At 37.8% G+C, this 288,358-nt stretch overlaps 20 protein-coding genes, 2 long non-coding RNA genes and 2 other non-coding genes across 29 annotated transcripts in view; 10 read left to right on the top strand and 14 right to left on the bottom strand.

Moving 5' to 3' along the window:
- The window catches only part of LOC134823450 (sperm-associated antigen 1-like), a 99,050-nt gene extending 63,351 nt beyond the window's left edge, over nucleotides 1-35,699 (top strand). Inside the window, exons 4-21 of the mRNA XM_063834909.1 lie at nucleotides 408-503; nucleotides 715-806; nucleotides 21,351-21,454; nucleotides 25,440-25,601; nucleotides 25,856-26,040; nucleotides 28,880-29,033; nucleotides 29,220-29,437; nucleotides 30,872-31,036; nucleotides 31,187-31,351; nucleotides 31,493-31,616; nucleotides 31,736-32,035; nucleotides 32,984-33,106; nucleotides 33,355-33,542; nucleotides 33,680-33,925; nucleotides 34,091-34,199; nucleotides 34,311-34,441; nucleotides 34,987-35,084; nucleotides 35,398-35,699. Coding sequence (XP_063690979.1) covers nucleotides 408-503; nucleotides 715-806; nucleotides 21,351-21,454; nucleotides 25,440-25,601; nucleotides 25,856-26,040; nucleotides 28,880-29,033; nucleotides 29,220-29,437; nucleotides 30,872-31,036; nucleotides 31,187-31,351; nucleotides 31,493-31,616; nucleotides 31,736-32,035; nucleotides 32,984-33,106; nucleotides 33,355-33,542; nucleotides 33,680-33,925; nucleotides 34,091-34,199; nucleotides 34,311-34,441; nucleotides 34,987-35,084; nucleotides 35,398-35,515 — 2,778 coding nt within the window. The 3' untranslated portion in view covers nucleotides 35,516-35,699. The remainder of the gene's footprint in view (nucleotides 1-407; nucleotides 504-714; nucleotides 807-21,350; nucleotides 21,455-25,439; nucleotides 25,602-25,855; nucleotides 26,041-28,879; nucleotides 29,034-29,219; nucleotides 29,438-30,871; nucleotides 31,037-31,186; nucleotides 31,352-31,492; nucleotides 31,617-31,735; nucleotides 32,036-32,983; nucleotides 33,107-33,354; nucleotides 33,543-33,679; nucleotides 33,926-34,090; nucleotides 34,200-34,310; nucleotides 34,442-34,986; nucleotides 35,085-35,397) is intronic.
- On the bottom strand, nucleotides 1,006-21,037 carry LOC134823088 (transient receptor potential cation channel subfamily M member-like 2). The gene is made up of 25 exons (XM_063834436.1): nucleotides 20,924-21,037; nucleotides 20,577-20,729; nucleotides 20,283-20,352; nucleotides 20,026-20,145; nucleotides 19,662-19,784; nucleotides 19,390-19,525; nucleotides 19,074-19,239; nucleotides 18,786-18,926; nucleotides 18,463-18,615; nucleotides 17,755-17,946; nucleotides 17,289-17,426; nucleotides 17,008-17,181; nucleotides 5,640-5,767; nucleotides 5,066-5,154; nucleotides 4,718-4,896; nucleotides 4,356-4,616; nucleotides 4,073-4,204; nucleotides 3,759-3,944; nucleotides 3,534-3,654; nucleotides 3,090-3,262; nucleotides 2,682-2,819; nucleotides 2,287-2,553; nucleotides 2,000-2,170; nucleotides 1,529-1,681; nucleotides 1,006-1,387 (listed from the first exon to the last, which is right to left on the bottom strand). Exons 1-25 carry the CDS (start codon nucleotides 21,035-21,037, stop codon nucleotides 1,367-1,369), a joined length of 3,699 nt encoding a protein of 1,232 aa, XP_063690506.1. The 3' UTR covers nucleotides 1,006-1,366.
- On the top strand, nucleotides 30,048-30,208 carry LOC134823790 (U1 spliceosomal RNA). Its single transcript, XR_010161322.1, has one exon. It is a non-coding gene; the product is annotated as a U1 spliceosomal RNA (small nuclear RNA).
- Nucleotides 35,700-63,942: 28,243 nt separating the features above from the next.
- LOC134823454 (leucine-rich repeat-containing protein 1-like) lies at nucleotides 63,943-100,063 on the bottom strand. The gene is made up of 14 exons (XM_063834917.1): nucleotides 99,871-100,063; nucleotides 99,520-99,655; nucleotides 99,259-99,337; nucleotides 98,959-99,105; nucleotides 98,645-98,783; nucleotides 93,449-93,593; nucleotides 87,793-87,865; nucleotides 78,795-78,840; nucleotides 71,923-72,006; nucleotides 69,164-69,279; nucleotides 68,546-68,715; nucleotides 67,576-67,820; nucleotides 66,434-66,527; nucleotides 63,943-66,251 (listed from the first exon to the last, which is right to left on the bottom strand). Exons 1-14 carry the CDS (start codon nucleotides 100,015-100,017, stop codon nucleotides 66,118-66,120), a joined length of 1,755 nt encoding a protein of 584 aa, XP_063690987.1. The 5' UTR covers nucleotides 100,018-100,063; the 3' UTR covers nucleotides 63,943-66,117.
- Nucleotides 72,683-77,181, bottom strand: LOC134823087 (uncharacterized). Its single transcript, XM_063834435.1, has 2 exons — nucleotides 75,617-77,181; nucleotides 72,683-74,345 (listed from the first exon to the last, which is right to left on the bottom strand). Exons 1-2 carry the CDS (start codon nucleotides 77,179-77,181, stop codon nucleotides 72,683-72,685), a joined length of 3,228 nt encoding a protein of 1,075 aa, XP_063690505.1.
- A 3,717-nt stretch (nucleotides 100,064-103,780) lies between the features above and the next one.
- On the bottom strand, nucleotides 103,781-112,783 carry LOC134823641 (uncharacterized). Its single transcript, XM_063835176.1, has 10 exons — nucleotides 112,403-112,783; nucleotides 109,476-109,668; nucleotides 108,987-109,152; nucleotides 108,625-108,711; nucleotides 108,349-108,477; nucleotides 108,100-108,219; nucleotides 107,764-107,930; nucleotides 107,523-107,634; nucleotides 104,426-104,534; nucleotides 103,781-104,099 (listed from the first exon to the last, which is right to left on the bottom strand). The coding sequence occupies exons 1-10, from the start codon at nucleotides 112,781-112,783 to the stop codon at nucleotides 104,028-104,030; spliced, it is 1,536 nt and encodes a 511-aa protein (XP_063691246.1). The 3' UTR covers nucleotides 103,781-104,027.
- Nucleotides 112,784-113,092: 309 nt separating this feature from the next.
- Nucleotides 113,093-158,920, top strand: LOC134823459 (serine-enriched protein-like). Of its 2 annotated transcripts, none has more exons than XM_063834924.1 (11): nucleotides 113,093-113,188; nucleotides 113,477-113,581; nucleotides 129,997-130,087; nucleotides 130,593-130,671; nucleotides 131,598-131,696; nucleotides 131,963-132,044; nucleotides 132,223-132,299; nucleotides 147,147-147,278; nucleotides 147,526-147,610; nucleotides 158,064-158,143; nucleotides 158,286-158,920. In XM_063834924.1, the coding sequence occupies exons 1-11, from the start codon at nucleotides 113,134-113,136 to the stop codon at nucleotides 158,394-158,396; spliced, it is 996 nt and encodes a 331-aa protein (XP_063690994.1). In that variant the 5' UTR covers nucleotides 113,093-113,133; the 3' UTR covers nucleotides 158,397-158,920. The 2 variants fall into 2 exon arrangements, with proteins under 2 accessions (XP_063690994.1, XP_063690993.1); XM_063834923.1 differs by having other exon boundaries at nucleotides 158,061-158,143.
- LOC134823456 (multiple inositol polyphosphate phosphatase 1-like) lies at nucleotides 132,406-134,331 on the bottom strand. The gene has a single exon (XM_063834920.1). It carries the CDS (start codon nucleotides 133,946-133,948, stop codon nucleotides 132,650-132,652), a length of 1,299 nt encoding a protein of 432 aa, XP_063690990.1. The 5' UTR covers nucleotides 133,949-134,331; the 3' UTR covers nucleotides 132,406-132,649.
- On the bottom strand, nucleotides 142,571-144,778 carry LOC134822842 (multiple inositol polyphosphate phosphatase 1-like). Its single transcript, XM_063834110.1, has one exon. It carries the CDS (start codon nucleotides 144,240-144,242, stop codon nucleotides 142,629-142,631), a length of 1,614 nt encoding a protein of 537 aa, XP_063690180.1. The 5' UTR covers nucleotides 144,243-144,778; the 3' UTR covers nucleotides 142,571-142,628.
- LOC134823086 (coadhesin-like) lies at nucleotides 148,102-153,700 on the bottom strand. The gene is made up of 5 exons (XM_063834434.1): nucleotides 153,601-153,700; nucleotides 152,866-152,961; nucleotides 152,083-152,595; nucleotides 148,217-148,387; nucleotides 148,102-148,115 (listed from the first exon to the last, which is right to left on the bottom strand). Exons 1-5 carry the CDS (start codon nucleotides 153,698-153,700, stop codon nucleotides 148,102-148,104), a joined length of 894 nt encoding a protein of 297 aa, XP_063690504.1.
- Nucleotides 158,921-170,436: 11,516 nt separating the features above from the next.
- Nucleotides 170,437-179,513, bottom strand: LOC134823246 (translation initiation factor eIF2B subunit delta-like). 2 transcript variants are annotated; one of them, XM_063834641.1, is made up of 11 exons: nucleotides 179,319-179,513; nucleotides 177,355-177,471; nucleotides 177,083-177,129; nucleotides 176,885-176,979; nucleotides 176,445-176,502; nucleotides 176,203-176,336; nucleotides 175,806-175,953; nucleotides 172,401-172,483; nucleotides 172,014-172,194; nucleotides 171,393-171,573; nucleotides 170,437-171,244 (listed from the first exon to the last, which is right to left on the bottom strand). In XM_063834641.1, the coding sequence occupies exons 1-11, from the start codon at nucleotides 179,431-179,433 to the stop codon at nucleotides 171,039-171,041; spliced, it is 1,365 nt and encodes a 454-aa protein (XP_063690711.1). In that variant the 5' UTR covers nucleotides 179,434-179,513; the 3' UTR covers nucleotides 170,437-171,038. The 2 variants fall into 2 exon arrangements, with proteins under 2 accessions (XP_063690711.1, XP_063690710.1); XM_063834640.1 differs by having other exon boundaries at nucleotides 177,083-177,135; nucleotides 179,319-179,512.
- On the top strand, nucleotides 173,275-175,812 carry LOC134823084 (uveal autoantigen with coiled-coil domains and ankyrin repeats-like). The gene is made up of 7 exons (XM_063834433.1): nucleotides 173,275-173,413; nucleotides 173,586-174,193; nucleotides 174,500-174,620; nucleotides 174,800-174,910; nucleotides 175,021-175,147; nucleotides 175,362-175,514; nucleotides 175,637-175,812. Exons 1-7 carry the CDS (start codon nucleotides 173,275-173,277, stop codon nucleotides 175,782-175,784), a joined length of 1,407 nt encoding a protein of 468 aa, XP_063690503.1. The 3' UTR covers nucleotides 175,785-175,812.
- On the top strand, nucleotides 176,076-176,148 carry Trnat-cgu (transfer RNA threonine (anticodon CGU)). The gene has a single exon. It is a non-coding gene; the product is annotated as a tRNA-Thr (tRNA).
- Nucleotides 177,998-179,095, top strand: LOC134823083 (psychosine receptor-like). Its single transcript, XM_063834432.1, has one exon. The coding sequence runs from the start codon at nucleotides 177,998-178,000 to the stop codon at nucleotides 179,093-179,095; it is 1,098 nt and encodes a 365-aa protein (XP_063690502.1).
- A 3,995-nt stretch (nucleotides 179,514-183,508) lies between the features above and the next one.
- LOC134823640 (alpha-adducin-like) lies at nucleotides 183,509-184,875 on the bottom strand. The gene is made up of 2 exons (XM_063835175.1): nucleotides 184,662-184,875; nucleotides 183,509-184,537 (listed from the first exon to the last, which is right to left on the bottom strand). The coding sequence occupies exons 1-2, from the start codon at nucleotides 184,873-184,875 to the stop codon at nucleotides 183,933-183,935; spliced, it is 819 nt and encodes a 272-aa protein (XP_063691245.1). The 3' UTR covers nucleotides 183,509-183,932.
- Nucleotides 184,876-185,132: 257 nt separating this feature from the next.
- Nucleotides 185,133-191,902, bottom strand: LOC134822663 (vacuolar protein sorting-associated protein 33A-like). The gene is made up of 11 exons (XM_063833851.1): nucleotides 191,804-191,902; nucleotides 191,284-191,441; nucleotides 190,751-191,105; nucleotides 190,280-190,615; nucleotides 190,006-190,143; nucleotides 189,757-189,858; nucleotides 189,453-189,546; nucleotides 189,289-189,349; nucleotides 189,076-189,178; nucleotides 188,654-188,818; nucleotides 185,133-185,669 (listed from the first exon to the last, which is right to left on the bottom strand). The coding sequence occupies exons 1-11, from the start codon at nucleotides 191,900-191,902 to the stop codon at nucleotides 185,457-185,459; spliced, it is 1,824 nt and encodes a 607-aa protein (XP_063689921.1). The 3' UTR covers nucleotides 185,133-185,456.
- Nucleotides 191,903-197,812: 5,910 nt separating this feature from the next.
- On the top strand, nucleotides 197,813-204,626 carry LOC134823405 (uncharacterized). Of its 2 annotated transcripts, none has more exons than XR_010161289.1 (4): nucleotides 197,813-198,457; nucleotides 199,631-199,718; nucleotides 203,077-203,211; nucleotides 203,419-204,626. It is a non-coding gene; the product is annotated as an uncharacterized LOC134823405 (long non-coding RNA). The 2 variants fall into 2 exon arrangements; XR_010161290.1 differs by lacking the exon at nucleotides 197,813-198,457 and adding an exon at nucleotides 199,339-199,427.
- A 3,887-nt stretch (nucleotides 204,627-208,513) lies between these two features.
- Nucleotides 208,514-212,721, bottom strand: LOC134822897 (uncharacterized). Of its 2 annotated transcripts, XM_063834169.1 has the most exons (5): nucleotides 210,635-212,721; nucleotides 210,125-210,241; nucleotides 209,770-209,912; nucleotides 209,336-209,516; nucleotides 208,578-209,172 (listed from the first exon to the last, which is right to left on the bottom strand). In XM_063834169.1, the coding sequence occupies exons 3-5, from the start codon at nucleotides 209,896-209,898 to the stop codon at nucleotides 208,715-208,717; spliced, it is 768 nt and encodes a 255-aa protein (XP_063690239.1). In that variant the 5' UTR covers nucleotides 209,899-209,912; nucleotides 210,125-210,241; nucleotides 210,635-212,721; the 3' UTR covers nucleotides 208,578-208,714. The 2 variants fall into 2 exon arrangements, with proteins under 2 accessions (XP_063690238.1, XP_063690239.1); XM_063834168.1 differs by lacking the exon at nucleotides 210,635-212,721 and having other exon boundaries at nucleotides 208,514-209,172; nucleotides 210,125-210,609.
- A 13,076-nt stretch (nucleotides 212,722-225,797) lies between these two features.
- On the bottom strand, nucleotides 225,798-252,818 carry LOC134822582 (bifunctional 3'-phosphoadenosine 5'-phosphosulfate synthase-like). Of its 2 annotated transcripts, XM_063833709.1 has the most exons (13): nucleotides 252,807-252,818; nucleotides 236,148-236,250; nucleotides 235,022-235,212; nucleotides 234,738-234,894; nucleotides 234,083-234,221; nucleotides 230,106-230,233; nucleotides 229,572-229,706; nucleotides 229,280-229,434; nucleotides 228,522-228,666; nucleotides 227,578-227,811; nucleotides 227,252-227,440; nucleotides 227,001-227,108; nucleotides 225,798-226,862 (listed from the first exon to the last, which is right to left on the bottom strand). In XM_063833709.1, exons 2-13 carry the CDS (start codon nucleotides 236,181-236,183, stop codon nucleotides 226,614-226,616), a joined length of 1,866 nt encoding a protein of 621 aa, XP_063689779.1. In that variant the 5' UTR covers nucleotides 236,184-236,250; nucleotides 252,807-252,818; the 3' UTR covers nucleotides 225,798-226,613. The 2 variants fall into 2 exon arrangements, with proteins under 2 accessions (XP_063689779.1, XP_063689778.1); XM_063833708.1 differs by lacking the exons at nucleotides 236,148-236,250; nucleotides 252,807-252,818 and adding an exon at nucleotides 235,381-235,601.
- Nucleotides 239,999-253,209, bottom strand: LOC134822581 (uncharacterized). Its single transcript, XM_063833707.1, has 22 exons — nucleotides 253,140-253,209; nucleotides 252,935-253,029; nucleotides 252,679-252,782; nucleotides 252,265-252,395; nucleotides 251,817-251,919; nucleotides 250,167-250,311; nucleotides 249,730-250,008; nucleotides 249,215-249,332; nucleotides 248,834-248,953; nucleotides 248,365-248,511; nucleotides 247,782-247,923; nucleotides 246,960-247,130; nucleotides 246,702-246,837; nucleotides 243,772-243,847; nucleotides 243,339-243,465; nucleotides 242,866-242,936; nucleotides 242,568-242,694; nucleotides 242,119-242,269; nucleotides 241,827-241,957; nucleotides 241,333-241,402; nucleotides 240,899-241,032; nucleotides 239,999-240,701 (listed from the first exon to the last, which is right to left on the bottom strand). Exons 1-22 carry the CDS (start codon nucleotides 253,168-253,170, stop codon nucleotides 240,551-240,553), a joined length of 2,760 nt encoding a protein of 919 aa, XP_063689777.1. The 5' UTR covers nucleotides 253,171-253,209; the 3' UTR covers nucleotides 239,999-240,550.
- Nucleotides 253,210-262,485: 9,276 nt separating this feature from the next.
- LOC134822640 (uncharacterized) lies at nucleotides 262,486-265,109 on the bottom strand. The gene is made up of 3 exons (XM_063833783.1): nucleotides 264,979-265,109; nucleotides 264,547-264,645; nucleotides 262,486-262,641 (listed from the first exon to the last, which is right to left on the bottom strand). Exons 1-3 carry the CDS (start codon nucleotides 265,091-265,093, stop codon nucleotides 262,490-262,492), a joined length of 366 nt encoding a protein of 121 aa, XP_063689853.1. The 5' UTR covers nucleotides 265,094-265,109; the 3' UTR covers nucleotides 262,486-262,489.
- A 13,426-nt stretch (nucleotides 265,110-278,535) lies between these two features.
- LOC134823312 (uncharacterized) lies at nucleotides 278,536-280,079 on the top strand. Its single transcript, XM_063834735.1, has 2 exons — nucleotides 278,536-278,611; nucleotides 278,789-280,079. Exons 1-2 carry the CDS (start codon nucleotides 278,540-278,542, stop codon nucleotides 279,371-279,373), a joined length of 657 nt encoding a protein of 218 aa, XP_063690805.1. The 5' UTR covers nucleotides 278,536-278,539; the 3' UTR covers nucleotides 279,374-280,079.
- Nucleotides 280,080-282,675: 2,596 nt separating this feature from the next.
- On the top strand, nucleotides 282,676-286,099 carry LOC134823344 (uncharacterized). Its single transcript, XR_010161279.1, has 4 exons — nucleotides 282,676-282,868; nucleotides 284,798-285,232; nucleotides 285,388-285,475; nucleotides 285,717-286,099. It is a non-coding gene; the product is annotated as an uncharacterized LOC134823344 (long non-coding RNA).
- A 1,132-nt stretch (nucleotides 286,100-287,231) lies between these two features.
- LOC134822580 (doublesex- and mab-3-related transcription factor 1Y-like) overlaps nucleotides 287,232-288,358 on the top strand; it is a 9,417-nt gene continuing 8,290 nt past the window's right edge. The window contains exons 1-2 of the mRNA XM_063833706.1: nucleotides 287,232-287,475; nucleotides 287,962-288,085. Coding sequence (XP_063689776.1) covers nucleotides 287,381-287,475; nucleotides 287,962-288,085 — 219 coding nt within the window. The 5' untranslated portion in view covers nucleotides 287,232-287,380. The remainder of the gene's footprint in view (nucleotides 287,476-287,961; nucleotides 288,086-288,358) is intronic.

The raw sequence follows: 288,358 nt of genomic DNA, 5'->3' as shown, positions 1-288,358 counted from the left end.
TTCAATCTGCTATATTTTAATTTATCGTAAAAGCGATCAATTGTTTTAACCTCATTCTTTTCTTTCTTTTTGGAAAACCCGCATTACCCATATTAATCAACAAATACTGGCGGGTAGTATTTAACAAAAATTAAATTGCTTGAGCTTATCTTTGCAACCTTACTGGAATGATAAAAACGGAATCGAAAGAAACTGTGTGTTCTACCAAACAATTTTACGATGACGTGTGCACAGTGCACACGGTGTGCCCCTTTTTCCACCACAACCGCCCATCGGGTCATGATGGAAAAAATAAACGTTATTTACATTTTACAACGAAACATTTACACGACATGGAGCTAATAGTAATATCAATTTAAAACACAAATCAGTTTTGCCATACAATCTACTTTATCGTCGCATCTCAGGACTGGTTGAACAACATGAACGAGCGAGATAACAGCCTGAAGAACAGTAAGAACCTCACCTTCACTGCGTTACCTGAAGTTCGGCAGACTGGCAATGTAAGTGTGGTTACCAGAGGGGATACCATGACATGGCTCGGAATGGTTTATTGATGAATAAGAAAATACAAATATCTGTTGTATCAAATAAGTGGGGGGGTGAACAAATTCATATTATTGATTCGTTTGCAGAAAAGGTTTTTTGATATCTAGAAGTAATTACACAAGTTAATGGATATATTTTCGGTTGCCTGCATGTGTTTGGTTTCAGGTTGATTCGAACAGACTAACTGAGGAAGAGAAAGCCGAGAACAAAGCTAATCCTGATAGGATAAATTCCTACGATTACAGAGCTTGGGACAGGTTTGTGTTTTACCTGATGCTGTTTGTACTTTTATATCTTTATCATTCCGTCTGATTTGTTGTGGGTTTTTGGCTGGTTGTCGATGTTTGCTCTACAATGTATGTGGCTCCGATTGGTGATACTTCATACAATATATGATGAAATGTGTAGAATTTGTGGTTCAGTTCGGGTCCAAGAGCCAAGAAAATCGTTGATGTTATCTGTAATTATAGTGAAAATTAAAATAATAGTACGATACCTTCTAAAAAGTTAGATAGCTTAATCTGTCAACACATTACAAAAACAATAGAACAGCTGAAAAAATATATACAATGTTTACTCTGAAATAGCTACAAAATTAAACCTGTGAAAATAATTATGGTACAATAACGTCTAAAATATAACTTGCGCAAGATACTGTCCGAATTGTGATCCCATTCTGTTTTGTTCATTGGTAAAATTCGTTCATCATCTTTAGCTTAAAGAAATCAATTCTGACTAAATTTAGAGTTCGACGTTAAAAATTGGTTCCATCAGCAAAGAGCTACGATGCTACGGGTACTCTTCTTGACCTGGTCTTCTACTCAGTGCCTATAAAATTCTGAAAATGGAAGTTTTTGTCAGATTTCTGGTTATCTTAGATCAAATTGAAGGGTATTAAATTCATCTACTTCGGTTTTAATACTGGGTTTGATAACTTTCAATAACTCCAAAAATCCGCCTATCTTAACTGTGGACTCACTCGTAATTCTACGAAGCCACTCTGCATGTTGAAGTTCATGTTCTCCATGTAAACTTGGAGTTGTTTAACCCTTTCCTTGAGATACCGCGTGTTGTTTTGTAAAAGCGTCTGTACTTCTGATCCCTCCTTTTGTCGCTTGATTTTAAGGTAGTCCTGATAAAAACGAGGTAAAATTATTAGTGATTACTCTTCAAATCGAAGTTAATAACCTCCCTTAAATCACGGAAAAAATCATCTCAACAGTATAAAGTTGAGGTAAAGGAGTGATGAAACCTCTAAACGGTCAATAACAAATCTCTGGGCTGTCTATAACATACCTCTAAACGGTCAATAACAAACCTCTAAACGGTCAATAACAAACCTCTAGGCTGTCTATAACAAACCTCTAAGCAGTCTATAACATACCTCTAGGCAGTCTGTAATATACCTCTAGGCTGTCTATAATATACCTCTAGGCTGTCTATAACAAACCTCTAGGCAGTCTATAATAGCGGAGCGTATGACAGTGTCAAACCACTTGTTGTCCTGATCATGCGCGTGACGGTTGCTCTGGTCACGTTTTGCTTGCTTCTTGTCCACGATGTGTCCCACAATAATGTGAATGATCGAGAAAGGTGGAGGTAGGTAACTATTCTCCATTTCCTGTTAATTTTTCAAATTTATATAATTAAATATCCACTTACTACATATTGTATTATATATCTAAATTCTCTAAAAACCGCCTCTTTTAAATTTGAAAAGTTACCGATATCACTAACCATAAGAAGTTCCAGCCTCTGAAACTTGAAGATGACTTCCTGTCTCTGTTTGATCTTACTGTAAGTATCCGAGAACATAGCAATAAGGATGTTGACCAGCATCAGGACCACAATGGCCATGTAAATGCCTACTAGTGCTATCACCACGCCTCTGCGGAGTGAGCTTCGTGAACTCTCGTCTGTGTCGGACGCGGATTTGGTCGGGAAATATGTTGATCCTTCTGCAGAATTAGAACCCAGATCATCAACGAATAACTCTCCGTACATCTAACGGGAATGTTGTTTTAGGATTTAGGCTTGAATTTTGAGATTTCAGTCGAAAGTCTGATTGGACGTCTGCATAACATGTGACTGACCACTATTTTGAGCCAGACTTTGAACTTTAAAAAACAGACCTGAAAGAAGGTGTAAAAGAATATGCCGCCTATCATAGTTGGGGTTTGCTCCTTTGTAAAATCTTCTGGTTCAGTCAGCACTACCGCATATCCTACTCCAAATGCTATGAGCACCATAAAGAACATCGTTAAGAAAACCTGGGGGAATATAAGTTGTTCATCGGGTATAACTGGCAAGTCGCAGGTTGGCAATCCGCGCCCCCATAAATAACAGTTGATTCACCTCTTTCAAACAAGCTATCAATTAACAGTGGTATGAATGTAATAATAATAACTCAATTTCTAAAAGGAAGCCTGGTTAGTTGCAGATGACGATAGAGCGCGAATTAAACCATATTTTGATGACGCTTGAAACGCAGAATTGGTCTTAAAAGGGCAGAACTTACCTGTTCAAAAACAAGAACATACCCTAAAATCTTTCATCATTTTATTGATCATCAACACAGTAGGTCCCAGATACTTGTCAGATATGAACATGTGAATCAGTCTTAGTACAAACATTATAGATGATACTGACAGCAGCACTCTTCCAATGTCATAGCTGTTGTCATCAATCTTGCAAGAGTCAATGTCTGCGTCTCCTGGATGATAATGATGAGTAAGACAACAGATTCAAGTACGTAGCGTATCTTATAAACGTACGGCATACGAAAACGTATTATACTTAACAACGATTAACAGATTGTTGTAAAAAAATGTTCCCTCGGGACTTGGCATCAATTATTAAATTTAAGGAATAAAAGCTGCAGTTTATGGGTCATATCCTCTAAATGAAACATCCTTGATTTCCAATGGACTGTCTTGACGGTTTAAAAAAACCAAAAACATTCGTTTAAATATGGGTCGACTTACCGTTTGATTTTGCAGGAATGTTAACTAAAATGAGTCCCAGTGTGTTAACCATGTACATCATTGCATCTATCTTGTTCCAGATAACGTGGAACCATCCAAAAAAGTGTCCAGCATTCACTGCCTGAAATATCTTCCATTCACCTTGGTAACCGATGCAATGAATCCATGCAAGTTTCACAGATATCAAGAAACAATGTTATCGTTAAATTTCAAATAAAAATCAACCTGAATGAACTCGTCGATGAGAAGCATAGCGAACCAAACGAAGTGGATGACTTTCTCGGTATTGAAAGTGCACATGTCACCTTGTCTACCCACTTTAGCCAGGATGACGTAGGATTGGTATGTGATAAATAGAACGTACATTGCTACCTCCATCCAGAACTTTACACTTGGACTCGTGCAGAATGCCTGGGTAATGAAACGTTTAGTTATTTTCTTTTGCTATAAAATGCTTCTACGGAAAGTGCATTATTTAATGTTCACACTTGTATCTATAGAGCATTTCTACATAGCATTAACAAAAGAAAGAGTTTAACCTTGAATTTCCTAGTAAATTTAATGAGGACACCGTAATTTTCTGTTTCTGTCCACTTCAGTTTAATCGTTACAAGAGGACTCATCACTAGGAAGGGACATAGAAACACCAAAATAGTCGTGAAGAATCCAACCTGAAAAGATTCCGGATTCGACTAAGAAGAAATGCTTTGGATCAGAATTACCGAATCGTATCTATGTGGTCAGATCAAGATTCCTATTAGTATTATGGGCATTCTATTGAAATAGACAAAAACATTCTTAGGATTTCGCTGATTTGCTTACCTCCGAAGTGAGTCCTCTCTTCCATCTCTTGTCTTGGAGCTCTTGGCATGCTGGGTGAGCTACAAAATCTTTAGCTTTACACACGTAAGCCATATCAATGTAAGTCATGGCGTTTAACCTTTCCCAACCACTTTTGATTGCCTTTTCCCGGAGTAAGAGGTCACAGTTTTGATGGAGTAGATCCATGATGTCAATCGCCAAACGTTCGAATCTTTTCCTCATGAATTGGATTGTTTCCTTTTCGTGGTTTGTTATTATGACCTGTAAAAGGTAATTCAAATGACAACGTTGCCAATCTTTGTTAGTACAAACGTTATGTAGACAAAAATGCGCTGCATCTTACCCGAATACTCCTACATTACCTTCTTAGATTTCTGCAGTTTCCGTAAAATCATCAGAACAAAAAGCGCCCCTTTAATAGGTTCCTGAGTGTTGCTCCACATCAGCTCTGCTATTTCCGGGTAGAGAGAGAGAGCTGCCCATACCATCAGCTCGAAGTAGGGATCACTCTCATTTGAAACGTTAGAGTTGAAGCTGTACTCTGCAATTTATAGGATCATGGTTGACTCTCAATTACCAATTTTAACTTGGAATGCAAAGAATTTACTACACTTCAATAGCAGAAGCTAAACTACCTAAAAACCGCCTTATTTTTCAACCTAAAGACTAAAATGTTTTTCTGGCCCAGAAAGAAATGAATGTAAACTGACGTGTTCCACTGAGTCTGTCTATCATTCTATCCACTGTTCTTTTATCGTTCAGGCTAACCTCGCTTTGTTGTGAACTTCCCAAGTGGTACCTAGCGATATAAGCATCCTTCTTTTTTATGGTATTTTTATTCATTCTACGAAAAGAAGACAAATTTAGAGTTTTGGCTTAAATTGAGTCTGATTATGAAGACACATTTTCGCTTTTAAATTTAAATCAAGATACCCTTTATCGCTAATTATTAAAAAAGGATACTTCAGTATTTTGATTTTTCCTTAGTTAATCACGATAAGTCTTTTCCCTGTGATATAAAATAAATTTAATCGTGAATAAGTCGTATTCATAAAAAGTGGGGTATTCATGAATTCAAACTAGCATTTTTTAAACTTTTCATGATTACGACTTATCATCAATACTTCTTCAAATACTTCAACTGTGTGGTGGAAAATAATAATTGTCGAAACGCACAGATTCATCTACCCTACCCAGTTTGCATATGTGGACAGTTTGGTTGTTTAAAATTAATTAAATAACATTTCTCCATTAATACATTAATTAAATAACATTTCTGTAAACCTGGCGTAACGTTTGAGATGGTCTACGTTGTTGGTACTGCCGTATAAGAGGATCATGTTAGCTGCCACCATGGGTACACTCGCTCCGTGTGCTAGCAACAGCTCCGTGAAGTCGTATAGGTTCCACGCCTGCACAACATTCAGTGGTTAGAGATTTATTTTTATTTAGTTATCTTTGGAATGCGACCTAAAGGGGGAAAATTGTAGGAACTGTGTATAATTTGCGATGAAATTTGAGACGAGCAGAATTCTTAGTTGATAACCCTACTATCAAACTTTAGAGTCACATTTTCCATTTTGGCCAGTCATGCCGGAAACCTCAAAAAGCGAAATGCGAATATGGTGAACGTTAGCCCTCTCCCCAAACATTTCCATTTGATCCTATTCTATAGTGTTCTGTCTTGTGGCAAGTGAAATATCGATGGTCTTCAATCATATCTAATTTAATAGCTTTTATTCCTTTTAATGTGCTTCTTCAGAAGTAACTTCTTTTTTTTTCAAAATTAAAGTCTAGAAATTTTTATCAGCTGATTGAATCATAAAATAAAACATCGAATACATTATAGCTGCACAGCACATAATAAAAATTGTTTGCAAAATAAAATGATAAAAATATGAACTAATAATAAATTGTGGAATGGAAATCAAAATGTAAATCGAACTTTTTAAAGACAGTTACATCTTATTCCTAATGTACCAGGAATGAATATAGTCATACAATTATTAAGATACGTTCCTTGTACGATAATCTGTGTTTTTATAGTCTCTCTATTAAACTATTCTTTTACACGCATTACAGCTTTGCTCCTCTAAGACTGGTCTCGGTAGTATCTCTGCTTTTTTAAAAGTGTATTTTACCGTTTAGAGAAGAAGGTAAAGTAGGGCTTGAAGAGGAATGAGAAGAGATGTGATGTGGACACTCATTACCCTGCTCATGTCCAACTTGTTGCAAAGATCAGTCGTACATTCCTTGCATGTTTCCTCTTTCTTAGTGTCTCAGAACATGTTCCACATCCGTTTGTGTTGGAGTACTTATCGGCAGTGATGTCTTTGGTAGCTGGCATGTTGCAGACGATTTTGGTGTTTGCCAATCGCTTGCAGGTCGTATCTATCTGGCTGTAGTTCTTTTTGGTGTCATCGAATTGGTAGGTGTAACATTTGAAATCAGCTCCAATGCTTACAGGCTTGTTGCAACCGTCACCAATGTTACCAGCACATTCCTCACAAGTACTGTCTTTGGTTCCACCAGAACATGAACCACAGGCGTACGTCACGTCGGAAAAACCAGAAAACTCGGTAAACTTGGGTTTGGAGCACATTGTGGCTGTGACATCTGCACAGTTGGTGGCAGCAGCAGAACCATCATCACCCTGGACACACTTGATTGGGGTCTTGTTGCAGGAAGCTTTGTTACACTCCGTACAGTCTTTATCCTTCGTGTCTCCTTTACAGGGACCACAGCCATTTGTGTTGGTGTAGGAGGTCTTTGTGGCTGTAGAAGATGGTTTGTTGCAGACTATGGCGGTTCCACTCAATCTTTTGCAAGTTTCTGGGTCAGATTTCTCAACAAATTTGTTATCTGTATCAGAAAATTCATTCGAATAACATTTGAAATCAACGCCAACACTAAGGGGCTTGTTGCAACCGTCATCAGTTTCACCAGCACATTCTTCACAAGTACTGTCTTTGGTTCCATCAGCACATGCACCACAGGCATACTTCACGTCAGAAAATCCGGTATAATCGGTAAACTTCGGTTTGGAACACATTGTGGCTGTGTTATCTGCACAGTCGGTGGCAGCAGCAGAACCATCATCACCCTGGACACACTTGATTGGGGTCTTGTTGCAGGAATCTGTGCTGCACTCCGTACAACCTTGATCCTTCGTGTCTCCTTTACAAGGACCACAGCCATTTGTGTTGATGTAGGAGGTCTTTGTGGCAGTAGAAGATGGTTTGTTGCAGACTATGGCGGTTCCACTCAATCTTTTGCAAGTTGTTTCGTCAGATTTCTCAACAAATTTGCTATCTGTATCAGAAAATTCACTCGAATAACATTTGAAATCAACGCCAACACTAACGGGCTTGTTACAACCGTCATCGGTTTCACCAGCACATTCTTCACAAGTACTGTCTTTTGTTCCACCAGCACATGCACCACAGGCATACGTCACGTCAGAGAAACCGGTATATTCGTTAAACTTCGGTTTGGAACACATTGTGGCTGTGATCGATATCTGCACAGTTGGTGGCAGCAGCAGAACCATCATCACCCTGGACACACTTGATTGGGGTCTTGTTGCAGGAAGCTTTGTTACACTCCGTACAGTATTTATCCTTCGTGTCTCCTTTACAGGGACCACATCCATTTTTGTTGGTGTAGGAGGTCTTTGTGGCAGTAGAAGATGGTTTGTTGCAGACTATGTCGGTTCCACTCAATCTTTTGCAAGTTGCTTGGTCAGATTTCTCAACAAATTTGTTATCTGTATCAGAAAATTCATTCGAATAACATTTGAAATCAACGCCAACACTAACAGGCTTGTTGCAACCGTCATCAGTTTCACCAGCACATTCTTCGCAAGCACTGTCTTTTGTTCCACCAGCACATGTACCACAGGCATACTTCACGTCGGAAAATCCGGTATATTCGTTAAACTTCGGTTTAAAACACATTGTGGCTGTGTTATCTGCACAGTCGGTGGCAGCAGCAGAACCATCATCACCCTGGACACACTTGATTGGGGTCTTGTTGCAGGAATCTGTGCTGCACTCCGTACAACCTTGATCCTTCGTGTCTCCTTTACAGGGACCACAGCCATTTGTGTTGGTGTAGGAGGTCTTTGTGGCTGTAGACGAAGGATGATTGCAAAGAATTAGACTATCAGTCAACCTTTTGCAAGTTTTCTTGTCTGCGTCTACCTCAAACTTACTCAACTCGTTGTTGAAGGTGTGCGAATAACACTGGAAGTCTGCGCCCAAAGTTTCACTCATCGTGTTGCAGGCTTCATCAGCTTTTCCATCACAGTCTTTGCAAGTTTCCGCCTTATTTGCTCCACATTCACCACAGGCATACTGGACATCTGAAGAAAAGCCCTGGTAGTCGGTGAACTTTGGTTGTGAACATTTTGTTGCTCCACTGCATTCTGTTGCTTCTGCTGTCGGATCAGATCCCTGGATGCATTTTATTTCAGCTGCTGAAATGATGGGAGCTTATTTTTATTGTCACTATTGTGTCTTTTAATGTTAAATCATCTTTACGAGCTTCTTATTGGGTGTTAAGACTTCACCTTTATTAAAAGTTTATATAAGTTTATAAGTGTATTACCTGTTTCCGACACTAGAGCAAGAACCAGAATAAGAAACTCTTTCATAACAGCAATATTTATTATCTCTGCCTGGACTCTATTGGAATTTTAAATTTGCTCAGAATGTTCATCAACAATTACTATGTCTATATATCGGCAATAATTTGCGCTGCTATAATCTCAACACTAACGGCCGATAAAAATTAAAATATTAATATGCGATTATTGCATACTCAGCTTAAAAAGAAACTAATTTATTAATTACAATCTTACTATATATAAAGCGAGACGATATATATATATATATATATATATATATTTATTTATCCGTGCCATTTTACTGACACCACGGCATCAACTTTAACACGACTTTCCGCAAAAACCGTAAAAGATATACAACTGAAACTTTTTTGACTGGGTCAAATGCTTTAATGGCCTTCAAATCAGCATGGAAAAATAAAAAATTGGCCAAGAAATAGGAGTTTTAGAGCCCAAAATTTGGACCCCCAAGTGGTGTCAAAAACGCGAATTAAATAGGTAATAATTATTTTAGTCTCTTGAGTCTTGCCACCACTTTAGGGTTAGACGGGTTCCTGCTAGTGATACTAAATTGCGAAAAGAAACTTTAGATACCAAAACAGTTCAAGTATTGGAACAATAAACATTTCATTTCTACAGATGCAATTGCAAGCGTATACAAGGCACCAAACATAATATGCACAATGCACATTTAGATACGAATTATTTGCGAAGACGTTATGTGGTTATTCATGGGTCGAGCGGCTTTATAAAAGCATACATTTCCTTCTCATACAAAACCTCTTAAAACAATTAGAATATGAAGGGAAGATGGCGGTAATGGCTATGGTGGTAGAAATGGGTAGGAGAAGAGTGTTATACAGTATTTCTGATAATAAGCATATCAAAGTCGGGCAGATCCCTTCTTCCTAAGCTTTTTACCTAAACGATTATCGTAGTCAAGGTAACCGCTGGTGTAAGCCCAAAACTTGCGTTCAGGATTTACCACTACTAAATTATCCAACATAATTGCATGGCATATACTTAAAAACAACAATTACACAAATTTCGGATTCAATTCAAAGACGGATGCATAGAATGGAATTGAAATTGTTTTAACCTCAAATTTGTATATGTTATTATGTCACATCCGGGTCCATCATATAATTACGATTATAATTCAGATAAAAATCAATCATTTTTAATTTAAATTGTTAGCTATGCGAGCCTTACTTAGTATGTTTATATTTAGTTTTAGAATATGTTCCAAATAATATGCTCATTGCATCATGTCAAGTTTAATTCATGTATAAACAGGCATGAAGCATTTTCCTGCCGTGGATGTACAAACAGCGTGATATGATACAAAAAAATACAGTTCACGATCAACAGATAAGGCTACATAGCGTGTAGTACACGCAAAGCCAGCGCATATAATGATACATGCCCCTTAAAATAGCCCATACAGGAAACGTTAACCACCATTATGTTAGCTGAGAGGAGTGCTAGTTAGAGTAAAGCTAGCGAGGAGAGCCGAGCTTGTGAGGAGAACCACATTTGAGCTATTTTAATACTGTCTGGGAATGGTATTAGTCATTGTAGCCTACCTTAGTGTAGCTGCTTAAGATCATGGTGGGGCTCAAAAAAGGCACAAATAAGAACCCACAGACCGGAATAACGGAACACTGGAAATGTAAAACGGACAACTCCTTGATAGAACCGCATTTACATAATTTAGCATGGTCCATATACATATAGACTAGAAGAATTTGACGATGTCAAGATCAACTCCCCTCTATATGTAAATCTGCTAGTTGGTGATTATATACACGCTTTTACCAGCCCGGGATCATTACTATTAAAATCTACACCATTTAAGGTACGCAATGTGCCTTTTATTAGCCATTGTCCACCGTCTACAATTCTAATAGCCTCTCCAATGGAAATGAATAAAGTAATGAGATAGAGAATAGAGATCGGCGAATAATTTCAATTAATGAACCTATATCATAGAGGATTTAACGGAATTTCACTATATCTTCTAGCGGCTTTATAACTGTTGGACAAGTAGTACGACGTCTTAATGGGAAGGGTTTCTGTAGATTAATATATTTCTCAGTAACAAAATATTCATCAGAACCACTGAAGAACTTATTAATCAGTTTTTTGGCAAAAATTACGAACACAAATATTATTATTAAACATATATAACGTACTGAAATAAGACTCCATTGAAAAGTGCTGCAAAAACTATAACACACCAAAATTATAATATAATCTCACAACAAACTAACTAACACTGGCTCAGACACTACCATGGTTAGAAGTAAGATTCGATATTTGGATCGTTGAAAGTCCACAAGACATAATTCGAAATTTTTCAAGAAGTTCAGATTGGTAAATAAAAATTGTGGTCCAGTTTCGTTACGGTGTGGCGAAAGGTCCTAGTTTTATATGTACAATAAAACCCAAATTTACCAAATCTTCTCGATAATGTCTTAAGAAGCTTAGAAAAACACTCTCGAAAGCACATCGTGCTTTCTGGAGGCATGTGAATGTTGATTTAATTAAATACGACAAAGACCTTGCCAATCAAAACCTAATCGCTGTCCTAGAAAGATACGGTTTCGTACAGCTAGTATCCACGCGTATTACTGATCAGTGATCACAGAGTGACTCTGTTTGAACACGCTTATACCAATGACGTGTTCAAGACACTGAGCTGCAATATATTAACTGTGGAAATCTCTGACTTAGCGAATCTAACCACAATATCACTCCGCAATAATTTCCCCATTAAATGGGTAGAGCAATGACCTGGTCCTTGCATTAAAATAATATTGGATGTTTGGATCGTTTAAAGTCTACAAGATATAATCCAAGAATTCTTTTTTAATTTGGGCGAGCGGTTAATAATATAAGTAGTCTCCCTCAATAACGCGGTTTTTGGGACGAAAGATTTATTGTTAAATAACAGCACTGCACTGTCCTGGGATCGAGTTATTATTACTAGCAGGAACCCGTCTAACCCTAAAGTGGTGTCAAGGCTCGAGAGACTAAAATAATTATTACCTATTTAATTCGCGTTTTTAAATTCTTATTCCTTGACCAATTTTTTATTTTTTCATGCTGATTTGAAGGCCATTAAAGCATTTGAACCAGTCAAAAAAGTTTAAGTTGTATATCTTTTACGGTTTTTGCCGAAAGTCGTGTTAAAGTTTATGCCGTGGTATCAGTAAAATGGTACAGATATACATATACATATATATTATATATATATATACATATATATATCGTCTCGCTTTATAGTTTATATATAGTAAGATATTCGGATGTTTGGATCATCGTTTCAAGTCGACAAGACATAATTCGATGTTTTTCAAGAAGCTCAGATTAGCAAACAAAATTGTGGTCCGGTTTCTTTAGTTTTACGGTGTAGCAAACGGTTCAGGCGTTTCCTAGTATCCAGTTGGACATTGATCCGGTTTGAATTATACCATCACATTTCTCGGCCATCATCATTAAATGTTTTCGAATATCCTCCCGATAAACGTCAAAACCTGCATCCTTGTCAATTACCTCGCTGATGATTTCTTTAGCATCCTTTGAACAAGTTATGTCAATTGCACTATCAATCTTATTCATCCGGATCAAAACGTCTAGTATTTTCTCATCAGAAAGAGATTGCCGATGTTGTGGACCAGCCCTGTACACCATGACAACTAAACTAAACAGGTGAATTACCTCATTTCCAAGACCTGCAAGGGCCAAATATAGTGGAGCGATCCGTAGATCAGTATTTTTAAATTGTTCGCCTCTTATTGACATCATGTAGAATAAGACTGCGAAGGTCCCTGTAGCTGCCGCCTGCAGCAGAGAAGGTAAGATCTGTAATGTGAACTTAATGGAACGTGCGTATGGAAGATATGGTTCACATGAAGATATATCCCACATGAAGTTCCGTTGTAGAAGAAAATAATCTACATAAAAACCCATTGAAACAAACCAATCTTTGACAAAGTGGACCAGTATATAACGAACACGTGACCCGACGTGTTCGATGTTCTTCAGAGAAGTTTTCAGACTGCACCATTTAACGATCTGCAGTCCCAACATCCTGACACAAAAGAAGTTAGCCATCACGTAGAGAAAGAGGAGCCATGCTACTTTGGTCTCAAAATAACAGCTTGTTTTGGATTGCGATCTGATAACTTTCAGTGCTGTTGAGAGGAAACATGGTCCGGATGTGATCTCTTGAGAGAAGTCGTGATTCACCAGGACCATGAGGAACATAACTCGGAGAACCATACTTGCAATAGCAGTTGAGTGAACCACAAACAACAACCATGTTTGAGGGTAAAGTGCCTTCCAGCCTTTCCCAATCGAGCTGAAACTAAAGTGTTCAAGTTTAAGCTCAAACCTGATAAACTCATATGCAGTACATGACCGAGTAAGGGAAATCACAGTTATCAAAAAAGATAGAAGTCTCGAGTAATACAAAAAATCATTCACTTCACCAACAGGGGACAAATAATCAGGAGCTGAATTTAAGATTTGTAGGACAAGTTTCTGTTATGACAGCGAAATACATCCGTATCAATTGGTGTCTAATGTTGCTGCACTTCCTTGATCTACATTTTTTTCTGTTATAACTTTGACATATTCCATCATATTTCATGTCTGCATGGTCTATGATAAATTTCTTCCAAATGAGGTACTGCGTCGAGGACATTGTGAAGAGAGCTAATATACTTCTCCATGACCATTTCTGTCGGAAATATTCGGGATTGTCCGCACGTTGTCTGTATGATATCGTGGTGAAGGGTATCAAGATACCAACTACTATCAGAACAATCACAGACAGTGACCCTAAAACATATTTCCTGTCTCTAAACATACCAACAGCAGTTACCACATCAGTTACTGTATCAAGGTAATTGAATAAACACAGGACTATAAGCGATATCTTAGTTGTCAAGGGTAGAAGTGCACATTTGTGTGAACTGTGAAGTTCTCGTTTTCACAAGCGGGGTTTTGCCGGGGTCTTCCGCTGCGTTGTTCCAGTAGGACTCCATGTTGTTCTCTTCGGTGTCATTTTGAAGTTTTAGATGTGTTTCCACGGCTGCAATTCTTTTTACTAATTCTAACTTAGTTTTCACCGTATCCTGCTTCAGTGAGATCTCACTTCGCATATCGGACAGACATGTCATAATATCGGAGAGATCTTCTTGAATAAACGGCTTGAGATTGTCATTGTGTGCAGCAAGAATGTTTTCTGGACTTTTATCGTCAGTCGGTGAGACGTCCTCCGGAAATGATAGTCCTCCTTTTTTACTTGTAGATAACGTCTTTTCTGTTCCATCTGAATCGTTAAATGTAGTTTCAGTTGATGAAGGTTCCATTTTTGCATTGACGTTAACTGCTGGTTCCAACTCCATACCTTATTTATAAACGTAGAAAATATTTGTGTTAAGTCGAGCGACGAGCTATTAAAATAAAAAACTAAAATAGCAAAATAGACATCACAAATTTAGAGTAGCAGGCATATTATGATTCATAAGTATATTAATGTGGTCATTGCGACCATTTTCCAACATCGGAAACGTTTCTGCGATCTTAGTAGCTTGAGATATAAAATAATGTGGTATTTTTGGCCGCGATGAGCCAAAAAACAGTTCTTCATGAATACCTTAAAAACTAAGCACTTAAGACCTTATATTGCTTTATAACTTGTATAAAAATAAGACTATTGCGGTTATATATTAAGCTAAGATTCAAGTCCATTCAAGTGCTTCAGAAGCCGAGATACAAAAATCCCAAATTTACGCCTGAGGGCAATTTAGAAATTTTGCCCGTAGGACTGGGACTAGCGATACAAATTGGGTACCTAGATGATTTTGTTTTGGAATGACCTAATGGAAGACCCTGTGTGGTCAAAAATTGTGAACATTGAAGTGCACACTCAACTACAGTCTACACTCTGCTACTCTAATAAAAAGATAAAGTACAGTCGGACCTCTACCATATTGTATTATTATTATATATGCGGCAGAGGGGATTGAGGGACCAATATCAGCGTAGTATGACGACATCTCTCGCCAAAACAGTGGCGTAACGAAGGGCCCCGCTGACCCTGCTGTGCGGGGGGGGGGAGGCGCCAAATCGTCGTTTGAATGTGGGAAAATTCGGAAAAACTTGACTACGGCACTAGCAAAACTGCGCGTTTGCTCTAGAAACACACTTTTTTAGAGATTTTACCGGCGTATCCTCTAAAATCATCTAATTTGTTCGATTTTAGGGAGGGACGCCAAAAGGGCAGGGGGCGAACAGGCAGCGTTATGTCACTGCGCTAATACAGAAAATATTGACGGGAAATCAAATCCTTGACTCACTTTCAAGTTTCAATCTTTCCCACAGAATTTTTTGTACAATTAACAACAAGGGGATCGATCACGTGACTAAAAAAAGTTGCCGGCTACACTGCAAGACCTGAACTTTGAGTACTTGATAAATGGTAATACGAGAACTTTACGGATTATGGAATCTTCTGTTCATCTGTAAAGAAGAAATTATGGCACTTATTTCTCTTTTTCATACTGAAATTTCATCGAAAAATTATCTCAAGTACATAGATTGCGAGGAACCCTGAGTGTGCACTTCCAATCTACTTGAGATCTTTTTTCTTACTATCTTTCTATAAAACTTTACTTACCTGTCAAATATGGATCGGCGTCTGAGACGTTTCTGAGCACCGCTAATGACTTACGAGGTGTTGTGTTGAAGTAGCTGATGTACTGATAACACATTATTACCAATATCAGTTACTACCAGATATGAATCATACTGAAAGGCTTTTACATGACTTGCAGTTGCGCACTATCTACATCCTATTGCAGCATATCTATTTTTACCACTACTGGTCACAAATATTAACCTGCTCATTCCGAAAGCAACAACTTTCGGAACACGTCATTTGCCATTCGCACAATGTTAATATAAACATTGGTCACCTTTGTAACACTACCATACCCGGACTTTTCGTATTGTATAAGCTCTGTTATATATTTTGAGTTCTTGGAAATATTTTGTTGAACAGATTAAATATTCAGTCGACTTTAAATTCTAAACAGAAGTTGCTAACAGACAACAGCATTTATTTTCTGCTGACATCATGATTTGTTTTTCTTCTTGTTTAAGCTTGAAGTTACAATACTTTAGATAATGCCTGAATATCTGGGTGGAGCTGCCAACCAATGGCACATCCACAATGTTGGCAAAAATCCACAAATCAAGCTCGGTGACGGGTGGAATAAAAGGTTGGTGGAAAATGAGGACGCCCAAAACTGGAAAATATGCGAAGAAGGGATCAACGTTTTGGATGATTTGAAGAAAAAAGGTAGAAACATCCCTAATTATGTGCCTCTGCGCAAGGCAATCGTAGAGCTACGAGATCAGCACAACAAGCCTGAGGTGGGTGGGAAACGAAAAGGTGATATCGCTCTGTGGTCTAAGGAGGCCCAAGAAATGGCACAGGCTCATATCAACTCTTCTGTGTTTCAGAAATGGCTCAAAGATAATAAGGATCGTGGTTCTTGGTGATCTGTTTATTTGACAGTGGTAAATGAATATATTCGGACAAAAGTTTGGTGTTTATTAATATGATTATGTTTGAAGACTTTTAACTGTTTTTTATATTTTGAACCTTTTTTTTTGAGAAAATTGACGGATTACAAAATGTGTTACTATACTACTATACCATACATGTATACTTGGTTTATGTATACATGGTTTATGATACAATTAAAATTGTAGCGCAATCATTGTCTTTTTTATTTGCCAAAAGTACATACATTTTTTATTTTTAAAGTTTCGCTAATAAAAACTCGCTAATAAAACACTCAAACAGTTAATTCATTTTCGTAGTCCATTGCAGAACATTATATAATGTTCTGCAATGGACTACGAAAATGAATTAACTGATTGAGTGTTTGTCCATATTATCAAATTTTAATAATTGAGTCATCGTTAACAACAGAAAAAACTCACAAGAGCATGCATGAGGATGGAGCCCAGTGCTTTCTCATCTTTGCTCGCGGAATCCGAATTTAGAAGTTTCTCAGCAAAGTCGGGTCTGTTCCAGCCAAGTGCCACCTGAACGCCTGATAACTGGATATTACCTGCATTCGTTGCTTCATCTGACATGTTCTGGGATAGTTTGGTCTAACCTTTTTTAGAATAAAAAACTACGTAGTCTACCTAATATAAGTTCATCCAAGCCCTCCTCGTATATGTAAATTCGAAATACAGCTGAATGATTCTAAATGTACCTGTGCTTTGACAAGAGCCTCCAGTAACGCCGTATCAAGCCCATCGTAATGTTCATCCTCCATATCGAAGAGAATTAGGAAGTCCCTATATGTTGTTACCATCTCTTTTATTCGGAGTTTAAAACTTGGATTTTGTCTCTGAAACATGAGTTTGTTACAATACCATAATACCATAATACCTTGGCTACTGGGTGCTGCGCGCGATAATGCACGAAACTTGTTGAGGGCGAGTGCGCCGCACAAAATTAAGCTAAGGTATTGTTGTATTCCCCAGAGAACATTATAATACCCGAGAACATTATGATTGTGAGTTTTGTCAACAGTGCAGTGTATACTAACCAACAGCTAGTACCCATCCCAAGTTAGAACTGCTGTTTAAAATGATATGTTTTCTTATGTTTCCCATCAATAGATTCGATCAATCAATAACATTTTTAAATCGAACTTAAATAAAATCAAAACTTACTGCCTCTTTCGTCAAGCCCGCGTTTATCATCAAGCCCACAACCTCAGGACAGGAAAAGGACACACCGTCCCTAGCTGAGCACGTGCAGCTCGTTTCAGATTCCTCGGGTGATACCGTGCTGTTTCGGCGCAGCTTTGTTTTGTTCTGGAGCTTTCTACTGAAGTTATGTAGCTGCTTGTCCGGCAGATTTTCCTGGGAGGATAATGTTAGGTATTGGTTACGGGAGCCCAGGGCACGGTGATATGTTGATATCATGATTTATTAGCTTTCAGTGAAAAAAACTTTGCTTTGGATCAAGGATTAGAGAACTTTAAAGCTTACTTTGATGAGAGTTCAAGTGGATCTCACGTGATATTTGTAGCAGTAAATTTGTTCGTCGAAAGCCAGATGAAAAAGACATAAACGTCAAAAGTGAGTTAGAAAGGCTAGGTAACAGCAGAAACTAGGTGGAAATTATAGAAAACTCCCAAACAATTAACTCACTAATACTCCGTTTTGAACCAATGTCCATAACTGGTGAGTTTACCAAATGATAATATATCCCAATATAATACTGTTTCTAAAGCCCTAATTTTCTTGTTTCCAAATTCCAATAATAATACGAACATTTTTTAATAAATAAAATTGATAAAAGATCATTTGTCTCGTAGAAAAATGCACATAATCGGCTGAAATTCGATACGACTTAATTAAAATTCCATCACCTACCAAAGAGTCGTGATGCCGGATAAGATCCACCAGCAAATCGCAAACACCTCCGGAACCGTACACAATGACTGACGTGGTCCCTGATTTGACGGCCTCGTGTAAATGTCGGGCCACGCCCAGTCCACCTTGGATAACCACCTGTACCACTGGAATCTGGGGAAACGGATTTAATCGTAGGTGGGGAAATCGAGGAATTTTGCCAACAAAATCAAGAATTATATCAACGTTGACGGGGAATTACATTATAGGTATAGACATTAAAACGTTTATCGCTTGATAGAGTGAAGACGTAAAAAGTATAGATTGTGGAAATGGTGACTCACGTGCATGACATTTTTAAGATAAGCTTCCAGTTGTGTCCTCATAAAACTCTCGCTACCCCAGTCCGTCACAGCCCCTGTGTCACTGATGATGAAGTGAGAGTGGTCACCGTTCAGGTTCTCTCTTGATGAACCTGGTTCTATCTGAAATCACAAATTTGCTAACTCACAATCGTGGAGATCATTGATTTGCAACATTACCTTTTCTACTTTAATATAGATCGTAGATGAAGTAATATGATGAATATAATATATAAAATGTGTTTTTTAAGTTATAAAAAATGAGATAACCTCAAGTTTAGGATATCTGCACTGATAAACATCCCTCTTGACAGACTGCTCCTTCACAACCAGTGTCTCCTGCACATTATCCGGCAAACACCCCCACGACGGGAACCCTATACACGGTACACTATGATTGTGCGCTCTCAGAGCATCTCCTACTGATATCACGTGACTGAAATGTATTCAGTGGTAATTTTCTTTTGAGGAATTATCGCTATGGTCACAATTAATAAAATGATGAATATTGACATATTCCTATGGTGAGATTTGTATGTTATGTTTAGGACTAGTGTAGCAGCAGTGTCTTGGTTTGTTATCTTACCCAGCATTGAAACCAGCAGTAGTGATCCAACCATTAGTTGTTATTGCAGCCTTTATCATGCCACGCTGTATGATCTTCTCAATTTTAGGTGACACAGTAAACCCCATTAGCGATCCAACCACCGACAATATCACGCCTGATAAGCACATATTTATGGTATATTATTTTCTGGACAAACGTTACGATATGTAAATGGGGTATGATTCACTTATCCTCCCATCATCAGTGAATAGATATTGGAAATGAAATGGTAAACAAAATGACCATCTAACCTGGGGTCTGTAGACTGTAGACTTGTGTGAGTAGTTCAAATATGTCAGATACCGGAGTATCTGAGTCTAACCTCACGTACTTTGCTCTTCTCTCCGAACCAAAAGATATCCTGCCATACGCATCTGGAAAAGTTATCTATTTCACAACTGAACCTGCATTTCTTTAACAAAACTCTGGCAAGCATTCATTAAATACGTACTCAGAATATACCATTACCCATTCCAGCCTTTAGCAGAACTGCGTATCTTAAAAGGCTCTCCCCATCCCCTAAAGTTAGGCGATGCTTTTAAGAAGATCAACGCGGGTGGAGAAGACGTTCGTGCCCCTTTTACGACTATGTATATTATATATGTTGCCACGAACCTGTCACACTGAGTTTGGTATGTTTCCTAAAATCCCACGTTCCCCGGTCTTCTTCCTCTTTTTTGTGGGAACCGTGACACATGTCGTTAATACTTCGACCACAACCACATATGTTCTCGTCTGAAAGTAAACCAGTTAAAATATCCCAAGATTAAAATGCTGGAAAATTGTACTATTAGACAGGGGTGGTTTTGTGGTCTCCGAAATCTGAGGTTTAAAACTTGTTCTACCCTAGCTTGATTGTTCTTGATAATTACCTTTAGTAGTTGGTATTCCTACACTGCAGAGTCTTTTTCTGTAACGGGTATAGTCGACTTTCTCCACCCCCTACAAATACAGTAACGTTCACCATTCAAGTTAACAATTCAAGTTAACAATTCAAGTTAACAATTCAAGTTAACAATTCAAGTTAACAATTCAAGTTAACAATTCAAGTTAACAGTTCAAGTTAACAATTCAAGTTAACAATTCAAATTAACAAGATTTAAACCTGTCCGTGAAAATATCTCTCTCCTATTTTAAACAATTTCAAAGCAATGACTAGGTCGTACCTCTTTTTCTGCCTGTTTAAAGATTTGCCTCTTTCTGTTATTCCGGAATATGTCCTTGTTCTGCATGTATTTCCTGAACTTGTCACCCTCCAGATCTGACTCCTGTCTTTGGAGGTACAGGGAGGTGATGTTTCTACCATCATCCAAACCCTCCTGGGGTGAACGATCTTTATTAGAAAATGTAATGTCTACTTTTACGCACATTGGTTGTGTCAAGTTTGCATTGGTTAATTGTTAATTGTGTCATCATGAGGCTAATAACTTACAAAACCTAAAACTACTGCAAATTTACAAATTCACAAGGTCAAATTAGGATTGTAACTCAATATACCCTAACTATAACCAACCTGGCTTGCTCGTGTGTCAGAGGTGACAGCAGATTCTGTATCAATATGATGAACACGTGACTTCATCATGAGTTCCACCGTCAACTCTTCCTCATCTGCTGAGAGGTCTGACATGGTGAAAATGTAGTTGGAGATCACCGAGACTGGTTAAAGTACGGTTTTTCGGTCAAATGGCCGTCAAAAACGGCTCCAATGAAATACAAGTTATATGGTAGAAGTGTGGGGAACTGGTTGTGGTTTGAGTGTGGCGGAAACATGGTGTTTTGATTGCGTGTTTGTTTGAGTGTACTATTGGAGCACAGGATGCTGATTTGTAATGTATGATAAATGGAGAGTAGATTAGGGTCTTGTATATAATACTACAATTCTATGCCCCATGAAATTTTGCTGTCATTAGGAATAAATAATCTAAATTTTTAATTTTCAGGTACAACCCGGACGAGGAATGTGAAAAAATTGACGAAGAAATCAAAACAAGACCGAAACCTAGTGCCCCGAAATCCGCACCTAAAACAACTGTCAACCCGGAAGGTATTTAAAAATAAAAAGTAGCGTTTATATGCAGAAGTAAAATATTTTATACTTGAATAAGATGCCATACCAAGCTTATATCATTAATCTACTCTATGTCAACACAAAGGGCAAAGTTATAACACCAGATGGGGATACCGAGCCTATTTGATATCATGGCGGGTTCTATAAGGGATACGTTAGTACCATACTTGTTCATTATTGCCCTAGACTATTGCATGAGACAAGCCTTCAGCAAGCACCCTGAAATATGATTTACCATCAAGCCATATAGGAGTAGGAGAGTCAAGGCGGAGAAGTCAGAAGATATCAGACACTGGTTTTGCGGATGACATTGCTCTGATAGCAGATACTGTAAAGGAGGCAGAGACGCTGATGCAAGAGGTAGAAAGGGTTGCTGCTACAGTGGGACTTAGAATGAATGAAGGGAAAACCAAATTCATCACTCAGAACATCGAGAATCCTGATACCATCAAGTCCCTGGGTAACAGCACAATAGAGCATGTGGAAGACTTCACTTACCTGGGTTCTAGAATCAGAGACAGTGAGAGTGATATCAGGGTTAGGAAAGGAAGAGCATGGGGAACATACCACACACTCAAAATCTTTGGAATTCTAAGCTTAGGAAGTCTATTAACTTTAAGATCAGAGTGTTTACAGCACTAGTCGAGTCGGTGCTTTTGTACGGTTCCGAGACTTTGACTATGACGGAAAGGCTAGAGAAGATGGTTGATGGTTGCTATACGCGAATGTTAAGAATGGCCCTTAACACCAATCAATATCGAGATCATGTCAGCAACCACAGCCTGTACGGTGATCTTCCCAAAGTCAGCTCCAAGATAACCCAACAAAGGCTCAGACTTGCAGGTCATGCTCACCGACATCCGGAGCTGACGCCTGACACTGAACAAACTGATCCTCTGGAAGCCGAGTCATGGGCATACTAACAGGGGGCGACCTTACTTAACACTGCACTACTAGATAACCTATAAGCAGATACTGGGCTGAAGTCAGTAGATGAGATAGCTAGACTGATGGAGGACAGAAAGCTGTGGAGAACTGTTGTCAATGGATCTCGGGAACACTACCCGCCTTAAGTCAAGTCAAGCTAATGTTATGTAAGAGTTATCTGGTATATAACAAATTATCACACTATCACACCCACTATCGCACTTTCTTTGTTTTATTGACCACTGTACCTGATCTTCTAATTTAAAGTTGCGTTATTCCTCCTTTAATTCTTAGTAACAGTTGGAAACTAACTGTGAATACTTTAATAAAAAATGAAACTTTTAGCCGAAGAATACTTTGGGCCTGAAAGTAGCCAAGAATTTTTGCATATTTGTACTTTGGGGACTGGTATCGGTTCCAAAAACGCAGTTTGAAATTGCAAGTATAAATTGTTAACTTTTCTACGAACGTGTACTTAATGATATTTATCGCAAGTTCAACGGATTGTCAAACAGAGCTAATTAGCAAAGTCTGCATCGTTCACTGTGTAAATAAGTTAACATCCTGTTTACTACTAATTTTACTTTACTTTTAACGCTATACTTTACTAAAGAGAGTCTACAAGGCGGTACAAAGAACTATTATACAATTGTACAGTTTGTTATCCTACAGATACTGGTACACATTGAAGTGTGATCTCAGATCTGTAATGGTGCCCTAGCAACTACACACTCAGCTTTTACGTCACCATGTATAATTTACTCCTATCGAAGATTCATGAAATTCATTTTATCTCTAAGGAACAAAAAGTATATGTACAGGGTGGGCCAAAAGCCATTGTGCAAACGTTTGGTCTTATACCTCCGCCGTGTTTTATATCTGAGAGCTGTTGCTTTGCAGATGGCATACTGTACCTTCTTGTTCGAGGATCCAGTCGCCAAAATTTGAAAACTCGAATATTTTAGACCACGCCCATTCAATATTAAAACACCTATATTGTTCTCTCTGAACATGCTCTGGACGTCTAATTTTTTCAGAGACGGTAGATTATTAAATGTTGCATCTGATCTGAAAAAAATTAGGCAAAATGAAATAGAAATGACGAGGTTATCAAGCATTTTGTGTATCTTGTTAACAAAATTGACTGGGTGACACGAAAAAATTGACCGTGACACGACACCTTAATTGGGCAGCCTTAACGATTCCCGTTATGTTTAACTGGGTGGTTAACGGTTTATTTTTTCGATTTGACAAAAAAACTGGGTGATTATGTGACACCGTAACACGACACGTACACCTTAATTGGGCAGCCTTGACGACTCCCGTAATGTTTAACGGGGTGGTTATTGGTTAACGGGTTTTTTTTCTTCGATTTGACAAATTCCTCTAACCAGTGGTGGTAGTACGTCATACCGGAAAAAATTATTTCAATTGGGCACTCAGTGACTGAGCTATTAAGGTCAACGTTTGCAGACTGACTTTTGGCCCACCCTGTATATTGTATCTGCACGAGTTAAAAGTAAATCTGCAGATATAACTACAAAATATGCTCAACAAAACAATTCGATATGAACAACTCCACTTCAAAATAGTTCTACAATCAGAAGTGCGGCGCATCCTCAAAAATGAAACATGACTTGTGCCTATTTAGTATTTATAGCATCAGTAAAATTAAGGGAAGATGCAAGTCTGCATGAGCCATGTAATGTACGAAAAGTTTCAAAAAAGTCATCCCTTGATTCTTCAAATAACACTTGAAAACATGCTTATTACTTTTCTAAACATTTTAAAGTTTGCTCATCTCTTTGGAGTTTGGATTATGCACTTTTTAAATGTAAAGCGATAACATTGATAGAAAATCGGAAATAAACTGCGACCTATAATGATATGTTTGTAACCCTTGTAAAAATTATGTAGTTTTCTTGCACGTCGATAACAATTTGATCGATGATATACAATATAATATGCATACATGGGTCATAAAGAATGCAATGAATACATTATCTAAAACTGGAAACTATGCATTTCTCACTACTCAGACAACCAGAAACATACTGCAAGGAGCAAAGCTATTGCAAATAGTCTGAACTCCACAATGTGGAATCCACATCCTATGGCGTGTATTGGGCGGTAGCTAAGCATACAGTTGAAATCTATGAATAATTTCGTCACCATAGCAACACTGGCACAAACGACACCTTCCCTACATCGCCACCCGAGGATTTAATTGTATCACTTTCCCACCATTTACTATTAACTAGTCTACCATCAAACACCATCCCATATCACTATTCACCATCACATAAACGTTTATTGTGTTAAATAATGAGTGTAAAAACTGAAGAGAGTTGTTTGCGTAAATATTCAGTTATGAGCCGGCATTATTTTTAATATGATTATGTTTAAGATTGCTCATATTTAATAAACCTGCTTCAAAGCCATTACGGGTGGCCCTCGGATCTTTCAATCAATAAAATCAATCAAACCCCTCGAATAAGATAAGAAATTCTAATACTATAATCTGCGTCTGCGTCTGGCGCATAAGCGGTATAAGATATATTATGCATTATGCAGTCTGAAGTTAATCGGAATTGAAGCAAGGTCTGTCAAATAAGAGGGACGGTTCAATTTATACAACAAATAAGCGAACAAATTCGCATCATAAAGAGGCGAGAGATTTATTTTTGATGCGGTTGATAGAATTAAATTTTCATATTGATGAGATACAGTCAAACCTCTCTATACCGGGCCTCTATACCAGGCCTCTTTCTTTCTCAAGAATTTAACTTAATTAACTCCAATCGCATCACAATACAACACAATACATGCGTAATACAATGCGTGCATATACAGTCACTTGTCCACACACACACACACACACACACACACACACACACACACACACACACACACACACACACACACACACACACACACACACACACACACACACACACACACACACACACACACACACACACACACACACACACACACACACACACACACAACCTAATAAAGTACGTTTCCCCAGCTCTGACAGATGAAGCAGCGAAAGAGAGAGCGAGCGAGATGGAGAAGAACAAGGGAAATGAGGCGTTCAAAGCTGGGGACTTTGAGGAGAGTATCAACTACTACACCAACAGTATAGATATATTCCCTTCCACAGCTACCTACAACAACAGAGGCCTCGCCAGTAAGTAGGGGGTCAGTGAGGGGGAGGGAGGGGGTTCAGCGACTATTCTACTATGTACCAAGTTTATTGAACCTATCTGTTAACTGTTAACATCCGAAAACTCCCGACAACTCCCTAGTATAGTTACGCTGCGAGTTGTGAATGCAAATCTGGTTTTGCTATCTAGACCACTATCTAACGATTGTCTAACTCTAACGATAGATAACAACAACATACTTTTAGTAAAAAAGCTGAATTATTCTTTCTCTTACTAGAGATCAGGTTAGAAAGGTTTTACAAAGCGCTGGAAGATTTCAACTGGGTGCTGGACAAGGAGCCGGATAACGTGAAGGCGTTGCTGCGCCGCGCAGACACCCACGAGAAGATCGGACAGATAAAAGAGGCACACGCAGACCTCCAGCGGAGTGTGATTGTGGATGAGAACAATAAACGAGCCAAGGTTAGTCGGGATTTATTTCATGAAACTGATTGCTTTAAAAAACGTGGGATAAACTGAAAGTTGTAATTAATAAACAATGTGATGGGATAAACCCAATTTTACATTGTATGTCATGAAATCATGCATTCTTCATGATGATTGCTTATGAAAGAGGGAAAAAAACATTTATTATTGTTTTTACGTTGTTCAATAAAACATTCATTAGTATTTTTACGACGTGCAATAAACTGCGACTCATAATCAATGAACATAATAGAAATTAGTCTGACAAAAAGTGGAGTCGGCTTATAGCTTATAGTTAGTGTTACCTATTAGGAAATTACGTCTGATAATAAACTGGGTAATGGGTAATGCTGGTGACACGATATATACGTGGTTTTGATTATCTCTCGACCATGATTTCTAGTAATTTCAGGTATTCTAGTCATTGTATTTATCTCCTTGATTTCTCTTGGAGAATTTCTCTTTAGACTCTTAACTTGCGAACAAATTGAAGCAGCAAACTTTAGGCTAGAAACTTTATTGAATTGAAATAATCATTCCACGTAACAACGTCTTCTTCAGTTCTGTAATAAAATTGTTAAACATGTGTAAAAATTAACGACGGAAAGAAATTTAAAATAACATTAAAACAAAAACAGAGAAATAAAATTTACGAAATATGACCCAAAAATGTAATTGCAAAAAATGTCAAAACAACAAAAAATACGACAAGAAGAAATGTAAGCTGATACAACTAAATACTGTACTACTCATGATACTAAACTAATTAGTAAACGTAAAACTGGTTGTTCAGAATTCACAGTTCATGTGTAAAAACTAATGATAAAATCAGCACTTAAGCAACGATAACTCGGTTGTCATGGTTACTATCCAAGATAGTCCTATCAATACATTATTTACTAGTTAAACATCGACTAAATATTTGTACAAATAACTCAACTCAGAACGATCATTCATTTCAGGACTTAATCTCAATATATACATCGCTTCTACAATCTTTCTACGAACAGTTTTACTCTGTAAATCAAGTAACTTAAAAGATAAAACTGGGGTTCGGTTAGGATGTAGAGATGCGTAGTGCTGTCCAACCCCATTCTCTGGATGTGCTCTAGGATTCCTAGCAGCCTGTCTGTGCTCCATCAGACGAGCATGGAGGCTTCTCTCAGTTTCCCCACAGTATCTCTTACCACATAACTCGCAAGTAACTAAGTAAATAGCTCCTTTTGTTGAGCATGTTGTTCCTGTGAGTCTAGGGCAGATCTCACAATTGTTAGGGTTACCAAGGTCACAAGTCTTCTTATCCAGTGGACGAGAGCGGCAGAAGATGTCCTGTAACTTCTTACCAGGTGTAAAAATAACTCTGATGGGGAGTTTGTTAGATTTGATGTAGTTGCGAATCTTATTACAAACTGTTCCAGAGATGAATGGTAAGGTGAGTGGGACAGAGTCAGGTGTGGTTTATCTCCGTTATATATATAATATTCATTTCCGCCATCCTCAATTAAACATCATCAAACAACACGATATGCTTACGTGATATAGATTCCACCATTCGGCTTATCTTTTGTAGCTGTGTAAGATTGTAATGAATTACGCAAATAGAATACTAATATCTATAGAATCAATTCCGCCTACTCGCCAACGTGCAATTATAGTAACAAAAAATATAATTGCTCCTCTAATTTGTAATTAAAGGGATTAATTGTACTCCTAAATAACAAGAGTTCTGAACTTGAACATCCGGAATTCACAAGAATCCAGCCCTTTTTTAACAACACAAGATATTAAAAACACGCTACTAATACAAACATGTCATTGTCAACCTTCAAATAAATAGCTGTAAACTAAATAAGCTGTTACGTAAACAAGCTGTAAATTAAGGAATGTAAGGTGGAATCTGCTTTCTAACCGAGTGAAATGAGGTTAGACCAATAGGCGATTCAGACCTAGCTATCACAGGAATGTATCTATGTATCACAGGAATGTATCTATGTATCACAGGAATGTACCTAGGTATCATAGCAAGAAGAAATAATAAGCAGAAATGTAAACTTGTGATACGATAATACAACAAAAACAACTATTACTAGGAACGAAAATATGATACCAATTTCTTACTTGAATTGTGTCTAAATAAATGTGTTCCTCTCAGTGCAGCAGCTGCTCATCATTCGATCTGTACATTTCCTGCATAGTTCGATCAAACGGTAAACACGCTATACATTATTTCATGTGGTTGTAAATAGAACGTGCCTGCCTTCAACCTGATATTGGTATGATGGTAAGATTATACCAAGAATAGGATAAGGCTAAAGGTGGCTATCGCCAGGGTTATCGGGTTTCTAGATGTCTTGTTGCTCTTGATGTTATGTATGTACATGCTTTCCCGATAGAAAATAAGAAATCAGCACTTAAATTTATCTGCTAATCCATTCTTTCTTAAACTTTTCATAAACCTGAACATAAGCCAGGAGACCGGCGTTATTCGCGATCTAAGTGCCAACTCTGTCGAAAGTGGGCGACTGAATATTTTATTAATTGTTTGGCAAATCAGTCATTAAAACTGTAAGAATTAGCAACGTCTTACTTACGTTATACGAGAAACATTTCAAATATTTACCAAATGATAAGAAACACCTTTGAGAGTAATTTTGCGACAGTATTTGAGACATAATTGCGTAGGATTACTGACTCAGTGTATTATTTCCTCGTTATCCTGATCAACTAGAACAATTACTCGAATTATGGCCGTTTTTCTAACTCTCCTATTGTACACGACTTGGTAATTTGGTAACTTATTTTGATCCACCGTCTGTTTAATCCGTGTTGTATTCAGCAATTATTGGAGGTGTTCGTGGAACGAAACAAGAAGCTGCTAGCTAAAGGAGGGAAGAGGATGAAGATTATCGAGAGCAGTTCTGATGAGGAAGAGGAAGAGAGAAGTAAAGTTTCCCCTCCTGGAAAGCAAACAAAACTTTCGTCAGAATCTCGTAAGTCTGTTGTTAGCTGCTATGCATGAACCTTTATTTTTCATCACAGGCATTTATTTGGTAAGTTGTTAGTTGTTACTGTATTAGTTTGAATCATTGTGTGTGTACTGGGTAATACATTGTACAAATTCAAGATATAAAACTAGGCCGGAAGACCTTGTTGATCAAACATACCCACAATTTCAGAGAGCCCCGCTAAGATCCCCTGTACTCGACCCGACCCCACACCTGCACAACCTGCACCTGAACCGGTTACACCTGCTTCTGAACCGGTCAACACACCTTCTAAACCTGCTACTCCTGAAACAGTGGTGAATGAGACGGAGGTGGTGTTGGAGATGAAGGAGGGGACTCCTCCTAAACCACAGAGACAGATTATCCACATACTTCCACTTCCTGAAAAGGTAAAGTTGTGAGAACTCCTTGATACTTGTTTTGAGAATCTTGTTTTTACTTTTTAGTGCACTTTTCACAGTGCAAAATGTATTTTTGTTCTTTATTTCGTGTGGTCAATACTCTATACTGCCACAGCAATGAAGCTGCAAATATTGCGACCTTCTCAAGTTTCATAACAAACCGTAATTGCCATGTTAGTTTTCAATATTAAGTTACAGAGCTAGAAAAATATAGTAATTACTTGATAAGCAAGATTTGTTGAGATCTAATACTCTTCAACAATACAAATGGTTTCCACTCAGCTTCATCTCGATAAGAGCATAGCATGCATTTAGTGCTCAGAAATTACATTTCCCGAAGTAATGTACTACTTGCAATGTACAGTGTACATGCTGACAAATTAGACTTTAAATCAGTCGATGTGCTCAATCTCGATCCTACCGCAAATATAACCAAGCTAATTTGAAACTACATTTTTTTCTGAAATCACTTACACGAAACCTTCTTTTCTTACTGGAAAATGAACTGTCAGTTTTACAGGTCAGTTGCGTGTCTCATATCAAACACAAGGAAACATTTACTCTCGAATATATAGTCAGATTTTGTGCATTTACTTGCATACTTACCTGATGTCGAGGTTAAAACCGATCTTCTAGGGTTTTCCTCCGGGCGGAGTCTTTCCATTGCACAACGGTTAGATGAAATCTGCAGTTAGGACAAATCGTCTTACTCTGGGCATAGAATTTATGCTAGCGGGTGCTGCGGAAACGCGGCACCTTCCCTTACTAACTTGACTAAAATAACGAAAGTTCTCCTTGCTAATGTTGCACATCATATCTTATATTTTCCTGACAGAATAAATGAATGTGTCAGGGGTGAAAACTGAATTAAAGTGAGAAGGCCGACGTAATGGATGATCTCAAGATTTGTCGCCCTGCACTAGTTTCATTTTATAAGGGTAAATAGATATGGATGCTAGTTGGGAGGAGAAAACACATTTGTTTTGACACGTCATTGTGATTCTGAGTTTTCAGAATCACAGATCTATTGACACAATGCCCTCAAGAGCGAGCTAAACATTGTTCCTGAACAATGCGATGAGTAAATCTTATTTATACCCTTTACTTACTGTGTAGCGTATACTAAACACTAGTGCTGTGTATATTGTATAGTCAGGAATATACACAGTCAATGCCGCATGATGTATATCCCAGTAAAAGAAATGGAAATTACTTTGACACCCCAACGTAGAGAGATACTCGTGATATGACTGTTAAAACACTCTTCCTAAAATTAAACAGGAGCTAGTTTACTGGTACGTGACAGCTACGTACCATTTAACATACGTCGTGAACTAATTAATCGCCCTTTTATTAACATATCTGTATGTTAATTCCCAACATATTACCATATTTATGTAAAATAACACCCCGCACATCAAGGTTGTTAAACTGAAAGCAGCAGCGACCTCCTTGTTTACCAATGGAATGTACGGGGATGCAGTGAGTAAGTACACGGAATGTGTAGACTCTTTGGATAGGAACAATCCTGGGTACTGGTATCATATCTCCCTCCTTCTTAGTAACCGGGCTGCCTGCAAGTTAAAGGTGGGTTATGGTAAACATTACATGTTTCATGTCTGCATAAGTATTTTCTTAAATCAAGCAAGATAGTTTTTAAACCTTTTACCTTGTTCCAATCTGACAGTTTCTCTTCGGAAGCTGCCATGGTATCTAACTCGAAACACACACCATCAGATCGGACAATGTACGGAATCTATCAAGGATTGTAACGATAGTTTGGTGTTAAACCCGGGTTTCTTCAAAAGTGTACTACGTCGAGCCATTGCTTTCGAGAATATCGAGAACTACAAGAAAGCGTACGAGGACTACAGACTTACTATACTTATGGATCCTAGTCAGGTTCGTGCTCTGTTTACAAGGGTCGGATTTAAGTTGGTCCAAGCAACTTGTCAACTCCATTGAAATACTTTCATGATTTAACGACCTAACCAGTTAACCAGTTAACATCACGTGTCCATATTTCCCACACTCTTCTTTCAGGTTACAGCTCAACAAGGTGTCAGCAGGACTAGTGAAATATTGAGGAAAGAGTTCGGTTCCAGCTGGCGGGACCACGTCACAAATCACGCTTCCTATCCTGAATCTCCTGAGTTCGTAGATCCGGGTAAGTAAAATAGCGGACTTTTTTAAATGTGCCAAATTTTGTCCAGTTTAACGAAACCTAAAGTTGGTCTATTAGTTTTTAACAATCGACAATCCTTTTCTCACTGTACACATCCCCAGCGAAACCACGAGCTCCTGTCCCAACTCCTACACCTGCTCAACCATCCAAACCAGAACCTGCAAAGAAACCTGCATCTTCTCCTTCGAAACCTGCAGAAAAGCCAACCCCAGTTAAGCCTGTGCCAGAGACCAAACCTGCAAAGCCCACGGAACCTGCCAAACCTGCAAAGCCCACGGAACCAGTAAAAACTGTTCCTAAAGCTGCTCCCAAAGCTACTCCTCAGGAGACTTCACCTCCTAAGAAAGCTGACTATAGGATGCCAACCAAGGAGGAGCAATATGCCAAGTTCAAGGACCAAGGTGGGTACTTTATACTTTACATTTTATATTGTAAATAGGGATCCTCACATATTAGGAGAAAAGGGTTGGGTAATGCTTACGCGAGTTTAATTTTTACGCAGTAAATACTTCATTGTCTAAAATGACTAACGTAGGGGGTCGAAGTCCCACATCCAGAAACACGCCTTCTTGCCAGGCAGCCTGGGAGGAAATTTTTTTTTGGGAGGAAAAACGGGAGAAGAAGAGGAAATTTTTGAGAAGTTACTCCTAAATTTCGAAATATTTTTTTGGAATAAAGACAAATTAATTGAGGAAATTTTTGAAGAAAATGTTTCAATTGTATAAAAATCAAAGAGGAACATCCCGTCAGTTTTGGAACACAGTGAAATATTCTGATTGGAGAATCCAGATTGCTGTTGTGAAGTTACCAAATTTACGTGAGTACTTGATTCTTTTCAATCCCAGTTTATTGCTGTCCTACAAATTTCTTTAATTTCTCTGCGCCCCCTAGCCCCCGCCAAGGGGCTCCGCCCCTGGACCCCGCTGGGGGCTGCGCCCCCAGACCCCAGCCACAGCTTGCTCGCTTCGCTCGCTGCACGGCTGGATTGGACACGTCGACTCGCCGACAGCACCCCCCCCCCCCCCCCCCCCCCCCCCCCCCAAACTTGCGAGCGAAGCGAGCGGGCCACAGAATTTAGAAAAAACGCATCTGGGAGGAAATATAAAACTTTCTGGATGTGGGGTCGAAGACTCGAAGTTGGTCAAAATCTGGCTTTCATTATTACGTAATATGTGAGCGATCCCAAACTGGCAAACAATAATGTGTATTGTATACGTTTTTATCGTGCATGAATATTAAAATTACCACAGTTTTTCATCATGCAAGTGTGAATATTAACCCTGTTTGTAATACTGGCTGCAATGTCTTGTTGTTAGATGGATTTAATATCTAACTTGGCAACTTTCCAGGTAATGCTCACGTATCCAAACAACAATATCGTGAAGCCCTGAGGTGTTACGACAAGTGTATCACACTAAACAAGGACATGGTACCAGCTCACCTTAACTCCGCACTCTGCCATCTTAAATTAGGTTAGTTGAGTTATTATCTTCATCTTAGTTGGTTTTTAACATGTTTTTAAAATGCTATCTTGGTAAGATATCAATAAATCATGTAAATGTCCGTCCCGTTATACTTCTGAGATGTAATAGTGCCAAGTACAGACTACAGAACATTTCATCGTTAGACCTTAAAATATTCTATCAAACATATTTCTTTCTTAAGGTTGCAGGTCTAAATCTTCATAAGATGCGCTTAAAACATTATAAATTCCTCTCAGGGAATCACAAGAAAGTGATGACTTGTGTGGACGAGGTTCTAAAGTTGGAACCTAACAACATAAAGGCACTTTACCGCCGAGCTGCGGCTAACAATGAGTTGAAGAAGTACCCTGCCGCTGCTAAAGATCTCAAGTTTGTCGTGGAGAAAGATCCGGGGAACAAACCCGCTGCTCAGCTTCTCGAACAGGTAGGGAGCGGGTTTACTGGTCGCAATTGAATCGCAGTTGTGACAGTTTTTGAAGCTTTATTAGGATGACATTCTTGTCGGAGTAGGAATGACAAGACAATAAGATACTTCTAAGCATTGATTAACTTTAAACCCAGGTTAAGAAGTTGTGGAGCCAAGAACTGCGAGGAATGCAATCCCAAAAAAGTGCCCCGCCACCACCCCAGCAGCAGCCTGCTCAGCAGAGAAAAAAGGGCAGGAAGATCCCCATAGTGCAGGATTCTGACTCTGAAGATTCTGAGGAGGAGGTTAAACCACAGAAACAGACAAAACCGGAGAGGCCGGTAAAGCCGGAACCGGTTAAGGAGCCTACTCCTAAACCTCAACCTGTACCTGAGAAAAAGGTAACCAGCACGCTCAACTGTAACCAGCCTGGCATATGCCACTGTTATTATGGTGACCATTACTTCTAACAAATGATCTAGGTATTCTCACCGTAAAACCTAGTCATTGTGCTCGTTATATTTGAGATAGGATTGCAAGAATTCCTAACCACTGTTTATTTACAGGCTGCTCCACAGATTGCAAAAGGAAATGATACGGTGAAAGGAAACAAACCTTGGATGAAGAAGAATAATACTAGTGGTTCTCATAATCAAACTGCTGAAGCCCCAACAGGTTTGTTGTCTGTCGATTTAAGGGCCTTTTTTAAATACCTCGAATTGTTGAATGGCGCTACTAAAATTTAAATCCATCGAGAAAGTTCCATTTTAATTCGTAACATTTCAGCCTTCTCATTCCTACAACACTGGTCTGCATACAAAAAGAAGAAAGATATCGAGCAGTTCGGGAAAGTTCTAGAATCTTGTGATCCACAGTCCTTCCCTAAAATATTTTCTAGCTCAATCGATGCGGACATGGTATGTTCTGTAACTTTTGTTATGTTAGATGAAAATGGGCTCTGAGATCACTTTCGAATTACGCCCTCTTCTAATTTTGTGTTCTTAGATTGGAGCACTCGATCTCACAGACCAATTTCAATCACAATAGTAGAAATCACACCTATTATGTTATACAAAATATATAGTGCTATATTAATAAACAATGTAGGTGTACAGTACATCAATAAACCTCGTGTTGTAACCGCAACTGTGTGCCGCTTAATGAGGGCGGTGCTGTTACGTGTAGTAATGATCTGTGTGAGTGTGTAATAAAAGTTAAAACGGTGGAGCTTTGTTAATCTGGAACTCAGCAGTATCTGCTTACATCCGGTCACACGTACGCAATGGACATGTTAACAATGGAGTATTCATCTAATTTAGCCTGTGAAATGAAAGACAACTCCATGAACTATCCATCTTACTGACAGTTCACTGAGATACTGAACCGAGACATGTTTAGATATTATTTAGAATGGATTATTCTCAATCTTGTGTATTATCATGTTAATATAGCATTTTACCAGGTTATAGCGATAGTTGATGCGGTGGACAAGTACTTTATACCGAGCCAACAACACCAGAAGGCTTTGGAGATACTGCAGGCAGTTACAAAGGTTCAGAGGTTAGTCCAGTGGAATCAAACTGCCGCCCCAGTTATAGCTGATGGCTGACTTCAGTTATAGCTGACTTCAGTTACAGCTGGCTCAAGTTATAGCTGACTTTATTTATAGCTAGATTCTTTAGAAACGGTACTACTGCAGTGATCAGCCTGTAACCTTACAAACACTGTTAAACTAATTAGTAAGAATTGGGCTACATCCGACTGTCATCGTGCAGCATTAATAATCGAATACCGGTCAACAGTTGCACTACATCAGTATTTCATTTCTATAGAATAATAAAATATAATCAGAAACTAATCCCTATCCACCCAGGTTTGACGTCATGACAATGCTGATGAGCCAGAAAGATAAGAGTACCATTTCTGATGTTATCAATCGATTGGAGGGAGACGAAAGGGTCATCAAATCTCTTCACAGCAGATTTTCTTAAGAATTAACGAATTTTTCGTAGATTAAGCCTATTTACTCTCAATCGTTTTGGTTTAAGTGTCTTTTCTTTTTCGGTCTGATATATAAATTGTCGAAGCAAGGTTCACGTTTTGAACCAGACAGCCAAGTTATTTGTATCTTTATGTTTGTATATAGTTTTACATTTTATTTTCAGTTCTCCATTATATCTGAGTTTTATTAGGTTCACTTAGAGGGATAAAAGGGGGTTGCTAACAAAGGTGGACGAAGGCTTGTGTGTATAATTGTGCTTCGTTATATTATGATATTCTGGGTCAGTGAATTACGTTCTCTCTATCATTACTCAATTGTGAATTAAGTTATCTCTATCATTACTTAGTTTGAAGTGTTTATGAACACTTGAGCTTCGGGTCCCCAGGTAAGCCACGCTCAAGTGTTGAGTGTGCGGCAACTTCATCCCCGTGTTGCCGCGAAGTGACGTGAAACAAAATATCGGGCGGTGTAATTTTATCCAAGCTTACACTTACAGTTACACGTTAACATTGAAAATCGGGGTCTTTGGCCTGCTTCTCTTGGAAAGAGTAGTAAAACTTTGATACATGTTTCGTATCCGCCTTCGGCGGCGCGCGCGAAAATTGGCATGCAACGTATGTCAAGTAAAACTGAGAACGGATGCCTCTATGCTCTACCATCTACGCGCATCCATTTCATTTCTACATACTATATCTCCATAAACAATAAAAAAGCACATCCTAAACCAGCTTTCAGATCTATGGTGTGTGCATGGTAACTACTTGGGGCGCTAAACCTGTCATTCCGCCATATTATCTATCACTATCAGTGATCATGTATCCATCTATCAGTGATCATGTATCCATTTGTCATACGTTGTATGACACGAAGTGCGCGGCTCCCCCTGTATAGTGAAGCGACAGTGGGGGTCACCACGTGATACAAGTATCCATCAGTGATCATGTATCCATCAGTGATCATGTATCCATCAGTGATCATGTATCCATCAGTGATCAGTGTGTTTATGTTTATGAACACATCACGCGACGCATAGAAGAGTGAAAAGGGGGATAGATCTAGAAGTGAAACGCAGAACGGGTGCGAACGGAATAAAAGGAATGGCGCGCTGAGTTGACCATTGTTAATGGTCTGGCCCGGCGCGCGCTACTTCGTAGCACTTGCCGTCGGGCATTTCGAGAAGAAAGCGGCGCGCGTTACTTCGAAGAAATTTAGACGAGTAACATCCGTCAACATCCGTCAATGTATATATAGTAGCATGGTATTACTCAAAATATGAAATATGCGACCTGTCTCAATGTGAAATTTAAACTTCAAACCTAATTTCTTGTGCATCGCACGTAATATAATATAAAATACTTGCAAATTAATCATCGAAACTAAAAACAAATTGTTATGATGTTTACTGGGCGGGACTCATCACTCGGCCTATCATTTCAACTGCACACCAATTTCTATGCGCGGCGCTCTTTTCAATCTAATCTTCTCGCAGAGCACAGAGAGAAGCGAGAAATATTGCTCTATCCAGAGCCCTTGCGCTTGCAGTAGCGCGCGCCCGCCTCACGTTTTTTGACTTGTGAAACAAGCGCGCCCGAAGTGGCGCGAAAGCACATGGTTAGGTGAACGAGAAATACACAATTAATAGTATAAATACAAAATAAACTCCACCGCATCTTTCATCGATCTAATCTGTCTATATTACTATCATTATTATGATTGATAAACCGACACGTTGTCAGTTGTATAGCATGAATTAAGAATTAGCATATACTAAATTGAAGAACCGTTGTATGCATTAATGATTGAAAACGATTAATCAGTACACAGTAACTGGGTAGTATTAGCTTTTTTTGGTATTTTTGCATACCATTTATCAATAATAAAATCCAAAAGTGGGTTTCTTAAAAGTTTTAATAATTAAACAGTGGAAAATAAATTGAGCCGCGCGAACGCCGCGCGCAGTCTACTAACGCTATTTTTACTATAACTCTCTCGATTTACTCCGCAAGACTGCCATACTATGTTGGATCACAGACACGTGACCCTTACTCACGCGGCGATGAAGGGTCATGTGATCAAAATCGAGTGAAATTATTCCATATAAGGAGATTTAACGTGTCACTCCCGTTGCCATCAATTGGCTGTAGAAAGCACGTGATGTCACATGACCGTGATATCACAGAGCACGGTCCATATTATAATTTGTTTACCTATGTCTTCAGTTAACGCAGCTCAGCAATGTTTCGTGTAAAATCTTGTCCTCCCGTCTGAGCTGTGTGGACAATTGTTAGTCGACCTTAGATTATGATGAAATATTAGCTGTTCCCAAAGTTCTCGGGGCCTCCCTCTCTTGTTACTTATTTCATGCAAGGTTAGAATGTAGTTAATTACGGCTTAGGATATCATCTACCTGTTAACTGTGACAGGATTGCGCAATATCAATTATTGCCTATTTTCTGGCACTAACGTTCATTATTTTCTGCTTATTTATGATTCAAGGAATTAGGAACCATAAACTTATCTGACGTAGTGTCACCGATCCGGTATCGGTTGCATGAACTGTACAAGCTAGTCCACGTACCAAGCCAGGAATAGCCCAATTCGTTAGTGTGTTTGTTTAATATAGTTGTAATCGAGGAGCCACGTATCATGATTATAATAGTTAAGTATGATTATTTTAGGCGTTACTCCACGCTTACGGTCGTAGCATGATAACGTTAGGTTCAAACCGAGTTTGTATTTTATACTTATCCTTATAGTCATATTAAAGACTTGCAGTACCGTTTCGTCAGTTTTATTTACTTTATTATCGTTGCTACATTCCGATTAACGTTCGAACCGACCTTCAGAATGTGAAATATCAGAAGAAAAGTGGTACGTATCGTATGTTCGTGTCGCCATTTTTTAGAACTCTCGACAATTTTGATAAAGGAGCACGTCGCTCCTCACGACGCATTCTCGCGCCGGTGCCGGCACTTCGCGCTGCTGTTTTTCCTTCGCTTACGAAATTTTGATGTTCCCGGATTTCGACTTTTTGACGGTCGCCTTTTTTTCTTGTTCTCTTCTGCGTCCAGCGAAAGAAAAGAAAATGAAGAGATGGGAAATGATACACGAAGAATTAAAAGGAACTCTTATCACTCTTGATAGCTAAGTGTACTGTTAGTGTGTAGTCTGTTTTCTGTCAAAAATTTGTCAAAACCATGTTATAAATAAGAAGTTGTAACCTAATTACATAGATTAGTTATGCTATGAGAAAAACTGTGTGGAATTAAACATATATCAAGCATTAAGCCTGAGAAGGCGTCAAATATCATCAAATAATACTCTGTATCAAGCAATTATCTAATTGGGTGCCAATTACTACTGGCTGGGACAAATTAGTCCAATAAGGGATAAGGGATATCAAGGATGTAACTGCCCACGCCATCTAATTAGGCAGCTCGGATTTCAGAGGCGACTCATTAGTAGAGGTATTTAACTCAGTACACGAGATGAAAATATTCACAATCCAAAATTTATCTTTGTTTGCTATGTTTCATTCGATTAGGCACGGATACTAATATCCTACCTATAGAGTATATTTAGCCTTAGTGTAGGTCCCAACGAATATTCCTCAGTTCTTTCCTGTCGAGCATCTTTTGTGTGCCCACTCTTACCAGTTCTTCAAACTATATGGAGACAGCAATCACAACGGGAACTGGTTTGACATGTCAACTCCCGCAATTCTCAATATTCGTAAGCCTTTCCTAATCTGTAAATAACTCAAAAGTCTCCATGCAGCACACGATTTTTGCCAAGAAATGTAACAAACTTAATCAGGTTGTTATTTAGTAATACTATTGAATATGAACAATTTTCTCCATCTTATTTTGTGGGCATGACTTGAGTTAAAGCATTTGCTACGTGATAATTAACGGTAGATTTCTGAGTAGATAATCATAGATTTCTGAGTGGACAAACATAGTGTCTGTTAGCATTTTAGAGGGGCGTTTAATGGGTATTTCAGATCATTTTTATAAATGAAAAGGAGACAGAAGTTGAGAGTTCTCAACGTAACTTTTCTGGGTTATATTTTCAAGTAAGGTATTGTTAGAGGGGTGCGGCTGGCTCAACAGCAGAAGTTGTAAACGACGAATAACCTTATCTCTGTATCTCAGTATTCGGTAACTAGATGTGGTATAAGGTAATCAGTTCGAGAGGTTTGGTAAATTAGTTCCTTTTCTACATCAATTCTTGGTCTTTTCGTCAGCAAAATCTTTTGGGTCAACCATATGATTAACTCTTGGAGGTTCTTACGGGATGTCGGTAAATTGTGTTATTTATGTAATCTGGTGTAAACAGTATTTCGTTTACCATCTTAAAATCGATATTATACTTATAAAGCCGATAAGCTTTTTAACTTTTCAGTCTACGGGGTTTATAGAATCTGTCGCTGGTTACGGGTATGTTGCTAAACATGAAATATCTTATGTTCAAATCTTTAAATGTTTGAGCCAAGCCATCAATTTTTCAAATTTCTTTTATAGAAAAGGGCCGAAAAGTTGAGAGTTCTCAACACTTTTTAACAGAAAATTTTATCTTAGTTTTATACCTGTCAACGCAAGTGCGGTGTTTACTGCTAGTATTGATAACCTGCTGCCGATTAAGCTTGGCTAGTTGTGTTTATATCGGGTTTCTTGGATGATTGATAACCGGTAGGCCGACCTTTCAAAGTGATCGTAATTGTAAATTTTAACTTTTTTCGAGAGATAAACCGATTCTGATACTCTGTTATAGAATTCTTATTCTTGGCAACTTTCTTCACGTCTCAATTTGTGGTGAATATTGGTGTAATACAATTGCAATGCATGATTTTGACAAGCAAGCTACTTTTAAATCAGTGTTAACATAAATTTGCTTTCAAGCAAGATTATTTCAGGTTCTTATTGGACTGTTGAAATTTTAATTATCCGGTTTGATCTGGAATATAATTTGTTTCAAGATAATGGCGAGTGATACAGAAATACTTTAAATAGTTGTAACTCAAATTGGAAAATGGATTACTTATTAATAATTGTAATGCTATGTTTTTGGCTCCAGAAGTGTAATTTTCTTGCGAATCTGAATGAATGCTTGAAATATCTTTTATTGTCTGTGGCCTTTTCCTGAGCTGCTGCACTAACAAGATTTCAGAACTGCGTGGCCGTATTAGATCCCTTGAACCTAAAGCTATGCGCAGTTCTTCGTTAACAACTCTTTGTGAGCCGTGCAGCATATTTTAACAACGAGAATGGGTGAGTGATTTCTTTAACCGGGCTTCTTTATTCTTTGAACTTACGTGTGCACAGTCCTATGGAATTTATGAAAGTACCATCATAAAACAAAAATGCTTAAAGTGTATGCTTGTTTCGGATATCGCGTAATTCTTCCCGAAAGCTCTATGTATTTACTATCTGAGTGACCCGGGCATTGTCCAAAAACTGCCCACACATAATACCATTATGTTCCCAGAGCTCTTTGTTTTACATGTGGCCTGCCGACATGGGTTGCCGTCTGTTATGCAAACTCTTCGCCTTAATTGTCATACATATGTGCTGGAGCTAAACGGTTCGATGGGTACCGGTAACATCTTTTGTCGATGACGGACAACGGTGCAGTATTGAGTTTTATTTTAACTCTGCATATGCATAACTTTTCGTAGATAGCACCATGTTTAGTTGTCTAGACATATTACACTAAAACTGATGCACGATATTAAAAATAGATTTAAATTCGCAGAAACGTAAGGTTTGAGCGGCACCTTGAAGACCTCTAGGACGGCTAAATTTCCTAAATTTTGGGCTTGCAGAACACATTCGGCATGATGTCCACCCGTGATTCCCAATCCTCCCCATCACTGGCTTGATCGGAGGAGCAGATACGGAGCCAGCTGTTATGATAAAACGTTTCCTCGCACTTAACCACAAAGCTGTTATATCAACTGTTATATGTTGCCTGTTACATCTGCATGCATGTTACTGAACGGAGTCGTTCAGACAAAAGGTATTCAGCTGAGAATTCTCAGCAAACCATCATTCGGACACACCCCACTGAACTCGGCCAAAATCATAGCAGCCGCTGCTTTTACACGGAACTACAACCGATTTCGTAGTGCTCTTAATCGCTTTCTGGACGGTTTGATTTGACTGTAATTTTGCGCTAAACTTCAACATTTTCCAATGCATTCTCAGATCTTGTTTCCTGCACCAAAGATATTTGTTATGGCAAGAAAAATCAATGAAATTAATTATGATATGTCCAATATGATATAATCTTTCTAATGGTATTCATAATCCTTAACCGATTGTCTCCATCTCTTTTATCTATTACAGAAAGTTTGTTTGCGTGAAGCTCACCACTACAGCTAGTTTGAGATCTGTCTAAAAATCTAACGAAAAGGTTAAAGCTTGTTGAGTGTTCTCAACGCTGAATTTAAATCAATCAACGGTAACTGTTGAGCATTCTCAACATTCAATTGAGTTACATGCCCAGAAATTCATCGATGATTTCACATAAAAAACCAATAATTGGTGGAACATATAATTGCGGATTGTTATTTGGTATGATGTATTCAGCTTGCATTGCTCGTCTTCACATCAATGTGTAACTTACTGTTCACTTCAGTGCCCCTACTATGTTTCTGCTTTACAAGTTAAATTAATGTTCTCTAATGCTGTGGTTACAATGTACTCTTGATCACTGGCTCTGCCGCTCTGGCATTTTACGAAAAGGTTTAAAGCTAAGCTGAGTGTTCTCAGCATTAAAAAACCTTCAAGCAGTTGAGAATTCTCAACCTTCGTAAGCGTTTTGAGTTTTATTTTTCATTTGAGAGATTGTTTGAACTGTAATCATCATGCAGAGATTGAAAGCTTTTTGATTAAGCTTCGCGCATTGCTTCATGAAAATCCAACCAGATACTATCGTATGCCACCAGTACTTTTGGCAGGGTTTTTGGTGTAGCACATATATCGGGAGGGTTGTCACACTGTCTCTTCTCTACTTGACATTCAGATCGACATCAGCCAATCTTCTCTTTACTTACAGCTGCCAGCAAGCTCCCATCTCCTTTTCGTTACCTTGACTGTAAACCTTTGAATTAGCAGCATTACTGGATCAGCATTACAGTTAGGAATCAGGGAGTACCTCGTATATTTTCATGAATTTGTGTATTTGTCCTTCATCAAATTAATAGTCTGTAATAATTTTCTCTTTTCTTAGACTTCAGTTCATTTGGAATCTGAAATATGTAACTTGTGATAAAACTTGACAGGCTTGCCGTGCAGTGGTGATGTGACGGCAGTGTCTAAACCCTCAGTCTCCTGCCCCTTCCTGATCAGCTAAGATACACAAATCAGCTAAGAATTGAGAAGTCATCCAATAAAAATCATTAATACTATGATTGAGATAATGTCGTGACGTATTAAACCTAATCCGCTAGTCGGTATCTCTGTAAAACTCTCAGGCTTGGCTACTCCGTGTTCTTCGTTTACAGATCTGAACTAGTGTGACGTGACGTGGCCTTATTGTTTGGGGATGGACACTTTGTTATATACAGGGAGTACCTTACCGAAATGATACGATTTTAAACGATTTTGATATCTATCTCATTTGCTGTTCAAATCATTTAAACTTATAGTCTTGTCATATAATGTTCGTGTTGAGGATAACACTCAGATCCATGACGTAATGAATAATGATGTATCCATTTGATCGATATTAATTCATCAGGTGAGGAAACTGAACCTTGAGTAATGGAGTCGGTCGCATGACAATGATGACATTGTGACGTTGATCTGTTCTTGTCTCTTATTTCCCTATCTTCCTGACTGCAGTCTTAACCATCGTCTGTTTATTCCTAAGTATAACCAAGAGGTCTGAAGTAATCAGTATGGATGACTATAAAAATAAAACACAAACGGTTAAATTTTATGGCCTTGATAGGTTAATAAGCTATTAAAAGAAACTGACAGAAATACTTTCAACCATTGCATCTTTTAGGATACGTTACTTATGTTTATATTATTTGACAGGTCCATCCTGAAAATCCTTGACAGTCCTTCTTTTCTGAAGTCATCACTGAAGATCTTTGTTCTGCGGAATTGGGATTCTTTATTATTAGTAACGAATAAGTATACTTTGGCACTAGGGAATGCGAGGGGGTTAATTTAGATTTAAATCTTTCGGCTAACAGTGCAAAACAGGGTAAAAACAAGATAAATCAATCTTAAATATATCTACATTTATAATTAGAAAACTTAGATTTAACACGTGCCCATGCTGCAGAAACGGAAATGTTTCGCCAACAGAGCTAAGTTTTATGAACAGAACAACGTTTGAAGAGCCGCCTACCATGACCCGGATCCTCTAGCTCTATATTAATTTAAATTGTACTTCGCCAAACTCATCGTGTGTTCTCTTGTGGATCCGGTTCCTAACAACCATCCCTTTGGATTGGCAAGGCTGTTCCTCCTCTAGCTGACTTGCGGCCATCCAGTCTACACTCGTTGCACAAGTATACTCATTGTATAAGTATATCAATATAGGTCTGGTAAACATGAATAAATGCTAACGATATTCTACTACTAATAATCTTTTAAAATAAAGCATAAAAGTAGTGGTAATTACTAATTTTGATTGTCTATGATATTTTCTAACCTTCATTAAGAACATACTCCGTCAAATAAGAAATAGTAAAAGAATGTTATAATTTAAAATAATGATACAAAATTTGTTTTATCAGGTGACTTGTGAGTTTGACCCTCTTAAAGTTTACCTATCCTGTCCAGTGTCCCCTTCCTATAACTGATATTCCTCTTGGATCTGACCGCTAGATAATTGAAATTCCCGTACAGACGTTCGTCTGTGGAAGTCCGTTATGAAAAAATTCCAGAACATTGACTATCTTTCGGACAGAAATAAGTATTGGTAATGAGTCTATAGAAATTAATTATGGATTAGAATGTGTGATACTAGGCTTGACTTTAGTTGATGGCATGGAGGAGACGCAAAATAAGTTAATTAAATATATGTGGTAATTAGCCTAACACCTTCCCACGCCACAGAAACGCTAACCACAACCAGAACCTGCACTTACCACCCTCCCACTAACCTTCCTTGCAAACTTCCGCATTCGATCGACATATACCGCACTCGATCGACATTCCAGCACAATGCAATGTCCTGACAAGCAACACTCGCTCGCCGCAATCGACTCAATGATCGACAACATATTATAAACGCAACCTATTCGCCCAACATTCCCGACACTCCAGCCCCAGTACCAACTTGACCATCCCTACCACTCCGAAAAGGCTCGAACTGAAGTTGAGAGTTCTCAACAAAACCATAAGTATCTAGAGATTAAAGTGCTCTTTATAGCTAACTGAAGCTATCTGTATGAATTTATGACTAATGCAGTGAGCATTGTAGCATTGTACCAAAATTAGTTTAGTACAAATGCTATATGTCGAATTGTGAGATATACTAAGGAATGGAAATTTCAGAAATTTGGTAAATCAACACGGTACACTGCAATCAGCCAAGTTACAAGTTGCACTCGTTCAACACGCAGCCACGCAGTACAGACAACTATCTAACATCTCTCATAAGCCAGACTTGGCAAACGAAAAGGTTACTCATCCCAGTTGAGTGTTCTCAACGAATTCAGGTATTTCAATTCAGCTGAGCACTCTCAGCAAAAAGGCTCTTACCACTTAAAGATGATCTGTATACAATATAAATTGGTAACTGTGCATGAGCAAAACAATTTAATCAAGCGTACATATATGTATCCTCTTGCTGAAATATGGAGCTTTATTATCGGAACTCACGAATAATTGGCGCTAGAGCATGAACGCTTATTACCTCACCGGAATCTTTGGAATACGTAGACCCGGATGTAGTCAGAAATACATATATCTGATGTGTAAATGTTTTGCTGAACAATGGATGGTCTTCTTTCTCTGGACATGTAAATGTTGAAGCATAGCTCTAGCTAATACAACCTGATATCCCGAATCCGTGTGTCTGAGTTCCAGTTGGACTTTTCCTATCTCTGAACAGTAACTATAAATAACCATTTGTCAGTGCAGTCTGTATATTCTATTGTTATTTAAAGTCTATGTATCACTTTCGTGTAAATTGCGGTGCCTTATCTTATATTTATAATCGGGTTTGAAAATGGCTCTATTTTTTGCAGCATTTCCTCCAAAAAAATAAGAAAACTTCGATGCTAAATGTAAATTTTGTTATTTTCAGTAATTCTCCAAAGCTTGCCAGCGTTCGTTCTCTCTTGGGTTTGAAACTCCTGAACCAATTTCCGTGCATGCATGCTTACCTAATTGAATCAGCTAAAGTATTGACTAGCTTGATGTAGAATAAGAGGAAAAGGTTTCATTACATCCTGGGCGTTCCCAGGTAACAATCATAAACTAAAGTTGAGAATCCTCAACATCTGAGCTGTTCAATATCATTCAAATACGATGATTGACTAGATTACCTATCACTGATCCAACTACTCCCTTCTGTGATGTACCTGTGTACAACCAACTCGACTTGATTCTATATTGTATTGTGTATAAAATACAACTTTAAACCTTGGTAAATTAGAAGCACTGGATTGATGTAAAAACAGATGTAATAAGATTTGGAGAATGCATGGCTGTTGTGGAATATAAGGTCTCTGTGAAAAGGTCCACCCAGTTGAATGTTTTCAACATTTTCAACACTTTTAGTTGAGTATTCTCAACATCCAAGGCTGATCCCCTGGATCTAAAACACAGGACGAATAACATTTTATCAGGATTTTAGATGATAGTGATACGAACAACAGAATTGGTCAGGATATAACAGTAACCAGTACAGAATACAAGAATGATAACGGTAGCAAACGATAGAACGATAGCTTTGATATATTGAAAAAGGAAATAATTCACAGGATAACTGATTGATAAAATCAAAGGACTCTAAAAGGAATTACCAGGATAACTGGATTTCAGGACAACTGGATTTACCAGGATAACTTAAGGATTACTGAAAAAAGTTATACATCCCAGATGAGTTAGGAATCGAATAGATATAAGCACGAAAAGGTTGAAATGTTGAGTGTTCTCAACAACATTGATACTCTCAAGTTGAGAATTCTCAACGTTAGATTTGGCTCTAGACTTGAACTCCTCGAATATTCTGTTCTACTCGATGAAGTGCCTACTAAGCTATGGTATACTCATGATCTTTTATAAAGAGAAAAACTTGGAAGTAGGCCAAAATACCCATAAGTGATAAATTACATCTCATTTTGGTTAGTTTTTCATTATTGACTATTGCACAGCTAACTTTTCTATCGATTTTAAATATATATAAAATTCTTGTTCGAACTTTAAATTTGTTGACTTTCTCAATTTTATAACTGTCCTTATCAAATTTATAATTTGAAAAGGTTGCATTGACACAGTTGAGAGTTCTCAACACATTTTTTCCCAATCTTCCATGTCTTTGAATTTTACCCATAACCTCGGGATTAATTTCTGAATAATTTCGAATTTTAGATTTTAATACGCTCTTATTTCAGAAAATTGTCCTATCCTATCAGCTAAATTTATTTTAGTATTACATTGCTACATCTGCATCAACTGATGCGAAATTTCCTTCTGAACTTCAATCTCTCTCCGGATATTTTATTATGACAGGCTGATAAGCTTAAGTTATCATGACTACAGCTAGCTTGTAGTTGATGGTCTTTGGCTGTTGGTTCTCTCTCTTCTCTTGAAGGCTCTTTTTATCATCCGAACAGAAATAAGCAGAACTACTATATATACTAAAGAACTGAAGAATAAGAATTTGTTATAGTTGCAATTATCTTTATGGGTATAGTATTAGCATGTTTATTTTGTGCTCAACTTCATGTTCAATTGTTGCATAGAAAAAGCATAGTCCACCAAAATTTGATAGCTTATCATCGTTTAAAAACTGTATTCACTCAAACTGTAGCACCAATATATGTCAACTATGATTTACCCAACACAGAAAGTTTGCTTAGCCATCTGAGGATTACTTTCGAGTGCCTTTGGTATGGCGAAAGTGACCGATCTCATGTAACCCAGACGGCAGACAGCCATCGAAGGATAGCCTCCGGGCAGTCCTGGTATGGCGAGTTAACCGAACGGAACCAAACAGAACCCAAACACAGCCAAACAACCATCTAAGGATAGCTTCACGGCAGTCCTGGAATGGATGTTTACCCACTAACGACACCTAACCGTCCATGTCAACCTCCGTTGACTATGGACTGGTTTTCACTATCAACTTTACCAATCAACCGAACCGTCTTTGGATTGCCTTACAGTGTCCTTGGACTGGTTTTTATAAACAACACCTCGATCTTGTACTGCCATCATGATGAGACCGCTCTTTTGTGGACTTGGAGTGGCAAGCACTAGCATCCTGAACCAACAAAACCCAGATCAAATTGGTCGCAGAAATGCGACCAACCAGAAAAGGCCCAGAAAGGAGCGTTGAGTATTCTCAACCTAAAGATGAGAATTCTCATCACTATTGATGTCCGAGCACGAACATTCTGTGGCTTTGCATCACAACAGGGAACTTGATTGATTCTGTCAATTGCTGCTAACTGCAGTATTGGAGCCCGTGTCTCTCGTCTATTCACGTTGTGGACGTGTGGCTCTGGAATTCCAGGTTTCTCTTGATTGGTCCCTGATGTAACCCGAAAAGGAACTTTATGTTGAGTGTTCTCGACACAAATGGACGTCATGACCTCAAGATAATTGTGTGTCTTGAATTGTCTGAGGTACGCAGATTCTGGACCTACTGATTCAGAGTCAAACCGTCTGATTGATACTCAGTAAAGCAGTTTATAAGTTCGACCTTGTTAACGGCCATAGCATGTGTTGAACTTGTATGCAGTGTTCGGTAGTGTAGTCTTGTATACTATGTATACAGTACACGGTACCGTTCCGCTTGGGATTGATTTCTGGATAGCAAAAAAAAGCTTCATAAGCGGTCAACTTAGAGCTTCTTATAATTGAGAACTCTCAATGAACGGAAATTTTCGATCGCCTAATTGGCTGTGTCCTTAATTTCTTGGCAATTTTGTCGACCTTTTGGTCCAACGAAGAAGTATGAATTGATTTTTGTGCTTTGAAAAGGGCCTATGTTGAGCTACTCTCGACGAAATCGGTATAAGATTTGACCTCAGCAGTCAGTTGTTGCGTCAAAGTACCTGTGGAGCTTACATGATAGTAGCTCTTATCATTAGAAATCTGTTCGCCTCTAGCTCTGTTTAGATAGTACTGTGATCGGTTATGTTTGAAATTTGGTAATTAATCCTCTACTGGCTCGTGGATGGCTGACTCCAAACAGGTTTACTATAACTACTAGGTAGTTACAATTGAACGTAGATGTGAGTGTCATTTCCAGCACTGTCCAAACTTGTTTTCCGGAATCGATACATCAATCAGGCTGAGTTCATAGTAATCTGTATCAAATATTACGTAATTACTAATTAGGTTGCTACATTTAGCTAAAGCGTTGGTTTTCGACTAAGAAGTTTATCTTTAAAGCATTATTATTCATTTAAATATGTGGCCCGTTTGATTGCTAAATTGATCCTTCTTTGATTTAGTTTGGCTTTTCACATATCATTCCGCAGCTTATGCTGTCTTACTATTCCCATGAATAGCATCCGTTCAAATACAATCTGTATAGCTATATTTCTTCGCTTTGAGAGGGTACGTGTATATTTGCGGTAACCTGGTGCTATTCTTTCTAGAGCAGTTACTAGCGGTTTACGATTTCTCCTTGTGGCCGGACAATTGACGGGACCTGTCCTTGCATGTGCTGCGGGTACCAAACGCTATGTGCTGTGAGATCATAGGCAAACATACACAAGAAAAGGTTCCCGGATTAGTTGAGTGTTCTCAACAGGATCTTATCACTATTAGTTGAGGATTCTCAACGCAAACTGGTGCTCTGTGGTCGGTTTCTCCCACTTAACTCTACTTTGTACTACCGTTTCTGCACGTAGCAAGTTAGGAAATGTCTGAGTGAATTGTAAAGTATTCCTATCATACGCTAGATCTTTTATATATATTCGGGACAAGTATCTTTTGTTTTGTTTTTAAGCTGTGTGTGTGTGTTCTTTTTTTGGCCATTTTCACGCAAATTTCTTGTCCGTAAATTTTACTGTTTAAAACTTTGGTCGTTAGTCGGTAAGACTGACACAAAATTCCCCATTACAGGGCAACAGGTTGTGCCCCGTGCAGTCCCTGCCCGCCTGATAGCGACTAGCGTTACCTCGGTGTTGTTAGTTACAGTTTTGACGGAGGTTTCCCGGTCTCCCCGAGATAAGTGATGAAAAATAAAGAAAAGGACCGTTTGTACTCGGGACTGTTCCCAGTTTCCCGGTGACAAGTCGAGAGTTCTCGACAACCCTGATAACTGCTAGTTGAGGATTCTCAACAGTCAACTCATGGACACCCAGTCTCACAAGCTCTACGGTCACCTTGACAAACGTAAGCGTGTAATTCGTGTTTCTCTTATTTTATCTAAGTGTTAAAAACCCTGCAACCATCTCGCACTATGATCAATTTTAGATTTTAGAGTCGGTATCATAGTAAGATGTGAAAGTTATTTGTGGTGCTAACAGGTTAACTAGAGTTCGTGTCTCCGGAGCATAGTTAAGATCGTGCAGAGACCCCCCTAATAGCGTTACGTGCTGAACCTTCCCTGATCTGACTGCTGACTCAGCTACATTGTGCGAGATCTGACTGACAAGTGTTCTAACGACCCGGTGAGAGTCTCTCCTGCTTGACAGACTTGGTTTCTGACGTGACTGGTGGTGTAAGATATTGGCTGGTACGGTGAGACTCGACGACATGACCAGGAGGAGATTGAGGATGCAGATTGCAGGTACGCAAGCGAGTAGGAGTGTGATCTTGATGTGATGGAGACAGTACACGACTTAGGAGCAGTGATGTGAGAGCTGGTAGGGTTAGATAAACGAAGTGAGCTGGGAGAGGAATGTGGAGTACAGAATTACGAACAAAGAGACGGGAGCTGGAGGAACAACTGAAGAGACGGGAGCTGGAGAGAGAAAAGAGAAGAGGAGTGCAGAGGTGACACAAGAGACGAACTGAGAATTCCTACATTTAGAGACATCTGACAGTCCTCTTAACCCCTATACCCTGTGTACACTGTACAAGCGGCTTCTGCGGAAACTGTAAGTTTCGCAATGCTATTATTCAGTTAGTGAACTTAATAGTTAACAAAACTGTGTGAGAATGTGACATGCATTTATATCAACATGTCAGGACAATTTAATCACGTTGACCTAATTATTTTCTGATGCATTATTTCACGTTGACATGATATGATCACACAATGTTAATACACGCTGGCAGTGAAATAGTGGCCACCTCATTCCTTTGTTTTGTTCTCTGTACAGTGTACATATTTTCACAGCATACAGGCGTGCGTGATGTGTGATCCGAGAGCTGAAGGCTGACAGTCAACACGGACACGTTCGTTGCACGAGACATGAGGAGAATGTAACATGTACACGTCCCGACAGCTCCACTCAGTGTTTTGCTCCACGAACTTTGCAGAGAGCAGGTTCTTAACAGTATGTAGGTTCAACAACGAGTGTCGACTAATGAGCTGCAAGAGAGAGAGAGTGAGAGATCCCTCGCGTACCGCTTCAATGGCCACACTCTAAAGTCTGTTATCTCTTAAACCTAGAGGGTGATGTGGTTGTCTGATGAGCTGTTTTTTCAGGTAGAACTAGTTCATTAATTACCGGACCATGTCTTCTTGAATAACGTGTAATACTACTAATATAAGAATAATAAAATTTTGTCTAATTTCCCTAATTTAACTGAAAATTAAATGTCTGAATGGTTTTTGTATTACAGATGGAAGCTCATCGTGAAAACAACAGTCTTGCCCGTCTTGATGTATCTTTCCGAGGTTCCCTTGATAAATTTCCAGCCCTCTAACGGGACCGTCCGCGTCTACCTACTCGTACGTTTCCGGCTTCACAAACGTGACCTGAGTTATATAACGCGTCGTAGAAGGATAAGGAGTTCGTTTGACTGACGTTTTGTTCGTCCTCGCTTGGTGGCTACTCGGCAGCGCTGTTTTGAAAGTTACGCTTTCTCGTAACTACCTTTGCGTGAACTGCGCAAACATGGCCATTCCCATGTAAAACAAAAGGAAGCAAGTTGAGAAACCTCAACACCCCTCAACAGATACAGTCGAGTGTTCTCGACGTGAATGAAGAGGGCGTCACTGAAGAGGACGTCAGAGTGAGAAGAGGTACTCCTGCCCGCGTGTGTTTGCTAGCTGAGATATCGGTACTTCAGAGCTGAGATGCTGTGTGTTACAACCTCATTCACCCTCGGCCTGGCTGACCCCGATCACCCTGAAACTTATCTCTTCGAATCTTCTGGTACAGGTACCATAATGTGTCCTCAATCATATTGGGCCTCCAAGTAGTTGAGCATGATAATCCTGACCTTGTACTGTAAGCATACCTGACTAAGTATGAGCAACTGATGGCTCGGTAATACTAAAATGAATTATATGTGATATAGATATTTTGAGTGGGCGGTTTGCCCACTAACATCACCATCACAGCTGATATATGCTTGATGTCCACGCTGAAAACGCAGCTTTGATCGTGCCAGTGTAACCTCGTGAACACCAAGTCGGAGCAGTATCTAGAGCTGTGAACAACGCCAGAATCCAGTCTTGCAAGAGAAGTCTAGCAGGGATACAGTTTGTCTCAAACATCTGGTGAAGATATTTGCTCTGAGTTATGCCTGACACTTTAAGCAGAGTAAACGTTATTCTAGATCTTGAGCTTGAATGGTGAACGGGTAAACAGTGGGTATTAAGGTTTGAAAAGTCTTTGATGTAGGTTTACAGGAAAATGATGGTGGTATAAAATAGCATAGTGTGTTTTCTATGTGTTTGAAGGGAGGCCCCGATAATTTTGGAGGCTTAAGTTATCAAAACTGATAACTTATGTACATACAGGTTGAGATAATTTCTCTGGGAAGAGGTCGACTGGGAGGAGGATGAGGAAGTGCCTAACCTGCAACCGGATTGCAGCAGACTCTAAAATTTGGGGGTTAAACGCCTACTGAACGCGAACAGGAGGGATGTGCTTTGAGAGAACAAGCGAGAAAGTGGGAGTCCGGTACGGTAATAGCAACTTGCTGGGAATGAAAAGGTAACAAACAGTTGAGTGTTCTCAACACTTTATCAAATACAGTTGAGTATTCTCGACGAAGTACGGAAGAGGGGAAATCTACGTAGAGCTAGCGAGGGGGAGCCACGGATCTTAGCTGTACAATTGCGAGGAGAGCGAATAGAGCGAGGAGAAGTTATCAAATAGTAACATCGAAAAGGTAAAGTGCTATGTTGAGTGTTCTCAACGAATTCTACCAACCTAAGTTGAGTATTCTCAACCAGTCCGGAGAGAAAATGAGATGTGCGCTATACAGAGGGAGGCGACAGTATGCAGTGACCAAATCTTACGCGTGACCGTTGAGAACGACGCACGAATAACCGCCAGCGCAGCGAGTATCCATACTACGATGATATATAATGATGATAAGAAAATAAAAAGGCCTGTCATTTATTGAGCATTCTCAATATTTTCAATTTAACAACGAGTTGAGAATTCTCAACCTCAGCCTGTCACCGTGTCTTCTTGGCGCCGAGAACATGTTACTGTCGACGTTGTGATGTTACGCGGATTCTGTGCTACGTTGCTATGTTATGTTATTGCCGGTTCATGTACGGTACCGTCGAAAAGGCCTCCCTAGTTGAGAATTCTCAACAACAATCCATAACCTTTAGCTGAGTATTCTCGGCACAGTCTTGCTGACCAGAGCTGACCTCAGAGCATGCCTGCTTAGTTTGAGTCCTTGCAGTTTGATTCTAGTACACGACGGTACCGGTACCCCGCAACCCACGTGATATCCGCACATCCCCCGATAACGTGAAGTCCTTGCTATGTCTCAGATAACAGATCACAGTCCCACGTTTCGAGTCAGGTTACATCCTCTTTGTCAGGACTGATAGGTTTGTCGGTAATAGGGTCTGTCTTCTATTTTCAATGATCTACATTATGTTCCTTATGTTGAGTTTTGATCTACTCTTGCCTCTTTTTTGGGTGTTATGACGAGAATATGGCTGTTCATGATTGGCATAACTCAGCCACACTCACATTTCAGTGCACGCAATTCTTGCTGTACACTGAAGGATTTAAGGTTCGCTGCCGACACAATCCCTGAGCGCCACACCTTTACGCTATGCCGACACTTAGCCTTCCTTTCATCGTGATAAATTTGGAAGCCAAAAAGCGATAACGCCGTCTGCGTGTGCCGCCCTCTCCACTACAGCCATAACAGCACCGAGGCAAATGCGCCATCGCACAAAAGGTATTTCAGTTGAGTGTCCTCAACATAGTTTAACACTTTCAGTCGAGCATTCTCGACATTTCAGTCAACATAATATCAGCCAATCTACACTTGCTTGGAGCACCTCTCACGAACTGATTTGTCCTTGGCAGGCCCTAATTATTCAGGACAATGTGTTTTATGAACTTCATGTAATTATCTGTATTCTCTTCCTGTACACTTCAACCCAGTCAGATAGAACTCTTGCTGATTCTGATAGAACTATGTTAAAATCCCAACCTATAGGAACTGTGTCGTATATAAATATGTATATACATATATATGATAGACTATGCAATTTGAAGCTTTTACTCCTTGGGTGGATATGATATGGTAGCAATATTTAACAGGAATTCCTGTGAAAAGGTTCCTTAGTTGAGATTTCTCAACAACCTCAATTATTCTAGTTGAGTATTCTCAACTCTCAGTTGTAGAAAAAAGAACCCTGTAGTCAACCAGTTCTGTACAGCACATAATGAATTCAGTGCTGTGTTTTCGTTCAGATTGCAGTTCATAGTTATTGTGTCATTGATTCAGAAGCCCATTCGATTTGTCGCATTTTTCTTCTAACCTCTTTTCAGTTCCTTGCCCCTCACAAGTTCTTCAGTCATCCTCTGTTGCTGGGTGATGTCACTTGAAGTGAGAGTCTATTACACACTCATCTGAAGTTATCATTCACAAGCTAGAATATGTACCGTGGAGGAAGCTGTTAAATACTTCTCTTCCGGCTGTCCTACAACTAAGCTGCAAATGAGGTTGTATGGTATATCGGTAATTGTCTGTGTAAAATGTTGAAACACGCAATTACAGAACCAAGTTTATGGCCATATCCCATACGAAGATAGATATCGTTTATATCCAGTCAGGTCAGATCGTTTTCACATCATTTTGAGTCAAAGTGAACGTACCAAGAACAATCAACCTATTCCAGTATTCCACAGTATTCTGAAAGCTATAATTCCACAGAAATGGTTTGTTCCAGTGATAGACTAATGAGATAAAAGACAGAAAGCAGTTTGAAAAACTAGCAGATCCATTTGCGGGTTGTGAGTTTCGTGAGTTATGCGGCAAGTTTCCCCGCTATATCCAATTCAATTCAAAGGTGATATTCATTAATGGTGCCAAATGAGCCCAAGTATGGCTACAAGTAAGCCTTAAAATGGGATGATTATACCCCAATTAATATATAACACGACATTCGTGAGTTCAAGTACCACCACATTTATGTGTTATTATATTCAAAGCTCGATCACTAATTTCCATCGCTATGTCGATGTTGATATCATGAGCTCAAAGAATCCAGGTATTGAGATATATCAAAAAGGCTGTATAGTTGAGTGTTCTCAACGTTTTGTCTATCTGTAAAGTTGAGGATTCTCAACCGGTATTAGGTGATATATCTTCAATCTTGGAGTTCTATTTTGCCACACTTCTGATATTTCAGAGCAAGAGGTTCAAGTCCACTGAATTCAACCACACAATGCCACACTTTCTCTTACAGTTGCTTCCGGAGATGCAAACGCAGTAAATATGCCACAGAAAAGGTCAAAAGTTGGGCGTTCCCAACATCAATTCATGATAAATGTTGAGTATTCTCAACTCATGGTAAATATGGTCACTATGGCATGGGTATAAAGCCAGTTCGTGATCATTTCTTCATACCTCTGTTTGGTTTCAAAGATTTCACACCCTCTGTTCAAAGTTCTGTACAAAGTTTGCACGTTCTGTTCTGATGTAAGGCAACCATAATCGCTATTTTAGGAAGTTGGCGTTATTTTTCAGTCACAGGGTCCAGCAGTAGAAGGCGGGGAGATACGTCCTTGACGAGCAGATACGGTCAGTATGCTCAGCTTATCTTAATTGGGTGATATCAATTGGAATCGGACGCGGGGCTCTAAAGTTGGTCGTGGTAAGAAGTACAGATCGTTCCTGTTCGCTCGCCGTTCTATCCCTTTCTCATTCTATGACTTTGACCCTTGGTTTTACTTTGGACCTCATAGTTGTACCTCAGCCCTTTCTTAAAGACTGGTACCACCGCAATTGGCCTCTAGCTAATCCTGGTGAATTTGGTGACAGTAAGGTAGTGTTTGATCATTGTTTCTTCTAATATGATGCTCACTCTAGGCAACTCCCTATGTGTATATTTCTGGACGTTATTTTATCAAAAGGTCAAGGTTAGGGTTCACAGATGTTTCAGATAAGCAAGATTCGGAGATAGATAGCAAAGATGGTACCCTCTTTGGATGTGAATGGTTATTAGCTAACGGTGAAGTGACCACTATCATCAACTATAACATCAACTAATGCTTCCTTTCCCGTACTTGGCTCTACACAGCGGTAGCGTATGGTAACCAGGGTAACGGCATGAACTTTTGTCCATAATATATTTCTAACCTGAAAAGAAAGTAAACGTATTTGCCGTTTAAATGTTAAATGATTCCCACTTTTGGGGATAATAACCACCTCGATCTCTAGGACCAGAGTAATAGAATCACCCCTATCGTGTCCAGTTCCTGTTTCTTTCTCTCATCAACGTCTTCAGATCATAGTCCTCATCACTTCGCAGTTCACCTCACCCCTCGCCTTCCCTTCGGAATTCAAAGAGTTAAAGCATTATTTGTTCGCAAGAGGTTTGATAGAGAGGAAAGTGTTGTTTGCCTGTGACGCAAATTATGGTTGAATTACCTAATTGTGCTATGATTTGTTCGGAGGAATCCGTCTTATAAACTGTGTGCCTATGCCCTATTCAATAGATCAATTGTTTATTAAACAAATGTGCCGAGTCAGTATATCACTGGCGACTTCACGGCTCAATGAGCTCTTATAAAACCCGTTTAAAACGGTATTTAATATGATACGTCTATAAGGCTAAAAGCCGACGTTCAGAAGTGCAAAGCACAACTATTTTTAGGCACCAGGCACTAATGATTATTTTATCATGGCAGCAAAGGCACGAAAGTGTAGCAAATCATTATATTCGCAGATAGCAGGTCTTAAAAGAGATCTTAGCTTTTAACCACCCCTTTCTATGAGAGTTGTATTTACCCTAGCTGAATATTGTGGCAAATGTGGTAATTCGGAGCAACTATATATTACATCATGTCAACATGGAATGAAAGTGGCAAGTGGCAGGCCGGCTAGCAACATCGAATAAAGCCGCTTATCGAAAAGGTAAATAGTTGAGAGTTCTCAACACCTCTATACGTCTAGTCGAGTTTTCTCGACACTCTACTTTAGATAGTTTGTATATAATTTTTGGCTATCAATATATTGTTTAATCTTATCGTCTGTTCATTAATAGTATGGTTGAGTTGTGATTTTATCGTTTCTTTAAATTCAGATTGAAGTTAGGTCCCCTTGTAAATTCTAGAATGTTATCGCATCAGTTGTTATATATTATATCCAGTCTGTGACCGCTCTATAAGTAACGCTATTCGTTGTACTTTGTTCTATAAAACGTCCAGCCGACATTATAACTCTTGATTAACGTTATGTTTGCCAGTAATAATAAGTCAACCTCAGAATTTCGGTATGTAGCATAACAGTGTTCTTTCTAGATTATTCGTACGTGTTCCATGACGCACTGCTTATGCTTGTCATCGAATTTTTGTAGCACTAATATCACAAACCGTTTAAAACTGTTTAAAATTTGACCGGTAATTTTCAGTTTGTGAATTGATATGTTTTCTGTTCTTGTTGTTTAACAGTTGATCTAAGCTGTAGCAGTGCTCTAATGAATTGCATGGGCTTTTGTTGTGGAATCTTATCATGAAGTTGGTCGATTCTGATCGAAAGTGTGTTTCAAATTAGTGTATGAAAACATGATATATACGTAACGCTCTTAGGCTTGAATAAGATATCTTTAACCTTTCTATATCGATTGTGATGTATTATAACTATCGGCAGAGGCCTTTAAAGATGTGCTGGAACCTATGATTTTTCCTTTTTCGTGTTATGTAAGCTCGTGTCGCTTCCTACTATGAAATGGTCGTTATATTATATGGTTTGTTATATATGGGTAAAAAGGTCCAATAGTCGAGTGTTCTCGATGTTTCTCATACGCCAAGTTGAGAACCCTCAACACCATTTATCTGGCATATATTTCAGTGTCTCAATCTTGCCTTTATCTATATGGATGATATGGTCAGTGTATTTGGGTTCTTTGTAACACAGCTATAGAGATCTGATACGTTATCTGGAGCTGGTGTAATGAATTGTGTACCTTGGTGTCCGATAATTATCGTCAATATCTGCACGTTTTTGTTTTGGATTAATCTTGGTGGAATGCGAAAAGTACCTCAGTTGAGTGTTCTCAACGATTAGTTTTCTTAGTTGAGGATTCTCAACGACCCCCGCTTCATTGAGCAAACAATTTGGACTGGGTCATGTGGTATAGCTTTAAAACGGCATGATTACGATTGGACTATGATAACGAGCATATTTTGTGACATGTTATTAGGAATTGAATTCCACCACAGATAGAACATTGCTGAAGTTATCAAGTTTGAAGATGTTATAGATCTCTTTTGAGAGCCTCATGTTGAATTGGCATTATGATTTTATGAGACATATAATGGACTTTAAACCCTTGAGCCCGTGCACTTGCGCCCTCAAGCACAATTATTACTGTACACTTGTAATATTGAACATATTTCACATGGTATAGAGTGATCGCACGTTGTGACGTCATCATGACGATGTCAGGCTGTTGATGACGTCAACCGAGATATGACGTCACGTGGGTGTGGTTCTCTAGTTGTCGTTATTTGTCTCTTTCTATCTTGCTTCCAGGCAAGAACCCAGATCTGATTACATTAATAGACGGGCATGTATTCATAGGATACGACTTGCAGAGCATTTATGAAGATTATCTTTGGCTTCTAGTGTATTACGGCCTCAATTTAGGGAAATGATTTCTATTTTTAGATCGAGTGACAGAGGATCACGAGATGATGGTGAAAAGTCTGGGATGCTAAAGTGGGCCGTGCGATAAAAACTACTTTCCGACCCTCTCACTACCGTCAAAATACTTTTCAAGACCAGCTAGCCTAAGAAATAAAGTGTGCTCCCAGGTTTTTCCAGGAACAGAGAGGAGGAGGATGGACTGATCACATGTCAGGTCACGTGACCGTCTCTTTAAAACAGGGCAGTCCACCGACGACAGGATTTCCTGCCGCCTATGTACTGTTCCGTTCTAAAGGAGGAGATCGCGTGATTTGGGCCGCCTCTCTTGTCCTGCCACGTGACAACTGTCTGTAGTGTTTTATTTTACCCAATTATCGTTTAGCTCCACGACCGACTGTGTGGCTGAGATCTAGCAATGAACTGTGCTCCGTCGTGGTCCATCGGCCAAGTCTCGAGAGATTCATGAACATTTTAAAGATCCTGTCTTGACGAGGATGAATTTGTGGTAATGTACTCAGCGGAGATAATGGACTAGAGTTTGCCCTGTTGGCATTTTCCTTAAATTTCAGAGAAGTTTTTGAGCAAAAATATGAAACAAAAGATAAGCGAATGTTAAAATGAAGCAAGAGTTACAAAAAACTTATATTTTATTCCACTTTCAACAATTTCTTCATATTATATACAGCATCTCTCCTCTTCAATATCCTCCAACTGTTTGTCCCCTTTTTATTTTTGCGTTTGTGCAGGACTTCGTGTGCCTGCGGGTTTGTGGTGGGACATTAGTTTTATACCGAAGTATGTCCCCACTTCACCAGCTGTCCCTCGTTGACACAATTTGTGGGGCTGCTCAATTTAAAACTAACTTTTATATTTTACTTAATTTCCAGTTTATTTCTTGAGTTGTGCAGGACTTCGTGTGCCTGTGGGAATGTGGTGGGACATTAGTTTCAAAAAGCAATTTGCTCCCAGTAGTGTCACTGATCTAAAACTCAGTGTATGAAGGGACTGAATTGTGAAATAAAACTAAGATTTGAGATTTAAACTGGAAATTTAAATTCCTCTCTGTAATTACTCTCTTAAGAATCTGAAAGTCTTGTTTCAAAGAAATATATTTGTGCACACACGAGAATGAAGGAGTATTGTTCTAAAATTTAGGCATTAGGTGATTAGGACATAACTCTTGCTTCATAAAATTACCGAATGTAATGATATAATACATGACGGCTAATTAATAATTTAGAATTATTGCATTATATTAGGGCGGTCTGGTATTTTAATTAAGAAATGTGATTTGTAAAAGTTTAGTTTACTAACATGTGTGAAAAATGTTAACCAGACTGGTCTGATTCAGATACCCGATGAAAGGAATCTTCATTTTATTAGACTCCTTGACAAGTGGCAAATATCCAACTTAAAACAAGGTTAACATGATATTAGATCACTGGTTTACATTCTACACACTATCGATTTACTGTTTGAGCATAGTCTGCATGTATACAGTTGCAATGGTGTGATGTTTCAAGGCGCAATTTCATAGATTTGCCACGTCAAAGACAAAGAGTGCCTCTCACGTTTTTACTTTGACGATTTTGTTCAAGTTTGAACTTGCCCAGACCGGCCAATCCATGATGAACGGTTGCGTTGGGCAAATATTTCTTAGTTGTGACAACTTGTAGCTTTTGTAAAGATTCTATTTATATAACATGTTTTCTGTGCTGCCGATGTAAAGCTTGCCAAAGTGTGAATGTAAATATAATTCAATTTGTTTGACTTCAGTCGCCTGGTTTTAAGAGCTTTTTCAATTTGTCCAAAAATAGAAAGTGTTACACTGAAGAGAGTTCCAGTGAAGCGCGCATGGAAAATATCATAGTACTGAAAACAAATTGTAAGCATTTTCTTAGGTGTAAACAAACGCGCTGCGCGCATTAGCCTCATTGAGCAACTTTCAATTCTAGTGCATATTAAAATGTTACATCGCTCTAGCTGGGTCTACTTTTTCTTAGTCAATCCATACATGCTGCTGATCCAGGTGATATGCCATGTAATGTAACACAAGAGCTTAAAGTTATCTCATTGCAATAATGCCTCTTCAGGTCACAATTGGGATGATGATTAATCACTCTACACTCGACTGTCACGTGACATTTTCAACTTATTCTCTAGCTGGTCCTGAACGACTTTTCTAAACCCTAACTAATCTGATCCCAACCCTAACCCTAACCCAATCCTTAACAAAAGCATATGCTGAAACCCTAACCCTAACGAAAAATTGGACTAACTCCCTTATACGGTCATATCACGTGATCGAGACAGTTTTTCGCCAATATCTCGTCAGGGGAGCATTTTAATCCTATGTCATAGGGGGTGATTCGGAATCAGCGTCCGAAAATACATCGATTGAAGTTGGTTTCAACTGTCGGGGGCCCTTTTAGAACAATCTCGAAGATCGACTGTAAAGTGATTTAGCACGCTCGTCACAATTGCGGGACCTCACTATGTACCATTGCACACCTCTACACATTACAACATACAATAACTTCCCTGCATCGGTTTACCAGAAACTAACTAAACGAAGGCTTTGTGACCTGTGGGCACGCCCATGTATTGTGTGATATTAGCAACAATAGAAACGCCATTGTCTGACGTGAGGAGAGGGAGGAATCCTCAAACTATATTAAATATAGGAGCAGTTATATTATATTAATGCTGCACGCTTGATGCTTTTGAAACTAAGTTACAACGAATTCTTCATGTTGTGCATCCTGGGTTTGGACAGGATATGCTTTACCTGAGGACCCCAGGCTATCATGTTCATTAACATAAAGATTTGGCGGAATGACAGGCTGAGCGCGGCCCAGTAAGATATGCTCGTTTAAAATATTTTCATCACGTTACATTACATAATTCTCAATAAATGTAACAAATTTGTAGTGTTGTAATTAGTTTAAAACTCATACATTATTTACCAATTGTTTTAGGTTTACAACCTACCAGGACGCGCGCGTCCTGGTAGGTTATAAACCTACAATGTCAAATGTACAACAATTGCTTTGATTGGAAACTTGATTCACGATGTCTATCCTTCGCATCTCGCCGATCTGTGGTTGCGAGTAGCATTATTTGATGCGCGCGCGACCCAGTAGTGCATCGCGCTACAAATTGGAAACTTTTACGTTTTCCAAATTTCAAATTTACAAACACCATATCGACAGCATATTATGAAATGTGGGCCGCGGCATAAGGCATAAGGGGTCGTTCACATATTACGTAATCATTTTTTGGAACATAGCTTTTGTGTCAAAATTACACTAGCGTTTTATCATTCGGAAACCCCCCCCCTCAGCTGACAACGATCTTCAAGGTTGTTCTAAACGGGCCCCGACAGTTCACAGTTGAAACCAACTTCGATCGATGTATTTTCAGACGCTGATTCCGAATCACCCCCAGGATTAAAATGCTCCCCTGGTGAGATATTGGCTAAAAACTGTCTCGATAACGTGATATGACCGCGCGTATAACTATAACATTATATTTATAACACATATAAGCAATAAAGAAGTTAGTCTAATTTCTCGTTAGGGTTTGCTCTATCCAGAGCCCTTGCGCTTGCAGTAGCGAGAGCGCGTGGTTAGCAGTTAGGGTTTAAATGTTAGAGTTAACTGGTGATACTCTTAACATATTTGTTTCAAATAAGACCGTCGATGAGTCCAACTTTGAACTCGGCGCGCGTCTTGGAAAGTTATAAACCTACAAATGGTCGAGGTGAGTCAAGATTTTTTTCCAGTTCAGCGACCAAATGCTTCCTTGTGGCATGTTTATTATCTAGCTTGCGTGTTACCTGGCTCGCCAATCCCTGTGCGCGGCGCTTTAATTTTTCTATGTGAGACGATCGAGGAATAGTGAATAGGCTTACTGGGCCGCGCTCAGCCTGTCATTCCGCCGAATCTCTATTCATCCATTTATGAACATGATAGCCTGAGGTCCCCAGGTAATGAATAGGCTAGCAAGCTAGGTAAGTTTGCTTGTTGCTTTACGTGTTGCCAGTTGCTACTGCTAGTCTCTCGCGCGAAAAGGGGTTTAAAACGTTGAGCGTGTATCATGTCAACAAATAATTATTTAGTTTACTGAGTTGACAGCAGGTGTAAATTAAAACTTCTTCGTAGTTATTAGATAGGAAGTTTAAATAGTGAAATTTATGTTACACTCATCAAATTTGCTATGTTGTCTTAAAATTGCAAAACAAAATGGGAAAGATTTTATTTTTAATGAGGTAAGCGGGCTGAGGATTGGAAAATTTCCCCATTGGTCCCCCCCCCTGCGAGCCGCTGGACCAAAAATAGCGAATAGGACTTAAGAGCCACATTCACAAATCGCGAATGCGCGCGCCGGGTAAACTGTGATACTTATAATGAACGATAATACTGTATAATAGTAATACTGGTTTAGCCGAATTTAATTAATTCCAACTCCAAGCTTACTTTTAACAATTTAATCTAAAACTGAAAAACTTGTAGCTGCCATTTTGTTGTAGGTTTATAACCTACCAGGACGCGCGCCGAGTTGGACCCGTCGACGGTCCTAATATTTGGAACAAATATTTTACGAGTATCACCCGTTAACCATTTTGGATTTCGACCTTCGCGTCCTTAAAGTGCGTGCATAGCTTTCAAAAAGAAAACCATCGACCAATGACAAATGACCATAGCACTTAGGCAATATTGAATATTGGTTTAGCGAATCCTGCATGCTCACAAGTGAATGACCATAGCACTTAGGCAATATTGACTATTGGTTTAGCGAATCCTGCATGCTCACAAGTGTCAATTTTCATTCATAAATTAGAAATAATAGTGTTAATCTACAGTAGTCAAATTTGGCGTAAACAGTGGCTGAAGCACTCATAGCTCATGACTCCTCAATTTTGTAAATTCAGTCCGTGCACGTGCCCCGGTTGCGCGGCTCAAATCAAGAGCCACGAGATTACTGTGAGTGAGTATAGAAAGTAAGACACAAATTTTTAAAGAAATTCGGATCATGGTACTGTTACAATTAAGGTTTAGAAAATTTAATCGCACAAAATACACAACAGAGCGTGTTGGGTGGAATACCTTGAAGTCTTGCCTCAACGTTTAAATCACATCAGCACAATTTATACATCACGTGGTATTTTGAAATTCCTAAATCGTTAATCTCGTTGCAAATTTCGTGCCTTACATTATCTGCCAACATTTACACTTTATAACATTCATGTACACGAAAAGGCAGTTATTTGCAATTCGCAAAAGAATTGCAGTGCAGTTAAGCAGAAATATTGCTTTGCCAAGGTTTGGGCCAACCAATTCAAGAAAATCAACGCATTTTATCATTATCAATTTATCATGTTTATCTAATTTTTGCATATAGAATATGCCCTAACCAATATTCACAATTAATGGAGACAGTTGTGAGATAAACTGATATAAATTGCCTTGGCCCATCCTAAAATGTTGTACTGGCAAGCGAACTTTAAAACAGTCTCATTTAATAAAATGTACCCTTAATACAAAATATTTTGTAACAAAATCTAAATTTAACCACACTCTTGGGAAAGCCTGCTTTTCTGTTTTCGAATTTAAATTCATGGTCATTCTAGCATCAATCGATAATCATGCATATCACAATTTTTTCATTTTGAAAATATATCATTTCGCACACGATCCTTTGGCTTTACTGAGTCGTATAATAAAATAGTCCATAAAAATCTGAATAACTCAAATGAAACATAATATTTTTATGATATATAATTGATAAAATGTATTTTGCAGAAGGTAGGTGTTCGATTTTTTGAGAAAAAATCGTTCACCGTGTATGTGGTAAGAATTAATGCTCTTTGTGGAAAAAATGAACTTTTAAGTGGTGAATATGATCGTTATTAACCTGAATCATGAATAGTTACAACCGAGTTTTAGGAGCGCTGGAAAACCGTGACAACCAAATGGGATTAAATGGCGTTGGAAAATTTCATATTTCAATTTCAAACAAACTTGTGCTACTGAAAAAGCCCTTTGAACAAAAACACGAATCAGTATTGTAATTTATTGTTCTTGTCACTTCAGTCTTAGTCGTTCAGTCTTGTCAGTACAGTCTAGTTAGTAGTTGTAAGTTGTAAGTTACATCACTGTGTGTTAGTTCTGTTGTAAGTCAAGTTTTCGTAGACAGGATCATCGTCTGCGTCGTTATCGTCCTGGTTAAGACGATGATTAGTACATTGTACAATGTACAGTGCAGTGTACAGTGCAGTGTACAGTGCAGTGTATACGGAGGATGTGTTTTTGTTGCTCGGCGGGGTATGTAACAATGTCCATTATGCCTCTTAAGGCATAAAGTGTCGCTCCATATTCTTACTATCAACTGACATGAGATAGTAGCGATCAGAGGGGACAAATTGTTACCAGCTTAGTATTCCGGACTAGTGGCTCGTCCTTATAGTGGCCTTAAATCGCTTGATTCTATGCTGCATCGGACACATGCCATGATCATAAACTGAACAAAATAAAAGACTGCCCTTGAGATGCGCTGACAATCTCAGATGTTACATTTCCTTTAGGTGATGTGAAAGTGAGTGAACTAAAGAATAAATATCTTTATTAACGGTAAGCTAAACACAACAATGTTACAGGAACCAAATAATCGTTGGTAAAAGGAATGTTCTAGGTTTTAGGAATGTGTTTAAGGAGGAAAAGTTGAAAACTTTCATGCATGAGGCATGCTTCAATGTGCAATTTGTTGACACGCTAAGTTCAAAAATTACATGTTTAATGTTGTAAACACGGGAAAAAATTAGAACATTCAACGTTATTATTTGGTTTTGATCCTTTCAAATCAGTTTTAACCAGCAATTGTGTCAACAATATATAGTACAGACGAAATCAGAATATAATACTTGAATACTGTCAATATACTTATAAATTCAAATTGTATTTAAAAACATTAATCAGAAAACCTTTCCTATTGCTCGAACGAAAGATAGTTTTAAATTGGCGGATCAGTTTGTTCCACTATATAATTCACCTACAATGTCTCATTGCCGCCAGGGCCTCATGGAGTTGCCGAACATGACTTGACGGGCCACCCTGGACTCACATTCTCATAACATGGATCTCACTTTGTCTATACATATTGAGGAGTATAAACTGTTTAAAAAGAAGGCCTATAATGCCGTGCCCGTCACTCCACGATTTGTATCCAAAACAAGTTCATTAGATTTCGTCTGGCCGCCTGGCAGACTTATACTTACATCCGCAGCTGTTAAAGGATTGGTGTAGGATGTAACTTGCGGTCGATCTGAACAAAATTGGGAGTCAGTTTGAAAAACTTTGCAGCTCACAATACAGTTTATCTAACCTAAGATGCTGGGAGAAAGAAAATGTCATATTGTCAATTAAAACTACATCAATCGTTATGAATGGCGAATAAATTGTTCATCACTTAAAACATCTAACAGTTCTTAAAAACACATATTTTACCTGCACTCATTCTAAATCCATTCTGCAGGAGTGGAGAGGTTGGAGCATCATCGGGATCATCCGATTCTTCCTCCTCGTCCTCATCATAATCCATCTGTAACATCGGAAGTAAGACAACGTTATCAAACAAGAATTTCGCCGCGGTAACACCACGCACGATCAAATTTCCCTACTGCATACAATTTAATTGTTCTACTTTATTGTATCCCAGAGTGGTGTTTGGCGCATGTACAATGTAATAAACGTTTATATTATATTAGGCGTGCAGAACTTGAAAAATCCTGCGCGCATCTGAGGTGTCGCCGTCGATCTGTATGTGGTTTGGTTGTAGATCATTTCATACTTTGCGCGGTTTTGTTTCGTGTTAACAATAACGATATGCGTATCATGTCACGTCATATTACTGCATCGTATGCCAACTTATTGACTGTAATAAAATATGCTGTCTCCTCTTAGTTATTATTTGTATCTAACATAAACTAATACATTTTGATTCTTACTCGACACATCACAGCACCATCGACTTTCGAGCCTTTTATTTGATATAGGATTCTTTAAAAGAATACCACAATCTTGATATTATAGTTGCTTCTTAAATGTAACTGTGAAGTAACATTTGTTCTCAACTATGTATTCCAATGCTTTCTACCATTCAGTGTCGATTAACTGTTAAATAATCAGCCCACAGCCACGAGTTTATCAGCTGACATCATAATTTTATTTGTTTTGACTTGCTGAATTTTATCACTCGGTAATTTATTAAGCTTGTTTCACACAAATAACACCTATATTGATGATTGATCCGTTTGTAACAGTCGTCAAGCACCAAAAACTGGTTGCTATGCCTGTAATTAATTAACTCATAACCAGCGTCGCGCGCGCAAAATAGACTCCTTTTATACACATAATTATATGGGAGTGGTCCATATTGCGAAGGAGCAGACTTTTGTCGACACCGTAGGACCGTCGGGCCACCTCATATATCCAAACCCGATTACTTATTCCCTACGATCTTTTTGCCTTCGGCAAGAGTAGGGAAAAAAATTCCAATGCTAAGTTTTGAAAGCTTCATGACATACAGCAAGTCTACTGAAAGATTATAACTAAACCCAGAGGGCCCACCCAGATAATAGAAAACTTACAGCAGGTAGGCCCGGTGCAGGCCTGACAGGAACTGCAGTGGCTCCGTTCTCCTGACTCAGATAGGACGTCCTTTGGGCTTTCAGCACTTTGAGTTGTTTTGGAGTAGGGGTTGGATGTCTGAACAAGGGTTGACTCTCCTTCGGCAGCACATCAAAGAAGATTTTACTCTCACGGTAGTTGACTGGAGGACTGCTCTCGGCTTCTGATTCGCTTTCTGACGTCATTCCAGTGTTTCCAAACCCGTCTGAAACGAGAACTTTTTATTGATAATTTATATCTTGGTTATATTATTCCCACAATATTGCAGCCAATACACGTTCATTACGACAAGTACACGTAGCCAACTAGACTCTGAGTATCACTGCAAACATCTGGACGAAACCTTATTTAAGCAGGGAAGGGAGGTCACTAATTCCAACAGATCAGTAACACGACACTCTAAAGTTAGTGTCACTGTTAAATGACCCTTGACTTAACATGTCCAGCTGCTGTGTGCAGGTTATTTACAGACCGTCCAGAAGGACCTTAATTAGTCCTCACTGGCCAGTTATCTGCAACAACCACTGGTCCTTGGGCTTGTCACTCAGCTCGGGAGATAACTATTTGAAACGGTTCTATTGGTTGGGTAAAGATTAGCACGTCATTGTAGGAACACGGCTCACATGGTTTAAACGTTGTGGTAACCCTGGAGCAAAGCACTAAACGGGGGGTATACCCCCCACTAAACTATCACACACCCTCAAATCTCATCATTGGTTTATCGCAGAAAGGATGATTCAGCCTGTCTTAAAATGGCGGTTGACCTATTTGAACTGTCACCGATTTAGTTTGGAAATTAGGTACATCATTAGGTACAGATCAGTATAAGGTACAATATAATAAAGAGTAAATATAGTAAAAAGTGTCATGAAGCAAGCTGATCACTTTAAAAAGTCGTATTTAAAATCACCAGAGTTAAAACAAACTTACCTATTTCTTCTGTGTCAGGTGGAGCCTGGGGTAGAAGATAGTTAACTAAAACGGAAACTCCCTCCGGAGTTGTATCTTCTTGCAGGTCGACTAAGGGTTTGCTTTGGTTGTCTGACAACCACATGGCCCTCAGGTTCAGCTCTCGGTACGAACCGGGCAGGTAATCCAACCTGATAAGAAATGTTATTAGATAGGATGGTAAATTTAATATTGTAGCTGGTCATAAAGTAAAATGTATGACATCACACCATCACACATGTCTACAAAATATCATGTGTTTAAAGTAAAACGGTCTGAAGCTGTAATACAGTATAAAAGCAATGTACACTCCATAGACTTGATCCAGGTTAAAGTGGAGCGTGAAACATTACAGTAAATTGGATTAAAGCCAGGTGTCCGTATTTATGTTTTCTTTAGCAGAAACCTGGTCAATTCTATGAAATAATTAGCGCGCATGCGGTGCGCGCGAACTTCGGTTTCCTTTTCATATGAACGACCAATACTCGTGCTAGTACAAAAAGATGCACGTGCGATCCGTTACTCGACAGAGGATCGATGACCAAATGGATGGCATTCCTGAGGCTTCCCAAACATCACCACACCCTAGGTAACCCTCACCTGTTACAAGCAACATCCAGTACGGTCAGGCTGGATAATTTAGAGAAGTCCGCGGGGAGCGATGTAATCAGATTCTCACGTACTGTCAGAATGCAGAGCTGAGAGCATTCCGCTATCTGAAATGAGATACTAGTTAAAAAACTATGCGACATAAACTAGAGTATTGATGAATAGTATTGAGTATGATAGCAAAATATCAAGATTAATAGCCCCTTCGCGATAAGCTGGCAGTGAAATGGCTGTTCCATAAAATATATCAAACATTTGTCATTGTTATATTGGGTGCTCAGCTTTTGGCAGTCGAACTACTGCATCAACATGACCAGAGTACACTCGATTAGATCATGTATCGATCGTTCCATTTCGATGAAGTCAGAATCTATTTTTGGTGGTACAGGGTGGATGAGGGTAAGAACTAACAAGGGAGACCACTAAATTACTCCCATTTTTAACTTCATTTAAAGCAGCGAATACTTCGCATAACTTAATTAACCATAGTAAGTTATTATTATATTTTCGTTTTAGTGATTATAGAACTTATTATCAGGGGCGTTCACGTCGGGCTAATAAATGGTCCCAGGAATTCCTAAGTGCTAAAAATAAAGTGGTATATTTGGACTCCTCTTCGTCTCCCGTCCCTAATTCTCTAATTCAAATTTAAACAATTTAGGATTTCCCATACGTTTTGATGTACACGATCACCGTGTACACCGATCACACTTAAGTGTATATCGTCTTGAATACACTATACTACACAAACAAACAACAGTAACTCTATAAATAAACAAGTACATTTACCCTACTTAAATACTTGTTAATTGGGCTATTAGTCAATTAAATACAACTCAGCAGCGACGAACAAGTAGACCATTGAAACTGCTCTGCTTGCACGTTATATTTATTTCTTCACAAATAATCAGCCACAATTCATCATTTGCCGCTGGCCATTATGCGCACTTATTATTAGTTATAATTGGCAGACAATGGCGTACGACGTGAGAAATCTCCTCAAATTTATGGTTGAGTAGATGCTGGCCGGCATTGTAAATTCACTTTGAGTGGTATAGACCGGCAAGAGTTAGTAACATTTGAATTGTGTTACAATTAGCGGGCTAATCAAGCCTTGTTTTGATATGGAACCGATGAAATTGCGTCAATATTCCTGCTAATTACAGGAGAGGGGCGTTTTAAAAGGTGAAATTATCGACAGTTCACGTTTATCTTCAGGACACTTTTTACAAAGCTGACAGTCGGACAATCAGTCAACAAGATAATATTGTTAACTAAATAACAAAGCTAATACTGGCTAGGTTCTAGTTTATATACTTGTACTGTACACCGTTTAAAACTTTATAGGAGTATATTATATTCTAATAAAAGTCTCACCTGGCAAAGATTCATCATTTAGTTGAACAAATAAAGTTAATTATTAAACGGTTTCGCTTAAAAACTATGAGCAGTTTTTTGTTCATTAATAGGGTGGGAAAAAATCTTTTGTTAAGTTACATTAAAACACAATGGCGCTATACTTAGAAATGACAAATGTTCGATGCATAATGTTTTGATAAGTCTTAAACACATCGTGAATCAACTTATGATTATTAATTTTCTAATACATGGAATAACAATGTAAGCTATGTAACTTGTATCCGGTAAGGTAACGAACATTAAAAATTTTACTAAATATTTTCTTAATTTAGATATAATAATATCAGAAATTACCACTTCACCAAAGTGATTGTCCCTAAAATGGCGTTACAAATTACAGATGCAAAAACTGTAGAGCAAGTTGCATAATCATGGTGTGACTCAGAAGATCAAGAAGATTAATTGGTCTGGGCGGACACGTTTAAAGGAACTTGAACCACCAGTAGTCTGGACAGTATATCCTATAAACAGGAACATAGCTGAATATTCTCCTTGCCGTACACTACGTAAGTCACCATAAATTTGTTTCTCGACATACCACACAATGCTCATTACAGTAAGTTTTATCCGCCCCTAAAACCTTACACTGCAGAGTCCAGGGTTCAGCTTCAAAATGAGAAGAAGAAGAAGGATCTGGTATTTAGTAAGAAACTTGTAACATTCCCAGACTATAACATTAGCTGCTAACAGTCACGCTGCACAGCCCTTTACAGCTCCTCCTCCAAAAAAGCAGATGTCAAGTCAAGCAGGGCCATTAGCACACACATTAGCACACAGAATGTACAATATCATAATATCTATTGTATTGAGAGCAGTTGGTAAAATCTTTAAATGAACAGATCTGTAGAAATATAGCTGTTATAATAATGGGGCTTGTTGAATGTTGGGTACTCTCCTGTAATATTAGAATAGCGAGCAGTATATCGTGTATTTATTGTGAGTGCGCCTGAATGAACGCCTCAGGAGTTAAGACAAAAGAGGCAGAAAATAGAGTCCTGTAGGGCAATTCATTCTGAGAATAATAGAAGTTTTGATGTACTATTGAGTTCTTAAGAAATTGTGTACATTATGGGTTCTTTGTGTCTACATGGAATTAACTCGTGCTCATGTCAAATTATAGCAAAGTAAAGTAACCTAATGTAAGTAAAGACATGTTGGAATAAATGATGAAATTATGGGTCCGTTAAACTAAATAAGTTCTGTAGAAATGTGTTTTATGGAATGATCAGGTGTAAATAAACAGTAAAAATGTCATCATCTCATTAACATTGATAAGGTGCAGTCATTAAAATAAACTATTTGTAACAGTAATAAAACTATTGTCAACTTACCGTTGCAGGCAGAGCTCCTAATCTGTTTTTATCTGCCGTTAAAAATAGGAGATTAATCAGAGATCCCACAGAAGACGGCAATTCCTGAAATAGTTAATCTATAAATTGTGGCATTATCATTAACATTAGTCTAGAAACAATGTGTTACGATTGGAATTCCAACACATTAAACTCATTGTTCCAGGCATGTGCGCGATCTCTGGAATGTATTGAAACTATTGATGCGGGTTTAATTTGATACAAAATAATTAGCGATATTAGCAGAGCGGTACGTGTGTTACGATTTTATCAGTGCATGTAAAGACTATTATATCCCAGCCCTCTCTCCCTCAGTGATTAAACTCTGTTTATCACAGACAAGGCAAATTATGGACATGGGGGAAGCTCCAGGGGGTATTTGTTACTGATAAAGTGTGTAAATTTCTACATTTCATGAGTATGTGATGTGATGTGTATCTTACCCCTACAGAGTGGCCCAGAATTCAATTCCAACAAGAATCTATTAAATAACTCACGTCATTCTGGTAAGAATTACAGTTCAACATTTTGCAATGTTGTGCAATTTTGACTAGAAATACGTGAGCTGTCTAAGGGTTGCGTGGGCAATGAATTGAGAGCTTCCCTGTAAATAAAGCACACATATGAATACTTACTGATTTTTGGCAAGGTTTAACTTTCAAAAAAACAAAAAGAAAGACAAAATAAAACGCAAAATTTGTATTGCTAATAAAATATTTCACTGTCAACCAAACCAAACCAACTAATTCTGCCACCCGTACTTTGTTAGACCGAGGTGTGCGAGGTAGTGGCAAACCAGTTGTTGTGGCTGAGTCGTTGTTATCTTAGAAATCCGTGGGCTTTTTTCAAATTCCATGGATGTTGCAGGGAAGGGATTCCATCCATGTTCCAAATATCTGCTCCATGCTAAGTTCTTCAACATGTCATGCATGTGTCGTGCAAACTGATGCTCTGTCTCAGTCAGTGACTTAATTGCTGTTTTATAACTTCCAAACAGGAAACATGCAGTGTACCCGTGAATTGGTGGTAACCCTGGAGAGTGATGAGTAACGTACAGCCTGTACATTTCACGGTTCCTGCTGAGGGACATGGCTCCAACTACTTCATTGGTAGGACATGTTGCCCGCATGTCAGTTACAAGATGACTGTAGGCATCTTTAGCTGTTTTCCCAGGATAGAACTGCTGGTAGACCATGTTCAGTATATCGCTTCTGTGGGTCAGCTTCAGTAAGTTGGCTTCCATGTATTTATGGGCTTCATGGTCTGTCGGGAAAGCAGTGGCCGTGATTTCTTCAGCGGTATTGGACACTATAATTTTAATAGGTGCCTTTGGAGCGAATGTAGCATCTTTCAGATTTCTTGGAGCGATTGTAACCACCACAGGGTCAATCACGATGTACCCAAACGCTTCACCTTTAATCCCATCAACCATTGGGAAATTGAAATAAGCAGACCCAGAAAAACGTTTGTCCTGTAGAGGGGATTTAAACTTACTAGCATCAAGTTGCAGCAAGCAATGTTTCCGCGCAGTAGGACTGGGCTGATTACACCCCAAGTAGTTGGACACATAGTCTCGCTGAAAGAGATCCCCTACCACGTGCGAGGCTCTCATCTCAGGTGCTGGACTCATGGAGACAGCTGCATGGAACTTGTTGTTAGCCATAGGAGAGCAGGTTAGCGCCAGAACGGAAGTACCACCTGCGCTGTGTCCAATAATGGTGACAGAGTTTGGATCTCCTCCAAAGGCAGCTATGTTTTCTTGTATCCAATCCAGAGCTGCGATCATATCTCTGATACCATTGTTAGCGTACACTCCTTCACCTTCATCCCACAACTCACTAACTGAACTGAACCCCAGGAACCCAAGTCTGTAGTTGATGTTGACGGTAACAGCATCTACTTGGTGGGTGGTGTCAGAGCTAAAACTGTATCCTATATCCATTCCTGAACCAAATTTAAGTGCTCCACCATGGATCCAAACAATAACAGGTCTGGAGCCTTGCAAGTCTGGAGATCGTACGTGCAGGAAGAGACAATCCTCAGTTCCTTTACCATTACCATCCACACAGGACATGTGGGTGTCAGCAGTTGCCATCACCTTGGTGGACTTTGGGACTGTGTGCCGCTGTGGTGGTCTGAATCTAAGGTTCCCTGTTGGAGCTTCCCCGTAGCGTATTTTGTGGAACTCGTGTATTTGCGTTGTTCCGTCTTCTAACGTTACTGTCCTTCCTTGGATAATGCCGGCAGTGTTAGTTGTCACCTCACAGAATTTATCACAGAATTTACATGTAGCTGGACATTGGTAGTTAGCAGTAGGGTTGTGGAGACATTGTCCATAAGCCAGGAACTTAGCACACCCTACCACACTAGGCTTGTCCTTACACTCACAGAACCCACAGGTCGCCCTGCAGTTGTTAGACGTCATGGTGAGGTCAGTGTGACATTTCCCTTGATTTTTGAACCAAACACAAGCATCCTTCACCAAGGCATCCTTACACGTGCATATCCCGCAAGTGAATGGACAAATCTTTCTGAATCCTGCATCATTACAGTGTCCCTGGGTACCCTTTAAAGGACAGGAACCGTGCAAATCCTGACACTGTTGGGCTTGTGCTGAAGCTTTCAGGGCAAAGATTATCGTTAGAAATACCAACATGTTCAAATAATAATGGTTCTTTAGAAAATTCTCAACTTTATAGTTTCTCTAGGTCACCAGGTGTCAAGTGGAATAGAGTTCGGTCTTTATTGGTCCGCCATCAAAAAGTTTGAGAAATAGAATAAAAAGAAGTAAGAGTTGAACAGTTAATGTAAAGGAATCTTATAATAGATGTCAGGTGTGAAGGTAATGTGAAGTGATTTATTTCATTCTCTTTAAAACAGATAGTTTAATGAAATGAAGAGAGATTGGTTTAACAGTTCAGGTCTATTGATTCTCTAAAGATTCTCTGGTGAGGGTTATTGCTTTTGTTCTGTAGTACAAGTCCGCAACCTTTCAACCTTAAATGGCCATGTTCAATGTCAAAAGGAGCAGCTGTTGATTTTAAGGCTCTTAAAAAAGAGCCTTAAAATCAACAGCTGCTCCTTTTTTTACATTGAACATGAAAACTTTTGAATAATTTAAATGGTCGAATGAATAAGAGTTATATTGTTGTTAAATGCCAGCATGGAAGAACAGTTAACTGCATCGCAAGTTTATCTTCTCGTTTAGTTCAAAGAAGTGAGAGGTTCGACCAGATATTTTGCGAGTTGATTTTGCTTGAATTAAATTTGCTCTTAAATGAGTTTAGACAATAAGCTGACGATCTGTATCATTAAATTTAGGAAAATGAAGATAGTTTTCCGAAGTATGTGATGTGTATCTTACACCTACAGAGTGGTCCAGAATTCACTGCCCACAAGAATCTATTAAAAACTCACGTCATTCTGGTAAGAATTACAGTTCAACATTTTGCAATGTTGTGCAATTTTGACTAGAAATACGTGAGCTATCTACTTAGGGTTGTGTGGGCAATGAATTGAGAGCTTCCCTGTAAATAAAGCACACATCTAAATACTTATTGATTTTTGGCAAGGTTCAAGAAACAAAAAGAAAGACAAAATAAAACGAAACATTTTTATTCCAAATAAAATATTTCACTGTCAACCAAACCAAACCAACTAATTCTGCCACCCGTACTTTGTTAGACCGAGGTGTGCAAGGTAGTGGCAAACCAGTTGTTGTGGCTGAGTCGTTGTTATCTTAGAAATCCGTGGGCTTTTTTCAAATTCCATGGATGTTGCAGGGAAGGGATTCCATCCATGTTCCAAATATCTGCTCCATGCTAAGTTCTTCAACATGTCATGCATGTGTCGTGCAAACTGATGCTCTGTCTCAGTCAGCGACTTAATTGCTGTTTTATAACTTCCAAACAGGAAACATGCAGTGTACCCGTGAATTGGTCCCGACCCTGGAGAGTGATGTGTAACGTACAGCCTGTACATTTCACGGTTCCTGCTGAGGGACATGGCTCCAACTACTTCATTGGTAGGACATGTTGCCCGCATGTCAGTTACAAGAAGACTGTAGGCATCTTTAGCCGTTTTCCCAGGATAGAACTGCTGGTAGACCATGTTCAGTATATCGCTTCTGTGGGTCAGCTTCAGTAAGTTGGCTTCCATGTATTTATGGGCTTCATTGTCTGTCGGGAAAGCATTGTCCGTGATTTCTTCAGCGGTACTGGACACTATAATTTTAATAGGTGCCTTTGGAGCGAATGTAGCATCTTTCAGATTTCTTGGAGCGATTGTAACCACCACAGGGTCAATCATGATGTACCCAAACGCTTCACCTTTAATCCCATCAACCATTGGGAAATTGAAATAACCAGACCCAGAAAAGTCCTGTAGAGGGGATTTAAATTTACTAGCATCAAGTTGCAGCAAGCAATGTTTCCGCGCAGCAGGACTGGGCTGATTACACCCCAAGTAGTTGGACACATAGTCTCGCTGAAAGAGGTCCCCTACAACGTGCGAGGCTCTCATCTCAGGTGCTGGACTCATGGAGACAGCTGCATGGAACTTGTTGTTAGCCATAGGAGAGCAGGTTAGCGCCAGAACGGAAGTACCACCTGCGCTGTGTCCAATAATTGTGACAGAGTTTGGATCTCCTCCAAAGGCAGCTATGTTTTCTTGTATCCAATCCAGAGCTGCGATCATATCTCTGATACCATTGTTAGCGTACACTCCTTCACCTTCATCCCACAACTCACTAACAGAGCTGAACCCCAGGAACCCAAGTCTGTAGTTGATGTTGACGGTAACAGCATCTACTTGGTGGGTGGTCTCCGAGTCAAAAGAGTACTCTGGCATATTCCCATAGCCCCATATGAGTGCTCCACCGTGAATCCAAACAATAACAGGTCTGGAGCCTTGCAAGTCTGGAGACCGTACGTGAAGGAAGAGACAATCCTCAGTTCCGTTACCATTACCATCCACACAGGACATGGGGGTATCATTAGTTGCCATCACCTTGGTGGACTTGGGGACTGTGTGCCGCTGTGGTGGTCTAAATCTAAGGTTCCCTGTTGGAGCTTCCCCGTAGCGTATTTTGTGGAACTCGTGTATTTGCGTTGTTCCGTCTTCTAACGTTACCGTCCTTCCTTGGACAATGCCGGCAGTGTTAGTTGCAGCCTCACACTGATGGACTTGTGCTGAAGCTTTCAAAGCTAAGATGATCGTTAGAAATACCAACATCAACGCCATCTTCAGGCTAAAATTGGTACAAATGTTAGTATAAAAAGGGGGGGGGGGGGGGGGGGGGGGGGTATCGTATTCATGATCTATTTTTAGATCATGAATACGATGTTGTAACGTTGAAACGTTGAGAAATTCCCTTTTCTGATAAGAGCATTTTCCTTGTCGCATCAAACGGGATCAATACAAATTTACACAAGAATACATATATTATCAGATCGAATTTTTACTCAAACTTCTCGCCATTTCGCCGTATTGGGAATAACAGAGATGGCAAGAGAAACTCGTTGTTCCTTACTTTGGATCATCAAAATGGCAAACAAAATATTTTCGGCACTACTACTAAAGCAGGTATGGTGTGAAAAGCTCAACAAAAGTGCAGGGTGCAGCAGAACCCGCTGTGCAGGGTGCAGAATGAAGCTCTCTGAGCGGAGAGGTCCTCTTTATACCCCACCCCCCCCTCACCACCTCGTGTGGTAGTGTCATGCGCTTGAGCGTTCTGGAGCAAATTACTGGACAATTCTGGAGCAAATACCAACACAATTATGGAATAATATTATCTCACAAATTAAATCATTGCAAAAAAGGCCCGGATGTGGTGCAAAATTGAACTTTGAGGCATGATATCGCCACTACTTGCCTTTTGCCAGGGTTAGGTGGAAAAACGTGATCGGTGAAGATTAGGTAGTACCAGGAGTTGTGTCCGCCAGGTTACCAAGTACAGTATTTGTAAAGGAGGACTTATCTTACTCAATTATTACAATGAAATCCATGTTTCATGAAAAATGTCTTTTATCTCCACAGGATAATTCTTTTAACTTGAACCAGCTGTTCATTTCAAATTACGAGATGAATTTATTATTTAGCTAGACGAAATTTTCTGAGTACGTGATAATATCGTCGTTCTAGCTAGAATGTTAGAGTCAGTAGTTTGTTTGGGGACCGGTTTTTGGTACACCGGCCAATGTTTACAAAATCATATGATACATAACAGTATAATTTTATTGGGGTTATGTGAAGGTCATGTGAAGGTCATGTGAAGTGGTTTATTTAATTCTCTCTGCAACAGATCGTTTAATGAAATGAAGAGAGATTGGTTTAACAGTTCAGGTCTATTGATTCTCTAAAAATTCTCTGGTGGGGGTCATTGCTTTTGTTCTGTAGTACGCAACCTTAAACCTTTTCACCTTAAACCTTTTCACCACCAGATGCACTGTTAAATGGCCACGTTCAATGTCAATGTGAAGGAGCAGCTGTTGATATTATTAAGGCTCTTTAAAAATTGCCTTAAAATCAACAGCTGCTCCTGAAGTGAGAGGTTCGACCAGATATTTTGCGAGTTGATTTTGCTTGAATTAAATTTGCACTTAAATTAAGTTTAGACAATAAGCTGACGTTCTGTATCATTAAATTTAGGAAAATGAAGATAGTTTTCCGTAAGGGCTGCGATCACCTTTATTTCGGATTGGCAGGTTGCATGCCTAGATTGTTTAACTATTATATGTCGAGCTGGAATAAGTGAAGAGCACCACCTAATTCACGGTGGTATAGAAAACAGTACTAGCTATTATTACACAAGTAATTATCATCCAGCGTTTTACAAAAATACAAGATTTCCTCACCTCCAAATCGTTTTCTCCGAGATGTAGCTCCGTCATGGCGGTACAGCTGAAGCAATTATATTATTAGTCGTTAATTGGGTAATTACTAACAAACCTGACATCTCAACATGACAAAATTACACGTACAAAATAAATAATATAATCCAAATAAGGTTCCAACACGCTTTAAAGTAAATATAAAGAGGCGTGTTTGAAAGCGTGGCTAATACACAGTAATACAGGTAGTGGGGAACGGTTAACAGTGGGGAGGTGGTACTCGTCCCGACAGTCGACACGTGTCACTGATCGGTTACTGGACGCTGATTGGCTAATCGATATCACGTGTAATATAAATTACCTCACCGGTCACTTTAAAGTAGACTTCTAAAGGTACACTGATACTGTGAGGGAATACATAAAATATACAGCATGTCATGTGTAATGTGTAATCTAATTTATGAACCATTCAATTCTCTTTGAATCAAGCAGTGCATGCGATATAACGGTTCATCCTACATATTACTGTAAAGATTGGTTATCATCAGATAATAGGACAGGTGTCTCGATCATCTCGTCATGTATAAACGTTTAAATACTTTTCTCAGATACGAGACAAGATAGACGACATCTCCTCGGACTACATTAAATCAATTCTGTAACGTCACCAATAACGCTTTTTTCGGATATAATACTTTTCTCAGAAATACAACTTTTCTCAGATATAATAATACTTTCTCAGATATAACAAATGATCCGAGCATGATCACGTGATTAGTGTTCAAGGTTTATTCGTTTACTGACAGTGAGCTGATCCCAGACAAAATAATTGATTGTTTCTCATTAAAAATAACTCTTTCTAGCCATTCTTATCCAACTCTAATAATACGTCTCTTAAAATGTATTTACATCTTAAAATGTGGGCACAGTACGCCAGTACAGCATCTGTGTCATGTTGAACATTTGGCAATTATAGTGTTAATAATTTGATGGGAGAAAATAAGATGACAGTTGGTACCGGAACATGTCAAACTAAACGGAAATAACGCCGAGTTCTGTCAGGACGCCAAAGAAACCTTATTGGAGAGAAAATGCAGGATTCTTACTTCTTATTACGGTGTTTTTACTTCTTATGACGTATTTTTGGTTCAACTGTAAGTCTTCATGTGGTGCTGGAATGTTCTTATTATGCGACTAAAAACCGGTACTATTACATTAATAGGCGTTCACTTTTTTGTTTACTGACAGAATTGGATAATAAATATTCCGTGAAGAATTGCCTGCAAATTGCCATTAATTATCATTTAAGCGTGCGACAGAATCTTTCCAAAAAGTGGCTCAGAACATTTCCGTATCATTATCCATACAATTTGTCGAATCATTGACATGTCACATGATCAACATGAGTGATGATCAACATGGTTAGTTTGGCTAGTACCCTACCCTTCAATTAACAACAAGGTAAAATAACGGTATTTTACGAGATAATCTAAAGTTAAAGCCTACACACATCCCAAGAGTACCGCTCCAGTAACCAGTTATTGTAAAGAGTTACTGAGGCTATAGAGGTTAAAATGGGTTAACTAATTCTAACTCATCTTTGAGGACTATGATTTAGCTTTCATCTGTGACAGCCACAATTTCATTTAATTCTCCAAACTCTCAAAACTTCCAAACTCTCACGCTGCACCATCACGCTGCTGTTTATAAACTACTCTTGTTCTAGTGAGGGTTTAAACTAAGTGTAGACTGTAGCCCCACAGTGCACACGCTACATAAACCTGAAACAAGTATACACTGATTCCTTACAAACTAAGTTCCTGGATATCATGCAGTTTACACGCAACAACATGACACACACAAAACCTCATGAATAGAAAACACAGAGCTCTGTAATTGTGAGCTCTATTGGGGGGGGTCCAACTACAAAAAATACGAACGCACCCCTAAAATTTCAAATTCGTATTCGTATTTTTTCGTATTTTTTACAAATCGTCATTTTGATAAATAGAAGATCACACATCTTCGTAATTAATCAGATCTAAGCTCAACTTAGCAGTGAAGAAACATTAAAATATTATGTAAACCATCATGTATCATACATAAAACCTGGGGGTGCAACAACAAAAACGATGAACCCACACAAAATTTTGAAATTCGCTCCCTTTTTATCGTTTTTTTATTAAAATTTGGGATATATTGTGATCCATTTTATGTTTTATTGGAAATTGGTCCAACCCGATCGTGATTTCCGATATGAGGGTTGATGAGGCCAAAATCGGAATCGGAAAAATCGGAAAATTGAGAAATTTACAGAATCGATCTCTAAAACCTCTCAGAAGTGATATAATTCAACCAGAACCCCTACATAATACGTATGCTATATATTGGTGATGAGAAAACGAACCAATTGGACATTCCATTAGTATGTTTTATGTGTTTTTCCACTGCAGGGGCTAGTATGCTCACTACTAGTTGGAGTTATCATGTACTCCCAGACCCGAGTGCTTTCGCCTCTAGTGAAATCGATTGTTTCTGCTCATTGATTTTATTCCTGTTACTTGTTATTATGTATTAGTACAACATTAGGTACCGGGTTATATTTTGTGGTCCGGTCTTTAAACATACCATAATATCACTATAGTACACTGCACCTTAAATGTATAATCAAGTACATTTGTATCGTGACACATGCTTATTATTGGCTTGAGTCCTCATCCTCAGTCCTCCTCTTCCTCCTCATCCTAAGTCTTCTTCCTCCTGAGTCTTCCTCCTCCTTCTTCTCCTCCTAAGTCTTCTTCCTCCTGAGTCCTCTAAATCCTCCTCCTCCTCCTGAGTCCTCCTCCTCCTTCTCATCAGTCCTCCTTCTCCTCCTCTTACGTATTCCTCCTCCTCCTCCTGAGTCCTCCTCCTCATCTTCCTCCTCCCCAGTCCTCATCCTCCTCCTCCTCTTCCTTCTCCTCCTCATCAGTCCTCTTCCTCAGTCCTCTTCATAGTCGTCCTCGTTCTCGTCCTTAGTCCTCCTCCTCCTCCTCCTCCTCCTCAGTCTTCATCCTCAGTCCTCCTCCGGAGCCCTCATCCTTCTCCACAGTCCTCTTCCTCCTCCTCAGTCCTCCCCCAGTCCTCCTCCTCATCAGCCATCCTCATCAGTTCTCTTCATAGTCGTCCTCGTTCTCGTCCTTAGTCCTCTTCCTCCTCCTCCTCAGTCCTCCTCCTGAGTCCTCCTCCTGAGTCCTCTTCCTCATCCTCCTCCACAGTCCTCTTCCTCCTCATCAGTCCTCCCCCAGTCCTCCTCCTCCTCAGTCCTCCTCCTCCTTCCTCAGTCCTCCCCAGTCCTCCTCCTCAGTCTCCTCCTTCTCCTCCTCAGTACTCCTCCTCCTCAGTCCTCCTCCTCCTCCTCCTCCTCAGTCCTCCCCCAGACCTCCTCCTCATCAGTCCTTCCCCAGTCCTCCTCATCCTCCTCCTTCTCCTTCTTATCAGTCGGCCTCCTCCTCGTCCTCGCTCTCGTCCTCAGTCCTCAGTCCTCCTCGTCTTTAGTTCTCATCCTTTTACTCCTCCTCCTCCTCCTCAGTCCTCCTCAGTCCTTCTCCTCCTCAGTCATCCCCCCAGTTATCCTCCCCCTCCTCAGTCCTCCTCATAGTTGTCCTCCTCGTCTTCGTCTTCCTTCTCAGTCCTCCTCGTCCTCAGTCCTCCTCGTCTTTATACCTCCTTCTCATCAGTCCTTCCCCAGTCCTCCTGCTGATCCTCCTCCTCCTCCTCCTTCTCCTCCTCCTAAGTCTTCTTCCTCCTGAGTCCTCCTCCTCCTCCTGAGTCCTCCTACTCCTTCTCATAAGTACTCCTTCTCCTCCTCTTAAGTATTCCTCCTCCTCCTCCTGAGTCCTCCTCTTCATCCTCCTCCTCCTGAGTCCTCATCCTCCCCCTCCTTCTCATCTTCCTTCTCCTCCTCATCAGTCCTCCTCCTCAGTCATCCTAATAGTCGTCCTCGTTCTCGTCCTTAGTCCTCCACCTCCTCCTCCTCCTCAGTCCTCCTCCTGAGTCCTCCTCCTGAGTCCTCCTCCACAGTCCTCTTCCTCCTCCTGAGTCCTCCTCCTCATCAGTCCTCCCCCAGTCCTCCTCCTCCTCTTCCTCAGTCCTCCTCATCCTTCCTCAGTCTTCCTCCTTCTTCTCCCCCAGACCAAAAACATCTGGTAGATATCACTCCCCTCTATCAGAAACAACTATAAAATCAATTTCGAGAGAAATTTCATAAAGACCCCCCCTGCCCCCTTAAGTCATCATCCTCCTCCTCAGTCCTCCCCCAGACCTCCTCCTCATCAGTCCTTCCCAAGTCCTCCTCCTCCTCTTCCTTCTTCTTCTTATCAGTCGGCCTCCTCCTCATCCTCGCTCTCGTCCTCAGTCCTCATCCTCGCTCTCGTCCTCAGTCCTCAATCCTCCTCGTCCTTAGTCCTCATCCTTTTACTCCTCCTCCTCCTCCTCAGTCGTCCTCAGTCCTTCTCCTCCTCAGTCATCCCCCAGTTCTCCTCCCCCTCCTCAGTCCTCGTCCTCAGTCATCCTCATAGTCGTCCTCCTAGTCCTTGTCTTCCTTCTCAGTCCTCCTCGTCCTCAGTCCTCCTCGTCTTTAGACCTCCTCCTCATCAGTCCTTACCCAGTCCTCCTCCTTCTCCTTCTTATCAGTCGGCCTCCTCCTCGTCCTCGCTATCGTCTTCAGTCATCAGTCCTCCTCGTCCTTAGTCATCATCCTTTTACTCCTCCTCCTCCTCCTCCTCAGTCCTCCTCAGTCCTTCTCCTCCTCAGTCATCCCCCCAGTTCTCCTCCCACTCTTCAGTCCTCTTCCTCAGTCCTCCTCATAGTCGTCCTCCTCGTTCTCGTATTCCTTCTCAGTCCTCCTCGTCCTCAGTCCTCCTCGTCTTTAGACCTCCTACTCATCAGTCCTTCCCCAGTCCTCATCCTCCTCCTTCTCCTTCTTATCAGTCGTCCTCCTCCTCGTCCTCGCTCTCGTCCTCAGTCCTCAGTCCTCGTCCTTAGTCCTCGTCCTTTTACTCCTCCTCAGTCCTCTTCAGTCCTTCTCCTCCTCAGTCATCCTCCAGTTCTCCTCCCCACCTCAGTCCTCGTCCTCAGTCCTCCTCATGGTCGTCCTCCTCGTTCTCGTCCTCGTCTTCCTTCTCAGTCCTCCTCCTCCTCCTCCTCCCCTTCCTCCTCAGTCCTCCTCCTCTTTCTTCCACAAAGGACGCCAGACGAACCTATCGAGTGCTTCGGTTGTGCACGTGGCAGCAAGGAAAAATCGGTGCCTTGAGCTTGATGCGAAAGGCAGCCATCTTGTTGCGAATGACGTTGCACAAACTCGGTGGAAGACACTGATTCCCGATCCCAACCAAACACGGGTGTACAAGGGCAGAGACACCAGCCTCAAGAAACTTAGGAAAGCACTCAGGGAAGGCATCGACATGGGGAAGGATATGATTCGTGCTCACACAAAGCTGTCCCGGTGCGAACTCGATATACCTACTGAACCCGACTGTTACACTCTAGTTGATGATGATGACAGGGAAGAGGCTGAGCTTGAGGCTCCCAATGATGATGATGATGAAATGGAGATTTATAACCAGTCAACTGGAGTTCTCACAACCGACGGCCGCTGGTACCATGTTGATACTGCTGCTGAGAAGTTCATGAACGACGGTCGGTCATCAATGGCAGGTCATACACGCCAAAGGAGAATCAAAGGCTACAGTATCGCCAGGGTGTCACTTTCTCGGCCATGTGAATCGCTTGGAAAAGACTGTAAACGTGTAGCTGTTGGTGACCAGGGCTGGTTCGACAAGAAAAAATTCAAGCAGGCAGGCTCTGTTCATGTCAACATCGCATATATAATTCAGCAAGGCTGACAGGTCGTCTGTCTGCCGTGTACCCACTAACTCCTTATGTTCTACCCATCAGAACTATTATGTTTGGGTGAAGTCTGATGTAGATGGTAAGATTTACCTATCAAAAGAACTTTTGAAGATCACTAAGAGAATTTGAAGTTTTTCTCTATTTTTAATCCTAGAAGGAATTTAAGCTGTTACTATAACCATGACTACTTTGTGTAATAAGTTTATCTAAAGAAAGATCTGATAGAATATTAATATGAATGTGCCATATTATAGTCTATAAGTCTATATATTATAATATATAATGGGTTCAGCCGAAGCTGATTAAATTTCGTTTTAGGGACCCAACTTACCAGATTTTAAAAGTATGCGTATTTGGCAATAATATTCTGTGATGTAGCATTCAAAGACCTTCATAAATCACAATTAATACATCATAATATCTGAATTGTGATAATATCCCAGTGATTTTGACATTTACGCTTACGTGAGATTGACAAGCAGCTAAACTCCAATTATTAATTAGTAGGTAATCGTAGTATTACATTTTCATTTGTTCACCAGTTTTGCTGCGTCTTATTTATCTTCTCTGATGTCATACAGTGTAATATACAAAGATACAACGGAGAATACCAATGGATTTATAGATCCATTTCTCTGGGATATTTCGTTATTTCTAGAGTAAAAAAATTTTGGTAAAAAATACCAAAAAATACCAAAAAATACGAACGCACCCCTAAAATTTGAAATTCGTATTCGTATTTTTTGTAGTTGGACCCCCCCCTCTATTCTTAGTGTATTACACAGCTGACAAGGTAGCTGCACTACCAAGATACCCTACAAGCCACTACACATTGTGTAGCACCCTGATCACGTCACACTCACTACAGTCACACAATCACACTGGTAGCAGTAGCACTGAAGCTGTGTGGTTTGTACCTGTGTTACAACCCTTGTAATCTGTCAACAGTGTAAGTTCTCTCTGGAGACCCTGAGGTCCATGATCTTCTACGTTAAATTTACTCTGCTACTCTTAACTACTACACTACAGTGCGTATTGTATACATTATATATAATATAATACATTATGTTATTAGGGTGTAGTGTCTGTACTGAACAATGATCCTGTATATATGCTCATTATCTAGACGAACTTCCTTCACAACACCGAGTATACTCTATAATTAGACGTACTTAAGCTTAATTTAATTTAGACAGCGCTATAGCGCTAGTTTGAGTATGAAACGCTAGGATTTACTCGACTGACAAGGCTAGGATCTGAAATCTACACACTTTGTCCTGTGTGTCCGTGTATTTATGTTTTATATTGTAACAGCAGATATTATGATACTGAAGATCACATTATCAAGAAGTGATTGAGTTTAGTTGCGGGTACAGTGTACACAGTTCTAATTTCATGATCTGTGAAATTCTATGTGATGAGTTTATCTTTCAGAGCACACCAGTTACAATAATCAATCTATGGGCATTCCGTGTTGCCAACCAAATGAGCCACTTTAATATACTGGATCTATCCAAACTGTAGTCGCGTGTCACATTACTACACAATTAGCGTGTAACGTTTACACAGTGTATTATGGTATCATGTGATCGGTAAAGATCAACATCACACATCACACTAACTTTATGGTAGTGTATAATTTAGTGCCGAATTTAGCACTGGTTAAAAAATGTATGGCGAAGTTTTGCTGATTATTGCTGGATAATCTGGGCTCGGTTACATGAGTGTTGTTTATTCATTTTTGATAAACTCTGATCTTTTTCATGGAACAGTCACAGGGAACTGTTTCAAGTCTTTTTAATTGTAGATAAGTAATAATTTAGATTTCAACATAATATTATAGTAAATACTTGGCGAGAAGTAAGATCTGTTTCTGATTACCCATCAGTAAGAAAACATTTGCGGAGTTAATAGCTGATTATTAAGTTAAGAATATTTTATTACAGTATGACTATTTCGACAATCATTTGATATTATATCTCTTATCATCTATGTGTTATTTGTACTTAACTACAGAACAAATACATAACAATTACATTAACAATTACATAACAATTACATAGCAACTTCTTCTTAAAGTTAAAACTATGGCTTAGTTTTATTGAACTAAACCAGTATAGTACAGCCAAACAAGGCGTGACAGAGCCAAACAAGGCGTGACAGGTATCATTATAACACCCAACAGGTATTTAAACATATGTAATATTTAAACATTTGTAATATTATATAAAGCGAGAAAAACTATAGGTAATATATATATATATCATGTATAGTTTTGTATATAAATCATGTATAGTTTTGCTGGCTTGGCATACTACTAACGTTTATTATGCGAGGGAGATACTGTCTACAATAATTGCAGCAGAAGAGAACTCAAGAGAAGTCAGCGTTTTACAGCACAACTTTCTTATATGAATTTAGGTGTTGTCACATTGCATGACTCGTATATAATCGTATATACCATGAGCTAAGGTTACAGTCTTGTATTTAAATGCTCGATATTAGATAAGCTATTCCGTTCAGACAAAAATTGGTACTAAAGATCCGCTTTAGCCTTTGAAGCTATGGTATTGTCAAATTTTATCAAATTTTTTCTTTGACATCTACTGTAATTGTGGCTGGAATACAAAATTGTTGATGAATTTCTATTTAATATCAAACGTAGACAATGCGGGATAAAACGTGTATAAAGGCGGTACAGGACTGAGAATGTAAAAATCTACAAAATAAATGCCAAACTTTTAAGATCACAACTACAATCTACAAGTATACCCAGAATAGTATGATTGTGCAAGTATCCAAAATGCTTATGAGTTTTAAGTTGTTTAGTTCTAGTTTCTCAGAAAGTGCTCAAATGAAAATCAGGAGCTTTTTAACAAGAACCAATTTATAAGGAAAACAGTCTGCTACAAGATAAATACCAATAACGAATTATTGGTCTTGTTATGACGTCATAATTATGAAACAGGTAGTTTGCCCACCAATTTAGATTGTTTCCGTTGTAATGAAAACATCCGAAATATGTGAGAAGCTTATGTGGTATTACTATAAAGTAATCTAAAATATGCAAACGATAATGATGTAATTATGTAATTATGTAATCTAATATTTAAAAGTTTCATTATCTCACCTGCCCACAGAAGCTGGTAACTCAGCTAACCGATTATGTGTCATCTTCAGAATCTCTAATTTCTTCATATTACCTGAAATAATGTACACAATGTCAATTATCATATATAATATCTCATACATAATAATGTAAGTGTGCTATCAAGCGGCAAGATGGACAACATAACAAGCATTAATCAATAGTCTAAATAGATCTGTTTAACAAGCTGTTATCGGTTATTAAAGATAAGATTTCCTGTATGGACTATTCATTTTACTTTTCATCGAAAAAATAGCAAGGAATATCAAGAATTGAGATATTCGATTTCCTGATTTTGCCGTCATGACAGTACTGGATAAAATCAATGAATTGTGGTTATTGAACTGAAACAAGACACTTTTTAAAACTGGACTAGATAACACAATTACATGGTCAATGGGGCAGGTACCGAGTCATTTGACCTTATCCAGCACATTTTTATTATATCGGATATCCCTGACTTCTTGTAAGATAATAATAATAAATTGAAATTTAATAACACCGCTTTTAAGATAAATCTTATACTCAGCAGTGTTTGAACTAGTCATCCCAGAAAATATCATGAATACTGAGCTAAAAATAACATATGCTTGAAAATGTATCGTCAATACTAAAGCCCGAAAATGGTACTTAAATATATTATGCAAATATCGAATTCCAAATATGACCACAATAGTTATCGATAAAGTTTTTCAAGTTCATCTGGAGACATTTTGAAAAGGTAAGTTTTTAGAAAAGCTTTAAAACATTCCAGAGATTGAGCAGAGGTGATGGTAACAGGCAGACGATTGTAGATCTTTGGAGCCACTACAGAGAAGCTACGCTCACAAAACTTTGAATTACAAGAAGGAACAATAAGCTTCAATGAGTGACCATGATGAGCATACTTGAACATGTCCTGCAGATAAATTGGTGCCAATCCTAACAGTGACTTGTGAGATAGTAATAAGATTTTGAAGACAATCCTTTTCTTTACATCTAACCAGTGAAGCTTTATCAGGTCATCATCAAGATGGTCATGTTTATATTTACCAGTGACAGCTTTTGCAGCAGCATTCTGAAGTAACTGGAGCTGATGCAGCAGCTTCTCGCCGATACCAAAGTACAGACCGTTACAGTAATCTAGACATGACACTACTAGACTGTTAACGATGATCTTAATCTGTTTGGAACTCAGTAGAAATCTGATTTTTCTGATATTACGTAATGTATGAAAACATTTCTTCTTGAGATTTACGATCTGTTTATCAAATACCAGCTGATTGTCCATTACTAATCCAAGGTTCTTAACAGTAGGCACAAACATTACCAAAGTGTTAGGAGCTATATCAACGCCATGAAGTTCTATCTCACTGAGCACTTTACTAGGTCCAAAGACTATGAGTTGTGTTTTAGAATCATTCAGTTGCAGGTAGTACTGTGACATCCAATTCTTTATCCTCAAGAAGCAGTTTCTCAGCTGATTGGTTAAGGTTTTGACCTGATCAGAGGGTTTGAAAGATTTCATGATTTGATGATCATCTGCATAACCAATAATGGAGAAACCAGATTCTTTAACACATCTGTACAACGATCTGATATAGATGTTAAAGAGTACCGGGCCTAAAACAGAGCCCTGAGGTACTCCAAATCGGATAGTTATTGTTTCAGAGACAGATTTGCCGAGTCTAGTCCGCTGACAACGTCCTTTAAGGAAGCTGGTGAACCAGCTAAGAGCAGTTCCTCTGATTCCTATTTCTTGCTTCAAGATACGGAGTAACAAAGTATGGTCCACAGTATCAAAGGCAGCACTCAGGTCCAAGAGCATCACCACAGTAGCAGTTTTTTCATCTGCTGCTATTAAGACATCGTTCACTATTTTAATCAAGAGTGTTTCAGTGCTATGGTGTTTTTTGTAAGCAAACTGTTCCTGACAATTAAGGTTATTCCGACTAAGGTGCTCGTTAAGTCTTCTTAAAACTACTCTTTCAATTAGTTTTCCCAGGAATGTAAGGTTTGAGACTGGCCTGTAGTTTTTCAATATATTCGGATCCTGAGAATCATCTTTTATTAGCGGAATTACATCAGCTAGTTTCACACCATCCATACTTCCTGATGACAGCGATTGGTTAACTAGATCAACCCATACATGCAACAGAGAAGTGATATTATCTTTGACAAGATCTTGTGGTAAGACATCATTAGGTGAACAATTAATTCCACTTTCTTTGATTATATCTTCAAGTTCAGAGATACAGGTTGGCTCAAATTCAAAGAGAGGTGTTGCATTAGTGTCAGAACAATCGGGTATTGGGGAGGCTGGTATGTTATCTCGAATCTTTTCAACCTTTTCTGAGAAGAAATTGTTGAAGTCAGAGGCGAGCACTTCAATATCTTCAGTGTAGTCAGGTAGAATTCTGCTTTGTTTACGATCCAATACCTTATTTACGACTTGATAAAGAGTTCTAGTTTTATTCTCCGATTTTTTAATAACAGCTTCCACGAAGTCCTTCTTTTTAGTGTTAGCAAGTGCAGTAGCCTCATGACAAAGATCTTTGTAATGAAGAAAGTGTTCCTCTGATCTATTTTTCTTCTTTTCGGCTAAACGACGTAGTTTTCTCAGATCTCTATAATCCTTGTCAAACCATGGGGCTGTGTCCACCACAGACACTCTTTTGCTAACTAAAGGAGCATACTCATCAAGAAGGTTTGCTATAGAGGCACCAAGAGTCATTACAGAGGTCGAGAACGATCCCGATAAACTAAACTTATCAATAACATCGTTCAATTCACATGAAAAGGCATCCTTGTCTAAGGCCTTAATATCTCTGAATTCAATCGATTTGAAATACTTCTTACCCAAAGTGTTGCTGATGTTACAAATTATAGGAAAGTGATCTGAGCCCAGTGTGTCACTATTGTCAATAAACACATTATTGCAATGAAGATGGTTGTTCAGTGAGAAAGTAAACAACCGGTCAAGACATGCACCCCCAATGTGTGTTGGGCGATCATACTGAGAATGAAAACCATATGATTTAAGTATTTTGAGAGTGTCAGACGCAACCCTATTATTACTATCAAAGTGTATGTTGAGATCTCCAGCTAGAACAATATTGTCACATCGAGTAGAAATATCAGAGAGCAGAATATCCAGTTCCTGAGTGAAAGATGAGGTTAAGGGTCCTGTCCTGTACAATACAACAAATAGAATCTTGTTGGAGGTTGTTTTGACTGTGCCCATTGTGAGTTCAAAGTGTTTAAACACAATTCTACTCTTTTCCATAGAGCAAGTCAAACTTTTCCGGAAGATGAGCGCAGTGCCTCCCCCTCTCGCATCAGACCTGAAGTTATGGTGAAGAGAGTAGCCACGTTCTCTTAAAACAGCTGTGGTCACAGATGAGTTGCTAGTCAGCCACGTCTCACAAACTGCAGCAATATCAATATTCCTGTCCTCTAAAAGGCTTACAAAATATCAGTCTTGTTGTTGAGTGACCTAGGGTTAAAGAGAAGGAGGTTAAAACCTGAGGAATGATTTAACCCAACAATTTGCTTTGATGAAAAGGAATTGTTGATTTGATCCTGTTCTGGTGTTTAACAAAGACAGCACACCTAGGGTCTCCAGTGTGATGATCAGTATCATCGTTTTTAGCTTTGACACAGTTACAGCACTTGAAGACATGATCATCAGATTTTTTTATGCAAAGTCTTGATTCATGATTTCCAGAGCAAAACCCACAAACTTGATCATTATCACAGTCTCCGCTGTGATGCCCATACCCCTTACACTTGAAACACCTAAGAACAAAGATACTGTCATAGACTTTACACATAGACTGATATCCGATATACACTTTGTTTTGTTGTTGAGCAAGAATGGATCTAATAACGTTGCTGACCTTGACAATTGCCTTAAAGATTTGAGCATTGTTTTTGAGAGGTTTTACAGCCAAGATATCGATCAGTTTATCATCAGTAGACGTAGAGGTACATTTAAACAGTGTTGATATTCCAGGATTTTGTTTTACAATCATAGATTTTAATTCCTCTGAAGTGTATTCCTTAGATAATCCTACAATGTGAACAGTCGGTACTCTAGTCGACACTTTCACAACTGGATGATCAGCATCCTTAAGTTTAGCAGTCAAAACATCAACATCATTTTGAGACTTAAGTACCATTCCAGTAGTATTAGATTTCTTCATGTGAAACGTTTTTTGCACTGAGACACCATTTTGTGCACATATCTTTTCAAGTTTTTCAGAGCTGATTAGTTTACCTTTATTGTCCTTTTGTACAGAAACCACTTTAGACAGATTATCTATTCTCTGCTTATCATGCCAAGGATTATATTCTTTGTTAGTATCTGAGATCGACGAAGACTGATATGTAGTTGCACTCTTGTTTTGAAGAGATATAGATAGCATGCTTTTTAGCTCTTTTAGCTCAACTAATAAAGAATTGTTCACTGCATCAATCTTATTGTCCAAAAGAGTGTATTTATCAGACTTGGCTGCAGCATTTTTCTTACCTTTGTTCACCTTACAGTGATCACACACAAATGTAAAGTTACCACTTCTTTCAGCCCAGACACCCTCTTTCTTCGAGGCTCTAAGAAAAGAGTTGTAAAAGGTGGAGGGGCAGATTATCTCTTTCCCACCCTTCTCAGAATCGTCATCTGAATTCAAGCAGACAGCATGGAAATTCCTATTACAATCCCAACATTCCAGTAATTTGTCTCCAGTATGAAGACAGGAAATACATTTATCATCGATAATCAGAGCAAAGTTTGCAGATTGACTTCCCTGAGGTTGAGTACTATCCAGAGATGAAGAGGTTTCCGCAGCAGAGGTCTCCGCAGCAGCAGCAGCGTCTTGTTCAGACATTGGTTCCTCCGTGTTATCTTCACCACTTTTCATATCAGTGGACTTTCCATTGTCATACCTCAAATTATTTGTTATATAGTAGTGTTGAAAGTATTAAAACTGTAAAAATGTATCTAAAATCGAATTTCTAAAGTTTGGGGCCGAACTGTCAAAGAGTCTAAAGAAATTTTCGACTTGTTGAAGCTCCTCTGTATAATATACATTATATCATAAGCTTTTCCAAAAAACCTCGCCCCCAGACTGGCATCATGTGAACAATTTTTTAAATTGATCAAGAACTGCAAGAATTTTGTTGCTTCGTGACAATTTGCTGCAACCTCCAAGTCTGTATTTGTGTGTATAGTGGGCGTCAGGCGTAGTAACATTAAAATCTAACTGCCATTTACCAGTCATTTACCAGTAATTTACCATCCCTCTTACAATAAAAGAGCAACTGCGTCACAAAGCTTCTAAGATGGGTGGTTCACATGGTTATGGCGAGCAGATTTAGTTAATGATAAATATTACAACATAACTTTGTGGCGGAGACCTATTACCAACATTTGCACTATATTAAAGCCCAACTTTATTACAAGGAAATTAGTTAAATAAGCCATGCTATGTGTATGAAGCAAAATTCGTCTTATATGGTAAGACTAGCCGACTAGGGTGGATAGTCAACAGGCAGTTTATTTATGGTCAAGCTAATAGCATCCCCTAGTGTATAGCTCTGAAAATAAAGCAAACAAGCTCTGTAAGTATTTAGACTGTTATGCGTTGTGTAAGTAACTTACCGATATTAGCAGGTAAGCTCTGTAAGTAGTTCTGGGTAAGTGTGAGGTGGGTCATGGAGACACAGTTACATATCTCGTCTGGGATGTGTTCCACTTGGTTATCTGAGAGGTCCAGTATTTCCAGTCTCCGCAGTTCCCCAATCTCCTGAAAATTAATTATAGGTCAGAGGAGGGGGAGAGGAAACTTTTTATAGACGTCTCACGAATTCAGTTAAATTTGTGTGAAAAATGTGGCAAACAGCGCCAATTAACAGCATTTAAAAATGTGAATTTTAGGGCTTCGTGATAATTTGTAGTTAATTATTTTTACAACACCAGACGGCAAGAGTTTTTTATATGTCTAACAAACGTTTAGGACAAATAGTGTGTATTTTTCGCTTGATTGCTTACAGGGAATTACAGTAAAAGTCATCTTGGCATAATTACACATACAAAAGTGCAGTGAATTCCTGAGCATATAAAGTTGGATCCTATAAAAGTTTAAAACTATGTTCATTAAACCAAGTTTAATATTAAGGTTTGTAGACGTTCGGACAAGCTGTTAAAATGCTGACATACAAAGCTTCTTAAGATAAAATATTCAGGTTGATTTTGTAACAACCTAACTGGTGAGGATTTAACATACCGTGGACACGAGATGGTTTGATGAAAGTGCAAATGATTTCGTTTTGAGGATATCTATGACTTTTATAGGTTCTCCGCTCTCTATTTTAAAATTAAGAATTGGAACGTTTGAATTCCATATTTGAACTGGAAGTGATGTAAAATACCGACAACTACTATACTATAGTACCGGTAGTAGCACTACCGACTATAATACAGCTGTTCTACGTACTTCACAACTAAAATATCTACCACTTCATTTATTAATAATAATAATAAATTGAAATTTAATAACACCGCTTTTAAGATAAATCTTATACTCAGCAGTGTTTGAACTAGTCATCCCAGAAAATATCATGAATACTGAGCTAAAAAATAACATATGCTTGAAAATATATCGTCAATACTAAAGCCCGAAAATGGTACTTAAATATATTATGCAAATATCGAATTCCAAATATGACCACAATAGTTATCGATAAAGTTTTTCAAGTTCATCTGGAGACATTTTGAAAAGGTAAGTTTTTAGAAAAGCTTTAAAACATTCCAGAGATTGAGCAGAGGTGATGGTAACAGGCAGACGATTGTAGATCTTTGGAGCCACTACAGAGAAGCTACGCTCACCAAACTTTGAATTACAAGAAGGAACAATAAGCTTCAATGAGTGACCATGATGAGCATACTTGAACATGTATTATGAGCATACTTGAACATGTATTACTTAATTTGGATTTGAAAATGTCAATAAATAATTACGTTGTGATGATGCCGACAAGAAATCTTGAAAACAAAATACGACGAAAAAAATGTTAAACTACAACATCATGATTTGGGGAACACGTGATACCCATAAAAGGGCATAAAAGGGCACAGGTGGATCGGACTGGACTACGTGCTGTCGGCTTTTACAACAATAGAAAGTGAGAACATAACACTGACGACAGCTTCAAACATTACGTCATATCTATATACCTCCCTCCTCATATCACACCTTTACTGATACTCCTACTTTACACTCTTTGGTAACCTACATTTTCTAAAGTATTTGTTACACTCTCTGACAACAACATGTACACAGATTACACAGTACTACTATACAAATATTTCCCAAATTACACAGCTGACTGCAGTAATTATGTGTGCTAAATTAAACCAGTCAAATGTAACTTGATCGATCACGTGACATTTGATAGATCACGTGACATTTGATAGATCACGCGACTACTCTTTTGGTTAGTATATTATTCATATCATGACCGCACACACTGTTATCTATACTGACTACTGAACGATGACGTTCTGATATTTACAAATGATATCTTCATTTAAGTGAAGGAGGATTTCTGTACATTCTTGTGATCTCCAGCTGTCATTAAAGAGTGACCAGTGAGATCTTCTGTATATCTCCGTGAGCTTCTTGTGAATACTACAATACTATTAGCAAAATGTATTTATAAGAGTTATAAAGCTCGTAAATGAACGATCCATTAATAGTACTTAAAACTGTCTACAGTACTCAATAAATCTATTTATATTCAACATAAATACAACTGTTTTGTCGTGTTGTACAGAGCGCTCTAACTTTACGTGATTGGTATTTGCTATCATCATGTGAAAAGTTTAGTTTGCCGGTTGTATAATATGAATAAGAGGTATATTAATAGGTCTACTAAATCATCAAGGAGTCTGGGTCTAACAGAGGTGAAGTTTAGCGCGCACATTATTAACAATACAATATGTTGACAAGTAAAATTGCACGGGAAGTAATACTTCCCAGTTCCCACGTTTGAACATTATGCAATAATTACTGTATTGTTACATGCAATTATGAGAACACTGTTATAGTATATTTGTCAGAGCACTGCAGTGATTGATTTTGTGTTTTATAAATGATGTTTCAAGTAGAGTTAGCTACGATGATGTTTGTAGAGTTGGCTACGAAGGTATTGACTATATTTTAGGGAATCTAATTGGTTACATATGAATTCTGAAGTTACAGTGAAGAGCTGGAATCTTCAAATAATGACACAAGAATTGCAAACTTCACATCAACTTATGTCTATGATAAAACAAACTGGGGAAAATACAGCAAACTAACGTTTCACTCAATATTTTTCATCAGTGCCAATAATGTCAAAGTTTAACTTCTTGTCCTCCCGTCAATATAAAAAGTCACACTCCTAACAGATTGTATCAAGAGAGTGTTAATAATGCAATGTTCACACTCAAAATAATGTTAAACATGGCCTAGCCTCCATGTAACTTTAAGTCGACCTTTTATCAAATACAGATCGTATCTATATTTTATGTAGTGCTTTTTCAAAAGGAAATAATATAATGATTATTAGATTGGTTCTAAAAGCCACAAAATCCACCTAGGAATTTGAATATAAACTCCATGCGAGTTAAGACGCAATTTGTAAGTGAAAACCACAATATTTGACCAAACCTACTGATAAAGATATCCAATCTGGGTTGGCAAATTGCCAGGCTGTCGTCATGGTGAGAATTTCATAAAAACCATTAAAACATTTACACTTTTTTCGGTTCAAGGTTTTGGTTATTTAGTTAATTGAACGAAATATGGATAGTCGTTATCAGGAAATTAATATGATGTGCGTCGGAAAATGTTGATGACTATCTCTAGGTTAAATCACTAACATCATCACAGAGCTAGGAGGACTTATCCTAAAGAGTTCCGAGGACATACAATTACAATAAGTTTCTTCCAGTAGTGTGATCACCTTACGCCCAATGTAAGGTAATTATACTGTAATTAACTTGTAATTAACTACCAATTATCACCTTCGTGATCAAGGACTTTTGGCTCTATATGTAATCTTCAAAAGGGAGATCACTCATCACTTCAATGATTCTGATAATTAACTCGTAACTGAGAAGCAGTTCAACATAGTGAACTGTAAATAAATAAATAAATAATAATACATCTATTACTACACCAGACTTATTCTGATTTAAAGACGATTGCCCGTTAATAACATATAATATATAGATAACAATATAATATAAAAATCATAACATTGTGACCCGCGTGTTGTACAATGTAGCACGCGGTTATTACTCATGAAGGACATGACATTTGGTGACGTTATGTCGCCGTCTGTGAACCCTTACACTTTCTATCATACAATACTAATCTGGAGCGTTAAGCAGTGTTATGGTTTTATTCTGGTTAGGTAAGTCGTCATATTATGACGTATATGACGTCATACCTGACCAGAAAATCATAAAATATTATGTACAAAATATATCACTTCATCTGGAGATGCTTGGTATTTGAAATTTAATTAAAACTGTTCATTTTAGTCATACTGTGTACGCTGTGAGATGAAATTGTAATTTTAATGCTGATAAATATCATACTTATTTAGTTGACAGTGAAGACCAGAAGTGCTGAATAAAACTTAGCTTTATTCAGAATTAGTTAACGTTTTAATAATGATGTTCAATGTAGAGTAAAAAGAAATACCTGTACTAGCTTCCAGAATCCAGTATTATTTAAATTGTACAGCGTGAGATTTCTTCGCACCGCTAATGACAAATAATGTAAACTATCCGAATTTTAGCAGTACAATTTTGTACATCATGTGAGCTCTAATTCAATCAAATTAACGACAATTTGTGTGCGCCGAACACTGTTTTCATTCCTGAAATATTTGAGTTCCACTCGTCTCAAATTACAAGATACTTATCACATACAAAATAGCTGTAATTCTGGGATACGCCGGAAGTTTTAGTGGTACAATTTACGTAATCAATATCACACTCACGGGGTAAATCTAATCTCAGCTTAAAATGTATACATTATTAAATTAGCTCGCAAATGTATTATTACATTACAGTACATATTATATTTATTATTCAATTAACGAAATGGTACGAATATATATCCGCATATTATTATTACATACATAATTGTAATAGCTCACAACATCAAAGGTGACACAGTGATGTACGATGCACTTGAGCACAGTAAAATATCCCAGAACCGTTCATTTAAACCGACACAGCAAAGGATAAACTATGAGTTTAGAGGCTAACGATTAGTACGGAGCAAGCCCGATATAAATCACAATATATTGTGATATTACTGGACAAACATGTACGATGTATCGTGAAGCCTGCACGCACTCTCGTCTTAGTACTATGAGTAGCAAGTAACAAGGACCCATCAACAGTTACTGGGTAGCTACCCTTATTATCATTACGATATACGATGATCTGTGCACTGTGCTGTTATACGCGCACGCGTGTGTGTGTGTGTGTGTGTGTGTGTGTGTGTGTGTGTGTGTGTGTGTGTGTGTGTGTGTGTGTGTGTGTGTGTGTGTGTGTGTGTGTGTGTGTGTGTGTGTGTGTGTGTTACACTAACTCGTATCTAGCTGTGTACCAGTACTGGCTACTGTACCAGTACTGGCTACTGTACTAGTACTGGCTACTGTACCAGTACTGGCTACTGTACCAGTACTGGCTAATGAGTTTATAGGATAAAACTCACATTTGGGTGGAAATAGCACTGAACTTACTGTTACTGAAGGGTAACGTATACTTATTGTCACCAGATATATTACTAACCGAGGGTATCCGTTTGAGAGAGTTACAGTCCAGCCACAGTTCCTCCAGATTGGCCAGGTGTGTGATGTTCTGTGGTAATGATTCCAGGTGGTTACCTCCCAGGTCCAGGAACTCTAGTCTCGTCAGGGCGCCTATCGTCCTAGAGTTTAAACGTGTAAATAGTTCAAATAACTGATCACAAACAAGAGCAAATATGTTTTCAAATAATATGCTACCATGTTTTCATGTCCGATAAGGTTTAAGATATGATCTAGAACTAGATATTTCATTACAAAAAGAGGCTGTGATGTATAAAAAGTAAACTGTCCACTTACTGAGGAATACTCTCGAGCATGTTTTCCCTAAGATCAAGCTGTACTAGTTTGTTCAGGTTTCCAATCGCTGATGGTAACTCCACTATATTCGTGTCGTTGAGGGCAAGTGAAGTCAGACATTTCACTTGAAGTAATCCGTTCGGTACCCTGTTCAATTACATTTTTACTTAATACTTACGGGGAATTAATTTTTATTAATTAATATTCTTACTGACTCTATAAGGAGGTAACAAACAGAAATATCAAATATTTACATACGATAATTTGAGGAAATTTTGAAACAAACAAATATCAACTTACGCATCAACAGGATTGTTTCCAAGATCTATAACTTGCAAATTTTTGCAGAACTTGATGTTTTCTGGTAATCCTTGTATGCCTGATTGAAATGATTCGTTTATTAGCAAAAATGTGGGTTAATTGTAAAAGCAGTATTGTACTGCCGTTATGGGTCAAGACAAATTTACGCAACTATGACTCAGCTAATATAAATGCTATATAATTAAATGGCTGATCAGTATCTAATATTGTCATTTTTAGAACTGGGAAACTAATATTTACCGTTATTATTGACATCAAGTTCATTAAGATGTGTTAGATTTCCAATGTCATTGGGAATATAGCACAAATCGTTATCTTTCAATATTAACCGTTTTAAACGCTTAAGATTGAAAAATGGCTTAGGGAGTTCTTTTATCTGAAATGAGTTTCAATGAACGAACACATTTTCTTCAATATGTACAATATACATCAGTTGTTCAAAAAGTACATAATATTATTAACATTTAAAAGAAAAAGAAACAAACAACATTAAGAATTGCTGGAGCACTCCATTTATCCCAAAACAGGTCAGTTAACAAATTAAATAAACTAAGACAGAATGTTTTTGTAACGTTAAATCTATCTTAATACCTGATTATTTTTTAGGATGAGTTCTTCAAGAGAGCGGGAATATCTGTAGATGTCACTGGGAACAGCAAGTAGACTGCTGTTGCTTCTGTCTATGCTGTCAGTTCGACCAACGCCACATTGGCATAGAAAAAGTTTAAAAAGTTTCATTCTTTACACCATTGTCCTCAACAAGTGGTTACATTTGCCTTGAACTGTGTAATAATATGTTATTTTTATCATATATAATTTGCATTGTAATAAATAGAATGACATGGCCCCACCTTGAGGACCTAATAAGCTAGAAATATATAGCCATTAAGAAATCAGGCTGGCTTGTACCAAATTTGAAATGTAGGAAATGTGAAATTAATAAAGAAGCTGAAACAGGGTTGCAGCTACTCTCTGTGCCACCAATAATTGAACTATCAAATGGCACAATAGAGTGGAAGACTAGATGTCAGTACAAGTCTTCTGTTAGAAAGAGTATTCGCAGACTAGATGTAAGGGTACTTTACCCATAAGGCCAGTCCAACAGTGACATGAGCATCTCACAGATTCACCTAGGACACGATAATAACGAAAAACTTGAATATAATCAAAGAGTTCTGGATGTTCAATGAAACAAGAAATCAATGAAAAAAAATTTAATTTTAGCACATTTTACAGAATCAACAAATTATAACAATGAAAATATAATGCTCATTTAGTGTATATGACTTTCTGTCCTTAACTGCTAATTGGATTGTAAACGGACAAGCAACTAACAGGGCAAGGAATGTGCGGGCCTGGAAGCTTTTGTACACACCGAAAAGCCACCATCACCCCACTAGTTTTCAGTACAGCAGGAGGAATTGCACAATGACCAAAGGCATTTCAATTCTTAAAGCACCTGACAGAAAATCATCCATTGGAGAAGTTTAAGAAAAAGTACTTAGTACTCTGTAACCTGCTACTATGGGCATGGGCAGGAACCGAGAGTGCCCTTTTTCCCACGGTTTGTTGAATATTGTCGTTCCCTGTCATTTCCTGTCTGTTCTTGTCATTTCTTGTCATTCCTTGTCATTCCTTGTCATTCCTTGTCATTCCTTGTCATTTCCTGTCATTTTCTGTCATTACCTGCTCATATTGTCACATCTTGTCGTAAAATTGTCATTGGGCACTCTCGGTTCTTGCCCTACTATGTGCGATTTGGACCTGAACGTGATAAACACTCCCTAGATCAGAGATGCTCAAGGGATGTTTGTTCAGTTAAGGCTTGGACTGTTTGTTGCAGTGGGCACTTACATTGTGTATAATCATCTTTATGACGACTACGTGTTAGGTTATCAGGTTTTTACTCAACTTTTTTAAACACAAATCTTGATGGGCTGGTGGATTTGGGGAAACCAGTGCTTTGAACTACTCAAGGATGTATCATAGTCTCTGTTGAGTTACCTCTTACAGATATTAAGTATCATCCTCCCAGTCAATCTGTCAAGATTAAACTAGACGATAAATCAATCACTTACAACCTTCCCCAAACTTACATTTTTAAAAATATATAAAATTATTCAAACAATATACACATAATATAGCAATGACCCTATATAAAATCAACCCTTTAAGAATTCAAAAAATTCCCTTAACAATTAAAAATTACCCTTGGCCTTGTGGCTCCAAGTTAAGATCTAGACTGTTTATATCAACAATGTTTTTTCTCGCACCTCTGTCTCCACGGAGAGAAATCACTGGAAAAACTTACATTTTTATAAACATAGGAAAACAAAAATCTATTATTTACTTTCAATCGCTAACATTAAACAAAAAGTAAACTTAAAAGCTTTCTACCTCAAATAGCAATGCTATATCCCATACAACGTATTTAAATAATTAGGAAGACTATAGGGCTTCTCACACTTGGTGGTACAACAAGATACAGCACAGGGGTAGGTCATTCCCAGCGTTGGGATGGCCTGCTGGTGTTTATCTCCTTTTTCACAATCCACAATTCATAATTCAACAGATTTGTCAGTACACTCAAATATAATTCATAAAATAAATATAAATTTTCCCTTCAAATTTGTATTTAACTGAAGGATGCCTTTATAAGATCCATGATATTATATCATCATTTAACTCCAGGCTATTATGTTCATAAAGCTTCGGCGGAATGACAGACTGAGCACCGCCCAGTCGACAAATGGTGAATACGCCGAATTATAGTCTAATTTCTTGATTTGAATAAATTTATTAACCATTATTACCCAAGTAAATTATTTACAAAAAAGTAATTTGTTGTTATTATATATAAAATATATACATAGACCTCCTGAATGAGCTCCCGTTTAGTGACATCATTAAAGAAGACGAAGTCCATTTGCTTAAAGAATGTCCTGTCTACAAGGAGATCAGACAAAGAAACAGCACAGACCTTCACAACATACTCACAAATAGTCAATTCAGTAAATTATTTCATGAGGATTACATTTTGGAGACCAGAAATTTTGTTTATAATCTATTTCGTGAAAGATTTCCTAAAAGTAAGCTATGACTTAGTATCCTTATTTCGTGCAAACTTTTAAACCTTTTAATTATTTATTTAAGATATTATGTTCTTTTTATTGTTCGGTTGAATAACTTTTATTTAACTGATTGGGATCTGACACATGTAATTTTGTAATGATCTTTCTAATTTCTAATTTCTAATTTCTAATTTCTAATTTCTAATTTCTAATTTCTAATTTCTAATTTCTAATTTCTAATTTCTAATTTCTATACAGGGTGGGCCAAAAGTCAGTGGGCATACGTTGGCCTTAATAGCTCCGCCGTGTTTTAAATTTGAGGGCTGTTGCTTTGTAGATGGCATACTGTACTTACTGGTTCGAGGATTCCGTCGTCAAAATTTGAAAATTCGAATACTTTAGACCACGCCCATTCAATATTAAAACACCTATATTGTATTCTTTTAACATACTGAACGCCTAATTTTATTTGAATTGGTTTTGATCGACGATGTCAATCCGTCGAGATCGTTGCTATGCGAAGCAGGAATGCTAGTTCGCGCGGCGCGTCAAAGCGGCGAAGTCTTCCAAGTTTTACACATTTAAATTATCAGAGGCTTTCGCGCCACTGTGGGCGCGCTACTGCAAGCGCAAAGGCGCGGCTCTGGATAAACCAAATCTGGGGCCCTTTTAGGAAAATCTTTTTTATTTTTTAATGTAACAGTTGTCAATAAATGTTTCTAAAAATGATCAATAAGGGTGAAAATATTTTATTGTTGCTCTAATTAGAGCCCCCGCACTTGCAGTTATAGCACGCGCTTGTGGCTTATGAAACATGCGCGTCACACAGTACTCGAAAACTCATGTGCTATGGCTATGTGAATTTTAATTGTATGAAAAGATTATTTTGCAATAAATTAGTAAAGCTTTAAATTTAAAGGTCATGAATGATACACAAATTTTGAAAATCCGAGTAAATTTAATTTTAACGTGCACCTTGACATGCGTTGCATGCCACTTTTCGCGCGCGAAGCGCGCGCCGCCGAAGGCTAATAAAACTTGGCTAATAAAACTTTTAACAGGTGATTGCTTTAATTGACGATGTCAATTCATGGCAGCTCGGCACAGTAGTGCATCTTGCCGATCTAGCCGTGAGAAGCCTTATTAAGTGCGCGGCGCGGCACAGTAACGCATCGCGCTACAAGTGATTGCTCTAACTAAAGCCCTCTCGCTTGCAGTAGCGCGCGTTGTGAAACAAGCGCGTCACGCAGTACGCGTATACACATGGCTATGTGAAAACAGGTGATACTCGTAAAATATCTTGGTAGATTCTAAATCTTCAAAGAAAACTATAGTTTTTTGCTGCTGATAATGGATCTTTACAAGATTATGAATATAAATATAAAATCATTTAACCACTGTTATGTATGCTTTACGTGTATATAAAAATAGTTTGGACATCGAATAGAAAATCCTGCTAAAAACGATAATGGATAATTCTCAAATTTTTGTTTATGTTTCATCATATTAAATTTTACATTGATAATATTATATCGAATCGTATAGTTCAGTTGTGCTGATCATTGCACATAAATTCAGTTTTTAATTTTTTGATTTAACTTTCCGGTTTTTAACCGAATCAATATGTATCTTTTCAATGAACTTTTTTTGCAGTAATCTTTCTTTTACTATGCTATGTTACTTCTCTGACTCTCCGAAAGGGTACTTTGTCATATGGTGTGAGTGTGCTACATCGAAACTGAGATACCCCTGAAATAATTTTAACTTTACAATATCAATATTGAATTATTTGCAAAAAAATTATTTGCATTAAAAAAAATATAGGAATATAGTACTTTATTTCATGAGGTGCATAGCTGAAAGTTAAATTATAATTGTAGCGCGATGCGTTACTGTGCCGCGCCGCGCACTCAATAATGCTTCTCACAGCGCCTCTCTAGATCGGCGAGATGCGCTACTGTGCCGCGCCGAGCTGAGATGAATTGACATCGTCAATTAAAATTATAACTATTTAATATAAAAGTTTGGAGTTTAACAAACAAAAGCATTCAGCTAGATTGACTTCCAAATTGAACCTGTTTGTTTTCAATGAAAACTTCAATGTTAAGAAGATTCATCTGACGAGCAGTCTCAATGGTATCCACTCCTGTAAAGTCGGTCATCAGTAGGTTTATCGTTCTGTTACTGAAACAATAGTCCTTGGTACTGAGATGTGGATAAAATGTTATTGCATAACTTATTATTAAACAGGATCGTACACAAAATCGATTAATAAATTAATACCTTTAAAAAAAAATAATAAAAAAAGGGGGGACCCCCAACCCATGTAGCTGAGACACCTCACAGCAAGTATACCAAAGTGGCTCTTTGCTAAATTTTAAATTTTAAGTCATAGAGCAATCTTCTCAATTTTAAAATTTTTAAGAATTATATTTTACCCTAACTATGATGTGGTGGCATTTCATACTTAACTAAATTTCAACTTTGAAAGTAAATAGATTATTAGTGACAACAAAATTATAGTTTAAGACATCCATTCTGCATTGTGTTTCCAATATTAGAATTTATGATATGTATTGATTGAATAATTGGTAATAAATTTAACTTTTGTTTTATTAAACTTTTGTTTTATTTCTTGCTTGTGAACGGTGTGTCAACTACCCGCCGAAGCGGTGGGTTGGGAGTCCCCCCTGGGATCATTTCGTCCGTAAAATTATATACAACATAAAATAGTACAGTAAAATATCAAAATTTACATAAACAAATCTAGGAGACTTCAAAGCTCATCTTCTGGGGGATGAGGTTGAAGAAGATGTCATGCAGTTCAAGATGCTGGGCCGTTGATCTTCCTCTGATTCCTCTTAGTGCAATGAGTGTACTTCTTAACAGATCAAATCTGAATCGTGTTCTGATATGATTTTTGACTTGGCTCTTGGCTTCTTTTTTGTGGTCAGCTATCATCTCAGAGACACGATCTACAAATACAGTGCATAGCGGTCCCATACCTCCAGAGGTTGTGAAGACTAGAGGGACAAAGGATCCTTTCTCTGACTGAAGTTTTTTTTGAAAACAAATTTAAATTTTGGTATTTATTAATAACAATCAAAACATATCATATCATGAAAATAAAGCCGCGCGTTGGTTGACTGCCTCAGTAAGGTGAATAATTTAAGCTTGAAGGTGCCCTGCGCATTTACAGAACCTTATGCGGCGATCACATATTCACGAGGACCTGTGAGCGCCAAAATTAATTTAAAGTTTCTAGAAATCATACATCACTACGAGTTACTCATGCTTTTGGATTATAAGAGTGCGGATTGTCAGGTATTTCATTCATTCATACTTAATCGGTTTAAAGCTGTATAATTAGAACTCACTATTGTTTAAACTACGAAAGCAGAACGTAGATAATGGACAATATACCAACGACAATACCAAGGACCCGAGTGCCGCATTGACTTTTCCGGATCCGTTTTTACCGAAGGCTTATCCACCAGTTACTCATGCTGCATGTATAGTCTGATAATATTTTGTCTTATCTCTAGCAAGCATTCTGTAAATTGAAGTGTCGTATTTATTATAGAAGAGCCAGCCAACCTCCGCATTATAATCTTTTGTGTGCCAAGTTCGTTTATAAAATCTAATCATATAATAAGATTGATCCAATAGTCTAAGATGAACGGTATATCATAGCTCATCGTTATTAAAATCCGAATGGATGAATTAATCAAGTAATGTTCCCTTTCAACACAACTAAACAACAAACAAATGCCTGCTCACCAGTGGTGACGCAGTCGTAGGGGTATGCAGTTGGTTCAGATAACTCTCACCCCGACGACAGCGTCGAGAAATTATCAAATTATGCATTTGCGCCATACTGGACACATTTTATATTTCATATTTTGTGGTTTGTAGAAATTAGTGTCATCTACAGTATAGCTTAACTGGCGAGCAAGCATCGTCCCACTCGGCCGGGACGAAAATACCGAGTACAATCACAGAAAGTTAACCAAAAGATAAAAATAAGAGCTCGGATATCAACAAAAATCACACGCTCCAGACGACGGGGGAAGAGAGGAAAGGAAGTAAGCTGCTGGGCTCAACAAATTTTGATAATTGTAAACAAATTACGTACTCTCTCTTCATACAAGTACTCTCTCTTCATACAAATCTTTCTTTTCTTTCTCGTGATCTTTATAGATCTTATCTAGCGTCTTAAATGTGTTTGTGTCACAGTTAGGATGTGTGACCCTAATGTCAAAGAATGTTCTTTCAAAGGGTGCATACAATCCGACAGCTGCAACATCAAGACGGGCTTCATCCTGAGTGTCGGTCTTTCTTGAGAAGGAGCTTGGTTGGACTGTCAGGAGTGCTGGTTCTATCCTTACGTCTTTACACTTTGCTTCTCAGAGGAAGAAAGCAGCAGTATCTCTAATAGCGTTGTGGCGCATGCTAACGTATCCGCCTATTTTACAGTCAAGGGCGTGGTAGATACTGTTAACATTTCCACAAGCACATTTAGAGGGCACTCCTTGGATCTTCCAACCATACCTTAAGCGTATGCTGTCTTGGAACTCCTGCCTGTTCAGAACATAGTTGAGGTCTTTCAGTGGTAGTGTCGAAAGCCATGTTGAGGCTCCCTTCTCTCTTGCTTGGTCTAAGTGGTTCTTTAGTTGATAATCTGATTCTTTGTGGAGCACCTTGAACCTTTGGGAGAGAAACTCCTCATTCTGTTTCCTCAGTTCTTCTTTCTTTTCTTTTATCTTGCCCATGTCCAGCTTGGTGATATCCGGGTCTTGTTGGTTGATCAGACTCACGTGGTCTTTAGTTACCGCTACTGAGTAAGCATATTCACGGGATGTTATTCTGACAGGATTGATGATGCCTAGCCCGCCACATCGAACAGGAAGTTCGAGGATATCTCTCTCGTGCTGGTTGACTGGACGACCGAGGAGGGCTGGAATGAGCACATGCATGATCTTACTCTCCAGTGGGGCAAAGTACTCTGCAATGTCAGGTATTGTCCTTAATGCGGTAATCTTAATCGATAAACATTTTCTCACTTTGCTATGTCTTTAATTTCATTACGTTCACAAAAGTTATTTACTTATTTTAATACTACTCATTACAAACAAAGTTATATCCAGCAAAAAATGTCCTATAACTACATACAAGTTGTGCTGTAAGTAATGAGTTAACTGAATGTTGACCCCAACAGTTTCTCTACACTCCTCAGCTGAGTCTGTCAAACAGATTCCCATCTCTGTGCCTGGATCATACCAATCTGAAACAGAAATGTGATGTTAGGATTGTACAAAAAATTCCTGAACGCACTATAGCATCAACAAACATCTTGTACACTTGGCATTGATATCAAATATGAAAATACTTTTAGTCAAGGGTCCGTTAAAACCTGAAATGATGGGTAACCAAGGGAAGCTTTGCATGAGCTCCTGGTTCTTGGAATTATTGAAGTAATTTATTGAACCCGTTTTCAGGTCACATGTATAGTAAATGTGATGATGTAGCTGCCACCAAGTTGCCAGATGTTTGTGTGGCCGGATGAACTTTCTCATCTCTCTGAGATTTTTGATAAGTTATTTTGAAGTTACTGGCTGCTGTTAGTGTTGGTACTATAATATTTATGGATCTGAATCTTAAGTTAATCTTTTCCAGTCTCTGGAGTTCAGGATTCAAGTATAAAAATGTCCTGTTAAAGGAGTATATCCTCTAATACAAGACCACAAACCGTAATGTGTATTTGATTCTCTTGATGTGAAACCAGAGATCTGTGTTAATGTAGAAGAAAACATTTCGTTTCATGACCAAAGCAGATAACACCAGAGGATCGGTGTGATAGTTTAGTCTCCTGATATGTAATTCATCTCATTATATATACTTATGTAAATATGTCAAGAAATTCTCTTTAAATTCCCATTTTAATTTGACACTTGAATTAAAATTTTGTTCCTCAATTAATCATAGTTTATCTCCCAACCTGATGCCAATAGTATCTCTGACCAGCTCCACTATTGCCTGAGTTAGTAACATTCTATGTGCCTCACTGTCAACACTGAAGTCTACTATCCGTATCATCAGAATTTCATGCTGGTTCTTATCCAAAAATCTGGGAATAAAAAATGGATGTATGTTATATAACAACTACTATAATATATTTAAAAATTCAGTAAAAATAAATCAGCACATCTGTCAGTGTCACTAAAAAAATATGTTTCTTACTATAAACTATTCAATACGACTTCATAGTACTTACTGTGCTATTTCTGTAAGGACAGACTCTAGTTTCACTCCATAAGCGCACAAACCTGCACAGTGTGTTACAACTGCATTATCCTTCACTCTGTTGAGTGAAAAGGATGATGATTTTATCAAAGTTGTGTATTGTTAATTGATTTTCACAGAAAGTTAGGGTTTGGCTGTAAAATGGATTTCGGTCAAGTAGTAATGACATATTGCCATTGATCAAATAATATTTCTCCTGCGGTTCGGTTACCCACACCAGTGCAGAAGATTCAGTATAATAAATTTTGTTGTTCCATGGTTGTCTGACTGATCGTATAAGTAATTAAACAACTTATATTTACAAAAAGACCAAATATGATCAGTTAAATTAACCTTGACCCAGCAGCCTGTCTATACGCCACATCAATGTCCAGGGATCTGACTCCCAGTTCCAGCTGCTGAGTAATGGTAAGTTTCTGGTTCTGATGTCTACAGTCTGGTACAGGCATGTTCAAGAAACTCAGTTTCAGATCATCTCTAGCTGCACTGTTGTGTGTTCCTGGGAAGTTGGTTTATCAATTAAGCAAATTCATGCAGTAATTTGGCCTTCACGTTAAGCTGTGAGGATTACGTGTTCAGAGCATAATATTATTTAGAATAACAAAATGGCTACCAGATTGATATTAAGTTAAGCTGACAGTTTTAAAACCATTGCGAGATTTTCCATCAGTTTACAAAATAATCTTATTATCGTGGGGAACCGCAACATCAATAAAACTATTCAAAAAAGATCACTTGATCTACATCAGGGAAACCAACCAATTTCTCAAACTCTAACAAGGTTATTAAGAGGTAAAGTAAGCTGAGACCTGTGTAATTCACCTGGGAATGTAAGCTGAGAGATTCTCAGCCAGCAAGCTCGTTTATCCGTAATATTATTTACAGGGGGACACGTGTCTGAGAATTCATTTCTTAATGCTAAGACGAATCTAGCTAAATCCTCCTGAGCGTTCACATGGTGGAAGATATGAAGGAATAGGAGGAAAATCATGTGGTTTTGAGATCTGGAGGATTTCTGATATTGTAGGTTTTCAAATTACCTTACCACGTTGTTTGGTATCACATAATAATGATAAAGAATAGGACAAGCTAAAAAACTAAGACTAGCAGAGAATTCTGAACTTATTTAATTGATACAAATATTTTTATTAAGAAAGGCTGGATCCGGGGAAATCTATGGGAAGTTGCAGGAGGAAGAGTGGCAAATGGAATGAGGAGAAATCAATTAATGCTTGGATGCCGAATGTTAATACTAAGAGATAAAAAGCTAAAGCAACATGAAAATTGGCATTAGATTTAAAAACTTTCAAATAACATCGTCATCAACTGAAACTAACGGCTGATTGTAGTGTACAATTAGGTACAATGTGTCTTTGTCCGTAAATGTACTGTATTTGTATTTTACGTATGATGGTAAATTTCCTTGTATACAAAATACTAATGTCATTTGGAAAGGTTTGCCTGATTGACCGAATAGTGGTTGGCATTAAAATCATCTTAGAAACATTACTCTATAAGCATATTCTACGAATTTCACACTGAGTGAGTACCAAATTGCATTAATATTAAATTATTATTCTGGTAATCTTGTTTTGCTCTTATGAGTGGGTCAATCATTTATTTTTAATTGTAGTTGACGAAATGAGAGTCTCCACTCAGTGTGTTAAAACATAATTCTTTGTCGACGTTTCGGCTACATGCCTTTGTCATAAACAGGACGTACTGAAAACTTACATAGCTGCAAAGATACAATTTTAAAATAATCTATTAATATTACGAAATATAACAACAACAAATAACATCTCGAAACCCAACATTCAACAACGATCACAAATTTTTTCCAAAAGAAACATAAAATATAACGGCTAAAAGAATCCACACCGCAACAAGTCGTGAACAATTCCTCATAGTACTACAAACATTTTACCAAGATAGCTCCTTCATAAAACTGAGTAATCAAAAATTATCTAGGTTAATAAGTTCAATATTACATTAACTTCCAAGTATATTTTATCCAATCACCTTCATTTACGGACTCAGACAATTGAGTATTTAAATAATTGAAAACCCAGAAATAAATAAATTTTCAGTACGTCCTGTTTATGACAAAGGCATGTAGCCGAAACGTCGACAAAGAATTATGTTTTAACACACTGAGTGGAGACTCTCATTTCGTCAACTACAATTAAAAATAAATTATTATTCTACTAATTTTATAACCAATAGTGAAAATAAATTATAGAATCCCGGTAATTCAATCTATTGAGTTTCGGTCTCATTTTGAGCATATAATGGCAACTTTATTCAAACGTTAACGTACGTTTAAATGATACTTGAAAGGTACGAATAAATAGGGCTACAAATTTCGAATACAAAATACAATAACACAATGTTTAACGTTGAGTACACTGCTTTGGTGTAGTAAATTTAAATAAATGTTATTTGAAAGCTTCTGAACAAAGAATCTGCCTCGTTTAAATAGCCCACTTTTAATTTCGCAAGGCAGCCTCTCAGTATAAGTGCACCAGGCACCTAAGTGTATCTGATAAATTAACGATTACGAGCAGGAACCCGTCTAACCCTAAAGTGGTATCAAGAGACTACAATAATTGTCGCGATTTTGACACCACTTAGGGGGCCAAATTTCTTATTCCTTGGCCAATTTTGTATTTCTTCATACTAGTCAAAAGGCAATAAAAATATTCAACTCAGCCGAAAAATGTTCGATGGTATATCTCTCACGGTCTTCGCGAAAAGTTCTGTTAAAGTTGATGTCGTGGTGTCAGTAAAATGGTAACATATATATCATCTCATCGTCTGGCTTTATAAATAGTAACATGGTCCATGTCACCCAAAATGACATACGTGTACGTGGCCATGTTTAGAGAAATTTTATCCTCTAAATAAGATACGTTCGCTTTAACTATGGTTTTGACAAGCAACTTGTTGGTATACAAAACAGTGTAAATTAAAGAAAGACGATCTTGGCTGAAGCCTGAAACAAGATTCCCTTCAGATTTGCGAACATGATTTAAAGCTAAATAAATAATCAAATTACCTGGCATGATCATTTTTATCTTAAAGTTTGATATCAAATTTCGGAGGGTTTACGGTGTGTATTAAAAGGAATTTGTTTGTAATTAGTGAAACTAACAAAGGTTTCACGTACAGCTATGGAGCAAAGTTCTGAAAGTTTAGAATGCGCTGGAATGTACTGTAAACCATATTAATTATTAATTAACAGCTTACGATTAATTAAACCACCTCCCAGGAGTAGAACATATAATACTAAAAAAGTGTAATATTTCTTAACGTTGTGTTTTGGTGATTTTTTATGTTATTCTCATTTTTGAAGTTGGATTAAGAGCCAAGCAATATTCCAAGGAAGAGCCGTCAATGGCTTAATCGGCACTTTAAAAGACTGTTTGCCTGGACCAGTGTGATTCCATATCACATAATATGCTGATTATACTGATTGAGGGTCTCCAAAAAAAATTAGTTTTTTTGCTATTTTTCAACAATAACGTTTGTTGCCACTTATAAATCCGCTTGGGACTTTTTCCGACTGCATTTCCGAGAATAGAGATTATTTCAAATCATACTAAAATTGTTATTCAATATTCTATTAAATTAGTGAATAAAACTATTGTTTAATTTAAAAATATAATTTAACTTCTTAATCAATTAAATGTTAATATCTAACACTCATATCCAAACGCACTCCAATTCACATTCCAATGATATTTTACTGCATCTTCTGCAACTGGCTTCCAAGTGACATTAGGCAGATAAGCAGTAGGTACTTGGCCCATGAGGTGGATCCTGAATCCCTTCTTGTTTGTGAAGAAAACTGAAGAAGTCCCAACCAAATAATCGTGGTGAGCTGCCCCTTCCACAGTAGTTGTTATGACTGGAACATCAACAAAGTTGCAGGCTGACATGTCCACGTCTATCCAGACTTTGCCCGCTCTATCGTCATTCCATTTTGTTGTATCCCTTCCAGTTGTTCCGACGCAAGTGAATGCGCAAGGTTCTGGTCCTAGTTGTCCATTTGACTTTATAATCTTCAAGCCACTCTGGAAGGAAAGATCCAACAGCAGAAGGATATAGAACAGACGAAACAAATTCATGTTATTGCTAAGGCCCAAGAGTTAAATGATAAAATTTAAAAATATTGTAAGTGATGTTTTCTGTAGGGATCTGTACCGCTTATAAAGGGCAGCAGGTGTTAACAAGATCATTAAAGTTTGCGAACTTCTTATTGTTTTGTTTCATAAACATTAGACAGTAATAACAGCTCTGAAAGGAAAGTGAGGAAACACCTTCTTTTGATATGGCTACTAATTCGATTATTACATAATATAACCCAGAGAGACGGTTCACCTGCTGTTCCATTCATTGTTTAATATTAACCATATGGTCAAAGTAACAACTTCGACTCTTAATATTAATGTATTTCCGTTATTAGTAAGACTGCACTATGTCTGAGATAACAGAATCTTATCCAAGTTGTGACGTGGACAATGAAGAGTCAAGTAAGTTTGGTGCAATGTTTTTCTTTAACAGATGTAAAATACAGCAACGGTTATTTCGACATTACCAAAACTAACTAATAAAAGAACAGAATTATTAAATATCATCGAATACATTTTTCTGCTCAATAGCCGAACTTTTTTTGATTGATGGCCGGCTTTTAGTCTACCGGTTTATGTTTTTTTCGAATCGACTTACATAAAATAAAATATTAAAATAATTAAAAACCATTCTGTCTACCCTGTGGGGCACGGTACTATGGGTATTGCTGATACTTGTAAAATCCACAGCGTACAGTTACCAGACCTACAAGACAGAACCACCAGTCGGGGAGGAAATATTGACTAAGTTTGAAAACAGGAGTGCTCTTGCGCAGGACCTAAACTTACTCTCAGGTATAACTTGTCATGGAACATAATAATTGAGTTATTCAATCACATAATAGATTGAACTGTTATAACACAATATAAGTAACTTGAAATTATAACATTTATCCGAATAATGTTAGAAATATGTATAATTACAGAGTCGATTCAGCTTGCTTGCTAGTGCTTGGTTTGCTGTCCAAATCGTTATTAATACCTTGACTGCCTGCACCAGCATTTGTTGTGGATAGCTGAAATTGATTTCGAGAATCTCTTTTGAAAGATCGAATGTTTGTTAACATGGATGAAGTCCTGATGATTGAACTTGAAACTTTGCTCAAAATCGTCCCTATATAATCATCATACAGCATGGGATTGATGACCGAATTAATGGGCAAGATGATGACAGAAAACACTGCATACCACTTTGTTGAATTAAGGACTCCAGCTGAGTGTAAAATGCAGATAACAATGAAGGGAACCCAGCATATAAAATCAGTTGCAATGATAACTGAAATTTTGGTGTTCATCCTTTGGTTTCTTTTCTGGACCTGTTTGTCTTTACGCTGCACAACACTTGAGGAGGATTTCTTTGAGATTGCTCCGATAAAAAGATATGAGACTGAGATAAAGACAAAGCAGACAAAGTTGATTGTGATTATACTCCAAGAGAAGATCCTTTGAGGATCATCAGGATCAACAAAGTACTTGAAAAGACACACACCATCGTTTCCATAGAACTCAACTTGCCTACTTTGTTTTGTGAAATCTTTGTATTTCAGATCGTGAGAAAACATATCATTTGTCATTATTTTGATTCTTTTCCAGCTTAATGTATACTTTTTCATTCTACCGTAGTATGCTTCAAGCATTTCAACAAGTATCTGTTTGTCTGGAAGTCCACCAAAAAGTTTCAGTTCAGGATCGTACCGTATTCCGTTGACAAAGAAGTTCTCCAATTTTGGAATAAGCGGGACGGTTGAGATGGTTATTGCTGCAACTATGATAAAGAATTCGGCAACCAATACCTTGATGCATAGCTTGGTATTGAGAGGTCTTGAACCGATCATTGGAAACATGATGCCTACCAGCCGAAAAATGCTTAATCCGGTCATGGCGAAGAGTGACAGCTGAGACCCTGCCGTGCTTATAATTCCAAGCACTGAGCATTCCAAACTGGTAAGCCATTCTGTTTGAGATTTGCAATACGACTTGCTGTGAATCGTATCTGCGATGGAAACAAACAAAAGGTACACTCCGATTAATAGATCACCAAAACTTACCAAAAGTATCAAAGATCGATTGATAAGAGCAACAAGGACTTTAGACTCTCTTGATATCCATAGACTTCGTATGATGATAATGAGATTTGCAATGACTGCTAGCATGCCACTTGTCCATGAGAAAATCTTTAGAAAGTTATCATCTAATATCTGGACAGAGCATTCATCGTTGCACTCATCAGAAATGTCCAGACAGTCTATTTTACCATCACACTTCTTTGATTTTGGGATATAATGACGATTGATTTTGCTATAATCTAAATTACTGTCTTTGCATCTGAAGTGGTTAGTACAAAGATCCTCATCTGAGCCATCACCACAATCATCAACTAAGTCGCAAACTTGGCTGTAAGAAATACACTTTTTCTTGTTACTGCAGACAAAATGATCATTCACGTAAATTCCTTGGCGAGTTTTTGTAAAAAATGATAGATATTTATTGTTTGTTAGAGTTCCGACCCTACTTTTATGCTGTCCTGGACATGACTCGTAAGTAGGAGGGGTTGTTAATGGACATTTAGAATTCAGACACCTACCTGTACAACTGTGGTAGAGATATATTTCGCCGAACATATGGTCACAATTTGTCATTTGATAAGGCAGTGCCAGTGATGTCTTCGTCGTAACCCCGAAAAAGTTGTGATCCGGAAATATGTATCGGCTTAAGATACAGTTGTTGTTTCCGAGAGAGTTGACAGATTCTAAGCCTTTCATACAAAATGAGAAATACTTTGTTATTCCATCTTGATATGTTGAAAGTTTTGTGTTCATTTGAAGAGCAAAGCCCCTTGATCTCTCGCAAATATCGTTTTCCCTTCCACAAGTATTAACTCCATCACATAGCTTGTCATACTCTATAATCCCTGACTCACCATCACGGCAGAGAAACACATTTTCACATTCACGGGAGTCTTTCTTACTTTCAACAAATCTTTCTGTTGGACCAAGCCCACATGTTGGCCACCCATCTACCTCATCACTCCCATCCAAACAATCATCAATACCATCTTTCAGCCAAGACAGAGGTATGTGAAGTTCTCCTTCCATCCCACCCCTGCGAACACATCTTTCTTTGGTCTTCATCGAGCAAATAAAGTTATTCTCGTCACTTCCATCCGCACAGTCCTTGACCTCATCACAAAGTTTGTGCTTGTGAACTGAGCATGTTTGAGAAGTAGAATAGCAGTTGTTGTGAAGGTCATCATCACAGAAACCCTCTTTGTCACTACATACCACTAACCTTGACAGAGTTGTCATGTGACCCTTGATAAAGCACCTCAGTTCAACCTTACCAGGGTCGGTACAGTTTGTCTGATCACTGTAGTCCTTGCAGTAGGGACGGTCTCTAGCATCAGCTCCACATCGTGTTGTGTTGAAGATAGGATCTTCCAGCCTCCCTTTTGCCCTCAGAATATCTCTTTTGCAAGTTGTTCCTTCGACAGCAGGCACATTGCACCCTTCTTCATCAACACCATCCAAACAGTCAGGCCAGTCATCACAGATCCAACCAGGTCTAATGTAAATCTCTTTTTTATTTCTCTTATGTTTGCAGTACATTCCGTAGAGAAAGCCATTACATACAGCCTCATCCTCACAGCTAGAGATTTCACAGAGATCATTGCAAACCTGATTTATTGGAACTTTCGCTCCAGTCCGTAGATCCACAGTAATTTGTTCAGCCACACATTGAGGACCTGACTCATCGTAGTCGTTGTTTGAACAATCCAAATCTCCATTGCAATCTTTTCCATAGATGGATAACCGTTTGGGGGGGGGTCAACCTCATTTTACCTCATGAGGCCAGCCAAAAAAGGCAAAATTGGGATGAGGTAAAATGAGGTAAAATGAGGTAAATAAATCTAGTTTTCTAAGCCTTTTTTTAGAGACAAAAAAGGTTTATTCGAAGTCATTATACTATATTTCGAGGCTGTGCATGGTCGCCCATGATATTTAATGGTTTATTAGGGGTGATGTGGTCCCTGGGAAGGGGCATTCCCAGTTTAACCTACTTACTCTCCAAACTTGGGGTAAATAAAACTTCGCATTATAATTATTATTTATGAAAAGAAAATTGAACATTTCAATTTCCATGATCCATTAGGAAATTGTTAATAGCACTTGCTAAGTTTTGTAAAGGAATTAGCAATAACTTTAGTGTCACTTTGGCAGTTGCCAATTTATGGGGATATTTCCGCATTGCATGACATGGACCATTTAAATAATATCTTAGTTTGATATTGCGATTATCGAGTCACTCTGAAACAAATTGTGTCTAACTAGACCAAATGTAAACAACAGTTGTGCATGGAACTGGATTGGATATCTACATGAATTTAGTCGAAATTGCATATAATAGTGAAAGGTCATTTCATAATAATTTACTCATATAAACTCATACTTCATACAATTCTAAGTTCTTATGTACATGTTCAATGTTCATGATTCGCTGTAGAATAAAGGGCGGTTCACAAAACCACTTCTCGTTCAAATAATTAGATATCACCTCTAATTAGTTGCTCTATAGGATCAGGAACAACCAAACAATTTTTTGTGCCTACGGTTTCGTATAATCCAATGAAACAAGAAATTTCCAATGAAACAAGAAATTTAATTTTAGCACATTTTACAGAATAAAAAGATGTAAAACAATTCATAAAATATAATGCTCATTTTGTGTATGACTTTCTGTCCTTGACTGCTAGTTTGGTTTTGGAAGGACAGGTAACTAACGGGGCAAGGAATGCGCGTGCCTGAAAGGCTAGTTCAGTTAGGTTTTTAGAGACAAGGCTCATATTAGGACTAGAAGACATTTTTTAGTAGACATTAGGGGTTCTGTTTATAGTTGTTACTATAGGTTGCAGCCTTGTTGTGACAAAAAGTCTACACTAAAACATGCTTTAGTTTATATTGTGTAGTTCAAGGATATAAAATGTAGCTTCAAGGTGGATATTAAAGAGCTGGCGAAAGATTATGGCCTTTGTATCAATGGTTATAATAAGCTATAAATATCTTAAACTATACAGTGCTAATTAAAAATTTCTTTATACTTCATTCTCAGATTAGATTTAGAAAATTCAAAAAAATATACATTTATTTTATTAACACTTTCTCACACATTCTTTACTCACAGGACAAGACTTGGAAAACAGTAGCCTAGGGGAATTTAATTGAGATGTGTGTGACCAGCCAGTTATAATGTTTGGAAAATAATATTTGTGCAGTCAAAATCTTTTACGGTCCAATCAAGCAGGGCGTGGTTATGCTGATTGGCTAATAGAGCACGTTTAAGTTTTCCTCGCAAGCACATTACACTGGTAGTAAAGTCAGTCATTCTGAACTTTGGGGTTAAAATGTTAAAAATGTTGGTTGATCTAGTGTTTTGGTTGTCAGGTGGGTCTACCTGACAGATTAGGAGGCAGGGTTTCCTCGACGAGCATGTGTAACCCTCATATAGGGATATTGGAGCACAGAATTTCATATATTCCATATATAATACTGACTTGGGCCACGCCTATATTTTTCACCAATTTTTAACAGGTTAAATTATCTAAATCGTCAATTTAGTCACGAAGGAGTATGGAAGGAGTTCTAAATGTGTGCTCCTCTAATATAAACAGTAGGAAATGGTTAACTTTAGTCGAGGTTTCAGGTCTCTACAATGTCGGGAAGTTCCTGCAGGAATTTGCGCATTGCGCTGAAGCGCAAGATTCACTGCGCCAAAAGCGAAGGTCGTAGAGACATGAGACCTTGACTAAAGTTAACCATTTCATACCATTGCTATCAGAGTATGCTACTTTCAGAGTCCTGAACACACTCCTACAGCTCTTAATCGTCAATTATATGATTTTTACCTGTTAAAATATATCATCTTTAACTGATATTAATTTAGTTTAAAACACTGTTAGTTTTAAAAAAGAAAATAATACTTCACACCAAACTAACGCACAAAATGATAATATAGAAAAGGAAGGTTTTCCTTGAATTCCGAATTCAACTTTGATTATATCCTGGCACTGATTATCATTTCTCGATTGTTCTCCATTTTCCAATGCAGTCAGCAAGTTCCAATTTAGGTAGACTAGGTTTTCGAATCTTCATATTATGTTCAGAAGCAGGCCAGAAGGGGTTGTTACCAGAGGAATATCTTCTTGGAACAAGGAATTAATGAGGTCTTCATTTATTTCTTCATAACTCGTCACTGACAGTCCGGACAGGATGAGCATTGACGAGATCCACTGATTACTTCATAGCTCGTCATTGATAGGATCAGTATTAAATGAGGTCGAATGATTACTTCATAGCTCGCCACTAACTGGATCAGCATAACATGACTAACAACTAACGAGGTCCAGTGATCTCTTGCTGATACGTCAAAACAAGATCAGTAAATAGCTATAAATATCGAAAAAAATTAGCTTAGAAATTACAGAGTACAAATTATGCCTTCTTCACAACTAACTCTTTGGCCTCATCTTTTTAAATCACTCATTCCCTCTGAAACAAGATAATGCTTAGGACTAGGAGGAACTTAGTTAACTTCTTGTATAATTCGGTAAGAGAAAAATTCCTTAGTTTCTTTTGTAGGATGTTACCACTTATCATATCTGTTATCCAGCATAATCCCACAACTAGACCCTCTTATTCTGGAGTCTTGACAATGACAGCAGCAATGTACACTATCTTGATGGTCCAGGTCTCCAAGAAAACGTCCTCTTTATATTCTCATATTGTGTGTTAGTTTGGTGTGAAGTATTATTTTCATTTTTAAAACTAACAGTGTTAAACTAAATTGATATCAGTAAAAGATGATATATTTTAACAGGTAAAGTTCATATAATTGACGATTAAGAGATATGGGAGTGTGTTCTGGACTCTGAAAGTGGCATACTCTTATAGCAATGGTATGAAATGGTTAACTTTAGTCAAGGTCTCATGTCTCTACGACCTTCGCTTTTGGCGCTGTGAATCTTGCGCTTCAAGCGCAATGCGCAAATTCCTGCAGGAACTTCCCGACATTGTAGAAACCTGAGACCTCGACTAAAGTTAACCATTTCCTACTGTTTATATTAGAGGAGCACACATTTAGAACTCCTTCCATACTCCTTCGTGACTAAATTGACGATTTAGATAATTTTACCTGTTAAAAATTTTTGCCGAGATTTACCTCATTTTACCTCATGAGGCCAGCCAAAAAAGGCAAAATTGGGATGAGGTAAAATGAGGTAAAATGAGGTTGACCCCCCCCCGTTTGCTGTCGGTGACCCTACTTGTGGATGCTACCTGGCAGATGTAGGTGTCACAGACAGCATTGTGGCTGTTTTGTTGTGAAGACTGGAACCCTTTCTCACATCCTTGGTAATAAGTTGGATCGTTTTGGCATAATTTGGAGAATTCGGTGAATCCTCGTTCGTATTTAGTTTGACTGTAGTAATCCTCAGATTGGGTACACTTCAGAAAGTTGTTATGGAAAGTGTTTCGGCACATGTTTTTCAGAAACCCATCGTGTTTGGTAACTTGACAGGTCCCTGCGGTCAGATTGACATGAAACATTTTCTTACAAATACAAGCTGATGTTGGTAAATATTGCCATAGATCATATTTTTATTGTAGGTTGTGGCGTCTTGTTGGAAATTTCATTTTTATCCTACTTAAAATACAAAATAATTTGTCCCATTATTTGATTACTAAGAAAATAGGAAGTAAATAGGAAAAAACCAAGCGTATACGTATAACAGAGTGACTTTCTTACATTGACAGTTGTGTTCGTCTTCTCCCCCCAGACAATCCCTAATGTCATTACACCTCATCTTCAGTGGAATGCACTTCTCAGAACATTGGAATGTGTTGTTATTGCTGTCAGAACACTGAACTGAAAATTGGTTGTACATGATTAGATATGCAGCATGGGGATAATTATTTGATATACTAACATGGGAGCTGGAATGGTGATAATATTTGGTTTTGCGTTGTACTCTGAGCGTACAATTTATCATAAGGCATAAATTCTTACCGGGTAAATCAAAATCAGGTATTTGCAGTTCGAGCCACCACATAGCCTTAGACTGTTCTCTCTCCAAATTAACCTCTACCATAGTTGCCTCCCCTAACGGTTGTCTATAAGGGAAAGTTGAGTGCAAAGGAAGTCTTTGGTCGTTGAAGAATAGTTCAAAGTGGTCTGGTTGCATCACTATTTTTATTTCAAATCTTTCGTTCTGCTTAAAGTGCTCAGATGTTTTGAAGTTCTTATCTCTGAAATTTTAAATTTTTATCAGTTTGTAAAATGTTTATAAATTTATGTACATACTACATAGATATAAAAAAAAATCACGTTATTAAGTAGACTTACATGAGAGCCTCTTTCCATCCAACAACAAAAAATCTGTTGTTTAGTGTAAGTTGATCCTTTTTGGGCTGGAAATCCACGTGTAATAACCGCTGTTCATACAGATGCCCGAAAATGTTAAAGCTGGGAAAATAATCATAAACAGGATTTCAATCAATACATCACCAGTCGAAAAATCAAACTGCATTTGTGTCAAATATCATGAAAATAATAAAATTTAGTTTCATACTTTACTGAGCATCAAATACATTTTTTAATTATTTACTTAAACTTTGTTTCTTGTAATTGTGTCCAGTCCGGATTATGTTCCAGTTTCCAGATTCCAATTGCTTTTATCTCATCTCCAACAATCAGTGGTCGTTCGAGATTATATTTCTGTTTCGATTTTGCGGGGTTGATGATCTTACAATGGCTTGTGTCCAGAGTAGCAAGAACAAATAACACGAACCAGACTGCGTTTCTCATATCGTTACTTCAAATTAAATACTGGATTAGATGTATAATATAACCAGTTTCTTATATTAAATTGATTGAATCACGCGACCCAGAATGAAAGACCTCGTAGTGACAGTATAGTACTGCAGAGCGGTGCGAAGTTACCCATAAATAATAATTCCACTACCTTCTCTAGTCGTTACAAAATAAAAGTGTCGAAGCAACAGAATAACATCAAAATATAATAAAATACAGGATAAAAACAAAATGGAGTTTAGCATTACTAAACACGGTTGCTGCCATTAATTCTATGCCTATTGAATGTCCCCACATCAGTAGTCAATGGCTAGACAGGATTATTGTAATGAAAAGTTACAATGAATGATGGCGTCTGTACCAGCTCACTGTACATTACATTAACTAGCAGGAACCCGTATAATATAACCCTAAACGGTGTCAAAACTCAAGATACTAAAATAATAATAATAATTATTATTACCTATTTAATTGGCGTTTTTGACACCACTTGGGGGTCCAAATTTTCAGCTCTAAAATCATTATTCCTTGGCCAATTTTTTATTTTTTCATGCTGATAACTGATTTGGATGCCATTAAAGCATTTGACCCAGCCAAAAAAGTTTCAGTTGTGGACACGTTCATTTGAGTTTGAGGATATTGGTAAATATAAGTGACCCTATTAAAAGGCACAGTGTAGTTGACTTTGTCACACTATGAAATTACTTAAACCCTTGATGGTTAGGATAATCGTCTCATCCTTCAGGCTAACTTTGTCACATAACGATATCTTAATCAGGTGATAAGATATCGCTTAAATACGGCCGGCACGGAAATGGTTACATTGTCACACTATAAACATGTGACGGAGTAAATATGGACCCCTTGCTGCCGTTTTTGACCAAATTTTTGAGTGTCCAGTTGATTGGATGGGTACATATGACCATTACCTACATATTTGACGACTTTTTTCGTTAGATGGTGCATTCAGGTTTACTCTGTCACACATTAAAGAAAATATGTAATGAATGTTTAGGGCACCCTGATAAGCAATGCTGAGTAGTGTTAGTTTATTTGATGGCCTGGAAGTGCTGGGAATTGTTATTGTATCATATAGTCGTAAGGGATTAAAACACAGAAGGCACAACCAAGCTTACTTTGTCACATAATCTTGATGATATCTGAACATGTGTGAAATTGAACAAATAATGATATACCAGCTTAAACCCCTTATATTATACGTACTATGGATCAAACAACACTGCTAGTACCATGCACCAGTCACATAAATCATTATCAGGTGGTAATATGTTAACAGTGTCACAATTAAACTACCGCAACATGGTCAAAAATAGGGTAATTTCGTCACAAAAAATTATTATAACTCTGTTAGCTCCTTGCTGGCAAAATAACTAGTTTATCGAAATTTTTTTGATGATAAAGTTACATAGTATTCTAATAGAGGTATAGTTCTTCAAAATAGGGGCAAGACATGTTTACTTTGTCACATCAGTTATTATAAGAGTTAGGTAATCGTCATCAGATTAAAAGACATTTTTCGTAGTTTGGATCGATTAATACTTTAATATACCTGTAATAAATCCTATGCCAATTTTAACACACTATCTTGATACTGTTGGGGCAGGGAAAGTTAATTTTGTCACATTTTCAATGTCTTTGACAAATAAATCTAAATTTTTAAAATTGAGTTCTTATGTTCTGGACAATATTCTTCCAATCGTTTCTGAAAGAATGTTGAATTCTAATAGAGTTATAGATCTTCAAAATAGGGGCAAGACATGTTTACTTTGTCACATCAGTTATTATAAGAGTTAGGCAATCGTCATCACATTAACATATATATTTTTTAGTTTGGATTGATTTATATAGGTAATAAAGCAGCCTATGCTAATTTTTACACACTATCTTGAAATTGTTGGGGCATGAAAAGTTACTTTTGTCACATTTTTAGTGACTTTGACAAATTTACCCTAAAATTGTTAAACTTAAGCTCTGATGTTCTGGACAATATTCTAATAGAGGTATAGAATAAAGATCTTCAAAATAGGGGCAAGACATGTTTACTTTGTCACATCAGTTATTATAAGAGTTATTATAAGAGTTATTATAAGAGTTATTATAAGAGTTATTATAAGAGTTATTATAAGAGTTATTATAAGAGTTATTATAAGAGTTATTATAAGAGTTATTATAAGAGTTATTATAAGAGTTATTATAAGAGTTATTATAAGAGACTATTTCATTCTATAATCATTGTTTTTAATCTATTTACGATTTCGCATAATTTTTTGTGACAATGTTAACATCAACTGATCTTAACTTGCATCAACTACATTGTCATCATATAAAACTTTCCCGCCTTTCAAACCAAAATCAGATATAAATAATTCGCCCAAAATTTTAAATTCCATATATTGTGACAGAATTAACCTCATTTCCCAATAACCGAGTTCCTGTATTAGCTAACTATTCAAAACAACATATTTTAGGGCTATGATTGGTAGAGAAACCATCAAATAATGAGTTTAAAGGGTTTTTAGGACACCTCACAGTAGAATAGAGGTATGGTATCATGAGTGTGACAAAGTTACCCAAATATTGCCTTGTAACCGTTCGATCCGTGCCCATTAACCAAAGTTGTATCATAATTGTTAGATTGACCTAATTCACTATATTTCAGACCAAGGAATGATAATTAGACAACTGCAGTTAACTAAGTCACACAAAATGTGACATTTGAAACATTATAGTGCCTAACAACAATAGATTTTCTTTCTGAGCGGTGCATATGGGAGTATGGGTTACGTGGCTAATGTTCAGAACTTCTGAACGTGCTAGGTTAATAGATGTCTAAATTAAGCCACTATCGTCAAAAACGCTATTATTTTTGTTTACCAATATCCTCAAACTCAAATGAACGTGTCCTTGTATATTTTTTACGGTTTTTGCGGAAAGTCGCGTTAAAGTTGATGCCGTGGTGTCAGTAAAATGGCACAGATACATATCGTCTCGCTTTATATATAGTAAGATGTCCTCTGAATACAATCAGTTAAAGAAATGTTAGGTAAATCTCCTACTCCACAGTATAGAGAGATGATTACAGCAGCCTATAAACCGATAAAGAGGGGTTACCAAGAGAGACTGGTCTGTAGAGACCCGGGGCTGATACCCGGTGTTACAGTAATTATTTAAAGCATATATACACGTGATAGTAAGTATATATGTTTAAATTTAGTAAGTTATAAGTACATATATTATACTTAATACTAGTGATCGGTTGGGGTCCATTTAGTTCGTTATTTACAAAATATTGAGGCATTTAACCTAAAAAGTTTATCAAAGCTAGCAAAAAAGGCACAGGTATATATAATATAATTATCAAATTATATAGGACACGAGGGCGGAGGACACAAGAGCGGAGAACACGATGGCTCAGGACACAAGGGCAGTACTCTTCCAAAAATGGGGGAAACGATTACACTCACATTAACTTACAATGGTTAATGGTTATATATATTAATACTATAAACATGGTTAATAGTTATACATAAAAAGTAGGTACACTTATAAATAAAAGTTGAAATAAAATTGTGTTACAAGTGTATTACTATTTACTAGTCCTATCATATTATAAGGATTAAGGAGTGCATTTACTCAGTTGAAATGCAGTCTTTAGTTTGCTCACAGAATGAAAATTGTCCCATACTCCAAGGTAAAGGTTGAGTGTTAAGAGTATGGATGGTCATGACGTTATAAGGTTATAGTATGGTGTCGAGATAGCAACACAATTAAAAAGTTTTAAAGGTGTTTATAAGGTCTCACTATTAAGTGGTCGCACGTGGAAACTGGACAGCTATTACTGGCTAATAGCTCTAACTGCCCTCTGTCTGCACTTGTGGATAAAGTAACCACAGCATAATACCTTTAACACTAACAGTGCTTTAATGGCTATGAGAAGTCTGCCTATGACAACAAGTACTTTTTCCTCCTTATCAGTTTACGTAATGAGATGTACTCTTAGCTATGATGATAAGATCACCATACAGAGAGGTTATAGTCACCTTCCCACATCACTACTTCACTACTGCACTCATTAATAATTATTGCTAATTTGTGACTGCTAATTTGTGACTGCTTTACTTCCATCCACAGCAGTTTACAGGTACAGTCCCGAGCATTAGGTCGTAATTTACATGAGAAATAGATCCACGCTTGGGTTGCGATTCATATGACCAAATATAGAATAATTGCATGTCTTGTGATGGGCCCATTTTGCAAATTCGAATAAAAGGCTTCAGAACCAACAGAACACAACGGCAAAATTAAAATGAAACTGAAGCTTTGAAACAAGTTCTGGCCGTTATAAAAACTGCAGAATTGAACATCTGAAGTTTCCATAATAGAATGACCATCTCAATTTTATTATGAATTGCGTGAACTTATCAAAGGTATTGTACTCAAGAAGCATGATCTGAATTAGGACGTTGAAAAATTTGTGTTCTATTTGTCTTATTGATAATAGTTCAGAAAAAATAAATCAATTTCATCTCAGCAAAGTCGCCAAGAATTCTATTATTTGACGAGGTAAGTTCGGTAAATAAATAATTAAATCTTTGGGACAAAACAATTTTAGAAATAGACTAATAAACCAACAAAATTAGGTTAGACGAGGCAGCTGATTGAAAAGTAGTTATATTATATTATCTTACTATATATAAAGCGAGACGATATATATATATATATATATATATATTTATTTATCCGTGCCATTTTACTGACACCACGGCATCAACTTTAACACGACTTTCCGCAAAAACCGTAAAAGATATACAACTGAAACTTTTTTGACGGGTCAAATGCTTTAATGGCCTTCAAATCAGCATGAAAAAATAAAAAATTGGCCAAGAAATAGGAGTTTTAGAGCCCAAAATTTGGACCCCCAAGTGGTGTCAAAAACGCGAATTAAATCACAGTGCTGGCAAGCACGACCGGTGCATTTATTGTGGGTATACTATTTTCCTCCTTTACTATTATACCCCCTTTACTATTATACCCCCTTTACTATTATACCCCCTTTGGTACACGTTACAAGCCTCTTTCGTGCACGCGAAGCGTGCACTCCGGCCGGAGGCGGCGGCCGAAGGCCGCCGCCTCCGGCATTAAGACTCATCGGAAGTCGTTCAGCAGATTTATTTTTAGTTCAAAACATTCTAATTTGATGTCAAAGATGACAGGAATAAAAAATAGTTATATTGAGATTTTTAAGAAATTTGCATGAAATACTCGCCAGCACTGTTATACGAAATTCGGTAAAAAACCCAAAATCGCTATATTCAGGTGCCTTAAAAACTATGTTAAAATCGAGTTAGAGATCTGAAATTTTTCAGGGCGTCTAGACGTTGACCAAATCGACTGCAAAAAAAGTTTCAGGTTTCAGGAACATCGGGAAGTGGGTTTTCTAGAACCCCTGTTTTACGACAGATTGTCGTGATATCTATATACATACATATATATATTCAGGGATAGACGCTTTGCCAGTCAATTGTAGCCTGTATTTAATTGTCCATAGATTCAAAAGTATAAAAGATACAGCCATTTCCGACCACAGGTCATGAAAATAATTGTTTACACTTTAGTTTACATTGTATAAACAAATTATTTGACGTCATGAACACCCCTTGATGACGTCATCAAGTTAACCATTTTTAAAACTTGATTTTTGACAAAGTAATAACTTTTAAAAATGATTTTACACCATTAAAAAGTAATTGTATTCAAAATCTGAGGAAATTTTTATCTTAGATAATTGTTCAAGCATTCTGAAAATCTACCGGAAAGTTTTTCTAGCTTGCTCCTTCATAAAGATATTCGTCATTGAAGTTTGTGCTTTTTTGAAGAATTATTTTATAAAAACGTCAATTTTGCGATTTAGTATTCTCTGGTGTTGGGCCATGCCTTAGGTTGTGGAGCTCAGTTCTGCTTCCTATAGGTATAAATTGTGCATTAGGCTAGTTTTAAAGTTAAAAATCGAAAAGTTGCACACGTGAGGACACGCCCAAATTGATAGAAAATTACTGAAATCACTGAAAATTGCTGTTTTTGTCATTTTCTGTCAACTTTAGAGTGCCGTTGTGATTACAGTTCTTCTTGAAATACTTTGAAACTTTGCATGCTTATCAAACTATATATAAAACAATTACATGCAAAAATTTACGGCGATTCAATATTGGATGCGCACGCAACGTCCGCTCAAAGTTTGCACGTGCGAAAGGTGAGAATTTTGCTCATTCGTGATTTCCAACAAATTCTGCTTTGCCATGACAGAACTTGAATGAGTATTAAGTGGCATATTCAGTCAGTGATCGACCGATATGCTTACCTAAACACAAGGAAATGTTTTTAAAGGAAACATTTCGAAACTGTTGAAACTTCCTCCTTATTAATGAAGATATCAGTTTATATTTCGACTTTATAAAGTACCCTGACATTATAATCAAAAAGAGATGATATTTGACCAAAACCCATAATCATGGGTAGAGTGGACCGCTGCCATGGTCTCTCTTTCCCAAACAAAAGGAAATGATATTAATTTGATTGACCGTTCTCAAATGCAAAATGATACCGAGAATGAAATCGGTCGCTCGCTTTTCCCATTCATTTACAATTGTAATAGATTAAGAAGAACTACCCAAAGGCAGCTGTACTCGGCAATAAAGATTCAATAAACTTCAGCTAATTCAATAAGTAATAACTACCACCCTTACCCCGAAATACTAGGTATCGACCCGAACGCAACCCAAAGAGATTTTTACAGCATCTGATTGATGTACCTAATCAATCGAAACTTATTACAATTCGTAAGCCGTGAATGAATGGGAAAAGCGAGCGACCGATTTCATTCTCGGTATCATTTTGCATTTGAGAACGGTCAATCAAATTAATATCATTTCCTTTTGTTTGGGAAAGAGAGACCATGGCAGCGGTCCACTCTACCCATGATTATGGGTTTTGGTCAAATAGGTAATAATTATTTTAGTCTCTTGAGTCTTGACACCACTTTAGGGTTAGACGGGTTCCTGCTAGTTTATTTAATTTCAATTGTATTATGATATTATGTATATTAAATATCATTTAATTAATTTAACAATTGAAATATCATAATTAATAATATATAATTGTAGTCTCTTCTATAACAACGTTTCTGTAATATAAAATGGTCATTACTCCCCGCCTGCAATTATATCGTAAAGATGTCATCATTAAGTTAACTCAAATTTCCTCAACAAGTTATAGACTTCTATTCCGTCTTCTTGACTTATTTTATTTGTTTACAACTAACCGATAACCAATTTCTGGCTGCAAATTATGTATTATTATTATTATTATATAGTAGTCTCATTAAATCGGACAAAATTTAGGGCTCATCCACTCTGAAATTAAAATGGCTGACATATTGTTAACGATATGAGTCGGTTATCATTAATACCCCTGGCCCTGTATAATATTAGTAATTCATTAGGAAGGAGACAGGAAAAACAGGAGGGCAACAAAACTTCTAAATCATTAATATAATATAATAAATAATAATAATAAAATTTGGTAGCTTAAACACAAACTCTAAGCCCAGTGGATAAACCACAAAACTTATGCTCTATTGTGTGAAACAAAGATACTAGATCAAGATAACTATCAAGGAGTGTATGCATAGGACATAATAGCATTAGTCATTTACAATTGCACGTGATTCAGTGAGTGATATTCTGATTTCCAGATTCCATTATCCATTGTTATTGGAACCTCTATTTAGTTGACACTACACATTATTGTGTAGATATACACAATATACGTACGTACGTGCAATATATTATACTGAACTTGGGTAAAATGGACAGATATTGGCAGTGGGCACTGTCGGTCGGATATCGCTGCTTCGAAAATTTCCGACGACGTGAAATTATATCGGCCTATAAAAAGTTAGAAATAAACGAATCCGCTGTAAATTTTCAAATTGTACTAAATAGCAATTACATTTGTCTTCTGATACTGTGGATTCTAAAACGACACTCACTCAGGGTTGCCGGAGCTATGTGATATAATACCATAACGACACTCACTCAGGGTTGCCGGAGCTAAGTGATATAATACCATAACGACACTCACTCAGGGTTGCCGGAGCTAAGTGATATAATACCATAACGACACTCACTCAGGGTTGCCGGAGCTAAGTGATATAATACCATAACGACACTCACTCAGGGTTGCCGGAGCTATGTGATATAATACCATAACGACACTCACTCAGGGTTGCCGGAGCTAAGTGATATAATACCATAACGACACTCACTCAGGGTTGCCGGAGCTATGTGATATAATATTCCTGGTCGGTGAGGATAAGCAGCCTGTGTGCGCAGTCCGGGCTATTCTCGCCGCTAGAAGCAGGTTGGTGAAATCTCTGTTTCATTTTCTTTAACCAGATTTTGGAAATAAAACTGTGAACTATTTTAAAACTATTCAGAAAGCGGACAACCAGAGAAGTGTTCCCTAGTTGCTATTCAGCGATCTGTCCTCTCCATAAGTCATCACATATCTGAGTTAAAATCAAATCACATACCTGCGTTACAATCTGAGTAAAACACAATATATAGGCAATTAAATTATATTGATCCGACTTTAATCGAACAGAACATTAATATTATATATATTCAAGTATATATACTTAAATAAGTATATATGGCAACGTAGGTTCATTGTTCAAAGTTTGTAGCTTAACCTTACCCTCTGTTAATCCAGATAATGTTAATATGAACGTTTCACGTAATGGCGTTTTAGATTGGCTGTACGAAAACTTACCTCTCTAGGAAGTATAAGTCATTTGTTTCTTAATAAAAATATAAATAACTAGTTTATATATAATATAAATAAATACTTTATAATTTACTTACAGGGTATTTAGAAAGCAGCTGTACAGTCATGTTCCCAGACGGTGCTCGTTGAAAGATGCCGCCCCACGTAGCATTAAATCTGTGAGTTATTTACCACTTTATTTACCACTATATTTACCACTTTATTTACCACTTTATTTACCACTTTATTTGTAACTTTATTTACCACTTTATTCACCAGTTTATTGGTCACTTTTCATTGCCACTTCATTTCGCATACTAAAGTGAAACGTAGATAGTCCGAGGTTTCGATACTAGCAAAATATCGAACTTCAGTGTTTACATTTATTATTTCCAGATCAGCGTGATTATATCAAAACCAGTGACGGAAACGGGTGGCCGACAACTCAACCCAATTGAACATAATTCCCACTTACCAATCAGCTTAATTGGTTAGGGTTAGGGTTAGGGTTGGGGTTGGGGTTAGGGTTAGGGTTGGGGTTAGAGTTAGGGTTAGAGTTAGGGTTAATCTAAATGTCTTAATTGGGTTCAGTTGTCCGGTAGCCGACGAAACAATACATTGCACTTATACTACTAGCTTACTGTCGAAAACAATTATTCTGACCTGTTTTTATACACCAGTTAAAACGAATATATTGGAGAGTAAAATAGTAAGCATGCTGTTCAAAAAAAATCACAATAACACAATTAATATTCAACTGTCTGATTAAAAATTAAAACTACAATTAACAGCTGAACCGTCTAGTGGATGTTTGTGTTCCACTGTTCCTTTGATGAAAGGCTAAGTTAGGGGCTACATCCAAACCCTTCCCAATTGGGCTGTGGTATTCCCACCGGTGAAGAAGGATGGGGTGGGGTGGGGTGGGATGGGGTGGGGTTCAGAGGTTGGGTGGGGTGGGGTGGGGTTATTATTCCAAATCCTACCCCTCCCTCTAGACGGTCTACAGTCTAGACCCAGATCCCAAAAATGAGTAAATACTCTAATTCTTATCTTACTACGCTGTTGAAAGTGAAACACCACTGGTTAAAGCTTCATATTCCCTCAGAAAAGCAAGCCCCCAAACACGATAGTGGTACCGGAGTTCGAACCGAGCGTGTTTAAACAGCTTATAGAGTACCTTCACACTGGGGTGTGTACACTGCAGGTACGGGATTTAATTGGGTATTGTAGAGTGAAGGTTGTGTTTTTAGAGGGGCTAAATTTGTTTATAGTATGTATCGGATGGAAGGCTCCAGATTCCAGAATCTATAGATCCTCGATCTGTTCACATATGCCTGCCGGCTAAATGCCAGCTTTATCGGTTTAATTTTGAGCTTGATAGTCAGAAACAACTACCATGACTTCCGGCGATTACATGAATTATGTAATTATGTTGAATTGACAATCGTATTATCATATTGTGTTTATCAGCCGAGAACACTGTTCGGTTTAGTGAACGCGGCTGATCACTACGATGTTGAGGAACTGAAACAAGCCTGTATCAACTTTGTAGGTAAGTTATCTAATAGATTTTGATTACTTTAAGTACTGTATTTAATCTGCCTCTAACTTTCATTCCTCTATACTTTTTTGATATAACATATGACACTGATAAAAATATATCAATAAGATCATCAATGATGTCTTCAATAAAATTACTGGTAATAATTGTTCATCAAGACCCTGCTCAGGTCAGAGTATCAGTACAGATACAGTATGCCACATGCTCTCCAACGCTGACAGATACATTCAATACAAATCTACCAAGGTATTGCACATTTGAAAGTAATTTGCTGATATTATCCCTCTGCTGAAAGTTGGGGCCTTGTCAAACATTCCGTTCACTTCTTGATTAATAAGTTGTGTACAGCATATTTAAGAGATGGGTAAAATGTACATAATCCACGTTATTACACTGAGATATCGCAAGAGAAAGCTACAGTATCATGTTTAACACCATATATGGGATAATAACGTCAATATCATTTACTTTTTGTTATGAAACCGTTTTACTTTCATCGTTAGGTTGATGCACAAGATGTTGGCTGGCCAATTATGCTTACATTAACTTTTTCTTAATGTTAAGTTAATGTAAGCATTAACTCACATTAATAATCATTAAGAATCTAGGAAAGGCAATTTATGGTAGCCACTATTGACACCATTCGAAATAATTGTCTTGCGGTTAAAAGCAACAAGTCCCATCAACACTATACACAGTCCACTAAGTCCCGTCATTATTACAAACAGGTTAAAATCCAACAGGATTTTGTTCTCGTCAGCTAGTTTTACTGCCACCGCCAAACCCACATTCTTCTCCGAGATACATTGAGAGGTCAATGAGGTGGACTCATTCATTGGTTGTACATTATCATTCTCGTTATCTCTTTTAGAGACAATGACATCATCCACTAAAGAAATGATGACGTCATCGTTTGTGGCATTAGTTCCGAAACACATAGCAGATCGGTCACATTGTCCCAGAGTTCCACGGACGATGTCAAGTAGCTCATCTCTCGTACACCCCTCCTCTGATGATGCACACGCCGTTATCTTTACTTCTCTCTCATTCAAATATATCTTGATAATATCTTGTTCTGATGATGAGTTCCTGAAGACAACGAACCCCATATTAGTTGCAAAAGGGTCTAGCTCGCTCAGCTTTGTTGTTCTATTCCAGAACTCCTCCTTATCCCAAGTGTAGATAATATCCTGATCCTCGTTGATACCTAGCAGGGTGATAAGGGGGACTATAGTCTCACTATGAGCGAACCGCAGGGCGGTAGCAGATTCCTCACTCTCAAACTCTCTCAGCACATCCTTCAGTACCACACATGACAGTTCGTAACCAAGTTTGTTAGGATAACTGGATCTGTAGTACTCGTAAAAGTCACGTGAGTAGTCCAACAGAGCGAAGGCTGATCTCGGGATCAGGTCACAAAAAGAAGAGTTGTTTGACTCGGTTGGAGAGACGTGCTCGAAGTTACAGAGGTTGTACAGGCCCTCTACGTCCTCTACTGTTAAAGAGAAACCGGCTCGCTCGGATATGGGATCTAGGACTAACTTCTTGTATTTCTCTGATTTCTGAAGTTTAGTTGCTTCTAATCCTGCGTTCTTCGTCATAGGACAGTTTGTATAAGCGGGACAATTATCCATGAAGCGTAAAAGTTTATCTTCATCTGCACTTTCAATCCCAAGTCCGACAGGCTGAAATCCGTCTGTAGATAGATTTGTAGGTGACGAGAATTGATTAAGGGGACCCATACCTTCAAAAATTCCAAATAAGAAGGAGGCAGCACTTTGACTTGTTCTAAGAATGTGGGTACTCCTGATATGATATTTGGTTGGATAGTAAGGCGGGAAGAAGGCAGGAAACTTCTTTTTGTATCTTTGAGCTAGATGATAATGTTCCAACATCCCTTGCGGCACCAGATGAAGATCTGAAAATAATATGGACGTTTCCAGGTACGTAGCCAAGGAAGCCTCTTGATTCCTTCGTCCTCCAGCAGAATCTTGTCCAGAAACGTCTCCATAAATATCACATGTTTAGCTCCGAGATGTCTACTGCCGTGTCTAGCAATAAGATAAAACCTAGTTGGGACTAGTTGATCACTCCATTGAACTTTAGTTATGTCACCTCGAGAATATTCGTATGGAGTGTGGGTTGAGAAGTCCTTAAATGGTAGTGTAGGGGGGAGGCAGGACAGTAAGACTAAGATAAAAATAAACATTGTAGCACTGTTGTGGTGAGTATGTGGTAGAGATAAAAGTGGTGAGAACTTCGGTACTTGACGTAACCCTGAATAGTGAGACATTAAACAACTGCTCACAAAAAGCAAGATGTAAAGTAAGAAATTGAGAACACGTAAAGATCTTATGTTATGGTAAAGGTAACTTAAAGTAATCTAATCTAAGAGTAGAAATATGTTAACGTTCGTAACTGCGATTGAAGCGCAATACAGGTATACTGAGTGTCCATCGATATGGATAGTTCCTTTTAGCATGCAGTTATTGCAACATAAACAGTAACATGCTCAACATTTATAGAACGTATTAGACTTTATTTAGCAGAACATTTTACAACATAATAATGTAATGGCTAAGCTGAAAATTCGCCAAATTTGCAGCCTTTAGGTACTCTCATCATATCTGACTAGATTATTCAACAGTGTATTGAATAACGTTGCATTAGACAATTGTCAAGTTTAACACAACAAATAAACTACAAAGTGAATGTTTTGTTTGCTGGCTAAGATTTCATTCGGTTGTAATGTGCGGGGATCTGATTATAACACTATATGTTATTGTTTAGGATTAGATCACTTTTATTGTCAAAATATATCAACAAAATTGAGAATATTGGAAACATCAAACCTACAAACTGTGAAATTGAACTGACAGTTTTTGACATTTATAACCTTTTAACAGCAAACAAATAAAATTATATTTAAGTAGCGATTATATTACAAGACAATATCATCACAAATAATGTTACTTTTATAAAACTTTACGAATGTCAGCAAGAATTGTCTTACTTAACATATGTATCTACTACAGAAAACATGACTCAGTTGCACACATAGAACAAGACTGATGAACTATCAAGTTTATATTGAATGTTGTAAAATTCTACACAAGGTAGAATTTAACAATATTTGTGCGCCCTCATCACACTTGTGTCCTTTTGTTTGTAAAGGAGCACAGACAAAGGATAACATCAAAAAAATGTGTGTGATAGTACTGTAGTCAGTCCAGAAACGTACCTGTGTGCTGCCCCCGCAAATATTTTGCCGCCCCGGAAAAATTTTATTGGTTGAAAAGAAAGAAAATAGGTCGGGCCTCCTTTTTGCCGTCCCCCCCCCCCCCAAATACCAAATATTTTGTTCACGTCGACTGAACCTTGAATTGGACAGGATAATACACAAATTGGGCGTTTTTGCTTCGAAAGATACCTGAAATTCGGAAAACAACTTCACAAAACAACGTTTTGTGAAGTACTGTCGGGAAGTAACGTCGCAGTACTTTTGTCGACGAACTGTTGTTTATTTCACATTAAATACTTTAAAGCTCTTAGGGTCAGAATTTTGGAGAGCGCTGCAATGAAGAGGCAAAATTTCAGACTCTTGAATATGACAATGTTGATTCGAAAAATATTTATAACAATCATCAAGAATAAATTATCAAGAATCTAAGAAAGGCATTTTCTGGTAGCCACTATCGACATCATCGGAAATGATTTTCTTGCAGTTAAAAGCAACAAGTCCCATCAACACTATACACAGTCCACTAAGTCCTGTCATTATTACAAACAGGTTAAAGTCCAACAGGACTTTGTTTTTATCTGATAGTTTTGCCGCCACCGCCAAATCCACATTCTTCTCCGAGATACATTGAGAGGTCAATGAGGTGGACTCATTCATCGGTTGTAAATTATCATTCTCGTTATCTCTTGTAGAGACAATGACGTCATCCACTGTAGAAATGATGACGTCATCGTTTGTGGTATTAGTTCCGAAACACATAGCAGATCGGTCACATTGTCCCAGAGTGCCCCGGACGATGTCAAGTAGCTCATCTCTCGTACACCCCTCCTCTGATGATGCACACGCCGTTATCTTTACTTCTCTCTCATTCAAATATATCTTGATAATATCCTGTTCTGAAGATGAGTTCCTAAAGACAACGAACCCCACATTAGTTGAAAAAGGGTCTAGCTTGCTCAGCTTTGTTGTTCTATTCCAGAACTCCTCCTTATCCCAAGTGTAGATAATATCCTGATCCTTGTTGATACCTAGCAGGGTGATAAGGGGGACTATAGTCTCACTATGAGCGAACCGCAGGGCGGTAGCAGATTCCTCACGCTCAAACTCTCTCAGCACATCCTTCATCACCACACATGACAGTTCGTAACCAAGTTTGTTAGGATAACTGGATCTGTAGTACTCGTAAAAGTCACGTGAGTAGTCCAACAGAGCGAAGGCTGATCTCGGGATCAGGTCACAAAAAGAGGAGTTGTTTGACTCGGTTGAAGAGACGTGCTCGAAGTTACAGAGGTTGTACAGGCCCTCTGCGTCCTCTACTGTTAAAGAGAAACCGGCTCGCTCGGATATGGGATCTAGGACTAACTTCTTGTATTTCTCTGATTTCTGAAGTTTAGTTGCTTCTAATCCTGCGTTCTTCGTCATAGGACAGTTTGTATAAGCGGGACAATTATCCATGAAGCGTAAAAGTTCATCTTCATCCGCACTTTCAATCTCAAGTCCGACCGGCTGAAATCCGTTTGTAGATAAATTTGTAGGTGACGAGAATTGATTAAGGGGACCCATACCTTCAAAAATTCCAAATAAGAAGGAGGCAGCACTTTGACTTGTTCTAAGAATGTGGGTACTCCTGATATGATATATGGTTGGATAGTAAGGCGGGAAGAAGGCAGGAAACTTCTTTTTGTATCTTTGAGCTAGATGATAATGTTCCAACATCCCTTGCGGCACCAGATGAAGATCTGAAAAATAATATGGCCGTTTCCAGATCTGTAGCCAAGGAAGCCTCTTGATTCCTTCGTCCTCCAGCAGAATCTTGTCCAGAAACTTCTCCATTAATATCACATATTGAGCAATCAGATGTCTACTGCCGTGTCTAGCAATAAGATAAAACCTAGTTTGGACTAGTTGATCACTCCGTTGAACTTTAGTTATGTCACCTCGAGAATATTCGTATGGAGTGCTGGTTGAGAAGTCCTTATATGGCAGTGTAGGGGGGAGGCAGGACAGTAAGACTAAGATAAAAATAAACATTGTAGCACTGTTGTGGTGAGTATGTGGTAGAGATAAAAGTGGTGAGAACTTCGGTACTTGACGTAACCCTGAATAGTGAGACATTAAACAACTGCTCTCAAAAAAGGTATATATACCTTTTTTATATATAATATATATATTTAACGTTCGTAACTGCAATTAAGGCGCAATACAGATATACAGAGTGTCCATTGATATGGATAGCTCCTTTTAGCATGCAGTTATTGTAACATAAACTCTACCATGTTCAACATTTATAAAACGTTCTAAACTTTATATAGCAGAACATTTTACAACATAACAAACTAATGGCTTAGCTAAAAATTTGCCAAATTTGCAGCCTCAAAGTACTCTCATCATATCAGATTGGACTGTTCAACAGTGTATTACATAAAGTTGCATTGCACAATTGTCAAGTTTATCACAACAAATAAACTACAAGGTGGATGTATTATTTGCTGACTAAGTTTTTATTTGGCTGTAATGTGCGGGGATCTGATTATAACACTGTATTTTTAGGATTAGATCACTTTTATTGTCAAAATATATCAACAAAATTGAAAATATTGGAAACATCAAACCTACTAACTGTGAAACTGAACTGACAGTTTTTGACATTTATAACTGTTTAACAGCAAACAAATAAAACTATATTTAAGTAGCGATTATATTACAAAACAATATCATCACAAATAATGTTACTGATATATCAGTAACGTGAAGTTTTATAAAACTTCACGAATGTCAGCAAGAATTGTCTTACTTAACATATGTATCTACTACAGAAAACAAGACTCAGCTGCACACATAGAACAAGACTTATGAACTATCAAGTTTATAACGAATATTATAAAATTTTACACAAGGTGGAATTAACAATATTTGTGCCCCCTCATCACACTTGTGTCCTTTTGTTTGTAAATGAGCACAGACAAAGGATAACATCAAAAAAATGTGTGTGATAATACTGTAGTCAGTCTAGAAACGTACCTGTGTGCTGCCCCCGCAAATATTTTGCCGCCCCGGAAAAATCTTATTGGTTGAAAGTAGTAGTAAATCTTTCAAAGTACGAAATATCTCTTTAAAAGAGCATCCTAGGCACCTTATAGATATCAAAACGCATAAAAAAGAAAACAAAAACATCAACCATCTTCTAACTTCTTCCATTCCTCCCTATCTAAAGCCAAAAATCTAAGGTCTTCGAAATCAGTCAAATTCTTAAGTCTAATATCAAGATTTCTACTAGTCAAGTCTTTTCTAATAACATCTAATAAGTTTAAACATGGTCTACCCCGTCTCCCTTCCATAAAAATATCAGAATTTATAGCAAATAACATAGAGGTGTATGCTGGTGAGTCTTCCTGTCCTCTTAAGATATGTCCTAACATTCTCCATCGAAACTTAGAGACTCTCACAGACAAGGGAGTGACATAACAACGAGCATAGAGTGCCTCATTAGAAATAACCCCAGTAGGCCATCTGATGTTGAGGATTCTTCGGAGGTGTTTGCGATGAGCAATATCAAGTTCATTCAACGAAGCTAGTGGTGCAGCCCAGGAGTTGCAGTTGTAGAGAAAGAAAAAAGGTCGGGCCTCCTTTTTGCCGTCCCCCCCCCCCTGGAGGCAAAAAAAACCCCAAATATTTTGTTCACGTCGACTGAACGTTGAATTGGACAGGATAATACACAAATTGGGCGTTTTTGCTTCGAAAATACCTGAAATTCGGAGAAATTCCGCCCCCTAAGGGGCCGCCCCTCTTCCGCTTATCCACTGACTGTAGTTTAGTTCAGTACATACTTCAAATTACTGACAGTCTGTTCGATTAAACTAACGTTGCACAAAGTCGTGAAGTGCTGTCGAAAAGTAGTGTCGCAGTACATTTGTCGACGAACTGTTGTTTATTTCACATAAAAGACTTAGGGTCAGAATTTTGGAGACCGCTGCAATAAAGAGGCACAAGTTCAGACTCTTAAATATTACAATGTTGATTTGAAAAATATTTATAACAATCATCGAGAATAAATCATCAAGAATCTAAGAAAGGCATTTTCTGGTAGCCACGATCGACATCATCGGAAATGACTTTCTTGCAGTTAAAAGCAACAAGTCCTATCAACACTATACACAGTCCACTAAGTCCTGTCATTATTACAAACAGGTTAAAGTCCAACAGGACTTTGTTATCATCTGCTAGCTTTGCCGCCACTGCCAAATCCACATCCTTCTCCGAGATACATTGTGAGGTCAATGAGGTGGACTCATTCATCGGTTGTACATTATCATTCTTGTTATCTCTTGTAGAGACAATGACGTCATCCACTGTAGAAATGATGACGTCATCGTTTGTGGTATTAGTTCCGAAACACATAGCAGATCGGTCACATTGTCCCAGAGTGCCCCGGACGATGTCAAGTAGCTCATCTCTCGTACACCCCTCCTCTGATGATACGCACGCCGTTATCTTTACTTCTCTCTCATTCAAATATATCTTGATAATATCCTGTTCTGATGATGAGTTCCTAAAGACAACGAACCCCACATTAGTTGCAAAAGGGTCTAGCTCGCTCAGCTTTGTTGTTCTATTCCAGAACTCTTCCTTATCCCAAGTGTAGATAATATTGTCCTGATCCTTGTTGATACCCAGCAGGGTGATAAGGGGGACTATAGTCTCACTATGAGCGAACCGAAGGGCGGTAGCAGATTCCTCACTCTCAAACTCTCTCAGCACATCCTTCAGTACCACACATGATAGTTCGTAACCAAGTTTGTTAGGATAACTGGATCTGTAGTACTCGTAAAAGTCACGTGAGTAGTCCAACAGAGCGAAGGCTGATCTAGGGATCAGGTCACAGAAAGATGAGTTGTTTGACTCGGTTGGAGAGACCTGCTCGAAGTTACAGAGGTTGTAAAGACCCTCTGCGTCCTCTACTGTTAAAGAGAAACCGGCTCGCTCGGATATGGGATCTAGGACTAACTTCTTGTATTTCTCTGATTTCTGAAGTTTAGTTGCTTCTAATCCTGCGTTCTTCGTCATAGGACAGTTTATATAAGCGGGACAATTATCCTTGAAGCGTAAAAGTTTATCTTCATCCGCACTTTCAATCTCAAGTCCGACAGGCTGAAATCCGTTTGTAGATAGATTTGTAGGTGACGAGAATTGATTAAGAGGGCCCATACCTTCAAAAATTCCAAATAAGAAGGAGGCAGCACTTTGACTTGTTCTAAGAATGTGGGTACTCCTGATATGATATTTGGTTGGATAGTAAGGCGGGAAGAAGGCAGGAAACTTTTTTTTGTATCTTGAGCTAGATGATAATGTTCCAACATCCCTTGCGGCACCAGATGAAGATCTGAAAAATAATATGGTCGTTTCCAGGTCCGTAGCCAAGGAAGCCTGTTGATTCCTTCGTCCTCCAGCAGAATCTTGTCCAGAAACTTCTCCATTAATATCACATATTGAGCAATCAGATGTCTACTGCCGTGTCTAGCAATAAGATAAAACCTAGTTTGGACTAGTTGATCACTCCATTGAACTTTAGTTATGTCACCTCGAGAATATTCGTATGGAGTGTTGGTTGAGAAGTCCTTATATGGCAGTGTAGGGGGGAGGCAGGACAGTAAGACTAAGATAAAAATAAACATTGTAGCACTGTTGTGGTGAGTATGTGGTAGAGATAAAAGTGGTGAGAACTTCGGTACTTGACGTAACCCTGAATTGTGAGACATTAAACAACTGCTCACAAAAAAGGTATATATATATATTTAACGTTCGTAACTGCAATTAAGGCGCAATACAGATATACAGAGTGTCCATTGATATGGATAGCTCCTTTTAGCATGCAGTTATTGCAACATAAACTCTACCATGCTCAACATTTATAAAACGTTCTAAACTTTATATAGCAGAACATTTTACAACAAAACAAACTAATGGCTTAGCTATAAATTCGCCAAAGTTGCAGCCTTAGAGTACTCTCATCATATCAGATTGGACTGTTCAACAGTGTATTACATAAAGTTGCATTACACAATTGTCAAGTTTATCACAACAAATAAACTACAAGGTGAATGTATTGTTTGCTGACTAAGTTTTTATTTGGCTGTAATGTGCGGGGATCTGATTATAATTTATAACACTGTATTTTTAGGATTAGATCACTTTTATTGTCAAAATATATCAACAAAATTGAGAATATTGGAAACATCAAACCTACAAACTGTGAAACTGAACTGACAGTTTTTGACATTTATAACTTTTTAACAGCAAACAAATAAAACTATATTTAAGTAGCGATTTTATTACAAAACAATATCATCACAAATAATGTTACTGATATTTATATATCAGTAACGTGAAGTTTTATAAAACTTCACGAATGTCAGCAAGAATTGTCTTACTTAACATATATGTATCTATTACAGAAAACATGACTCAGTTGCACACATAGAGCAAGACTTATCAACTATCAAGTTTATAACGAATATTATAAAATTTTACACAAGGTGGAATTAACAATATTTGTGCCCCCTCATCACACTTGTTTCCTTTTGTTTGTAAAGGAGCACAGACAAAGGATAACATCGAAGAAATGTGTGTGATAATACTGTAGTCAGTGGTGGAACGTACGTCTGTGCTGCCCCCGCAATTTGTTTGGTTGAAAAGAAAGAAAAAAGGTAAGGCCCCCTCCCCCTGGAGGCAAAAAAGACCCCAAATATTTTGTTCACGTCGACGGTACGTTGAAATGGGCGTTTTCGCTTTGAAAAATACCTGAAATTCGGAAATATGCCGGCCCCTCCTCCGCATAGCCACTGACTGTAGTTCAGTTCAGTATATACCTTACTATATACACATATCAAGTTTATCTTCCGCCACAAAAATGAAATTAGGAATATCTTTATTCGTGTAACGCCCGCGGCCTGTTGTGAAATTCAAGTTTTATAATATTAGGTTACTATTTGTTAGACATAAAGTGGAAGATAAGTAAATTTGGAGTGTCACTTGATAAGCAGCTGATAAGAACTGTAGTTGCTGAAACTTACTAAACCTTAAACCGTCAGTTTCATATTACAGTCTGTTCGATTAAACTAACGTTTCACAACGTTTCGTGAAGTACTGTCGGGAAGTAACGTCGCAGTACTTTTGTCGACGAACTGTTGTTTATTTGACATTAAAGACCTTAAAGCTCTTAGGGTCAGAATTTTGGAGAGCGCTGCAATGAAGACATGAAGAGGCACAATTTCAGACTCTTAAATATTACAATGTTGATTCAAAAAATATTTATAACAATCATCAAGAATAAATCATCAAGAATCTAAGAAAGGCATTTTCTGGTAGCCACTATCGACATCATCAGAAATAATTTTCTTGCAGTTAAAAGCAACAAGTCCCATCAACACTATACACAGTCCACTAAGACCTGTCATTATTACAAACAGGTTAAAGTCCAACAGGACTTTGTTTTCGTCAGCTAGTTTTGCCGCCACCGCCAAATCCACATTCTTCTCCGAGATACATTGAGAGGTCAATGAAGTGGACTCATTCATCGGTTGTACATTATCATTCTCGTTATCTCTTGTAGAGACAATGACGTCATCCACTGTAGAAATGATGACGTCATCGTTTGTGGTATTAGTTCCGAAACACATAGCAGATCGGTCACACTGTCCCAGAGTGCCCCGGACAATGTCAAGTAGCTCATCTCTCGTACACCCCTCCTCTGATGATGCACACGCCGTTATCTTTACTTCTCTCTCATTCAAATATATCTTGATAATATCCTGTTCTGATGATGAGTTCCTAAAGACAACGAACCCCATATTAGTTGCAAAAGGGTCTAGCTCGCTCAGCTTTGTTGTTCTATTCCAGAACTCCTCCTTATCCCAAGTGTAGATAATATCCTGATCCTTGTTGATACCTAGCAGGGTGATAAGGGGGACTATAGTCTCACTATGAGCGAAGCGCAGGGCGGTAGCAGATTCCTCACTCTCAAACTCTCTCAGCACATCCTTCAGTACCACACATGACAGTTCGTAACCAAGTTTGTTAGGATAACTGGATTTGTAGTACCTGCTCAGATCACGTGAGTAGTCCAACAGAGCGAAGGCTGATCTCGGGATCAGGTCACAGAAAGAGGAGTTGTTTGACTCGGTTGGAGAGACGTGCTCAAAGTTACAGAGGTCGTACAGGCCCTCTACGTCCTCTACTGTTAATGAGAAACCTGCCCGCTCGGATATTGGATCTAGGACTAACTTCTTGTACTTCTCTGATTCGTGAAGTTTAGTTATTTCCAATTTTGAATTCTTAGTCATAGGACAGTTTGTATAAGCGGGACAATTGTCCATGAAGCGTAAAAGTTCATCTTCATCCGCACTTTCGATCTCAAGTCCGACAGGCTGAAATCCTTTTGTAGATAAATTCGTAGGTAACGAGAATTGATTTACAGGACCCATACCTTCGAAGATTCCAAATAAGAAGGATGCAGCACTTTGACTTGTTCTCAGAATGTGGGTACTCCTGATATGATATTTGGTTGGATAGTAAGGCGGGAAGAAGGCAGGAAACTTCTTTTTGTATCTTTGAGCTAGACGATAATGTTCCAACATCCCTTGCGGCACCAGATGAGAGTCCGGAAAATAATATGGACGTTTCCAGGTACTTAGCCAAGGAAGCTTCTTGAAACTTTCCTCCTCCAGTAGAACTTTGTCCAGAAACTTCTCCATAAATATCACATGTTTAGCTCCGAGATGTCTACTGCCGTGTCTAGCAATAAGATAAAACCTAGTTGGGACCAGTTGATCACTCCATTGAACTTTAGTTATGTCACCTCGAGAATATTCGTACGGGGTGTGGGTTGAGAAGTCCTTATATGGCAGTGTAGGGGGGAGGCAGGACAGTACGATCAGGACAACAATAAACATTGTAATTTGTAACACTGTTGTGGTGAACACCAAACAAATGTACAACGTGGTTTTGAGAAGTGGGGTAAAAACTTTGGTACTTGGCTTAGCCCTGAATAGTGAGACATTAAACAAGTGCTCACAAAAAGCAAGGTGTAAAGTAAGAATTTGAGAACACGTACTGACCTTACGCTGTAGTAAAAGTAAATGAAAATAAATTAATCTAGGAATAAAAATAAGGTAGGTTATAGAACTCCTGAACTCCAGTATCAAATCAGTCCTTCTCGCCGGCTAAAATTGGTCACGTTATCTATCAACTGATTGTACCTCGTGATTACGTCACGAACACGTGCCCGACGAACTGGTGCCGCACCATAAGTTCACGTTTCTACCATAGATAACATGTCTCAACATAGGACAAGAACTAGGAACATATTCTATATTCAATAGAGCAGAACAAGGAAGGGTTCGATGTTTGTTGCGCCTCATCAAAAATGTGTACTTGTTTTGTAAAGGACCGAAGACAAAAGAGAAAATGAAGAGAATGTGTATGATGATACTGCATTTCAGTTCAGTAATACTACTATATATACGCACCAAGTTTATCTTCCGCCACGAAAATGAAATTAGGCATATCTTTATTCGTATGACGCCCGCGGCCTGTTGTGAAATTCAAGTTTTATAGTATCAGGTTAAAATTTGTTAGACATAAAGTGGAAGATAGATAAATTTGGAGTGTCACTTGATACGCAGCTGATAAGAACCGTAGTTGCTGAAACTTTCTAAACCTAAAACCGTCAGTTTCAAATGACAGTCTGATTATGATTATTAGATACATTCTTTATAATTGTATAAACTGTAATATTTGACTGGTGCATTAAGTATAACATTGTGTCCCTTCTTTCTTGTAGGTTATCAACAGGTAGAACATGGAGTGATCATAGCTGGGTCCAATTTAGACAAATTAATTAACTAATTAAATTAATCGCTTTTCTAGAGGCTGTTGTTTTTAAATACAACAGTATACGAGAACAGAGTAGAATAAGTGCACAAGTGCAACAAAAATGTCATTGTAAGTATGTGGTTTATTCAATATTAAATATTGAATAAACCGGTGACCACAGAAGCGTGAAGTCCTCTCCTCACTGAAGCGGAAAGCTGCTGAACAGCCCTTGTCGGTGACCCAGAACCTCCTCTCTGAAGTTGACCCAGAAATGTTTGCCGGTGATTTATATTTTGACTGGAGATAAGAAAGGGGACACTTATCAGTATATTTTTAATGTGGCGAAGTTCTATTTTGACCAGCATTGTCCGGTAGAAACTGCTACAATTATGATTGATTTTGAGAAAGCTGTAATGAATGCGATTCGGATTGCTCTAGCAAGGTTGACTATTTGTTTAAGATTGCCAAATACTTTGGCCATTAGATTGATGTCGAGTAAAGTATTCTGTATATAATTATTATGTTGAGTTTGAACTATCATTATCTTGAAAAAAAAATCTTTGTCTTAATTAGTACAGAAATATATACAGCACAGCTGTGAAATCAGTGGACACCTGAATGTTAAAAGTATCTCCAGAGGTTCCCAGTTGTCGGGGATATAATGTAATGATTGGTTCCCAGTTGTCGGAGCTGATTGGATTTCCCAAGCTTGCATGTTAATTAGTTAACTAGGTTAAATTGACAGGTTCTCAGTTGTCCGTCAGCCGAATAAACTATAACTATATTGCACTGTAGCACTTGTAGCACTTATTGCTCTGTACACAACATATTATAACTGCTGTTAAAAGTGCTGTTACAAGTGATATAGCTGTATTGGATTACCAGTTCAGTGATTTAGCGCACCTGCAAGGAAATATTTTACAACCTATTATAGTATAAATAGAACTTTTACTCTACTCAGCTGGGTGGAGAGCAGGAGCGTGGCCCACAGCTGATTCTTGATAACGTGAGACGACCAGCTTCCGTTCGGACCGTCGGATTGGTGGCAGCGGTCCCTTCGGCCGAGACGATACTGATGCATCTCATGTCTGGCCAGAGGGGAACGCAGCAATATCGTCTCGGCCAATAGGACCGCCGCGTCCGCTCCGACAGTCCGGACGGAGCCGGTCGTCTCAAAATCAAGAATCTGGGCTGTGGGCCACTAGTAAATGCTCTGCACCTCCTTTTGAACAAATGCGACCTATACCATAATATACTATAATTGTAGACTATAATTTATATTTATTTGACTAGCGATTAGCGAAACTTACTAACATTGAAATATCACTGTTCAAGTTTAATAAATAACTAACAAGAAAAATGTATGTTACTTTCTTAGCTTTCTAGCCTTGACATCTTTACAACACCAACGAAGATTTAAACTTAAGATTGGAATCCTACTAGATCAACTTTTGTCCAGAACACTATCTCCATGTAGCGTTACTGGAATGTTTTTTCACTTACCAAAAATGGTATCTTTCCCGTTCTCATTTAATAAATTAGAATAATATATGACTGGCTTATTTGTCATAGCTATCCTATAAATACCACTACTGCTACTACTATTACTAGGCTGGCCTCGTTCTGGTATCTTAGAATGTCTTCCCTGGACTGCAATAACTTTATCTTTGTTTAAAATTCGATCACAGTAATAAAATCACTCGTTTTGGTTTAGTAACAACTGTACTTTTTTATATTATGGACGATTAGGCAGCACTGCCAGCGAAATTAACATCGAACTTTACGTTAGCCGCGCTGCCAAATTTATACGATAACGTGATTATTTATTACGAAATTGTTTCGGACGCGCGCAGCAATAATAGTCAATACCGTACCGGCCCGACCAGTCACAATACTGTGTAAAATTTAGCACCAACGAATTGTAGCAGTTCTGAGAAACACGAATTCTTCAAACTAAGGAATTATAATACTGAATATTTCAGGTGCTCATCCAAAAGGTGATGGAATTTATAGACCGGAACGGTGACGAAGTTCTGAGTCTTCCCTCATTCTCGATTTTGCCAAAGCACGTTGTGCAATTGATCATATCTAGAGAAAGTCTCGCTGTTTCAGAGGTTACTTTTAATTTTTTAAACAGTCCTATAAACTGCACATAATCTCTATATATAATTTTTGCCAGAGTTTTCCATTAGTAACCACAAAATTCGCTTTTTTAACGGTTCATTAGTTCTATTTTATAAAAGATTCAACCAATGTTCTTCACATGTTCGTTGTGAACGCTAAGAAGTTAGTCGCACAAATTCTGTACAGTGTACATGAATTTGATTACATTTGGTATGTTTTAAAATTTGTTTATTTTAGGTTAACAAGTTTGTAGCAGTATACAACTGGAGTAAATCTCAGTATGAAAAGGAACGATGTCTACCTCTCAACTGCGACGAAAAAGGTGACATTCTAGTATACATACAAGTAGACTTATTCGTTTATGAGATCTTAAATAATTTTGTCCTTCTGAGTGTGGCATTGTTGCAATTGATTTCTTGAAGGGTGATATCTTTGTTAGGAATTCAATTTGGATAAAAAAGGGGGGCGGGGGGGGGGGGGGGGGGGGGGGGGGGGGGGGTGGTGGGGGGTCAACGTTTAAAAGGGTGTTTTTAAATATTTGATATACATACATGGACAGGAGAGAGTGTTGCAATCTTGGGCCTCATCACTTTGACCCTGACAATTGGCTCCACCATATTCAGGGACAGGATTACTGCAGGTTCTGGTCCTCGTCTGGGATCCTCCTCCACATTCAACTGAGCACTCTGACCAATCTCCGAACTCACTCCACCCACCATCAACTGAAAAATCATATGCATAAATAATAAGCTTGGAAAAAGCAAACAGGACACAGGTGGCAAGTTCATGTGAACGTAAGTACCCAATACCCATCTAAACAATGCGAACTGTTTAAAAAGCGTTTAGTTATGAGCCTAATACCTAACATGAAGTACCCAGAAACGTGGTTACGAGCAATTGATTTTTAATCCAAATCATAGTGAATTACCTGGTTGTGGTTGAGGTCTGTAAAAGTCTGCTGCATTGTCGTTACTGGCGAACGCTATCTTTCCAACGTTTCTGGTCCATTTAGTTTTCCAATAACTGTAACCACACGTTGACTCAGATATCAAGGTGTTGAGCACCTCAATGTCGTTACAGTGTACGACAAGTTTAATATCTGAGATTTTTGTTAGGGTAATTCTCCAGATCTTTTCTGTTGCAGTGGGGGGCTCAGTTGGAAATACGGGAGCCCCTTGATAGCAAAATCCGATATGGTGGAACCAAGCAGATTCAAATTTAAACACAATATTTCCTGCATCCTCTCCCTGAGAAGATCGGAGCAACAGTATCATTTTATGATCACTCCCAGTCACACTATTCGTCTTTATTTCTAGCGGTGTAGTCTGTAGATCGTAATCCACCCATGAATTCCGCTCCACTGCTGTCCAACCTGTTCAATTATATAAATAACCAACAAGTGGGGGGGGGGGGGGGGGGGGGGCAACCATATTAAAGTATATTAAAGTATTATATATATATCCCCGGGTCAAAATCGGAAAAAATCCTACATTTTAATATACTTTAATATACCTACAATTAGAAGATTTATATTCTTCGTTAAGATTTACACGATGAACTATATTTTTCACTCAGATTCGCAAGATAAGCCTGTTTTAGGACTAGTACATGAATTTCCATCCAGATTGGTCAAAAATTGGCTGAGCTATGAGCTTTAAAAAATATGCCCATATTTGGGCATACACTTTTGCCCAAATTCGCTTTTGCCCAAATTCGATAAAATTTCAATATCTTTTAATGAGACTAACTCTACGAGAAAGATATAACTCAGTGTTTGTTGAATATAGTGGATACTAAGTAAAAAGACCTCCATGAACAAAATTGGGAAAATTGCACATAATATCTCGGTTCGGAATACTAGCCAAAATGACTTCATTAAAATTTAAATAACTCCATCAGTTTTCAATATTTTTTCAAGAACTTTTTGGAATCGATTAAGAATTGCATTTCAAGCTTATTTTGGGCAACAATTTTTGATGTAGGCCTCCAAGGAGATAGGGATATATTAAAGTATATTAAAGTATATTAAAGTATATTAAAGTATATCCCCGGGTCAAAATCGGGAAAAATCCTACATTTTAATATACTTTAATATGGTTGGCCCCCCCCCCCCCCCAACAAGTTATGATGCTGAAAGATTAACAGGAAAGTCGTGTATAGTATCATAATTTTGATGATCGTTATAAACTGATAAATATGTTTTAAATGGGCTTCATAACGAATTATGGTTAAACATTTAAAGCATAGACTAGGCAGTTTTGAGATTATCCCATCAATTATGTTGTACAATGTTAGATATGAACTGATTATGATTACAAGCAAAATGAGATAAAGATTCCTGCCATTTGGATGGAGTGTTTTTCTCCAGGATTAACTGATAATTTTCAAGTTCTTACCTTCATCATCTGCAGCTGCACCAGAGAGCAGAAGGAGCACACACAAGATCTTGATTTTGTACTTTATAGCTGTGAAAATCTTCTTGAAAAGCTTGTCCATACGTTTGGTGGTAGCACGAACGTGGTATGAAGGACAGCTTCCACTCAATTTCATTTTATGAAACATTCGAATCATTGTAACTCGTAGAACTAAAAACATACAAAAGGAAGCTGTTATTTTATATTTGTGGCGTGTCGACCTACAACGAGAGCAAATTCTCCACTAACTTTGCGTTAGGTGTTCTGCTTCTGTCACGTGATCACTTGATCAGCGTTAGATATTACAAAGCAACAATTTTAATTTGGCACAGTACGACATATTATGAGAGCAGATATGTCTAACAAGGCAGGTCAATGGTTTGTGCGTGATGTTTGGTTCTTTCTTTCTGGCTCAGAGATTTTGAATAGAGAAATGGGATAAGTATTTCAATGTTTAAATTCTAAAACGCACTAGTTCTAATGAAATAAACAGCAGTTTCTTTGGTGACGAATCAAATAACCATAATGAGGATGTGAATTAACTTGAAATAGACGTTGGTCATAATATGCAGATGAAATAGACGGTTGGACAATGAACGCTTTCTTTCACCTTTTTGTTTGGGGTCATTTACAAATGACAGTAATTCCCTGGTATGGGTTGTCTGTAAACGTTTAGGGTCGGATAAGGTTTTCGGCTGCAGCTGGCCCGGAAACGACCGGGTATTAATCTATTTTCCGTTTTGCCGGATTTTTCCTATGCTCCCCTGGCGAGATATCGACGAAAAACTGTCTCAATCACGAGATATGGCCATATAAGCAATTTGGTATAATTTCACGTTAGGGTTAGGGTTTTAGCGGATGCGTCACTCATGGTCATGGTTAGGGTTAGGGCTCGGGGTCAGAGTAGATGGTTAGAGTAATTCGAATAGTCATACTGGGCCATATAAACATAATGTTAAAAAAGTCACGTGATAGTCGAGTGTTGAGTGATTAATTATCATCCGCTTATTTGTGGGATTTTTATCAACTATGATATTAAGTGCAATGTGGACTAACACAATAACACAGTATTTACAGTCGGACTAACTGTGTTCATGCCCTATTTCAAATTATTTCAACAAATTTTCTACTCTGCGAGCAGCAGTCACTGGTTGATATGTTGTGCGAGCAGAGGTCACTGATTTATCTGCTTTATGAGCAAAGCTACTAGCTAGAAACAAGTTGGAATAAAATCAAAACGTATATTTCAAGAATTCACTGCGCTTTGCGTAGCACAAATATAAAGATTATTCTGGAAATAAAACCAAAAACCCAGCTCTCACAAGTTCGTAGCTTACCGAGGATAATGTCCATCTAATGGCATAGCCATAATGGCATTTTAATTGATTTAATCCTTAGTAAAAGGGAGTTAGCAACGGGTTACAGATCTTACAACAGAGGCCGGGCCCCCGCAATGAAGATAGTCACGATCAAGATGGTCAAGATGCCCTTGGTGCTGACCGCTTTGAACTCTTTAGGAACCCAATGGTTCAACTTCATATTGTCAAGAAATAAACGGAGGCTTTAACACGGCTTCATCTGCAGATCATATAGTGTGAGAGATGTTGAATTGAACGCAAATACAAACAGTTGACCTATAAGATGTGGTTATCCTAAAATAGATCTTGTTCACGGTGTGAGGTGCACGGCTTACTCACGGCTAATGCTACAGATGCTTCGGCTAATGCTACAACAGATGATTTGCGTTAAACCTGGACACGTCCTAGGTTGGACACGCACTAACCATCCACCAATCGTGAGTCTTTAAGGTACGAGATGAGCTAATGGTCGGTTAATTCCGCAAGAGATGTAAGCAAATGGCGAGTGCTGAACTCATACATCAGACGTTTCTAAGAATACTAGTTGACAGTATCCAGAGACAATTCCTTAAATGGTGCTCTACAGTCTACTTGACGAAATAAATATACCCACGGGCCAACATAATAGAAATTGATCGAATTGGAGGGGACAGATTAAGGAGGGGCAAATTCAGAAACAGTCACAAGGTCGTATGCGGAGCAGGATATACCAGCATGTCAATTAATGCTAGTCGTAACCGGTATCCTCAGCACCTTCTTGAAGGGTTGCCACACCCTAGAGGTAGGCAAAGCATCTACATACTATCTTGTCGTGGACAATCTTGATGCAGCCTCTCCGGCAAAATCAAAACGTGTACTGTGGCATTGTTGTAATTGATTTCTTGAAGGGTGATATCTTTGTTAGGAATTCAATTTGGATAAAAAAGGGGGGGGGGGGGGGGGGGGGGGGGGGGGGGGGGGGGGGGCGGGGAGGGGGTCAACGTCTGAAAGTGTGTTTTTAAATATTTGATATACATACATACATGGACAGGAGCGAGTGTTGCAATCTTGGGCCTCATCACTTTGACCCTGACAATCGGCTCCACCATATTCAGGGACAGGATTACTGCAGGTTCTGGTCCTCGTCTGGGATCCTCCTCCACATTCAACTGAGCACTCTGACCAATCTCCAAACTCACTCCATCCGCCATCAATTGGACATTGTTGACTGTTGCAATCCTGAGCCTCATCACGTTGGCCCTGACAATTGGCTCCACCATATTCAGGGACAGGATTACTGCAGGTTCTGGTCCTCGTCTGGGATCCTCCTCCACATTCAACTGAGCACTCTGACCAATCTCCAAACTCACTCCATCCACCATCAATTGGACATTCTTGACTGTTGCAATCCTGAGCCTCGTCACTTTGGCCCTGACAATTGGCTCCACCATATTCAGGGACAGGATTACTGCAGGTTCTGGTCCTCGTCTGGGATCCTCCTCCACATTCAACTGAGCACTCTGACCAATCTCCAAACTCACTCCATCCGCCATCAACTGAAAAATTATTTAAAAATTTTAAAATCATTCATGCATAAATAATAAGCTTGAAAATACAGGTTGTCATTTCTCGGTCAGTTGACAATTCTTACAATCTTTACGACTGATGGGGCTGCATGAAGTTTATGTGAACGTAAGTACCCAATGCCCATCTAAACAATGCGAACTGTTTAAAAAGCGTTTAGTTATGAGCCTACTACCTAACATGAAGTACACAGAAACGTGGTTACGAGCAATTGATTTTTAATCCAAATAATAGTGAATTACCTGGTTGAGGTTGAGGTCTGTAAAAGTCTGCTGCATTGTCGGCGTTGTCGAACGCTATCTTTCCCACGTTTCTGTTCCACAATCTGTTCCAACTACCTTCAGGACACGTTGATTCGGATACCAAAGTGTTGAGTACCTCAACGTCGTTACAGTGTACGACAAGCTTGATATACGAGTTTTTTGTTAGGGTAATTCTCCAGATCTTTTCTGTTGAAGAGGGGGGCGCAGTTGGAAATACGGGACTGTCTATATAGCAATAGCCGATATGGTACGACAGAGCGGAATAAAATTTGAACACAATCGCTCCTGCATCCTCTCCCTGAGAAGATCGGAGCAACAGTTTCATTTTATGATTACTCCCAGTCACACTATTCGTCTTTATTTCTAGCGGTGTAGACTGTAGATCGTAATCCACCCATGTATTCCGCTCAACTGCTGTCCAACCTGTTTAATTTTTTAAATAACCAACAAGTTAAGATGCTGAAAGACAAGTTTTAAGGGACAGGAAGTTCATCCATATCGCATAATCTCATAATTTTGATGATCGTTATAAAACGATATATATTCATAGTCTTTTAATGGGCTTCATTAATGATTATGGTCCATCATTTAAATTATAAATAATAACTTAGACAGTTTTTAGAATATTCCATCTAGTATGTTGTACAATATTATATATATATATCATTTTAACAAATAGAATGTTACTGGGAACGATAATTTCCAATTTCTTACCTTCATCATCTGCAGCTGCACCAGAGATCAGAAGGAGCACACACAAGATCTTGATTTTGCTCTTTATAGTTGTCAAAATCTCCTTGAAACGCTTGTCCATACCTTTGGTCGTAGCACAGTCGCGGTACGAAGGACACCTTTCACTCAATTTCATTTGATGAAACATTCGAATCATTGCAACTCGTAGAACTAAAAGCATACAAAAGGAAGGTGTTATGATATATTTGTGGAGTATCAGCCTACAACGAGAGAAACTTCTCCACTAACTTTGCGTAAAGTGTTCTGCTTCTGTCACGTGATCAGCATTAGATTTTAAAAGTTGAGAAATTACTAACAAGGAAAATGTTAGAGAACACGTGATGATTGTAGCCTGCGATAATTATTGTAGTACGGGGTATAAGAAAAGTGAATACTATTATTGATATTCTGTGAGTTATCCTGGCCATAATTTATTAACTTAAACGTTTGGCAAAAGGAAATGGCATATTTAATGACGCTGGACGGCTGGAATCCTGGAAAGTATATTTATAAGTTATAAAGTATATTTATAAGTTATTCTTATAAGTAATAGCCTCTCACAATTACCCTGTTTCAACTCTTTAAGCGATTATGGTAACCTGCCACACGGAGATGGCATTCTCTTGGGAAAAGTTCAAAGCTTTAAAGAATAAATAGGGTGTGGTACTGTAGATGACCGCCTGCTCCTTTCCTAAATGAACCATAACTGAGAGCTATACTACTAGAATCTATCTGAGTTCAAAATTATGAAATAACTGAGCTTGTAAGAGAGCTACATTTCGTATTTAGTTCAACTATAACTATTATATGGTCCTTACTTATGACTTCCAGCTGGCAGACAATAGAATAGCCCCATGGATAATGCCTGCAAAACACACGCGTATAAACTAGAGTGTCTAATTTAGTAAAACCCCGATTTATCTATCGGCTTTTTCCCTTTTTCCAAAATCCGCAGTTAATCGGGGTATTACTATTACTGTATTCAACTACTATTATTCGCCACTGCCTCCCTCCCAGTTGCTGACAACGGAAATTTGACATACCATGATACCATGATACCATGCATATCAAGTAACTTGAGCTCTGGTGAGCAATACAGTGTGAGCAATATAAAGTGAGCAATATAGTGTATCGTGTGTAATTGGACCCAATTAGAGGAGCCGAGTGCTCAATTATAGCAGCATCTGGTACCACCTTCTGATACCCAGCATACAGCTGACCCAGAGAATCGAAAATATAAGGATTTTTTTATTGATCATTGATGAAAATCGAAGAGAAAACCTTGTAACCCTACGTTTTCGATGACGCTGAACAAGATTAAACTGGTTATAATTATCATACTCTCGTGTAAATTGCTTTAAAACGTAATTGAAATTGAATGATGCTATCAATTATTGTAATACAATTTGTACAATAAGCTGAGCGGGTTAACTAATGGTAAGAACTAATGGTAAGAACTAATGATAGAGAATAAGACTTTTATAAGCTCCCCGACGCGATCATACACTAGGCCAGGATAGCGTTAACCCTTTACGTTTATGTGCAGCATCTGGCATCAATTGAATCATTTTTACGCTGTTCAGAAAGAAAACCTTGACCCTAACCCTTAAATACTAATAGTGTACTGATCACGAAAAAGGACCGAGGTGATCTTTGTGTGTCACGTGCACCCATCGCCTTGCACCCACCCGATGCCTCTTACGAGGTTCTCAGATAAGCTGAAACTAATGCACGATTAAGCTCATGATTTCGGGCAGCCCATTGGTTTGTGAGAGAATCAGGTCTCACCTGTAGCACTGTAGGTTTGAATATTCATTGTTACTAGAAAATCTGGACCAGCCAAGTGGTTTGTGAAATAATCAGGTCTCATCTCCTTATAGTACAGCAGATTTGAATATATGAATATTAATTGTTTCCAGAAAACCAGGCCGGAGAACCGCACAAGAGATTCTATGCGAGTTTAATCGTTTCCTATATAACTGCGTCATTCTATTCACTACATTCGGCCTATTATGTGATCAGGACTGAGCTGTCGAGAATCTTAATCGCCTCTTCCAGAGATCCTCCAGTTAGCGTCCCTCCTATACCCCGCGAGCTATTACAATTTCTCGTGGAAGAGGCTGAAATTTGCCGAGTGCAGTAATGGAGACCGATTAGGCCCGCCTGGACAATGGGCACACAGTGCTGTTTTACTGGGCGGCGCTCAGATTCTCTATTCTAACATAATAGCCTGGGGCCCCCAGGTAAAATGCTGTTAGGAAATAGTGAACTGAGATTTACACAGATTCACAGAATATGGTTTTTGCGAAGACGGTAAATTCTCTATGTATATATGGATAACTAGATGTAAGACACAAGGTAATGTTAACTTCAGATGTAAGACACAAGGTAATGTTAACTCCAGATGTAAGACACAAGTTAATGTTAACTCCAGATGTAAGACACAAGCTAATGTTAACTCCAGATGTAAGACACAACCTATAAATGTTAACTCCAGACGTAAGACACAAGCTAATGTTAACTTTAGATATAAGACACAAGCTAATGTTAACTCCAGATGCCAAGTAAAAGGTAAGATTAACTTTAAACTTTAGGCAGAAGGTAATGAGATAGCTCTACAAAAAATTGTACACAAAATAGAACGGACAATCATAAGTTCTGCCATGGCTAATTAGTCTATCTAAAAAAACATAGTTTAACGATCATAAGTAATGCACAGTGCACAACGGAAGGGGACCATTCTCATAACAGGTGCGTCAATCTACCCGTAAGTAGACCTAACACAATCCTAAAATACCGTTAGTTCATCCTAAAACCACTATAAGTATAAAGACTTGAAATGACACTTATAAGAGACCCGATACAATCCATTGGTATATTAGTAATCCTTCTCGATATTGGTTGTTATCCGTATTCGTTTGAATCTCAGCAAATATTTGAATAAATTTCTTTCGTGTTCTCAACTTGAGATCTTTCCTTCATAAGCCCGCTCATTGGCTGTGAACTAGAGCAAAGAGGATTCGTTATTTACAAAAACTGAGATTATGCAGATATAGCGGTGCCAGCCGTTACCTGGGGACCCCAGGCTGTAATATTCACAAACAGTGAAGCTGAGGCGGATTTGGAAAGCTGGGATGTGCGCGGCCTGCAGGAATGCCAGCCGTTAAGCAGCTCAGCTTATTGTACAAATTGTATTACAATATTGATAGCATCATTCAAATTTCAATTACGTTATTTAAAGCAATTTACACGAGAGTATGATGATTATAACTTACCAGTTTAATTATAACTAACCAGTTTAATTTTGTTCAGCGTCATCGAAAACGTAGGGTTACAAGGTTTTCTCTTCGATTTTCATCAATGATCAATAAAAAATCCTTATATTTTCGATTTTCTGGGTCAGCTGTATGCTGGGTTACAGAAGGTGGTACCAGATGTGGTCCAATTACACACGATACACTATATTATTCCATATAAGGCTTGATCAGGTAACTTGAGCTCTGGTGACGTCACAAAATATCCTAGTCGGCATACGACACGTTACGAATGTGATCACGTGCCCGAGGATTTACGAATCAGGTCACGTGATAGGACCGACTGTCACGTGACCTCAGTTATCCCGTATATGGCACAAGGAGCTGCAATTGATCAGCTCTTAATTAAAACATGACAGGCCTATAATTACCCAATTTTAAATGAACGATATCCATTCTACATAATGATGAGAGCGTAAACAGAATGCTTTCCGGAATCAGCACAACGAAGGGAACAAGATGCTGTTGGAATTTTAATTATTTATATTCCACCCGTAGTCCCTATAACTAACCTCTGGATTCAATGGCTCAAGACAAGCATTTATTAATATTTGCCAGCTCTATTGAAATATTGAGGAACTAAGTCGCCTAGGCGACTTGACCAGAATTCAGGGACAGCTTTCACTCAATTTCATTTGATGAAACATTCGAATTGTCGTAGAAATTTCATTGCATCAAAGTTTTTTCCGGATATACTGCTTCCAGTACGTTGATGGCAACTTGTGTCACTTTCACCGACTTCACTGTTTGGTAACTGGTCAAAATTTCGGTCAAGGGGACGGCAGAAAAGCTTCTTTATTCTGATGATTTTCCGTTTATTAAAGGTTTCTTTGGGAAAAGAATTTTGAGTACCTCAATCGTGTCTTGTGCCATCCTCAGAGACCCTTAAGATAACGATGGAATTGAAGAAAAATTCAGTAAAAACAGTGAAATTTGGGTCGCAGAGAGCTGAAATTCGAATATGTCCTACCGGTAGGACATTCACATATTCAACATTTTCATTGTATCAGAGTTTTTCAGTTTTCTCCGGATATACTGCTTCCAGTACGTTGATGTGACACTTTCACCGACCTCGCTGATTGGTCACTAGTCAAACATAATGTCTTCTTTTTTATTCCTTTATTTCAGTAGTGAAGTTGAGTGACATTGTTGAAGGATTCTTAGACTACATACAGTTTCACAAGATCCCCATTCATTATCTCATGAACGAGGTCAGTAAAGCTATACAAATATTTCAAACTAAACAGATGTTTAGTTTATGTCAGTCATAATAATGTTAACTATTTCCACATAACCATACATACTAATTACTAAACACTATCCCAGTAACTACCCCCTATAAACTATTACCAGGTACGCCAGAGTGGAGCGGTACCAGACACTATCATCATGATGGCAGTAGCTTATCAGATGGATCCTGCTTCTATTGACGTCTCCAAGTTCTCTCGGAGCTACTCCCATTAGAGTGCAGGAAACTCGGTGTTTATTGAGCTAATTGTGTACAATATTACTACTTCAGTACTTGACTCTTCTTCATATTATACACGCTATTTCTTCTGTAATTTGATCTGCAGTTTCTGCCTTGTGGGTACACTGTATAAGATCTGCGAGTGATTTGCCTCTAATAATTATCTCTCAACTGTTGCTGTATCTCAGTGTATGAGGGCCTGCGCGCATTTGTTTATAAAAGCAATGTTCATCCTTTAATTTTATTATGTTGTGTTTAACTTGTATCTTAAAATGCAAAATCATTCTGGTGTTTTAATCTCATATTTGAGCATAATCAGGCTTTATTGGGACGGCAGTGCTAACTAGGGTTTCATTTAAATTTATTATTGTTTTAAAAACTTTTCCAGACTATTTTAATTTTACCATTTATTGCTTAAATTCCATTTTGCTGTGCTGAAGCTTGATTGTCATATTAATATTATTATTCATTGTTCATAAATGTCAAATATTCAGATTCAATTTAATTTATTATTTACGTTACATATGCCTTTTTAATTCGTTCAACAAGTATAGTGATCAATTAACAAACTTTATTTGTTATGACTTGAGTCATCGACACATGCCTCATTTTAATTTTTTAAACATGCAACGACTCACCATCAATAGCTGAGAATCGTGCACATATCTCACACATCCTGGTGTAACATGTACAACTATAATGTAATAAGACAGTGCCAATGACTTAATGGCTATGATATAGACTGTAGGAACAAAATATCACATACGCTCGTAATCTAGCCTCTTAGTTTTAACACTTTGACTTTTTTGTAGTTTTTACTTCTATTCTATATTCTGTGTAGTAACGCATTCTTACTCAGCCTCACATGCCAGTCTCTTATAATTATATGGTATATGTACAGATGTGGAACACGTACGTAGTGCATTGTATCTAGATGTACAATGTATAGCGTATATGTATAGCAAAAATAGAGGGTGTAAATTATATCGAAAAGAAGAAGCAACAAGTTCAATATTTATATAAAAATCCTCGTGTTGCCAAGAGAAAGGGAATAAATATCTCATGAATTTGTTTTTATTTATTTATTTTTAAATTAACGGTTTTTAACTTTTTAAACTTTTTTATATGTAAATAAATTATGACAATTATGTTAGTTATAGAATTTGTTTGTTTTTAATGACGAAGGCTGTGAAATGTTCACAGTTCTGATAATGAGGAAATCAGAAAGAATGTTTAAAACTAGTGATGATGTTTATGTCATCATTCTTAATCTAATCTAATCTAGCGTGTATATAACAAGAATTATAATTGTACACTAACACAGTCAAGTAGTAAGAGTTTAAGTGACTGTTGAGAGCGTACTGCTCTCGCAAACCCAGTCTGATGTCGTTCTTGTTGGCGGAATTATACTAATTATACTAGTGTCCCATCTTTATGTGTGATTAAACCTTTTTCCTGTCGTTAATTTAAAGTTATGATGCCTGTATACTATACTGATACAGTGCATAGTACCTGTGACCTTTATAAATACTATAACTAATGTTATCGCTTTAATTCCAACTTTTAGTGCTATCAGTTAATGCTTTACGTTAAATTCCAGAATGGCCGCTTCAGGCGCTGCAATATCAGCACAAGCGTTAAAGGACATTATCAGCGTTCTGAAACAGAACATGTCCTGGATGACGAATAATGAGGTTGTCGAGAAGGCTCTAGATAACCTGGTTAAGACAGATACTCAAATGGATGAGGACTAGAAGAAGGCTCTGGAAAGTGTAGTTACCACTTGTCAGAAGATCAGCACAGCCAATAATTTGGCTACTAAAGCGGTGAATACCCTAGCTGGTCATGTTAAAGCACTGCTCCGGACGTTTCATGGAGTGAAGAAACTGGACTTAGATACTGTCAAGCCGGCCATTAAATTTTACATGAATAAATTGGAGGCGGAAGTTTTGCCAGATCTTAAAGCTGCTCACGATGGGGTGGAAGAAGCGGTGAAGGCTCAGATGGAAATGAAATGTCAGCTAGAAGAACTGGAAGACGGACTGGAGAGGAAGATCACAGAGCTCCACCAAGAAAAGGGAGGGGCTGAGTCAGGGGCACGTGGTGTGGCCTACGGAGGGGCTGCCGGGGCAACCGTTGGTGTAGCGGCTATCGTGGCGGCTCTGAACTTTTGGAACCCAATAGGATGGGTAGCAGCTGGAGCCGCATTGGCCGCTGGGACAGCGATAACTTTTGGAGTGGCAGCTGGAGTTGTGGAGGGTGGTCAGATACCGAAACTTAGGAAAGTTTACAATTCTACTATAGAAGAGGTGAAGAGATCGAGGGAAGGTTTAAATTCTCTTATTAAACAAACCGGAGAATTCCAAGCTCAGCTCATGGAGAAAGTGGTGTTGCTTGAAGAATCAGAAGATCTTGGTAGTCTAATTCTTGCAGGAACAGAAGGGTTGATACTGGAATTTAAAGAATCTTTGGAATCATTGGAAGCATCGTGTCGAGAATATATAAAGGGTAATGATGACCCAAGTAAACTTAAAGAATTGAAGTGGTAGCAGAATAAATAGCAGAGAGCCAAAAATTGTTCTGAATCAGATTATGTACGCTTGGACACTTGGCGGATAAAGCACAATTTTAATTTCTGATCGAGCAAGAAAAAGATCAGAACGAAGGATTACTAAAATTAGTTGTCCCGCACAACCAGTTCACAACCAGTACCACAGTACACTACCACACCCAGTACACTACCACACCCAGTACACTACCACACCCAGTACACTACCACGTTTTCAGTTTAATACTGCACAATACAACTGACCAATTAAATCACCACAACTATCATTATATTGTCATCAGAGTTTAATGTAACTTGAATTTGTATGTACTATGTTGCTGATGATGATAAAGAAATACAATATTTTATTATTTGTTATACTTATTACAATATTTGTGTCATTTTGGTTCAGAATAGGAACTAACCGGTCTATGGTTTTGGCTGCCGGACCGGAAGAAGAGGAAATTTAAGGCTGCCGGAAAATTGAGATTAATCCTTGATTGTGGGTTTTTTATTAACGGGTGATACTCGTAAAATATTTGTTTCAAATATTAGGACCGTCGACGAGTCCAACTCGGCGCGCGTCCTGCAGGTAGGTTATACTTATAAACATACAAGTTTTTTAAATTTCAAATTCAATTATAATATTAAAAGCCATGCGGGTTTGGGGTTGCGGTTCACATAACATAGCCATGTGTAGTCAGTGTAATAAGCGCCAAGCGCGAGCACAGAATTTTTTTGTCCAAATATCGTTTATATGCTTTTTAAAGTGTGCGGGGGTTACGGAAGCATCGAAATCCACCGTGTAGCAATTTTCACTCGCTTAATTTGACACTGATATTATTTTTTTTTGGTTTTGACTGTCAATGTGTAAAAACGTTTTCTTACCATCATCCGATGAGTTTTTTGGTAAAATTTTGATACCAATATTTATCTCATCAATGTGTTATGAGTCCTACACCTTCATATTATGAATTCCTGCATTGGTATGCGAGTTATTTCAAAATAAAAATTCCAGTGATCCGCGCTACGAAGAGTTCACGTTCAGATCAAAGTGTTAACGCATCGACTTTTTACATACACATAATAGATTTGGCGCGCGCGCCAGCGCTAATTCTTGCTAAAAGCATATGGTTCTTATTCTCAGCAAACAACAAAATGGCGAACCTTTTCTTTTTGCAGTACGGCTACGGTCCTTTCGGTCAGATTTCCTTGCAAAATATTCGAAAAGCTCTCTTGTTATTTTCGCAACTCTTATGGGATCCAATACTATTTGCACCAGAATTTTATTATCAGACTTTAAGCTGCAGGTTTCATGCTTATTTTTTAGCTACTAACTTCATTATCTACTTAAACCATGCTAAACTATAGTGAGGCCGGTGAGTACAAGTTCAGAGCCATAAGTTTAAGTTTAAGATTTTATCCAGCATGTATAATTATTGTATATATACTTACTGGATAAAATCTTAGATATACTACATCCGTAAAATAAGCTATTGTTTATAGCTTGTACGTAAAATAAAAAGAATGCCTTCCTAGCAGTAACAGCAGTACAGAGGTCAAACTGAAGTTTAAGTTACATGTCTAATGGAAGAGGGCATTTCTCTGCTATTTTTGTGATTTCAAAAATAAACGGCGCATTTGATTGCATTTGATTGAACTTAATTTCAATTAAAACATATGTACAGTCATTAACAGTTATATATGAAGCTCAAATCGAATATGAAGCTATAAAATCAGACCCTTAATCGAATCGAATCGAGAGATGCTTATACAGTTTAAAATTTTGAAGTTAAAATGTCTATTTTACTAGCAGTCAATATAATATTTGTTTCATACAACAAGACTTGCTGAATAGCAAGGTTGCGGCTGCTTTTTAATCATTCCATAGATGTAAGTTTTAATCAACGGTGAAAAATGTACAGTCTTTAAGTCCTCTTCATTTGTACCCCTCAAAACTGGTTAGCGTTTATGTAACATTTGTTTCTCGTAAACAATTTTATTACATCATCAGATAAGAAATATTTTTAAAACCATTACTCATAATATGTACTATGATTCGAATAAATTTATAACAAAAATACAGCAGATTTCCTTCTCAGTTAGATATCAGCAATAAAGTTTAAGTTAAAATACGTTCCCTAATCCTTTCACAAGACCTTGCGAGTTATGATATTAAAAATAATTCAAGTTGATGCCGGACTAATTAATATTCAAATAACTTATTAATATTAAAATAAAATGGGTAGGCATTTTTTGTCCTGTGAAATGTGACCTCGAAGGACGTATTTAAGATTTTTAATCCGTTGAGTATATTAAATTACGGTAGTTCGGGAGGTATCCACTTTAACTACATAAATTACCTCGGTATGTGCAAGCTTTTAAAATGTTAAGGAAAAGTGACCTTTATTCCCTTTATCAAGTGCAGTTATCCTGGATTATCATAACTGGCAACATGACGTACAATTATTATCCGTTTAATCGCTTATGTAATGGACCAAATCTAATAAATCAAAAACGATGTTTAATATGTATAATCATGTAAGATGTATGATCCGTTGAAATGGAGTTGGTCCTCCCCAAATTGGCGCCATGTCGTCTGCTTTTTTTTTATACTGTCGTGTGCTCACTCTTAAATGAGTTAGGCAAATACAGAATAAAGCGGCGAGACCGATTAAAACTTTGAACTAATTACAACACTATAACAAATTTATTATATTTATTGAGAATTATGTAATGTAACGTGATGGAAATATTTTAAATGGGCATATCCTGTCCAAACCCAGGATGTACCTACTACATGAAGAATTCGTTGTAACTTTGTTTGAAAAGCATTAATATAATATAACGGCTCGTTGCCGATAAGCGCAGATAACTGATATATATAAGTGATTGCAGTAAGATAAATTCGGATTTCCGACAGATTTATTAAGTGTGGAAATGGCCGTTACATCTCAAAATGCGAATAAATATAAAACCTAACCTTACACGTCCTAGATACTGATTTTGAAGATATTGATATGTATGGTTATCGTTTCGGTTTAGAGCAATGAGCCAAAAAATTCCTTGTGAACAACTTCAGCATATGCAAAACTGTCTGTGCTGGCTGTATTTTTTGTGGGAGAGCTGTCTAAGAGCTCTTGCAGTCTTGCAGTTCTTTCATTGTTTCTTCCTCGTCAATAAGATCAATGACTATATCTCGTTTGGGTTTTGAGTACGGTGTGGTACTTCTTTCTCCAGTTCTAACAAGTTGAAGTTGAAGTTGAAGTTGAAGTTGAACTTGTGCTTCTTAATCTTCTTATCCTGATTGAATTGAAATAATCATCGTTAGTTTATGAGATATAAGCCAATTCTTTCCAAGAACGAAATGCTTGTTAACATACTACATACAAATAATTTGAGATCATGAATACGATGTTGCTACATTGAAACGTTGAGTAAATTCATTTCCTGATAAGAGCATTTTTCCGCATCAAACGGGATCAATACAATTTTACACAAGAATACATTAACATACAGAGTTAAAGTGAGGTTGGGAAATGGGAAGGTAATAAATTTAAATTTCTCTAAAGGTTTGCGTCTACTTTAATTCAATGTTTTTAGAACTTACTAACCTTTATTACACAGCATATTTCCAAAACAATTAACTTCTAGGTAAATGCAACAAAACATTATGATCTGAGTATTAAATTACCTTTTCATCTTGAGCTTTGTCAACTCAATCCGACCCTGGCATCTATTCACCTTCGTAAATCTTCTTTTTCTCCAATAATAAATTGACATCAAGTCTTGAAAATTATTCGAGAAGAATCTCGAATAATTTAGTTGCAGCGTGCCACATGGCTATCTAAACTGCAAACCCTACCCATTGCTGAGCAAGGCCTTTATCTTCTCCGACGAGCGGGATCATCAATCTGTATTAATCCCGATAACACTCGACCTCTGCCTGATCCAGAGGATGTCACCATTTTACCTTCACAGAGACATCGAACGCTGTAAGAAGATGACCATCAGACCTCGTTATATAGAATCAGTACCTGAAAATATTTCATATGAGATTTAAACCGATTGCCTTCGTTTTACGTTTGGTCAGATTGATCCAAGAGAGGACAGTTGATATTAACATTGTCAAAAACTGATGTAAGGAAGTCAACCTTTCTTGTCATTATTTTTGGAATCTTTTTGGCCGAGGTTCACAAGGCAATCAGTCATGGTGCTGTACTGCAAAAGGAACTAAAGGGTGCAGATGAAAAAGTTATCATGGATAGTGACTACGCTGATGATCTGGCAGTGATGGACAATACTGAAGAAGGGCTGCAAGAGTCCACTGATCTTATAGCTTATTACACCTCTTATGCTGGGTTAAAGATCAACGCTAAAAAGACAAAATGCATGGCGATCAGCAAGTGTGCGTCCCAGCGACCTTACACCGAAAGAGACAGTATAAAGCTAACAGTGGAGGGAGAACCTGTTGAACAGGTCAGCAACTTTGTTTATCTTGGTGCCAACATCAGTGGGGATGGTACCATTGACCGAGATCTTGACATCAGGATCCAGCGTGCTAATGGTGCGTTCCATCAGCTTTGGAAGATATGGAACAGTCGAACTATAAGAACGCCCACCAAGATCCGTATCTACAAGGCTGCTGTTATTACTATTCTGTTATATGGAGCTGAAGTGTGGAACACAACAAAGAAGCAGATGAAACGGTTTGAGGTCTTCCATCTGACCTCCCTGAGAAGAATCTTGAAGATAAAGTGGTTCTTCCATGTCTCCAATGAAGAAGTTCTCAGGCGTGCTGGAATTAAGTCTATCGAAACTTTCATCGGTGCGGCTAGACTAAGGTGGTACGGACATGTTGTCAGAATGCCAGAGACGCGGTTTCCCAATTTCTTACTGGATTGGAAACCAAACTATGGAAAGAGACTGAGAGACCCCGCAAAGGCTGGATGGCCTGTGTACTCGAGGATGCGGCTGAATTTACAGGTGTCGATAACATCAGCAGAGATGCAGTAAAACAGTTGGCTCTGAAGCGAGTGGAATGGAGGAACATGTTACGCCGTAGAAGAGATGTGTGTGATGCAGGCCACTCCAACGACTAGGAGGAGACCTCTCTTTATGTATGTATGTATGTATACCTCTATTAGATTTCAATATTCTTTTAGAAATAAGTGGTAGATTATTGTCCACTGTCCAGCACATCAAACCTCAAGTTTAACAATGCTACCTTAAAGTCACAAAAAAAGTGACAGAATTACCATTTTGTGCCTCAACAATATAAATTTAATGCAGAAAACTGGTATGGGCTACTATATTTCTTGTATTAATCAATTCCAACAATAATAAGGATGTGGATGTGAACGAAAAATTATCAAACTTTCACAACAAATTATGTGGCGACATTAACAATGCATGCCCTATTTTGAAGATCACCATACCTCTATTAGAATTCAATATAACTTTTTCATCATACAAATTTCGACAAACTGGTTATCTTCCAGCAAGGAGCAAACAGAGTTATAATATTTTTTGTGACAAAATTAGCCTATTTTTTACCATGTTGCGATGTTTCAATTATGACACTGTAAACGTATTACTACCACATAATAATTTATGTGGCTGGTGCGTGGTTGTATTAGTGTTAATTGATTAAGCATTAACAGGGGGACTGTAAACTAAATATTTATTTTCAAAATCTTTCTTTTTCTTTTTAGTAAATTATATTAATATCATAAATCAAAACCTTATGATATTGTTATTATCTTAACAGTTACTGTTGCAACTTAAGATTTTAAATTTACTTTCCTCGTATTCCTTGTATTCCTAGGGTGTTTAAGCTGGTATTTCAATATTTGCTCAATTTTGGTTTTAAAATCTTCAGACTTTATGCTGTTGCATTTAAGAAATTATATGAGGAATGTTTAGGGCACCCTGACAAGAAATGCTGAGTAGTGCAGTAGGATTACTTGATGATCTGGAAGTACTGGGAATTACGATAATATCATACAGTCGCACAAATAAGTTTACTTTGTCACAATACTCTTGATGATATCTGTGAAAATTGAGCAAATATTGAGCAAATATTGAAATACCAGCTTAAACACCCTTTATTACGTACTGGAATACAAGGAATACAAGGAATACAAGGAATACAAGGAATACAATGAATACAAGGAATACAAGGAATACAAGGAATGCAAGGAATACAAATTTAAAATTGTAAGTTACAGCAGTAACTGTTAAGATAATAACAATATCATAAGATTTTGATTTATAATATTAATATTATTTATAATGAGGTCTGATCGTCATCTTCTTACAGCGTTCGATGTCTGTGTGAAGGTAAAATGGTGATATCCTCTGGATCAGGCAGAGGTTGAGTGTTATCAGGATTATTTCTGTAGTAGTGGAACAGCAATACTAAGGTAATGGGACTACTGCGGACCCTCTACCGGCCAAACCTTGTTAACAACGCCGTAGTCAAGGTTCGGTGAACGGTAGTTAAAAGCGCTTAAGGGACATAAGTCAAATTGGTAGAGCAACATTATGTAGTGGACGTCTTAAGAAATGAGGAGTAGGTAGAATGTTAGGTTGCTCTACCAATTTGAATGTTAGGTTGCTCCTTTATAAATCGTCTTTTTCTCTGATAATAAGTTGACATCAAGTCTTGAAAATTATTCGAGAAGAATCTCGAATAATTTAGTTGCAGCGTGCCACATGGCTATCTAAACTGCAAACCCTACCCATTGCTGAGCAAGGCTTTTATCTTCTCCGACGAGCGGGATCATCAATAATGAGGTCTGATCGTCATCTTCTTACAGTAACGAAGTGAGAATTAATTAAAGTGAGAATTAGAAATAAATTAGAATTATAATTAAATTTACACAGCAATACAATAAGAATAAAAATAATTTAAAGAAGCTTCAAACCGCTGTGCAGGACATTCAAGTCAGTCAAAAACTGTTAGAAGAATACCCTTCTAGTATAGGCCGGACATAAAATCAAAACATATAATATGTAATAAGCTATAAGTTAATGAATATGGTACAGTGAGATATAACATTACACTTTGGGTATGAAGGTAACCATTAAATTTAAAATGATACGAAAATTACATAGATACCTACTTGGCACTTTTATATTTGTTGTCAGAATTATGTACAAAGAAGTATATAACCATAAAGTGAAAAATGGCAACCGGTCAGACGTAAACGGATAAAGTAGAGAGACATATGTCATACAGTTCTATACTTCTTTAATTAAATTAAAATGAGGTAGGCAGTCATAGACTTGCGGCTTAATTTGGTCAGTAAAACACAGGGGACCCTGCTACTTAACAAAAACTCCGAAACACAGAATAAAATCAAAGATCAAGTGAATAGCAATACTGCTAGAACATGCTATGTGCTGTACTTACTTACTTTACTTGCTTTAAAATGTCTTTGAATGAATTCTTTGCAAAAATGATATTTGTGCCCAGCTTTAATTTAACCAAGCAGCTGAACTTTAAGGTAGGTCATAAGCTGAGCGATAGATTTGAAAACTTAGGTGATTTGTAATTGCCAATTTACATTAGCAAGGCCCTATCATGTAATTACAGTGTATAATCAAGCACAGAAAATATTCCACTTTAAACAGTTTGATAACATAAAAAGAAACTTCAAGTAGATAATTGCAATAAAATAGTGGACAACTCTTGGTTTCAAGAGTTTCAAACAAAACGTTTATGAAATCAACCAGATATTAACAGTGAAGAAGCGAATAATGTGCGCATAGCGCTCGATTTCTATCGTCGATTCGATTTTTTCATGCGTATGACGAGTGCGCGGCGTAAAAATCGCAATCTTGATGAACGCTGAGCTAACATTGCTACACGGTGGATAAAAATTATTTACATCTTGACTAAAACATTGGTATAAAATTTTGTACAATCGGAGAAAAAAAATTCTGTGCTCGCGCTTGGCGCTTATTACACTGACTAGTGTATACGCGACACGCGTACTGCGTGACGCGCTTTTTTCACAAGTTGAATACCTTACTCGGGATTATTATGACCGGGATAAAGTGGCGGGTTTAGGGTAATTTCGCCATATTTTTCCCGAACCACATTTTCACCGGTCGTTAATAAACCCGCCGTCTCAGATTTTAGGGTTCCCAAGGGGTATGGGTGCTCATATTTTAATCGTTGTCTTATATTCACTAAAGAAGACTATTGGGACACTTGTTGTAGGTTTTTCGACTTTATTTGGCTAAAATTGCAAAAAATTCACCTTTTTGCCCAATTCTTGTCATATTGATATATCCTTATTGTCAAAGTTGATTTAAATAGGCCAATTTTTAATTTCTTAGGTATTGACTATCTCTACATAATGAAATAGGACTCAAAGTAAAAGTAACAGTTAAATTAAAACTTGAATTAATTAAAACTGTCAATAACATGAATCAGTTTCATCAGTCATTTATTCATAATTCTAAACAATGTGAACGATGCATTCTTTCGAAGATTTTCTACAAATTGAGTCATAATGGTTATTTGATACACGTAAACATTTAATGCTAATTCAAAACAACGAATTTGCTAGAGTGCTAGACTACCAACACGTTACTACCAGCAGAAAGGGGATCACAAAAAATTCCTATAAGTAACAACAATCTCACTATCAATTACATCTGAGACAAAATTTTTGAATCTAAAATTGAAAGGTCGGACACCGGTAAAATGGCGACCGGGAAAATGTGGTGGGTTTGAGCAATTTCGCCATATTTTTCCCGAACCATATTTTAACCGGTCGTTAATAAACCCGTCGTAATAATCCCGAGTAAGGTATATATATATCTTTGCCGCCTCCGGCGGTCGCGCGCTACTGGCACTGCAAGCGAGAGGGCTCTGGTTAGAGCAAGGGTTGCGGACACAATAAGAAAGTGTCTGCAGTCCGACTAACTGTGTTCAAATTTCAACCAATTTTCACTGATTGATATTACTGTGCAAGCAGTACAGAGGTCACTGATTGATCTGCTGTATGAGCAAAGCTAGAAACGAGTAAGAATGAAATCGAAACGCACATTGCAAAAATTCACTGCATTTTGCGTAGCACAAATGTAGAAATTGTTCTAGAAGCAAAGCCCAAAATCCAGCTCTCACAAGTTCGTGGCGTCGATTATATAACCGAGGTTAATGTCCAAAGTTTTTTAATGGCATAATGGCCTTTGTTCTAATCCTTGGTATAAGGGGAGTTAGCAACGGGTTTGCTTACCACAATAGAGCAGGAACCGTCCCCCTGCCTGCAATGCTCATAAATAAAGCATTGTTCTGTCATTGGTCAATGTTCATGGTATAAGTAGCTGCTTTGACTCTGTGTGTTACACAAAATCTCACACGAACCGGTGTATAACTATAACATTCGCTGACAGATTAAAAACTAACGTGAATTCACTAGCCACCGAGAGCACTGACTGGATGCCCCTTAGAAAGAATTGAGACAAAAATATAGATTTCAGGAACATTCAAAAAAGAAAGTTCCGGTTGAATATCCGGCCAAAATCTTGGAAACCGGACCGGAACCAGGACCGGATATTAAAGCCGGATATCCGGTCAGTTCCTAGCTTAGTTCAGAAAGTCAAATCTCTTTAAATAACAATGCGAAAATCGAAAATTACTGTATACGTATTAAAATTTTAATATTTATAAATTATATTTATAGTAGAATTAAATAAAGAACGTTTTCTAAAGGAAATTGGAAAAGGACGTTTTGACAATAAAAAATGACACATCTCTTAAGATGCGCAAAAGTATATTTATACGATCCGAATAAGGAATATCTCATCAGGTAGGGTCTCAAGTTCACTTTTTCACAAAACCAAATATCTTAACGAAACATCTTAACGTGACTCATATTATTTTACTGGGCCGCGCTCAGCCTGTAATTCCGCTTAATCTCTATGTTTATGAACATGATAGCCTGAGGTCCCCAGGTAAATATTATTCATCACCATAAAATTCTCAAAATTGACGTACAATGGATCAGAATTTAACAGAATAAATAGAAACAACCATTTAAACTCGTGGTCTAACATCACGTGATTTGTGGTGTTAACACCGCCTCTCAGTGTCCCTCCGCAGGATAACGGGAGCGCTGGAGCAGGGTAGTTCCGCTATCTCGGTGATCACAATGGAGACCAGGGTAGGGGGCGTGGCGTCGTAAACCAAGTTTACCAGGTTCACGTTGTGGTGGTCAGCGTCATCAGAGAGTGGGGAGGCGGCGCCCGTTTTAGTTTTTAACATGTCTTTTGGATCAGCTGAAAGGGGAGGTTAGGATTAGTTAAAGACACTGACTAAGATGATAAATTATTCTAACACTTGTAACAATCTTGAGATGCATAGAACGAAGAATAACCTAATTCTAAAGTTAACCAAACTGCAAACATTGAAAATAAACTGACGTACCGAGCTCGTTGAAGAGTATAGAGTCAGTCTGGACCCTCTCTGAGAACTTATATGTCTCACAGCACACGATGACTGGTTTATTGTACTTGTGAGCTATTAGCGCTAACATGGCCGTTCCCACTGGTCCTAGTACGTAACCGTTAGCTAACAGAGCATCAGCTGACAGCAGCACTTTAGTTATCTGAGAGAGAGAAAGAGATGTGTTATCTGTAGCGTGCAGACCAACCGCACCAGCTCCAACAGGATAAGGTCACATACTCACAGAGCCTGGTTAGATAGTATACGAAATAAGAAACAGCATTGTCAGCCTCACCAGGAACACTGAAGCAAGATCGCGATATATGTTTAATTTCACTGCTCACAATTCATTTTGATGTTTAATTTCAAGGAAAGATTGTACTTTGCGAGCATAGCTTGTTATGTAATATCGTGTTTTGGCAACCCGTCGTGATCTATAATAAGCTTAATTAAACATTTTCTCGTGTGGATTGTTCATTATTTCAGTCCTATAATGTTTGGAAAGTACTTGACAAAATATTGTTACATTTTACATAAGTTAGATTTCGAGTGAAAACAAACCAAAAACCTCCCGATAAACACAAACACCCTGACCCTCTTTACCTGATCCTTCATGACATAAGTAGCGGAATTGATGTATACGTAAGAACAGGGGATGTCGGCCTCAGTAAGCCTCTCACACGCATTGACTCCCCTCAGATCAGGCCTGTTGTCCACAACCATTACTCTAAACTTCCTGCCCTCTTTCTTTGCTGCCAGCAAAATCCGCAATATCAACTGTGACCTGAGAAAGTGGTTTGATACTCGATAGGGCAGTTTATCAAAAAAGGAATCTGATATGAGTTTCACTGTCGAACTACTGCTTAAAGGAATCGCGTATTAATCAGTTGAAATTGTTTGCCTTTTGTCCGGTTACCACAATCAAGTAGTTAATTTGAAATCAGTGAACCCTTGAACCCGAGTTTTAATATCTAAAATCTGCAAGCTTACCTGCCGTAGATAAGGATGGTGTCCCCATCATTAATTCTGTTGACTGTTGTAGTTGTGATGGCCTGGGCTGCTAGATAGATATTCTGAAAATTAACTCAATTAAATTAATAAATTGGCACAATTAAACATATTCACTTTAAACTAATATCAAATTGTGGGGTAGGACGGATAGATTATGACAGGCCAATTATAGTAAGGTTCATAGCGTGAGTTACTAGTTTGTGATACACTAAGTCTTGTGGAGGTATACGATTAGGTAACATGAGCAGTCATTAGCTGTTAGCGGTGGTGTCGAATTCAGGCTGTCACCATGGCAACCAGGGAACGAAAAGTAGTACAATGTAAATATGGCATGATGTGTCCATTTCTACAACTTATTTGCTCGATTGTTGAACTTGTAATTCGTTCTCTGAACTGTCACTCTGCATAGTTCTGCTTGGCAAACTCCCAATGAACTGTTGTAGTCAAACTCGATGAAAACGACGAAATCTATAAAGACCAGTGCAGAGTTCAGTCATGATGTGGAGTGTTCTTTGCGAAGCCAATCTTCGTAGCCATACAAAAATTAGCCCCGTCAAGCTCCAAAGCATGACCTGTGTTCTGGAATAACCGACTTCAAATGAAATAGACCTATAAGTATGATCAAAATAGTTCGAGTATTAGATCATGTTCAACAGTAGCTGTCAAGCGGTGGATCTTACATGCGGTAACTTGAGGCGCCATCAAATTATGAAAATTTAATATTTGACGTTTTTGCAACTAAAAACGTCTTGCAAATTGCTTCGGTCGTTTTCTTTTATCTTCGATGTGGTGAAAGCTATTCTAAAGCTATTTGTAATTTAAACTTTTCTCACGTTTTTGTTCCAAGTTTCGAATGATAAAAGACTTAAGAGTAAAGGACGTATCCTGGTTTGGAGGGATATTAAAGTGGGACTACACAGAATGTGAGGGCAACTCGGTAACGTTATTGGAACGTGCTGGGGATAGCTCTAAAACTGTTATTCATTACCGAGGTAAGAGGTGCTGGAGGAATGTGAGTTATGTGAGGAATGTGAGTAGTGTGAACGCTGCATCTTTTAAAAACTAGAGATGAGATGCCCGGTAGTGGGAAACTTGAATGCCGTGTGAGAATGAATAGGTCATGTACTCAACTATATTTGTTAGCTCCTTAACAAATTGTTGCAGGGAGAAAAAGGCAATGCAAGATAGTGGGTCTCAACCCGAACACGAACTATACCTTTACACTGCAACTAGACGAGAGGAGAAACCTATCACTCCACAACACCAGAAAGAGCTCTGATTCATCTCATCACAATGAGCACTTGAGCTCTACTACTTCACTTTTAAAACCTGATATACCAGAAATAAAGGTAGATGATTATGAAAATCAGAAAGAGGGCGAGTCTGAGCAGAAGATGGAGAATCTAATAAATGATGATGCCGTTAAACCGACAGAATCATCTTCGGAGGATGGGAAACATGACATAGAGAGTGGACAGAATGGCAACGGGGATGAACAAAATGACACAGAGGATGCAGACAAACAATTAGATTTACATTATGCATCACCTCCAACATCACCTGAGCAAACAATACCCGAAAATGAACCCGAATTATTAGTAACAGACAATGAAAAATCAGCAGTAGAATATGCTCCAACATCTCCAACGACTGTAGAGTTGGAAGTGACGTTCAGGACAGAAAAGTGTGGTAAGCATGACGCGCGGTTGATATCAGCTATTGAGAACCATGATATGGGAGAAGTTGTAAGGATATGTTCGCAGTCTCCTGAGGTGAGAAACTCGTGTTATTGTGGTCAATAAAATGGTGTGTTCTTTTCCTTTTACTTACACTTGATCACTTGTCAAGGCATGTACAGGTCTTTCGGCGAATTTTCTTCGTAATAATATTATGTACTACTTTGTGTAACAATTTGACATAGAAAAAGGGTAGCTACGTCATAGCTAAGCTACGAGAGTTGAATTTTGATGCATTAGGTAGTCAGCAAATGAAGAAAACTGAACCATTCCATTCGTTAAGTGTTAAGTAATTATGGGTATTGGGTCACTTCGTGTCAAAATAATTGCTGGTGGTTTCAGGTAATAAGTATTCCAGATAAGACGGGGGTCACACCGCTGATGATAGCTGCTGTTAGAGGTTACCCCAGTATTATAAGAATATTGTTAGAGGCTGGTGCTAACCTCGATCAGCTCAATCCTGGTTAGTACCTCAGTTTCTGTAAATCACGAATTAAAGTACTAAGTTTGAGCTTCTGTGGTTTATTAACATACTGACTCCATTAATTCTACAATTATCTTGCTCTTAGGTTTTTAAATACTCAGAATGAGTATGGTATTGTATTTCATAAGATATTCTGATAATTAACATGTGGATCCCAGGTGGAAAGACGGCACTAATGTTAGCAGCATATCACGGTCACTCTCACGTGATCACAACACTGATGGAACTGGGCTGTGACTGGCAGAGACTGGACAATGCTGGGTGCACTGGTCAGCTTACAACACATTAGATCAATAATGAATGTTCATTGTCCAGAGAGTTTTAAACTAATTCTACAACTATAAATAATTACATTTTGTAATAGACACTAATCCTACAGCACTGCACTACTGCGTGGAGAGAGGAAACATAGACATAGCCCAGACGCTGATAGATAGTGGAGCTGATATCAACATGCCTGATAGTCGGGGCTACACTTGTCTACTCTCCCTCTGTATTAATGATAGGTTGGTTCTCATTTCCATGGCCAATGAATCATAATATACTAATTCTATGTTGTGGTGGGCAACACAGACTTGCCGTGTTTTCCAACACTCATAATTCGTAATTGAGTATTATTAAATGAAGTAAAAATAAAATATCTTCTACTTGAAAAATAAATGTAAGAGAGATCGGTGCAGTACACGCTTAGTGTTGAAACCCAGAAAGATAACCCCACAGTGAGGACGTACGAATGGCCAAGTTTCTCCTGGACAACGGAGCTGATCCTAATCTGAATCTACAGAGAGGGGAGACAATGCTCATGGCAGCTGCTAGGTCCAATAAACCTGGCTTGGCGAGAGTTCTTATCGAATATGGAGCAAATGTCAAAACGTCAGTTTTTAATTTACTAAGATAATATTTCACTTATTAAATAATTACAGTTTTTTCTAATATTTTTGTAAACTTTTGAATACAATCTAACCTTCAGGACCTTAAAACTGCTGCTTTCACAGGAAAACAAGATACGGGTACACAGCACTAGATATGGCCAGGCCGGCATCGGAATGTTATGACGTCATTTCAGAGTGTCCCTTGGAAGAAACCGATTCAGAAAATGAAGATGACGATTTGTCCTCTTGGTTGTCGGACAGCGAGCGATGAGTTATTTGATGAAAGGCTTACCTCTTCGAAGTACCGGTCGCATTCACTGAGAAGTTCTTCCCTAGCTTTTTCGAGAGAAATTTCCGGGCTGACTTTGGAGATTGTGTGTTTGATGAACTTTACGAAGTTTTCCATTGACACTGAGAACAACCGACATACGCTCAGATAACTGCAACAGAAAAGGGTGTGAGAATTTCACCATATTGTGCCGAATCACATCAGAGCCGTGCGCAAAGAATAACAATGGATTTATTGCGGAAATATAATTTTCATCTTTCAATTCGACCCAGAGCCACTGTAGCTCAGTGGTTAGAGCACTGCTCTCGTAAAGCAGGGGTCGCGAGTTCGAATCTCGTCAGTGGCTTCGTTTTTGTAAATTTAATTGTAATTTCATACTGATTTCATTGAAAAAACTTACTTAAAACACGGTTTCAGTGCTATGTTGAGATGTTGTCGAACTTCCTTAGATTTAGGACACCTGTATTGCTGGATAAATATCTTAACTGCGCATATCAATGCAGCACATCGGCCATTACTGCCCACTATCGTTTCCTGAAACATACTCTTATTACATCCTGTATTAATCCTAGTCAAACGAATTTTTCAAGTAACTTAGTAGTTGACATCCAAACATGTATTCGAATGAACAAAAAATCTTACCCGTGCCATCTGGATACCAAGTTTGACGAAGGCTGGATGGACAGGCGAGGATGAGTAACTGAGGTAATTTCTACGTCACGACGATAAATTTGTACGTGCTTGCGCGATGAAACTGTTTCCAACGACGACGCGCGTTACATAAACGTTTTTCGCCGTATCAGTGCAAATTGAGCCCTATTGCAACAGTTCACAGATGTTTTTATCATGAAATCATACATCCTTTTCACGATACGGTTGAGATAGAACAATTACAGTTTAGGATAGAGTAATAAGATCCATCCACTTTTGCATATAATCCTTAACACTCTCAAAAACACGTACTGAGTTATGACGTACCAGGATTAAGCTTTGTGCTCCAATCTCATGTACATTGTACATATATATTTAACCTTCGGATAGCTAAGCTTTACAATGAAATTGCAAGATTGAAGATTATTTACCTTAAGGTCGATGTAGGAGGTGAATTCCTATCGTATTGTTTTAAATGAGAAAATATTCCATCTTTAGAGCTTGGGGCTTTTAACGTATCGTCCAACTACAATAAAGAAAGGTCAATCGCAAGTTTTAATGACTAAATCGGTTCGATTGAGCTGAAATTAAACATAAAAACAGAGAGCACTCAGTAGTCAGTAGCAAACCTTTTTCAGTTGTTTATTGTCAGACTGTTTCTGGACGTCTTTTTTCTCTGAAACTTGAAGGTGAAGGTAATTTTACTTATAATTTCAGTGAATCGTGAAACATTGTGTTTTCATTTTCTCTGTGCACAAAAACATCCAGCAGCCAAAATGATTTAGCGACAGCAATCATGTTAATCCCAATTTTTATCCTAAATAACTTGTCAGGCCAAATCATTATATCGTCAACAAACGTGGACAAGCCGTAACGAACCAGCTATTTTACAATTTCGTACTTGGTTTCTGTGGTGGTTTATTCTGTTCCTTCTTCTGTTGCTGCTTGGGTTGCTGTTTCTGAACGCCTCCTGGAGCCTGTGCTTCCTTCAGTTTTGCTTTTGCTGCTCGCTGTGCCTCTGTTGTGGAAAAAGCATGATAACACAATATCATAGCGTTAAAATGTAATTTTGATAATACGGTATATCATTTAAAATTTTAAGAAGTTCTTCAAAATTTCTTTAGAGAAGGGTGAGTTTTAGACAAATGTACATGTTATTATTAATGGCAATGACACAAAAAAATGGAAAGTTTGAATAATGATGGAAAATCTACTCAAAGTTTCGTGCGGCAAGACAAACAGTTCCCAAGAAAGGTTATTTCCATTTTGTGGAGCCTGCAGAGTGCAGGTGATCTGATCACGTGAAAAATTTGGCAGAGCTATAACTCTTGACGTAGCAATGCATAAGGGGAGGACATCAAAGGCGCAAGATATGATAAAATTACACTTCCTTTTTTGTCAGATTTTGTTTGAAAGCTAATAATTGAGAAATCACCGTGGATTTGAAGACTTAAACAATTCTCCATGCGATGGTTGCAGCCTGTTATTGCCAGTATCTACTTTCTTATCCATTCACAAAAAGGTAGAATTTGACATCTCACGCCATGGTAAAGAAAATTCCAGAAACATTAGCCTTACAAGACCATCCTCCTAAGATAGCAGATCTCATCATCGGATGCCTGTACCTGGCCTGTTTCACATTCGGCCTTCCCAACAACGTCTCATCTCTCTGCTTCTTCGCAAGACGGTGTGCACGGAGCCGGCGCAGCGTCACCACCTACCTCTACAGCCTCACCTCGCTCCAGGACACCATCATCTCCATCCTAGCGCTGTATAGTGGTCTCATCCTGCTGAGGGACAGAGACCCCTGGGACCCCACACTCTGCTCCGTTCATTTCATCCTCTTTGTGGTGTCGGAGAGGATGTCTGTGTGTCTGGTGGCTCTCCTGTCGATGAGCAGGACCTACACTCTTGTCTACCCAATGAGAAGGATTAAAGTTAAATCAGTGCTGATTTGGCTGGCAACAATATGGGTGCTTGTAGCATCTACCATAACGCTGCCAATTTTGCTGGGAGCAGTCAATATAGAATTTGATAAAAATACAGGCTACTGCCGTATTGAAGCTATAGACAGCATCCTGAAAAGGGCACTGGTATTGATAAATATGCTGGCGATAGCAACCCCGATTATACCGATACTGGTATCTTGTGTCATGTCGATAAAAAGGGTAAAGAAGTCACAGAGAACAAAGTTTGGCTCAATAAAACTGACAAAGAACTGCCGGAAAAAGATCAGGAAGACCAACCACCAGATGACGATGACGATAATCCTGGTAGCACTCCTGTTCGTCCTCCTGAAAACCCCCCTCCTCCTCAACTACTTCCTCTACCTCATAACTGTCCTCTTCTTCTCCTCCAACACCGAGCTCTTCTTCTCCTCCTCCTTCATGAAGTACTACTCCTGGAACATAGCCTTCATGCTCTGCACTGCTCTCAACACATGCACTAACCCAGTCATCTATATCACCCGCTTCAAGAGATACAGGAAGTGGGTAAAGAAGTTGGTGCGCTGTAAAAGACAGATTGGAGCGGAGTCCACTTTTACTGGAGCCTACTTCATGAGTAGTAGGATGTTTGAATTAGGACACACAGAGTATCGGAGTAACATTATCCATTCTACAATTGTAGAGGAAGTGCTCTGAGACAGGATTGATCATTGATGTCTTCCACTCTACCATCAAGGAAACGCTGCTATGCTGAAGGAAGGAAGGAAGCATTGTGGAAGATGTTGACTCACTTAGTTGATTCAGGAGGACGATAACGTGTGATGAACTTTACCTGATTCGCAAACAGTTAAAATGTTATAAAATACGCGGCAGCAGTACTTTTAAATTTTTGTAATTACTGTATTAATAAAGAACAAACCTTGTTTTTCTCGTCGTTCTGCTTTGAGTTGGGCTTTGGTTTTCTGAGGTTGTTGGCTGCCATTTTGTTGAAGTTGAACCTTGACGTCCGCAGGACTAACAGAACTATTTTCCATTTCAGCTAGCTTAAGAAGTTATGATATTAGTAGGAGGCTTTTGCTATTCTAACCACTACACATTACAATTGTATGTGAACATTTCACATTGAAACTTTATTAGGATGATCGTTCCTGAACTTTACTATCGTATGATTGTTTTTGAATTTTGTTATTGCTGTTATTGATTCAATTTGAGGTTTAAAAGTAATTGTTGGGCTTTAGATCAAATTCTTATTAAAAAGGATTCAAATTGGTCCCAATTAGGATTTAAACTTAGTTCACTGAATTTGGATCGGTTTTTAATTTATATTACTTGTGTGTTTATTTACTGATTCCAATTTCTCAAAAACACGAAATTCGAACTTCGTCAGTAAAACAAAGTATTTTTGAAATTCAATATAAAAAATATGGTATTGATTTATAAATGTAATCGTTTCGTTGATGAATATAATTTCAAATTAAATTGTTAAAATAAGATTAAATAAAATGTATAAGTTAAAATTACGAGGTTGGATATAAATTAAATAATGTGAATCTGATCGTTGTAAAATTAATTGAGGCTTGAAGGAAATGAGCTGATAGGAGAATTTATAAAACAAATAGGTGCATAATAAGCTCTACAAAATTAGTAATACATTTTAAATATTTACCTATTAGTGACTGGGAAGCCACTTGTATATAGCTACAAACATTCCTCCATACCATCTACCACGCTCAAATATTGAATTGTATAATTAATGTCAAATCTTATTAAAAAACAATGCTAGTAATTTAACATTATATAGTTATGCTTCGGTAAATGATACAATCTTTTCTACTAATCACTGTAGATAACTTTAAAAATTCAAGGTTATAAAAAATTATATACGGTATAATATAATTTGATAAAAACCATTGTAAAAACAAAATAATATTTGTGCAATTATTTAAAATTCACAATTATAGTTTAAAAACTAGTTAAAAATAACATCAAGGTACAAATTAATTTATCTGACGAAACACGATTTTGCCCCAGCTGTCTTTAGTAATCGAATAAACAGAATAAGTAGTAGCCACTTCCCACAAGTTTCCATTGACACAATTAACCACATTACCATCTTTAATTATACTACAATCCACAATACCAGCGCTAGATGTCACATTCCTGTCGTGTTCTTCATCTTCCTTGACGCTGGAGGGTTTTCTGTTGGAATGTTTGCGGAGGGGCTTCATGAGGTTCTCCCACGTGTTGGTCATGTGATCAAAATCAGCTGATTTGCTCGAGCTCTTTTTATTTATTTGAGAGTAGTAAACTTCAAACATAGGTTGTTGAACAGAATCCTGGCAAATAATCCCAATCAGCCGCTTACAACAGTCTTTAACATCATCAACGTTACCAACTAACGACGTTACCTCAACATACCTCTCCTCTTTCACCTCTTCTCGTTTTTGCAAGTTTATATTTAACCGGTTATAACGCTTAGTGATGTCGTACAGTTTCTTCCCTCCCGAACCAAGAAGAAAACCAGCCGCATCAGGGGAGGTGACCAATACACACTGAGCATGTGATATACGATTATTGTTATTTTCCACAAGATCTATGACTTTCATAAGGACCGGTAAGATCGACTCAACTTTGAAACCCGCTATGGAAATAATCCTGAGCTGGTCATTACCACAACTTGGAAAGTATTCCCCTTTCTTTGAAACGCATATCAAGGTGTTGGTTTCTTTTTCCAATTCATTCACTCTGCAGCCCTTGTCTCCGATAAATGATCCGCACCCGTCGTCAGGACAAAGGACTTTACATACTAGCCTGACTGGTACAGGCATATTATCTAGAATGAGAGAGAAGGTTAATTTGATGAAGGAAACAAATACTTTTCAAGGGATTACAAAATAGGACAGTGAAAATTGTGTAAGTGCAAGATTGGACAACTATCCGAATCACATTAATGAAGTTGCTGATAAGACTATGAGTATGAATAACAAGTTTTTAATCTGATGGAATCGATCAGCGATGGTGATTTTGTTTGTACAAATTTAAGGGAAAGAGGGAAACGAAAAATTTCAAGGTGTTCGAAAGTTAACTGTTTGTCAAGGAAAACAATTTTATGCAAAGTCAAATAGCGTACAATTTTAAGAAGATTCCCCTAAAACAGCTATATCGTACACGTACAAAACTAGCTCAAAAGAATGTCAGAACGACTCAATAATAAATATACCTTTAATTAGACACCATCTCAAATTACACCTACAATTAGAGTCATTAATCAGAAACGGTTTTAATTTGACACTTATAAAGGGAGGCCGAAAACTTGGCCGTTGATATCCGGGGCGATGATCTGATCATGTCAACCACTGAGTACGATGAATTATTAATTATATAACAGTAATTTGATAACATTAGACGGGTTATAAGGAGTCTCACGCTCATCATACTAATTCTACTAAATTTGATTCATTACTCAGTCAATGATTACAATGTAATAGTAATTTGTAGCAGTCTCAATAGCGTCCCCACCAGGCACCAAATATTATCATTTCTCAAGTTCCCATGAAAATAGAATTAGGTCCCCTCATCCCGTGAAAGTTGTCTAAAGTCAAAGAGTCTTCTTCAACAAAACTATCCTCTTTACAAACAGTATCATCCGAATTCTGAGAACCAGAATACTCTGACCCTACGCCTGGAGGAGAAGTCTTTAAAGTCATCTGTCCAATAATAGGACTAGATGGCAGAGTCGAAACATCCGCTGTATTTAACTCTTCAAGTTGAGAAAGTTGCTGATCTTTTGAATTCATGACTTGGCTATTAATTGGAGGGCCCAAACTATGCTTGTTTATGGTTACTTTAAGTTTATCAGCTGACATGTTTGTAGTCATCCGGTCTTCTTGCTCCTCATCCGAGTCAGATTCGAACATGGCCCAAACTCGGTCCATGTACAAAGAGTCTGCTTGTGGGGAAGTGACCGAGCTTTTAGGACCTCTTTCAGGCACTTGAACTTTCTTATCCTTCTCAGCTTTAACAACTGATGTGTCTTCTTCAGTTGTATGTTCAGAGGTTTTATTTCCGATAGAAGTTGTTGTTTCAACGGACTTCTTTACTTTTCCAATAACAAAGCTGCACGGAAGGGTCATGACATCAGCAGTATTCATCTCAGAAAGTTCCTCCTTCGTTGGTGAGTCATATCGCTCTTCTGCCGATGTTGACTTAGAAGGAGTTGTCTCCGTCAGATATTTGCCAATAACAAAACTAAATGGAACTGTTTCAACATCACTGGTATTTAGTTCCTCCAATGTTTCCTCGTTTAAACCAGATACAATCGCAGGATAATCTGAAACAGGAAACTCAGAATGTTGACTGACAGTAGAAGTGTTGGGTGCTACTACAGACGGTTTGCTGATCACTGCACTAAATGGTAAGGTGTCAACATCATGCGAGTTTAGAGATTGCTCCGTGAGATCAGAATAGAGTTTTATTTGACCGATGATTGGACTGTGAGTAATGGTCATGACATCATTTGTGTTCAGCTCGTCCAGCTGAGAATCATCATGATTAACAAGAAAGTCGGCTGGAGAACGTGGCTGATTTGGGATTGGAGAAGTTTCTAATCTTTCACCAGACTGCTTGAGAAAATAACCATCATTCTGTGAAAACAAGTTGTCACCTTTTGGAATTGTCTTGTTATCAACTGAACTTTCTACATTCGGCGAGGAATTTCCGATGTCTCTTAAAATTGATCGCTTTTTAAAGGCGGACTCTTTCTTACATGAGGATATATTTCCCGGATCACCTTTATCAAAAGAGCTGGGTTTTACGTAGGACTGAGTTGACGATAAGCCACTACTTTTCTCCTTTAACAAACACCTATAATTTTTCAGACCATCTTTTCTTAACTTCTGAGATGAAACCTGGGATAACAATTTCTCAGTTCTTCCAACAGGTTTTGAAAAGAAGTGATGTAATTTTGATTGCTTTGACGGAGGATCAACTCTGCGACGTTTGGATGACTGCCCAGACATATTCCTGAAGTGAAGGTAAATTATGTCTTTGCAGAACGGTAACGAGAAAAGAAATAAATAATATGAAATAGTAAGATGAAAACAAAGATGAAAATACAAATCAAAATTCTAACAAAATTAAACCTTTTAAAATCTATTAAAAAACAACAGCTTACAATAAACAAGTTGCAAAAATAAAGTTAAGCAGAATGAAAAATTCATTACAAAGCGTAATCCGCCTAAATTAATTAACGAATGTAAATTGAGTTTTAATACAGATTCATACGCAAATTGTAGTAGTTGTATGTAGTAATAAATTAATGACTGTAACTGAAATAAGGGCACTTTCTAAACTGCTTACACGATACTTTAATACATACGTCTTTAATAATAGACCTCCTAATTTAAAACTAATTTCAACAAATCACTGCCACCACGAAGTAATTCAACACAATAAATTACAAAAGGTAACTACACTCGGCACTCCAAAACTACACTGCTAACTGCGAAGGGCCGGGTACGGGGTAACTAAAACCTTAGTAAGGATATCCAGTTTCATACCCAGCACTGTCCAACTGCCGAGCTAACGCTCTAAAGTCAAGATATCCAGGAGATCCTACCTGACCAGCCGCAGCTTTCAAAGAACTCTTCACAATATCCTGAGACACAATCTTATAAGCAGGGACTGTTCTCTGGGTGTATCCTGCGTCTATATACGCCTGACAAACACTGTGAAACATGTACATCCTGAAGAACGCTTCTTCTATAGTCCCCCCTCCAGTGAGAAGTCCGTGATTCTTCATCAGCAGACATTTGGAAGGAGCCGCAAAGTTTTCAGCGAGCTCCAGTTTTTCTGCCTCCACCGTGACAATCCCCCTAAAAGGGTGGTATGAAACAGGTTCTATAAACACACTGTGCTGACATATCGGCACTATCTTATCAACGGAGCACGCTACTCCAACACCAGCGCGTGAGTGAATGTGCATGAGTGCGTTCAAGTCAGGTCTGTTACCATGTATTGCGGAGTGTATCACGTAGCCGGTTTGTTGGAAGCTAAAGTCGGATGTTCCTTTGTGTATAACGTTTCCAGATAGGTCTATCTTGACAAGGCTGCTGGCCGTTATCTCGCTGTAATGCATTCCTGAAATAGTATATATATACTTATAGTGCTGAGAATAGAATAAATCATCATAAAACATGGTATCGTTGACATTTCACTGTAATAACATAAGTCAATAACAAGTTACAAAAATGGTTCTATTTACCGAATGGGTTGATGAGAAGATGATCTGATTCCGGCACCCTGAGGGTGAGATGCCCGTATACCAGCTCATCCCACCCAAAGAAGTGAGTGAGTCTGTACGCTGTTGCTAATTTACACCTGGCTTCACATTCATTGTTCCCCCATAACGTGCGGAGAGTGGATGTTATGTCGTTAATCTTGAGAGGAGTACGAGTCCAAGGGAGTCTGAGCGACATCTGTGTTGTTAATGTTACGATTATAAGAAGGACTCGTTACTCCATTTGTGTAGAGTAACAGCTACACTGCTACACTCTACAGTATAAGAGTATACAATTTTAATTCAGGTATAATTTTGAAAATTATAGCTCATTTTATAAGGATTAGAACTTTGATAAAATATGATTTTATGATCCAAGCATATTTGGAGGTTAATTAAATTCAAGTTCAACCTGTGAGGAAGGAATCGTATAAAAATGCAAGAAAACGATAATTCTTTGGATATTAAATCAATGGGAATTTGTACATACAAACAGAAATCATATCCACATAATATGTCAAAATCTTTCAATCAAATTGAATATAAAACAATAAATTCAGAATTATCTTTAGAAGAGCAAGATTTATCAAGAACGGTTATTTAACCTGCTTTCCTTGAAAAAATAGGAAAATTAAATTAGGAAAACCAGCCTAAAAAAGGTCGCGTGAGACCTTAACATTTCAATTCAATCGTTCTCTGACGCAACCAAACAATAATTTATCAAGCTATCAAGAATGTAAGAAAACGGTTAACAATTATAATATCTGCATTATATATGTGTCACGTGAGAAAGTCAGGAATGTTTTCTTTACCACAGGGTTCTATCAGAGTATCTAGCAAAGAGTTGCCGTTGATAAGTTTGGTGGTTGCTATGGTAAAGGTAGCGTTGTTGGGGTGATGTTGCGCCAGGAAGCGCAGCGCGCTGACCTCTGCGTACGTGCAGCCCCCCAGAAAGTAGACTAGGGTGTGGTTATCAGAGTGTTCCAGTCGGTCCTGAGGAAAATAACATTTAATTGTGTAGTTCTTCAATCTGAGAGGTTTGTTCTGGAATAACAGTAATTTGTTCTGAAAAGAATATCTCATTTAGCTCCCATTAAAGGGAATGTAAAAATATATAATTTAAGATCCAGCCAAAATCAGCAAATTTTTGATCTGTTTTCTCATTTTGATGTTTACCAAAAAATGTATGAGATTTTAAGGTTTATTGATGAGACATTTGGAATAACTTATGCCCTTGAGGACTTCTATAGATGGGAGAATATCAGAAGAATAATTTTTTGCTTCGTTTAATTTTCCGTTCTACTCCAATTCCATTTCCATACCCGAAGAGTCCGTTTCACGGTTACAAAAGAGACTAAACAATGCTCATACTGACATTAACAAATTAGCTATACTGCGCTGTTTCATTCAATGACAGATTTCTTTATTGAAAATCTTTTCAAATAATAATATAGGATTACACAATCGGATCAATTAACAAGAAATGCGGCCGCTTTTTTTTGTGCATGGCCGCTCAATTTCCCGATCCGTGATGGCGTATTTTATCATTTTCTATACAACCTGGGTACCCCAGTTTTTACTGTTTATATGTATGCAGATAATGATATGGCGAAGTGACAGGCCGAGCGCCACCAAGTTAATATAATTCCATATTGAATTTGAAAATCGTGTATATTTTTAAAAACCATATGCTTATTGTTTATGCAACCTGACACCCGACACGGATGTGTGCAAAATAGTATAAGTAACTCAAAATAATAATAGTATGCTATCAATTAGTGCCTAGTGGGATATGTACATGGTGAAATTAACAATGTACTTGGTCAGTTCAGCGCCGCGCGCCAACAATTAGCTAATTCGGATTATTCCGCAAAATAACTTTGCGCAGGTAGTCACGTGGGCGATTACAGTGTGTGCAGGCAGGTACGGTCGCGCGCACGCTCGCAGGTACGGTCGCAAAGCTACCATATACAAAAAAAAACCTCGTTCGCTAACCCTTGTCCTTGACTCTTTTGTGCCTTCGGCACTTTGAGTCATGGATCGGGAAAAAATACATGTTGATTCTTCTCTAAAGGGTATTAATATCTGGCAGCGGCCCGGTATATATCCAAACTCAGAGATTTACAAAAGTAGCACGTGCAAAATATGGCACCGTTAAAGCAATCAATTAATATCAAACATAGATAATAGGTATTTTATAATCGAAATTATTGCTACATCAATAAAATCTATGAGATGCTTCTCTATCTATTAGTGGTTACTTTTGCACTTTCATTAATCCCACCGTTCGTTTCTATTCCTCCCCAAGATAACGATACGAAAAGTCAGAATTTTCGAAGACAAGGATTCTTCTGATTCTCCCCCAACAACTCCTTGGAAATTCTAGGACTCTTGCCAATGATGCAATGACACTCTGACGTAGTGTAACACTCCTTGTGATTAGAATGGCAGGGAAGAGGGCTGCATTGAGAAGAGGCAAGGTGATCTCCGTTATGCCAACAAGTCTGCCGATTTCCATTAAGGTGAAGGGAGAAGTCATATCGTGAAGGACAAACTCATAAATACAATATAAAGTTAAGATAACTGTAACAGCGAAGTTACAGACGAAGGAAGAAGAGGCAAGGAGGAGCACTGTAACAGAGACATGTCTCGCATTTGAGGCAAGGGATCTATAATCGTGCTTATTGGCGGTTTTTCTCAGATTTATACCCAAGGAAATAGCTGAAATCATGAAAACAAGCGGTGGGAGAACATTGTACAGTAGAAAAATTATGAATAAAATGGGGGTTTCAATATGTCGGTTAACATATGGAAAACAAACGTCAGCCTTAAAACCAAAACACCCCAGAGCAGCCACACTTGCTGCTCCAGGGAAATTAACAACCATCACTATAAACTCATGGAAACTATTAATACGCAGATAAGTGTTGGACAGATCTAAATACAAGAGAGTGACACCATCACAGATGCAAACAACACAACTCATAATAGTGAAGACTGCTACAAAAAGTCTAATCTTCCTGAACTGAATTCTCCTGAATGGGTTTGACAAGTTTACGGACATGACGGTGCTCAGCACGGCGTTGTACACTTTAGAACATGTTTGGGCAAGTCCGGCTGTAGCTATGTAGTAGTACAGGCTGTAGTACAAGAACTGGATATCCATTTTGTAGTCCGAGACAAGTATCCCAGCTACAGATAACACTATACCACCCTGTGCTGCTACTATATCTGCGATAGCAATGGCGATGTACATGGACGCTGAGAATCTAGCTCTTTGTTTAATGTAGCAGCTGATGACGAGAGAGTTCTGGAGAATTATTATAACTGATAAGATAAGGTCTATTGAACTGAGTTTATAACCAAGAACTCCTTGGTAGAATTGAAAAACCGAAGAATCCGAAAATGTGCGACTTTTTGCAGTGAACGTTTGCGACATGTTGCTGTGGTGTATATAAGTTGTTTAGTTGTTAAGTAGGACACGGTTTACTACTGTTAAAATATTCTAAAATTCTCCAAAACACGAAGCAAACAACAAAATCAACAGATTATCCCCTCAAATTCTCACTAGATGGCATGGCAACGTTATTACGCTCAACATAAGGCAGTAAATATTCTGGTTTATGAAACATGACTCTCCTTAAGTTAGAAGTTCATTACATCAAGGCCTGGCTCAAAGGCATAAGTTAAGATGAAGATGCGACCCTAATACCGCTAGCATTGCATTATTCACAACCATTCCACAAATAATAACAGGAATCACATTTCTTTTATACGTCATTAACGGCAATTTTAAACTATACATCACCCAATCCTATAACCTAACACGAAACCTCGCTTGAAACACAATCTTGTTAGTGTAACTGGGGCCTATTTTACTTTGCTGTGTTATTAAGTGCATTTAATTTGCCATATTTTTAATCTTTCAGTCACGTAAGAAAGAAAAAAGGAAACTAAGCTACAATTTCAAATAATACCTGAGTGGTACTGAGCTTCTGATGGTCATTAAAAGCGGGTCCAGGGAGGTGTTTAACCATGTCAGCCAGATACTTCAAACCAGAGCGCTGTGTCATCCAGTTAACGAGGCGTACTGTCAGGGGAGCGTACCCGCTGTGCACGTACGCTATATCACTGGGTTCTCGCTGGTGGTAATTCTGTTACTGTTAGCTACATAAAGTACATTGTATATTGTATAAGTGTACATTGTATAAGTGTATATTGTCCTGATAGAAAGTTGTTGTGATGATGGTATTTGTTATTTTGAAATGTTCAATTTTGGGCAACACGTGACAGCAATTAAGTAATAAGTTCAAAACTAAATGGACCAAAATCAGAGGGCAACTTAGTTTGAAGTGCAAAGGTTCAATAATTAACCATTAAAATACATATTTGTGTTTACCTCGTTAACGTTACTGACAGTAAGGTTTAGTGTTGATCTCAGTATCGGGTATGACTTTTTGGGCGTTTTTTCTTGCATATACATCAGTCCACACTTCTCCAGCCTGAAAAAAAGGAGGGTTATTTTCATTTTTCAATTATTTCAAGATACGCTTTTTGGTTTCAAATTTCTCACAAGGGGATATTAAAACGAAGGAATATTCTAGAATCTCACCTGTCAAAAGTTATCAGATGATGGTACCCGTAGGACTGTATTATCTCACGTTTGTAAAATTCTGAAACACAGCAATTAATAAAACAGAGTTGAGAAGTTTATAATAATTTAATAAGCGATGATTTCAGGAACAGATGATGATAGATAGATGTTAAAAATCTCACCTAAAACTTTAGGTTTTAGACCATCCGCAGCGATACACTGAATACAGAGTAACCTGAGCACTTTCTTCAGAGGCTCCTGCTTGTATATCATCTCCTGTGGTGACATTGTACACTGTACAGTGTATTGTACTATGTACATTGTACATGAGTGTACAATGTACACTCATGAGTATTTATACTCGATTTTACAGAGTTAAAATGTGAATAAATTCTAAATGCCGAACGAGAGAAGATGTTCAATTATGTTAATGATATCGATCATATTTAGAAATAATTCCGAAGCTATGATTCAAATGTTTTTTACCTCTATGTCCTCGTTCACCCTATCAACTTCGATTCCTTCTCTGAGAACTTGTTCTATTCCCAGAGTGTGGCGGAAATCTCTGTTATCTATCTTGTTTTTTACCTGCAAAAAATACTATTGATGATAAATTAGTTCAATGTTTATTCCAAAAAAAGTAATGACAATTGTGAGTGATCAAACCATGCCAAGATGTATTCGTCATGTTCATAAGTGTACGAAGAGCTGCTAGAGAAAACGGACAGTACTTACCAATCCAGCGATAGCAGTCTGTATTTCTAGAGATTTTCGTTCCGCCTGCATGTGAGGTAACTTACTGACAAACTGCTTTAGCTGTTGTAGAGACTTCGCATCGTTCTTTTCGTTATAGGCAGCACTGATTTGCTTTGCCTGAAATATACCTATATAGCAGCTAATAATAATACAAAGCACGATGAAAATATATACTCCTTTATAAATCAAGCACAGCCTTAAAAGCCAATTTTTAGATGTTGTAACAAAATACTGTTATGTCCAAAATTCAAACCTTTTTACCCAAGAAAGGACCTAAAGCATTAAAGTTCACATCTCTTGCAACATTGTAGATGGTATCATTGGAATTGAGGAGAATCTGTTTTGGCTTTATCTCGGACTCCTGTTGAGCTTGTTCCTCTTCAGACAGGAATGATTTACCCGGAAATGTGGCTGCATTGTTTTTGATACCAAACAGCTCATCAATAAGTCCTTCATATGTGAGTTGGGTGGAGAGAGGTGTAATCAGATCAACTCTTCTATCTATTAGTACTAAATTCTCTATTCGGGGAGTCAGTGGCTTCTCGTGCGCTGATCCTTCCTTACGCATCCTCTGGATCATTTTATTAACCTGGTAAAAAAAGTGGTAAGTATTTTGGGATGTTAAGAAAATCGTGGCCTCCCTGGCCTGGTTAAACATTGATCGATTAACGTTCACAACCATCTTATTGTAAATGATTAATATTTAATATAAAACTGCACTTACTTTAGCAGCACTCGGTCCAATTCCAATGATGTTTGGAAAAAATCCAAAGTATGACTGCAATGACATGAGTGATCTTGAAACTTGGTACAGACAACTGTCATCCAGCTCAGTACACATTTCTTTGAATCCAAGGGGATGCTCCAGAGTCAACAGATCATGATCAAACGGAATCAAATCCAGTTCTAGTTCCAGAATGTTCTTAAATTCGCCAATAATATTGTATTTTTCCAGTCGCTGAGTACACATTGTTGATTTTCTTGACACGAAAATGATATGGAAATCTATTTTGTCTCTCTGTGCAACTGACACAGAACGAATAGCTTTGTGAATCATATCAATCATAGGAAGGTTAGGCCTGAAAGAAAATCAATGAATTACAAACCAGAACATAATCATGGATATTTTTTGATGCGATAAAAACCGTCTATCAAGAAGTACTTTCTAGTAATATATAATTTAACAAATAGTTACAGATTAGTCAAAAGGTTTCTAAACCGAATTCTGATTGTGTTTTATTTGTCCTAATTGCTCACCTTATCAACATTATAACACTCTGCCACTTATTTTCAATTACTTCGTCTGGTATGTATTCTTGGAGCTCAAACATTTTCTTCACACCATGCTGCTTCAGAACTGCCCAATCTATTATCAAATTGAATGGTCCCTTTAATTTTGGATCCCAGAATATTGCCTGAAAATAAAACTCTTCAATTAAAAAAGTGGTCCAGAGATTCGATAAGCCCCTTCTGGAATCTGATTAATAAATTACTCTTGTGTGACCAGACTAAAACAGTGCTCATCTATCTCTATCCGTACAGCCTAAGTATGAACATGCAAGCTTTCTTTATTTTGTTAGTCGGCCGACATCTTGGGTTGTACTGGACCTAACAAGTTTATTATCGGATGTCTACTTATATTTATTATGATATCATTATTCATTGTAATGGCAATCAAATTTAAATTTTGTTTTACTTAAAATTTTGTTTTACTTATTCACAAGTGTTCAAGTCTACCAATGTATTATTCTGATAATTATCATAAATACCAACTTACTTTGGTGCCATCACAAAGCTTGAGATGGTCCAGAAGGTCACCTCTTGCCAGATCCTTTATAAAGGAGAGTTTAATGCCATCTGTTGGATAGTCACCCATCCTGTTAAGCAAAATAATTGTACAGAATAAGTTCAGACAAATCAAACTGTTTAGTGCAATTCTTTGACCACCATAAGAATAATACCTGATTTTATTTCGGGTGGCCAATGGTCAATGGCCATTGGTGATTTAAAGAATGGATCAATTGTTTGTATAATCATGAATCACACAATCGATTTAATTGTGTCCAGTTATATTAAAATAAAAAGTAAACAATTGATATACATTCATGACAAAGTCTCTTGTAGAAGAACAATATATGTAAACAGTTCCAGGTACCAGAGATTTTAAATTGGATCATGCTGCTAAATAATAATAAATAATAAATACAACATTTATAAACCGCCTTATAGCTAAATCATATAACTCGATATAATTTAATCCTGGAGATAAACTCCAGTGCTTTCTAAAGCGGCTCTTACATTAACTGAGCTTAGTTTAATTGAAAATTAGACATGACAAGTTCATTTTACCTATGTAAATGCAAAATCAATCAAATGCTAGAGAAAAGAAGTATGTTTTAAGTTTGGTCTTGAAAGATGTAACTGACTCAGCTGATCTTATGTCGTATGGCAAGGAATTAAATACTTTAACTGCACAGTGACTAAAAGCTTTCTCTGTGTTTACATAGTTAGGAGAGGGCGGAAAACTAAGGTAAAAATAATCATTATCAAGACGTACATTTTTAAAACTTTGCTGCCTAGGAGATATCAACTCTTTTAAGTAAGGAGGAGCTATATTATTTAAACACTTGTAGGCAAGTAGGGCAATCTTAAAATCTATTCTAAATCTAACTGGTAGAAAATGAACTTTCTTAAGTAGTGGAGTAGTGTGTGCCTTTCTTCCTCTCCCGAAAATAAATCTTACAGCAGAATTTTGCACCTTCTGTAAACGACTTAAATCATAAGAGCTCAGTCCAAAATATACGCTATTGCAATAATCAATTTCAGAGAGTACTAGAGCATGAACAAGCTGAATCTTAAGGTTAAAAGACAGTTTTGATGCAATAAACCACAAATTTCTGATCTGAATATTACATGCTTGAACCACTGACGTAATCTGATCACTCATTGAAAGATAACTGTCCAAATACAGCCCAAGACTCTTCACAGTTCCACTAACAACATGTGGCTCTTGATGCTTAACGATCTGTAGAGAGGCTGGAATATTTTTTGAGTCAAATTTAGAGGATATAACGATGACTTCAGTCTTAGAAGAATTCAGTTGAAGGAAATTGTTTGTCATCCATTTCTTGATATCAGACATACAGTGTTCCATATTGTGCTCTAGCTGTGATGGGTCATCAGAATCAAGTGTGAAATACAGCTGGGTGTCATCAGCATACAAATGAATACAGCACCCATGCATACTTGCAATGTTCTCAAGATCTTTGGTGTACAATATGAATAGCAGGGGGCCAAGGATTGAACCTTGTGGTACACCTATCTCAAGAACAGTTGCTGAGGAAGACGAATCCTTGACTTTGACACAAAATGAACGGTTAGCCAAGTAGGACCTGATCCATGTAAGAGCAATGCCTGTAATGCCATAAGCAGATCTTAGCTTCTTGATTAATCTTGGGTGATTGACAGTATCAAAGGCAGCACTCAAATCTAGAAGTAAAAGAACAACTTTAGTTTTCTTGTCAATAGTTAAATAGCATTTAATTTACCACACAGAGTCTCAACTTTATCCAAGCAAACAACCCTTCTTTTGCCATTTGGCAATGGATTATTAAAAAGTGTGCCATAATCACCATCATAGCTATACACACTACATGAGGAATGCACTTCCTTGAAGCCAATTTCTTTTAATGTGGCTATATTCGACTCATTAACGCCCCCTCCAGGCAAAATTGTGATTCCAACCTCCTCGGATTGGATAAACAATATTTTGAGTTCATCAAAACTAGAAGAGACATCAGGACCACCACCAGTGGTCAAAATCCTCGAAAATCCAATTTGTTTTACAGTTCGAAGAGTACCAGAATCAATTGGAATAAAATCGAATGCACGATGAAGAGTGCATGGATAATCTTTTGAAAGAGATTTTATTAACAGTTCACACGAGTTTGTGTCTAAAGCTTTGTTACGATCTAGAAATCCAAAGACAAAGCCATCCGCACCATGTTTAGAAAGTTCTTGAGCATCAGAAATCATGGTTGAAATCTCATATGAATTGTAAAAGAAATCACCCGAACGGCATCGAATCATACAAAATACTGGGATTCGAACATGCTTTTTTACTTCTTGAAGGAGTCCAGCCGATGGTGTTAAACCACCAAGTTCTAAGACAGAACACAATTCTATGCGCTTGGCTCCACCCTTTTCAGCCAGAATAGCAGATTCAGCACTGTCGACACAAACTTCTAATATTAACATGACTGGATTGTGGTATCAGGAGTATTAGTTTTGGTCTGTATCTGAGAATACTGGAATCAATCAAAGTATTATAAATAGCACTATTGATTATAATAATTTATATTTATTGTTTAGTATATATCCTGTCATCACTCCTGGAGTAATGGATATTATATGTTTATTTCAATAAATATGATAATCAATAAATTAGAATAGAATCTAGTCTTCTTTTCAGCTCACTCTTCTGCAACCTATTGTTTAGTAAGGTAATTATTTAAAAAATTATTTTTTTCTCTAATTCTCTAAATTCTGAAATATTAGATATGGCATATGGGGTCGTTCACATATTACGTAATCAGCCGGAGGGGGGAAAGGGTGGTTTCAAAATATAAATTCAGCAATGGTAATTGTCTGACCATAAGGTTAGACACATAAAAGTAAACTTCTGTCAATTAATAAATAAAAACAGTATGAAATTTTAAAATGATCACGCTAGTATAATTTTAACACAATAACTATATGTGTAAAACTAATTACGGAGAGCCGGGGGATGGGAGTTAAACATTTTTCAAAAAGTGAAAGACCCCGTATGAATCGAACCTAGATTTCCTGAAAATTTCGTAAAATTTCATCAATTGCAGTGGGTGTGTCACGCTACTCCCTTTTTTCTATTTTCATCATTCTTTGTAGGTTTATAACCTACCAGGACGCGCGCCGAGTTGGACTCGTCGACGGTCCTGGAACATATATTTTACGAGTATCACCCGTTAAATCATTCCGAGATCTCATTCTTTAATTGACTGATAATGCAAAAGGTTTTTTACTTGTTTGGTCTGTGCCAAAATGCAAAAGAGCTCATCACTAATACTTGTAGCGCGATGCGTTACTGGGCCTCGCCGCTCACTCAATTATTCTTCTCGCTAGATCGGCGAGATGCGCTACTGGGCCTTGCTAAGTTGTAGCGCGATGCACTACTGGGCCGCGCCGAACATCCAATAATGCTTCTCGCAACCATGCGGCGAGATGCGAAAGATTGATATTGTAAATCAACCCGCCGAGCTGGAATGAATTGACATGTCAATTCATGACACCGTCAATTAACAATAATAGAAATACTAGTAAAAGAATTTATAATTTTAGCTTAGTATTTTAAGTTTACATAGCTATTTATGTGTTTACGTTCCTGCAAGCGAGAGGCCGGCTTTAGTTAGAGTAATATTTTAAAGTATTGATCGACTGATGCCATGTGTTAATTGACGATGTCAATTCTTTGCAACTTTGTAGGTCTATAACCTATCAGGACGCGCGCCGAGTTGGACTCGTCGACAGTCCTGTATGGAACAAATATTTATATTTTACGAGTATCACCGTTAATCGCAACTCGGCAAGGCCGCAGTAGCGCATTTTGCCGATCTAATTCATTATTGGATGCGCGGCGCGGTCCAGTAACGCATCGGCCCAGTTAGTATCGCATTGAGCTACAAGCCAAGTGTAGTTTAACGGCCGGTGATACTTATTGCTTATAAAATACTTGTTCCAACAGAATCACCGTCGACGAGTCTAACTCGACGCGCGTCCTGGTATAGGTTATAAACATACAAGGTGTAATTTACATAACCATGAATGTTTGCGTACTATATACTTGACGCGCTCGTTTCACAGCATAACTGCATAAGCGCGAGGGCTCTGAACTATGGTTAAACTTATTAAAGCAATTCGACTTGCTCTAACCAGAGCCCTCTCGCTTGCAGTTGGGCGCTCGACCGCAGTACGCGTATACACATGGCTATGTGAACAATTCGACATACATTGTTCTGCATCGCGTTCAGTACCTAATCATGTATACTTTCGCCGCACACCACTGCGGGCGCGCGCTATTACAAGAGAGCCTAGAGACTGAGAGCCGAGAGGGCTTTAATTAAAACTCTAGAAACTATACCGGCTGGGGCCTAACTTCGAAAGTAAAAGAAATAAAGACTTCCGATCGCGGTCGCGGTTTTTTGAAAACTGTTCGCTTGTAAAAATAACGTTTTTCTCCAAAAAAGTCTCATTTTGCGGGCCGATCGAAAATTATATTATTGCAACTTTAACTAAAACTTTGCGGATTCCTGCACTTTTGACTTTGATTGGCTCCTCCTCCTCCTCCTCCTCCTCCTCCTCCTCCTCCTCCTCCTCCTCCTCCTCCTCCTCCTCCTCCTCCTCCTCCTCCTCCTCCTCCTCCTCCTCCTCCTCCTCCTCCTCCTCCTCCTCCTCCTCCTCCTCCTCCTCCTCCTCCTCCTCCTCCTCCTCCTCCTCCTCCTCCTCCTCCTCCTCCTCCTCCTCCTCCTCCTCCTCCTCCTCCTCCTCCTCCTCCTCCTCCTCCTCCTCCTCCTCCTCCTCCTCCTCCTCCTCCTCCTCCTCCTCCTCCTCCTCCTCCTCCTCCTCCTCCTCCTCCTCCTCCTCCTCCTCCTCCTCCTCCTCCTCCTCCTCCTCCTCCTCCTCCTCCTCCTCCTCCTCCTCCTCCTCCTCCTCCTCCTCCTCCTCCTCCTCCTCCTCCTCCTCCTCCTCCTCCTCCTCCTCCTCCTCCTCCTCCTCCTCCTCCTCCTCCTCCTCCTCCTCCTCCTCCTCCTCCTCCTCCTCCTCCTCCTCCTCCTCCTCCTCCTCCTCCTCCTCCTCCTCCTCCTCCTCCTCCTCCTCCTCCTCCTCCTCCTCCTCCTCCTCCTCCTCCTCCTCCTCCTCCTCCTCCTCCTCCTCCTCCTCCTCCTCCTCCTCCTCCTCCTCCTCCTCCTCCTCCTCCTCCTCCTCCTCTTCCTCCAGTATTGTCCTGAATCTAATATCAGAGATATGCACTACCGCGATTCGCCGCCGCCATTGAAAACTGTTGTATTATTTTTTTTGTTCCATAATCCAGCTATAAAGCTATAACATATAATATCCTATAATTCATCGAAATGTCCTCACAGACCGCGGTTTGTATAATATCTAATAGTCATACCGCGGTCGACCGCCGCCGCCTAAAAGTAACACGGTGCACATCTCGGATCAATCTAATTACGTAGCAATGTAATATGATATTGTAGCGCGATGCACTACTGGGTCGCGCGCGCATCAAATAATGCTTCTCGCAACCACAGTAGTGTGCAAACCAACATTCGAACCACCAGCAGCTGGTGGTCAATTTCCTACGAACGCGACTTAATTTTGGTTCAGACTGGAGTCGAGCGCTACGTTATAGCTGTATATATAGCTCGTTTCACGACGGAATCTTCATTTATTGAGTTTGTCTGTCGATTATGTTGGAGTTTGTATTTTTAAGTTTGTACTCGAATACTGTTAATTTATTTTTATTAAATAGTTGTTTTTCGTAACAGCACACTAGTACGTGATTCCTTTTGTTATTCTTACATAATTAGGAAGATTTTAAACTTCAATACTATAAATAATCAAATATTTACGAACACCGATCATCGGTATGTACCCATTATGCATTATTGGTATCGAAGTCTTATGTTGAGCTGAATATCGAAAAATTTCAAAATGTAAGGCTGTAATTTTTTACTTGTTTAGGTGTAGAACTAGGATTAACAACTTGATTGCTAGGAGCTAGGAAGAGATTTTAGTAATGATGACCCTTTAAACTTAAACTATATCTCTAGTGCACTTCGATCGGTTTTCTTTTCAATTTTGATAAAACCTAGTCGTGATCTTTGTTTCAGAACTTCACTAATTTATTAAGTTTTGTAGTTTATATAGACGGAACATGAGCAGATACCATTTGATTAATTATAATATATCCGATTTGAAATATTATTCTGTCGGAGTTTGAGTTCAACATGGACACATTTATTAACATCCCGCATGAATTTGTGTCGTCTTTACAATTTTTTGCGCTGAATTTGTATGCTTATTAATACTGCCGCATGATATCAGTAGCTGCTATAAAACTAGAGTGTATAGCATGTGTATTATACGATGTTTCCCACGTAAAAATCGCAGGTTGTTTTGGTGCGGCTGGGCACTCTACTGGTGATTGACACCAGAGACTGAGAAAAACTTTGACATAATTTTCAAGTTTGATATGACCTAATAACTACCACATTTACAGGAAGTATGGTAATACATTCTTGTCAGCTGTCTGGGCAAATCTTCTCTCGCAGAATTGGATTAAAATTTAATGTATTTTATTTCTCACTTCCAACGATGTCGCAATTATTAGGTTTAAATTTGAAGTTATTTTGAGATTCAATTAATAAATTTTAGATTGCAGCTTGATATCACTTAGTATGTACATTGTACTCGGTTGCAAGGGTAGAACTTATGAGAATACTATCATAGTATTATTGCACTATACTATTATGGGTTCATCAAAGTTCGTATCATGATTTGTCACAATTAAACCATCGAGTCACTTGAGGAAACCCGTTAAAGCTCGCAATTGGCGACGAGATAAAGTTTGTGGTACCTCTAGATGTTAAGTTAACTCTTAGGCTCCAATCTTCCTTACTATACCTACCACTCCTTCTTCCTTGATAAGAAGTAGATCCATCTGGAACAGTGAGCTGCTTCTTCCCTTCTATCCCGTACTAGCCTACTCAGCTCTCTCCAAACCGTGAACAACTACTCCCGGTGCTAGAACTTTAACCGCATAATTATAACAGCACAATTCTTTCGCTTGAATCTCAGTCTGCTGTAAGACTGCTGTACCGGTAGAGTTTTTACTTGTATGATTCAGCAATCTGCTCTTTAGATGGTACCGTTACCTCCCGCCATAAGACTGTGCCGTCTTGGTGACCTTGAGAATATCATAAGGTCCGATATATAAAAGCACTATCCAATATCGAGACCCACTCAGGATCCCAAACCACGACTCCTTTCGGTCGTCTGTACTTGCTTTTTTCCTCCCAGCATGGACTAAGTCAATGATACTGTCTTACATCGCTGGCCTTGTTCTTATAAGTGTTCACTCGGCGCTCACAAGATAACATGTTCAGAGATCTGTTGCAGAACCTTGTCGTGCCGTCATTTATATACTCCTTGACTAAGAGCTACTTTACACCTACAGCAAAAATGTGCTAAATGATACCCATCTTCTCCTCACATTACTGTACTTGCACTTACCATCCTCATCTTCGCCATAGAGGTGGTTAAGAGGGTGACGTACACAGCATCTAGCACGAATCCAATAAGTGAGTCTACAGTGCGTGTCGAAATACATTGCATGTACCCTTATATATTAATTGAGACAGAATTTTAATAAATCAACAAATTCTTAAAATTTAAAAAGGTAGAATTTAATTCTATGGCATTTATTGAAACCTGCTTTTTTAAAGTTGAGAATTGGTTTCAATTTCTAGAATATCACGATAATGTTGACTCAAAACTGTTTCAGGCAGCTATCAAGTCTCAAGATATGACATAATTTGATAGAATGTTAGTACCAACGCTATCAGTGCATTGAAGTCGAGTTCTCGATACAGGTATTATAATTAGGTTCTATCGACCGTTTTTGTAGTCTTAACTCATTTTTATTTGTTATTATACGACCAATTAAAACCTAGCAAACCAGACTTCTTTATGTGCTAAATGTTACTTTAACCTTAATAATAGCAGCATTGTGGCAGATATCCAGTTACATTTTTTCCAGCCGTATATTATAAATATACAGGGTGGGCCAAAAGTCAGTGTGCAAACGTTGGCATTAATAGCTCAGTCACTGAGTGCCCAATTGAAATAATTGGTTCTGGTATGACTTACTACCACCACTGGTTCGAGAAATTTGTCAAATCGAAACATATTTGTGTTCATTGTTTTCAAAAGAAGGTTCATTTTCGCATTTATTTGATAGTTTGGATAATCGGATCGAGCCAAATTTTATTGAATTGTGTTTAGCCATTTAAATTACGTTTGCTCTAAAAAATGAGAGTATATATATATTACTCATGCAACTAAGATAAATTGAGTATAAATACTCAATTTATCTTAGTTTAAGTTGCAAGTTATATAACTCATTTTCTAAAGGTCTCGTTAACTTTACTGTTTCGACTTTTGTAAAATCACTGTAACAATATAATCCGTATTCTTATAGTTTCAACCATAATAGTGAAATAGAGGGGCTGGCCAATAGCCACACCCTCTGTAATTGATTTAAGTCTACGAAACTTTCAGAAATTTGTGTGTAATTCGGAGATTTTTTTATTAAATACTTTTCAAATTTTACAGAGTACAGCAATAGATGAATATAAAATAGAATCGTTCAAAATATCGCCCCCATCTGTAAAATATGATGGGCACCCAAACACGGTAAACACATAGTGAACTATGTCCGCAGTAACTTGGACCCATTACATCGAATTAATCTAAATCCAAAAATTTATGAAAAACTATTTAATAACAAACAAATCCATGGTGAATAACTGTGGATAAAGAGTCAAAATTGGTATTTCAATACGTCAAATTCCAGATACATTAGATACAGGTCTGAAACGGTCATTAATGTGTGAGAAGGTGTGCGGGTGAAGTGTGATATGATGTTGAAAGTATAGGAAGGTAGATAAAAAAAATTAATAAAACAAAAATAATAATAATATGGGGAGCAAAGAGACTAGGCTAGACTGTTGTTTCACTGTCCAATAAACATTTCCAGAGATGCTTAGTGACCTCAGCTTTGAAAAGACTAGTAGACACAATCTGTCTTACCTGTAAAGGGAGTCCATTCCACAGTATATGGGTTCTGTAGAAAAATGATTTTGCCAGTGGGCTATTTGAGGTACATGTGGTGTGTGAATTCTGACTTAACTTAGGTAAAATTGATGACACAATAGACAGACTGTCGAGGTGGTAACGTCTTAGTCGAGAAGTGCCCTGATATAAAGAGAGATAGTGAGGCAGCGATACAGGAATTAAATTGTTAAGAACTTTGTGGAAAAAAATAAGATCATTCAAGTCAAACTTTTGAGACAAAGGGAGAATGTCGACAAGCTTGCACTTTTTGACATATTGCTCAGGTGGATAACTGCGGCCCTCTTCAGACAGAATCCATTTAATAGCTCTCTTTTGGAGACTTTAAATTAAACAAGTTGTTATCGGCCACCATGTGTAAACGGAATGTTCTAGCAGACTGTATAATACTATAACATACATTTTCTTACACACACATAATCTAATCTCTGGAATGTTGCTATGATATCAATGGCAATGTTTTGATACTGTGTATTATCATGATTATGCCTTACAGGCCGATCTTCCGATGGAGTTTCGGTTGCCATGGCAACACATCAATATGATAAAGAATTTGTAAACGCAGTCACAACTCTGTCGTGTACACTGTACGGTGCGAGCGGTTATTTTATGATAGGTAACATCTACTTTTTCAGCATTTGCGGGATGACCAGTTCACACGTATATTTTCGCAGACACAACTTCGCATAAAATTATATCCAATTATTCTATAACCAATTATCTACACGGACTTCTGTCTAAATATGAATGAAATCGAGAAAACCAAATATTATATGTTTCATCCTGAAGTGCTGAGTTCTCAGGCAGTATAATCATGATCCTGATAGATATCGAAGTCTCCTTAAATGATTGTCTCTGCTGCTTAATATATCTGGATTGTCGTTGGGAGGCGATGCAGATTTGTTTACTTTTAAGGGGGAGGTTCTGCTCAGCAGGAGAAAGAGGTGATGCACATTTTGTATTTGTCTGACATGTAGGACTTGAGCCACGTTTCCGTAAGTGCAATAATCGGTAACGAGTGGTTTTTGGATTTCTCCTGAATAAGAGCTGAGATTTTTGGCACTTCCCATATACTCGCACTTGATGCACAGGATTCATGGACTGGACATTTAAGACGAGGCATGAGGAATAACGGGCACGTGCAGTGTATCCTCTGAGGCGGTAGGAACTGCTGGTAGTGGTATAGTGGGAGCGCTGTTCCTGGCTGAAGAGGTGGATGTGGTCTGGGGTAGTGGTAGGGCATTTGAGTTTGAGGGAGGCTGGACCGGTGGTCGACTATTTCTGATAGGAGTCCGATCCTGGTTTGCATCGTTTCCAACAGTCTCCGTAACTATAACAATCTTGTGATCTGGTATTGGTTACTTAAACTTATTTAATTGAACATGGTGTTTGACGTTGGAGCTTATCACTTTACAGTTTACATCACCTTACCTGAATAATTGAATAGGATGAATACTGAATAGCATTTATTAATGCTTTCTTTACCCGGAGAACTCTGTTTTACTTGTCCCTCGGTAACACAAGACCGTGAGCCGTGACACTTAGTCACAATAATTAAGTCATAAGTCAGAAAGAAGTCCATAATTCGTACACCCATGATTATGTTAAATATAGATTGACTCCAGTCTCCATTGTTCAATGACTTCGTCAAAATGTTTTAGGAAAATGTTCACAGATTTGTTAATTTTGGACTCAAATTAACGTTGAGAAAAACTGAATTTATTTTGGAAAAATCCCGGCTAAAACCAAAATCCCGGCCGGTACCGGTACAAAATCGCCAAATACCAGCCGGTATTCCGGCTGCGCCGGTTATATCCCGGTCGAGTTCTGTCTGAGACCTAATTTTCTCTATTTCTCGTGCAATTTTAGATCAGACACAGTCATCTAAATTATTTAATAAGAAGGTTTAAATTATAAGCAATTAAAAACAGTTGGGACTATCATTGTTTGTGAGTACATATTATACGAATATAAGGTGGTTAATATAATTATAACACATTTAATATAAAACATTTAAGACACATTTTTTTATTCCTGCATTGTACTCATTAATTTAACTAGTAATATTATATAAAAACCACATTTCTATTTGTACAGGGAGCTGCTGGTAAACTACCGTCGCTATACATCGACTATGACTACAATCCTACTTTTAAAAACAAACTACATACATATCTCACATTTGCGAGGACTACTTCATCACAAGCAAAAAATCGACATTGGTAAATAAAGGTAGGTTCTTTTCACTGACTTCGTTAAATGAGTTACATATTTTCACACAAATTACGTGCGTGATCATTAAAGGGTTGCTTGTGTGCAGTTACTTCTGGGCCAGCGCCACCCTGTTGGGAGTTGTCACATAAGTAAATTTGCTGATAATACAATTTTACTCATTCTGGACATGTTACCTATATTATCATTATACTAGTATTTCTTCAGGTCTGTCTTCTATAACCACGATGAAAAGAAAAGCTGGGCGAAAACATTTGAGACTGCAGATTGCAGAACTGGAACACTCTATTTGAAGACAGTGGCTGCTGAGTGCTGAGCTGCATCAAATCTATCAGGATCATGTAACTTCGATCAGGAACAGACTCCATTTCATTTCCGACAACTAGCACCTGTTTTCCCTAGACTTACCAAGTATTAAGTAACTGCATTAGTATTAGGTTAAATTAAAGGCCCTACATCGAACAAGTCTAACAATTAAAACTTAAATGCAAGAGTGCACAATTTATCACTAAATATCTTCCTCTTTTAATTCTAATCAACACACGGTTTCGTCTTTGTTTCACCCAATCGTGCTGATAATCAGTAATCATGCACTCTGCACTCTAACTTCGAGATGTTTCAAAAGGGCTCCCGACGAGTTGAATTAGATCAATATTTTCTTTTGATACATAGATACTGATTGGGAGGTTCATCATACTATTCTTGTCACATGGTAACGATTAACGATTAGCTGATCAGCTTCCAGCATCGACAGGCCGAAATCCATAAATATAATCAGTTGTAATTAAATATTTATCATCGTCCGGATCATCATAATATTTTAATTTAAAGTTACAATTGAACGGTGTTAAGAAAGATAATTTAAGAGAAATGTTTTGAAAGTGCCTGATTTCGAGTATAAGATCTGTACTGATACATTAATTTTCAGATTGTTATTATAGTTTATTTGTATTTTTTATATTATCTTATCCGCACAAGTTCGGAAGCCATCTGAACGCTATTGCCAGACACAGGCATATATTTATTTTGGGGTATCATGCTCTCAGAAATTTCAACTCAGTCCGATATTATAGTTATACTAACCTGCATTGCATAAGGTTAATTGTCTCGCAGTCTAGTGCATAAACCTTTTATTTTGTATAAACCCTTTATTTTGATTGGGAAAACTTTAGTTTAATGTGGTTACCGTCTCTAAAGTTGGCATGATAGTTAATAAACTCTTATCTATTATGTCACTGAAGATGACGCCTTGCAACATGTTTGACGATAGCCTGTAGATTGATAGTTTGATCTAAGTATTTACAACAATTCATCTAGTTTGATTGATTCAAAGGGAAACAAATTCCTCTCTTATCTATTATGACTATATTTAAATTCAATCCTGTAAAGTGATACTCCTTTTTTAGTAATTTAAACATGTGTTTTCTCCTTCTGATTTTTAAACTATTACCGGTCACGCTGAATAATAATGACATCAGTGAATTTAAAGCTATCGTTAACATCACTCAGAAAATGCGCGTCTTTAGCGCGTGTCTTGTTGTTATGCATCAATCCTTCGGTAGATCGGCGAGATGCACCACTGTGCCTCACCGAGCTGCGAAGGATTGACATCGTGAATCAAAATATGATAATGCACCATCTTACACGTATTAAATAACGAATATGTAGAGCTTTTCCACCTGATTTGATCACTCAGTCACATAAATATATATATATATATATATATATATATTATATGTTGTTCTATGAGTTATTCTATGAGTAGAGAATGTATATTGTATATGACTCATGAGTTGATATATATCGATACTCATATAGAATTGTAACAGGATCCGTGCTTGTTGCTACCACACATTACACAACAAAATTTGCAAACCTACTGTCCTTTGAGTTTATCCAGTTTGTCAAATCGTTCTATTTTCCGTAAATTTCTTGTTTCTATCAAATATAATTTCCTTCGTCTTGTCGTTTTGTACTAGTTTACCTATGCCATTCAATTCAAGTACGTAATAGACGTTTGTTTTCAAATAAAATTGGCAAATCTCTGAACGAATTGCTTAACGTTAAATCAATTAATTAAAAAAAAAACCAAATAGAATAATATATAACATTAATATGATTTTTTATCATCAATTCATTGATTCTGTGGGACTCTTAGTTAACTAAGCTTTGATACAAAGCATGCAAACTCAAAGTCACTCTCACAACTTTTGTCAACTGTATTGGCAATGAATCTGGTTCCTCTTATACACAGGAGAACCAGCTTCCTGATAAAAAAGATGATTTTCATCTTTAAAAATTAACGACATCTGAATAGTTCTGTTGAGTCTTATGAAATATTTTCTCACGCAATAATCTAAAAAATGTCCTTGCTTCTGGCTTGTTACAACCCATGACAGAGTACACCAGTGGAAAAAACTCCCATGTTCGACATTTAGAATTCTCTCGTTATATTATAACCTCCGTTTCTGAGTCTCCTCTCTCTCGTATATTCTTTCTGTTGATGATGAGAGATAAGACTCAGAATTGGGATTGAGAAATTTTATGTCGAAATAGGAGTTCTGTCCCGGCCGATAGAATCCCCTGGCACGGATGTCAGGGTGCGCATTGTCTCCTGTTAGTGTGGCATTTGTTGAGAAAGTCTCAATCAATGCAATTTTATTTTCAGACATCCGACAATGGACAAATATTTAAAGAATGGAAAGGAAATCTTCGAAACTTTTTGTTTGTCGACCGAAAGTACCCCAATCATGTTTCCAAGAGCCCCATAACAAACTTTCATTGATGTATATCCAAACAAAGATCATACTGGAGTTAATTTCAAGAACGACAGACAACTACAGTCAAACTACGAAGCTGAAGTCAGGGTTTACTGTGCTCTGGAAAAAGTTGACGACCATTTCATTGTTCTCCATAACTTCGAGTATACTCACCACCAATATCGCTTGTGTAACCAAACTCATGTCCGGAAAGGGTGTCCAAAGTGTAAAGGGAAAAAGGCTGCGAACAAAGAAGGGGAATGTGACTTTTTGATCTTGGGCAAGAACTATGCTGTAATTATTGAAGTAAAAGACATGGCGTCTCTTGGAGTGAAAGAAACAGTTGATGGATCTAAAATTAACCAAGTTGGGGAGTGTGAAATTAACAGAGCAAAGCAGCAGCAAGCTTTGGGTGGAACCTTTCACAAATCGCTGGAGCAGAGAAAAAGAATGGAGGAACTGATTCACTGTATCGATGAAAATATTACCGTTCTTCACTTCACTGCGTATCCAAATTTTAGCAGGCAATTCCAGAGTGAGTTTCAATTGACGGATGCAGAAATGTCTTCGATAATTTTTGAAGAGGATCTTATAAAACTTGCAGAGGAAAAATAAGTAAATTTCGTTACGGATATTTTGGAAGTCGAAACTGACAATCAAGATTCGCCACCAAAGAGCAGATATGTATCTCAAAGAGAGTGGTGCACCATTGACCGAACTAACTGCAATCAAGAAGGGACCTTGTTAGAAGAAACAGAAGAAGAAAAAACTGAGAGTGATTTGAATAAAGATGAGATGACTGGAGACCGATCAGAAGGAACAGCAGAAAAAGAAACTGCAGACGAGCGTTTAGAAGGTGGTTTTAAAGAGGGTGTTGAAGGGAGTTCTGAAAAGGAAACAAGCGAAGAAGAAAGTTCTGACGAGGAGGAAAAAACAAAAGATTTCTGTCTAACAGACGAAGAAATTAATAGTTTCAGTGTATGGCGGAAGAATAACATTAGATCTGTCATATTGGATGAAGAGGATTCACAAGAAGAGTTGCTCAACAAACATGAGAAAGCAAGAAACATGTTGCTTGCGATTTGGGGTACTGATAAGGACAAGTTTGACAAAGAAAAGTGTAGTTTGGCCCAGTGTATTGTCACCGTTAGTGAAAAATTACGAAGTGGAAAATTCACTTTCAGAGGTAAAAACCCAAATGTCATCTCAGCCCCTGCAGTAATCAAAGACTGCGTTGGGGTATCAAACTTAACTCTACAGCAAACCAGCTTGTTTAATTCAAGTGAACATTTACTTTGGATCAATGGACCCGCAGGAGCTGGCAAAACCGTTATCTTGTGTGGAAAGATTATACAGATTGTCCAAGCTAATGATGCTGATGTGGTAGTATTATTCCGATTTTGTGGGCAGAGTAACACTTGTTCACTGTATCAGGAGGGATTCAATAACGCTGACATAAAATATTTGGAAATTTGCGATGTGTCAGAGGACACACACACACCCTCAAATCTACACTTCCAAATATCGGAAGGAAAATCATCAGTTCGTGTCATCATCTTGATAGTAACAGGGTATGTTAATCTCACGTGGTTCACGGAGACAATCCGCTTGCTGCACGGTTATCACGTGTTCGTTGACGATATTCAGATTTTGATGGAATACGATGAAACACCAGAACAATACGATGATCTGTGTGCTGCGCTGCTGGAACTATCACGATCTAAAACTGTTCGCATAGCTTGCGACATTGCGCAGTATTGGTTTGCTAATCAAGACGAGGATATCTTCAACCTAACTAGTTCATTAGCTAAACATTTATCGGTGAGCCAATTGAAAATTGTATCTAAAAATTTAAGAAATACTTACGATCTATCAAACATCCTATCGATACTTAGAGCCGAGTTTGTTGGATACTACACAGGTCCAGGACTCTGTTCTGACAGTTTGCATGCTTTAAACATGGTCCTACCTGAACAGAAACCCGGCCATTTCATTCATGGCCCCAAAACTGTGGTGCATATCTTGAAGACTAATAACGACCCATTGACAATCAATATCATAAACGATGAATTGAATAAACTTTGTGGGAGAGACGTATTGAAAAATTCTGACGTATGCATAGTTCATGACAATATCACTACTGATCTAATGAATCTGGTTTCTCAAAATCTTGAAAAACGATGTGACACGAAAGACATGATAGCTCTTTTTGATGGTGCAGATTGTTTTTCAGCTGAGTGGCCAGCAGTAATTGTGCTGCAGGAGATGAGAGAGTCAAAAGATAACCTGGTAACACTTTATCTTCAAATATCACGTGCTCGAGTTTATTGTGTCGTTGTTCTATTCTCAGAGAAGGGGAGAACGTTTAAATACAAACACATGTTTGGCGTATTAAACAAATTAAAAGATTTCGCACATTTATATACTTCATTAGATTTAATTTTATAATTGTTAATGTTATTATGAACGATTTACGATTTTGTAGTCTCAGATATTTTGTATCACTTTTATTTTAATTACAGAAATATTTAGACGACTATCATCCGTTAAATAATGAGAAGAATTGTATTTGTAACTCATAATAAGTTAAGACTGTGAACTTGATAAACCTGACCACATTCTGCCAAATATTGAAAATTAATCTAAATGCCAACTTAAGATTTTATACGTACTATGGTATTGACGTACAATGTACATGGTTGATAAAGATATTAATTTATTCAACTTAATATGCTATGCCGAAATCATAAAAAAGTATTCGCTCTTCGGATCATTCTCCTCCTATCATGGACTAGTCCACCCTCCTCAGCTATAATATTCAGTTCAGCCAAACTTTTTCTTTTATGGTTAAAATAAACCGCATTTGAGACTTTTCTCGAGACAGTCGAGACTCGTTTAGTGATCTGTCTCTTGAACTCCCTCCCGAAAATCAGGTGTATGAGTGGGTTCATGTTGCTGTTGATGAGCATGCTCAAATCGTACCAGTTTATAATATAAGCAAATATCCTCGGACTGCATTCTAGTTTCCCGATTGTCTCATGAAATGCACTGTCGTAGCCGATAGTCCGTAAAACCATTACTAAGTCATATGTTATGACAAAGGAGTATACTAACAGGTAGGAGATTGTCATCGATATTATCTTTTTCAAGACAATTGAGTTGCTGCGTTGTGAAGGAGCAACGTTGTAGAACAAGTGCCAGCCTGGAAGGGAAATTAGGTAATAACGTGCTTAGTATTACTATTAGGAGATAAAATATATTTTAAATATCCATGAGTGATCGAAAGATTATGTGGAAGCACAAAATCTCTTAAAAACAAAATCACTCAGTTTAGTTTTTATTAGAAAATATGGCAGACAATTTACCTGTTGTAACATTGGAGAAGATGAGAATTAAGAGAGGGCTGTACATGAGAACAGTCTCCAGAACATCATACGCCTCATGAGTCAGAGCTATCCATGTGTACTGACAACTTGCCCAGAAGAAGTTGAAAGTGAACTCAGCAAACAGAATCGGCAGGATACAATATGACACCAATGTGAACATCTGCGGGAATTCGGTTGTAAGATTTCAGGCATGCACGAATTATCACGAGGTAAACCACACGAATAACAAATGTGATAATATAGATATTTTTCAAACTTGCTTCTGCTTGAAGATGGCATTCATGTATATATTAAACTATATATCGTGACGGTATGTATATGACGGTATGTATATGACGGTATGTATATGACGGTTTGTATATGATGTCTATCGTCTTTCAATAATACAAACTATTAAATAACTTAGTACTTACCCAACAGCCGATGACCAGTAGCCACGTAGTTCGAATATTAATGATCCGTTTGTACTGTAGCGGTCTAACTATCGCTACTGCTCGAATCAGAGAGGCTAAAGCTAGGTTCACTAATGTAGCTGAGGGCATCCACGCTAGCAGTACTGAGAGTAAATGAGTTTACCTCTAAATTTAAACGTATCTACCTCACTGTATTCCAAATAACAGAATGAGAGAGGTCCACGACCAAAAAATGAATAGACATCCACTATAAAAATATGCAAGAACAAAGAATGATAACTATTATTCCAACTTTAAATCGAACTCAGCACAAATAATAGAATAGAAAGTTAGAAAGTAGTTAAACTCTGCATACCAGCGAACAGTCTGCACAGGAAATCATCTAACAGACCCTTGTCGAACCATTCTCGGAGATAGAAGAAGTGGAATCCTTTGTGGAACCCGATCAAGCCCGTGATTGTGTCCGTTATAGCTGCAAATAGGTAGATGGATATTAGTTAGTAGTTAGTTAGTGATTATATACAAATTGTATCTAATCACTAACTAACTATCATACAATTCATACAATTCATACAATTCATACAATTCATACAATTCATACAATTCATACAATTCATACAATTCATACAATTCATACAATTCATACAATTCATACAATTCATACAATTCATACAATTCATACAATTCATACAATTCATACAATTCATACAATTCATACAATTCATACAATTCAATTAAGTTAGATGTACCTTTAAATTGTTAAAGAAGTGTGATATGAGAGGAACTATACAATGAGGTGATCATCATGTGAGGAAAACTCCAAAGTTAGTTGATTTGTACCTAAGTAAACAAGTTTATAACATACCTAAGTTGATGAAGAGAAAGTAGCAGGTATTTGTACCTAAGTAAACAAGTTTATAACATGCCTAAATTGATGAAGAGAAAGTAGCAGGTATTTTTAAAACCGCCTTCCTTCAGATAGTTCCAAATAACTATCGAGTTACAGGTTACTGATAACAGTCCTAACACCAGATGTACAGTGCCCAGCGTGTATTCTGCGGATCACGGAAGGTTATCAGATCAGTCGTGAAGTGTTAACATCTTTATTAATATGGTTCATAAATAATAGATTCCTAGGTTGTATTTATGTATTTAGAGCTAAAATCAGATAAATGTTGTCTGGTAAACTACCTAGAGGTTTGTAGAGGAGTAATTGCTGGGACCCATTCTGAAGGATCAAGTGCAGGTTACCACTGCAGGAGATATTATCAGTATCATGAAGAGAAATGTCGTGGTCCATCATAGCTCAATCCTTTGCATCTTTTATAGCCTTAGCTTTATACTTTCTCTAGCAAATATGCTAAGTTACAGTTACTGTGCCGTATTCAAAGATTGGAATAGAAACCGAGATTGAAAGGATCGATAAAATGCATATGTAGAAATGAATTGATTTGAGAGTTCATATTGACATCGATCATGTTATGACTAAAAAAACCGCCTAGAACAATGTAGAATTCAAGTCAAAATAATGATTAGTCTTGTCGGTTAATCGTTTAAACAAATCGATGGTGGCCGTTGAAATCAATATTGACTAAATCTTGAAAGGTTACTGATATCTGAGCGATCTTGATTTTCTTTGACCACTGATCTGCTTTTAAGTTCCGGTAAATCGCGGCGAACTCTGCTTATTTTGCACAGTAAATAGGAAAACAAAAATAGCAGTGGCATGCTGAGTACTTTGTTAAAATATTTATTCAAAAAGTTTGTAACGTGACTGATCTAAAGTTGATCTGAGGGCCGTAAACATTGGTAGACCACAAAATTTAACGGACAGTACTGCTGTTCGTAGTTAAAGTCTATTCCCCAAGTAAGCGGCAGTCATTGAAGCAGAACAATTTTAAGTATGAACCCGACAGGTAATGATCTATGCGGGTATCCCATCTAATACCGTGCTGTACGGTCCGTGCATCCAATATCTGATTTAGAATATAAGCGCTGTATTGGGAAAGTTTGAATGGTCTGATCGATCTGAAAAATTGCATGGGTAATATTGAATATTTAGTTTCTAACTCTAATAAAAATTTGAAATCAAGTTATTAAAACTTCGTCGTATTTTGAACGAAAGAGATTTAAATGCATTTTCTAGAATTTTGCCTGTTTTCTTGGACTGTTTTACTCATTACCCTTTAGGCTAATATGTATGGCACTGTTTTGAATTGATACAAAGACTAATTTGTTCTCCGTAACTGATGTATCTGTTTAGACTCAGAATAGCGACGGTGCTTTAATAATAGAAGAGAATAGAAAACAGTTTAAACGGATTCTGAACAAACGCAATCACAAATGTTGCTAATTCAACCGCGACCTTATCACGAGACTCCAAATAAAAGTGCTCGACTGTATCAAACTGCGTAAATGGCTGCCGTAAAACGATCATACGACCTACTAATAGCTCCAAAACTACTAATAACCGGTGATTGCAACATATACCACATCACTACAAAGAGATTTTGGTACGACAAGAGGTCGACAAAAACTTCCTCAGAAGGACGAATGTTCGGCCTGAGACATGAGAGGCTAATGAAAACGGAGACTAATCCACCGTCAATACAGGGGGTTAACTTCCGGACAGACTCTGTGTAGAGGTAAACAGCGATAATGGGCACCTGGTTGGGTAAGTGGTCACTACTTAGTGGGTTCGTGGTCCGACCTGGATTATATTTATAACTTTAAGAGGCACGTTACATAGAGCAGGGCGTATTGTTCAGCAGCTGAGATAAAATTATAAAATGAGGGTCTGCGACAAGTTGTTAAATTGTATAGTGACAGGGTGATAGTGTCGAGTGTGGGAGCTCTGACATCATTTATATTACTGGCGGGAAGTACCGGTTGTAGTGGCTGTTTTTAGTCTTGAGGTCAGAAGAAGATTAGGTATGTGTTGCAATTTTAAATTATGCATGTAACAGTGTCAGTAGCATGACGCAAGGCAAGGGAATCTGGGGTCTAATTTCGGTTCTAATTCGGTTCAAAATAGAAAAAAAATTGAATTCAATCTACGATTTTCCAAGATGACGCTTGCAAAAATGTTTCCATTTTTGTAGATTTAGAGAATAAGGAAACAGTTTGTACCGGAAAATCAAAAGGCCGGAAAACTACGACCTATGAGATTGAGATATTTGGGATAAAATACATCACACGAAACTCGAGCAATCGCCATCAGCAATTAGCACCATTCAGTAAAACGACGATGGTGCCATCAAATCGTGAACGCCCGGTCGTGTTGCGATGAAAATAACTGACGGTATAATTTCATGTTATATGGGCCCTATTACTAATAAAGTCATAGCCCGATATAATGGCTCAAAAGTATTTTGGGGCTATCACAATCTCTGATAATTCTCCAAGATATACAATTTGCTTGGAGTGGTTATGGCAGTAACAATGCTGTTAAATGCGTAGCGTTTCAAGCAAACGTATGCATACGCAAACGTATTTGTCGCCGAAAATTCGCGTATTTCGATTTCCACTGTGGAGTAAGAACGATTTTTTACAATAAATATTTTACAGTTTTAGTGTTTAGAGTTTCCCAGTGTCCATGTTGATGTTATTTCTATGTTGATTTAAACTCCCAATGCAAATAAATTGTATTAGTATTACTTTTACTGAATTTGACACCAGCAATCAACGTGATAGGTGGTGATTGATTTCAAATTTTGGGGGAATCAACGCCTGCTATCACATATCATGATCAGGCCTGTTCTCAAGTTTCTGCTGCTTTGAGTTAAAAAAACTTAATTCAGTAGGAGGAGCTGGCACGGTAAAGTCGGTTATAATAGATGAAAATGCATTTGAATTGAGTCTCAGGGGACAGCCATTAGATTTATCCAACGTCAAAGACCATCTATATTGTGATAAAAACAGCAGTGTCTAATATGACTTATAGTATTACTTGTAGATGCTTGCGACCATATGTAGATTGTAGGACGAACAGTAGCTGAAAAACTGAAACTTAGGGCGTCAGATATCGGTCAGCAATTATTATTGATATTAGTATTGCCAGAAGTTATATCATTATTCGCACTGATAGATATTGCTTCATCCCGAGAGTAGAAACAATGGGCAAACCCAAACATTAATTAAATCCGTGGTAGTACAGATGCTTTGCTATTGCAAGATCCCTCAATGTTTAAGAATGAACTCTAATTAATTGACATGAAAGGGACAATAGAATCGAGCAATCCCCTGATGAAGGTATTGGGTTCTGGTGGCGGCCTTTTCTTGGGAGGATTAATGACAGAAAATAATTCATTATTTCTTGCTTGAACTTAATGTTCAATGTTCATTCTGACACAGCACTTTCTCTTTCTCTTCGGTAGAACTTAGTGCGAAATTGGATAGTCTAAAATAAAGCTAAAGCAAATGAAAAGATCTCAGGGCGCGGGCGTGTTAAAATGCATTTTGTATCTTTTCCCTGATATTGCAACTACTAAAACCACAGCACTGAAAATGTGAAAAGCGTCATTAAGAAATTGTGGACGCTAATGACATTGCTGCCGTTATTTTCCTATCAGATAGTTTCTAATATGATACTCACACGGATACAAACGACCACAAATGCGAGACAATGGACTGTTATATCGGAAGACAACCAAATCGGTGGCAATTGCATAATTTAAAAACAAATCGTTTCGGCAATTCGGTAATTTGTCGATTGACACATAACGCACGGTTAAGGCACGGTTAAGGCACAGTTAAGGCACGGTTAAAGCAACTGTAAGGCAAACTTAAGGCACAGTGAGGAACGGCAAACTTAAGGCACAGTGAGGAACGGACACTTAATGCACGGTTGATAGAGCTGCATTTTGACATGCTATGTTTCAGATCCGTAAGGCGTAAGCTAACACTATCCAACCTGTACCCAGCTGCGCAAACGATCCGCTTATTTATTATAAATAAAATTAACTTGTTCGTTATTACAAGTAAATTAATGGGCGAGGACCTCGCTTACGATCTTATAATCATATTAACTAACTTTGATAACAAGTTAAAGTTATTATTGGTATATTAATATACTAGTGTATCCCGTGCCTTCGGCAGGGACTTCACTATCGCAGTTGAATTGCAAACGTATAAACGGTGCAAAAGCATGAACTCGCCCAGTCGAAACCGGCTGCATTTAAGCGCTCCTACTAAATCGCTCGCCCAAATTTTAAGAAAATTCTTGTGAAAAGGCCCTTTAGGCATGAAAGAAGGGCCTTAAATTTAGTTAAGAACTTTTATTTAATAAAAATCTTAAACATTAAAATTATGCATTAAGTTTTGTCACATAATAATTACTGTAATATTAAAATTAAATAAATTTATAAACCTTCAAATTCTGTTTCTAAAATTGAATTGTGAATCAAAATAATAATAAAATGAAACGACTATATTTTCGTTAGTGAAACAAATATTTTTAAACGTAAAAAGACATATTTCGCTTTAGTAACCATTATGCCTTAACCGTGTTTTAACCGTGCCTTAACCGTGCGTTTTGTGTCCACCGACAGATTACCGAATTGCCATCGTGGCAACTATATAATACTAAGTATTAGGTATACTTCTACTACTATATACTGTGTCTATCAAATATCAAGAATTTAAGACTGAATTATTAAGGTATGTATTTAAGGTAGGCACTCCAAAAGGCTCAGATTTGGAGGATTGAATTAAACACAAACTTAATAAAAACCTCCCCAATCACTATTCAGATACCACCACATGTCTAGACGGAAATATAAAGGAATATTATCTTGTCTTAGTGAATCGGACAAGCCTGTCATTCATCAAAGTTGAAATTGGGCCACAGCCTATTTCCGCAAAAGAATAAAAATTCATACTTATGTATGCATTGTTGGACGAGTTAATATTAAAATTACCGCGTTGGTTTAAAATTAGAATAATTCATTACCGTTGTAAAATATTCGGCATGGATGGTTGCCATCCCTCCTGACTGTGTCAGAATCTAAAGTTAAAATTATGTTCGACGGTTTTACTTTTTATTTTGTATGTATAAAACTTTAAAATTAAATGGACCGTAATTGAGCTCTTTAATGCAAGATATCACTAACAGAAGCCATCAAAATGTGCAAAATGCAGGATCTTGTCCTGAGATATCACTTGAAGTAGAAGTGAGACAACCGTCGTCGGATGTCGATTGTCGAGCAAATGTCTCTGCAATTACGTAGATCTAATCAATGATTTGTACTGAGAAATTGTCATTATTCGCACTTCATTGCAGTGTATCTTAGTTAAGAACATCATTATTTATTACTGTGTTATGCAGCACCTGCCAAACCAATTAGACTGCCCAATTTGAATTACTGCAGTGAAATGTGGGTTTTATGTGTTTGCTATGGAATAATTAACCTGGATAAGCATCTCTTCAAAGAATAAACATCTCTTCGAAGGCTTTGAGTTGGACATAATCGATTTTCTCCTAATTTTTATTTAACTCAAATCCTTATTCCTTAGGGATTAGAAGCTCCAGAAGCTAGCCCAGGAGATGGCTCCAACCTGTGACCATTTGCAGGTTAGCTAGGCTGCCCACTATTCTTACTTGTAACTTATCACATATGGTACACCGTTACTTCTTCCTCTTTTGAGTGAACAATATAAGAAGTGGTAAGTGGAATTATCATGGTTAGTATAACAGCATCGATATCATATTAAACAAGAATCAAACAAGAATCAAACAGGATTCAATCAGGAATCAAACAGGAATTAAGCAGGAATTAAACAGGAATTAAACATTCAAAATTATAATTAAAACTGTAAAATCAGACTCAATATGGATCGTACTTATCTAGGTTTACTAACAATCCAAATATATTTTCTGGTATATAATTTCCAACAAGCTTTTCTGTGCATGAATGTGTTATCAATAGTCCAAGGAACCACCTCAAAGAGTTATAAAGGTAGATCTGATGGGCACTGGAGAACATTTTCTCCAGGCGCTTACGAACAAAGTTTAAAACTGTCTATAAGTATATGCTATCAGGAAGGCACCTAGCAAAATGGGGGTGCAAAATGACCACAATCATGGTCATATCATGGCAGGCAAGTGTTGTGAAGTGTGATCTGTTCGATACTTATCATGTAATCTATCATATTAACACAAAGAGAAGGAACTACGAATAAGAGTGTTCCAGAGACACTCTCGCTCCCTCTAAAGTTAACCCTATTTGAGATTTGGTGCATTGTTAAGGCTTGAGCTCCGTACTAAGGCTTACTTATAGCTTTCCAAGCCATTGCACTTACTCAGGGGTCATTAATTAAGGGGAGAGGGGCGTTTGTTAGTGTTACGCCTGTTGTTATTGACTGTGGTCACGTGATATGGTTAGGGGACCGTTTGTTACTGCACGTGATAGTTTTTATACTGCACGTGATCACTTCTCCTGATAGAACTATAGAAGGATTGTTTGTTCCTAGTTGAGGGGGGAGGGGTTTTGTTTGTTACTCCGAGTTGTAATCCAGTTGAATCACTTCCATTTCTCCGATATGATTCTTTCGATTAAGATTATATACTGAGAAAGCCACTAAGGCGATGACCAGAAGAAGCAATGCACAGGAAACTGCTACAATGAGATGGGTCCAAATAGGGGACAATTTTCTAGAATCGTCCATGCAGATACTGGTCGGTCTCCAGGGATCCCCCGTCCCACCAATACCACAACTACGAGCAAACAGTTCAGGAAATCGATACAGATAGAAACCGCTACAATCTCTCTTTTCGACAAGGTTGTTATCCTTATCCTCAGCCTCTCCTAGAGTTCTGCACAGTCCCTTCTTTGACCAGATTATCCGGTAAAACCAGGAACCTTTAACCTGGGTAAAATTATCACTTTTACTTAATATCATCTGATTTATTCCGTTACACTGACCCACTTCCGGACACTTATCAGCTATCTCAGATGATCCGACCTCCACTATGTTTTCGTGAGGTAGCATGAACTGGTACCACTCGCCTGGTTGAATCCTCTGGAAATCACAGTCACCACAATCGTATCCAGAACCCTTCACAATCGTCCCAGAGAGATCACACTCTGACATATCTGAGTTGTTGAAGCCCTGACGGTTGCTGAGTCCCTTGTGGGAGGTGTTGCCCCCGTAGATTCTGTGGGTAGACAGGTCACTGCAGTCAGGATAGTCGGAGTTAGTGAGCGTTGTAAGTGGTTTTAGGAGGAAGAGGAAAACTGCAACCAACATGCTACAAACATTATGAGCTTTAATATTGACTAGCTTTGTCAATAAAACATTTGTCAAAGACCTAACCCTAACAAGAACTGTTAATTACTTCCTTGCATCCAAGGTTCTCAATGTTTTTTATTGAAATTTTTAAAATCGATCAATTACATACGTACCACTACCAGTTTACACAATAATGACGAAAAACAAAAGATCTGATATGAGGGTCACCAAAAAAGAGATATCGAGTGGAGATACAACTTCTGTATGCTGCACAAGCATACAAGCATAATTTAAACATTTTAAATACACTAGGAAATTACAAACATGAAGCCACTTTGTCGTACAATCTGGATAATCCTGCACATGCTATTTGTAGGATTTGTAGTTTTTGTGTGCTGACAGCTCGGTGAAATTCCATTGTTAATAGTTAGTGGACCACAAAGCAGCCCTTTGCCCGGAGTCTAACATTTCGAAGAAATTTCGTATATATAAAAGAATACCGATGTCCCAATTGTGCAAAGAGTTTGTATTGTGTTGACGAACATACCTGCTGTATTATATACACTATACAGGCATGCGGCAGGCATAGAATTAGATCCAGGAAATGGAATATCGGAAGACTATGCGAGGTTATAAGATATGTTGACACACGCTGTAACCCCTTTTGATCGGGTTTACAACGTGTAGCAAAAGATATGGGACTCTGACCCAGCTACCGTCCTTATGCCCGAGTAAGCTAGATACTTAGATGTTCCGAAGAGCAACTCAAAGACATTTCAACAGAGTGTAAACTTAAAACTATGAACCAGTGATACCGGGTCATACTGGTAAAATATTTGTTTCAAATATCAAGACCGTCGACGAGTTCAACTCGGCGCACGTTGTGGTAACTCATGGTAGGTTATATAATCAGTTTTAACCTACAAATGCCAACCTGATAGCTAAAAATCTCTGTTGTTGTGATGAATAGTCACGGTAGAAGTTAGCAACAAAATAAATGAAATATGACGTTGAACGACATTTTGTTTAAACTGAATATAGGCCGCAATAACGAAATAAAAGATGAGTGACTGGTGAGTGTATGTGCATGTGTGTGAAACATAGGTTTTTATACTCCATGTCCGTATCTCCTGTCCTAAATACCATGAGTAGAGGACTAACTTAGAGACGGGAACTAAATCTCAACTCTTTGGACACTTTTTGGAGGACACCATCTATCACGATTTGCCCACTACACCCAAAAGATATGGAAAGATCGCCTCCGTAAAAAACAAGACTTCAAATAACCCACTCCTTACCTCACCACACCAATTGATGACAAAATGTGATGCTTCTTAGTTCTATTAAAGTATTAACTGAAACAAGCTAAAATACAGAAGACTAAACCATGCTGTGAGGAGGGATGGTAGATTAAACCTGGGGAGGTATAAACAACGAAGACGGTCACAAAGCAGCCTATAAAGGTTATAGAGTTCTAGGTAGAAATAGTATAATGAAAGTGGGTAGGGAGATTTAATTAAATGGTCAGGAAATGAATTATCAATGAGTTCACGATTCAAATAGAGATCTAAATGTTAGGATAAGAGCTGACTGCTGAGTCTACGCCTATTTATTACAAAGGAGGGCGGTAACAAAAGAAAAAGGAGAAATAGAGGTGGACTACACTTATAAGTTATCACAATTCTTTGCTTTAACATATGGTTAATGGTATAAGGTTTAGGTAGCATAGTAGCTTCTTTTGTTAGGGTCTAACACTATAAAGTATAACTAGTCTCTGAACAGTACGTTGCTGCAGATGATTAAAATCTATTTTATCGGATGTTATTTAGGCGGACATTACGTGGGCGGACATAATTATGATAAATATCTTTGAACGTTCATGAATCATGGTAGCTGGACTTTAAATTTGGCGGTCGTTACGTGAGCGTTAAGTGAAAGTCCTCTAGCGCTCACGACTGGTGTAATGTCTGACCAAGTAAAGTCCGATAAGGTTAACAGATCATCAAGTGAATTAAGCAGTAAGTTAGTAAACAGTAAGTAGACAGTAAGTGCTAAAGAAAGCAGCGTGCTGAGTAGAATGTGAAATTGAAAGTCGTTTTAGAACTTGATATTATATCAACGGGAAGAAAATTGAAGAGTCAGATACAAAATATTTTATCAGGGAAGGAAAGGTATGTGCTGTATGGTAAAATGATAATATTAAAGTATTAATTATCGACTGTCTATCGAAGACGCGGAGTTAATTTTATTGTGGTATCAATAAAAAGGCATTTTATCATATATTATTTGGCACAATAGAAATTTTCGAGATCATCTTTAAATGTAAATTGATTTTTCTAAGTAGGCAGCGGAATCTTTATCGTATTTACATGTTTACAGACTCCACAATTATTTGAGAGGATTATATACTAATAAGGTGAGAGTCGTCCTATTTACAGTCGATTCATTAAATAAAACAAATACATGCATTCAAATGAGTTAACTAACTTTACATTTTAATACATAACCATTAACCAGTCTTCATAGTGTCAAGTGTCAACATTGTTGTCTGGATCTTTTCAATTTAGAGGAATATCTTAGTCTTTCAGTGGATACAAATGCGACAAATTGTCATGAGATGGGGGTCCGGTCTCTATACCTGAGACTGGTTGGAAATTATTCAACCAACCTGCATGTCTGTGCATGATTGGATTTAATTTTTAACGTAGCTAAACTTAAAGATGCTAGAAATGGTTGAAATGCCCGACTATTTACCGGCAAAAACCGTTTATCTCTAGACGGCTAACCTATTATATTAATTAACGGAACTCTTAATTCAACGGAAACTCTTAACTTAACAGAAACTAGCTTAACTTAAGTACTGAAACAAACTAAAATGGTCTGACTACACATTATTTTAAACGTAGGGAGCTGAAGATAATATAACGAAGAGTGTAACAAAGTAACCCAAGGTCCTTTGCCTCTTCTGGAGAACAAAACCAGGTAGAGTCAAAGCAGGGACTATTCACGAGTTCACGGTACTATATTGTATAAGTGATATAGTTGGAGACATGTTAATGTTCAATGTTAAGTCTTTGCTACACGTTGTATACCTCTCGTGCACGCCGGCGCGCGATCAAAAGGGGTTGCAGCGTGTGTCAATTAAGTCTCAGTGATTATTTCTCACAAAGGATAGAGATAACAAAAGGAAAGGGAGAGCTCAAGAGAAGAGCTTAGCTGTTCTCGAGTGATTGCTGTAAGATGTGGTACAGTATCTAGAATCTAGATCTATTTGTACATCCACTGATTTATATCACAGGTGAAAAAGCCACCACTGTAAAGCTGTAAGTGTAAGGTAGATTACCCCCTGCAGGTACTGGACGGTATTCAGTCTTTAGGAGCTTATAAACTTCTGAAATATACTGCTAGACGGTTTATAATGATCTGCGAAAATTTGACCCGTCTAAACTTATAAAAATATTATCCTAAAGTTTGGATTGGAATTTTAAAATGTACAGGTTTTGAGGTTTTCTAATCTCCTTACAGGCGGGCAGGACACTAATTCTAAACCTTTCAGTTTCACGGTATGATTTTTATACCCGAGATTAAGTATCACTATAATTATCACCTCTGATTGATTGAGGAGCACTACCCAGAGGCATTACTCGTGGTGAGAACAAAGCTACAATTCAAGCGGACACTACATACATGCTACATAGTCATAAAGAGGTCTCCTCCTAGTCGTTGGAGCGGCCTGCATCACACACATCTCTTCAACGGTGTAACATGTTCCTCCATTCCACTCGTTTTAGAGCTAACTGTTTTACTGCGTCTCTGCTGTTATCGACATGCCTGTAAAGTCAGCCGCACCCTCGAGTACACAGGCCATCCAGCCTTTGCAGTTTGCGGGGTCGTCCTCTCGGTCTCTTTCCATAGTTTGGTTTCCAATCCAGTAAAATATTGGGAAACCGTGTCTCTGGCATTCTGACAACGTGTCCGTACCACCTTAGTCTAGCCGAACCGATGAAAGTTTCAATAGACAATAAGCGGACAGGCGATGAAATTTGACAAGCTAAACGGAGAAATAATACAAATTTGTACGACAAATTCTATGTTTTAATTTATCACACGACCCAGCATTTGATCAATGAAGGTAGCCATTCTGGCGGAGGGGTGCATGCGAAGTCTTTCAAGCTTTATGTTGTAAATAAAAGCCAAGGCTGTTATTGTCAGCTACTTGGCAGCTACTTGGCAGTGTCAATAGGTACTCAACGGATACTTTATAAGCTTCTGAAAATGAACTTTCACGAATAATCTGTGGATATTCCAGCCATTTTAATAGATACCGCGTTTACTTAGGTAACTGCTAAAGAGACTGGGTGATCATGAACCAAAGTTTCATTTCTAAATTGCATATTTTCGTATAAAGATATGTCAAGTTATGGAGGAAATGATCACTTTTTGATCATGAGCCGTGGGAAATGAACCATGGGAGTGACCCTGCATTTGATCTAAAGTCTGCATTTACCGTATTACTGGCTATACTGATTACTGATAATAGACTGTTAAACTGACAGTAGATTATAGCAGATAATAGACTGTACTGACAGTGTCAGTAGATTCTCTTTACAGCAGCAATTTAACCAGAACAATTTAGTAATTTGCATACAAATTGATCTAAACCGGTATATTTAAAGTAAGAACCCATGCTGAATAATGAGTTCTTGTTTACTACTCAGTATAGTATACCGCCCTTATTATGGTTTGAAGACGAAAAACTGCTACTGCTAGCGAGTAAATACAACAGTAATTTTCGACAGAAGTTTAATTCTATAGAACAACAAAGTACAAACAAGTCAAATGTCAAAGAAAATACGAATTAGAGTGGCAGAGACATTTTGCCTAAACATAAAATAAACCGTATTTGAGATCAAGCGATCATAGATTTGACTTAAGCCTCCTTTCTAGGGCTTCCTTAGAAGGCTTGAGTTCTAAGGAACTGAGGCTAGAGTTCTGAGTAACTCCCAAATTCATTAGACGTCTAACTCTAATGATATTGTTCTACTTATGACTGTAGTAAACACCAGCCAGCGAGATTATACAGTAGTTGTACTAAAAGTCAATAACATTATCGATATCTTATATTACTAGCTATAGTCTAAACTAGTGTAATAATAGCCCCACAAATATCGAAGCGGGCTGCAGCGCAAATAAGTAGCTTTAAGGATTGAGCTGCACCCCATTAAGGATTGAGCTGTACCACTTTACTTAAACTTATGAATAATTTATAGCTTGGTATTGTTTATAATGTGATACTGATTGTAATGCCTAAGTCATTTATATATATATAATATATATCTATATTATAATTCGAACAATTGAAACAAATCAAACTGGCGGGCAAACGATCCGTTTCATGATATGTATAAAACAATACCAATCATCAATATATTTATTTATATATATATATTGAAGTGGTGTAAGTAAGGTGTAGTGTAACTGCAAGATAAGGTGATTATTTTATTTTTACAAGCTCTGACCCACACATTGATATAAAAGTCAAATATGCTGCACTGTAGCACTAGCAGGGACGCTCATCCTAAAAGTACATAAATAGTAGATTAATTTTTTAAGAGCATCCGGCAGCTGAAACCGTTTTAATTCGACGTATTTTTGAACGCTGATTCAGAAACAGAATCATACAACATGGTATAAGATTAAAATGCTTCCCGGACGAGTTATCGGCGAAATCTGTTTAGATCACGTGGTCATATCATAACTATAAGGGAGTAGGATAAATATCATCCTCGCAACAACGTGGAAAGCAAATCTCAAGACAGAGCAAATCAATCATACAAAAAGTAAAAGGTTCATTTAAGTGATTAACATCATCAAAGTAAAACCCAGACGACGCGATGCAAATCATTTTTGGATAACGCTAATAGCTAGTTAGTGTTAGTGTTACGCAGAAATAATGATTTGCATCGTCTGTTAGTAACAAGATAACGCAAAGCCTTTTCGTAAGAATAACTGTTTAATATTGTCGTGTTTAACTATTCACCTTTTGAGGAGGCAACCTGGCAACAACAAAACAACAACAAAAAAACAACAAAAAACACATCCACAATCCAATTTAATAACTTGCTATATTGTGCACTAAGTTAACAAGTGTCGACCAAAATATAACGAATCGTTTAATAATAATATCACTATTCCGGGGCACCTCAACAAAAGCTACTCAAGCTATTACGATATTCTCACAGAAAAATAAAACTAGTACGTTCATGGTTCAGTAAGGTGGATAATTTCCTATTTGCTATTAATATCATAAATGTTAGACATGGCCCAATACCGATCAAGGAATACAGCATTGTGGAAAAAACTTATTGTGGACAGCTTCAGTAACCAATTGATATAATTAGTATCCAATTAGTATAATTAGAAACCAATTAATCTAATTTTGTACATCAACTTAGCTTGATTAATGCCAAGCCAATTCCGTCATAATTGCGTTTGAAGATGCAAATAAAACATGCAAAAACAAAGATTTATTTACTTTATAAAAAGTAAACTGCGAGACTGAGAGCGAGAAAAACAAGTCAAACTCGAATACAGTTTACGCATCAAATACTATTTCAGATTGGATTAATACTGAAAATTGAGCCTGTCGTACCACGTACGTCGGTGCGTACTACTACTAACAACAACATAAAATAGGTTAATGCAGGAAATGAGAAATCAAAAATCATAATTGGGTTTTAATTGAATACCTCAAAAGATCGAGTGACAAATGAAAATACAATTACTGGCAATGGTGAAAGTGTTGTAATTGTATCATATCGCCATCGGAGAGAAATATCTCTCGAAATAATTTCCGATACCATTCTTTAAACGTACGCCAATAAATATTATAATTGCAGTAATGATAATAAGGATAACAATGTACACACAGGAGTACTTTTGGTTGATGAGGCAAAATTCTCAATTTTTTAGAAAGTATAAATAGCAACGTGAACTTCCTTACAAAGCAAATGAGAGGGACCATTCAGATAAGGATTAAGGAGGGTACGCAATCGTGTTTAATTTGCAGCCTTTTTTGTATTATTTTGCAATTAACATGACACAATATCATGTCATGGATTGCTCGATTTCCCGTACCATGACATGTAATTTCATTAAAAATTATGAGAAATGCCGCCGCAGAAGTTGAAACCAGACGAACAAATTAATACAAGTTGTTATGACATGAGGTGCCAAACATCTTGATGAGAGGGCGTTAACCACGTGCTAAACCTCGTTTTATTGAAAACGTAGACAGTCGGGTAACAGCTGTAGGACAGTTCAGACATTTGACAAGGAGAGAGAGGGTCATTGGAGAGTTATAAAGCAATCTGCCAATAAACAGAGACGTGTTCAATCTACTACGACAAATTTAACAAGGTCAACTGGAAGGGGATCCCAGGACTAGTTCCACGGAAATTAGATCTAAAACTAGGACATGGTGTGGAGAGGACAGGAACATTTATATTACTAGGACTACAGTTGTAGACAGGTTGGGATGGGATCCTCCTACAATTTACATAGTTGGCATTCCAATACTGATTAGCTAGTTTTTAGTTTGTGACGTGTCATGCTTCATGACGTGTTTCATTTTTACAGAAATTCAATTAACTGAAATTATCTAGATACAATTCCGTTCGTTTTCTCAAGAACAGTTGAATCAATCAACGTTATACCCTAAAGCTGGACAGCCAAGTCCATAACATTAATAATGATTAATAATTATTTTTCAGATGACATATATAAATGAAACGCAAAGCTTGTTGACATGGACTTCAACCTCTTTCCATGACAAATTCATTATTTCTATCATATATCAAACATGCTTAGAACCCCGGTCCAAGGCAGAGGGGAAACTCAATTCAGATGTTCTGGAGAGGAACAGGGAAATGCGAAAAAAATCAGCAAAATGTGGATGAAATGCGACAAAACCCCAGCAAAATGTGGAAAAATAGCGACAAAACCCCAGCAAAATGCAGAAAAAAGATAACCCTAGCGCTCAACGCGAAAAAGAGGCCCAAATTAAAATATATCATAAATAAAATAAATATATTATATCTCCCTAACAATAAGCATTAATTAGATTAATATCTATAGCGGATGATGCAAGTCAGAATTGGGCATTCAAAGAAAAAACATTTAAATTTAATCTATTTATATAAGTATATTATTATTAAGAATTTGATAAATTTGAAACTGTACCATGTAATTGTAATAAACTCCATAATTGTTTATTAAGGGATTAAAATAGATAAGTACTTCATTACCAATAACAAGATAAAATAACCATATATATGTGTCCCTTAAATTTAACCACAACAAGTTAATTTAACTGCGAAAATAACTTCAGGGAGATTGTTTTTACAAAATCCAAAATAATTTTAATTTACTATATTTAACACAGTTGTCTACATCACTTATTTTATTAGTTTTACTGTACAGAATAAAGAGGTTTTATCGTCTAAAAATCGGTCATCAACATTATGTCTACAGTAACTGTTTTTAATCAGAATAGGAATAAAATAAATCAAATAGTCTCTCACTGGGGAACTTGCAAATCTAGTCTCTCCCACGACTTATGACTGCATCTTTGCTTTGTTTTTGTAGAAGGAAGACATGATTTCCCAAGCGCTGGGAGCCATGAAGCCGGGAGGGGGTTCCTCTCCGTCACGAGCGAGTTGTCGCATCTTGGAGCCGGAAATGAACAGGAAGTCCTCGTGCCGGGAAGAGTCGTAGAATGCCATCTGACACTTTGTCTTGTCGTAGGCGGCCACAACAAAGGGGATGATGGTGAGTTGTCCAAGGCCGGGGGCCATGGTCAGGACCTGGGCGGGAGGAATGTTAGAAGATGTCGAGTTTTACAATTCCATTTTCCCCATCGGCCATCATCTGATAAATGAGTTTGAGAAGATATATGTTTCAAGATATCTAAAAAATCTAATTAAATATAATGAATGAGTTACCTTTCGTCCGTGTGTGTGCTCGTAGATGTCGTCTCCGTGACCGGGGTGTTTCATACCAGCCGGATCTCTACCGACAATGTAGTAAGTTGCACCAGCTGCAATACGAGCCTGCAGAGATAGGTGGTCAGAGAAATTTTAAAAACTTCAAAAATTGTTGAAGTATAAGGTTACTATTCAAATTTGTGATGATCTGTAGAATTTCTGTCAATGAATTAAAACTCGGTTCTATCAAAGTATCAAGCTTGACCGACCTTGGCGTGCCACTGGACCTCAGTAGGGCCAGCGTACATCATGGGGCTAGGGAAGATGGCCATGACAGTGGAGTCAGGGTCCAGAACTCCCTCCTTCATAACAGCGTGATGCTGCTCAATCCTCACATTCAGGGGCACATCATCGTTCTTGGTGAACCCTCCAAGAGGATGCAGCAGCAGGACGGGGTTCTGGGATAGAGGGGGTAGTTAGTGGATGTGGTACAAAGTGTTAAAGTTCATATTTAAAATAAGTGTTCGGCCTATAATTCAAATCGTCCCCTTGTTTACAATGAACAAATAGTCAGCTAACAGAGGTCCCCACTCACCGAGTAACCTCTCTCTAACAGTCTCTTCCTGGTATCAGCCATGAGGAGAGCGTGTCCATTATGGATGGGGTTCCTCAGCTGGAAGGCGAACACTGCATCAGCTTTCCTCTTCTTGAACTCGGCTCTCAGTTGGTTAGGAGTAAGTCTGTATTGGTCCAGGCCATCTTCCCACTTGATCCTCTCGAGAACTTCCAGATCACCACCAAGACACCAGTCACCAGATTCCCAGATCAGCTGCAGAAATGTTAGTTTAATGTTAGTTAAATGTTAGTTAGGACTTTCTTGATGTCGTTTTAAAGTTGAGTTTAAAAATATAAATTTAGCGAGCTCCTGTTTCTAATTCACACCCGCTCCCACCGTTGTTCCTTTAGAATTCTGACGGTGGATGATCCTGAATGCAAAAGTTGCCACGTGTACGTATCCACGTCCAATGAACTAAAGTTATTGGCTCACAACCATGGTTCTAACCTCTACACGGGTACACACTGGTCATACTCACACCCACACTACAAAAAGGGCAGGCAAATCTCTGCACTTATTGGTCAGAATCAGCCACGTGACTTGGGAAGCTCAGCTCACGTGGGTGCATACTCGTGCAGGGATTGGAGGAAGGGGTGTATTGTGCTTGCGCCGGATGTACTAAACCTGACCTACAGTCTCGACAACGTGTTATATGTTACTATGCATATATTATGTTGGCATTTTATTAAAATGTAAACAGGCTGCTACCTTACGTTTCACAGTTGACAGTTCAAATTTCACTATGTACAACGTGGACTCACTTTTGAAAATGATATATTTCTCAGGATCAAAACTCCAATCGGTAAACATTCGAAGTTGATTACAGTCCAGACTCGAACAATTATATCTAAACGATAACCATATTTGAGACTCAACGACAATATAATATTCAACCCACCCCCCAATTAGAGTACACACTATACCTGTTGATAAGGATGCTCCTTGTGGACAATTCCCCACTGTCTGGCACATCTCTCCTCTTTCCTCATCTCGTATGTCTCCGGTTCTCTGACCACGGCGACGATCTTACCGTTGTATCGCAGAGCTACTGACTTCTCTTCTTTCAGACTGTAATGATGATAAATATCGTTAAACTACAGAAAAATAAGCAGCAAACTTATGTTACAGCCATTTCCATACTTTTCTACAGAAACCAGATGATCCAGTTCACCTAAATCCTTCCACCAGAACATTCTAGCATATTCCTTAATAATACATTTTGCACATCTCCTGGAATTATAATTTCTCCCCTTTATGACGTAACTGATAACCGTGAGTGAACTTTCAAATGTGTGCGAGGGAGCGGAGGCGACCCACCTCCCCATGAGGGAGTGTGTGTACTACACGTGTCAATATAACACACTCTCATGAGCACACAATTATTGTGATATTACGTGTGCAGTGTGCACGTTGTGTCGTGAGCCATGAGGTGCACGTCATGGTAGATCAAAACTTGGGTTTAAATTAGTAATTATTTTAGTGAAAAGATTAGCTGATCTAACAGAGATAGGAGTAAAACCAGCCCACGAATTATGGTTTATTTTTGAAAGTCTTATCATATGACAAAAAGATTGAAAGGAAATTTAAATATATTAAATATGTTTGTTAACACAACACAAATTCCATTCATTACACAACTACTTGATATTAAATTATCACTGCGAAGTATTCCACTACATACCGGTCCTTGTCCTCGACAGAGATAGGAAGAACGATAGGTACTGACTGGTTACTGCTTCCGTCTACTGATTTGATGTTGTTAAAGTGAAGAGTCTGGAGATATTCCGTCTCCCTCATGAACCCTCGGAGAGGAGTTGCCCATCCCTCGGACAAAACCTGAGAAATTAATCAAATAAAGATTTACAAAATAAAGTTCTGAAATGATAATTGCAAAGCAGACTTGATTAGTAGATGAAAAATAAACAGACTATATATAAGCCTGAAATAATAAGAGTACAATGAAAGATTCGCACCTGAATCCACTGTGTGTCAAGTTTGGTGACCTCCAGTTGGGGGAGAGTCTCGGCTTCCTGTCTCAGCTCATCGACCTTGTGTCCTGGAACAAACAGCTCCCTCACTGTATCCACGCAATCAAATGGCACGATGTCCTGTAATATTGCCTGTTTAACGCTAGAGGGGACTAAAATCGTTTAATTATTATTATACATTCCTGATTGCATCCTATATTTGTATAGCATTGAGTAAAATTTAAACAGGTCCATCGCTCGTGCGCGCGCGGCTGCTACTATCACAGTGAGGGGCGGAAAATTTTGTTTTTATGACAGAAACACACCGCGCGCGCGGTCAAGTCATAACGTGACGTCATTGTCACATACGTGTAACCAAATGTACATCATCACTGCATGTCTCCTATTCACTGTCTGACAAAAGGCGAGGTGGCCGGGTAAAGGGCTCTTTGTTCACCACAATTTATAGTTTTAGTCAGATTCAGCCACGTGTTAAAATTTAAATGGGAACTTTTGTTGTAAAGTTTAGTCAATACTCACGTTTTTCTGAAGGAAAGACACGACTTGTTGGACACAATCGTTGATACTGTGGATATTATCCTTGTCAGAACATAAAACAATATCTGGACTGACTGGGGCCTCATACGGATCATCAATACCTGTGAATCCTGAAAAATAAACCGGTTAGATTGAAATAAAGTAGTTAGATATATTATTTGCTGAAACTCAGTGAAATCCCTAAAATTCCGGTAGTAAAGCTACGTATCTCAAGAAACATACATTAAAAGATGAAAATTTACCGATTACAATAAGTACCACACTCAGAAGACTAAGGGTTGAAGATGCTCAGAAGAGAAGAGAAATCAAACTGGAGCAGCTAGAGAAGGTAACACTCAGAAATGAGAAGATAGAGAAACGGAGGAGAGGGGCTGTCAGTTACCGAGGACCAGGTTAGCCAGGCCATGAAGACAGTCTCTTAAGAGGAGAGTTGGAGTGAGCAGTTCGTTAAACTCAGTCTTTACGACGGGAAATAGGAGGAAGTTCCAGCTGAAGCCGAATAGTTGCTGTATTGTGGAGTTCAGATAGCACCTCACGTAGGCTGATAGAGACTCAGTCACGATAGGAAACTTGGTCGCTCAAAACCTGGGAGTGTCTTACTATGCAGACTGTTCTACCGTGTTATAATATGCTATTCTCCCAAGTTAGAGGCGAGTGAAGGCATCAATTGTGGGTTTGTTATCTTTATTCACTTTCAAACGGATTACAATAAATTATCCCTTCTAAAACTGACTGATACGAACTATTCTGGCGAATGATTCCATAACTGTTCCACAACTGACATGATATAGCTAGTGATGCTATAGTTAGGTAATAGTATAATCTCATATCACCAATACTCGGTGTATCACACACCGCACCCACCACACATTTTAAGCTTCATCTTTCATTACCTTGTACAATGAACAGGCAAAGAAATGTGTTCATGCACATCGGAAGTAACAACCCTTAGGCCTTACAACATTATCTACAGTTAAATTTAGCACGTATTGACAGTTAGGAACCGTAAAAGTGCAATTTTCGTGAACTCATGAGAATCTTTATAATGAAAACTGCCGAGACTCGTGAACATTAATCATTTGATGTTGTAATTCAATAACAGAAAATTAAAAGTGATTAGGAAGATTCTGTTGATTGCATGAAATCGAATCTTCTAGGTAATGAGATTTACTCTATCTCTCTGTCTGTCACAGTACCATACAAAATGTATTACTTGTACGGAGATAACATACAACCGAGCCAAGATATTATTCCAGATCATGTTGCAGGCTTTTAACCAAGATTGGGTGTACTGCTTTGGATAAATTGTATAGAAATTGTACAATTTCAGACTACTTGAAGATAATACTGTACGTGATTTAATGAGATGGAGAGTAGTGTACTCAAACATTTCGTGATGCAATTATTAGGAATGTTAATACTGATTGGGTGAAATAAAATCTAAACTGAGGATATGTAAATTAGATTAAATCCGAGCCGAGATATCTAGAACTCCTATATTAAACCGCACTGATTGGTTGAGTTAAATTTCAAAGAGAGAGAGGCGAGAGAGGTGACTGTGTGGGACTTGTTTACTTAACTAATAACAAATCTACCAACTCATCCTCCCCTGTTGCTGTGTACTGACATGATGTATTCTGTGTACAAAGCACTGTGAAATGACACGTCCTTCCACCTTATTTACGAGAACAATCTGTTAGTTTGATCTGCACAGTAACTATTCTGCAGACTGCACTGACACGTGTACAATGCTCTGTGTTCTCAAATTATTACTTACAATAGACAATGCAAAATGGGTGTGGGGTTAGACTTCATCGAAATATTGATTTGGTTAAATTTCTGCCACGTTGACATTAAAAATATTGGATATTATAGACGATCGTTTGAGCTTGGTTGAAACCCTGGCTAACTATTATAGCTAGTAGCTATACTGAGACCATGTATTGGGTTTGCAAGAGGGTTATTGTACCCTCTTGTACAATGTACTGCAATGTACACTGCATTGTACAATTCAAATATATTCTGCACAGGTAACAGGAATCAAAAAATTTAACTTTCATTTTACTAGTTCCACATCTGGTTTTACGGTAGCTGTGGGTACACGACACACGGTTCTGTGAGATGTTGGTAGTTATGTTCACTAAAACTATCGAACGTGACACTATCACATGAGGGGAGAACTCGCACACTCACAGCTCAAACAAACTCGCACACACACACTGACTCACAGCTCACACAAACTCGCACACACACACACTGACACACAGCTCACACAAACTCGCACACACACTGACACACAGCTCACACAAACTCGCACACACACTGACACACAGCTCACACAAACACACAGACTCGCACAAACAGTAAACACTCTCTAGCAATGAGCAGTGGGGAGTGTAGGGGATGTGACCATGTGACCGTCATGTGACCACTATGTCATCACACTATGTAACCAAGTAATGGAGAGAAACCTTTGAAACTTGAATCGTGTCATTATACCCGTAGTCATACTTACAACCAAGTTGTACATTCCAGTTAGGGAGCCAGGTATCGGAGGTATCGGAGGTAAGGAATATAATATTTAGTACAGTGCAGACATGGTGAACACGTGGCAGAGCTAACAATGCAATAAATACTATTTATAACGTACATAGCTAGCAATCAGGCAGATATTGCAGATAACGTGGCAACAGTACTTGATAAAGTAGATAGTAGATAGCAATGAGGCTGATAATTAATGGCGTACCCTCCAGTCTCTTTGAGGGAATTAGCTAGATCATTTAATCACCAGCGGTGCAGATAAAGTGCAAGGATTTGTCTAGAATTTATCGTGTAAATATTGTGCATCTTTATATTTTTGGGGAAGTAAACTGTGTATTAAACGGAGAGAAAGATGGTCTGAAATAACTTATAACTTTATAAACTAGACAAGTTTTTATTATTTTATCATCAGAATACTTGACCAATGGTGGGGAGGCCGGTTGCTGAGTTGGAGAAACATAGTGAAACAGACAGTGGACACGAGATGAACACAGATGTAGATGTGGGCGCATTCCAGCATATCAAATAAGCTGAATTGTTAAGGCCACAGGGGGGGGGTCCGAGGTCGATTTTGAGATTTTGAGATATGTTGTAGAGCTCGATCTAAATTTTCAAATGCTTTTGTCCTTACCGAAAACAAAGTTTCCTATTTGAAGATATCGCGCGTTGAATTTTGAGGTTTACCTGTAATTCTATTGTAAATGAAAACTTTAAATGAAATCGTGTTCAAAATCTATCTTCTTTTTCAGTTTATGACTTAGAACCTTGTAACTTGGCAACAATGTTCTTCAAGGTATTTTGAGTTTTTGTTATGTAACGATTTATGATATCTTGCTCCAAAGCTGAGATATGAGGTTAACCATGAGTGCGGGTTACAAAATTTAAAATGGTTAACCTCATAAAAAGAGTTAGGAGCAAAATTACAACAATCGTTACATAACAAACTTTTAAATTTATGTCAGGAACATAAGTTCCAAATTTGAGGTAAAATGGATAAAAACTCTAGGAGAAGATAGATTTTGAAGTCAAAAATTCGAGGTTTTCAGGAGAGGCAAAAAACTGTTTTTTATGTTATGTGATTTTTGAGAATTTTGCCTTTATTTGTATATTTTTCAAAGTTTAACTGCTGAAATAACACAAAAACAATTTTAAAAAAGCTTATCGTAGTTTTCAGTTGTAATGGCATCAATATTTCTGCCCTCCATTATCGATTTATCAAAAAAATGAGGTTAAATGAAAATTGGTTAACCTCATTTATAAAAAAAAGTAAAATAGCTACAGACAAATGAGTGGTGGCAAAGTATCCACCACAAAAATATATATTGATTCAAAGCATAATGTTTTTTTGCATTTTTTGAGGCCTCGACCCCCCCCCCCTGTGGCCTTAAGAAATGCTGTAAGCTTTTTAATTTACAAACCTTTGATTATTCCAGCTCTGGCCTTCTCGTAAAGTCCCTTGACGTCCCTCTTCTCACAGATCTCGATAGGAGTAGCCACGTGGACCTCAATAAACTTCAGTCCTGCGTCCTCGTGCAGTTTTCTTGCCAACTCTCTTTGCTGTAATGGTTTCGAGTTTAGGCGACGAATATTTTGGAGGAGGCAGTCATAATTTATTTCTGCTGTAAAACGCATTTCAACTTCAGCTACACCGAACTGTACAGGGAAAATTCGGGAGACAGTGGAATATAAGGCCTTTTAATCAGTACTAAATTATCGAGTACTCGGTGAAAAAATCAAGTCAAGTTACAATTTTTGGAATAGCGAAATAATGTCTACAAGCTTACATTTACTGATTTATAGTTCGGCTGAATTGCTTTATTCTATAGCAATAAAATTGAATAGAACATCGTTATAATATGTATTTTGAACACTACTATATAGCAAATTATTTGAGGAAGCGATGTAACAGAGCCACTATATTTAATGTTGCCAAGGGGTGGCTAGTCTCTATTCATCACAGCCCGCTAGTTTTAAGGCCTCTTCATTTATGATATATAACAATGCAAATTGTATTCAAATAAAGAGATTTAAATGACAATCTTCATTACAAACTATAAAAGCAAAGGAACTGACCGCGAGATAAGGGCTGATGAAGGAGGTAAGGCAGATGTTTCCACTGTCAGCAAACAGTTTAGCTGTCTCTGAAACACGACGGATGTTTTCTTCTCTGTCTTGAGCAGTAAAGCCAAGGTTCTTGTTCAAACCATGTCTTAAGTTATCTCCATCCAAACTGTTGGGAGGATATTTTTATTGAGTTGAACGAGTAAATTTGAAACATTAATATTTAGTTGAGATTGTACAGGTGCTGTATGAATAACAATAGAAAGTACTCAACAGAATTGTTTGATGGTGCTAACCTGTAAGCAGCAATTCCCTTCATAACGAGGTACTCTTCAACAGCAAAAGAGATGGTAGTTTTGCCAGCGCCGGACAGTCCGGTGAACCAGACCGTGCAACCACGGAACTGACCCGCTCCCAGGACCTTAGCACGCTTTGTACGTGAGACCGTACCATGTTCATACCGGACGTTTGTTGCTTTGATCTCGTTCTGAAAGGGGGGGGTGTTAGTAGTGTTGGTGGTCCTGAGTTTAGCTGCAATCTTTGTATAGTAGATTATGATGGTTTAGAGTAAAATTTAAATACCCACTATTCTTGCAGTGATGAAATTGGAATCAGTGGATGAGTGATTAAGGCTGAGTGAAGTTATAGAACCTACATAATCATCATTGCCCGGGTCCCTGGAACGGCGGTTAGAGCCTGACATCTCTGGTCGAATAAGAATATTAAGCCAATCACGTAAGTCAAGTTTTGAGAGCAAAAACGGTATCTTAAAGAAGATTCTCTATCGTTTGGCAGGGTAGCAAACATTATATATGTTATATATGTTAAAAGCTATACTATATAAATTTGTAGATCTAAACTTTGATGTGTCTTTCTGCAATGAGAAAGGAAGGATTAAGGGCAAAATTAATATAGGGAAAAGGTTTCAATTGATTGCAGTCCTAATTCCCAGTCAAATTCATTCTTTCAATCAATTCCTAGAATTATATCAGGCCGGATGAAAATCGTTAAGGCACTCAAGTTTTCTATGATATTAGTACAAACACTATGGCTCAATAGTTAGCTAAACAGAGTCATGAAAATAAGTAAACAGAAAACAAAAGTGCTAATCTTTTCAACTTAAGTAAAGCCCTGAAAAACAACATGAAACACCGGTTATATCGTGCTGAACGCGCTAAAATCAGATTGTGGGGCGCTCGATTGGAAGTCGACTAATTTTGTTAGCGCGCGGCTCCAAGTTTTAAGTTGAGGCCGCGCGGCGCAGTACAATTTAAATCGATTTTAAGTAAATTTAAATGGGAAACAGTGAACTTGTGATGAAGTTTTTGAAAATAAAATAATCATAGAAAATGAGTGTGGTTTAAACTTCATTGAAATTTGACGATGATTTGAAAATTTTGATAAAACGCGTACTTCACTTACCGAGTTGAACGAGTTGTCGTGAATATTCATCGGCATGATTCTGTTAAGTTACAAGGTACAGTCCAAAGATCCGACGGGAGCTTTTACCACCTAGCTGCTAACTGTCACAAAGAATTAGAATCGAATAATTAAAAATCAAACTCAGATCAGTGGAAATAAGATTAATATTAATTATCAATATAATAAATTAAACTGTAAACATAAATAATAATTTATAATCCAATTTTTAAATTATTTTTGAACAAAACATTAACATTTAACGCAAAATCCCAGTTAAAGAATTTTTAGTTCACGAATATTTTTAATATTTTGCAACATTAGGTCAATTTTGCAAACATGATGGCCGATCAGTAAAATCGGGAAAAAAATGTAAGTATTTTGTCGCTGCATTGCAAAATATGACACAAATTTTGCATACATGAAATCAGATTCTGCTGCAGCTACTCAACCACTGATTCCAGAAAATTGACTGATAGAGAAGTGCTGACTTAATCGGTTTTTTAACATATCTCTACTCTATTCAACTTATGAAGACTGAAGGGTATAAGTAACACTAACCATAACCGTGGCCCAGTAACAAACGAAACTGTACAATGAACGCGAAATTTGAGATACGAGGTTGCTGCACAGGTGGAGGAAAGAGAACGCAAGTGATACCACAGAGCACTGTGGACAATGTAGTGAGCTGTAGGTCACGTGACACTCCAGAGTGTGTCTCGTGACCCTCTTGGAATACGTGGGCACTACAACCTCAGCATCACGCCACTATAACTAACAGTGTTGTGTGGTTCAGCACCCGGGCTGGAAGTTCACCCGAACTGGTTTAAAGCTTACACACAACTGCACATGTCTGTGTGCTGCGATAGTTGGCTGTCTTAGAGAACGTGGCAAAATGTGCAACTTCAAGCAAATCTGCAAAATGTTCCAGCTATAACAGCTCTGCAAAAATAACACTCAAATTCACTAACAAACCTCATCAGACCCCGACCGCAGCTGAACTACAATAACAAAATAATCGAATTTCCAAACATATCATTTCATTGACTTTCAATCTCATTACAGAAGTGAGACGTTAACGTTAACGTTTCACCTTTCACTTACGACAACCGATAATTAAATTCACACTTTTAGTTTTGGGTTCGTGCTCCATCTCGCGACCTAAGGGATGGGCTACGAACAATAGTTGGACACAAATAAAAGAGTTAAACGCCTGAACAAGACCACGTCGACAGTACACTGCACTCTAAACGCTACAGAGTAACTCAAATAGTAAGTAAACAGAATAATAGTTCTACAGTGTGACACACACACACACTTATCATAGCCTCATTCGATTGAGGCAGTTTAACTGGGTAACATCATACCACCTCACTTGGCTAATTAGTATAAGTTGAGAGGACTGGATCATTGATGTAGCTGGCTAGCGAGTAAAGGGCATCCAGATTCCCAGAATGGGATCAAAGATATGAAGAATGCGGAAATTATGCAGACGGGTACGATACAGGATCTGTTCTAATTGAATCTGGGCGCTAGAACAAACTAAAAAACGCCACGTAAAATATTTGCAAGACTGCCAAAGAAAATGTGATTACCATACACTCGAGGAGGGTTTATAAAATCACGTATGTACTCGAAATCAAGGTACCCTCACTATTTTAGATCCTACTGTGTTTAATTCTGAGCATGACTTCATCGTGGGACGTGGAGGGGTTTAGTAGACAGTGAAGGAGGAGTGACAGGGAGTAATTGTGAATTATAAATAAACTGACTCGTTTTGGATGCTGTACGGCTGAGGTTTTGGGTGTTTTTAAAAACTGCAGCATTCGTGGAAACTTGAATTATGATAGGCGGCATTAATTCGTTGTAACGAGTATAATACCCCTTTATTGATATCCTGATTAAACTTTTATGGGACCTTAGATTATTCGTATCCATTGCTGATTTGCTGACGTTCACGACCAAAACTATTGATACGAAGAATCTAAAGTCTAAAGTTGATCTATCAGCTCCCAACGTATCAAAACACCCAACATTTAAGCTTATTACCTTACTCGGGATTATTATGACCGGGATAAAGTGGCGGGTTTAGGGTAATTTCGCCATATTTTTCCCGAACCACATTTTCACCGGTCGTTAATAAACCCGCCGACTCAGCTTTTAGGGTTCCCAAGGGGTATGGGTGCTCATATTTTAATGGTTGTCTTATATTCACTAAAGAAGACTATTGGGACACTTGTTGTAGGTTTTTCGACTTCATTTGGCTAAAATTGCAAAAAATTCACCTTTTTGCCCAATTCTTGTCATATATCCTTATTGTCAAAGTTGATTTAAATAGGCCAATTTTTAATTTCTTAGGTATTGACTATCTCTACATAATGAAATAGGACTCAAAGTAAAAGTAACAGTTAAATTAAAACTCGAATTAATTAAAACGGTCAATAACATGAATCAGTTTCATCAGTCATTTATTCATAATTCTAAACAATGTGAACGATGCATTCTTTCGAAGATTTTCTACAAATTGAGTCATAATGGTTATTTGATACACGTAAACATGTAATGCTAATTCAAAACAACGAATTTGCTAGAGTCTACTTTCAACAATTATTGATAATTCGACTTGTTTCACAAGTTTTAGCAATGCGAAAATTTCTGAACCTGCTTATCTCTAATAAGGAAATTTACATCTGAGACAAAATTTTTGAATCTAAAATTGAAAGGTTGGACACCGGTAAAATGGCGACCGGGAAAATGTGGTGGGTTTTGAGCAATTTCGCCATATTTTTCCCGAACCATATTTTAACCGGTCGTTAATAAACCCGTCGTTATAATCCCGAGTAAGGTAATCAACAAAATTTGAATAAATCGAAATGAGATAAATACTCGAAAACTAAAAGAAGACTGATATAAACAAGAAATGCGGCCGCTTTTCTTTTGTGGATGGCCGCTCAATTTCCCGATCCGTGATGGAGTATTTGATCATATTCCATACCACCTGTGGACCCCAGTCTTTACTGTTTATAAGCATGCAGATATGGCGGGGTGACAGGCCGAGCGCCGCCCAGTTGATATAATTCCATATTTAATTTGAAAATCGTGTATATTTCTATGTAACCATATGTTTATTGTTTATGCAACCTGACACGGATCTGTGCAAAATAGTAATACTAACTCAAAATAATAATAATCTGCTATCAATTAGTCCCTATAAGCGGGATGCGTACATGATGAAATTAACAATGTACTTGAACATTTCAGCACCGCGCGCCAACAATTGTTTAATTCAGATTTTCGCGCAAAATAACTTTGCGCAGGCAGACACGTGGGCGAAACGTACGCAGACACGCACGCTCGCACGCAGGTACGGTCGCAAAGCTACCATATCCCAAAAAAACCTCGATCGCTAACCCTTGTCCTTGACTCTTTTGTGCCTTCGGCACTTGAGTCATGGATCGGGAAAAAATAACTAAAGAAGGTTAATCGATACTGATAGGAAATGGGCACCTCGCACAAGTAAATGAGTTGCGACAGGTTGTTATGTATTGTTGTAGTTGTACTACGTGTACTTATATACCTACTTGTATTGGTACAGTCGTGACCCGTGTTATCAAAAGCAGGTTATATGTACTAATGTACTGTGTGAGGTAAGTAACACGTATATGCAATAAGAGATTGGTCTATGAAAATGCAAACTAGCTATATAATGGAACTATATAAAATTGGGCGTGGGAGTGGTCTGCAGTTCTACTCGATCATAACAATTCGTGACGTTTGCAGTCCTCTTGCATTATTTCGATAGCATTCCTCATGCATTAACCATTATCAGGATGAAGCAATGATACGAGATCTTTAAAAATCATAAACCTACGAAGAATTATACAATTACAAATACAATCTATACAAATACAAAAACACAATAGGAAAAAGTGGTATCAAAATATACTAGTACTATATACTATATTTTTTTGATACAATGCAATCGCAGAATCTCAAATCAAATTTTCAATTCTGTGAATTTCACGAAAAAAATCCATATTGCACTGTTCATCTACAAATCATATTATAAAAACGAAATATAATCCGTCTGATCACAATAATTAGTGTAATAAAATCGTTTAAAAGGAGTGCGGAGTCGCAGTCCACCCCATCAAAATACTGACAGGATCACATTACAACTCAGTCATTCCCATTAATTATTAATTAAGTCGTCATGTTGATAAAACATGTTATACCCATTAATTATTCATTCTGTTCTCAGGTCTCAACTGTCCAACTCATTAACCTGAATCAACCTTAACTGTCCAGTTTTTATCATTTCTGTAACTCATTAAAACATCCAAATAAAATCAAACATCCAAATCAAAACCAGCTCCGGACGATGGAACTGCAGCGCCTCCCTGTGTTTACCAAAGAGCAAGGAAGAGAGAAGAGAGGAGTGTCACCACACTGACGGTGAGGGTTACTCCGCTGTTTACTCGGTTATCTGTTATCACAGTGCAGCCGATAAAGTTGTTTCCGATGGAGTCGCTGATAACGATAGCCTTTCCAAGGATCCTGAGAATAGTAATATGGATAAATGATGTGATTACAAGATAATAGCTGATATTCAGAATGAAGTATTGACGACCAAGAATCGAGATTTGTACGACTTAATTTCTTAAAGCTCAAGACTCAGTGGTACCTCAAGAAATGACATAATAAGGCTATAATTAAGTATAACGGATCATACAAATTCTCTGCAACAAACTCACGAGAATTTTCCAGTAAGAGGCAAGTTGTCGACGTTTATCATCATTCTCTTTCCTAGAGCGACGTACTGTTCAGATTTAGCGGTAACGTCTCCAACTGTTGCGTAATGGGGGAACTCTCCGTTCTTAACGTGTTGCTGAGAAACGTGGTGATTAGTCATTATACTTGGGTTATCAACCAACCGAAATATTAAAATTACGTCGCAGTTTGGATACTGTAAAGGCTCAACACATCAATTTGTCCACATTTCATTTTGACTAACGCAGGCCCTCAATATAATTAACCTACGTACATCAGGGCTTGTACTAAACTTATTTTATTGGACGGAGTACAGTCTCATAGCTTAAATTAAACTAAAATTGGTTTACTATTCTGCTATCAACCTGCTGGTATACTAGGTAGACGGCTAGACGCGTATTTTGTTAAATTATCTCACCACTGGCACAGAGTATGGGTTGTAAATATCTTCAGATGGTCGGATTGAGCCATTCGGGAAATCAGAACAGCTGAAACAAAACGATGAGTAAAAAACAATCCATAGACAAACTACACTCGCACAGTCCGTTGCAGTTGACTTAGATCATATTTCACGTGTGTGAGTGTCACGCGTCCGATGATGGTATGGAATTGGATGACAATAATGATATTAAAATCAGTTGACTGTTGTAACTGTTGTAACTGTTGCAACTGTTGTAACTGTTGCAACTGTTGTAACTGTTGTAACTGTTGTAACTGTTACTGTCCCAATACTTAGCTCTGGGCACTCCGCCGCGGGACAGCTGCTTGTGCCCAAAGCTTTTCAACTTGAAAGTGGGACTTGGGTCAGCTTATAGCTATGTATAATGGATGCCCATGATTTGCATCATTAAAATCAGTACACTTGTGTGAAATTGAATTTGAAATGAGGCAAATATAAGTCTATAAATCAACCTGTCGTATTTGGTAATGTAGATTCGATGACTGTCGGTCATCATTTTGGGGTGATGCCAGTGACCAAGGTTGATCTCTAAGTTGGTGGGGTAGTAGAATGTTCCAGTATCTGTTTTAACTGTTACTTGTCTCTGAAATAATGTTTCCGATTTGAAGATTTCTTTACTTGGATTAAAAGCTGTACAAAATTACCTATACTATTCATTAAGTCTAAATATCAAACTCTGAAAATGTAAACCGAACCATCAAATCAAGCGCAAGCTAACCTGCTATAATACAAACGATCACTTACGAATTTTATCTCCCCCGAAACTTTGCCGTGAGAAGGTTGTTTGTAAAAAAGAGCGTAGAGGTGCTTCTCAGACTTCCCTGTACTCAAAACGGGGTTCATGTTGGCGCACGAGTACGGCTCGTCATTGTTACCGTAACCCAGACGGATAGAACTGGGGGACAGGATCGTAGAGTTTACCATTAACAATATTACAGTCATTTAAGAAATACGACTATAATACTATAAAGATCCTCGAGTTCCCAGTCGAGCTTGTAGGTTTAGGTACAACCTGCAAGTACAAACCCACGCGTCTCATCGCTAGGTCTGATATTTGATATTTATTGAAACACGTATTAACATTTTAAGAGTATCATCCGTAAAAGTTGAGTAGACGAGCTAAAAGTTCATTGGTTAAATGACGATCTAATTAAAGTCTGTGTGAAACGAGGCCGTTACCCTTTTTTATTTACCTGTACATTGGAGAATAGGAAGGACTGAAGAAGTCGTATTGAGCGGTTTTACTGGACTGACTGATTGTTTTAGCGTTACCCTTGAACATATCGTCAATTGCACTGAGGTTTCCGCTAGGAGCATCACCTGCAGAGTGGGTAAGATAACGATATAAACATTTTAAAATCTAGTGAAATTGTATTGTAATTAATAAATTTAAAATTCGCGTTCGCCATTTTTTATGCAATCCGTCGGCCGGACACATGTGTGCGTGGAAACGTTTATAACTATAAGCCCACCAAGTGAATTTGAACTTACTTCCTTCAGCGTTGTTAAAGTTGAGCACGTTTCCAAGGACCTCTTCACTACATGCTAAGAAGGGGTAACCACTGAGGAAGAAAGATGTGAGGAGGAATTGTAGTTTTGGTACTAGGAAAACAGCAAGAAGTGCCAAATTAAGAAGCCTTCTTATTTTATGGCACTACTTATACTTTTAAGTTTCATCAGAGTAAAGCAAGAATGTGCGTGGTGTGAGGAGACAGACAACTGGCGAGACAAAACATTAAACCAGGTCACGTGGCCGTTTAAAATATTAAATTGAACAATTACTTATTTAATAAGTTATTACATGATCTCTAAATACCCGCTAAATACCCGCTAAAAACCCGCTAAATACCCACTAAATACCCACTAAATACCCACTAAATACCCGCTAATATACCCGCAAAAGAAAACCGCTAAATACCCTCTAAAAGTAAATACCCGCTAAATACTCGCTAAAACCCGCTAACCTCTCACTAGTAGCGACACGTTTCTCGTTAAGAGTAAGAGAAGTTGTAGCTCCGAGGATTGAAGAGAAAGCTGCAGTCCACGTCATACTGTTACTGCTATCATCATACGAGAATTTTACCGATCCATCTGAAATGTTATAATGTCAGTAGTTTACTTACTCGTGTTATTATTAAAGTATTAATCATGATGCCAGCCTTGCACAAAGAGCGTGACATACGTGTTCAGACAAAGTATTAATTATCAGCTCAATGTAATTGTACATGGTGGGCGAGGAAGATTCAATTACAAAAGTAAAAGCCAAGTATCATGATATCATTACTTTTGTATTCGAAACTCGCCCACCATGTACATTTGCAGTGAGTATTTTTATTTCTGATAAACAAACAGCAAAAGTTTAGGTCACAGAAAAGTGCGCTAAATACAACTCCGTACCAGTATCAAACAAGCTTTTCTTGGTATCTGTGTCGTATTCGGAGATAATCGCCTCAGCAGTCATACCTCCAACTTTCTGAAAGAAAATACGTTTTTTAAAATAAAATTAACATCTTCAAAGTAATTAAAAAACTGCCCTTTTTCAAAGAAAAGAAAATTTTTCCTTTTTTGTATTTATCTAGTAAACTTAATGAAGAGAAACTCCGATAGTCCCCTCTTTCTGTTTAACATACCGCCATAAAAGTGGACAAAGACCGAGGACGTCAAGAACAACCCTGGAGATCCAGATTGTAACTGAACACACAAAGGTGACAACAGACTTGCTTATATTTCGAGTTGAGCAGAAAGAACATTTAACTAGCATTAATATTGAGAAAATATGTCTTATAGTACAGTACAGTGATAAACTATATAACTCTACTTCGACACAAAATTGTTAAATAAATAAATACAATTATACTCTACTTTGCAAGACTTCTTGTATAAGCCTTCAATTCAAACGTATCTCAACTTGGCCCACAGTCAGTGTAAGCAGGGTCGTAGTAGTCGTATGATTTTAATGATCACTTAATGATATTTCTATGTTGTGACAGTAACAGTTGTAACACTCCCACAATATCGCCATGACACTATATAATCTCTTTTAAGTGTTACGACGATCTTATAATTGGGTATAATGATCCAATTATTGAGAGATAAACTTTGATAGTCCCCCCCCCATAGCTTATCATAGGGGGGGGGGGGGGCACAAAGGAGACCAAGCACCCCTAGACCTCAAGATTTTAGTTCAGCACATACAGGACACAATAGAATTGCTCATAGTTCAAGTTCAGCAGAAAGAGAATTAGTACAATCTTTAAGAACACTTCTCTTTTACGATGAAAGTAGGATTATCCTACACTCACTCTGCTATTCAAAACTAATGGCTTGGGGAAGAGAATGCTTTGTGTTAATGTCTGTTACCTTTCACAGTCTAAACTGGGCCTCTGATTTTGTAGTAAGTGTTGACATTGCCTAGAAATGAAAGCCCCTGATTCACTCGTAACTCGAAGCTCCATCTTGTAAGCCACAGTGAGTGTAAGCGTGAGTCAAAGTCGTACAAGTAACGTTATTTGAATGATCACTTGACGATCTTTCTATGTAGTGACAGTAACAGTCGTAACACTCCCATATTTTATACAGGATGGAAAACTCAACAGCCTTCGTTTCGACAGCAGCTTGGACTGAACCGATTGGGGTTCAATCTTCAACCGTGCTGCAGATGTAACGTACGCTTTTATCTGCTGCTCATGTTTTCTTATCGGGACATTGGGAAACATTGTCAGTTTTCTGTACTTCAAAACGAAAAGAAAAGAAATTTCGACTGTTATCTACACGATGATAGCGGTTAATGATGTGCTGATAAGCATATTGATACTACCCATAGGATTATCATACTGGTCGGAAAGACAGCCAGGTCTCTTGTTCGGAAATGAAATCGGTTGTGGAGTTTTCTTTTACCTATGGGACACAGCACTGGCATTAAGTATCTTTCTTGTCATTTGTTTGAGTGTGACCAGAACAATATGTCTGCTCAGTCCTTTCACACAACAAAAAGTAAAATATCTGGTTTTTGCTGTTGTATTGTACGTAGGGTCTACGTTAGTTGTGTCGATAAGAGCCCAGACGCTAGAAGGTGCTAAATTAGCGTTTCTCCCTTGGTACGCCCGAGTTGAATTAATGTTTACACAGACGGCTGACCAAGGCGTACTTCTTGCCTTTGAAATCTTTAGACTCTTAGTCTACGTTGCACCTGCATTTGTAGTGGTAGTGAGCTGTGTTTTATCAGCTGTTTTACTGACTCAAGGCAGTGAGGAAATGCAACAAAGAGACTTGCAACGCTCCCGAAACAGAGCGACAGTTACCATTTTACTATTCGCTCTGCTTTATGGGGCGTGCAATATTCCACTTGCAGTTAATATATTCTTACTAACATGTTGCTGGCACACGGGCAATATGGAGTGGTACTATGGTGTGTACCAGTTTGATACACAATACTACTACTCCAACGCCACTACCACTCTGCTTATAACTGTTAACTCGGCAGCTAATCCCATTCTTTACTTTTGGAGACTACCTCCTCTGAGGGAATTCACTATCGCAGCGACCAGAAGAATACTGAGGCTGAACAGAGAAGTACAAAGACCTTCAACTAATGTAACCCAACAAGGTGCTGCAAAAACAACAGTGTTTCAGAACAGTGCTGATCCTGAGGTGATAGCTGTACAAACTGGATTGTAAATAAGAACATTTGTTGTTACATTGAGAGGTTGGCACAAGCCTCGTTTCACTTAAAAACTGACTGGTTTTCCCGTTAGTTATTTCTTGATAACAACTACCAAGTTGAAGAAGGAGCGGTAGTCGGTACCCTATTTACTTATATGAACTATAAAGTTAAAGCTACATGTAAGTGGTGCATTTAGGCTATCAAATTGAAGACTACCAATATTATAGAGAAACTTGCTGTCACAACTATATCTAAGGATATTCGAAAGAAGCTCGGTTGACGATCACGAGGATTGGTGATATTGATTAATTAATATATATTTAGGACAATTTTCTTGTTATTCTAAACAATGCTATATCTTTTTTTGCTGAAAGTTTGTGGTATTAATTGGTAATATTGTGTCAAAAGCCCCCTACGATCCATATGTCACCTCACGAAAACATTTTTCATACTTCTTAAAATGGCTTAAATAATATTTCTCTCTAAATATCGAGCCTTTTGTGTAATTCAATTTCAAATAAAAATATAGGTCCAATTTAATTACAGTTACGCGAAAACTGAATCATTTAATCAGTAGGGCAGATTGCCAAGGTGTACCGTGTAATCTAAAACCAAGTGGAGCATACCCACTATTGAAAAAGCTAGCACCTTCCATGACACTTACCTTAAGTGCGGCACAGTCGAGGTTGTTCCTAGTTACACTGCCAGATGTGGTGTATGTTAGGACAATGTTACTGGGTATGATGGTATTGGGATCTCCTGACATCTGGAGAAAGGGGTCGTGCAGCACTTGGGTGAACCTGTGATGGTGACCATGGTTACAGTAAACAAAGGTGATATAGTTAACTTAAAATGTACCACTTTGGTTGTTATTCTAATCGCTGGTAGGTTGAATGGTATGTGAACTGATGGGTCGACTCACTTGACTTCTCCAGTAAGCAGCTTCTGAACTTCAAGGAGCCCCATTCTAGTCTGAGTGTAACCCCGGGGACAGTTGTAGTAATAATCGGGGCTGGTACAGACTGAGTTGACGCCTAGATCACCACCAACGTTGTAAGCGTAGAAAGGGTTCCATGAAGAGGGAGAGGGACATCTGAGATTGATTGAGGGATGAGTTAGAGGATAAGCTGGTAAGAATTAAGCGTGTGTACTGCGTACGTATAATACACAGGGGCCCCGGGACTGGTACAGGGTTCCCCAAAAAAGACTATCCAGTTCGAAACTCTTCCCATTTCCATAAAACAAACATATTCAGTTACAAAAAGGTTGGGAGATTACTTTACAATACTAATAGATCAAGATGGTTACAATTCACTTCAGCACATGCTCCAAGTGCTTCCCCTTGCGGCTGATGCAAACACTAATCCTCTTACAGAAGTTGGATATTACGCCATTACAAATGAATGCTGGTATGGCTCTAATCTCCTCTTCAACGGACCGTTTGAGCTCGGGAATGGTCCTAGGCTTATTTATATACACTTTGCCCTTCAGGTAGCCCCACAGAAAGAATTAGCTCTTACAGAAATGTAAGAGCTAATGTATTTTATAATCAGCTGTGTTCATTTGGTAAAAAGGGAGAGGCTTCGGTGCCAACGTAAGGCTACTTAAATTCACATTAGACTACTCCGATAAATCCTGTGAACCAGTAAGGCAAATGGATATATGCGAAACATCTGAAGTTTTGTAAGTTAAACAATTAACATATTCGAAAATTAGTAAGTACTGTAAGTTAAACTCTCTTTACCTGTTTACAAGTGTGTTGTCCTCATTTCCTTTTGTTGTTGTGAGGTACAGAGCAACAGCTCGTTCTGTATCTGAATACAGACTGTTGTAAACAGTGACATCGTCCCATCTGTTATTAGCGTCTTGTTCCAGGATTACGTTTCCTGTGGGAATACGGTGAGATACCAAGAGATTGAGATAGGAAGTTAAAATGAGTCAGCTGAATAAGATGTCAAGGCTCAAGATTGGTCTGTTTTTAGGGTATTAGTATACTTGATCATGCTCGACCATACAGTTTGGTGGAATATATAAAACGGCTGATTTCGATAGAAAATCGCTCAAAATTAAGTAAGTAAATAGTCTATTCAGGTAATGGATTAATTAATATTGTTAATCGTATATTGTATAGCTATGGCAGATATTATCGGCAGGAATTCCAGATGACAGATCAAAAACCTGGTGTCGCTGATATTATTAATGAAATGAAATATTGCATTTATATCCCGCTCATATCAACAACCAATAATATGAGGAAAATCAATTAATAAAACATCCGACGGCGGGTAAAGTATGCGGATGTTTTTGACAAAAAGAAAAAAGACTACCTCCGACTAGTCCGTGGAAGTCAGCAATCTCTCTGATAACAGTATTATCGTTCTTGATGTCAGCACAGTAGCTCACATCACCAACCTTGAAGAGGAAAGCTTTCCCTAGGATGCTCTTAGGTCCGTACATTGTGATCTGGTTGGTAGCTGCGATGGTAAAAGGGAGTTAGAATTCACACGGCAGTCTAAACTGTCTAAATGTTTTTTTTCTCGATGTCGTAATTGGTTTTTTATTGGTCTTTATAAAGTCATAATTTGTCGCCAGATGACAAGAAGTTGAATATGAATATTTCATAATTAATAATTTGTCCACACACTATGCTAAAAAAACTTCAAAAAAGACCAATAAAGTTATTAACTTAAATATATATTATATAAAGTTATAAAGTTACAAAGTTATAAAGTTATATAAACTTAACAGCTGAAACTTTCATGTAGGTGAACTTTATACAGTTAAATTAAAACCAACCATAGTTAGCCTTGATGAGCGCCTCCGTATCAACCCGGGTCTCCCTCTTGTCCCAGAGTAGTGCGCAGGCGGTGCTGACACTCGTGTACTGAGCCTCGTATCTTGGTCTTGCGTAGTCACCTGGTGGGGACAAGGTATCATCATGTATTGATAAATCTCTCTTCAATTATGTGCCATCAATGATAAAATTTATCATCCGTGCTTGATAAACAGGTTCGTGTTTATACTTGGCACACCATGATGAAGGTTCGAACAACGCCTTCGAATGCAGGACAATCGGGCCACAAATAATATAAATTCCTAATATAGTTGTTTAGATATCATGGTGCTATCAGTTTATGAAGCAAACTAATCACTCTGGATCACTGTTTTTTAACTTACTGACGACGGTTTTAGAGACAGTAAGAGTGTTGATAGCAGCCGGCATTCCGGATACTGTGATCTCTACTGGGTGGAAGGGAGATTCTTGCTCGAAGCTCACTGAGAACTCACTGCCTTCCTGAAATATAATTATGGAATTTACGAGTGTTACTACTTAGGTTGCCTTAATTTAGGCACTTCCACGAATCGATTCTTTTTTGTTTCTATCCAATGTCCTTACTTTTCGCTCTTGTAGTCCTAAAATTTTTTATTTTGTGCGTCTTATATCAGAACTGAGAGCTATCAAAACCTCTTCAACCAATAGTAAAAGGATTTGCATGATACCACAGCCTCTATCAGGTGCAGAAATTAGCATGGGAGGATTCATTTAATCATTTCCCTCACGATCAGATGAATATAAAAAAGTGCCCACTGCCCAGGTAGGTGATAAAAACAAGATATTTACTCTTTAAACACAATAAAAATGTTCCACCAACAGAGGGAATGAATCATGCTCTTCCACTGGAAATAAATACCTGGTTAAAGTGAGCAGTGGCAGATTTGCTCTTGATCTGGTACACAGGGTTACAAGTTGCTTGTCTGTTGCTCCTCCCCGCGAAAACCGGGTAGTTTTCCTTGACAAGGAGAGACTGTGGGACTGCTCCAGTAGTCCCCAGGATATCTCCGTTGCCGGTGTTGGAGTAGTATTCTTTTATTGCGGTGCCAGGGCTGGTGTTTCCCCACGTGTGAATATCGAAGAAATTGTTTCCAGTTTCTGTACAGCTTTGTTGTACAGTTATCGCCTGGGTTCCTATCTGAAACAAGTCAATCCTTAGCTTTTTTATTCCAGATTCAAGTGTCCTTAAAATATGTTCTCCATGTAAGTAAGCGTTTTTTATGATAACAATATTATTATCAAATATAAGTTAACTGTGTCTTATGAGACTTAATAGTTACAAAATATTCGCTCTACCTGGATACTATGAAGATGTGCATCAAGACCAGGTTCTAAGAGGTTAAGATTTGATGATAGTCTGTATCCAGAGTTTGGGGCTGCAAGTTTGCTCCTGATCATAGTCACTTCGCCGTTTATACCTTCCTTCTCCATGATCTTGGACCTGTGATTAAAAATAATGTACTGCTTTTAAAGTAATACATGTACGTACCACGCAATACATATTACATACATATACATACTACGTACCGGTACATGCTACGTCGCTTGTATCAATAGCAGAGCAAATTCGTATCTGCCCTTGGTTTGATCAACATCTTCTATCTAAGTTGGTGGTGTTTCACGTATTTTCCCTAATTATGACTTTTTCGATTTACTATCAACTTATCAATATAGTAAGTTATAAATATGATTCATCAAACAATTGATGAACACTAGTATTCGATTATTATTTGCTTTAAAAATGATTTTGGACACGTTCCCTTAAAAATAAGCAACCTCTGTAACTACTTTATTGGCCACAGCGGTAAAATTTTCGGGATTAGTGGGAGATAACAAACACTGTTGGTATACTTTACCCTCATAAGTTAAATTGTGGCTAACTTTCAAAGGCTTCGGAGAAATTGTTTAGAAGATGGAACAGCTCATCAGAAAAGATTTTTGTATTTCATTTTCTCAAATATTGGGTTTCATTTTTGTAAAATAAGGAGGTGAAAAAATCCCCAAATACCATGATTTTATTTGGGGCACGAAATGTGGCAGTTTTCGGTGAAAATTCCCATATTTTCGTTCCCAAATCATCTAGGTCACCGGAATTATGTCGAACATAAATATGTCTCGTACAAGGTAGTTATCATATCAATATCATCGTTCAGCCATTAGCTAATAATGAACCATGGCGAAGTAACAAGTCACTAGGTTCCTTACTCTGTACTGAGAAGGACATTCAAAGAAGGAGAATCCTAGCTGAGATTGCTTTTAAAAACTTTGGAAAAGTATGGTTGTCCGGTAAGAAAATTTCCCTTGAAAGAAAGCTGAGGTTATATGATGCTCAAGTTGTATCTGTATTGATTTACAACTCAAATAGTTGGAGTCCTAAGAAAGCAACCATGGAGAAAATGGACACACTCCATCGTAGACACCTCAGGTCCATTTTAAACATCAAATGGCCTAAAGGTATGATAAGCAACATGCAAAGCATTGTATGAAAGGTGCAAAGTTGAAAAGTTATCCAAGCGTATTGAACACCAGCTGTGGAAGATGTTTGGACACATTCTCAGGAGTATGGAGAACACCCCAGCCCAAACGGCTCTCTCTTTTGCTATTGAATCAGATAATTTATTCACTGGTAGATTGGGGAGACCTAGAATGAACTTGTTATCGGTTTTAAGAAGTGATTTAAGTAGTAGAAATTTGCAAATGGACAACTTACATGAATTGAACGAAATTAGAGATATAGCTGCATGCAACAGATGTTGGGAAAATCTTTTTCAAGGGTACAGTTTACCGCATTAAGGTATTTTTAAGAATCATTTTTGTCGGTAAGATCCTGTTTTATAATAATAATAATAATATCATCGTTAGCATCACCACAAAGATAACCAACTATATTAATGTAGGACTTAGCAACTTCAAGAGATTCATAAATATATTAATTAACAATGTAACCTGTAGTAAGTGCTGGTAGCATCGGCCAATATAGGAAAACAAGCTACGATCCGGTCATTGACGGTGTCGTAAAGTGCAATAGTTCTCCCAACAACATGAGTTTCTGCGGGGGTGAGGTGCGATATTATCATTGTAATCTCATACAATTAATTTAATATTATATCCAGGATACATTATCTCGAGTATTTGTGAGCTTGTGATGAAACAACGTTAAACCTTGTCACGACCTATATGTTATGAGTATATGATTTATACCCCCCTCGCTGACTATGAAATGTTGTCTCCCTGGTTCAATATTCATATTTAGAACCCTTCTACCAATCAACCCTCAGAGAGAATTTTCAATAAACTTGCACAACTTTGATCCTATGTGCTCGGTACGGTTTAAACTATTTCAAAATTTCATTCAGATATAAGACAAAGCCGTGATCCCACAATCTGCACCTACCAGAAGGTGTAAAGGTAGTAGCAGCAACATTATCTCCTTTGTTGGCGGTCCTGATGAGTCCTAAGTTAGAGACAGCAGTGGCCACGTTACCGGTCATTACTCCTCCGATGTAATCCACGGGATCTTTTTTACTGAAACGATGCAAATCTAAATACCTTGGTTCCGAAAATTTGAGTACCATAAATTTGGGCAGGAGATTTGTTTATTTACCACAGATATAATTTGTCATTAATTTAATCTAATTTGCCATCAATTTGAATGCGGAACATTTGGGCGAGAGAGCCCAAATGGTTTTGGGAACTATTAAGGTACGCCATCTTTTCTGTGGCTATGATAACGGTGCGCAGATTTACCAATGTCGATGTTTTACCGATGATGTTTGCTTTAAAAATATTTTAACTGGTTTTAGCTTACGAGAAGTCGGTCAGGAATTCGTGAAGCTTCATAGTGTAGTCAACAGTCCCAGGGATTGCAACGTTTACGTATATTTTACCTGCATCTGCCTGTCCTTGCGCTCCCTGAGAAATTAACCACGATGTCAACAAATTATTTGTGTTCCGCTGTAATTGATAATTAAACAATCAAAATATAATCAACAGTGTTGTTAAATTTACCTATTTTAAAAATATCAGCAAGAAATCAGCAGTGAAAAACTGTATGGTAAACTTACGAAAACAAACTTTATGGTACCCGAGATGTCTACACTACCATCTGGAGTCAAGTGAACAACACCGTTCAGTTCAGCATCAGATGCCAATGTCACGCCTGAGAGACAAAGGTTAGGATAACCTATTTCATGAAGCTTGAAGCAAGGTGTTCACTTTCACTTCCACACAAACCGCGACATAAAGAAACTGTTTAGAAATAGTCATTACCCAAAAGAGCAGCAAAGATGAACAGCTTCATCTTCGAGGATTACTTTAAATCTTCTAGTGCTATAGACCTTGAAGAGAAATGTGAGTTCGAGTAAGTTTTCGAATATTATATCTTCCAAAATAAAATCACAAATTAACCACAATAGTCTAAAATGAAAGTTTCAGAATAGAACCGCGTCGTCTAATTAATCAATCAAAAAATGTTTGACTTGTATGATAGATGTATTGTATTATTTAAAAATAATCACACAAACAGTTACTTTACAACACGACAGATGCTAGGCTATGAGCATGACCAACTTTAAACAAGCAGTTGTCGTGAAAAGCACTAAAAATGACCACGATAACCACACTGCAGCCTCACTTCCGGGTTTAAACTATCTAACTCACTCGGCTGTATCCCAGTAAAGTGAGATGTACAGAATGTAAACAAAGAGGTATCATCCTTTTAAACAAACACAAATTTGAATGGGTGAGAAGTAAGAAAATTAAAAAGAACACTTTAGTTTAAAATCTTAACAATTTTATACTCAATTTTTGATACTATCTGGTATGATCACAAAATGATGCCGATGATAAAATCATCTGATCATACATCTTGAAAATGTTGATGGAGGATTCTTACATGTTACACCGTGACCCATTTTTCAAGCTCCTTAAAAATTTGGATGATGATTAATCACTCTAAGTCTACACTCGACTGTCACGTGACTTTTTTAACCCGTTCTCTAGCTAGTTCCGAACGATTTTTCGAAGCCCTAACCCTCTAATCTGATCCCAACCCTAACCCAATCCTTAACAAAAACATATGCTGAAACCCTAACCCTAACGAGAAATTAGACTAACTTCTTTATAGTTAGTTATACGGTCATATCACTTGATCGAAACAGTTTTTCGCCAATATCTCGTCAGGGGAGCATTTTAACCCTATGTCATGGGGGTGATTCGGAATCAGCGTCCAAAAATACATCGATTGAAGTTGGTTACAAATACAACCGTCGGGGGCCCTTTTAGAACAATCTCGAAGATCGACTGTAGAGTGATTTAGCACACTCGTAAAAATTTCAGTTCCATGAAAAGGAAGTAAAGAATGAGGGGCTGCAACAAACGTAGGTTAGATCAATTTAAAATAGGCTAATTACAGGGTTTTTGATAACGAATAATTTTCCTCTCCCTTGAATTTCGTCCAGCTAATAAATATCTTGATAATTTGTTGTACAACTTTTTTATTTGCTTCTTACACGACGCGCGGTCATAGTCATACAGTAAGAATTTAGATCAGGGAAACTCATGAGTTTATTTATTAATACTTAATAGACACACGCGGTGATGTGAAAACTAATATCAAAAATGCACGAGACAATTCATACCAAAATGGTCACGTGACTATACCTCAAAGGGCACGTGCTTCAAGATATTGACCGTAAGTATTGCTCCCGGAAAAGGAAAAGACAGCTCAGTGTTTGTTTGTTTAATGGAATAGAATTTAACCCCAGTTCAAGAGCCGCCCAACTATCATACCACGTGACACGGAGGTCAATGACACGATCAACGATAGCAACAATTTAGAGATTGTTATCATACTTCTACCCCAGTGTATAAACAACCTTGTATCTATTTCTATCACCGATTTGCAACTGTTTAAACATACCTAAACCCCTTAATCCTTTATTGATGCCATTGCCAAAAGAAAATATATTATTTTTTCGTAAGTTAGAGGCTAAATTGCTTATTGGTTTATCAATACTCTTATTTAAACTTTGTGGTTTTAGTTGCCTTTTCATGATGTTCATTGCTTTTTCAAATTTTAATAAGCAATATAAATTGGTGGGTTGGATAAAATTGATCAATGTCCTCCGCAGTTCAACAAAATCAAATTAAATTTCAGCAACTTTTTTTGTAAGTTTGTAAAAAAGTTTTTACTAATTCAGACTTTCAGTTTCCCAGCACAGCAAAAAAATGAAGTTAGTTGTGTTTGCAGTATTGATCTCAGCTTGTTATGGCCTCAACTGCCATGTCTGCCTGGAGTCGAACTTGAACGACCCCACTGTTAATGGGCTCATCGAAAGTGCTGGTAGGTACAACCAAATGTTTACGGTACAAATAATATTTAGTAAGCAGCATAGATATGTGAGAATACTTTGTTGGAAATATGATATAATCTAAAATTAAAATTAAAAGCGATCTCTCCACCTTCAGATCCAGCTATAAGAAGACACTGCCTGGCTGCTGATGTAAGCAAGGTGTGTGGAGAGGGGTTCGATACTTGCTTCGATACTGAGCTCAAGTGAGTCAAGATTATATCGAAGTCTAATCATTCGTCGAGATTCGAGTCTAGTATAAACCAATTAAATAAATGCTTGTGAAAAGGTAAAATAAAGAGTCTCCTCAGATACACGTGGGGTGAAAAGACGGGGAACATAACGTCCAGGGGTTGCAGTAAGAAGGACAACCCGTCAACTGTTGAGTACGACTGTTCCAATCTCAAATACGTTCTTAAAACCGACACCAAATACACGTTCAATGCATGTACGTACTGTTTATTTTACTTCTCATATTGTAACATTCTTGAATTATAATTGAAACAGTTTCTGAGCAAAATTCGAACGATGTCAAATGCTATCTGTTCGAACTTATCTTTATCAAAATATTAACATCTCCCTTTCCTCAGGTGAAGACATGTACTGTGACGATGATGATTGTAACTCAAGCACTACCCTTCTCTTGTCTGCTGCCCTTCTTGCAGCAGTCTTCTACTACCACTTGTAGATCAACTCATTTGTGTTTCTAGGATAACTTGCTGAGATCTTGTCAAGAATATTTTTAGACCAACTGAAAATGAGACTTTGCTGAAATTGAAGCTATAACTATAACTATAATACTATAAGAGAGATTGATATACATTTATTTACCTATGACCGATATTGTACAGTTAAATATTTATCAGACTAGTTTACTTTTTAATAATGTTTTACCTAAAATCTAATTCTGATGTAAACAATAAATATGGATTTAATTTGTACTATAAAAAGAAATTCACCACGCACGATTGATTTAAAATCATATCTTCCTCAAAAAAAGCCTGTTGGGTCTCCTACATGCCATTAAAGAAGGCTATCAAAAGGGGGATGATCCATTTTCCGTGAAAATAAACTCTCCAGCTTCGTTGATCAAGTGGCTATAAATGCCCAAAAGAATTTAAAAACAAAAACCGTAACGTTCACCGTTCTAGAAATATATACCCCTTATTTGGCCCCTTATATTGAAGGTCTTTATAGTTCCTCTGATTGAATTAAAATTACCTCTAAGTTGACAGACTAAACGATTAGAACATGAGGTCGATAGAACTTTAAGTCCTACAGTAGCCCTACGTATTTGATCCCTTTATATCTGATACAGTGCCCGGAAGGCGGAGAACATCGCATTTTAGTATATCACCGTGATAGGTTGTTATCTTAGTAATTTTGAAGTCAAGGATGTGTAGGGATATAAAGAAGATAAGGTTATTTAGGGCCACCGAAGGATAAATGTTACTGTTACTGTATCTTTATATAGGTATGTTATGAAAGGAAAATCATGAAACTTGTCAGATATAATCAGCCAAATTTTACTGTTTTGATTCAATTTTTATCCGATGACCCGCTAGTGAGTTCACTGTGGATTGCTCTAGACACGATTGAGGTACTGAAAGCTAAATTAGCGACAAAAGCTTTGTTAAACGGAAAATCATTTATAGAATAGAAGGAGACATTTTGGAAGATTTTTGAATGGAAGCTTTTCTGCCGTTTGCTTGACCGAAATGTCACAGTTTTGACTTTATTTTTGACCAGTGACCGATCATTCAAGTGTGCCAGCGAAAAAAAGTCATGATCGAGGTACTGGAAGTGGAAGCTAAATATCCGGAGAAAACGTTGAAGAAAGGAAAATCATAAAAATGTCCTACCAGTAGGAAATTTTCAAATATCAACTTTCTGTGACCCAAATTACACTGTTTTGATGGAATTTTCTTCAATGACTTATAAGTGAGTTCACTGTCGAAGGAAAGAGACACGAATGAGGTACTGCACTGAAAGTTAATAGATTACATAAGAATGCTTTTATAAACGGAAAATCATCAGAATATAGAACCTGGAGACATTTAAAAAAATTTCCAAATGAAAGCTGTTTACCTTGACCAAAATTGTACAGTTTTTACTGAATTATTGACCGCAGTGACCAATCAGTGAGGTAAGTTTGACGAAAAGCCTGCATGATTGAGGTACTTGAAGCTGAATATTGTGCGAAAGTTTTAATGATCTTAGAAGGACTGTTTTATAAAGTTAATAATGTCCATGGCGATAGATATTGACGACTGACGTGCATTAAAACCAATTGCATGGACTTGTAGTCTTGGCGATGGAAATTGAAAGTTATAGACCGATGAGAGGTACGAAATACGAATAAAAAGGGAATTTCACGTTAATTGCTTATTGCGATCCATTATGAGTGGCTCGATATATGACATTGGCCATTACTCATCACGATGACTTTGATGTTCGTGGTCAGATATTATAGTGTAGACTTTTACAAAAATCCTGATAAAGCAAATTATTTGCCATTTTTTCAGATTGACGAGTCACGAGTTTTTCAGTTTTACTAAAAACGTGCTACATTCCGGTAGCACCCAGAAAGTAACGGTTTGTTATTCTACCAAACCACAAACACTGGGCGGGTCTGTGGGCTCTATATTAAGCTTGATAACAATGAAGTTCAAAGCGAGTGTTTTTTTAACGTGAAAACTTCCGGGAGAGATATCTGTGTTGACACTGTTAGTTATACTGCGATCACGTGACCACTGTTAGTTATACTGCGATCACGTGACCACAGTTATACTGCGATCACGTGACCACTGTTAGGACTGCGATCACGTGACCACTGTTAGGACTGCGATCACGTGAGTACTACTTGCTCACAAAATGTTGTAATGTAGACAGCTGAACACGCCATGTCTTGGATATTGATTATTGTGGCAATTTTACCCAGCTTTTAGAAGTTGACATACCTTTTCGTTCCAATTGTTGACAGGAATATCTATTCGAGGCCTTGTTGCTAGTCTTATAAGTTCTATTGTGAACGGCCTTAGATCTAAATGCAAAAGTTCTTTCCATTTCACGATTTGAACAATTATTGAAGATAATTTATTTTTTGTTCCTACGTCTATCTGATTCAATATGCTAACCATCTTCTCTCAGCTCACTTGAGGTTACAATATGAAAGTCTTGTTGGTGCTTACTCTCGTAGTTTGTGCTGTTGAAGCGAATAGGAAGTGTTGGAAGTGCATCCAATCTGACAGCGAGAACTTCAGTGATGACGCCTTGGAGCAATACAGTGAGAAATGCCTCCTCCTATTTCCTTAGCTGATACTATTTTCGTTACCTATTTTAATTGAAACCTTGAAAATTAGTTTTGATAACTCTTCTTTTTTTCCAGATCTTCCAACTTGTTCTAACGAAGATGCAGCAGAGTTCGAGTGCCCCAACTACTACGATAGATGCTTCAGTTCCAATGCGACGTAAGTATCTGATACCGCATAAAGCGATAATATCCTATAATCTTCTACCTCATAACTCAAGACTTATCCACTGGAGAATTTCCAGTCTCTACGGACTTCTTCGTGACTCAGAATCATCCGATTGAGTTATAATTCAAGTCACAACAATCTATATAAAAGTATAAACACCCAGGGTAAATTACAACGCAAAGAAAGTACTGGTGACATCCCGAGGGTGCACGGACAAGCTGGACCACTACAATCCTGTTGGCTGGACCTGTTCTTGGCTCGAGAAAACTCTTGGAAGAGGCGTGTGGGGCTCATGTAAGTCACCGACTTAGCTTAATAAATCTCTCTCTATTTGTTCCATAACAAATAATCAAGCATCTTTCGCGAAGTCTTGATTTAAGTCTAAACTGCTCACAGTATTCACTGTCATGCTTTTAAAATACACCATTTTTAATAAAGATGCCCCTGCAGGTGAAGACCAGTATTGTGAAATGGATCTGTGTGAGACTGATGAATGGTTCAGTGGAACCAGCACTCTCACCATCTCATCTCTATTAGTCGCACTCACCACTGCTCTCGCTCTTTAAATACAAGGAATAATGTTCTGTCCCCTCTCTGTAAATTAATGATTCATAGGCGATGGTACGAGCAGCTGTAGTGTTTGATTCACAAAATAAAATGGTTGTCGGTATTGATTGATTTTAAAAAGACATTTTTTAGTTTATCTTATAATTTTTCGTTCAGTAATTGATTGACTCATTGGGATTTTAAAAAGCTAGAATGATAACTCATATTGTATACAAATATTGGACTATTCGGAGATAAAAATAAATATTGCTTTTACTTATTCTCGATATTAATAACTATATAAACCTAATCATTCTGAAAAAAATACAACAAGTAGTACTACTAATATGTACTTTTTAATCCAACATATTTCAAATGGGAAATCTTAAAAGCTCCTGATTTAGTTCTTCTCTTTCTTCTTTCTCCTTTACAATAAAGCCGTAGTACATACATACAGGGTGTTTCGAGACTCCTGTCCAAATTTCGAATGGCTCTCAAAATCTAAAAAATGAGACAAACGGTCTAATTTTTGTTTTAAATTGTAGACAAATTATTACATTTTAAAATACATAACAAAAATAAATCTAATATTTCAACAATTTTTCGAACCAAGCCCCCTTTCTGCATAGAAGGTTTTGAACCCTCGGAAGCATATTGTCTATTGCACGTTTTACCATGTCAATTTTTAACTTTTTAGCCTCCCTTCGGATATTGTTTTTTAGCTCATCTACTGTTTGTGGGACTGGGTCTGAATAGACACGTTCTTTCAGATAGCCCCACAAAAAGAAATCGGCCGGATTCAGGTCAGGGCTGTAGGGAGGCCAGCTGAACTCAGCTCTCCTCGATATCAGTCTTTCCCCAAAATGCTCCTTCAGCCAAGCCAAACTTTCGTGCGAACAGTGTGGAGGGGCCCCGTCTTGTTGGAATATACAGGAATCAAGTATTTTTTTTCCTTTTAAGTACTGGGATAACTTTTCCACGCAACATAGTAATGTAATTTGCTGTCCTTATCGTCTCTGCCTTCTCTTCTTCATTCTCGAAAAAGTGGGGTCCGAAGACACCATGGTAACTGAGGCCCATCCAAACAGTCACCTTTTCTCTGGTTTTTGGACCTTCCACGGTGGCATAGGGTTGCTTATCTGACCAGATTCGGGCATTCTGAGTATTAACCCACCCTGATAGTTGGAAGTGAGCTTCATCGGAGACAATAAGGTTCTTCAAAAAGTTTTGATCAGACTCAATTTTGCTAGCAAATTGCTTGGCAAAGTCCACTCTTTGCTGCTTGTTGGCTGCCGTCTGTTCTTGCAACATCTGAATTTTGTATGGGTATTTGCCCAACTCCTTTCTCAAGATCCTCCAAAAGGTTGTGGTAGATAGCTTAGTTCTCTTAGCGATGTTCCTTACAGAACGTCGAGGGCTTTTGTCAAGGATTTGGTCGACTTTTTTGATGTTTTTCTCATTAACTGCCGTTTTTGCACCCCCACCTGTTGGTTTCCTTCTGAGAGTCAATTCTCTCTCAAATTTCGTCACTTGTCGCTGAATAGTCCTAAGATGAATTTTCCTGCCTGCATTACTGTATTTCTTTGAAAGTGCCCTCCTAGCAGCAGTCCAACTACTTCCGTTGACATAAAAAAGCTTGACCATGTCTACTCTCATTTCGTCTGATATGCCAGATTTTGACATTTTTTCGAAGAAAATTTCGAAAGGATACAAATTTGCGAAAAGATGAGTTTTGAAACGAATATGTGAGAGATAACTAAAATGTAAGGTATAACCAGCATTTTAAAACCGATTGCATCTAATTTTGCTCCTTCATAAAATTAAAAATTAAAATTTTAAATTTGGACACGAGTCTCGAAACACCCTGTAACATTTAATTGCGATATTACACCTACATTGCAATGAAAACTGCGATGAAATGCCGCGCATTAATACAGGCGTACGTTTATAATGAAGGGAGCCGAACATGACCAATGACAGTCGGTTTCCAATCTTCCTTTTCACTGAATTCTCGTTCAGTCTGTTGCTAGATCCTTAAGGGTATGTCATGAAGATGTCAGCGTACCCAGTTCTGAAAAGTGCGGCTAACAAGGCAAAGTTCATCATTGTTGTTAGCAAAATATCGGATGCTGTTGATCAATGTCCTGTGATGACGTGTCACGTGATGTGTTCAAATATGTCTTGCGATGACGTGATGTGTTCAATAAAGTTACTGAGGTTATTTAAACTATCAAAAAAGATACCAGGTGCTCTCATAAGCTCGAATAATTAATCTGCACGCCTGTCTCAATTTCTAATGCCTGCTCTCGTAATTCGTTGCTACGTACTGCTTGTAGATCGTTGATTTGATATATAAACCTTGGCTATAATGTATAATGTCTACTGCTAAACAGAAAACATCATCGGTCTGGTCATACTACTCAGAGGAATGTGGGACCCCGTATGCACGTTGCAACAAGTGCTCAGTCAACTTGCTGCTTGCCTATCAGAATTTCAATTATGACTTTCATTTGGTTGAAGATTGAACGGAAATTAGCTAAAAATTTTTAGGTGGGGCACGAGAACTATTAGTTAGACTGTAAACACTATCTTATTGTGTAATTCCACATGATAATGACAAATATCTAAAAATAAGGATAAACATTTAAATTTTCCGGCAAGTTCCGGCTGCCTTATATTTTACCCTCCAAACACCGGTTTTGGTCCGGCAGAATCCGGCTAACTGGATAGTAAATTGATATCCGGCAAGATCCATTTTTTTATGGAATGTCCCATCCAATGTGTCATTTAACAGGATAAAAACTTTCATATAACCAACATCCATGATAGAAAAGTTCCGCTTTGATATTTGAAATGGGACTTAACTGTTAAAGTGTTAAACCCATAACAACCCAAATTTGTCTAAACATAAATGAAGATCTTAAATTCCTTCCAGCTGTTGCAATATATAAACACTGTTTGAAACTCACCTGTTAGTCTAATACAAAAATATGGAGTAACTTTGGCAGTCATCATAAGCACGCGTTACCTTTTGACTTGATGTTGTGTATTTGGCGGTACATGAACAAATGAAAAAACTTCTTTTCAGTAAGATACGACAAATTAATACTTTAATAATGAAAAAAAGAACAATTAAGAACCATAAACTTAATCATATATATCAGTATATCTATAGACAGTTTCTCAGAACATTGACCCTCGTTTTTGTTACAAAAGAGAATCATTTAATTGAGCAGCGTTCATTTCAAAGAAGGATGGATGCAATTAGAACGGAGAGGAGTGATACGGAGGCGGCGAAGGTGTTGGAGGAGTTGCATCTATTGTCAGCACAAGTATAGATCTTACAACTGTCAACATCATCCATCAGAGTATCCAGCGTGGTGTCGCATGTACCGTCTGTAATGGTAAATTATCATTATCGTACTTGTGTGCTGTAGTTAGATAAATCATGTAGTAAATCATCATTATTGTAGATACATTTGGCAGGACTCTGGTTGACGTTACTAATTTACTAATAATAGTTGTTGTTTCACATTCCCAAAGTGCTTACTAGTTACTAATTGCTTAATTGATCCATAATCTTATTTAAACATTTTCATATAAAAAGGCACGTTAACTTTATCTGAATTTACCTAGGAACCTATAAAAAGGTAGGTTAACTTTATCGGAATTTACCTAGGAACTTATATAAAGGTATGTTAAATTTATCGGAATTTACCTAGGAACTTATAAAAAGGTACGTTAATTTTATCGAAATTTACCTAGGAACTTATAAAAAGGTAGGTCAACTTTATCAGAATTTACCTAGGAACTTATATAAAGGTATGTTAAATTTATCGGAATTTACCTAGGAACTTATAAAAAGGTACGTTAACTTTATCAAAATTTACCTAGGAACTTATAAAAAGGTACGTTAACTTTCTCGGAATTTACCTAGGAACTTCTCATTTTCATATAAAAAGGTACGTTAACTTTATCGAAATTTACCTAGGAACTTATAAAAAGGTACGTTAACTTTATCGGAATTTACCTAGGAACTTCTCATTTTCATATAAAAAGGTAGGTTAACTTTATCGGAATTTACCTAGGAACTTATAAAAAGGTAGGTTAACTTTATCGGATTTTACCTAGGAACTTATAAAAGGTAGGTTAACTTTATCGGAATTTACCTAGGAACTTATAAAAAGGTAGGTTAACTTTATCGGAATTTACCTAGGAACTTATAAAAAGGTAGGTTAACTTTATCGGAATTTACCTATGAACTTATAAAAAGGTAGGTTAACTTTATCGGAATTTACCTAGGAACTTATAAAAAGGTAGGTTAACTTTATCGGAATTTACCTAGGAACTTATAAAAAGGTAGGTTAACTTTATCGGAATTTACCTAGGAACATATAAAAAGGTAGGTTAACTTTATCGGAATTTACCTAGGAACTTATAAAAAGGTAGGTTAACTTTATCGGAATTTACCTAGGAACTTATAAAAAGGTAGGTTAACTTTATCGGAATTTACCTAAGAACTTCTCATTTTCATATAAAAAGGTACGTTAACTTTATCGGAATTTACCTAGAAACTTATAAAAAGGTAGGTTAACTTTATCGGATTTTACCTAGGAACTTATAAAAAGGTAGGTTAACTTTATCGGAATTTACCTAGGAACTTATAAAAAGGTACGTTAACTTTATCGGAATTTACCTAGGAACTTATAAAAAGGTAGGTTAACTTTATCGGATTTTACCTAGGAACTTATAAAAAGGTAGGTTAACTTTATCGGAGTTTACCTAGGAACTTATAAAAAGGTAGGTTAACTTTATCGGATTTTACCTAGGAACTTATAAAAAGGTAGGTTAACTTTATCGGAATTTACCTAGGAACTTATAAAAAGGTAGGTTAACTTTATCGGAATTTACCTAGGAACTTATAAAAAGGTAGGTTAACTTTATCGGAATTTACCTAGGAACTTATAAAAAGGTAGGTTAACTTTATCGGAATTTACCTAGGAACTTATAAAAAGGTAGGTTAACTTTATCGGAATTTACCTAGGAACTTATAAAAGGTAGGTTAACTTTATCGGAATTTACCTAGGAACTTACCTATAAAAAGGTAGGTTAAATTTATCGGAATTTACCTAGGAACTTATAAAAAGGTAGGTTAACTTTATCGGAATTTACCTAGGAACTTATAAAAAGGTAGGTTAACTTTATCGGAATTTACCTAGGAACTTATAAAAAGGTAGGTTAACTTTATCGGAATTTACCTAGGAACTTATAAAAAGGTAGGTTAACTTTATCGGAATTTACCTAGGAACTTCTCATCCTCCACACACCCCCGCTCCTCGTACTGCTCTTCATCTTCATCGTCAAAGGAATACTCTCTTTTGTAGCACACTGCTTTAAGTCCTGAAAGTAATGGTATCAACCATCAGAACACTCGTAATATAATTTATAGGATAAACAATAATTAAAATTTAAACATAAACACAGATCTATTTTGAGTAGTAAGTTTAGCTCTATAGAGTTAGACCAGTGACTTTAGATCAAGTACCTTATCGGTCATAAATGTCGCGGACATTACTTTCACGCTAAAGACCTTAGCGTGAATAATTATGAGCGTGAATAATTATGTCCGTGAAAAATTTGGTCCGTGAAAAACTTGTCCGTGATAATTATGACCGATAAGGTATGTTTATTACTTACAGTTACTGATTGAAACTTGAACCTAAGTTCACTTACCATTGCAGACTGATTTGCCGCAAGCAGTCACATCGTCCTCCTTCGTGTCACAGTGGTAACATTGCAGAGACCAGACGGTCGTGAGACACAGCGCTAATACCAGTACCTTCATCATGATCTGACCTGGTGATGGTATTATCGGTGACCGGTGTTATAACTTTATAACTATAGAGCTTTTAAAAAAATATTGATTAAAAATTAAGTTACTCTAGATAATAATGTAAGTATCACAACAGTCAAACGTAACAAAATGTGTAATGAAGATTATTATGTTACCAAAAAATTTAGCCAAAAAGATTCAAAAAAGAATAACAGCAGCAGCGTAGATTTGCTGTACAGTTAAAACATTTCATCCAAACAATCTACTGCACTTACTTTGTTTGTTTTGCTACCCCGGAAAGAAGACATAACCACAAAATACAGCTCGTCAATGTAGCAAAACATCACGTGTCTGGGCGAAGTAAAGTTTAAATCAGGTGGCACTTCCGTTTCAGATCAAATAAGTCATAGTAAACAAACATCGAGCAACTGCTGAGGTAATAGATCTACTCGACTCTAATACTATAGCTGCAAGATAACCAGCTGCCAGACTTATTTAGCATGCACCCAGGTCTTACCGGCCCTACCCAAGCTATTCATTCGAACTAAAAGGATGTGGCTAAAATTGGCCAAGTTATTTATCAAGTTCAGCTGACTGTACCTCATCACTCATGACTACGTTCCCGATCAATGCATGTCATAATTAAAATTAAGAATCCTGAATTTATTCTATCCTACTCCCTATAGATTCCCTGTCATACATATATTTAATTGTCTGTCCAGTGTCCAGTCATCATATCAGCGAAGATGGTGATCCTACTAGTCATCATGTCTCTTGCGTCTATGCTATTGTTTAGTTAACCTATTCGCTATTGTCCTATCGAAATAAGCATATAGAGTTAGACTCAAGAGCTAAGATGAGAAGTACGAATGAGTCGGACTTTTCAATTTACTCGTATCGTACGTACTTTTCAATTCTACTGAAAAGGTCTCCTTCTAGAAATCGATCGAAGAGTTCTAAATCGCTTGTTACGGACTAATATTGAGCGTTCTCAAAAACTTGTGTTTCTATATTCCAATCGTCGATTAACTTAAAGTTTAACTTTAAGAGAAACAAGCTGTTTAAATAAGTAAATTGTCTAGTAATTTTGTAGAATTTTTGTTTTACTTTTAAATGCTTGCCTGGCCTAAGAATTCTGTGTTTAATTTGTTCGTGAACGGTATATTTTGTCTAACATCGGCAATTAACAATTACATTTTACAACGGCCCCGATGATAATAATTCAAAAACAAAAAAAATCTATCTGAATCGTACGTCGTATGAGTCGGACTTTTCAAATTTGCGTACAAGTACGTACTTTTCCCCCTAAACGAGTCCGTACTTCTCATCTTAGCTCAAGAGTGGTTAGTTGAATAAAATAATAAGATAATAGAGACCAGGTTCCAACGCTATTGTCTAACTGACAAATTTGAGCAATTAAATTCAGCATAACAAACTCAGCCTTGTTGATAACAATGCAACCTGATAGGACACCAAATATAATAGGACTGTATGTATCATTGGCATTTATTCTTAAATCTCAGCATGATTGAAATGGCTCATGCAGTTATTGAAAGGAATGGTCCATATAAACTAAGATTTATTGCTGCTTATTATTAAGGTGAATTTGCTAGCCATTATCAGTGCTCTGATCACATTTTCTCGATAGTCATATTGCTCTGGGCTGTTGTAGATTTTTTCTTTGTTTTTAGCGAGAATTATAGCGGGATGACCCGCGTCATAGACTTACTCTCGATTTCCCGGGATTTAATAAACTGCCATTATCGCGGCATTTGATAAAGACGCTCAGCACTCAACAGCCAAGGTTTTATGGCATTATAGAGCTGTAGGTGGTTTCCGAAATTGTTGTTTTTTGTCAGCTTAATCGTAAATCATGAGTTTATATGACACTGTAACAAGATTATATTATGATACTAGAAAGCCCGTGGTAACAGAGAGGAAGATAGTAGTATTCTTTGAAATAATTAATCGCATACAGAAATATTCATCTCAACTCAAGATACAGACGATTTAAATGTAAACAATTTAAACACAACGTAATTACCACAAAACCGATCAAAATGACGTTAAAACAATCATTTCACGTGCACGTGCTTGTAACAACCCTCGTTATCTTGGTTACTAATACTATGCAAATTCATATTTCTCATCTAATTTGCACGTGGGCGGTAGTACATAAGAAGAGAATCTTTCGAATTATATTATGATAGTTTACCCGTGTGTTATCCGTGCGTTATTAAATGTGTACTGTGCATAAACTTATAATGTCTGTTATGTCGTTAAATTACCGAATCACAAGCACCCCTAAGTACTGCTGTACTGGTAAACTGGTAAGACCTTTCTAAACACGCCTAAATCAAGCAATATCCTGTTAGAGACAATATTATCGTTTAAGGGGGATCATCAATCATCATGCATAATAAATATAATTGATTGATTGACAATGCCAACCTTGCAGGACATACTAATCATAAACTTTTACAGCAGACAGCTTTGAGTCCAACATTCAGTTACATAATTGCCCTCTAACTCTCTAACAACTTTATAAGAAAATTACCTAGTTGCGATGCCATACACCTTGATAAATTCCTGTTCGCGCAAGCAAAGATTCTCGGCTTCCCCCTTTAATCACATAATCCTTCATAAAACAATGAGTAAACAATAAGCGCTTGCGCTACAAGTACAAGGAAATGGAATAAAATAGAACAACAGCAATTCGGCAAATCTCGTGAGCAAGGCTGTCTCATTCCATACTTCTACAGCTAATGGCAATGCTATTGTCACTGTTTCACTTTATTGAACAGTTCGTTTGCTTTTAGTTTATCAGTGATCAGATAGAAATCCAAATACCACTTATATAGGTCAAAATTTCTATCGGCACCCATTGAGGTCTGAGGACGGTTTCATCTGTCATTAAATGTTTTATATTATTATTATATAGGTAATTAATGCAAGGCCGGGGTCACAGGGATCGGGAAGATAATAGTAGTAGTACTTTTTTGTGTTTTTGATGGTCAGTTTTTATTATCGCATCAAAAAACATCCGTCATAACCGATTAAAATGTAAAACATTATACACGACATAATAATATGACAACAAAACCGATCAAATTGACGTTCCAATAATCTTTGCGCGTTCGCGTTTCCAACTGCGTTACTACCTATTATATACAACTTCCTATAATTTCTCATCTGATTTGCACATAATATGTGCGGTCAGACAAACAAACAAAAAGAACCATTCGAATATGACTAGAAAGCTCGTGGTCACAGGGAGGGAAGTTTGCAGTTTCATTGCATCAAAAATATCCATCACAACCGAAGATACAGCCAATTAAAATGTACCTCGCACTGAACTCAACCTAATTACCACAAAACCGATACAAATGCTCGCAAATCTTTGCACGTGCACATGCGCTTTTGAACACCTGTACCATGGTTATTATGCAGCTTCCTATTTCTCATCCAATTTGCACGTGGGCGGTCGTACAAACATTCTAAATACATACAAAATAATTCTTTGAATTATAATAATGACTAGAAAGCCCGTGATCACAGGGAGGAAGTTAATAGTATTCTTTGGTAGTCAGTTTTAGTTAGCGTAATATCAACAAAACCGATCAAAATGACGTTAAAACAATCATTGCACGTGCACGTGCGTGCAATAACCCTCGTTACCATGGTTATTATGCAACTACCTATTTCTCATCTTATTTGCATGTGGGCGGTCGTACAGACAAAGAAAATTCTCTGAATTATAATATAGACTAGAAAGCCCATGGTCACAGGGAGGAATCTAATAATATTCTTTGGTTGTCAATTTTTTAGCATCAACGAATATCAATCACAACCGAAGATACAGCCAATTGAAATATAAATCGCACTGAACACCACCTAATAACAAAATAACCGATCAAAATGCCCCTCTAAAATCCTTGCACGTGTAAGTGCACTTTAACACCGTTACCATGGTAACTATGCAACAACTTATTTCTCGTCTAATTTGCAAGTGGGCGGTCGTACAGACATTATACAGCATAAATAATTCTCTGAATTATAAATATAAGTAAGACTAGAAGACGGCCCCAATAAGTCTATGAAGAAACACAAAAAAACAAAAAAAACGAAGGGTACACGATGAGCAATGATGAAACTATGAACTGCAAACGCTATCTCAATGATTCAGGCTTTGGCTCCTGAAACCCTTTCGGCACCGTTCACTCCCCTCCAATAAACACGACCTGGCTCGTTCGACATCTTGCTTATATTTGATTTTATTGAGGATGTCAATCCCTCGCAGCTTTAGAAATTTAAAGTGCCTTAAATTTAATTTCCTTACTAATTATACACATAATATTCATATTGTAACTTTACCACAGGAGTACTTATATTATATTGATCACTTTTTCGTTTTGTCGCATAACATGAAATAGAAATGAGGTAGCTGTGAGTTGCACATGACTAAAATTTTGGAGAAAGCACTGACAATTAAAATGAAACATCACCGAAACGGGAGAAAGTAGTATATAATTATAAAATTTTCTGTATCGAGATTTTTTTATTTCTGACTGAATTTTGTCAGCGTGCGAAAGAATGTTCCGGTGTTCTATTTGCTGTTCCGCATCGTCCATTTAGTGACATCATCATTATTGCACCTTTTTCCACGGTATAATGACGTCACCCTCGTCTGGGTTGTACCCTAAGGCAACGGTGCAAGCCCCACTGCAGCTGTTCATCTTCGCATCAACACAATCCGCATCTTTAGAACAGGATTCTGGAGCTTCCGACAACCAACACCACTCTAACAGTGTGTACAGGTCGTAAAAGTTGTTACAAGTACCAGGTGGGCCCTCCCAACTCATTACAGCAGCCCCGTTGCATTGACTCCAGCATTTATTGTCAGTACAGCCAAACAAACACAGGTTGTCATAGTTGCAGGAGTAGATGTCTTCGTAGTCCAGGTTGCATTTTTCGTACTCAATAACGTATCCACCATTGCCCCACTCTCCAGCAGACAAATGTACTGCAGCGACCAGAAGAGTGGTTGTGATAACCGTATTCCACATTGTCATCTTTAGATAAGGAAGAGATTCTTCAGATAGAGAGATTGAACTGGAAATAAATGATGAGCCTCTCTCTGCTTTTAGTTTTATAATGATAAAATCTGAACAGGTGGTCAGGGTGTTAAAAGCTGCTTAAACTTTGTAGACTTGTTACTAATACTTTGTTCGAATTAAACGTATAATACTAATGAGCTGTTGATAGTGAATCTTTAAAAGTTGCACGGTGACGACTATATTTCAGAGTTGTGCTGTGAACCGTGGAAATATTACCATCTTCTTGTTTCTGCATCTGCGTCCAGCCTATTGTAAAATTACGCTTATAGTTCAAACTATTATAGTTAGAGAAGCGCTGTTCATAATTTAGGACAATTATTGTAACGTGTTTACTCCAGAATTGGACCAATACTGTAAGTTGCAAGGAGGAGCTTAAATCTTAGCAAGTATATAAGCGATCACAAAGTTCTATATGAGATAATTTGAACATCGAGGCAATATTATTTGGGCAGAGAGTTTAAACAACTTCTGACCACCTGTTCAGATTTTATCATTATAAAACTAAAAGCAGGGAGAGGCTCATCATTTATTTCCAGTTCAATATCTATTATCTGAAGAATCTCTTCCTTATCTAAAGATGACAATGTGGAATACGGTTATCACAACCACTCTTCTAATCACTGCAGTACATTGTATCCCGCCGTACACGAAATGCAACCTGAACTTCTACGACACCTATACTCCTGCAACTATGACAACCTGTGTTTGTTTGGCTGTACTGACAGTAAATGCTGGAGTCAGTGTAACGGGGCTTGAGCCATCAGTTGGGACGGCGCGCCTGGTACTTGCAACAACTTTTACAACCTGAACTTCAATATAGAGTGGTGTTGGTTGTCGGAGGCTCCAGAATCCTGTTCTTCAGATGCGGATTGTGTTGATGCCAAGATGAACAGATGCAGTGGGACTTGCTCTATTGGCTGGCACAACCCGGACGAGAGTAATTCCATCATAAGGTAATGATGACGTCACAAGGTAATGATGACGTCACTTAGAATTAATGGACGGTGCGGAACAGAACGCTGGACACGGAACATTTCCAAATTCTTTTCCATGTTGCACAGTTGCCAATTTTTGAAAATCATTTGATCATCATGCGTAATTCCTAATTCTATCCCCCTTTCATTTAAAAATAAAGAATTATGGCGATGGTGCTTTGCCTTTAACCAATGTTAACGGGTGAAACTCAAACTATTTGTTCCAAATATCCCAAGACCGTGGACGAGTCCAACTCGGCGCGCCTCTTAGTAGGTTATTTACCTACAAATTGGTGCTTAGAATAAAAATAACTGCACTGTGAACAAAAATCAGCAGCATAATTCATAAAGGTTCATAGAAGAGATATATCGTATTATATAATCAAATCATTCCATGTTACTAACTAACAGTAACTGGGCGGCTCTCAGCCAGTCAGACTGCCATTCCGCCAAATGTTCAATCGGTTAAACTTAAAGCCCCAGGTAAATCATTTTGCCAAATTAAAGAAAGGCGCATATTATATTGTAACTCCACATAAAGCACACTGCATTGACGTGCATTGCAGCGACTTCTTGCTGCTTTCAAACTTCGTGAATCGAGATCAAATCTTTCGCAATGTGTTCAGAATAAATATATGCACTTATACCAATCACTTGGAATACTTCTGAATAGAAAGAGAATAACAAACTCAAAAACGCTACCGTCCTATTTCTTTGTGAAAAGCACATTATGCCATAGCGTGTGTAGATTTTGTGTAGGTGCCTCGAAAGTGATCTTAAACGATTCCTCGTTCACCGTTCAAGTTTGGTTGGTTGAAACGCGTCAACTAAGTGCAGAATCAATTGCAAATAATAAAACTATTTCGTACGTAATCGTATCAAATTGGATGTGCTTTCTGTGGAGATATAGTGCGCACCTTAAATTACAATGTCTGCAATTCTTCGCAGCTCATAATTTGGCAAAATTATTTCTCATCTGATTTGCACGTGGGTGGTCGTACAGACAGACATTCTACATACAGAAATAATTCTTTGAATTATAGTATTGATATCGATACTATAACTAGCATATACAAGAAGAAATACATAATATCTAGTTCTACCTTTTTAGACAATGCTATTATTCTTTCTGGTTACGTTTCAAATCATCTCTCTATCAGTATCAACTGCTGGTGAGTAGATGGGAATAGCAAAGACAATTCTTCTCGAAATAAAGAAACTCTAGTTTCGTCAATTCATTGAGTATTGCGAGCAGTTAACTTTCTATGACGTAGTCTTTAATTTTGTCAGCAAAAAATCGTAATTTTAATATTTCAGCGACAAGACAGAGAATTCCTAATGAAATAATACCAGTAAGAGTTGAACACTCAAAAACCTATAAAAATTATGACAGCAACGCTGCAGACCACGCTATAGACCTGGATGTGAATACTATGTCTATAACTGGAAAAGGCTCAGATACCTAATGATCGCTGGTTTAAAGTGTTCCTAGATCAGGTAAACTTCTGGTAAAGTAGTGCAATATAGTCTCTTTTGATTGTTTTAAGAACATTTTTCATTTTTTCTGAATTGAAATAAATTACGTTCCGACGTCATTCTTTGAAATTGTGTTAGATTAATTAAAACTATCGAAAACTTTCGCAGGTCTACTGCGTGAACAAAGTGATGCATTACAACTACTAGCAGGAACCCGTCTAACCCTAAAGTGGTGTCAAGACTCAAGAGACTAAAATAATTAATATCTATTTAATTCGCGTTTTTGAAACCACTTGGGGGTCCAAATTTTGGGTACTAAAATTCTTATTCCTTGGCCAATATTTTATTTTTTTATGCTGATTTGAAGGCCATAAAGGCATTTGACCCAGTCAAAAAAGTTTCAGTTGTATATCTTTTACGGTTTTTGCGGAAAGTGGCGTTAAAGTTGATGCCGTGGTGTCAGTAAAATGGCACGGATCCATCCATATATATCGTCTCGCTTTATATATAGTAAGATGTGGATCGCCCTGAACGGACCTGGACCTGCTCTGAAACTGCTTGTAGTACCTGCTCAGGAATCTTTCGGTATTGCGACCAGTTTAAAATCCCTACAGTGTTCACAGAAGGTGTATCTACTGATAGTCACCCGACTGTATCTGGCTGCAAGTATGGAAACAGGGTTGAGTTCCGCAGAACTCGTGAAATATATATCGAGGAGATCGTGATTACCAGGAAAGTAGAAGGTGAGGAAATGTAGTAGCACCCGAGTAACACCCGAGTAGCACCCGAGTAGCAACAGAGTAGCACCCGAGTAGCACCAGAGTAGCACCCGAGTAGCACCCAGGTAGCGCCCGAGTAGCACCAGAGTATAACCCAAGTAGCGCCCGAATAGCACCAGAGTAGCACCCGAGTAGCACCCAGGTAGCGCCCGAGTAGCACCAGAGTATTACCCAAGTAACACCAGAGTAGCACCCGAGTAGCGCCCGAGTAGCACTCGAGTAGCACCAGAGTAGCAACAGAGTAGCAGCAGAGTAGCACCCGAGTAGCACCCGAGTAGCACTCGAGTAGCGCCAGAATAGCAGCAGAGTAGCACCAGAGTATAACCCAAGTAGCGCCCGAGTAGCACCAGAGTATTACCCAAGTAACACCAGAGTAGCACTCGAGTAGCACCAGAGTAGCAACAGAGTAGCACCCGAGTAGCACTCGAGTAGCAACCGAGTAGCACCCGAGTAGCACCCGAGTAGCACCAGGACTGTAATAGTATTTGAACTAAATCTGTAACTGAGAGTCCCTAATTAATACCTGGTTCGGGGACCTGAGTCCGGGTAGTGTTTTGTATAATTCATTACTAGTTAAATAGATATTGGAATTTAATTGGTTTCCGAACAGATCACATGTAATTGTGAATACGTGCTTCAAAGCCTTATTAATAATGTTAATTCTAAATTCTGTATTTCAGCAAGTTGCAGCACTTTGGACCCACAGCTGAAGATCGAGTTGATGGAAGTTGAACTACCGGTGGATCATGGAACAGAAGTAACCTACCGATGTCCATCAAAACACATCAACATAGCGGCCACGAATTCTAATAACGCAGTAATATGCTTATTTGGAAATCTTGTCTTTCCGGATGAACCTCGTGTATTAAAATGGGTACGGATATATAGATACATTTTATTGGTCGATTCTCACCATTATCTTGTTTTAACAATATCAACTTTTAGTTTAAACACAGCACGCAGTTCGAAAGTTGGAGTGGGTAAAAAAGGAACCTGGAACATACCATTATTTAGGTGGCGTTAATAATTAACGTCACCTGTCACATAGCAGTTAATTGACATGAATAATAGGTCTAAATGGATAAGTCGATCATTCTGTTTATAAGTTTATAATTGATCTCTAAGATTAAAAAGTAGGATTAATACCCATTTTCCAAGCTTTTTGAACGGTGAATGCAGTCGAGATGACTATACACAGTTGATGTTAAAGAACAAAGACAGTACAGCAACATGTTTGTTTATTTAAGCGTGCCGGCAATTTGAACGGTACTTCCTCACCGCTACAGGTTAGAGATACTGCGGGTTAGATACTGGTTACCACACCTTTTCCTTTAAGAGATTTGCAGCAGTTCTACAGGCCACCACATTTCATGTCTATCCCAATTGTACCTTATTTCTTACATTCTTTGTAATCTTATCGTGAGGAGGCTCTGTTAACTAGCTCAGTGTCGTTTGTGACCAGATTATTTGGTACCGCGACAATTGACCCCCTATGTAATTACACTGGGGGGGGGGGGGGGGGGGGGGGGTTAGGGTTAGGGTTAGGGTTAGGGTTAGGGTTAGGGTTAGGGTTAGGGTTAGCGTTAGGGTTAGGGTTAGGGTCAGGGTTAGGGTTAGGGTTAGGGTTAGGGTTAGGGTTAGGGTTAGATTAGGGTTAGGGTTAGGGTTAGGGTTAGGGTTAGGGTTAGGGTTAGGGTTAGGGTTAGAGTTGGGGTTAGGGTTAGGGTAAGGGTCGGGGGTCAATTGTCGGGGGTCAATTTTCTGGGGTCAATTGTCGCCCACCCGATTATTTGTCTTAAAAAACTTTTGTTAATGGGTATAACGTTAGTAATTTAAGAAATAAATCAAAGAGTTGAAATTTGTTAACAAACGATTCACCCCTTTAATCTATAACATATCCTGAAGTAAGGAAGCTCACGTAAAGATGAAGATAGTGTTCATTGCAGCCTGCATCGCAGCAACATCAGCTCTTATGTGCAAAAGATGTGTGGATTCCGATAACTCAGATTTTGATGATGTAGTTTCTCAATATAGTGAGTTTAATAAAGATATAGACGTTAAAAAGTGTCCAATACGATTAATCTTATTATATGAAATAGGAGGGCAAACATTGAGAATGAAATGTTTCAGATTTAGACATTGAACAGTGCAGCACGGGTTCTGATCAATGGGTTTCTTGTGGTACTGGATACGATCAGTGCTTCGAGTCCCTTGCTGAGTATGAACTTCAAATTATTAATACTTTAAAACATTTACAATGAGGAATAGAAGTAAAATGGAGATAACTAATGTTTACTAATTAATTAAAAGCCGAAATGATAAATAAAAACGAAATAAGTAATAACTATCACTCTCAGCGTGGAATGGAACCAGAAGGACGTTAAGATAATCTCATACGGCTGTAGTGATGGTAAGGACGAGTGGACACCCTCTGGTTGGGATTGTGACGCCCTTAAGGAGAACCTTGAGAACACTCTAGCTACTGGAGAGGACAACGAGTACAAGTTCGCTGATTGTAAGTTTAGTTATGGAAAGTAGCACTGTAGCAGTTCCAATATTGTTTGATATTTAATTCCAGTGTTAATCAGCAATGATTAGATGATTTTGATATCCATTTACAAGTATTGTTGGTTTCTCCCACCAATTAGTTAATTAATTTGTTAATTTCCCAGGCATTGACAAAAAGTGTATGACCGACAAATGTACTAAATTCAGCGGCTCAACAACGGCCATCGTTTCTGGAGCCCTTCTCATTCTTTGTGCCCTCTTCAGTCTGTAAACTGAAAAAACTGCTTTTTGGCAGAGAACTTTTGTTTGACTCTTTTTGATGTGACTCTGCATTTTCAAGTTGCATATTAAAAATTAAAGGGATTCTATACCTGAGGTTATTGTACGTTTTGTGAAAGTGTGAATATGCGTTTGAAGAATTAAGTTTACATTATTTTAGTTTCAAAGAAGTAAGCTGTCATTAAAACTGTCCATGCCAATTTTGTATAATATGTATTTGTAACTAGGAATTGTTTTCTAAAAATTTCAATGACCAGAGAAAGAAAATTATTTCTTGTTCCCTATCTTAGAAAAGTGATACGGCTAAGCTAGGTACTACAATCAAAGTTTCAAATCATGCACTTTTTTGTCACCAATTCCTTAAACCTTAAAGCCCTATAAGAACTTAGGGGATAGATTAGATCAAATATCAAAGTTAGGGATCGTTCACATCTAACTTGCAAGTCTCCGCTCAGGAACCAGCAGAGAATGACAACTTTTAATATATTATGCTGGATAGAATTTTTTAAAGAGATCAAAACGATTGACCAGAATTAACAACCAAAAATTTCGCGGTTTTGACTGAACTTCTTACCAGTGACCAATCAGTGAGGTCGGTGAGAGTGACACAAGTCGCCATCAAGGTACTGGAAGCAGCATATCCGGAGAAAACTTTGATGCAATGACAATTTTTAATATGTCCTACCGGTAGGACATATTCGAATTTCAGCCTTCCGCGACCCAAATTTCGCTGTTTTTAATGAATTATTCTTGAATGGCCATCTTACAAGGTCACTGAGGATGGCACAATACACGATTGAGCTATTTAGGTATTTAAAGGTATTTAAAGTTTTGTTCCTAAAGAAAGGTTTGATAACGGAAAATCATCAGAATATTAAAAGAGATTTTGGAAGATTTTTGAAGAGGAGCTTTTCTGCCGTCCCCTTGCCCGAAATTTCGCGGTTTTGACTGAACTTTTTAACAGTGACCAATCAGTGAGGTCGGTGAGAGTGACACAAGTCGCCATCAAGGTACTCGAAGCAGTATGTCCAGAGAAAACTTTGATGCAATGAAAATGTTGACCCAAATTTCGCTGTTTTTACTGAATTTTTCTTGGATTACCATCTTACAAGGTCACTGAGGATGGTACAAGACACGATTGAGGTATTCAAAGTGTCTTTAAACATGAACTTTGAAGATGTTTTAAAAAGTGAAAGGTCAGTCATACTGCAGTATTATCCATCGCCACTGAATGCTGCGGGAATTTCTACCGGCGTCAAATGATATGGCTGTGGGAAATATTTGTTTTCTTATGAGGTTTACTAATATCTAAATAACGATAACCTCTTGTTGTTTTTGTAGAATCTTTCGAAATTTGTTTATGATCACAGGGGTAGCAGGTACGTTTCACCACTGCAGACGAGTTCGTAACTGTAGTAACTGTAGTAACGAAATAGGAATCATAGATCAGTTTAAAAGTTAATAAAATATGATTTAAATTGAAACAATATTATTATGATTTGAAATTCAAATAACAAACGTCGAACTATTGAGTTGTGACTTGTGTTAGAACCTGTATTTAAGGGGATTGTAGTTTTTACTTGAATGTTCCACTTATCTCCAACGTACACCTGGAAAAGACAACAATTTTATTTTTAACGTCATCATTATATTATATTTCTATGCTTACGAACTGACAACAGCTAGAGCTATATTTACATTCAAAAAACTAAGGTAATTGGAAAAATTTGAAATGAGAGAAACACAAAGCGATTGACCGCGAGGGTGAAATTTCTATTATTTCCCAGCATCACTTATATTTCATCAGGTTTGGACACGGTTTTTTTTTCGTTGTGCAGCAATTTGGATCACTGAGAGATTCAATGATTGAATTTTCTTTGCCATGGTACCCCTCGACTCGGTTCTGATTAAATGGTATCTCTAATTTTTATTAAATTATGATAAAGCCACCTTTAAGAAACTTCACAGGTAAGTGCTAATGAAAAATCAGTCGAAAGCTTCAAGTTTTGGTTTGGCACGTCAGCAATGGAGGTCGTCATGGCGGCGTTAGATCATTGATTATTAACACGGCTACTAGTACTACTAATTTGTGTTCATTTCAAACAAATTCATTTTAGGTTTTTGCTACATTTTAATTTACAAAGTTTGCTACTGGTCTTTTTTATTTTCAGACACGGCATTGATCGACATTCGACAAACAAGCTTACAATCAAATTGCTTCTTCAAATATCTTTTTCCATTTGTATACGCTTATCTATTTGTGGCTTTTCATTTCAACATTATCTAACTAAACGAAGAAGAATGTAATTCATTTTGACAGGATTTGTTATGAAAATCTCAGTGTGTATAATCATCTGCTTGGCTCTAGCAGTAGAGATTGTAGCTGATTCGCTTGATACGGTAGGTTAACACTTAACATTCTAAGATCATATAGCAATAAGCAACGAACCTCAAATAAATTATTCAAATAGTCTGCGAGCGGCTAAGCCAACCTTACTTTGATAGCAATTAAATAAATTGAGATTTGGAAGTAATAACTGTCACAATAACCCGATTCTAAGATTACTATTTTTACAGGAATTGGATTTCAAAGAGATAGCAACAGAAGATTTGAAAGATCTTCTATTCACTTCAATGCAGAGCATCATCTCTCTGAATGACCTGGTGACTGGACTTTCAAAGCAGATGGCTGAACTGACCATATCATCCGCACAAACCACAGCGAAGATGGAGATATCCACCGCAGAGACGAGCATCGCTACAGCATCACTGTCCAGAGAGTTGGAAGACTTGAAGAAGAAGATCTCCACGATGAACGAAAACTTTACAGATCTAGAAAGCAGGTGCACTGAAGCCTCTAAGAAGGATAAAGGCCCATGGAAGTGTTACAACTACACAGAATCTGACAGAGAATGGAGAGCGAATCATGAAGCGACAGAGGCAGAGATGTGTGAGCGAGTGACAGGAGGAAAGTTCACTAGAGGAAAGAACGATATAGTTCCTGATTGTGGGACATGTTGGTGCTGTCAGGATCAGTCAGCTTTGATCCCGGTGAATGGAGGCTGGGGAGTGACTGGGGCGAGTGTTCTGCAGAGTGTGATGGAGGAGTACAGACCCGGGAGAGGAGCTGTACAGACCCAGCACCAGCACACGGGGGAGTAGAGTGCAGTGGAGAGGGAGAGGAATCCAGGGATTGTAATTCAGAACAATGTCCTGATTACACCATGTACATTCTCTGTGATGACGTGCTGACTATCTATGTAGACGGTGCTGAGAGAGGAGCGGCTGGGTTGAGTACTTGGAACGTAATGTCTACCTTGAACATTCCAGCTTCTAGCGAGCTCATTGCTGTCAAATGCATCGATCAATATGGAGGAGGATATGGATTTTATGGAATCATAGGTTCGGTTCAAGATGCTAAAGGAGGTGATATCCTGGCGACAGACAGCTCCTGGAAATGTTCTAATACCTGGGAAAGTGGATGGAATCTTGCTGGTTTTAAAGAAGGTAACACCTGGAGAGCAGCCACAGATCTTGGTGATGGTCATTTCATGATGGACCAGAACGGAGGCTGGAAGGATGTACCCTCGCCCAACAAGAGAGCTATCTGGACTGATAGCAGCTCAGATACTACTGTTTATTGTCGTAAGACTATTAAATAGTCTCACTAGTCACTACATCGCAACACAGCTAAAACCTACAGTAATGACAAACAAACAACGCAACTCAATTGTAGCATAAACACTATTCGATTAAAAGTAAAGCTGGAGTTGTTGAATGAACATTGGCATCGTAATAAAATTCAATCAAAATGAACAATTTTCTAAATATGGTGTATTTTTCTCCGTATTCATTGGTATTTTTAGAAACATTTTTATAGTTCATCGTGTGATTTAGATGTACGATCGGTTTTAGAAATCTTAGAAGTTTTAGAAATTTTAGAAATTAAAATGGATGTGGCTGGTGCAAAGCTAATGCATAATGAAACTGAAACGTCATGATGATGACGCGATACATTCATAAATTCTTAAAATTACAACTTAAAAGTTTCTTTTGCCAACGTTCAGTAAAATTGCATTTTAGGTGGGCGGAATTTTCCCGAGTTTTAAGTATTTTTGTGATGAAAAAAACGTCCCCGTCTACTTGAACGTTTCACGTTTGGTTGACGCGGAAAAATATTTGCGGTACAAAATGCTTCCTGCTTTTCATCCTATAACGCTATAAGTATAAGTATAACCCATTAATCATTTAAATCGTAATTTTTTTAACGTGAATGGTGAAAAAAAAGAAAGCTGATATGACAAAGAGTATTCAATATTCATTGGTATTTTTATAAATATTTATAAATATAAATTCTTAATATTACAACTTAAAAGTTTCTTTTTCCAACGTTCAGTAAAATTGAATTTTAGGTGGGCGGAATTTTCCCGAGTTTTATGTCTTTTTTTGAAAATAAAAGGTCCAATTTGTCTATTATCCTGTCCACTTGGTTGACGTGGAAAATTTTGCCGCGTCAACCAAGTGGACGGGATAATAGACAAATGGTACAAAATGCTTTCTGCTTTCATCTTATAACGAGATAAGCCATTAATAATTAAAATCGTATTTTCAACCGTGAAAAAAAGAAACCTGATACGGCAAAGAAAGGTACCAGCTACCTCTTTGCACCGTACCAGGTTTCTTTCATTTTCATGCGGTAGTTTTCATTTCTGTGGAACTAAAACAGTAGCAATCTTGAAATACAAACTAAATGTTTTATGGCTTATAGCTTCATAATTTGAAATATTGTTTCTAGTACTACTACTAGTAGTAGTACTAGAAACCATATTTCAAATCATGCACCTTTCTGACCAATCCTCTAAAATTTTTGGAATCATGTGACTGCTAGGGTACAAAATATTGGCGGTATCTTACATTTAACAAAATATTGGTGTTATGTTATCTTATTCTTAAATTTTAACAAAATGACCACTGCACTTTTAGTAATTTTTCCAGAACTTTGCTTTTAGGAGTTACTCAGTTACAGCTAGATTATTTTCATTTTTTTGGTTGGAGTATGCCGTATGCGGCTTGGCGCAAATTACTTTAAAAGGGGGAGAGGGTTGGCCATTTGCCAATGTCCAATTATAATTTCCTTTTCTTTATATCTAGCAGACATTTCATGATATCACGTTGATTGTATAATTATGTTTTTTAAACTACTGTTTTAAAAGCTCGATTTCATTTCCAAATCACCGATATTCACTGAGTATTTCCATACGTTTACTCAGTTGGCTGTAATTAACCTCTATTTAAGGTTCAAGTACACTAAGAGTTCAAGAAGTCCAAGATGAGTCATTCCGAAAATTGGTCATTTCCATGTTACTTTTTGCAAACAGTTGTTGTTATGAATATGATTGGTCCATTGAGAAACATGGGTGACATAAACACAGAAACATACAGAAACACAAGAGGCCTGTATGTGTTCTACATGAAGAACAGTACCGGATCTGAAGCGCCCTGTTACCCCATCTACGTGGGTGTCACTGGTAGATCTTTCTATGAGCGATTCTATGAGCATGCCACCACAGCGACAGGGCAGATTAGGAAGGTATGGGATGGAAACTACCCGCAGAATGTGCAGGGTTACACGCTCTACGTCTGGACGCTGAGCGCCTCCCACATCAGCGCGAAATACCTGGAATCTGTCCTTCTAGAAGTCTGGAACTTTCCCCTAAACATAAGTGAGAACGGCGCGGAGCGGACCAACCTTGATGACTCCGCTCAGGATCCACCAGAGAATGACAAACATAATTTTGATATTTCCTGGGGGAACTATTTTAATGAGATCCAAGGGATCAACCATGAGTACGTCGACTGAGTTTTGGTTTTTATAGATTCATTCGATTAACAAATAATGACATTATACTACATATATAAATATTAATTTTGAATTGATTATGAGGATTAATTGACTCATTTTTTCTTTTAACTTTTGCAAACGAAAATGTTTAACTTTAAATATTTGTATGAACGCGTTGTACATAAGTGAAATTAATCAATATTATTTTCCAGTTACTCTAAAATTTGCAATAAATGTACTTTCATTTTTCATACCGCTGCAATAATAAATGAGTGAAAAGTAATAAACTCACAGTCACACAGACATACCAAAGCGCATAAAACTTGAAATTTCTTTCTCTTGCGGCCTTTTCATTGTCCTGGTCTTTTATATGAAATTCTATTCAACCATTGTGCGTAACGTTATATTATATAACAAAACCTTGGGACCGTCTTTTGTTGAACCAGTCATGAAACATTACCAATTACACAAAAACCTAAAATTGTCAATTCAAACAATTGTCTTTCCAAACAAAGAAATGTCTTCTTACCCAATCCTGAAGCAGATAAGGGACAATATGCACTGGTGGAGCTTGATTATACATCTATAAAAAAGCCTCCCCTACAAGGGCCAGCGTTCGGAGCTTTTAAAAACATTCATCATTTTGCGTTAAGTGTATAACTTTAAGTGTAATGTTGTTCAAAACGCTGTTAGGTGTCTTGTTTGTGGCATTTGTGGGTGCTGATCACTGCCCGGCTGAGGTTAACCCATCCTCAACCGGCTCAGTTCGGGACAGACTAGTGCTTCTAAAGAGGGACCATGGAGAACACTGTATGGTAAGGATAATGTTGTTTTTAATTCCACTTTAAATTATGTTAAGATCCGGATTATTCTTGAATGGTTTGGGTACATATTGTGTCGGGGGAGGTGATGGGGAAGTGAAAGATGCATGACAGCTACTCTTGCTGATAAGTTAATGGCTGTCACGTGTCCGATAATGTGGTTCATCTCACCAGCAGTATCTAGATCTACAATACTTTAGTTTAATCACAATGCTGGCAAGCATTACCGTCGCCCTTATATTCACAATACTATTTACCCCCTATACTAGTATATCCCCTTTATTGTTTTCCAGGCTTTAAGACTCAACGAAAGTAGTTCCGCAGGCATATTTATGTTCAAATGCAATTCTAATTCAATGTTAAAGATGACAGGATAGAAATAGTTATGTGGGAAGTTTTTAACAAATTTGCGCTAATACGCGCCAGCATGTTTATACGAAATTAGGTAAAAACCCAAAATTCGCCTTATTCAGGTGCCTTAAAACCATGTTAAAACTGAGTTTGAGGATATGAAACTTTGCAGGGCGTCTAGACCTTGTCCAAATCGGACGTAAAAAAAAATTTCATGTTTCAGGAGTATCGGCAAGTGGGTTTTCTGGAAACCCTGTTTTACAAAACAGATTGTCGTGAAGTATTATATATACTTGTCGTGATGTATATATAGTATAAGACGCATTTTGCAGTCAATTATGCCTTACATTTAAGGTCGTAGATTCAAAGTATAAAAGATACAGTCATTTCGAACCGCAGGTCTTGAAGATAATTGTTTACACTCTATTCCATTATATCAAAAAATATTTAACGTTCATCATCATCATTGATGACGTCATCAAGTTAGTGTTTTTAAAACACTTTGGTTTTTTAACCAATATAACAACTTTTCAATCGATTTTTAATCCATTAAGGAGTAATTTTATTCAAAATCTGAGGACATTTTACCTTAGATAATTGTTCAAAGCATTTGAAATTCTACAGGCAAAAATTTTCTACCTTGCTTCCTCATAAAGATATCGCTACTGAAGTTAGTGCTTTTTGGAAGAATAATTTTTTAACAATACAAAAGTTGTGAATTAGTATTCTCTGATGTTGGGCCATCCCTTGGGTTGTGGAGCTCGATTGTGCTTTCTAAAGGTTCTAATTGTGTTATAGGCTAGATTTTAAAGTTTAAATTCGAAAAAAGTTGCACCCCCCCCCACGTGGGGACACGCCCAAATGATAGAATAATTGCGTAAAATTACTGTAAATTGCGTGTTTTCTTCATTTTTATCAACTTTGGAGTCCCGTTTGATCTCAAGTTTTATTGAAATCTCTGAAACTTTGCAGGCTTATTCAATTATATATTAAAATTACTGATATTGGGCAAAAAAGAAATTTAGGTGGATTCAATATTGTATGCGCACGCATCGTCGTCTCAGGTTTGCACGTGCGCAAGGTGAGAATTTTGTCATTCGTGATTTCGAACAAATTCTTGTTTTCCCGCGCGATATTTAAATGGAATTTTTTTTGATTTAATGCAACTTGAATGAGAAAAGTGCCAATTAGTCAGGTAAATTTCGAATCGATGGTAAATTTACCTTCCTAATTATTATATTCTATTTAATGAAGTTATGAGTTTACATTTCGGCTTTGTAAATTCTCCTGACATTATAATCAAAAAGAGATGATATTTGACCAAAACCTCATAATCATGGGTAGAGTGTACCGCTGCAGGTGTCTCTCTTTTCCAAACAAAAGGAAATGATATTAATTTGGAATAACAGTCCGCAAATGCAAATTGATACCGAGAATGAAATCGGACACTCTACACATGATTATGGGTTTTGGTCAAATTAAGTATGATCCGAATTTTCATTGATATCTGCTTGCTTAATTCATTTTATGTCTGCTTCATATCTGCTTACATTTATATTTGCTTACTCGCAGGATAAGAATGACCATTGCTCCGAATGTAAAGAAATGTGTACTACTGATAAGTACAGCGCGTGGCTGATGAAAAACTGTCCCTTAACCTGCGGATTCTGTGAAGACGATCACGATCATGATGGAGATGGAGAACAAGACCATGATCACGAAGACCACAAAGACCACGATCATGATGGTGATGGAGAACAAGACCACGATCACGAAGACCACAAAGACCACGATCATGATGGAGATGGAGAACAAGACCACGATCATGAAGACCATAAAGACCACGATCATGATGAAGATGGAGAACAAGACCACGATCATGAAGACATTAAGACCACGATCATGATGGAGATGGAGAACAAGACCACGATCATGAAGACCATAAAGACCACGATGACAAAGAGAAGCCTTGCATTTGGGCATTGATTGAGGATATGAAAGTTTCAGGTATCTACTAGAGTACAACTACAACTACCTTACTACCTATTACGATAATAATCTACGTTTTTTCCAATTTACTAGATTACAGTCTATAAACGGTTCGCATTACTGATTACCTTACTTTTCACCAATCAGCAATTAAAATCCTCCACAATTACCAGGTAAGTCAGTGATGACGAACGTGACGCTGAGCGCAGCAAAGATGGCGTGTCACCACGACGACCGCTGTACGGCCGTGTCCTGCAACCCGTGAGCTAAGAACTCATTATTTGTTAAAGGTCAATTTTCATGTACAATTTACAATTTACAGAGGACCTGTTAAACAAGATGCAGAGTTGTACTACTAAAGTGGCAGCTAGCTGCCTACTTGTTTTAGTAATATACGGCATGAGGCTTAGTGTTTTTCAAGATATAGGTTATGATTTCCGGGCATTATTGACACTACCTCGTGATATATATGTACCTTCTGGGAAATTTCATTGTATTTTAGGAAGGGAGCTGCTGTGTCATGAAGAAGTCCCAGAAAATGAAGCCAAGAAAAGGGTACAAAACCTACCTGAGGAACCCAGTCGCTCTACAGCAACAATTCATGAATGTACTGATGTTTCTGTTCCCAAATCTAGCGTAGAATCTATCTTATCAGTGATTTTTTGATTACCATGACCATATGTTTATTGTTGTTTTGGAATAAAAACTGGTTAGGAAAAAATTCTTTCACTAATTTTAGCATACTCTGCAGATTACTGTCTAAATTTTAAAATGTATTCTCTTGTGGATTTGGACCTCTAAATTCTAACAACTCAATAATAATTAATATGTGTTCACTTAAATACACAAATATTCAGAATTAAAAACTTTAAACAATACAGACTTACAAATTGTTTATTTGTTTACTAATTATGCGGTAATGAAACAAAAACTAGATCACAAAGTTTAACAGGGTGAAGATGTCGGCTTATCATAGTTTCATAGGCCGACATCTTCTTTAACCCTTATCAGAATAACTGTGAACGTCAATATTGTGAACAGATATAGGAACCGACCGGCTATACTACAGGTTCAGAACGTTTGGTTCCTCGACTGTTACAAACAATATCAAACGTTAAAATTTCATCAAATTTTGAAATGTGGCAAATTATTACACCTCAAATGTGTTCAATGTTTGACCTGATAAATGACGTTACGGTGTAAATATGTTGTGAATGGTAATTATGAGGTTTTATTTCACGTCAAATATAATTTTGGAGATTGTTCCAAAAATACATGCTAAAGATATTTCCATCTTTTGTAAAATTTGACAATCCAGTTTTTTTGCTATTCAGATGATATGCTGTCGAACGAGTTTATAGAACGCATGTATCTACGATCCTGACAATTCCATGTGTACTGATTGCCAATTTAAGAACAATAAGAACATGTGAAAACAGCAAGTGTCTAATGATTAATTAGAAAGATTCCCTTGGATCAACTCAACCAAACAATCAGAAATCTAATCTATAATTAATGAGATGGACATGTCAATTAATGAGGTCTATTTGGGATTTAATCATGGGATAATAGTCCATTTAAAGTGGAAAGTGAAATTGCTAGTTTGTACGGGATTCCAATTTGGCTACTCAGAGACCAGCCACTTCAATACAGTAGTCATCAAATACCTGCAAGGTTATTATGAGAACTTTACAGTGCTGTAATGTGAAGTTGTTTATTATTAATCCGCATTATTATAGGATTTCTTGATTGCACAAGGGGAATTTAATTTAGGATTAACTAATAGGCCAGTCGCCCGGTCGCAAAGTTCAATCAATGAGTTATTGAGAGGAGATGAGCCCGGTGATATGAAGAACAACCGTCATCTGATATACCCGTGATCTTCCGTTATCGCTACCCCCAACAATCATGCCCACGTGGGTTATCACGCCGCTGTCACGTGGGAGAGCACGTGCTTGCGCGGCTCACACGTGATTTCCACTGTCAAATAGAGCGGTCCCTGACTCCCAGATCAGTTAGCAGAGCTGTTGTTAAAAGTTCGCGTCACTATCTAGCTTCTTTCTCTCCCGGTCGAGAGTACTTGTAGAATTTCCTCAAGAATTTCTTGTTAAAAGTCTATCCAGCTCCCTCTTCTCTGTTTTGCTGTCTTTTCGTCTGTTAAAAGAGATGAGCTACAACTTTAACGCCGACATCGATCGAAATGGCAAGAAGAAGAGGCCAAAATGCGCCAAGTGCAGGAACCATGGGCTTTTTGTCCTGAGGTAAGATTCAAATTAGCCCTCAGTCGTTTAAATAGCTGTGTTTTAAACTGCTTACAAACGTTTAACACATCTTTATATGTTCATAAAGCCGTATTAAGTTTTAACAGAAAGTCTGCGCTTTTAAAGTGCGATTATTCAATCAATTTTAGGGTTAAAATGTTGCAAGTCCCAAGCCGGATTTAAAAATGTAATCCGAGTTTAAGGCTTTTGTTATGGAGGCCATAACATTAACTGTTACAGTTTTATTGTTTGGTTGCGCTTTGCACTCTTTTCACACGGTATAAAAACAGCATATAATCGTTATAGTGGGCTCCCATGCGAAACCGTGCAAATTTAAGGGATTAGGGGCATTTTTTCACTGAGGACATTTTATGGCCTTCTTGATTAGCCAGAAACTTTTTTTTGTCAATTTGCATTTTTTCGTCCCTTTTAAGCGTCTAAATGTCTGTGGTAAACCAGAAATCTAACAAAATTATCTGCCCTCAGATTAGGCCACAAAGGTTGTTGTGCGTACGATGACTGTGACTGCGAACTGTGCAAGCAGACCAAAACGAGGAACGATGCGATGGCTAAGACCATGGCTAATGAACGTCGTAGAAAGAAGGAATCGGTATGTATGGGAATAAGAGGAGGATATTCCGTTTCTATATTTGGTGTTGACTTTTCTGGCGGGTGAGCAGCCTCTCCAATAATAATTTAAGTGTTAAAACGATGTTTCCGCTTTCACAGTTAAATTTGACATGGATCGTCCAACTTGGAAGCTAGCACGATGACAGTTGATTGACATCCTTTGAGATAGCGATTAAAATCTTAGCAAAAACTCTTGAAGTTTTACCTACGCCAAGTACACGAAGTCACAGCTTAAAAATTGACATATAAAACC

The sequence above is a fragment of the Bolinopsis microptera genome, chromosome 11 (assembly GCF_026151205.1).
Source record: "Bolinopsis microptera isolate Bmic1 chromosome 11, MBARI_Bmic_1.0, whole genome shotgun sequence".
Taxonomy (NCBI): Eukaryota; Metazoa; Ctenophora; class Tentaculata; order Lobata; family Bolinopsidae; genus Bolinopsis; species Bolinopsis microptera.
Note: the sequence above shows the minus strand (reverse complement) of the source record. Positions and strands in the feature narration are given on the sequence as shown.

Bases quoted from the DNA above. Each gene is read 5' to 3' on its own strand.
- LOC134822663 (XM_063833851.1), bottom strand. From the start codon at position 191,902: ATGGGTGACTATCCAACAGATGGCATTAAACTCTCCTTTATAAAGGAT. The intron at 189,859-190,005 runs GTAAGTACTGTC...TATTTTTTGCAG, and splicing joins AGACTGCTATCGCTGGATTG to GTAAAAAACAAGATAGATAA. The intron at 189,179-189,288 runs GTGAGATTCTAG...CCTTTTTTTCAG, and splicing joins CATCTGATAACTTTTGACAG to GCTGGAGAAGTGTGGACTGA.
- LOC134822582 (XM_063833708.1), bottom strand. From the start codon at position 235,428: ATGTCAGGCTCTAACCGCCGTTCCAGGGACCCGGGCAATGATGATTAT. The intron at 230,234-234,082 runs GTTTGTAAATTA...TTTATTTTTCAG, and splicing joins CAGAGCTGGAATAATCAAAG to GATTCACAGGTATTGATGAT. The intron at 228,667-229,279 runs GTATGTAGTGGA...TCATCATTACAG, and splicing joins TCTGTCGAGGACAAGGACCG to TCTGAAAGAAGAGAAGTCAG.
- LOC134823086 (XM_063834434.1), bottom strand. From the start codon at position 153,700: ATGGACAAGCGTTTCAAGGAGATTTTGACAACTATAAAGAGCAAAATC. The intron at 152,962-153,600 runs GTAAGAAATTGG...CGTGTCCTGAAG, and splicing joins TGCAGCTGCAGATGATGAAG to GTAGTTGGAACAGATTGTGG. The intron at 148,388-152,082 runs GTATGTATGTAT...CAAAAATCTCAG, and splicing joins CAACACTCGCTCCTGTCCAT to ATATTAAACTTGTCGTACAC.
- LOC134823641 (XM_063835176.1), bottom strand. From the start codon at position 112,783: ATGAATTTGTTTCGTCTGTTCTATATCCTTCTGCTGTTGGATCTTTCC. The intron at 107,635-107,763 runs GTTTTAACGGAC...TTTCTGTTTCAG, and splicing joins TTGGTTACCCATCATTTCAG to ATTGGTATGATCCAGGCACA. The intron at 104,100-104,425 runs GTTCAATTTGGA...AAATTATTTCAG, and splicing joins TTTTCATTGAAAACAAACAG to GGGTATCTCAGTTTCGATGT.
- LOC134822842 (XM_063834110.1), bottom strand. From the start codon at position 144,242: ATGTTTATTGTTGTCCTGATCGTACTGTCCTGCCTCCCCCCTACACTG.
- LOC134823454 (XM_063834917.1), bottom strand. From the start codon at position 100,017: ATGAAACTTTTTAAACTTTTTCTATGCCAATGTGGCGTTGGTCGAACT. The intron at 99,106-99,258 runs GTAAGTTGATAT...GTAATTGAACAG, and splicing joins GGAAACAATCCTGTTGATGC to GGTACCGAACGGATTACTTC. The intron at 68,716-69,163 runs GTGAGGGTTACC...ATTTCTTATCAG, and splicing joins CTGGATGTTGCTTGTAACAG to GTTGGATTACCTGCCCGGTT.
- LOC134823459 (XM_063834923.1), top strand. From the start codon at position 113,134: ATGTCTGAGATAACAGAATCTTATCCAAGTTGTGACGTGGACAATGAA. The intron at 113,189-113,476 runs GTAAGTTTGGTG...TAAAATCCACAG, and splicing joins CGTGGACAATGAAGAGTCAA to CGTACAGTTACCAGACCTAC. The intron at 130,088-130,592 runs GTTGGTGAAATC...ATTTACTTACAG, and splicing joins ATTCTCGCCGCTAGAAGCAG to GGTATTTAGAAAGCAGCTGT.
- LOC134822897 (XM_063834169.1), bottom strand. From the start codon at position 209,898: ATGCCCTCAGCTACATTAGTGAACCTAGCTTTAGCCTCTCTGATTCGA. The intron at 209,517-209,769 runs GTAAGTACTAAG...GAATTCCCGCAG, and splicing joins TACTGGTCATCGGCTGTTGG to ATGTTCACATTGGTGTCATA. The intron at 209,173-209,335 runs GTAAATTGTCTG...TTTCCCTTCCAG, and splicing joins CTTCTCCAATGTTACAACAG to GCTGGCACTTGTTCTACAAC.
- LOC134823084 (XM_063834433.1), top strand. From the start codon at position 173,275: ATGATAAAAGACTTAAGAGTAAAGGACGTATCCTGGTTTGGAGGGATA. The intron at 174,911-175,020 runs GTCAGCTTACAA...CTAATCCTACAG, and splicing joins GGACAATGCTGGGTGCACTG to CACTGCACTACTGCGTGGAG. The intron at 175,515-175,636 runs GTCAGTTTTTAA...CTGCTTTCACAG, and splicing joins TATGGAGCAAATGTCAAAAC to GAAAACAAGATACGGGTACA.
- LOC134823088 (XM_063834436.1), bottom strand. From the start codon at position 21,037: ATGTCAGACCTCTCAGCAGATGAGGAAGAGTTGACGGTGGAACTCATG. The intron at 18,927-19,073 runs GTTATCTCATTT...TTGTGATTTCAG, and splicing joins GCAGATATCCTAAACTTGAG to ATAGAACCAGGTTCATCAAG. The intron at 17,182-17,288 runs GTACATTTAGAA...AAAAAAGGTTAG, and splicing joins AGGCTCTTGTCAAAGCACAG to ACCAAACTATCCCAGAACAT.
- LOC134823087 (XM_063834435.1), bottom strand. From the start codon at position 77,181: ATGGCGTTGATGTTGGTATTTCTAACGATCATCTTAGCTTTGAAAGCT. The intron at 74,346-75,616 runs GTACGGGTGGCA...TAACAACTGCAG, and splicing joins GCACACCTCGGTCTAACAAA to GGCGACCTGTGGGTTCTGTG.
- LOC134823312 (XM_063834735.1), top strand. From the start codon at position 278,540: ATGAAAATCTCAGTGTGTATAATCATCTGCTTGGCTCTAGCAGTAGAG. The intron at 278,612-278,788 runs GTAGGTTAACAC...CTATTTTTACAG, and splicing joins TAGCTGATTCGCTTGATACG to GAATTGGATTTCAAAGAGAT.
- LOC134822581 (XM_063833707.1), bottom strand. From the start codon at position 253,170: ATGAAGCTGTTCATCTTTGCTGCTCTTTTGG. The intron at 243,466-243,771 runs GTACGGAGTTGT...ATAACATTTCAG, and splicing joins GAAAAGCTTGTTTGATACTG to ATGGATCGGTAAAATTCTCG. The intron at 242,270-242,567 runs GTAAATAAAAAA...CCTGTCCCCCAG, and splicing joins TCCTATTCTCCAATGTACAG to TTCTATCCGTCTGGGTTACG.
- LOC134822640 (XM_063833783.1), bottom strand. From the start codon at position 265,093: ATGATGAAGGTACTGGTATTAGCGCTGTGTCTCACGACCGTCTGGTCT. The intron at 264,646-264,978 runs GTAAGTGAACTT...CATTACTTTCAG, and splicing joins CGGCAAATCAGTCTGCAATG to GACTTAAAGCAGTGTGCTAC. The intron at 262,642-264,546 runs GTAAATTCCGAT...TTACCATTACAG, and splicing joins GGAGGATGAGAAGTTCCTAG to ACGGTACATGCGACACCACG.
- LOC134823640 (XM_063835175.1), bottom strand. From the start codon at position 184,875: ATGTCGCTCAGACTCCCTTGGACTCGTACTCCTCTCAAGATTAACGAC. The intron at 184,538-184,661 runs GTAAATAGAACC...ATACTATTTCAG, and splicing joins TCTTCTCATCAACCCATTCG to GAATGCATTACAGCGAGATA.
- LOC134823083 (XM_063834432.1), top strand. From the start codon at position 177,998: ATGGTAAAGAAAATTCCAGAAACATTAGCCTTACAAGACCATCCTCCT.
- LOC134823456 (XM_063834920.1), bottom strand. From the start codon at position 133,948: ATGTTGGAACATTATCATCTAGCTCAAAGATACAAAAAGAAGTTTCCT.
- LOC134823246 (XM_063834640.1), bottom strand. From the start codon at position 179,433: ATGGAAAATAGTTCTGTTAGTCCTGCGGACGTCAAGGTTCAACTTCAA. The intron at 176,503-176,884 runs GTAAATAATCTT...AAATTACCTCAG, and splicing joins CCTCCTACATCGACCTTAAG to TTACTCATCCTCGCCTGTCC. The intron at 172,195-172,400 runs GTAAGCTTGCAG...CCACTTTCTCAG, and splicing joins ACCATCCTTATCTACGGCAG to GTCACAGTTGATATTGCGGA.